Source organism: Gopherus evgoodei, chromosome 6 (genome assembly GCF_007399415.2).
Source record: "Gopherus evgoodei ecotype Sinaloan lineage chromosome 6, rGopEvg1_v1.p, whole genome shotgun sequence".
Lineage (NCBI taxonomy): Eukaryota > Metazoa > Chordata > Testudines > Testudinidae > Gopherus > Gopherus evgoodei.
The window spans coordinates 44,879,117-45,140,763 of NC_044327.1; the positions used below are offsets into that span (position 1 = coordinate 44,879,117).

Here is a 261,647-nt window from a genome sequence, read left to right on the forward strand (position 1 = left end):
AGATTAAAACATCCTACTCCTGGAGGAGCACTACAAAAACAGCAACATCTATAATTAATAATAGCCTAGAGGCTATCAACATGTAATTTGTGATCAACTTCTAATAAAAGCAGACTACTGAAAGGTATGAGCAGACAGCAACAAAGCCTCTTAGTCCATATTGACCAAGGGTTGATGATCCTTATTGATAAATGAACCTGAATATACTGTACTGACAGTAGGCTACTTGGCTGGTCCAATAAGCACATATATCCTCAACAGAGTGGAGAAATTAATTATTCTTACTGTTTATCATAGAAACCCAGTAATTCTTCCATAGTTCATGTCAATTGACATTATATGACACATAGATCCTAAGTGAATCAAGCTGATCAATGCAGGGGCTAATCTAATCTACACTCTCAAATTTTCAGAAAATGTGCTCACCACAGTGAGTGGATCTGGAAGAAAAAGGGGTTATTGCCCCTTTAAGGGCCCACCCTACAAAGGGACTGAGGGGTAGGGTGGGCCCTTAAAGGGGCAATAACCACTTGTAAGCTCTAAAACAGTGAAGGAGTGGTAGATACGTTGGAGGGTAGGGATAGAATACAGAGGGACCTAGACAAATTAGAGGATTGGGCCAAAAGAAATCTGATGAGGTTCAACAAAGACAAGTGCAGAGTCCTGCACTTAGGACGGAAGAATCCCATGCACTGCTACAGAGTAGGGAATCAAGTGGCTAGGCAGCAGTTCTGCAGAAAAGGACCTAGAGGTTACAGTAGACGAGAAGCGGGATATGAGTTAACAGTGTGCCTTTGTTGCCAAGAAGGCTAACAACATTTTGGTCTGTATAAGTAGGAGCATTGCCAGCAGATCGAGGGAAGTGATCATTCCCCTCTATTCGGCATTGGTAAATGGACAGACCTGGATAGTTATAGACCTGTGAGTCTGACATCAATCCAGGAAAAATAATGGAAGATCTGATACAGAACTCGATAATTTATTAATACCAATCAACTTGAGTTTATGAAAAACAGATCCTGTCAAACTAATGTGATATCTTTTTTTGATGAGATTCCAAGTTTGTTTGATAAAAGGAATTGTGTTGATGTAATATGTTTAAACTTCTGTAAGGCATTTGACTTGGTACGGTATGATACTTTGATTAAAAAAATAGAAAGCTATAAAATTAACATGGCACTACATTAAATGGATTAAAAGCTGGCTAACTGATAGGCCTCAAACTGTAATTGTAAACAGGGGATCCTCATCGAACAGAGATATTTCTAATGGGATCCTACAGGGATCAGTTCTTGGCCCTAACACTTTTTTTTAATTACCTGGAAGAAACCATAAAATAATTAAGGCTAGAGTTTGCAGATGACACAAATTGGGGGGGGTGGTAAATCATGAAATGGACAAGTCACCTATAAAAGCGATCTGGTAAACTAGGTGCAAACAAACACTATGCATTTCAATATGGCTAAATGTAAATATATACATCTAGAAATGAAGAATTTAGGCCATACTCATAGGATGGGGGACTCTATTATGGAAAGCAGTGCCGCTGAAAAAGATTTGGGGGTTGTAGTGGATAATCAGCTGACCACGAGCTCCCAATATGATGCTGTCGCCAAAAGGGTTAATGTGCTCTTTGGATGCATTAACAGGTGAATCTCGAGAAGGAGTAAAGAGATTATTTTTACCTCTGTTCTTGGCACTGGTGTATTACTGCTGGAATACTGTGGCCACTTCTGGTATCCCCAATTCAAGATGGTTATTGATAAATTGAAAAGGATTCAGAGAAAAGCCACCACAAAGATTAAATTATTAGAACACATGCATTATACAGAGGCCCCCCGGGTTACGCAAATCCAATTTACACAAATCCACACTTACAGAAAAAGGGGGTGGGGGTTGCATAATTATCTGGTAGCCGTTTCCGACTTACGCAAAATTCGAGTTTCGCAAGGTGTTCCAGAACAGAACACTTGAGTAAATCGGGGAGTGTCTGTAGTGACAGACTCAAGGAGCTCAATCTATTTAGCTTAACAAAGAGAAGGTTAAGGGGTTACTTGATTACAGTTTATAAATATCTACATGGGGAACAAACATTTAATAATGGACTCTTCAATCTAGCAGAGAAAAGTGGTAACACGATCAAATGGCTGGCCACTGAAGCTAGATAAGTTCTGGAAATAAGGCTTACATTTTAAATAGTGAGAGTAATTAAACATTGGAACAATTTACCAAGGGTTGTGAAGGATTTTCCATCATTGACAATTTTTAGATAGAGATCCGATATTTTTCTAAAATATCTGCTCTAGGAATTATTTTGAGGAAGTTCTATGGTCTGTGTTATACAGGAGGTCAGATAAGATGATCATAATGGTCCCTTTTCTAGCTTTAGAATCTACGAACCTAAGAAAGAGCAGGAAGCAGCTGAATGAGGTCAAGGAAGAGGGTAGCACTGTCCTTCTTGCTGACCAGAAGTGTGGAGGAGGGTATCATCCAGTCCCAGAGTTAAGTGGATAAGTAAGTCTTCCACATTTTTAATTGCCGGCTAAATTATTCTTCTCAGGTGAAACTCCCATGCCTAGTACAGGGCCTTGGAAAGCCCTGTATGGGTAATCTCAAAAGAAAGAATAAGCAGGGAGGGATCTAGATATGGTCATGAATATATCAAAACTGTCAAAAATATCCACAGAGTCTGCTGCAGCCCCCTGAACACTCTGGAGCCAAGCTTCGTGGTGGCTCTCCATATAGAAGTGCGGAGGGTAAAGCACTGTAGGGGGGGTCAGTAATTGGTACAGGTCAATGAGTCCATTAATTCTGCAGACCTAATGGCCATGAGGATGTGAGGATGTAGCAAACTATGTCCGCTACTAGACCCCAGGATATGGTAATGGACACAGGCTGGCTGGACGAACACTCCAAGTCCAGCCTCTGGGCTGGAAGAAGGGAGGATACCATCTTTCTCAGCCTCCATATTTGTCCTCTCTATGCAAGGCCTGTTTACTTGGGTTTTGAGAAGAGTCATGGTGGGTACCAGAATTTCAACCCTAGTGACTATTATCCATCTAACACATCGCTTTTCTCACAAGGCCAAGGAGATGATGACAGAGACAAAGGAAATGTTGGGGGTGGACCTTAAATCCCCATTTCTCCCTCTACTGAAAAATTACCCTTTTCATTTTTAAAAAAAATTAAAAATATAAAAAATTAGAAATAGATTTGATCCCTTAAAATGCAGTTACATGTGCTATTTCAGAAGAAAGTTCAGATCCTGAAGTCTAGCTAAATTCCCCCTCCCTCTCCACTATCAAAAGTTACATGCTACACTTGCATCAAACCACTAATACATAGTTTCATGATATTTAAAATATTAATTTACTTTGGCATATTGTAGATATATCTTCTCTGTAGAATCTGAAACACAGTCAGTCTGAGAGATCAGGTCACATTTAGTGGTTATTGATTCACATACCTGCAGGCTGAATATTTTGATATATATAGATCATCTTCTTGCCTATATCAGCTGAGCCTGGTTATTGTGTTCTAGATCAGGCAAACAAAACATTGATGGAATAGTATATTTCTTTATTTCCACTTGCCCATCATCAGAAGCTAATAATATGTTATTTAATACTATGGACTGACAAATGTAGTGAGTAGGTTTGGCACTACAGCACTCAGTAAATGGAAGACAAACATGTAACTGAAATCATACCACTACTGTTTTATTAAACATATAGATACATTAATTTAAATACATAAGGTACAACATATGTGGAGAGAATAAACATTTGATAAGCTGCAGAGCCGTATCAAAGAACATGGAACCATGGTGATAGCCATGTGATAAAAAGTCTACAAACCTATTACACATATCCAAGGAAGGTTCTAAAAAAAATCATTCAGTTAACTTGTCTGGTTTAGAAATTTTTAGTGGCTCTTAAAAAGAATTATATGCAGATTCCTCCCAATAAATTATTATTAGGAGACTATCTGAATTCAATCATACCACTATCTGAATTCAATCATATGTGGAATCATCCCTTTCATTATCAGACATTTACATCACAAATTATTAATCAGATCACCTCCAATATCACAGCATTCCTTTGGGTAATTTGGCAAATGAAGGCAGAGAGCTTGAGTCAGATGTTCACATCTCCCATGTGTGTTGCACAAGAACTCTGATAACATTAGCCTTATTTCAAGAGGAGACTATTCAATTTCTCCTCATTAAGTTATTGTAAAGCAAATTAATACATGTACATGGAATTATACTACAAGTGCTTATTGAATCTTTAGTCCTTCAATGTTAGTACAAAATATTGCTGCTTGCCCTTGTTAATGAACTGAGAAAAATATAGAGAGCCAACTGTATAAATAGAGTTATTTTAAAGCATTAATGTTCATGTAGAAGTCAATTTAGGAAATATACACATACATATAAAAATGCAGATTTTAATAAAGCATTTGATATACTCTCTCATGACATATTATACACAAAGTTCATTCAAATTTGTTTGGGTTTAGAGGAAAGTCACATGGAATGAAAACTGACTGAAGGAACAAAAGATAAACAGCAAATTACTGAATGGAGGGAGGCATGAAGTGGGATACAGGAGGGATACAGTATTTTGTCCTGTCATAGGCAAAATAATTCTCTAATGATCCAAAATAGGGAGTAAACTGATGTTAGTAAAATTCAGAAGGGATATGACATTGGGAGATGTCAACATCAGTTAGGACAGAGGAATAACAACAAGTTCTCAAGAAAGGTTAATAAAGTGGGCCAAAAATAACCCAAACCACCAAATACAAACAGATTCAATTTAGAAAGATACAAATTAATATAGCAGGGATAAATTGATATGAAGCACATATTGAATGGGAGGGAACAATATCAAAGGATGCAATGTCAAGTAATGTAGGAGTTAGAATGTTTTGTTTGCTCTTACGTCTACAATGTGACATGGCATCACAAAAAGACCAAGGGGATGTTAAGCTGCCTACAAAGATGCGGCGTATAAGGAAACAGAGAACTACTAGTCTTTCTCAGTATTACTCTGGCAAGACCACACTGGAATATTATATTTACTTTGTGGTATCACAGTATATGAAAGATATGGAATTCAAAGACTGAGTGGTAGGAAATTCAGAAAAGATTAACCAGAATTAATAGGAGCCAATATGCAATGATTTATAAGTTAGGCTGGATTTTAATGGTCAGTATCTGACAAACAATCCTTTATAACAGGGGTAGGCAACCTAAGGCACATGTGCCGAAGGCAGCACGCAAGCTGATTTTCAGTGGCACTCACACTGCGCAGGTCCTGGCCACTGGTCTGGGGGCTCTGTATTTTAATTTAATTTTAAATGATGCTTCTTAAACATTTTGAAAACCTTATTTACTTTACATACAACAATAGTTTAGTTATATATTATAGACTTATAGAAAGAGATCTTCTAAAAATGTTAGTGTATTACTGGCACGCAAAACCTTAAATTAGAGTGAATAAATGAAGACTCAGCACACCACTTCTGAAAGGTTGCCGACCCCTGCTTTATAAGGTGCTAGACATGTAGCATGTAGCTGTGCCCGTAGATAAGTTAGTTGTCTTCATGTAGGCAAGGCCTTATGAAATACATCCTAGAATACTTAAGGAACTGGCTGAGGAGATCTCTGAGAAATTAGCAATTATCTTTGAAATCTTTGGAGGACTGGAGAGATCCCACAGGACTGGAAAAGGGCAAAAATTAGTACCTATCTATAAAAGGGGAATAAGGACAACCCGGGGAATTGCAGACCAGTCAGCTTAACTTTACTACTCAGAAAGATAATGAAGCAAATCATCAATTTGTAAGTACCTAGAAGATAAGATAAGTAACAGTCAACATAGATTTGTCAAGAACAAATCATGTCAAACCAACCTAATATCCTCCTTTGACAGGATAACAAGCCTTGTGGATAATGGGGAATCAGTAAAGTGACATATCTCAACTTTAGTAAGGATTTTGATACTGTCTTACATGACCTTCTCATAAGCAAAATAGGGAAATATAGCCGAGATGAACCTACTGTAAGATGCAGCAAAGAATCCTGTGGCACCTTATAGACTAACAGACGTTTTGGAGCATGAGGTGAATACATCTGAAGAAGTGGGTATTCACCCACGAAAGTTCATGCTCCAAAACGTCTGTTAGTCTATAAGGTGCCACAGGATTCTTTGCTGCTTTTACAGATCCAGACTAACACGGCTACCCCTCTGATACTTGATACTGTAAGATGGTTGCACAACTGGTCAGAAAACTGCACTCAGAGAGAAGTTCTCAGTGGTTCACAGTCAAGCTGGAAGGACATATTGAGTGGAATCTGTACTGAGTCTGGTTCTATTCAATGATTTGGATCATGGCATAGAGAGTATACTTATCAAGTTTAGATTGGAGGGGTTGCTAATTCTTTGGACTACAGGATTAGAAATCAATATGAGCTTGACAAACTGGAAAAATGGTCTGAAATCTAAAGGCTAAAATTCAATAAGAATAAATGCAAAGTACTACACGTTGGAAGGAATAATGAAATTGCACACATGCAAAATGGGAAATGACTGCCTAGGACACAGTACTGCAGAAAAGGTTCTCGATGATACAATGAATCACAAACTAAATATGAGTCAACAATGTAATAGTGTTGCCAAAAAATGAACATTTTGGGTTGTATTAGCAGGAGTGTTGTAAGCAAATATAAGAAGGAATTCTTCCCCTCCACTCAGCATTGAAAAGGCTTCAACTAGAGCAGGGGTTGGCAAACTATGGCCTGTGGGCTGGATCTGGCCCATCAGGGCTTTGGATCTGGCCTGTGGGATTGCCACCCCCATGGTGCCGCGGGGCTAAGGCAGACTCCACGCCTGCCTTGGCCCTATGCCGCTCCCAGAAGCAGCTGGCACCACATCCCTGGGGGAGGAGGGAGCAGAGGGCTCTGTGTGCTGCCCTTGCCTGTGGGTACCTCACAGCCTGAGCCCACCACCGTTGCTTCCAGGTTTAAGAAAGATTAATTAAAAATGGAACAGGTACAGAGAAGGGCTACTAGGATGATCCAAGGAATGGAAATCCTATCTTATGAGAGGAGACTCAAGGAGCTTGGCTTGTTTAGCCTAACCAAAAGAAGGCTGAGGAGCAATATGATTGCTCTCTATCAATACATCAGAGGGATAAATATCAGGGAGGGAGAGGAGTTATTTAAGTTAAGCACCAATGTGGACACAAGAACAAATGTATAGAAACTGCCCATGAACAAGTTTAGACTTGAAATTAGGAGATAGTTTCTAACCATCAGAGGAATGAAGTTCTGGAATAGCCTTCCAAGGGGAGCAGTGCGGGCAAAAAATCTAACTGGCTTCAAGACTGAGCTTGATAAATTTACGGAGGGGATGATATGATGAGACTGCCTACAATGGCACATAACTGATCTGCAACTGCTGGCAGCAAATATCTCTAATGACTGGTGATGGGACAGTAGATGGGAAGGGCTCTGAGTTACTACAGAAAATTCTTTCCCAGGTATCTGGCTGGTGGATCTTGCCCACATGCTCAAGGCTAACTAATTGCCATATTTGGGGTCAGGAAGGAATTTTCCCCTGGGGCAGATTCGCAGAGACTCTGAGGTTTTTTGCCTTCCTCTGCAGAATGGGGTATAGGTCACTTGCACGTTTAAACTAGTGTGAATGGTGGCTTCTCTGTAACTTGAAGTCTTTAAATCATGTTTTGAGGACTTCAGTTACTCATCCCGAGAGTATAGGTCTATTATAGAAGTGGGTAGGTGAGGTTCTGTGGCCTGCAATATGCAGGAGGTCAGACTAGATGATCATGCATTCCATGCATGCCAGTGCTTCACCAACCTCCTAGTCAAAAAGTTTTTCCTAATATCCAACCTAAACCTCCCCCACTGCAACTTGAGACTATTACTCCTTGTTCTGTCATCTGCTACCACTGAGAACAGTCTAGATCCATCCTCTTTGGAACCCCCTTTCAGGTAGTTGAAAGCAGCTATCAAATCCCCCCTCATTCTTCTCTTCTCTAGACTAAATTATCCCAGTTCCATCAGCCTCTCCTTATAAGTCATATGCTCCAACCCCCTAATCATTTTTGTTGCCCTCTGCTGGGCTCTTTCCAAATTTTCCAACCCTTCTTGTAGTGTGGGGCCCAAAATTTGACACACTACTCCAGATGAGGCCTCACCAATGCCTAATAGAGGGAAATAATCACATCCCTCGATCTGCTGGCAATGCTTCTACTTATACAGCCCAAAATGCCACTAGCCTTCTTGGCAACAAGGGCACACTCTTGACTCATATCCCGCTTCCCATACACTGTAACCCCTAGGTCCTTTGCCGCAGAACTGCTACCTAGCCACTTGGTCCCCAGTCTGTAGAAGTGCATGGGATTCTTCCGTCCTAAGTGCAGGACTCTGCACTTGTCCTTGTTGAACCTCATCAGACTTCTTTTGGCCCAATCTTCTAATTTGTCTAGGTCCCTCTGTATCCTATTCCTACCCTCCAGCATATCTACCACCCCTCCCAGTTTAGTGTCATCTGCAAACTTGCTGAGGGTGCAATCCACGCCATCTTCCAGATCATTAATGAAGATATTGAACAAAACCAGCCCCAGGACCAACCCTTGGGGCAGGCCCTTGACACCAGCTACCAGCTAGATATGGAGCCATTGATCACTACCCATTGAGCCCGATGATCTAGTTAGCTTTCTATCCATATTATAGTCCATTCATCCAGCCCATACTTCTTTAACTTGCTGGCAAGAATACTGTGGGAGATCATATCAAAAGCTTTGCTAAAATCAAGGAATAACACATCCACTGCTTTCCCCTGATCCTCAGAGACAGTTACCTCATTATAGAAGGCAATTAAGTTAGTTAGGCATGACTTGCCCTTGGTGAATCCATGCTGACTGTTCCTGATCACTTTCCTCTCCTCTAAGTGCTTCAAAATTGATTCCTTGAGAACCTGCTCCATGATTTTTCCAGGGACTGAGGGGAGGCTGGCTGGCCTGTAGTTCCCTGGATCCTCCTTCTTCCTTGTTTTAAAGATGGGTACTACATTAACCTTTTCCCAGTCATCCTGGACCTTCCCAGATTGCCATGAGTTTTCAAAGATAATGGCCAATGGCTCTGCATTCACATCTGCCAACTCCTTTAGCACCCTCGGATGCCCTACATCCGGCCCCACGGACTTGTGCTTGTCCAGATTTTCTAAATAGTCCCAAACCACTTCTTTCTCCACAGAGGGCTGGTCACCTCCTCCCCATACTGTGCTGCCCAGTATAGTAGTCTGGGAGCTGACCTTGTTCATGAAGACGCAGGCAAAAAGTTCTGATGGAATTGAGTAACTGGTGAATGATTTCTTCAGATAATTAAACTGGAGGTTTTATAAATCTTATTTTATTTCCCATAAAAGATAATAAATACAAAAATAAATGAATAAACTTTCAAAAGAAACTATGCTTTCCATAACCTGGACTCCAAAAGATGGACCCGAGCTTTTCAGGTGCTCTGCAAGAACAAAGAGGTTTGTCCATGTAGTCATAAGCAATGTTTGTATATTTTGCATAATGAAAATGCATACTTTAGCAAATATGAAAAATTTCTTTGCCTATTGAAACTTGTTTTTTTTCCCTCCTGCTTTGTTTCACTATTCAACTCAAGATTATCCAAAAGTTTCATAAAACCACTTCTGAAAGTAGATTCTCCTTCAGATGTCGCCTGTTCTTCAAGATGGCTATTCTCTTGTTCTATGGCATCAGCTTTTATGTTGCTAACAGAGCTTAGTTCAGTAGCTCCACAATCACTGTGAGTCTCTTCAGTCTCCTCTTGCACAACCACCTTACCCTCAAGATGTTTGGCTATGTTTTCCTCTTTAGAGAATCCACTGAATTCTCAGGAAGAAAATGGCTGGTGTCTCTCTTTTGGGATGAAGACATCTGGCCTTATTTAACTGATACAAATAAAAATAATATTTATCCAAAACACTAATATCATGGTCTGACTATAACAGTGGTTTATCATCTCAGCATATCTTTTGGCAATTATCACTTCTTTCTCTACAAGCTTTTCCCCCACGGTCCATTTTCAATTGCTGTAAGTCTTCCTCACGGAGGCAATACTATGTCCCAGCACAGCAGAACTCAAATATTTTATATTTTTCCTTTAAATGAAAATATGCTGTGTGAAGATCTTTTGTGCTCCTTGATCGCAGCACCAGACCTATTTGAGCTCTTTGTCTTCACAATTCTTTCCGGACATTCCTCATCTGAGCTATCAACTCAGGGATCCCAAAAATAAGTACTAGAATCTTCACACGGAACCTCTGTGGTTTTACTTGAAAAATTGCCAGTCTCACACAAACTGAGGTTGTGGCAGGACACTATGTATCTCTGACCACACATCTTTCTCACCTATATTTTGAAATTTTGATTTTTCTTTGCTGTTCCAGGTTTCATCCGCAAGTGCAAGTTGGCCCAAAATACCTGAGGAGATCTCAGGGTCCCACCTTTGTCTTTTGTTCCTAATTATTATCTTCTCTTATCGTTATTAGCCTGAATGTTATAGAAACATTTGTTTACAGGGGTAATCTCCTAAATAATCAAGAGAAATGCACCTCTTTTTATGCTTTTAGCTAACTTCAGAGATTCAAGGAAGGCTGCAAATATTAGCATGTGCATCGAGATCAAAAACCTCTGTCGATTGTGACAAAGAACTATGAGAGCTTCTGGTTTCTTTCTTCCTGCTACTTAGTGCTATTTCACTTTCATTGCCTTGAGACAAAATAAGTCCTTGGGATAACAGTGAAAATTTCAGCATATGAGCTGCTTGCTGAGATTTACTAAGGAACAATTGTGCCCAACTCATAACATGCTGGAATTTTTGTGTCTCAGGAAGAGTCAGATCCTCAAGTAATCTGCGATCTAATTCTGAAATACAGGTTTGTCTCATATATTCTCTGTGTGTTTTTGGATTTGTGATAATTGTTTCTTGTTCTTTTCCTTGATGGTTTACTCCAGATGATCTCTGAATTAAAAATTTCCTTCCATTTGTTGCATCGTTAGTGCTGACAGTCACTTAACGTGGAAGTCTGGTTTTCTTCTTCTTTAGTGCTTACTAAAGAATGTAAAACTGCTCCTCTGGAAGCTGATGAGCTTGGTTTATTATCAGTACCACAAGAAAGAATCTTTGTCTTTCCACTCCTTCGATAGTAAGCTAAGCGCCTGGCCCAAGGGAGTTTGAGGTTGCAGGTGCAAGGTATGTCTGCTTCATTAATGATTTCAGCATGGAGCCGTTCAGCTGCTTTTTCAGATAAATGCTCCATCTGCAAAAAATACATGTACACAAAAATGAAATTTTTCAGCAAGAGTAGAACTGCCAATATAATTCTTACAGATGAACTGAGACCTTCCATGAATGTATTCAGTGCAGCATTACAGGACTGAAGCAACTAACTATGGGCAAAAAAGGTAAAAAATGCATATTAGTTTGGATTAACTAATTAAAACAAGATGCAATTTTACGTTTCCATTCTGAGACTAAAGCCTTGGTTCTGTATCCAATGATGTCAATGGCAACGTTCCATTAACTTATATGGGTGCAGCCTCAGAGTATAGGAGCTCTATCCCCAACTGAGCAAAGTACTTAGGCATGCGTCTAACTTTAAGCATGTGAGTAGATCCATTAATTTCAATGGAATGGCTCATGAGCTTAAAATTAGGCACAATCTTAAGTATCTTGCTGAATCAGTTCAGACTTTTTGAAGCTGCATGAGATTATTGGCTTTAAGGCCAGATAGCTGCTTTAAGCACATAATTATCTTTTAAAGCAACACCATCAAAATACTCATGCTGCTACAAAGACGCTGGCTAGAGTTTAGCTGAAGAAATACGTGATGAAAAATGGTTCACAAGAATTGCCATACTGGGTCAGACCAATGGTCCATCTAGCACCCAGCATCCTGTGGCCAATGACAGGTGCTTCAGAGGGTATGAATAGAACAGGTAATAATCAAGTGATCCACCCCCTGTTGCCCATTCCCATCTTCTGGCAAACTGAGACTAGGGACACTTCAGAGCATGGTTTTGCATCCGCGCCCATCCTGGCTAGTAGCTATTGATGGACCTATCCTCCATGAACTTGTCTAGTTCTTTTTTGAACCCTGTTATTTTTTCACACAGCATCCTCTGGCAAAGAGTTCCACAGGTTCACTGTACACTGTGTGAAAAAAATTTCCTTTTGTTTGTTTTAAACCTGCTGCCTATGAATGCCATTTGGTGACCCCTAGTACTTGTTATGAGAAGTAAATAACATTTTTAATCTACATTCTCCACATCAGTCATAGTTTTATAGACCTCTATCATATCCTCCCTTAGTCATCTCTTTTCCAATCTGAAAAGTCCCAGCCTTATTAATCTCTCCTCATACGGAAGATATTCCATACCCTTAATCATTTTTGTTTCCTTTTCTTAACCTTTTCCAGTTCCAATATATCTTTTTGGAGATGGGGTGACCACATCTGCAAGCAGCATTCAAGATGCGGGAGTACCATGGATTTTTATAGAGGCACTACGATATTTAATGCAGACCAGAGTAATAATTAAAAATAATACTTTTCACTTCTACAGTACCTTTGCATAAAGAACCTCAAAAGACTTCACAAACATTGCCAGTAGGATGGGTAATATTATTCCAGTTGCCACAGAAGGAGAAATTGAAGAACAGAGTGATTAAGTGACTATCCCAAAGGCACACACATATCTGGCACAGATAGGAATACAGCTCAGATCTCATCCACTTTTGCTAGAAAATAATACAAAAGCAACATAAAAAAATCGTAATTATTTACAAATAGTTTCAAATGATTAAAGAACAAATAATATTTACTAGATACACAGAAGTCAATGTCAACTGAAAAAAATACTATCTAAAGTCAGAAGAGACTTCTCCAACACTTTAGCTTTCCAACACCTTTTGGCACATCCCTGTATACTCAATAACATGGCCCTTCCAGTAATTAGTCTCTGACCTTTAAATCTTCATGTACCCAGGCAAGTTTCTACAAGAGTAGATCTCAAATACTGCTGCTTTAGAGCTCTCTTTAACATGAAGGTCAAACAAACTTCTCTGGCTCAGGTCAATCTCTCACTTCACTTCTAATAGTTTATCCTATCTCCAGCCCACTTCCCATCCAGAAGGAATGACCCAAGAGAGTTACCATTAACACTCAAATATTTTTAGGGCTTTAGAGATAAGTTATCCTGGGGAGACCTCAGAGTCTCTTCTTTGTCTCTTTTCCCTAATTATTGTCAATAAACAATGCTGTATCTTCACTGTAGTGGCCAGACCAGGCTGCTCAAAATGGAATATTGCATACCAGGACAGTTAGTCTGCTTAGTCTCTATTCTCACCTCCCTGACTGCTCAAAGAGGAAGTTACCTTGGTATACTCCTCCCACCTCAGCTTCTGTCTGAGTCCTTCTCCCCAGTTAATAGTATTTTCTTTTACAATTGTTCAAAGCTTTCTGTGGCAGCAGCAGCAGAGCAAAATGGAACTGATTTTTGTCAATTACACAGCTTCCCAGAGGGTTCTGAATAGTAGCTAAATAAACTGACAAGACTGGTTAGTGTTTGCTGTGATGCAGTTTTCACCTTGAGCAGCTGTGTATTGGAAACATAAACTGTCTAGCTGAAGATTACTTCTGGGGGAATTCTGCACCACTGCACAATGCAGAATTTGTGCAGAATTAATGTTCTGTGCTGAATGTCCTTTTTCCTCTCACAGAACTGATACCACAGGGCTGCTGGCTGTCACAAGGGGTAGCTGGACCCAGCAGAGCCCAGCTCACAAACAAAAGACATTGTCAGGGGGAGAGGAAGGGGCAAATTCTCCTCACCTCCTGAAGGGAGGAGGTGGCATGCATGAAACTCCATACTCAGCATCAGGCTGTTTCTCCCTCTGCATTCATGGGCTCTAAGAGGGGAAGTGAGCAGTTTGATGGGTGGCTGGATGCCTCCTTGAATGGGTGCATGGAGAAATGGATGATTGAGGGAGCAGGTGGGTGGCTGAGTGGGAAAATGAGTGGCTGAGCTACTGGATGTGTATGTGGATGAATGGACAGATGTATGGATGAGCAGGCAGACAGATGGCTGGCGATCATATGGCTGGGTGAGTGAACAGTTGGATGGATGGTTGGAAGGCTGGGTGACTGAACAGCTGTATAGCTGGGAAGGTGGATGGAAGGCAGAACAGGTGGCTGGGTGAGTGCATGGTTGGATGGGCAATTGGCAGGGGCGGCTCCAGACATTTCGCCGCCCCAAGCACAGCCTCTTGCTGTGGGGTCACTCTGCTGCTCGCGCAGATCTGATGGACCTCCCGCAGGCGTCCACCGAAGCCACGGGATGAGCGGACCCTCCACAGGCATGCCGCTGAAGGCACCCTGCCTGCCGCCCTCCTGGAAACCAGCAGAGCACCCCCCGCAGCATGCCGCCCCAAGCACACGCTTGGCATGCTGGGGCCTGGAGCCGCCCCTGGCAATTGGAAGGCTGGGTGAGTGACTGCATGACGGGGCAGGTGATTGGGAGGCTGGACAGCTGCATGGTTGGGAGGTTTGAAGTCTGGGAAGCTCTGTAGCAGGGCACATGGCTGGCTGGCTGGAAGGCTGGCTGGTTGTACAGGTGCATGATCAGGTGGCTAGGTGGCTGGCTGCCTAGCTGCATAGTTGAACCAGCTGTTGCAGGGTGGGAGAGGCGAATGGGTGGTTGCTTGGGCAGTTGAATGGTTGACTGGTAGCTGTGTGGCGGGAGAAGTGGCTGGCGGAACGGTTGAGTGGCTAAACGCGCAGGAGGAATGGGCCGTTGCCTGACTATGTGGTTGGAGGGGCGGCTGCATGGTGGGAGAGGTGAGTGAGCAGCTGGCCAAGTGTCCGTGTGCGGCGGGGTGACACATTCAGCCCTGCCCGCAGCCCAGGACTCCCCACCCACCTTGCCCGCAGTGCTCAGTCCCTGCGCCGGCCCACGCCAGGGTTCTTGATGCCGCAGCCAGAAGGGTCAGTGCTGCGCAGGCCGGTGCCAGCGGCGGGGGATGGCCGGGAACAGGCTGACCCCTGCTTTGGGGTGTGTACGTTGCTACGGGGCGGGAGGGAGGAGCCGGGCAGGCCGGGGCGGGGACAGGGCAGGCACCGGTCTGTGCCTCTGCTCCTTCCCCGGCCCAGGCGGCAGTTTTCACGGAGACGGCGGGATGCGAGTGCCTGGAGCCGCGCTGGGCAGCCACCTGCCTGCCGGAGAGCCCCCGCCTCAGCCCGGCTCACCTTGGCCCACAAGCGGCGGGTGTTAGCAGCCGCCCCCCCACCCGCTCCCGGCCGGGGCCCTGCTGGGATGTGGGCAGGGGAGACTCGCCCAGCCCGACTATGTTCCCAAGTCTTTCGTTTCTTTAGAGACAGACTTTCAAAATGTCTCAATCCAAAAAAAAAAAATTATATCCAACCCTGGCAGATTTGAAATATCTTGGTCGATGGTAAGGAGTAGACCAGCCTCTGAAAGCTTACTGCGAAGTGTCACTAGAGGGCAGTCTTTCACTTGCTTCACGAACAAATTTTGTGGGTCATTTCTTTCATAGACTTAGTGCAAGAAATGAGCACAAAATTCTTCAGACTGACCAAGAGAAAAGATCAGAGTTCAAATGGTAACTATTTAGTAAAAAGTATTTACTATTTTGGCTTCTGCTTATATACCAGTTGAGCTAATTATCTTAGCAGCTAGAATTGTGACTGCAGTCCAAGTGAGAACTGGAAAGTGTCCTTCAATTCAAATTCCGTGTCAGATTCAGCTCTTCTTTCCTTACACACTTAACTTACACACTGCCATGGCACTTGCCTCCAGCTGTTTTTCCTCAAACTGTTAGGTTGGTTTCCCTGAATAGTTTTTTTTCTTTTTTAGTTCAATTGAGTTATTCAATCTCAATAATTACTTTTAGGCATTTAGGGCAAAATTTGTGAGCAGGATAAAAACAAGAAATTCACAGACATACTCAAAAAGTATGTGCTTTAGTTATTTGAATTAATATAACCCAGTCATCATTGTGACAAAACAGAAATACAAACATAAAAAAAGGTCGTTATTTACAATGAAAGCTGATAAAGAGGAGGATGCTTTCAATTATTTTTAACCATTTGCAATGGCTTCCCTGGCCTAGTCTAGACAGGAAAAATGGTGCCTTTCAAAATCAAGTTACTAAATGGGATATGAAACACCATTTTGCATTTAATGTAGACACAGTTTAACTACCTTAGAATCATGTTAGCTTGTCCTGGTGTACTGTAGACTATCCCGTCAGATAGCCGGTCATGATAATTTTATTTGGAATAAACTATCTTAATGTATTTTAAAATGAACTTAAGCAACATCACAAAATAGATAAGTGGGACAGTCCTCAGAGCCTCAGTCATCATTCTTGGCTGGTTGTTAAATCTCCCACTTCACTCTATTGTATAAACCACAATCCTTATTCACCTATACCACATTCACAAATTGTCTGACTTGCTAATGGGTGCAGATCAGGGCAATTCCCCTCAGCTTGACTGCTGTGGACAGCTCTGATGTCTTTCTGCCAAATCTGTGCTGGCCTGCCAATTGCTGCTGAGGGCTGCTCTGTCCACTGATATTAGCTGTATCCCATCTGGTACTATCTGACTAGCTGCAGTTGCAACTCCTGTCTGGTGTACTGCTGCCATTCTACTAGACCCATTTTTCTCAGCCAGGGGTACACAGTGGTCTTCCAGGGTGTACTCATCTAGATAATTCCATAGTTTTAAAACAGGCTACATAAACACTAGCAAAGTCAGTACAAACTAAAATGTCATTCTATGACTCGTTTATACTGCTTTATATACTATACTCTGAAATGTAAGTACCATATTTATATTCCAATTTTATAATTATATAGTCAAAAGGAGAAAGGAAGCAAATTTTCAGTAATAGTGTGCTCTGATACTTTTATATTCTTATGTCTGATTTTGAAAGCAAACAGTTTAAGTGAGGTGAAACTTGGGGGCACACAAGACAAATCAGAGTCCTGAACAGGGTACAGTAGTCTAGAAAAGTTGAGAGCTACTGCACTAGGCTAGCTCTGATCCATTGTCACCATTCCACTAGTTTGGCTTCAGCTCATCACAGTTGGCTCCAAATGGATGCTGGAGTTCAAGAGTCTGGATTGGAACCTCTCCCCAGAACAAAATGAGACCTCAGAGTCCTCTCTCTCACTTTATCTTTCCACATACATTCATTCACACAAAGCATGTTTAACACAGTTCTTAACAAGACAACAAAGAAATACAAAATAAAACAACCTGATGCACTGTTTAAAAAAAAAAAAAGGCACCACTTAAGCAGATGTGAATTACCCTGCATCACTAAGAACCCCTTCAGTTTTACCTTTTTATCCCTTTGGTGATCCGAAGAGCTATACAAATTAACCTGGCAGCTGCTAGGAATACACCCTGAATTTTCTCTTTTCATTTTGAGGGAGCCAAAAAGGCCATGCACTCCCAGCCTGGCTCCCATTTGTAATGTGATTTATTTGAATGTGAAAGGTGCTATGTAAATGCTGACTAATAATTTTTATTAAAATTTCAAATTTGCAAACTTTTTATAGCCATTTTATCTCATTAATCATAACTAGCTCTCATGTTTCAAGAAATGTCTTTTGAAGTTCCTGATGATTGTTTTTTGTTGATCATTCTACTCAGATGGTGAGGCCAGAGGGGATCTGATGACTCTGCATTGATACATTTCTATGCAGAGCAACACAACCTCAAAAAATTCACTGTAAAACAATCCAGTCATTATCGACAAGCAGGTAAGAAGCCACATCAGCAGACAAATCTCTGAAGCAGATGTTCCTAGCTTTTCTGCCAACCCTGGTGGGTGCTGGATGGGCAAGGTAAGTTAAACCTTCTGTTATCTAACCATATGTACAAACTTCAAAAATGAGCCAATTATAATCTAGAAGATCATGTTTGCTATTCACAGGAATGGTGAGTATAAATGTAAGTAGATTTATAGAAAACAACATTTTTATATCCTACCAATGATACCAGGGGTGGCTCCAGGCCCCAGCACGCCAAGCGCTTGCTTGGGACGGCATGCCGCGGGGCCGCTCTGTCGGTTGCCAGGAGGGTGGCAGGCGGCTCTGGTGGACCTCCCACAGGTCCACCAAAGCGGCGGGACCAGAGGACCCTCCACAGGCACACCTGCGGGAGGTCCACCGGAACTGCCTGCTGCCCTCCTGGCGACCGGCAGAGCACCCCCCGCGGAATGCTGTCGTGCTTGGGGCGGCGAAATGTCTAGAGCTGCCCCTGAATGATACATAGGAAATAACTGAACATGTTTTTACTAACCTGGTGACTTACTGGTTCAGTTACAGTTCAGAGAAAAGGGTTCAGAGAAAAGGGTTTATAGATGCAGTTAATTTTAATGCAAGCAGTGTGCTTTCAAAATTGGCTGTTTCAATATAAGAGCTGCTTTTCAGAATGTGACAAAAGAGGTAAAAAGACATTTTACTGTGTATGAATTATCAAGCACTTAACCTGCCTCTGCCAGGGAGCTGCAATACCACGGCTGCACAAAAATATGTATCCAGGCTCTTTAAAAGGACCGTTTCAAAAGATGAAGATAATTATGAGCTCATAATTATGATGATTTGGAATAGTTTAAGAACACTTTATTAGATAACAAAAGGCATAATTTGACAGTCATGAAAGAAAGCTACCTCCATTAAAAACCATCCTGGTGAAGAAGGGAAGAGAAACCAGTAACAAAAATAATTATAAACTTTTATTATAGACAGAGCTGTCAGTGCCACCCATAGTTAAAGTTTCCATTATAAGACTGTTTTCAGTTACTTAGAATGTTGCCTATCTTTAGCAGTTTGGGCTGGAATTTCCATGCTGGGTGACTGGCTCAGGCTGTATTTTCTGGGAAGTTTAAGATAAAATGGTTCTGCTATTTCTGAAAAAGGGATTTGGGAAAATTACATGTCCTGTATTTAAAAAATTCTTAATATTGTTTCACTGAAAGCTGTAGCACATCTTTGCTTTGGAACAATGAATTCAAATCTGCCAGGGGGATCAACCTAGTGTCAGGCATGTGCCTTTTAGTGTCACTGTGAAAATTCACTCAAATTTGGCCAAGTTATGAGCCATGAAAAATCAAATTGCACATGCTCAGTTGAGGTTTGTGGATGGCTATCCAAAGCTTTCATCTGCACTGAGAATGCTCAAATCTGTGAAGTTCCTATGTACCTGTAACCCTTTTGCCCCTCTGAGTTGGCAGCAACAAGGGCCGGGTTCAGTATCCAGGGGTTCCATTTCAGTAACACAATGCATAACCGGCTCGAGCCCCCACCCAGTGACCTGGGACACTCACATACCACACACCCCTGGGCGCCTCTAGGAGGCAATACTTCCCCTCTCGCAAGCACGGAGTCTGAGTGTAGCAAAATCTTTTTAATAAAGGAAGGAATCAATGCGGCATCCCATTGGAGAAACACCACAAACAGGGTTATAACACAAACCATAAACAAAAACCCACCTCTAAGTAGGTTTGGCACTGTCCTTTTTCCCCTTAGGGTTTTAAGTCCAATCACCTCAAAGTCCAACAACCCAAAAGTCTCTGGTCAATGCCACCCCAGAGTTCGAGAGTTTATCTGTAGAGGTCCCTCCCCCCAGCCTGGGTAGAAAGGGGCACCTTACGTGGTCCGGGGCCAACTGCCCTGCCTCTCCGTGGGTTCTGCTTCCGCCTTCTCCACGAACTGCTCCGCTTTATCAGCTGCTCCACTCTGCTCCTCCAGCCGTCCTCAGAAACTGCTCCGCTCCACCAGCTGCTCTGCTCCATGAGCTGCTCTAGTTCTCCCTGCAAACTGCTCGGCTCCGCTCGCTCTGTGGGCCGCTCCACCCGTCCCACAGCTACTCCGCTCTGCCAGCTGCTCCGCTGCCACCAGCTGTCCCGTGATCCCCTCCAGCCGTCCCCACAACTGCTCCACTCTGCCAGCTGCTCTGTTCCACTGTATAGCTTCATGCTCCCCTACAAGTTAGCACAGTACTCAGTGCTCTCAGCTCAGTAATTTCAGCTCTTTAGTGATTTCAACTCTTAGTGATCTCAGCTCTTAGTAGGGGAGCCCCAGTGCTAGTGCACCATTAGCCCAAAGTGAGTTCAGCTCAGTAACCTGTATTTAGATTCTTGAGGGAATAAAAAAAATCAACTCTGACATTCCACAGTGGAGAGAGGAGGGGATGGAACTGGTGCTTCTGGCTCCACAAGGAGACTGCACCACCAGGCACAGATGCCCATCCCCAGCCTCTCTCAGTTCACTGGGTTTTGGAACCCATGTCCCTTATCTAGCAAGTACCACCCAACTGAGGTTGAGTCATTTGTCACAAAGCAGTCCTACAGCTCGGCAGTCTGGGATAGGGTAGGTGTGATTATGCAAATACACTCTCTGAAATTCTTTCCACCAGATGTCAGGGTAGAGCTTATCCTGACTCTGCTTACATCCCAGCTGGACTAAGTTTGTATCCTACCCACAGTCATTGAATCTTCTCCATCCCAGGACTGCAGGTGCTGAGCAGGATTTACCCTGTTCTTGCTGTTCCAGATTGCTATGGGCCTGGGCACCAGAACTGAGAGCAGGAAGGCTGTGTCTCCTGTGCTCTCAGTGAACCCCCCTGCTGGCAGCTAGAAGGCCTGGAGGAGGAATCCTCATGACTTGAATGCAGAGAGGGTGAGGAGCTGGGGCAGGGGGAGGAGATTGCAGGGGCCAGAGGACAGCAGAGAGCGAAGGGTATAGGATTAGAGGGGATTGGTAGGTATATGAACTCACAGAGAAGGGATTAGAGCTAGGGGATGGGGAGGTTGGATAGGTGCAGAGGAGGAAGGAAGAGGGGGCCAGGGTGTGGGGAGATTGAACAGACAGGATAAGAGGGGAGAGAACTGGGGTGGGAGTGGAGGTCGGATCAGAGCAGAAGGGGAGAGAGACAGGATCTGGGGAGTGGTTGAGGGTGTTGCATAGGAGCAAAGAGGAAAGGGGACAGAAGACATGGTGGAGAAATGGATAGAAGCAGAGTGGAAGGAAGTTAGGAGATGCGTGTAGAGGAGTGGATAGGAGCAGAGGGAGATGAGCACATGAGGCAGAAATATCTATAACCACTAGAGAATACTCCCCTCCAGAGCTTGAAATCAAACCTAGGAGTTCTGAGTCTTCAGATTCCTCTAACATCAGCAAACAATCATGAAAGCCATTAAGAAAATGTCTCTCTCATTCTTTTCTGGTGTTTTGGGCCACACAGTGGATAACAACCTACTACTGCCACCAATTACTTAATTAGCTCAAGTGGCAGAGGTCAGTGCTACTATAGTGCTTAGGAGCCCTAGTCATGGACTAACCTCTCCCTCTCTCCCCATGCACTAGGTGCTGTACAAACACAGAACATATTCATTATTTCATACACAAGTTATTGGACTTAATATTCATTTATATAGTAGAGAATAATTTTTTCCACTGTAGAAACTATATGGACTGTCTTGTGCAAGAAATCAGATACGATTATCATAATGGACCCATCTGGCCTTAAAATCTATGAATTTCCAGTAGATCACTGAGTAACTTACTAGCCAGCCTTAAAGAAGAAAAGTTAGTTACAACTTTTGATTAAAAACTCTTGTCACAAGTATTGCTTGCGAATGATAACTGTTGAACTCTGCTACAATATTGAATACGAGTAGATTTTATGCTTTTTTCAGAACTAAGGAAAAACAGCTTTGTTTTTTCTTTTGTGTGATTGTCTAGGACGATGCAAAGACCATGATTACTTCAGTACCTAAAATTTGAATAACTTTGGCGTGACAAAATTTGAATTTGTTCAATTTTTTGGTGTGCATACAATTTTTAGGATTTAATAATTACAAAAGGATTGTTGAAAGGACCTTTGCCAGGCCCAAAATAAACTGACTAGTAAAAGCTGTTCTGAAATCAGTTGTGGTCTCCAGCAAGGATTGATAATTAATTCGGGGGTTCTCAAACTGTGATGTGTAAAACACTTGGTGGTGGTGAGCTGCAGAGAATCATTTGCTTTCTGGGGCTCACTTTTTTCCCCTATTTCCAATTGATTAAATGCATTAAGAGAGCCAAAAATGAATCAGCCTCTTCCCATTTATCATGTTTTCTGCATAGGCTATTGTAGTTGCCATTGTATTAAAAACAACTGGAAAAATACTAAAGTGATGAAAAAAGTCCCTTTTTCAACACACATTTCATATGCTAATTCTTTTTGTTAATTAAAGATTCTAAATTGGGCACACAACAATGTAATTGAGAAGCTTTTCAAATTCTTCTATTGATAGCTACCTCCAGTCATGTATAATTATATACTCCCTTAAGAAACACAATCAATGATGTTAATTATTTTCCAAAATAAGAAATGCACCTCATCTTACCTCAAACGTTTCTCTGATTAAACCAGTTAGAACAAAAAAACCCAACATAAAAGACTGAACATCAAGAACACAGTCTCCATCCAATGGGACACAATGCTGAACTTTTCATAGGTCACTGTTTACTTCCTTTCTGCATTGTGTTATCTGCTATCTCTGTACAGAAAATGAAAGCTAAAGTGAGAGAGATCAGAATGCCACAAATATGCATCATGTCTTATTCATGTTTTATTTTACTTAGCCCATAAATTATGGACAGTGTTTTCATTCCTTCTCCCTTACCTCTTCCCCTGAGTGAAAGCAGAGATCTCTTGTTCCCCTTTATTATGATGCAATAATATTGCCATGTCATTGATTATGACACACTGACTGTATGTTATGAAAAAAGACTTATTGTTAAAAATTATACCATAGTTTTACATTCTGGTCATTCTACGTTTCTACGCATCATTTGACAGGACAGAGAGCAGCTTAATTCTCCATGAGGGAGCCGTGCAGCATTTAGGACAGATTGTAGCCCCTTACAGTGGTGTATAATGGAATAATCCCACTGACTTCATCTGGCCAAGGTGATTGCCATTAAGCTATCTTGAAAAAAATCAAACACTAAGGAGACTGCTTCAAATACTAAGATGGGGTTCTATAAGGATCTGCAGGAGAGGAGTAGATCACGCTGAGGAATGGCTGGACCAGTCACTGGCATTTGTAGAGCTAAGGAATGAAAAATTGTTAAACACAAGAATGTAGGCCATTGTCTCTGCTCTCAAGAGGACCATTAACAGCTGCAGTGGCTGAGGTATACACCAGGAGATCACTCAGACCTTTCTTGAGAGCTGACATGAGAAAATCCAAAGTGCACTGGTGCAAACAGGACAGGCAGTGACCAAAGGTGAAAGTAGGCCGGTACAGTACAGTCCAGCTGGTACCCGACCAGCTTCCCCAGGCAGGAGCAGCTCCAGCTTTTTTGCCGCTCAAGCGCGGCAGGCAGGCTGCCTTTGACGGCGCGCCTGCAGGAGGTCCCCGGTCCTGCAGATTTGGCAGCTTGCCTGCGGGAGGTCCGCCAGTCCCACGGCTTCGGTATACCTGCCGCTGAATTGCCACCGAATCTGCAGGACTGGCGGACCTCCCACAGGCAAGCCACCGAAGGCTGCTTGACTGCCACCTTCACAGGGACCAGCAGCGTGCCCCCCCCCCCGCGGCTTGCCGCCCCAGGCACGCGCTTGGAGCGCTGGTGCCTGGAGCCGCCGCTGTCCCCAGGCCCATGATTTAAGGGCCTGAGACTCCTGGAAGCTGCCAGAGCCCCGGGACCTTTAAATTGACACTCGAGTTCTGCTGCCAGAGCCCCTGGGAGGTGGCAGCAGCTCAGGCAGTGATTTAAAGGGCCCTTTAAATCACTGCCGGAGCCCCTGGCTGCTGCCGCTACCCCAGGGCCTTCGGCAGCAGGGCTCAGGCACTGATTTAAAGGGCCTGGGTCTCCGGTCGCTGTGGGGAGCCCATGGCCCTTTAAATTGCCGTTGGAGCACCATTGCCGGAGCTCCGACAGTGATTTAAAGGGCCCAGGGCTCCGCTGTGCTAGCGGGGGCCGGGAGCCCCTGGCCCTTTAAATCACCACTGGAGCCCCGCTGCTGCTACCCCAGGGATGTGGCAGCGGGGCTTGGACGGCGATTTAGAGGGCCCAGGGCGGTAGTGGCGGTCGGAGCACAGGGCTCTTTAAATCGCTGCCAGAGCCGTGGGTGTGGTAGCGGTGGCTGGGAGCCCCAGGCCCTTTAAATCACTCCCAGAGCTACCAGCTGCAGAGGCTGCTGGGAGCCCCAGGACTAGGGAGCCATTTAAATGGCCTGGGGCTCCAGCTGCCGCTACCACAGTGGAGCCCCAGGCCCTTTAAATCTCTGCCAGAGCTGAGTCCAGGGTAGCAGCAGCAGCCGGGAGCCCCTGGGGCTCTGCTGCGGTAGCTGGAGCTCCGGGCTCTTTAAATCGCCCCCTAGCCCCAGGGCTCCCAGCAGTCTCTGCAGCTGGTAGCTCTGGGGGTGATTTAAAGGGCCTGGGGCTCCCAGCCACTGCTACCGCAGCTGGAGCCCTGGGCCCTTTAAATCTTGATTTAAAAGGTCTGGGGATTTAAAAGCCATGCCTCTTCTGGTTGAGGCCCAGCCCTCTACTCAGGACTCTGGAGTACCTGTAAATCCTTGAAATTACTTTCATCCCTGGTAGTAGGGTGCCCAGATGAGAAGACATGAAATACTGGGATGCGGAGGGGTGTCTGTGTGTGCTGATGGAGCAACAACAAACAACAACAACAACAAAAAACCCCAAAACCCAAGAGCCGGCGGCAGAGGAAAAAACAAAAACAAAAAGGAAAAAAAAAACCAAAAAACCCCGCCAAGAGATGCCGGAGCACAGGAAAAATTGGTGGGGGCTGAGAACCTACCGGCAGCTCCATGCCGCACCACACCAGCTCACCTTCGCTCTGCCTCCACCTCCCCTGAGCTGGCTGCAGCATCCTGCTTCTCCCCTCTCCCTCCAGTGCTTGCGCCACCATACAGCTGATTAGTGCAAGCCTGGGAGGGAGGGGTGAGGAGGAATGCAGTGTGCTTGGGGAAGAGGTGGGGCCAGGGCAGGGATTTTGGGGATGGATCCAATGGGGCAGTGAGGGGGTGGGGCTGAGGGGTGGGGCCGGGGTGGGGATTTGGGGAGGGAGGGGCAGGGCAGGGCCAGGCCAGGGTGGAGTTTGGGCGGAGGGGGCATGAGCAAAGGGGGCAAAATACTGGGACAATTCACATCCCGACCGAACAAGTAAATATCGGAACATCTGGTCACCCTACCTGGCAGTGACGTTTCTGGAGTCACACAAAGCTGATGAGCTCCTCCAAATCCTACATCAGTTTCCCGTACTTTTGCAAGCAGAGACTTGCTTTACCAATTCTACCATGTGTCTTTAAATTATCCCCTTCATGCTTTGATGAGTAGTAAACAATTTTGAAATTTAAAGTATACTGTATCCTCACTGGCATCTGAGTTAGCTCCTGTTACCGGGAATGGGGCAATTCACAACTCAGAATTATTGTTTCAGACACTCTGCAAACTCATTTTTAACTGAAACTAATAAATACAGTAACTCCTCACTTAAAGTTGTCACAGTTGCTTTGTCCACTGCTTGCAGGAAGAGCAGCCCGTTGCAGCTGGTGGGGGCTTGAAATTAGGGTGGACTGGCAGCCCCCACCATCAGCTCCCTGCTCCCCTAAGTTCCCTGTGCAGCAGCTGCCCAGCAGGGTATCAACTGCCAGCAGTTCAGCTGTCCCTCCTCCCACTGCCATGTGCTGCTCCTGCCCTCTGCCTTGGAGCTGCTCCCCAAGACTCCTGCTAGCTGTACAAGGGGGGGAGGGGAGGAACACGGGGACTGTCAGGGTGTCTCCCTTCCCCCTGCACCCCACTTACCCCATTTCCATAGCGCAGGGGGACACATGACAGGGCTCAGGACAGAGAGAGCTTGCTGGCAGCAGCTGTGGTCTCAGCAAGCTGATCTAACTAATCAACCAAGTAGTGTACTTATGAGTAGGGTCAGCATACTTAAAGGGGAAATGCGCCTCTCTCTCTCTCATACATGGTGTGTGTCTCTGTCTGCGATGCTGTCTCCCCTCCCTCCATTCCTGCTGCCTTGCAGGGTGTGAGTTAACCCTCGAGGGCTCAGCTAATTGTTAGTTCCTCATTTAACAGTAAGGCATTCCCTGGGAAATATCCCAGCCTCTGACTCCTCCACCTCAGCCAAGCTTCACAATCATCATCACAGTATATTAAATTGTTTGTTTAAAACTTATACAGACAGAAAGAGAGAGAGAGAGAGAGAGAGAGAGAGTGTACACTCTCTCTCTCTCTCTCTCTCTCTCTAGTCTTTTGTCTGGTGAAAATTTTTTCCCTGGAACCTAACCCCCTCATTTACATTAATTCTTATGGGGAAATTGGATTTGCTTAACATCGTTTCGCTTAAAGTCGCATTTTTCAGGAACATAACTACAACGTTAAGTGACGAATTACTGTAGCATTCCGAGTAAAACCAGTAATTTTGGAGAGGATACACTGTATTCTTCATATGTTACAAAAAAGTCGAGTCCCTGCTGTTAAGTGCATAAGTCAACACTACATTAGCTGCAGAGTTACAACTAGCATCTCCATGACTGGATATGTATTGGCTTTTGATACAGAATACAAATATACATATGAGGTTTAGTGTACGGATGCTGGGTGTTGTATGTGGCCTGTGATCTAGAGGAGCTCAAACTAGATGATGTGGTGTTCCCTTCTGGCCTGAAACTGTGACTTTATAACACTCTTTGAATGTTCAGAAATACACCAAGAAGTCCAAACTAAATATTAAAATTGTTTTACATCAAAAATACTTATTTTAAAGACACATACTGTATCCAACAGTTACTAAAACATATATAGAAAACATCAACTTATAACAATCCCACAGACTGTACCATTTCATTGGACAGCACAGTCCCGAGAAAGTACATTGTGAACACTATATTTTGTTTGTACAGGATTAATATGAATTTAGGTTGATATCCAACACTAAGAAACATTCCTTTATCATAAGAAGTGCCATCATTGCAGAGTGCTTTTTTTTTCAGTATATTTTTTTATTAGGGATTCCTGCCATCATATCAATATACAAAACAATCAAGATATTGACAGAGAAATGTGAAATGCACTGTACAAAGATAAGGCTTGAGTTACAGGTACATTCCCCACCCAGGTCTTTTGTATTTCTATGAAATAAACCCATTTTTAATTCTTCCCAGAGTAGCATTCATAAATAAATGACAAACCACAAAATAGATTCCAAGTACATAACATTTTACCATATATCCAAGCACAGACAAATACACAATACTGTACCTACAAATTCTTCATAATCCAACTCTGTCATCGTCAGCATTAAATACAAGATTGTTTCTACGTGTGTGGATATGTATATGCCATACTATGTGTGTGTTTGTATAATATGCACACAGTGTGTGTAATACACAAAGTTCCAGCCCTTTAAAGTCCCAAGTCTTACGTTGTAAAATGGTATGTTACAGGAACTCTTTTGTTTCTCAGTGGAATTCTGTTTATAGATCAGAAAAGCTTCTGCATGGTGAGAGGAACTTTAAAGGCCAGGGCTGTATACACATACAGTAAAATACACACACACACACACACGCTTGCATTTAATCCTATATATCTCCTTGTTGCACTATCAATTCTCTGAGGTAATCTTTTCCTCATGCATTAACCATTTTCTGATAGAGTTAAATCAAACAAAACAAATGCTCCTGTTTCTGGAGCTCTATGACTTTACATAGACAAAACTACACGTTAGAACACAGTACCTAACTTTTTATAATTAAAGGATTTAATAAATAGGATCCAGCATGGAACCCTGCCCCTGTATTCTAGCAGGCTGACAGCTTTCATAAACATCACCACCTAGAATCCATCAGATGACATCTTTGTTTAGGAAACCATTTGTATGAATAATATCCTGTTAATGGCAAATGTCTACTTTAGTTCACTGTCAAAAGTTATATTAGGCTGGATAATTCTTGTTTAAGGGGAACAGATTGTTTAGCTGGACATTACGCAAGATGAAATACACACAAGACGACTAATCAATAGTGATTGCCATTGGGACCAAGCTAGCGATGAAAGACAGAGTGAGAAGAGAGGGGACTAAATGGTTCTGCGTAGTCTTTGTTCTTTGGGAAATGAGGAAACAACCCAAATGGTTACAACGGAGAAGAACAATTCCTAAGAGCTACGATTGTTTTATCCTTCTAGAGGTGTCAAAAAAAAGAAAAAAGGAGAAAACAAATTCTCCTGCTGGAAATTTCAAACTGATCATTTGCAAAGGTTTAGAGGAAACAGAATTGCAATTCCCCTTGTCAAGCATAAATGATTCTGAAGTATATGAATTACAGTTACTGTTACAATATGTATGTACAATATGATAAAGACTCAAATATCTCTCTTATTTAAAAAAATATCTTTATAAAGTACACAGACATTATGGGGTGAAGTTGCAGCCAGTACACAGGCAAAACTTCCACTGGCTTTAATTCGAGTTTTATTTGTGTTATGGCTGAAGGATCATGCTAAATGCTTTTGATTTAAAAAAACAAAAACAAAAACAGTCCTCTATGATGATGCTCCAGTTTACAAATACAGTTTCCTTTTTTCTGTAGCATTTGGATTGGGGTAGGGATATCCCACTGATTTTTCTAAATGCTCACAAGGTTTTATGTATATTCTCTACACAATATTGGGAGCAAATCCTCAGCACATTAAAGTAATAATAAATCTCATTGACTGGAGTCCTATCAATAGGGAAATAGTAGGAGTACAATGCCACACATATATGGAAAACAATCAGCATGCACAGGAAATGATGACACATTAAATGATGAGTCTCTGGGATGTGTTTCACAGAATAGTGACAAAAGGAATAAAGAACTAAGATAGTTCTCTTAAAAATATTTTGTCCTTTTATTATGATTCTGTAGAATACCTGCATGTCAACTGTACAATCTAAAGCCTTGATTTTTAAAATATTGTATACTTTTTATTCTCTAGCCATTTTTAAAAAGTAGGTTACTTATCTACCAATATAGCTAGACATTTCTGATATTTACTATCTCTTCATCTTTCCATGTTATGTACAATAATCTACATTTAGTCCAAAGATCCATCACCTTCTGGCAAAACTTACTTGCACTGTCTTATAAAAACTTAGCACTGATTGAAGTATAAGATGACAGGACACAGATGAAGGTGGATTATCATTTTCTCAATGATATTCACCACCTTTAGCTTTAGAACTGTGCCATTAAAAACTTACTTGAGGATTTTGTGTCATTTCATCTGCCCTCACCAGTCCCCCCCGCACTTGAATAAACTTTCGGTATGTTCTACAAACTGTAGGCCATCTTTTATAGAGTTATAATGAACTCATTGTCCATCCAAAATATTTAAAAAACAAACCATTGGTAAAACATTAAAAAATCCCCTACATGCCCTTGTGCATTAATTTTACCAATCTGTACACTTAAACAACTTCAGAAGTCATCTTTTGCTAAAAATTTACCAAAATATTTTAAACACATAAAAATATAAAAAACAAAAAACAAAATCAAGAAACAAAAACCCAGCATAAACATTGCTTGTATAGGCATTGGTTAGAAAAGACTGTTACACCACTAAGGAGTATATTCAAAAACATTTCCTTCTCGGCTCTATCATCATTGAGATTCAGAATGTCATGGCTTGTAATGGCAAATAATGAACCCTAGTACTATCCAGTCTTGTCTGATGCAACAGATGATCAGGAAGTCAACACTGAAATAAAAATAAGACCTCTTTTTGGTTATTTAAAGGCCACCAGATAAGCCTATAACTAAAGCAACTGTTTATGAAAAGCAAATGTTAGATCTTGAACAGTCTTTAATGGATTGAAAATGAAGATAGCTACCTGCTGATGGCCCCATGGGCATTATGAGAAGCTAATGCTAACTGAAATTTTGAATATAGCCCTTAGTTGTATCATATTTCTTTAACATTTAAGAGTTTCCCAGCATGTCACAAATGAAGTTTATTTTGCAAGCCACCCACTGCCTAAGAGGACAGTAATATTCAATGTGAAATTGCTGAAACTCTGGCGTTTGACGGATTTCATGAAGAAAGGAGATATCAAGGTCCGACTCCAAGAGGACAAGGAGGAGTGGAAACACGAACAACAACAGTCCAAAGCCTACAAAAAGAAGCCTGGAGAAGCTCTTCACAAAGGCATTTACCTGCATGTTGCCCATTACAAAGTCATAACTGTACCTAAGTGCTCTACGGGCTTCTTTCAGCTCCTCTTCCTCAGCAACCAAAAACGCATTTTCATCCGCTTCCAGTTCCTCAAATGAATCTGTATCTTCTCTCTCATTCTCTGCTCTTGATGGGATGTCAAAGAGCATGTCAATCTCATCATCAACTGGGGTGGGCAGCAAGCTGGCACTTGGGTTGTACACCAGTTCTGAGATGGTTAAAGGTTCCTCTTTGATCTTCTCTTCCTCTTCAGTGGTGAGATCTACACTCTCCCCAGCATCCTTAGCAGGGGAATTAGATATCAAAGGTACAGAGATTTCATCTTCCTTAGGCAGCTGGATACCTAAAGAAGGGAGATAAAAGGACTCAATTTCTGATGTCAGACAAATTCATTCTTTCAGTAAGATTCTGTATAAGAGACTGTACAAATGAAATGTACTTTCAGAACACAGTGGTGGAAGGAGGATGCCACAATCACTAGCTTATAACCTTGATTACTGAAATTGGTAACCTTTTAGTACTGTATAGTTGTGGCTGGCATAGACTAATAGGACATTCCCATTAAAATTCCACCTATTCTGCAGCAGAGGAGGAGTGTCTTTTACAGGAACTCAATCCTCTGAAACTTGAGATCTGATTACCTTTTAATCTTAGCATACATAAATTAAGGCCATTATTTGTGGTTAACTGCAGCATATGGAAAGTGAAGGAGGTCATTTTCTACTAGAAGGCAGACTTCCAATAATCCAGCTCCTGTTTTTACTATATAAACAGGTGTTACTGGGATGCATTTAGGAAAACGTAGCTCCAACCTTCATTTGAAATGAGAGACAAGAAAGTGATAGGATATCACCTAGAGGTTGGGGAAATTTAATCACTGCCATTCAACCACAAGTGTCATGACATCAGAATAGGTTATTATAAATTCTTGTCAACAGGAAACCATGTGAAAGGAGGAGAAGACGGACTACACACTAGGAGATATGTATGGAAGTGAATGGATACCTTGGGTCCTGATAGGAATCTCTCTCTCCCATGTCTGTCTCCTTCCTTCCTTGTCCCTCGCTCACCTACACTCCCTCCTTGTTATCAGTCTCATCTCCCTCTCCTTGACGCTTCTCTTTTCCAGCCCCCCTCCCTCACACTAAATCTCTCTTATTGTCACCAATCTGTCTCTCTCTCTTCCTTTCTTTTGTTCTCAAGTTTTCCATCTCCCAATCCCCTGAAGTTTCTCCCTTCACTTTCTTCTTCTCCGCTCCTAACCCACTAGGTTTCCTCCAATATGCCACTATATTCTCTTTAGTTGGCACTGACAACAGCAAAGTGAAAATAATTTAAAAATCCCAATTTGAAAAGTGCTCTGGCTGAGTCATGATTGCTATATGAGTGCATCAAAAATCCCAGTGTTTTTAATCACTTCAGTCAACTGCTATTAGCAATGAGTAGCAGAATGGAGGAAGTGGGCAAGGGAAAGGAAGGGACTCAAACAAGGAGTGGGGATTTTGAAAGGAGACAATGGAGTTGTGATAGAACAATTTCAAATTTATTCCCATGTATAACTACTATTAGCAGCTGTAGATGTTCTCCATCTTTAAAACAGAACAGTCCCCAAATAAAGATACATGGGTATGTGTGGTAATAATAAAATAAGTAACACTTCCACGTTATGGCGCACATCATGTGGCAAACTTTTAGAGCTGGATGCACAAAAGAAATTAGGCATGGTGATGCTGAGCCTGAGTTAGGTGCCTAGGCTCTCTATGCAATGAATGGGAACAGATAAGAGGCCTTAGAATGTGATTGACAAAAAGCCAGTATGCTAGATGGGGAGCTGCTAATGCTAGCCAGTGGGAGATACCAACAAGAGGGTTGTGTGCTAAACCCTACCATTCTCACAGAAAGAGTCACCTAAATTCAAACTACAGGGAGGCGCCTCTCTCTGCTTGCTGTTGTCAGCTGTGAACCCTCTCCTGGAGTTAGGCCCCTCTGCCATGTTAGCATGAAGAAGTGGTAGTACCCATCTTTATAACTTTTAGCTCAGTGGTTAGAGCACTCACCTGGGATGTGGGAAATGCACGTTCAATTTGCCCCCCTCCATGAGCCTTTTGGACTGCTGCTGCACACTGTGCAAATGTTTTCAGAAACTATTCACAATGACTCCAAGAGAGGTAAGAGCTAATTTAGATCCCAGCATTTTGAATGTATAGCTGGGATCATTTTTTCCATTGTGCATTACTTTGCATTTATCACCATTAATTTCATCTGCCTTTTTGTTGCTCAGTCTCCCAGTTTTGTGAAATCCCTTGGTTAAGTCCAAAGCTGACTGAAAACAGTTACAATTCTGAATAATTTTGTATCATCTGCAAATTTAGCCACCTCATTGTTTACCCCTTTTTCTGGAGCATTTATGAATATGTTGAACAGCAATGGTCCCAGTATGTATCTCTGGAGGACGCTACTGTTTACTTCTCTCCACTGTGAAAACTGACCATTTATTCCTAGCCTTTGTGTTCTATCTTTTAAGCAGTTACTGATCCATGAGAGGACCTTCCTTCCTATCCCATCACTGCTTACTCTGCATAAAAACCTTTGATGTAGGATCTTGTGAAAGGCTTTCTGAAAGTCCAAGTATAGTGTATCAATTGGAGCTCCCTTGTCCACATGCTTGTTAACACCCTCAAAGAATTCTAATAGATTGGTGAGGCATGATTTCCTTTTACAAAAGCCATGCTGACTCTTCCCCAACATATTGTGTTTATCTATGTATCTGATAATTCTGTTCTTTACTATAGTTTAGCCAATTTGCCTGGCACTGAAATTAGGCTTACTGGGCTGTAATTGCCAGGATTGCATCTGGAGTTTTTAAAAATAAATACATTTAAAAAAAATCAGGGGTGTATTAGCTATCTGCTAATAGGTTACATACCACAGTTAGTAGTTCTCCAATTTCATATACAAATTCCTGCAGAACTCTTGGGTGAATACTATCTGGTCCTAGTGACTTGTTACTGTTTAATTATCAATTTGTTCTAAAACCTCTTCTACTGACACCTCAAACTAGGACAGTTCCTTAGCTTTGTCACCTAAAAAGAATGGCTCAGGTGTGGGAATCTCCTCTGCAGTGAAGACAGATGCAAAGGATTCATTTAGTTCCTCTGCAATGGCCTTGTCTTCCTTGAGTGCTCCTTTAACACACTGATAGTCACTGGCCTCACTGATGATTTGTCAGGATTCCTGCTTCTGATATACTTAACATTTTTTGCTGTTAGTTTTTGTGTCTTTTGCTAGTTGATATTCACATTCTTTTTTGGCCTGCTTAATTATACTTTTACACCTGGCTAACCAGAGTTTATGCTCCTTTCTATCTTCCTCACTAGGATTGGACGTACAATTTTTAAAGGATGTCTTTTGGCCTCTGAGCGCCCCTTTTACTCTGTTTAGCCATGGTTGCTTTTTTATTTTTTTAAATTTTGAGTTCACATTTAGTTTGAGCCTGCATTACGGAGTCTTAAATAGTTTCCAAGCAGTTTGCAGGCCTTTCACTCTTGTGAGTGTTCCTTTTAATTTCCGTTTAACTAGCTTCCTCATTTTTATGTAGTTCCTGTTTGAAGTTAAATGCTACTATTTTGAGTTTGTTTGGTTCTCCCTCTCCCACACAATGATGTTAAATTTAACTACATTATGTTGCTATTACCGAGCAGTTCAGGTATATTCTCCTGTTGGACAATATCCTGTGGTCCACTTAGGACTAAATCAAGAATTGCCTCTCCCTTTTTGGGTTCCAGGACTAGCTGCTCCAAGAAGCAGTCATTAATGGTGGCTATACATTTTATTTCTGCATCCCATCCTGAGGTGACATGTACCCAATCAATATGGGAGTAGCTGAAATCCCCCCATTACTGGGTTTTCTGTTTCTGTAGTCTCTCTAACCACCTTGGGCATTAAACAATCACCATCTCCATCCTAGTCATAAATACTTATATTGCCAATGGGGGGGGGGGGGGAAGAGAGAGAGAGAGAGAGAGATTGATTCCACCATGCAAGTTAGACAGCTGAACACCTGGTTTGTGACTTGCTCTGGGGCTTAGGTGGGAAATAGGTGTCCAGATGCCTAGAGTGAGGTGGCAGTGCACATCCCTTGAGTCAGGAACTTAGGTGCCTACAGGGTTCAGTGGGGGTTTTGTGCTTTGCAGTGGTCCTGAAACTAAAGTGGACTTAGACATCTAACTCCTTTTGTGCATCCAGGTTTTAGTGCTTTACAAATGATTGATAAAGCCTCACAACAACCCTGGGAGGTACACAGGTGCATCCATCTACAGAGGACAAAACCAACACAAAGAGATTAAGTGACTTGCCAAAGTAACCCCAGAACCTCATGTCAGAGCTGTAATTAGAACCCTGATCAACTGACTCGCAGTTCTTTGCTTAAAGCAAAAGTTTAAATACCAATAGACACAAAGGCCCTAAACCACCACTGCAGTTTTAATAAGATACACAGGTGTAAAATGAGAGTAATACCATGGAGGTTCACAGCCAGATGCTACATGACAAGTGAGGTATAAATAATAAGGTGCATGGCCATTAATTACTGGATAAAGAATATTTCTGATATCCTGAATGTCAAAGCCAAATTTTCAAACTTTCTTGCTTAAAGTAAGGCACCTAACTCCATATTTAAGTACCTAATTAAGTGGCCCGATTTTCAGAAGTGCTGGACTTCCATTTAATCCAATGGGTGCAAAGGTTAAATCAGGACACTTATTTAGGTGCCTAAAATAGATTTAGGTGCCTAATTTTAGGCATCCAAGTTTGAACATCTTTGCCCTATGCCTTCTTCTACTTGTTTAGGCACAAGGTCACTAACACCTTCTTAATATAATTCCTACCACACAGGGGACAAATGCAACTGCTCCAAAGCAAGGTCACCCTCATTTGTGCTTCTGAGCCATCTCCCCCACCCCATGGTGAATTCCAGTGTGCATAATATGCAGAGAGAACACATACAAGGAATATCATATTAATATGATTAACATTGTTCTCATCTCAGACATCTAGCAAACTTCTTTTGGCTTGCTGGTAACATACAGAAAGAAGGCAGTGGAGTAAATTCCTTTAGCTAATGATTTTTTGAGAGGTAGTGTGAAGAGTTACGACATGAAAATGGAATGGCAGGTCCCAGTTACATAGCACTATTATTTAGTTTGAGCTAATTATTTAGGAGCAAGACTATGAAGGGGACCACTCATGAAAAAGCCAAACCAATTAGGGTTATAAATGTATGTTATCCACAGTCATTCACTAATATGGTACTTAAGACATACATTATCCTCAACTTCAGCGAAGGAAAAATAGTGCATTCACATGTTGGCAGTGGGCAGCAGATTTTTCAGAATGTCAAACAGGAATTCTGAATGAAACAGGTACAGCATAATCCAATGCTGCATGTCATGAGTAAATGTACTATGTTGAGATCTCACCATAAATATAAGCTTCAGCAGTTATCACCTCTAAATGTGTGATTATGGCTAGAAAAGTGATCTTGTAAACATGTCAGTGTTCCACATTTACTCTCTGTATCAAGTGCCCTTGGTTTGCAAGTCAAAAGGGGGCTATATTTTCCACTACCTTGCATATCATGCTGTCCTTTATAGTAGTGTAAAAGCCTATCAAATCAGAACGGTAGTGTTATACACCTGCTTGAGACAGATGTAAATTACTGCAGGTGGTGTCTGGCAATGAAAACTACAGGCCAGTGTTTCTAACTGCCAATGCTGCAAGGTCAATCTGAAAAATAAAGAACTAAAACAATTTCTTCTCTTCTTTCCTTCATACTCAGCACTTACTAAAACATTTGTAAAATCAAGGATTCTGGAAACTTGCATTGTCCACTTATTGCAAGTTAAATTTCCAGTCCTATTAAAGTATACTAGTATATATTCTGGGGCTCATTAGTTTGACAGAATCATGTCATGACATGGCATCATATCATAAATGCCATGCCATTATGGCAGAACATGATTAAAAATGTTGATTTTATAAAATTATATGCAAACATACTGTCAAGATACAGCAATGCAAACTTTATGACATTATGCCACAACAAATTTTCCGGCAGAATTTACATCATCTTATAAGTTGGCCCCTTTGTTAGTGTTTGAATACATTTCAAGAGCATTTGAACTAAAGGTTAACTAAAATGATGAGCCCCTGTTAAAAGAAAATCCCTAAGACTTTTGAGAACCTGGTGAAAGAGAGATGAAAAAACCCCAAAGTAATCTTGGAGACAATTATTTAATTTAGTCTCTGTCACACCTGGCAATCTTTTGCACTTATTTGTGTATGAACCCTATTTTGTCTTCAACGCTAATTCAGTCAGGGAGGATACATTAAAGTTTTCTGAGAGGTTTTACAGTTCACTGCTTTCTCAATACTAGTTAAGGTGGGTTTTTTTACATCTCTTTTACATTTAAAATTATTTACTTCTGTGGAGTTAGTCCTGATGTACATCAATATCAAGCCCATTATTTTTCAACTGCACCCCATTAATATATTGAAGAAAACCTTCAGTTATTCCAAAATAAAGAAATCCAAAACGCATTGGGTTCAATTACATGAAAAAAATGACATGGATTAGCAGTTCAACCTGGTTAGTTATAATTAGTGAAATGTCAGAGATAAGCTAAGAATAGTCATCATTGTACATCAGCTATCATTCAAAAGGTCCCTAACTACTCTTTTCAGGACTGTTTTGTTGTTTCAAAACTTATAGGTTTATACCTTTTTTCTTTCCTGAAAGGCTGCAGGAGTAAAGTTCCACTTGCTAGCAAAAATGAGTAATTCACACTTAAATATACAGCATGTTAAATAATTTATCCAGTGGATCTCATTCATCTTTTGATCTTATCCTTTTTCAGCTCTCAGTAGTTCCTCCTTCTCTCTACCCCATTAAAAGTAGTATTCTGTTAATAATAATATATTCTGCTTCCCTCAAAATGATCTATTTTTAGTATGACAAACTACAAAGAAAATCTGGATACCAGACTTCTGTGAAAAGAGTCCTAAAAGCAGCTGAGTATATTAGAATGAAACTTACCAGCACTTCTAGCTGTGATCCTTGACCCATGCCTCAGCAAGCGAATACACACATCTTTGCTACAGTGGTTAACCATACGCAAATGAATACTTTTCCTGGTTTGGATTTTTACCAGACATTTCACCATACTGACTATTATATTTTCTATCACAGCCTTGTCAAACTACCACCCATACTGGCTCTGACCTTTCACTAAGTTTCCACTGTGTTTTAAAGGACTAAAGCCAGTTGCTCCGAATGAATCAAATGACAGGCTTCTAACATGGCCAATAAAAATATCCCATTAGGGAACAGAAGGGGAGGTTATTTTTAAACATTTCCAACTGTCTCATAATGTACAATGCAATATCTTCAATAGCATCTTTCTCACTTGGCAGTTGCTAATAAAGCAGCTGAATTACACACACAAATATAAAAATGTAATACACTAAAACATAGCAAGATGAAACAACAGGCCATAAAAAAGACACACAAAGTATCTGGGCAAAATGACAATATGATCCTTATGAAAAAAAAAATCAATTCAGCCGACAGAGTTGCACGACCAATGTTATCTGTGGGTGCATTTGTAATTATTAAAGGATAGATCTCTAGCCCCTGCATGGGACTTAAGCTGCTCTCACAGGAAGCTGAGTATTCCTTCTGCACGGGGAGGAGGTTATAAAGGTATTCTACATTTCAAGGTTTGGGACTTAGATTCCTCAGCTAAGGTCAAAGTCTGTCCTGGCCTGTGCCCTGGAATAAGTGGGAGAAGAACAGAAAAGTGCAATTGGAAAAGTGCATCTCCCTCTCTCAATGGTGGACAAAACCAGAGGATGTTCACATCCATCAGAAAAGTGTTTCTGCAGAAAGCACATTGCATTCACTGGTTAGCAAAGGATATGCTGGGTCACTAAACAGACTTAATCCATATGTGTTTACAGTGCATAACTATTTCCAACTGGAAAATGGAACAAAACAGCATGTATAGTGCCATCCTGATAGTTGTACTGGCAGTCCTTGCTGGTGCCAATGAAGCCACACGAGGAAGGAACAGAGCATCTCAGCCCTGTAACACTCATCCTGGATGTTCAAACACTTGTGGTGCTGCCAAACCCTCTATATCAGAGGCTCTTGCTCTTTCTGAACCATAGAGGAGAATGAATTGTCCCCACACATTGTCCTGTGGATGTTTCATGCACCCCCACTTGTTTGTCTTATGCAAGACATCTGTTTTAACTCAGCCAGATATTACTGCATCTGCATTTTAGCAAAGCATTGTTATATATAAACATACACTTGGGCTCCAAATAAGTAAGACTGTCCTCAGTGCTAGGATTCCTTTTACTGCTCCCCAAAGTAACTATGTGGAACAAAGACTGCCACTGCTACTTTCAATGCACCCACATTCCTTTTCATAAGCAAATTCTTTGCAGGGAGGAGAGAGGACCAAGTGGCCCCTTCTCTGTTTTGCCCCATTTTGCTACCTCTTCAGAAGTGACATTCCTATGTGATTCTATCAAATTCCATCATCATCCCCCTTGTAGTAATTATTAGGATATAAAATGAAAATCTTGGCTACCAAGAAGTGCAGCAGCTGTACTATTTATAGATTTACAAAATCAAGTAGAACCTGTTAAATAAATCACAACTGTGTTCTTAATTCCAGAGAAGCCTGACTCAGTGAGCAAACATCCCTTGGCCAGGACTGTGAATTATATTCAAGGGCAATCAACAGGGCCGGCTCCAGGCCACAGCACGCCAAGCGCGTGCTTGGGGCGGCATGCCGCAGGGGGGCGCTCTGCCGGTTGCCGGGAGGGTGGCAGGGGGCTCCGGTAGACCTGCCGCAGGCGTGCCTGCAGAGGGTCTGCTGGTCCCGTGGCTCCGGTGGAGCATCCGCAGGCACGCCTGCAGCAGGTCCACCGGAGCCACGGGACCACCGGACCCCCCGCAGGGAAGCCTGTGGGAGGTCCACCAGAGCAGCAGGACCGGCGAGCGGCAGAGCGCCCCCCATGGCGTGCCGCCATGCTTGGGGCGGCTAAATTGCTAGAGCCGGCCCTGGCAATCAATATACTTATGCAAAAAAATAATCCATATTGGGTTACTCTGAATCAGCCAGTTGACTGTGTTGAATTTGTGCTGAAACATTTCATCTGAAATCATATAGCTGAGTCAGTGACACTTTTGCTTTAAACTTGACACTCAGCAAGTAGGGAAGAGATTCGACCTCTAAGAAGAGAGAAGAGACAATAAGTTTCCTGATGTTGGCAATGAATGCTGTGTAATGTTCAAAAGACATTCAGCAAGGGATTTTCCAGACAGCGAATGATGTCTCTCCTGCAGTCTGGCCTTTTTGTGCTCCTCTAGTTGCACAAAGGGCCCAGAAAGCCACTAATTCCAGAATCAGGGAACCACCACCAATTATTCTGACACTCTCTAACCCTTTCCCTTCCCCCAATGTGCACTGAGCAAACAATGGATGTCCTGTAGCTGAGATTCTAGCCCACGGTTGGAAACTGCTAGAAAAGCCCTCTTGTTGGCTGCATTTAGATCTGATTTAAGCTGTCTTCAAAGCAGAGGGGGTTATAACTTCTCTTTAAGTAGACTGGTTTGGTTTTAAAAAACAGAGGAAAATCTATGACTTCCAAGACCAATATTCCCTAATATGCAAACTGTGGTTAGGATACCTAAGCTTATTACAAATGAGCCTAACACATCATTGAAAAGAAAGTGAAAGGAGTATGCAATCAACCCTCCAGATACTACTCTGGGGCACTTAAAAAAGCAAAAAACCTCTAACACTAATAATTCTAACAAGTACCATGGTGCTGGGTTGCATGGGTTTGTACAGGGATCCCCTGAATCAGATATCAGCATAATAGTTCACCAGACTGTGGCATGTGAGGTCTCTACTGAGAGCCAGTAGCCCACAGGTCATCATCACAAAATGTACATATGGATAATATTTAAGAAGTTACATATTGTTGACCAGTCATCCTACATCCATCTATACTGAAAATTATGTTTTTAAGGTCGGGGAGGTCACCAGTGGTGACGTCTCAGAAATGTTTCATTCAGGCAGGAGGTAATTATCTCCATCTGGCCATTTGTGTATTGTATGCCTCAAAATGCATGCCTAGTAGCATACTGAGCCAGGTGCAAATTAGAGATTCAGAAATCTACAAGAACAGACAACAAGCAGGGGCTGTCCTCTTTATGAATAAAGGCAAACGGTTTGGTCTAGTATATTTAGAGTGGAAAGAGACATCTTTAATCCTTCAACCATGAGGCAAACTGACAGCATGCTTATCTCATGAAAGGAGGGTCCTAGTCCAGCCTGTCTGTAATGTGCTTCAAGGACGTTAGGTGAGCAATACATTACAAGACATGAGAATATCCTGTTAATTAAGTCTAGGCTCTAAAATGCATGTCATGATTTTATTTTATATGTCTGCATTTGTTTCCAGGACTTCTACTTGCTATTACTTTAATTCTGTGCTTTGTTAAATAAATGTGTGCTTTGTTAAATAAATTTATACTGGATTTCACTATAGACATGTGTAAGTGCTGTGTGTTAAGCAGAGCAGCGGTCTGAGGTGAAACTGGTAAGCAGAGATGTACTGTTTGTTTAGAAGCAGAGGATCTGTGAATACTGTGAGTGCCCAGTGGACCAATGCCTGGACACTCCAGGAGATGCTCAGAGAGTTCAGGGGTTGGGATATGCCAATTGCTACCTGTAGAGCGACAGCACGACCTGCAAGGCTAGGGAGGAGAGCCTGTGTTGCCAGTGCAGCTGGGGAGCTGACCCAAAGCAGGCACAAAGTTTCCTCATATGAAGGGCAGATGGTAGCGAGGTGCCTCACAACCCTGGGTATCCCGGGAAATGTAACAACATGATGTTCAAACAAATGTGGAGAATATCTTAAAGGTAAGAATTCACAATTGTGTTCTGAGGGAATCCTGGCACAGCTGCTAATTGCCTCTGAAGGACATTAATCTGTATATTTCTGTAGATTTTTCAGAGGAAATGTGGGAAAACATTTGTTATTTTTGCATTGATAAAACAATTTATGCTTGCAGAACTGGATGTTTCTGTCATGGGTAGTTAAACCTACAGTTTTGTTTGATTTGAAGTTAGAGGACTGTAAATTTGAATAGCTCACAAAAAACAAATTATGCATTCTATTACACGTAGATCCACTAGGGGACTTAAGAAAGAAATGTTCAAGATTCAGTACCAAGATAAGAAAAAGCAGACACTATGGCCTGGTCTACACTGGGAGGATGTGTGTGCGATCGATCTAAGATATGCAACTTCAGCTACGAGAATAGCGTAGCTGAAGTAAACGCATCTTAAATCAAATTAAAATTACTTACTTTGCGTCCTCGCGGCACTAGATCGACGGCCGTGGCACCCCCGTCAACTTTGCTTCCGCCTCTCGCACTGCTGGAGTTCAGCAGTCAACGGGAGAGCAATCGGGGATCGATTTATCACGTTTACACTATACGCAATAAATCAATCGCTATCTGCTGATGCAGCGGGTAGTGCAGATGTACCCTTCAAGTCACACATTATGGACTTTGCTCCACTAATGAGATAAAGATCTCACCATTCAAAAATAATTGACTAATTAGCAAAAAATAAAAGTATAGATAAATTGAGTAAAAGATGATTATTACATTTACAGGGGTTTACAAGAAAATTAGAAAAGCTGCCTCCAATCTGTCGCAATCTCAAAATGGAATGGTTATTTAATTTTAGAAAGCCATGGAGCCTTGTGATGCCCTGCTGCCTGCTAGACCCTGTTTTGTACAGCAGGTATAATCAGCACTCAGAAGTACTATTTGCTAATTTTAAGATCAAAGGCAGTTTGTTTCCACAATGCAAAATATTTAACATTTTTCTCACCATCTGATATACAGTAATCTGTGCTGTATTTTATATTCAACTGGAATGATTTTAAGAATGCAAATGCATAATTGCACATATGTTCAATAGATGAAGTGCAGTTCTAACCTGAAGTAATGATTTAGAAATAATTTTTTTTTAAATAAATGTGATATAGCTCTGCTCTGTGCACTGAAAAAAGAAAAGTGAACTAGGTTAGAAATAGTACAGAATCCTTGCTGCACAAAAGGATCTTTCTGAACTTTAAAGATTACATTAAACCCTTATACTAAAGCCCACAGACTGTTATTTTATTAATCTGTTTTAAAATATCGAAATTGTTATGCAAAAGTGGCCAAATATTTAAAGTTGTGTGCCTAAGTTGTATGCATAAGATTTCCATGTGCACCTGCTGCATGCATGAAGTTCGTATTTTGACATACAAACTTGGATTGGCAAATGTAAAATGGGTAACAACTGTAAGTACCTGAGAGTGTGTGTAGCTACGTATATGGGAGTGCAAGTGCAGGTTTCAAGTGTAACAGCAACAAAGAGAATTACAGGTCAAGTATTCCATCTGCACAGGTTTCTCACTCAAAGACTGAGCTGCTTGAGGGATTTGTCAAAGTAAAGTAAAGCAATAACACTGCAAAAGACAATGCACAAATCTAGGTCAAGGCCCAACGTTACTAAGTATAAATTTATATCCAATTGTATACCCTGTATATAGCTATCTTTTAATTAGACAGGTAAAGGTACATACAGAGGGCAGGATAAGATATCTCCAAACACAAAAAGAGGCACATACACAGAGCCTCTCAGTCCCAGAGGATATATCCTCAGAAAAAATATATCCCGAATGTGGCCAACTCAAATAGAACAAAGGTAAAGAAGTACAGAACTCTATGTGGAGGAAGAGCTTGGGGAAGCTGACTTTGGGAATTAGTTCTGCAGTGCCAAGAATCAGAAGGCCTCTTTCCTGGAGCCAAACCTCATCACTAAGACATAGTAAAAGTGTGCAGTGAGATTCATGCACAAATTTTCAGTTAAAAAAGACTTTAAAGCTAACAATTAACTGACGCTAACAATTAAAGCCACTCTGCTTCAGACTGTTTGACATATGATCCATAGACCTCCATAGGTCAGAGCAGTAATTAATGCAATGTCTTAAAATAGTCCCTTAGTCATTCAGAGGTGGATTTTATAAACCGTGCCCACTGAATAAGTGTTGATTAAAACAAAAAGTTGGGTGGACTTCCTAAAGTCTTAGTCTACTCCAAATAAAGTATGAAGGATCTTTGGATGTCGAGCTTGTGGAAAAGGACCTCAAGGGGATGGGCATGAGAGTAAGAAAATGTTCAAAAGTGGCAGACTGAAGTAGAGATCCATCACCAACTTTAGAAAGAATTTAGGGTGAGACTAGAGCATCATCCTTTTCTTTGTAAAACTTGGCATAAGGTAGAAAGTCACTAAAAAGACTCAAAATTGCTCACTCAGCGAGCTAAAGTCACTGCTACCAGCAGAATAACCTTCCATGTAAGAAATGTGAGCTCACATGTATCAAGTGGCTTAAATGGCACTTCTCAGTTTGTCAGAACCACATTCATATCCCATGACTCAGGGGGCTTTTTAATGCGGAGGTTCAAATGTGTCAAGCCCTGCTTTAACCTGGTGACTAAGGGATGCAGAGACACTGGTCTACTTTTGCTAGTTCCTGACAGGCAAAATAACAGCTAAATAAACGCAAAGAATTAGGCTTTATTACAGACACAGGAACACAGAGAGCAACCTAGCAGGTTTTGTGGGGGTACTGCGCTGGGGTTCACTTGGGTCCAGCAGGGCTAGACAGCAGGACATGGTTCAACAGTCTCATAACGCTGGGACAGCCCTGCCAGGCAATCTGAGGGGCTGGTGGCCGAGTCAGAGTCCACTGTCCCCTGGTGCTTCCTGGGTTCCTCCAGTGTCTGAGAGCATAGAGGCAAGTAGGGGAACCTGGGCCCTCCCTTTCCACCAGTCCCAACCCAGACCCCAATGGGAAAAAGGTTAAGGAAGTCTCAGTCCCTACTTGCTGGTACAAAAGACCAGCCTCCGCTGGGCCACTGCCTACCTCCTCTGTTCTCTTTTCAGTTTGTGGCATGGTCTCAGCACTTGTTTTCCCTCCCCATTTCAGTAATTCAGACAGTCAGTTAGGCCTTCCAGCTCAGGGTCCAGTTGCTCTCCCTTCTCAGGAAGAACAGGGGTAGAAAGAGGACCCAGGCCAGTGGCCTCCCAGTTGGGTCTTACTCTCAGTCCAGATCGTTCCCTGGTAGATCCCTCTGTTCCAGAAGCTAAAGCCTGGCTGCCTTCCTGCAGCAGTCTCAGAGTTCCCTTTTAAGCAGGTCCTCTCCTTTTAAGCATGCTCTGCTGCTGCTGAGGGACGGGGCCTTCTTGGTCTAATAGTGCTCCACAATTCCCTTAGCCTCAGTTTGGGTCTGTAAACCCCATCACAGGCACCTAAAGAGATCCACATGTGCCCATTTGCCCCGCAGTGAAAACCTTTCCTAGGGGCACAATACAGGAACTCAACTCAGGCTTCTGCTTCAAAGATGAATTATTTGAAGTACTCCAAATCAGCTTATTGTATGGGCAGGAGTTAAACATATCTGACACACACACCTCTAATGCTCATCTCCATAGAGAGGTCACGCTCATCTGCAAGGGACATCTTGTACCTACATTAATGCTTTTTAAAATTACCTCCTTCTGGGTCATAGCCAGGGAGAACAACATTCTAGAAATGAAACAAATAGCAAAGCAAGACTCTGGATCCATGTTGAGATCCATACAAAATCTAAAAGTGCTTTAGGCAGCATCAATATGGATCAGGGGATTGATCAATCTGGAAAACCTGGAACATGACAAGTACTAATTACTTTTCTTCAGAAAAAAACTCCAAAGCTGGCACTTTTTTGTGTGCAAAGTTCCTAACACACTGGAGTCTTGAGAATGCTGATTATTAAGGCTTTGTCTATGGTACCACTTTTGTTGGTAAAACTTCTGTCAGTCAGGGGTGTGAAAAAACCACACATCCCTGAGGACATAAGTTTCACTGGCAGAAGTGCTGGTGTGGACAGTGCTATGTCAGCAGGAGAGGCTTTCCTGCCAACAGCCAATGTCGCTTGTTGGGGGTGGTTTAATTATGCTGGCAGAAGAGCATTACACAGGAGACATTACCGCAGCACAGCTGTAGCAGTACAACTGTGCCACTGTGAGGTCCTTAGGGTAGTCATAGCCTAAGAAATGCACAAAAGTGCTACATAACTTGGGACAAAAGGCTTGCAGTGTTAAGGTTACGATGCTAAAGTATTAAAAAAGGTGCTCTGAGGATATCAATGAAGCATACCAGATCAGCCCAGAGGCAGTAGGAGGTCATGGGTTCTGAAAAGAATTCTACTTCTATGACCACCAAGCCAATAGTGCAGAAGAACAGACAGACCAGCAAAAACTGAAAGTTTATTGAAGCAAAGATACCTGAGATGCTGTCAGTGGAAGTGCCAGACTCCTGCAGAGAGCTCTTTCCCTGACCACAGTTGAGCAAGAACCTGTTAGAACGTTCTAGGAAATGAGACAGCAGAAGTTGGAAGTGTGACTGGGAGGATGTGAAAGGTTTAATTGTCTCGTGTTTATTCCCATGGCTTCAGAGAATAAAAACTCAGTTAAGGGATTTCTGCCCTGTCTTGCAATGGGAGCGGGAGACTCAATAGTGAGAATCCTGAGAGGACAGTATCTTTAAACAAAAGTATTTTCCGTTAACTGTAAATAGAAAGACATTAACCTTCATTTCTATCATATCACCAGGGAAACGGTCCTGATAATTACCACCATCTCCCAGCACATTTCTTAAACAAATCTACTTGTTTCTCTAGGGTTTTGTATTCCTCTCTCTCTGAAAAGTCTGACAAGATGATTCAGGTTGCTCAGCAATATAACGAACAACAGGCACCTATTACTAGCCTGAAAAATCCAGGAGTACGGTCATTTTAAAAAGTTTCAGGGGGCTGGGGAGGAACATAATTAAGTTATAATGTTGAAATGTGATTGTGGCCTGCCCAGGATGCAATGGGTGGGAGAGGTGCTGACAACGTGCCTCTCAAGGCAGACTAGGCCAGATTTTAAACCTGTCCTCCCTAAACTGTGAATGTGACCTAGTAGTTTTGTTAAAATATTTTAATGCTATGAAGACAAAGATGTAGAGCTTCAGAAAAGAGTGTTTCCCACTCTCCCTCTTTCCAGAACCATTGCTTTTAATTATCGCTGTTAACCACTTGGACTGTGTCTGTCTACATGAATCAGCGCTCTGTCCAGTGGCTCTCACTCACTTCTTGTTGCAATGCACTAATTGAGAATGATCTTCTGAATGCTCAAGACACATGGGAGTGCAAGATCTAGGACACCTGGCACAGAAAGGGGCAAGGAGGTCCTTGCCAACATAAAAACTTAAAGTATTAGAGATATATTTCCATCTAAATTCTAAATAAACTCATAGGCAGAGTTCTGTCATGTTCCTTGAAGTCATTCTAGTCAGTGCGACTAAGTATGGAGAATATTATCTTTATACTTGTAGCTCTTCCAGCACTGGTCTGGTAAACTATCCACAAGAAAAAAAAACGGTTACCTGCCTTTCATAACTGTTGTTCTTCGAGATGTGTTGCTCATGTCCATTCGATTCTAGGTGTGCACTGCTGGAGATTTTTGCCTTAACGGTATCTGTAGGGTCAGCTGTGGTGCCCTCTTAAGTGCTGCACCCATGCGTCAGTATATTATGCGCCACTGACCCTACGCCCTGTAAGTTCCTTCTTGCCAGCAACTCCAACAGAGGGGCAAGAGGGCAGGTAATAGAATGGACATGAACAACACATCTCAAAGAACAATAGTTACGAAAGGTAGGTAACTGTTTTTTCTTCGAGTGCTTGCTCATATGGTTCCTATTCTAGGTGACTCACAAGCAGTATCCCTGGAGCTGGGCTCAGAGTTCACGGTCTTGCAGCTTGCAACACTGCTCTACCGAAGCCAGCACTGTCTGGGCTTCCTGGGTAATGAGACGTAAACGTGTGGATGGACAATCAGGTAGTGGCCCTACAGATATCCTGAATCGGCACCTGGGGCAGGTAGGCTGCCGACAAAGCCTGAGCCCTAGTCAAATGGGCAGTCACGGTTGCTGGTGGAGGCACTTGTCATGAGTTCCCCCTGGGGTACCAACTGGAACTGGGGTACAGCTGAGCCCCTGACCCACCAGCCTGGGCTCCCTCTCACACTGTACTGCTGTGGAAAGCTTCAAAGCCTTCCAGTCTGCACTTTCACCAGCATTCACATACGTAGGGACACACCAAGCTACAGTTACACGCAGGCCCTCGTCAAATCTGGTCAGTATACGGGTTTAATACCTGGCCTGCCTCTCCCTAACCAAGCAGAGATTTTCCCCAAGCACTCCCGTCAAAGTTTACTAGTTTAGATTAAAACATAAAATAAGTTTATCAACTACAAAAGAATAGGTTTTAAGTGATTATAAGTGAGAGCAAACAGATCAAAGCAGATTACCTAGCAAATAAACAAACCCACAAACTGAGTTTAACACACTAGATAGGTAGGATATGTATTAGAAAATTGTCACCCTGAGTGATAAAATCTGCCCAGGTTGGCAGATTAAGGCACAAGCTGCCTTGCTTTGCAGCTTGGCAGGATTTCATACACAGCCTACAAATCCCTCTAGCCTGGTACCACTGCTTCCCACAGTTCAGTCCTTATTCCTCAGGTGTTTCCAGGTGTGGTGTTGTAGGGAAAGTGAGGTAACATCATGTTATCATTTCCCCCTTTTATATCCTCTTCCCACTTGCTGGAAATCTCTTTTGCTGTGACCTGTGTCAAACAGTTCCCATTGTGTATTGCTATCTCTGAGAGGTTTCTACTGTATACTGTTCCTGGGGTAATCCTTGTGCTTGTGTGCATTTCCTCAATAAGCCATTAACATTGTTTGGCTTTTTTACTGTTGTACCTGAAAGGTTGCTTGTGCGTGTTTACAACCTCACAACATGTTTCAGTAACACATACATACCCAAATTTCATAACTTCACATATGATAACACATACAATCCAGCAAGCTATTAAATGTCTAGCAGATCAAGACTTTTAGAATGATATACCTCGTGAGGTACTTTGTCCAAAACATATTCTAATTACATGACAGTGGTGAATATTGCCAGGATGTTACAGCAACTTCACCAGATCATAGCAGTAATGGATGCAGGCCATGATCCAGGATGAAATCCTCTAAGCAGACACTGGGTGACCTTTCATCCTGTCCGCCACCACAACGAACTGCTGCGCTGACTTGTGAAATGGCTTAGTCCTGTCGATGTAGAAGGCAAGTGCCCTCCTGGTGTCTAGATTGTGCAATTTGAACTCACCTTCCTATTTATGAGGCATTGGAAAGAAGACTGTCAAGACCGTTAAGTATATGTCCACAGCTGGATCTTGTTCTTATAGAACACTGTATAACACAGGGCCTGCTGTTCTTTAAAACTGTTCGGAGGGCTGGCACGAGAGGGCCCTGCCACTGCCTCATCTGGGGATGATGACAGGGTCACCAGGATAGGCCTCAGGACGTCATCTCCTGCGGAGTAAGAGGTTATCAGGGTGGGCATTCACTCCTCTACCCCAGCCTCTGAGTGTGCCTTGAGCACCGAGCTCAGTGCCAGTAGTTGCTGCCCTGAGATGGCAGCTGAGGAATGGACTGACTGAAGCATTGGCATCACAGGCATGCCCCATGTGCTTGAATAGGGCCATTGCACCGGCCACTGGCCTTGCTGCCGTGACATTGAAGAGGTCAACACAGCCTCAGGTGCCTAATCACGCAGATGGTATTGCAGTGAACGGCTGAATTCTTTTTCCGTACTGGAGGAATCACCTTTCAGTGACCACAGAGGGGCCGTTGAAGCTCGTGTCTGATGGCTAACCATCGCCACTGGAGACCAGTGCCTCAAGTAGGAGGATTGGTGTCAGGGAATAGGTACCATAACAGAGATCACTCTCGCTGTCTGGGAGACAGGGATCTGTGCCGAGGAAACAGCCGGTGGGAGGATGATTGGTGCTGGTGATATAGTGACCAATGCCTTCCTCTAGGTGACCTGTGTCAAGAGGGTGAAGACCATGAGCACAGTGCCAGCTATCTAGGACATCTCGCAGAAGACAGAGACATGGGGCATGGAGACGGAGAGTGCTGTCTTATCTCTGAAGATTGGCATCCTTCACTCGCCCTCTGAGGGGTCTTTATGGATGGCTTTCCTTCACCAGGAGCCTTTGCTGTGTCCTGTGACACACGCAGTGCTGGTGGCACTGGCAGAGGCCTCTGCTCTCTGGGCGCCAGGTGAGCCTGGGAAGGCATCAGCCCTGCCACCAGTCAGGGTCCCCTACCACTCCTGGAGTTGATGGCGGATTCCCTCAGGGGACTTGGGGACCCCATGGGAGGGGCATCCCCATGTGGCACCGGTGTGGGGCATCAGCCTGAACTGGGTCCTTTGCCCTTCTTGCTCAGTGCCAGTGAGTCGCTCTTCTTCGACTTCTTCTTAGGCACCAGCGACGGGGAGCAATGCCGAGTGGAGCCCAGTGCCAGGGGTGCGCTGTGCACCAAAGCTGAGATGCTAGGGGCAGTCTCCAGCTGGGAAGGCTCGGACGCTGGGCAGACAGCAGCCACCATGAGGTCATCCCTCAAATGGATGTCTCATTCTTTCCAAGTTCTGGGACAAAAGGTCTGCCTTAGACAAGGTAACGTGTATTTGATTCTCTTTCTGAGTTCTGCGACAGAAGTTCTTACAGATGCCACACTTGTTCTTCACATGATTCCCCAAGCACTTGAGGCTGCTATGTGGGTCACTAACAAGCATGGGACTGTTACAGTCAGAGCAGGGCTTAAAACCTGGACAGCGGGGTATGCCCCATCTCCAGCAAAGTCCCCGCTGGGATTTTCTCTCTAACTACACTACTTAACAACTACCGTACTTACTAATTAACTACTGTAAACAAACTATTTAAAAGGCCTTAAGGCTCGAAGACTGAAGTAGAAGAACTGCTAACCCTTGCAAGGAAAGGGAAACGTGCTCTGACTAACCATCACGGCAGTAAGGATGAATTGAGAGGGCGTAGAGCTGGCAGTGCCTAATATACCAATGCATGAGCGCAGCACTCAAGAGAATGCCACAGCCAACCCTACGGATACCGCTAAGGCAAAAATCTATGATGGACGCGCATGTGGCCATGCACACCTAGAATGGAATCGACATGAGCAAGCACTCGAAGAAGAATATAATTTTGAAACTTTGGGGCTTAAGATAGAGCAACCAGTTCTGCATCTGGGTGTTCAAACTGGCAACAAGTCATCTCAACCTGATATTTGGTTGATTACTTGCAAATTTAAGTGCCCACATGACGAACCAGGCACCAAACTTTGAAAATTTGGATTTGTCTGGCTGTCCTAAACAGAAACTCTTTTTTATTATTCACTTTGAAAACTCCTCTTACTGACAGAACAGTAATTTTTGATGCCATCACCAAAGTCTATTGGCTTTGCCTGCACTGCAATGGACTGCCATGACCTCTTGTCCAGTCAGAACACCCTTCCTTCTGTACTATTCATGCTTTTGCCTCGGGGAAAATTAGCAATACCACACACCATTACTGAACAACTTGTGTATTTATGGAAGAGAATTTCATTTTACAGGCAAGTCTACACAATGTGCTTAGATTTTTAGGAATGACATTAGATATGTTAGAATGATTGAGATTTATTTTTAGTCCCTACATTCTGTTTGTTTTCCCTTCTGAAACAATTCTCCTAAGCACAAACAGACAAGTTTGAAGTTGTTCAAAATTCCATACAGAAGGTTTCCTATGCTGGAGTTCACTTTGATATCTTTGTTACCTAGCAACTTTCAAATAATTGGCATGAAATCTACCTCATTGTAACATAATTTAGTTTAACACTTCTCATAGGACTTGGCCAACTTGTGAATTAATCTCTCAGGCATTTTTAGAAAGCAAAGTGATATTTTCAAGGCGCTCATTAAAATGGTAACATAAGAAACCACCAAGCCACTGCATACTGGGCAATTCATTCAGCTACCACATATAAGGTTAATTGAAATTCAGGGACAAAGCAAGAGATGCTAGGCTAACAGGTGAAATATTGGCAGTGCTAACACTGGTCTGGGAGTCAAGAAACCTGGCTTCTACTGCTGTCTCTGCTACCAGTTAATCATGTGAATGCAGACAAGTAATTTAACTGCTCTGCGACTCTGTGTAAAGCAACTATTAATGTTTACCCTGTTCGTAAGACTGACACAAGCAACTCTGTAGTCACACCCTTCACACTATTGTAATAATCTTTGTACAAAATATGCCTTGTGAGGTATCATTTGAAAACTAGTAACTCATTGATAATTAATATTCTTGTATGATGTAAGCACACCGTGGGTATTAAGAGTTATGAATATCTGCTAGAATTATGACTAAAGTGTGTTTAAAGCAGGCATGCAGGAAGAGTTGGTAAATAGGTCTGCCTTACACAAAGGAATGTGTATTTGATTCTCTGACCACCCCAGTCTTCAGACAAAGACAATAAAAGTCCATTTTTACATATTAAGTAAACTTAGCTATTAAGCTAAAAAGTGGAGGAAGAAAGAGCATGGAGCTTCCTTCTCCACCAGAGAACATAAGAACGGTCATACTCGATCAGACCAAAAGTCCATCTAGCCCAGTATCTTGTCTTTCAACAGTGGCCAATGCCAGGTACTCTAGGGGGAATGAACAGAAGGTAATCAAGTGATCCATCCCCTGTCACCCATTCCGTGCTTCTGGCAAACAGAGGCTAGGGATACCATCTCTGCCCATCTTGGCTAATAGCCACTGTCGGACCTATCCTTCATGAATTTATCTAGTTCTTTTTGAACCCTGTTATAGTCTTGGCCTTCACAACATCCTCTGGCAAAGAGTTCCACAGGTTAACAGTGCATTGTGTGAACAAATACTTCCTTTTGTTTGTTTTAAACATACTGCCTATTAATTTCATTTACTGACCTCTTGTTCCTATGTTATGAGAAGGAGTAAATAACACTTCCTAATTTACTTTCTTCACACCAGTCATGATTTTATAGACCAGCAGTTCTCAAACTGTGGGCCAGGACCCCAAAGTGGGTCACAGCCCATTTTAATGGGGTCACCAGGGCCAGCATTAGACTTGCTGGGACCCAGGGCTGAAGCCTAAACTCCACCCCCACCTGGGGTGGTGGGGCTCAGGCTGCAGCCCCCTCTCCCTCCACCCGAGGCAGTGGGACTCAGTCTCCACCTCCTCCTGGGGTCATGTAGTAACTTTGTTGTCAGAAGGGGGTCATGGTGCAATGAAGTTGAGAACTCCTGTTACAGACCTCTATCATATTCCCCCTTAGTCATCTCTTTTCCAAGTTGAAAAATCCCAATCTCGCCTCATGAGGTTGCCTTCCTCACAGCTTAAATGAACTTTATTTGAGGGGTAACTCTCAGAAGAATCCATTTAAAAGGTTTACAGGTTTATAAAGATGGGAGGGCTGAACCTCAAGTGAATTGAATGACCTGAATATATACAATATTAAATCAAATGATTATATACAATATTACTGTATTATAAAAAAGTGTATTGAGTGAGGTCTTTTCTGAAAGCTGATAGCACACTTAATTAATATCATTGTGAAATGCTTTTAACACTATAAGGATATATAGTGGACGTTAGGAAAAAGTTTCTAACTGTCAGGGTAGTTAAACACTGGAATAGATTGCCTAGGGAAGTTGTGGAATCTCCATCTCTGGAGATATTTAAGAGTAGGTTAGATAAATGTCTATTAGGGATGGTCTAGACAATATTTGGTCCTGCCATGAGGGCAGGGGACTGGACTCGATGACCTCTCGAGGTCCCTTCCAGTCCTAGAGTCTATGAATCTATATGGATACTTAATTATATTATTTATTAAAGTATGTGGCCAAACAGGGAGAAAGAGGTTCCCTGCCAGACAGGAGAGAAGGCAGCTATTTACCTGTCTCCTATGTAAATTCAGCCTGGTGGAATCAAAACAAGAGAAGCCCCATTTACACAGAAATCAGCAAAGGACTGGGAAGTTCATAAGAAGGGAAGAAAAGCATGAGGCCATCCTGACTCTTGAAAAGAAGTCATTGAATTTTGGAAGATCTAAGAAAAAAGATGGAAGCCATCTTTTGCCTCCATCACCAGACAGGAACAAGGAAGTGAAGTTCGCATAAGCCGTGAAAGATGGATCCCATCTGGGGAGGTGGGGAGCAAGTCTAAAGTGTCTGGAAACTGAATATAGTTGAGAAACCTGCTTAGGCAAAGATCTTTCACCTAGGAAGACAAGGTAAGACCTTGCCTTGTACTTATGTGGAAGGTCCTCACTGAGGGAAAGTAAGCCATGGCTGGGAGGAAGGAAGATTGATGAGAGAAACCATCTTGAACAGTCCATAATTTGCTAGATTAAGGTTTAGACTTTTAGATGCATGTTTTCACTTCTATGTGCTTGCAAACCTTTCTAACTTTATTCCTTTTACTTGGCATCACTTAACCTATGTCCTATTATTAATACATTTGTTTTATTTTAACTATAAACTAATTCAGTGTGGGTATAAAAGGCAGAGAGTGTATTTACCCCAGTTAATATGATGTGATGTACTTGTGTGTCTTTAGAGGAACAAACTAACCTTATTATTTCTCCGAGTCGTCCAGCCCTCTCGTGGACATCACAGAGCATATGGTTTGGGGAAAACTGAGGGCTGGGAGTGCGGTGGGATCACCTTGCTGGATGTAACCACGGCTGGTTGTGTAAGGATACTGAGGTTACAGCCACTGAACCAGAGCTGTCTAGCACACAGACACTTCAGAGTGTGACCTGTATGCTTGCAGGCTAGTTGTGAACATCCCAGGCTGGGAGCCACACCAGCAAAGCATTGAGAGGCATCCAAGTTGCAGGGGAAGTGGTGACACACCCCCTCACTGGACTGGATCGCACCCCAAGCCCCATAACAAAGACATTAAGATCTATGGAGGAAAATACTATACAAGTGCTAAGTATTATTACTAGCAGTCAAAGTAATTTAATTATGCTTATGGTACCTCCTAGGAGACAATCCACAGACAAACATTCGCATTAGTTCTTACAACTTTAAATCTAAAGTAACTATATCAATATCTAATTGAAAGTCAAGGTGGCTACTGAACTGTACATGTTATTCATTTGAAGTCTATCAACATTATCCAGTGAGCACTACCCTTGACAGTTTTCAAAACTGGATTTCACTATTGCACACTTTTCATCTTAGCCAATAGTAAATTCAGCTGCTCCAGCCATATATACTTCTGCAGCTAGGAAACACTACAGAAAGGACATTAGCTGATTTTGAAAAAAAAAAAAAAGCTGTTTTTTTTTGTTTTTTTTTTTTACAAGTAACAAGGTGTAATTATTCTGTAATTGTGGTAACTGTCTTCTAGTAACACAGTATTTGGTGGTTATCTGATAACCAGATAACGAAGTCACCATAAATACAAACCTTTCAAAGCTGTAGCTAACAAGTCATTTATTGTAAATTAACACTAATTACATAGTTATCTACAGTAATGAGTGAATGACCAGATGTTTAGCTAAGTACCCAAACATTCAAATGCTTAGCCAAACATCATCCAACCACTTTGGATGAAATCCTGACCTCACTGAAGTAAAAGGCAAAATTCCCTTTGACATCAATAGAGCCAGGATTTCACTTTTTGGGTCTGTAAAAGGAAGGTAGAACTCTTATGAAAACAGACACGCTTGTGAGATTTCTAGTACTTCCTACTGCAGCAAGGTGAAATCACAAATTATTTGATCTCCAGCCCAATGAAATGAAATTCTCTGGTGAAATAGCATTGGCTTTCCATATTTCTATTGAATCTACAGGGGGAATTTTTAGGTAGAAAAAATGTAATTATTTATGTTGAAATTAAGCCAAGATATTGAGATTCATACCTCTACTTTTAAAAACCATGCTATGGGATCTTTAATGAACACATCATCTGAGAGTTAGGTGCAGAATGTGGGCAAAAAGCAGTGAATAAGCAAACAGGTAGACATCCTCTTTATATAAAGAATATACTCAAACATTCAAAGAGTCCTCAGAACAATGCTGACAGGAGCTAATGGAGTTGCATTAGGAGAGAATTTGGGCTGGTATTCTTCTTCACTATGTCCTTAAATTCTAAGTAGTTTTACTGTGCAATCTCAAACAGCTGCCGCATTCCATCAAAGAGTTCACTGCATGTCATTATTTAGTGGAATGATCCCCATACTTCTTACCTATTTTGCAGGTATGTTGTGAGGCTTTCTGTGTTTGTTTTTTCAGGGCCTTTCACCTGAGGATCTCAAAACGGTTATCCCCATTAATTCCTCACCAAGACAAGTCATTCTACTGAATGGAGCTTTCACACCAGACAGTGCTCAGAATTAGTACTAATTTTTCAATACAATGCACAGAGGAGTTAATGGTGTAATTCCTAGTGGTAACTGTACAGCTATTTTCACACTTACTAAGTTGATATTGCACCTTTTAATTAATCTTTCCATGTGTACAGGAATGTTTTAACAACAGTTTATAACAGTTATGATTTCGAGTATGAAGCAGTCAGATAATTGACTCACCTTCATCTAAAGGAACCTCTTCTTCCTCACTTGGCGAAGGGAGGAGGGGCTGCAGTGGTTCCATATTAATTATGAGTTGTTTATTCAAGGAATGAGAGCTACGACTCTGAGGAATGCTGGTTCTAAAAGCAAAGATAAACGGCATCAGTTTGTTCCCAATAAATCATTACAAATAAATACAACTGCCTTTGCCCTTGTCTCAAAATAATTTTGCATAAGTTATAATGGGCCTTCCCCTCCCCTCAAGGGGAACATGCAACTTACAGTGAATATCCTTTGACTCCTCCCCTATCTATTAGGTCACACCTTTGGCTGAATGGTGACTCTCCATCTGAAGTGCTGCCGAGGGGCCAGTAGTGGCTTTGCGGTAAGGGGGCTTCCTGTTTCATTTAGCCTCACATCTTCTCATTTTTTACTGCATTTCAACTTTACTGCTCCACTCCATGCTGCACAGCAGCGTGGAGAGTATGGCCCGTTAAAGAGAGAATGCTAATCATTTTGCTGAAGAACCATGCTCCACTGTCTTTGGGACTGGGTCAAGAATAAACCATGAGTGGTTCTGTCACTCTTATCACTGCATGAAGAACAGCTTTCACTTTAGACACTGCCTCTAAAACACGCCTTCAGGTCCTCAATCTGTTTTTATTAGTTTATTATTATTAGCTCTTTGGTATAATGGGTCACCACGAGTAATCCAAGTTCTCCTACACGTCTGGTGGATGTAATCGCAGCTAAAAATGCAGCTCTCATGGATAGATGTAGGAGGGAGCATGTTGGTAGCAGCTCAAACGGTTGCTGCATCAAGCATGTGAGAAGTGCAGGGTTGAGTGGGTGATTGAATGTCCAGGTATAGGTTCTGGAGGCTCTTGAGGAACCACTTTGTGATGGGATTGGCAAAGATAGTAGTGTGTCTGGTCTTATGGTGAAAGACCATAACTGCTTCTAGATGTATCTTTATGGAGCTAAAGGAGAGCCCAGACAGTCTAGTATTAGTGAAAGAGGTGCGGAAGCAGGAGCGGTTTGTCTGACGGAGCATCAGTGAGTGAACCTAGTCCATTTATGGAGATAGGTGGCACATGTGGCTTGCATTCTGCAATGTAACAGTACTATTTGTACCTGTTTAGAGCAATCTAGTTCCTCATTAGAGAACCATTGAGGAGCCATGCTTCGAGGTGTATCATCATTATGTTGGGGTGATGTAGTTGACCCCTGGATTGTGATAATAGGTTTGGAAGGGCAGGGGGAAGCAGAATTGGCAGGGAAATAGACATACCCATTACAAACAGGTGCCACACCTGTCTGGGCCACTTAGAAGCTATTAGTATGACCCTGGTCCTCTCGCTCATATTTCTTGTAATACTCTGTGAAGACGTGGTGTCCAGGGGAATGTGTATAATAAATTGTCCTTCCATTTGATCATGAATGTGTCTCCCATCGAGTCCTTTCCAAGGCCTGCTCTGTAACAGAATACTGGGCATTTCTTGTTGGTCGCAGTTGCATAAAGATCCAGTTGCGAGTAGCCCAATATTTTGAATATGTTGTGTAGGATGGTATCATTTATCTCCCATTCGTGATTTAGGGGGAAAAAAGATCTGCGGAGCTTGTCCGCAGTGGTATTTAGTGAATTGGGTAGGTAGGAGGCTGAAATTTGGATTTGTATTGGAGGCACCAATTCCAAAGTTTCACAGCCTCGGTGCAGAACAAATGGGATCAAGCTCCCCCTTGTCTGTTTATATAAAACATGCAGGCAATGTTGTCGGTCATGATCCTGATGTTTTGGTTTCTGGGAGAAACTGGAGGCTGGCATTGCAGACCACTCAGAGCTCTACGTGTAGTGAAGTTTCTGTAGGGGACTGTAGTCCCTGAGTGGTATGATGCACCATGTGTACCACCCTACCTGTGAGGGAAGTATCTGTGGTAATTATAACAGAGGGGGACTTCTGTACGAACAGGACTCCGGAGCGGAGGTTGTGTGGAAGAGTCCACCATGTGAGTGAGTCCTTGACTTTGACAGGTATGGATAGAAAACTGTTTAAACTGTGCATATTTGGTCTGTAGACAGTGGTCATCCAACCCTGTAGGCACCACATGTAGAAGTGTGCATTCTTGACCACAAAAGTGCAAGAGACCATATGGCCAAGAAATTGCAGACAGTGACCTGCGGGCTGTTCTGCATTTTGGCAACCAGATTCTTTATAGTGTTGAATTTGTCAAATGGGAAAGATGCGAGTCCAGTTATGGAATCGATGTGAGCACCTATGAACTCCAGTCGTTGAGTAGAAGTTAATGTGGATTTGTTTTTGTTTATTTGTAGGCCAAGACCTTGGCAGCAGTCGATGGTCATCTATATGGCCTGGATGGCCTCCTCGAGAGTCTGCGCTTTGAGCAGGCAATCATCCAGGTAAGGAAAAATTATCATTCCTTTATTCCTTAGGTGCGCTGTTGCCACCGCAGGAATCTTGGAGAAGATGCAAGGTGCTGTTGAGAGGCCAAAAGGGCAGAACCTTGTACTGGTAATGATTTGAGCTCATAACAAATCTGAGAAAACGCCCGTAGGCGGGGTGTATAGTTACATAAAAATAAGAATCTTGCAGGTCAACGGCTGAAAACCACTCTCCCTGCTCCAGTGCTGGAATTATAGTTGTGAGGGTAAGCATTTTGAATTTTTGCTTTCTGATGAACTTGTTGAGTCGTCTGAGTTTGAGAATGCATTGCCATCTCCCACTTTCCTTTTCTGTCAAAAAATAGTGGGAGTAAAACCCTTTTCCCCTGTGCTGATCAGGCATCATCTCCACTGCTCCTATTTGTAGAAGATGTCACACCTCTTGGTTGAGAAAGTGATCGTGAGAGGGGTCCCTGAAGAGGGATGGGGTGGGTGGTATGGACAGGAAGGGGATGGAATAGCCCAATTGGAGGACCTCTATGGCCTACCTGTCTGTAGTGATGGCTCCCCAGTTGTAGTAGAATAGGAGCAAACGGTGACCAAAAGGTTGGATGGGAAGCATAAGCGCTGGAGTGGCTGGAAGGTCTTCTATACCCTCAACCAAGGCTTCAAATCTGCTTATTAGGTGGAGGGGGCTAGGACAGTGTCGATGGCGTGGAGAAGCGGGATTGATGCCTAGGTCCCTGGCCTTGTTGCTGCTGGTGGTCATATGGCCTCTGGTGTTGCATGTAGGCTGCGTATCTTGGAGGAGGTTGAAGGTTGTAAGATGTCGGTCAGCTCATGCTGAGTCTCCGACACCTCCAGAGTGGTCTTAAGCTCATTAGCCACTCTTCTGTGGTCCTGAAAATGAGTAAAATCATCTCCTGTCGTTGGAGGTGGAAGTATAATAGCCTCGTCCGGTGAGGAGGATGAATTATTATTCGGAGAGGTGTCAGGTGTCCCCTCTTCTGCATGCACCACAGCAGGTTGCTCCTGTTCATCCATTGCAGAAGTGTGCATGGGTTCAGAAGCACATCAGGTGTCACCTCTTCGTGGGCTGTGTTGGTTACTGTGGTGCTTGCTGTAGAACCCCCACAGGCTCCAGTAATGCCATTGTCCAGGGAAGGACCTGGGTGGTCCCATCCATAGGTGTCCATACCAGGATGGTAAGTCTCTGGAATATGAGGACCTTGAGCTCCTTGGTCCCATGCTAGCAGGAGTCTGAGGGGAGGAATGGTGTGGTGAAAAAACTCCCTCAACTTCATCACGCTCATTACTAGAAAAGCAAGAGGGAATAGGGGATAGCTGTTGGCGCCATGCCAACAGTTCCAATGAGAGATAGGTACCAAGTAATGGGTGTTGGCGAGACTAGCAAATTGCTCAAATGAATAAACTGTGGTGCCAAGGTAGAAGAAGTCGGAATATACTGCGCTGGGTGCAGCAGCAATGCCATAGGATTGGCCAGTGCGGACTGGTGCAGCACCGTACACATATGCATAGGTGGTTGAGGTACAGCAACTGTACCTGTGTGTGGCACAGGCAGCCTCAGCTGAGATGGTACCGAGTCCTTTGCAGTGGTGTATTAGAAGAGGCAGGCAACTTTAAGCCCATAGCTTAGGCACTGGAGCGGTGTGTACCGGCAGCAGCCAGGGTATAGACAGTGCTGGAAGTGCCCAGAGCATCTTATGTGCTGAGCTGTGGAGCAGCATCTTATGTGCTGAGCTGTGGAGCAGTCAGCCCCGAAGACACAGACCTGTTCTGAGACAGTTTGGACGCCGGCTGGTCAATGGGAAGTGATGAAGCTCACCCTTTTGTTGTTGTTTTTTAATCCTTTGTTGACTTAGGCAGGCTTTGTCTTGAGTAGGACTCCTGACCTGGGTCTCAGGCAGGTCTCGGGGACTTTTCCATTAGAATTAACTGAGCCTTAGGTCTTTGTCCTTTCGTGTCCTGGCCTTCAGCTTACTGCAGTGGGCACATTTGGGGGGGATGTGGGACTCCCTCAAACAATAAACACATTGAGAATGGCCATCAGAGATAGAGATGGCCTCTGTGCATGTGGTGCATCTCTTAAAACCTGGCAAGCCAGGCATAAACAAACTGTCTATCTGACAGAAAAAAAACTGGGAAGTGGGGAGGGAGGAGTTAAGAGAATAAGGGGAGAGAGGAAATAAAACTTATCTGACTAAAATAGTAGATAAACTGTACAAATAACTAACTGTCTAAACGCAAAAATCCTTGAGCAAGACTGCTGAGCTCCGTCTCAGGCCGGGGACGATAGAGAAAGAACTGAGGAGCCTCGGCCACACACACACACACACAATATTGAGGCACCATCAGCCTGTGAGGTAGGGACCACGTGTGCACGGCCCGTGCAGGTACTGCTGTAAAAATCTCCAGGCAAAGGCACAGGGATGTACCAACACCTGGAGTGGAACACCCACAAGGACAGCTCTCAAAGAAGAATGGAGTGGTGCTTTCAAGAGGATATTTTGGGTTGTTGTGATAATTGGGCCCATATATTTACTGCAGTTGTGAGTTAACTATAAGAAGTGAGTGACAGTTCATAAGATGTCACAGTAACTTATAACAACAAATGTTGATGGGAAAAATACAGAAGGGAGACAGACGGAACTAGTCCATGCAAAAAGGTCTACTGATATAAATCAAGGACTGTGTTCAGATCATGCTTGGTAAACAAGAGAAGTGTGGAACCAGAAATCAGTGAACCAAAATTATTGTGTCAAAAACAGGTATTATTGGTGGACAAAATAATGAGGAGTTAGGCTAGTCCACCAATCACTTTGTTGGTCCTTAAACAGGACTTTCAGGAAAAAAACTGGCTGGAGGAGGCTTCACCATCCTAGCTGCTATCCCCACTGTCTCCTGTGACCCTGGACCTTCTTTGTCCTAATCCTGAGAGATGTCCTGACCCGACTGAGCCAGAGAGAGAGGAATCCAGATGACATCACCACTTCAAATGTTTCCAGCTGAATCCCAACCACCACCTGTCATGAAACAGGATCAGACATAGGCACCGGCTTCCTATGAGTTCAGGGGGGTGCTCTACCACCTGCTCCGCCCCAGGTCCTGCCCCTTCCCTCATGCCCCCACCCATCCCATCTGTTCCCACCCCAAGCCATGCCTCCATCCCACCCCTTCTCTCAAGTCCCTCACCTCGCCTCTTCCAGCCCTGCCTCTTCCCACCCAGTTCCACCCCCTCCCGAGCATGCCCCATCCCCATTTCTCCCCCTTCCTCCCAGCGCCTCCTGCATGCTGTGAAACAGCTGATTGTGGTGGGCAGGAGGCACTCGGATGGAGGGGGAGGAATTGATTGGCAGGGCTGCCAGTAGGCAGGAAGTGTCGGAGGGGAGAAGGGGGAAGCTGGCTGCCAGTGGGTGCTAAGCACCTGCTAATTTTTTCCCTGGAGCACCCATGGAGTCGGTGCCTATGTGATCAGACCTTAGCAACAGCAGCAGCTCCAGGCTGCCTCAACTAACTTCCCTTTTCCCCAAAAAGGACAGTCATTACCATTTCATCTACCATATTATCTAAGAGACTTCAAACAAGGGGGCTTTTCCTTCTAAAAACTCACTCCAGCGAAAGGGAAAGGGGAAAGGGATGTTGTTAAAATGAAGGCCTCACTTAATACTTTACATTTCAAATGTTCAACTGTTCTTTCTTCTTTTCTTCATCTTTAATAAAAGGTTAAAATAATTTTTATTAATGGTGTGTTTGCCATGGTGCTCATCAGGCTGAGGTCTCTGTATACCAAACCCCGAACCTTGCTTAACCCGGTTTAATACTGAACAGTGAGTGGGTTATGCTAACACCTTTGGGCTTTATACTCTATTTAAATTAATACAACAGGTTGTAGGCAGGAACCCCAGTAGTATGTTGTAAAGGCTTTTGTTAAAACAGCCAAACTCTTGAATGAGGGCAAGTTTTCGATTCCATATAGTGTGTGGATCTTGTTTCAGTATAGGCTGAGAAGGGCACTTGCCCACATTCTACTAATGCAATATTCTTCTCACAAAATTACACACTACTTAAAATAGTAATCAAAAGAAAAGGCAGCCAAGTTCATGCAGCAATTTTGTGCCATGCAGAGTAAACCCTCAGCATAAGCAACAGAAGGTATGTATTTTGTCACCGTTCACTTACATTATTTTTGCAATGTTGTAAAACAGAAAAGCCAAACGCAAAAGAAATCTTAAAAAAAAAATCAAACTCATATTTATCCCTCAGAACGGACTGGTAGAAAATGGACAATAAAGAATAAAGCAAGACAACTTACACAATTATGTGGATCGCCTATGTTAGTGTGCATTTGCACACTTTAACGGTGCATTCAATCTCAATGGAAGACCTACCCACTTATTTTTGTACTCTTATTAAGACACTTAATTTTTAGACCCTTCGTTTGGTGCATTATTTAAATGTCACCTGGTTAATGTTATTCAAGTTAGGGTGTACAACACAACTGCATCTTTATGAATGCTACCTTTTAGACATCATAAAGAGCCTAACTTAGGGCAACCCTCCACACTTCACCAAGGGATAGGTGGTATTTCAGGACACAATGAAAAAAATGAAACCAAAAATCAGACAAACTCCACACACAAAAGTAACGGAAAATTAACTTTACAACAGAAGAGTGGCTGTGGCCTCAAATATTCAAAACACTAAGCAATCACTCTGGTCACTGACACAATAATATGTGTTTTTCAAGCTTTCTAAAGTCTTGTTCCTTTTCCTCCTGGTATTTCTTTCCTCTCTTCTGCTTAGTCTCTAATCATGGAGTGTGTGCAAGTTTTCCATTTCCATTTGTTTTGATCAGGGTCTGATCAACTCCTGTTGGCTGTACAATGAATGACATGTCTCAGGAAAACACCTGTCTATTTTCAAAAGTCCAACAGTATAGCTTTAGAAAAAAGCAAACCAGAGAACTTGCCCCCAGATAAGTTAAGAACTATTCTCCTTTCTCTTTAAACTGGGTTTTAAGTCAGTGGATAAGTTGCTACATAAATCCCTCCTCCTAAAAAATTAAAAAGGGGACAATGACTGGGGCTGAAATACAGGTGATTTTTTTTCTGCCAGGATCATACTTCCTACCTGATATAGAGGCCAATAAACTATTTTACTGATTGATTAAAAAGAATTTCAGGTCAATACTGACCAACTCCCTTGTCTAGGAGAGAAAAGTGACACAGAGACAATTGTGTTATAGCATCTTTCACTAGGATTGATTGTCTCAAATGGCTGCTCAGAATGATGGTCCATTAGTCCCATAGTAACCAAAGTAACTTTTTCTGTGTAAAGCAGACTCATCTTCTTTGGTCCTTAAAGTTAAAATATCAAAACATACCTGTGCACTTCAGGAGGTTCTCTCTGGATTTTGGAACTTGCTTCAACAACCTCTTTGGCGACCTTTCCACTGTAACAAAACATGAATTAGGATATCCAAGGAACTTTTGATGGATTTTTAAAATTTATTTCAATATTAATATGTAGTTGTAACATGAGCTATTAAAATGGTAACAAAGAAAAGCAACACATTTTTAGAAGACAGGATACCAGAGTACATTGTTTTCTAATTTATCAGAAATCAATTTGGTGCTCCTACTGAAAATACTGGAGATCATTTAGCTGCAGAACAGAAGAGTTGTGTCAGCATGAGTTTCACCCCGCTGTCTCACCAACATACGTTTACCCTGATTCTAGAGGCATCTGGTGAGATTAGTTCAATCTCCATGCTATCCAAATGTTGTCTTGTCTTGAGACTGCAACAAAGGATGACAACTAGTGTCAAATATTGTGCTTTTTTTTCTTATGTGAAACACTGTTCGCTAAGATCTAAATGAAACCACCAACTCATTTAATAAAAGACACTGAAGAGCAATCAGGCTTTGAATCCCTACTGACCTGCATTTTGTACCCTAGAGGTAAAGGCTCTATTTCCCATTAATAATTTTCCAAGCTCTTTCTTCCACCCTAAGAATGGTTAATCTTAACAAAAAAAACCACCACAAGGACAAGAAAGTGCATACCTATATCGAAATCTACTGCCTTTAAAAAATATTTTGCTGCTGGACATCGTCTTGATCTGACTTGATTTCGCATACCTTCCAGAAAAAGAAGAGTACATGGTTGTCACATTTTCAGAAAGTGTAAAAAACAGCTTAATGTACAGAAATGAGCAAGACAAATGACAAACTGTGTTGTTCTCCTACTATAGCATAATGTTCAATAAATGGCAGTTTAATAACTTTTGTATTGGTATGTGTAATAATTTCAGTATAAAATTACATGTGAAACATAACAGGTATTTCACAATTTAGATTGGATGGAAAGACTGCATGTCAATGAGTGATTATCTGGATAACAGAGCAAGAAAGTGAAACGTGCTCGTATAGGGCCACAGAAGTTTATATATACGATGTGACCCATGCACCATAGAAATCTAGCAGCCCCTGCAAGGGTTCTTACAATATCCTATATGTGGGAAGATTAGGACAGAGATGTAGTTACCTCCACACTGCCTAGCCATGGCAGGAGGAGGACAGGAGATAATGGATGTGGTTTAATTAGGCACATCCATTATCTCTTTTTTAGGTGAATAAAAAAGAGATAATGGATGTGCCTAATTAAACCACATCCATCTTTATTCACCTAAAAAACTGGAAGAACCTGGCAATAAATGGTACAGTGTAGATCATCATAATTTGCTTAGTCATTTCCATATAATCGCCAACTGATCCCAGCCAGCCCATTGCTGGGATCCTGCCACTCTCCCCATGTTTGAAGTGAATGGGAGCTATAAAAGGAGGAGGGAAATCATCTCCCTGCTGTGAGACATAGTAGCCCCCCACACACACCTCAGCTCCCTTAAGGGATGCTTTCCTTCAAATCCTTTTCCAGTCCATTTTATCTGATAACTGTATCCCTTCCATTATGGGAAGCTGCCATGATTTTATGTACTTGATTTGACATTATGGCCTAACCCCCCTCCCCACCCGCACACACACTGGTCCCAAAATGTCCCAGACCTGCTGTGAGGATAAGGTGACCAGATGTCCTGATTTTACAGGGACAGTCCCAATTTTTGGTTTTTTCTTATATAGGCTCCTATTACCCCCACCCCCATCCCAATTTTTCATACTTGCTGTCTGGTCACCCTATGTGAGGAAGACAAGTACCCCGCACAACCTCAGCCATCTGGTGGTGAGGGAAAAACTCTTTCCCAGCCCCCAAAGAAAAGGGCAACTAGCAGAGTGAGTCATGAGGAAACCCAGCCCCTTTACAAATTCATGGGTGCGAATGCCAGCCCGATCCAGGTAAGAAAAGGCTTTTTTTGGGACTGCCTGGGATATAAATACCCCGCCCTCACTCTTTCAGTCAGCAGGAAGGGCAGTCTTCTCCCAAGACCTGTCCCAACTGCTTCCTGTTCCTCTCCCCTTTCCTGATCCACGCTGGTAAAACCTTCCCCCCTCCCCTTCTACTACCCATTGTAAGGGGGAGGGCCCCTTAAAGTGGCAAGAACCCTTTTTCCTCCAGCAAGCCACACAAGGACTCCCCACACGGATGCTGCAGTGAGCACACTGGTATCACTGAAACAAATAGGAAACAAAAGAACAGGAGTTCCTCACTCAGAAACCAGCTATATTTTCTGTGTCTTTACACAGTCAATGTACGTGTAGTCTCTACCCAATCCAGTCACTTTGAATCAGTAGGTTTTGAGTGTACATGGTTTGCAATGCTATGCAACCTATCTTCATTTCAATTTAAGTCTGCAGACTGTTGAGTTATAGTAACCACTATTTCTTAATCTGCCAGTGTACTCCATCCATGGAGTGCTGCTTCCAATCCTCACTCTACTAAATTAGTAACATACCTCCATTCCAACATACAGACGCTGAAATGAAACAGGCGAGTATACTTTCAAGAAACAACCTCACAGAGCTATATGGAAGCCACATGGAGTGTGTGGCAAGGAAAAGAGTAGATAGGGCAATGATGCCTGAGACCCACATTATGAATATTACTACTAGGGCAGCAAAATATCAGAGATATTTTATAGCAGTCCACACTGGACATTCATACTTTGATAGCTGCTACTGTCCAAAAAGCAAATGGATTTGACTCTTCTCCTTTGAGTGTAGCTGGGAGAGTGAGTATTGTACCATTCTCTGTTTTATATTACTAAAAATTATTGCAATCAGATCTAAATGTTTAAAAATCAAACATGCGTGCACAGATTGTTTTCCCATCCAGTTTTCCAAGGTGAAGAATGTTCTTAAGTAGATCCTCTATAATAATTCCACTTCAGTTCTCAAATGGAATATAAATAAATTAATGGCTATATTGTAATAGGCCTATATTTTATGCCTTTCATTCAACACACTGTTGCATCCATGTTAAACTTAAAGAACCTGCTTCAACATAAAACAGGCAATTAACACCCTTGTTAAAACACAAATTCTGTCTACCCAGTCACAAGTCATTCCCCCTCCCATCAGCGTTGGCTACTTTGCAAGCACCAAAGAAGCAGTATTTTTACAAAATAAAGTATGCCAGATGCTGTAAAGAAACTCAAAGTAGCAGGAATAAAAGAAACATGCCCAAAGGGAAATGTTAGCACACAAGACGAAAGATCTAATTAAGTTAACTGGGGAAAGGAAAAAATGAATGAGTACCTTTGATGATTTATCTGCACTGTATCTTTTGATGTGTAGGAGAGGGGATAGTTTCTGGACTTCTTCCTTCTCTTGCAACTGATTTACAGCCATTTACTTTTTTAACTAGATGAGCAGCAACTTTCCCAAATGCATCCCACAGCACTTCCATCTTTTTAAAGTGTATTAACCCATGCTGTGGAATTCCTAGTCACCAGTTACCAGCCCTTGTGGCTTCACTGGAAAACAATGTTTATTCAAAAATGCCCGGATGAGTAATACTTATGGCTTAGTACACTCCTAGCATAGATCTCAAAGCATTTAATAGAGGTGGGTAGCATTATTCTCTCCATGTTACTCACAGGAGAAACTGAGATACAAAACAGTTAAGTGCCTTGCTCATGTTTGCAGAGGTGGTCAACAGCTGAACAAGAGTAATACCCATGTTCCCTGACTGCCAATCTCTCATCCTACTCACTTAGCTACACACTGCTGCTACAATCTTAGCTAATACAGGGTATTTGGAAGAAAATTCTTGATCCGCCACCCTAAAAAGCACCAAATGCCTCCAACTATGATCCTCATTTGTAATGAAGTACTACTTTCTAGTATACCAATTTGCATATTTATCCAAATATACTTTTTTGGCATCGACATTTAATGATGCAGCAATACGGTTTCTGTCTTCCATCCTGTTAATGACGCACACACAATTTCACATGGAACCATCTTCTACCCTAGTGCACATGCTTTTCTTTTACTATGATGAACTGATGTAGATTTACTTACTTATAAAAAGCCTGGTTCTCCACCCCACACTTCCAAAGATGCTTGCAGGCTGCTGGTGTAGAGGTATGAAATGACAACATAGCCTTTTTCTAAGTGTCGTAAAAAGAAATAAGAAAAAAAACATACAAATTGAATTATTTAAAGACTGTGAAATAGTCTTCCAGGGAACTGATAGAAACTCCATCCACTAGAAACATTTAGGATCAAAATTTTCCTAAGTGACACCAATCCACACTTCACTGCAATCCATTTGCACTTGATTTCCCCGCCCCCATCTGTGAAAACGGATTTTTCACATAGCAAAGCTACTTTTGTGGGGGAGAAGGAGCGGATTGAGTGGTTTGTTAACAGAGAAAAGGACTCAAGGTCATACCCATTATAGCTGTAAGCAGCTAAAGCTGAGTTTTATGCAAATGAAGCACCACAATAATTTTCATATTTAATGGTTATGCATTGCCTCAATTCCCCTGTCAAATCCTTGAATTCTTTGCTTCTCCTGCATATAAAGACAATAAATTCTCTCCCTCAAAGCCACCACTTCTTCCTCGAGTTCCCTCATCCTCTCTGAGCTGGCTCCTCCTTGACTTTCCATTAAGGTCTTCTCCTCTCGCTCTTGTTCTCCACATAGTCCCCCTTGTTCTCCTTCCCTCTTTGGCTACCCCTTCTCCCTGCTGACTGGCTCTCCTTCTCACTACCATGTCCATGCCTATCTTTGGCTCTCTTCATCCACTACTTCAAACTCCCCACCCCCACCCCATAGCGCTCTCATTTAAATTTCCCTATTTCCCTGGACTGACTCCCCCCATATCCCTTGCCGTGGCTCATTCTATATCCCCCCTGCTAGTTTCTTTTTCTCCATGTCTAGCTTTCTTTCTTCCATCCTCCCTCCTTCCCCAATCTAGACTATGGTTCTCAACATGGCCACAGCCTTGGAGACAACAATGCCCAACATCACTCTGACCCCCATTACTCTACCATCCTGAAGGTCACGGGCAGGTTAAGAGGAATGCTTTAGGCAGAGCCTCTGTGGTCAGAACACTGGAGAATGAACGAATACTAGAAGACACTAACTATACAGACACTAGATAGTGAGCTTCTCCCACAAGTCTGCAGTTCTCCCAGGCAGCTGCTTGGAAGTCCAGCAGGATGCATCTCAAATCAGAAGGCTCCCAAACAAATCAAGAGACTTTAAAATTCAGGTCTGGGTTAAGGCCTCCTGAGTGCTTCTTGTGTCTGGGGTGACTCTATAGTACCCTGCTTCACTTTGCCTTTCTGGACTCAACTCCCAAAAGGTTTCACAAGTCAAATAGCAGCAGCCTTTCTTGAGTTCTAGTTTATTAACGTAAATCAAAATAATGCAAAACTGTCCTTAAAGTCCCAACATAATTCAAGTAACCACAGCAAGGCTCCTCTTAACTCGAGTCTTCCATTAATCTCTGTCTGCCTTGTCCAACTCTCTGGCTCTGAGGGTATATATATATACAAACAGCAGTTAAACACCCATGGCTGGCCCCAGTCAGCTGACTCAGGCTCACAGGGCATGGGCTGTGAGGCTGTAAAATTGCTGTGTAGACATCTGCGTTCAGCTTGGAGCCTGAACTCTGGGACCCAATGAGTGGGTAGGATCCCAGAGCCTGGGCTCCAGCCCAAAACTGAACATCTATACAGCTATCTTTAGGCCCACAGCCTGAGCCCCAGTGAGCTTGAGTCAGCTGACTCTGAGCCAGCCAGGGCCAGGGGGTCTTTTATTCTAGTGTAGACATCAGCAGGCAAACCCCCACTGCTGCTCCCCTGGTTTCTCAGAGTCCCTGCAGGAGCCTTCTGCTCACTGCAGCTCTTTTGCAGTAACTACCACAGCATCCTCTCCCTGTTTCCTGTTCTCCCCTCTTTCTAAAATCCAGTTACCTTTTGTCAGGCCCCATAGTGAGGCTGTTAATGAGGCTCAAGTGGCCTGCCAGTTCCCTCTTAAAAATCCCAGTCCACCCTGTAACAACCCACTTGAAAATTTAACCATATAGGTCAGGGGCTTGACACTCCTGTGCATTACTCACATTTTATGCTGGTGCAATTCCCACATTTAGATAATTTGACCCTTAAAACTAGATTGCATAAATACTAGGGAACAAATTGTAAGGAAAAATCCTTGCACCGCATGGTTGGATTAGATAAACCTAATGGATGTTGTCAGATCTAATCCCTTTGTCAAAGTAGATGTCTTTTTATTGTTTTGGAAAAAAAAGGTAAGTTTATTTTTATTTTACATGTAATCTACAATATATGAAATACAATTAGTCAAACCACCCATTAAAAAGACCCGTTTTAAAATTAAAATACATTAGTAGCTTTTTAAAATTAAATCTAAATCATCCATACTAATTTAGTATAAAAATAATATCCAACCTCTCTCTGAGCTCCAAGCACATAAAATGTCTTCCCTTCAAATTTCAATTTACAGACATCAGCCCTAAGAAGAAAAAATCTTTTAAGTAAAGGAAAAAATTGCAGTGAATAAAAGTGATGTGCATTTTCATGCAAATTTAACTGATTTACAAATATAGAGCAGGCTGCCATGGAACACAATGCTATTATCTCCTCAACAGTGCACTCTTGGTAAATAGTGTAAAATCCGTAGTGCTAGAGCAAACAATATACAGTACTAATTTTTTTTCAGAGTAGAGAATATAGACTTGGGATGTTATACTTTCCACATTGTTGTGAGCCTTTAAAGAGTTCATTTGGACCAGGGAGGAAAGAGAAGAAAGCTGCTGAGACGTGAAGTGGAGATAAAAATTCTAAAGTATAAATATCAATTTCTCATCTTTAAAATCTTGGAACCCATTTGGTACTTAAAATGATGAATGGGTAACATCTTTAGGAGCCAGATGCTGCATAGAAAGGTCTGGAAGTTTCCACAAAGAATGCTGCAAATGCATCTCATTTCTCACCAGCAATATTCCATCTATTTGCATATCTGCTTATTTATGCATTGATGTCACTCATCATTGTATCCAAGCACTTACAAATAGCGCATAATACACCAAATTGCATGGATTTTTATGATGCTTAGTATCTCTAATATTAGGTACAATGAGATAAAACGTATTTTACTGTGTGTCCTAATCAAGATTTAAACCACTAAAAGAGGACATACCAGTAGTGCAATAACCTCCTTCCCCTCCTAGTTTATGCATTTTCATTTAATTGAATGATAAATTATGAAATGAGTAAACCTATTAAAATTACTGTAGTTTCTCAAACATTTCTAAGACTTTAGCAAGCAAATGGTTGACACTGAAGAGATTCTAGATGCAAAGAAAAATGTGCTACAAAGAAAAAACTTTCTGACAGGTATTGCATTTTAATCATAAAAGTACCATATCAATGAAAGGACTGATGCTTACTCAGATATTTTAACTGAGGCCCTGTGATAAGGGTAATATTTTGCTTCTTTTTTCTTTTTTGACTGATCCATTTATTTGAAATGAGCATGTTTTGCCAGTATACAATGAAAGGTTTTAACACAAGGGAAGATGCCTGAAGGTTGCAGGTCACCAGAGTACCATGTGCTCCAGCCACACCCCCAAGAATGCTTTCATTTGCCTGCAGTTTAGGGAGAAATAGATAGAGGTGGCTACTCTCATTTTAGGCAAGTGGGGGATTCCAGACTGGCCAAATTTATGGGGTTTTTAGATGTTTCTGTACATCTGCAGGGGAAAAAAAAACAGTCTACAAAGAAATCCCCATCTGTATGGCTTATCTTCCCTATTCCCCCACCTCTTGGGGAATGGCAATCAATGACAGCTCCGTTCCACCCCCTTCTAAGATGATACTCTGGGAACATTACATGTAAAGAGCCATCTAGGAGGCAGTTGCTCCTGTCATTTGTTCAGCAATTGCTCTGACTACTTGAACTGCCCACTCAGACCTTTGGAGTTAAAGTGGGGAGGATGGCTGAGATATCAATGAAAACTCTCTCAGTGTTCCCCCCAATACTTCCAGTATGTGTGTGGGGGGGTGTTTTGCAATTAAATTGGCATGAAGTACTAGTTTTTGGAGTGGCATTTGGTTTGGTTTTATCCTGCGATGAAGTTGGTTATTTTGAGTGAGGTTGCTTTTATTAGCAATTAAACTGATTTGGAGGAAGGGGTTATTTTGCAATGTAGATGATTGGGGAGCTGGAATTAAATGCTAGTAATAGGATGAGACAGATGAATAAAACACTTTGCCAGGATACAAATGGCGAAGAATATGAAATGCTGAAGACTTTTGCATCTCTTCTTTCCTCTGTCCTTCTCTCTCTCAGTCTTGGTATGTATCTACAAATTTGTAATTATTTAAAATTGTGCAAATTTATGAACACTTGAAAGTTCTAGAGTTTTCTCCAAGAATGTTGGAAGGTATGGGATTAGGCTATGACAAGAGAATCCCCATCTGACCCTCTGGGGCAGCATTAATTCCCTTGCACCAATGGAGTGATATAAAGGGAAATTAGCCTGGGCCAAAGACTTGGCTGTATGCCACACCAAATACAACTATAACTGCCAATAATTCTAATCAAAGCAGTGGCCTATTCTAGAATTTGACCATTGACCTTCTGCATAATCCTTGCTTATAAGAGCTAATTAAGATGAAAATAAGTGGCGGACACCATCATTTCTAAGCTATTCCATCAGCTACCAAAAAGCTGGAGATTTTATGAAAAAGACTGGAAATGCTGGCAAGAAACCTTCAATCTGTCCTCACTAATGTTGTCATAGCTTCAGATTTGCCCTATAACAGTGAAATCCTTGAGATAAGAAGTTGTCTTAAGAAAGAAAAAGCATAGGGGCCAAATTTACTTATATTTAGAAATCTGCCAAGGAATGATAATTTATAAACATATAAAATCCCACCTCCTCTCCCACCTGGAGTACTTTTAAAAAAAATCCTATTTTTTCTTTTCATATTTGAATGAGAAATTGACAGCACATTCAAGAGCCAAGCATAACGTGATAGGAATTGTGAAAGCTTTCCTTTGCACCCCTGCCATTATACCACATTAGTGACCTCCAATATGACAGCTATTCAATTTTTGAGCATCTCTATCAATTAGTTTGACTTGTCCAAGTTTGTCATGTAGACTAACTTCCAGTAAGAAGCAGGATGAGACCAATTTCTTTTTCATAAGTGATCTAAAAATCCTTGAAAAATAAAATGTGGAAGGGCAAAGAAGTGAATCTTCAATATTCCCTGTAGCTTCCTTAAAGGAATTAGGAGGAAAAACACAATTAAAATAATCTTATATAATAATCTGATTACAGTTGATACGCTTACCATTTTAACAAATGAATTCTTTTATTTCCCTGGAAAACTACAAAGCCCGTTGCTGTGAATCCTAAAAAAGTAGTGGTCCCGGTTGAATCCTTAAAATAAGAGAAAAAACACAAATTAAAGTAATTTGTTTGATTTCTCTCCCCCCGCCCATAGGTATGTATATTGTTGATGGTATAAATTCTTAGTCCATTGCAATCACAGATACAGTATCTGCATTTTTCTTAGGACTAAGCTTATTTGTCAACTAAATTTTTCTCAACATCTAAGTTCAATCCTCAGCAATAAAAAGTCTTGTTTCTTATTTACTATTTGACTGGATAAAACTGTCTTATGCTTTGTTTTTCTTCACATGTAGATTTTGGCAAAATGGTAGCACTGAAAGGCTTATTCTTTTCTACAAGCACATACACAAATAGTCCCATTTGATATCAAAATGCTCACCAACATGAGCAAGGGATTCAGTTTTGCCCAAATGTAGTATTCTCATCTTATCTGCTTCAGCCTTGAAATTCATAGGAACAAGCTCTCTCATATGATTTCCAATACTTCACAATATCATCTCTGCTGGAAATATTGCCACAGGACAGCCTTTCTTGCTGTATTTAGATATTTCCAATTTTGGTGGAAACCAGAAGTGCAAAGATAAGTGGTGTTTTCTTTTAAATCAGAACACCAAACTTTTTTGAATTCCACAAAGAAAAGGTCGGATTCAAATTGTTCTGAGCAAAAGTTTAGGTCAGTTCATGTTTTATACTAATCAGCTTTCCTATGCCTATTTCCAAATACTCATTTGCCTGGCTTAATCTGCTTCACTATTCTATAAGCTTTATTTCAAATCATTATGCAGTCAAAGAATATCAGGGTTTTTTTAAGCTTCCTGTGAAAAGTAAAAGCAAAAACACAGAGGGACACAGTTTCAAATGTAAGTACCCTACTGTGATTACTATTAAGAAGTCTATAATAACCATACAATGACATCTGAAATAATGCAGTATGATTCTCATCCAAAGCTCACTGAAGTAATGGGAAGTCTTTTCATTGACTTCAGTGGGCTTTGGATCAGGCCCCTTATCTAATTTAAAAAAGAAATATCTGCAATAATGCAGATATAGCTTTGGATAAGGGTTGACTATTTAATGGTGAGCGTGGTAAACGTGGTAAAGTGTGCGTGGGATCTATAGGTCACTTAGTTTGCCCCATAAAACCATGTTGGAATGCAGTATTATTAAAATATAACAATTCAAAGCAACAATTAGAGCATCATAAAAACTGGCAACCTTAACAGCAAAATTACAAAGGCAAATCACCATCACTCAAAAATGCAGATGTATGGTGGCTTCATTTGTACACGAGATGAGACAACTAGTGGTTATAACCAAAGACACCTTTGTAAAAGAAACACAGAATAGTAAAGTAGTGGACAATATGTAAGTACATGTCCAATTCACCCTTTTGTATATGCAATTTCCTGTTTGTGTTATGGTTTGTATATTTTGCAGCTGCAACTGAAACACTTGTGTTCAAAATGTTAGCCTAGAAGTTCCAGCAATTGGTTGTGGCTTCTGGATAACAGTAACACATTGTTACTGAAATTCTTAGAAAATGTGAAGTATTTCCCATTTAGAATATTTGTTTAACTCTAAAATACTGTCTCTCAGAAATTACATGCACTATATAAGATTGAAACTTAGTAAACTCCTTCATAAGATTACATTAAGGGAGAGTTTTGAATGGCAAAGAAAAGATCAGTTATTAAAACTTTTCAGACAGTACACTTAGCAAAATATACTCTACCTAGTATGTTTACTTAGGCTATCATTTTCTGTTGACTAGAAACAGTTATGAGCAATAACTGTTGTAAGAAGACAGCACAGCACAGCACTACAAGCTGTTCACACGGTTGGGATGGAATTACAATACTTGTGACCTGCCAGGACCCCCAAAAAAGATCTCCTCATACTGACACAGCATGCTAGAGTGTCATACTCTGGAATACTGCCTATGCAAGGCAGTACTTCTGGAACTGACACACAGGTGTTTGTCAATCAACATTTTACAAAGCTGCAACATCTCTCTAACTTTCTGGGGAGGCTCTTTTAGAAATGTTTTAGTACACATGGCTGGACCAAAATGGGACTAATTCACTATTAATCTGTAAGAAGATAATTTATTTTAAAAACCCTGAACTATTACCTTGCAAGGATGAGGATCAACGCCATAGGTTTCCAAAGAATGTGCTTTCAGTAGTAAATTAAATTCAGCAACAGCTGGGCTCTGTCCACTGAAATTACACAAGGCAAATGTATCAGTTTAACAAAAACACAAGATAAAAGGTATACTTCAGTTCGGTTCAGTAGGCCACAGTCATCAAAACCAGACAAAGAAAGAAAAGACCTACTAACACATACACAATTTCAACCATATAACATTTACAAAGAGGGAACTAGGAGATCTTTCATGTGATTTCTGCTGGTGCTCTGCCCTAATGCCTAATCTTTTCAGATTACGTTTTGATGCTTTTTGCATACTGCCAGGACTTCAGTGATCTGTCCAGTTAATCAGGGTTATCAAGTATCCATCAAATGTCTGTTACCTTCTCATGTACGCACAAGTTGAGTCTTACAATGAAATAAACCTCAGCATCTGTTTTTTCCACTCACAACCTCCCAAACTAACTTAAAAGGATTGTCCAGATTAAGATACATTCCTTCCAGCTCAGGGTATTGAAAAGGCAATCATATTACACAGACTACTGAGACACAGGCCTAATTATAGCAGAGCCTGCTACTACCACCATGGTTTAAAATTTGTCAGCATTTCCATTATATGCCCTTATTTTTAGGGGGTGGTCTCAAATAAACCATAAATATTCACTAAAGCCTAAAACATGGAATGCAAAGTCTCAACTTTGAAGAAAGTGTTACTGGTTTTAACTCCTTCATTGCCAGCTTCCATTATAAACTATTGCGAGATTATTTTTTTAAGATACTGTGGAATGCCAATATTTTCAAATAGATGCATTGGTGATATGAGAGACAAAGCTCTTTGTGGTATCCTAATATCTAGTTTGTTTTGACCACAGCCACCCATTGAAGCAAGGACTTCATTGAGCTGCCCATAATGATGTCCAGGTCCCTTTCCTGAGGTGATACAGTTTAGTACCCTGTAAGGCATCAGAGTAGTTCAAATGTTTTCCTCCAATGTGCATAATTTTGCATTTACAAAACATTGAACTACATCTGCCACTGTGCTGCCTGCAGTGTTATCCTAGCTTTCTTAGGTCCTCTCTGGCATTCCTCAGTCTCCCTGGGGGTGACTAAAAAACACCTTTGTTATCTACAAATTTGGCAACGTAACAACTCGCCCCTCTTTTCAAATCATTAGTAAATATATTAATCAACATCAGACCTAGTACACAATCTTGCAGCACTCCGCTGTTATTCTCTTGCCATAATGAAAATTCACATTCATTTCTCTGCTTTAATTTTAGTCTCTGCCAGTGTTTTATTCAGGAAATTTTAAGTAAGTTATGTTGATGGTTCTCTTCTAAAACACCATAGGTGAGAGATCCAGGAACAGAGCACAAGACTCCTGAGTCCCAGTCCAGTGCTCTCTAGCCCCTGAAGCACACTGCCCCACTTACTGACTCACTATTTACTCTGGCATGTCTGGACCTTATAATCTACATCAGAACAATGTAAAACATTAACTCAACAGAGACTAAGAGAAGAGAAGAGCTAGTCAAAAACTTTTCATTGATTTTTTTTCCTGATTAAAAATAGATTTTGGAAAGAAAAAATTTTTCACAAATAATTTTGGTTTTCTTCAAAACTGATTATCATTATTATTAAACTGAAAAATATTTTCATTTTCTTTCAAATCAAAATTTTCTTTTCAGTTCAGGATGAGGGGCTTTCAGGAGGTTAGAGATTAGGAAGAACAAGGCATTTCTTCCCTTTCTCCCAACTTTTTCCAGTATGAAAAAAGGGTAAAAAGTATGAAAACAAAGCAATCTGAAATGAACATTTGTTTAGACATATTGAAAAATTCCATGAAACATATTAAACTAAAAATGTTCATTTTGTTCAGAAATTTTTGCAAAAGAGGAGACGCACTTACCTGTTTTTGACCAACCCTACTGAAGTGTAAAGCAAGTAGAAATAATGAGCCGAACCATATTGTAAATGAATATTATAAATTGTACAAGATTTTGCCTCATGTACTTGTAGATTACAAATTCAATCAGCTACTAAACACACCCCAATTTTCTTTGGAGCCTGATATTAAGACCACTGCTGAGATGACCTGTTCTGCATAAAATGAACCAGGGGAATTCTCTATTGACAAAATACACAGAGATATCAGTAATGCTATGGGAAATAAGATGGCAGGAATCTGTGGAATTCCTGCGGAGCCATTAAAAAGCACCAAACCAGCTATTATTTGCAGCTGCAGGCACTGACAATATCATCCGGAGAACAGAGTCAGTACCATCCAACTGGCAAAAAGGCACTATTTTACTGCTTTAGAAATGCGAAGGCCACAAACAAGACTGTTGTGACTACTGCAGCATTACTCTTCTATCCATCCCGAGGAAAGTTTTTGCTTCTGTCTTATTGGCCTGACCCTCGGATATCTTCAGAAAAAGAAGACCATAAGTTGGTTTCACTCCCAGCCATTCCACAATAGAGCAAATCTTCACAGTGTGCCAGCTTATTGAGAAGGCATGAAAATTCAAGCATCCCATTCACACTGCATTTGTTATTTCAAAGCCGCTTTTCATTATTAACATGGAATTGCTTTGACTGATCTTGAAACTCACAGGCTTCCTTGACAAACTGTGTAGAATGTTCCATCTCGTATATGATGACTCCTCAAGCTGAATTATTGTAAATGGGAAAATAACTGCCTTCTTCTGAATTACATCAGGAGTTCGACAAGGATGCATTGCATCCCCAGAACTCTTCAACGCAGTCAAAGACTATGTACTTGACCAGACGCTAAGTAAATGTATTTTAGGCATACCCTTTGATAAGAACCTTACCAACATCGATTTTTCCAATGGCATAGTGCTAGTTATTGAACTAGTGGATTAGCAGGCTGTGGCATTTAAAGCCCTGGAAAGCTCGGTGAAGAGCTCAGACTGAAAATTAATTGGAGGAAAACCGAAAAAAAAAAAAAAAAAAAAAAGTCTTCCAGTTGGTGATTTTGAACATGCTATGGGCTCTAGCATCTTATTGGGCAACCATCTAGTCAAGATTGTCAGTGATTTCATCTACCTCGTCTCTATTGTCAATAATTTGGTGAGCAACAAGAAAGCACTTGAAGCCTACACTGCAAAATTGTCATAAGTAAAAGGGTACCTCATCCAGAACATCTTTCACAAACAAAAACTTTGATAAGCAGAGAGATGAAGCTAAGGATATATAATGCTTTGGTGGTCAATGTGTGACATGTGGCTGAACACTATCAAGACCATAAAGAGGTTGGACACCACTCAGATGAAGTATCTACAAATGATAAATTCATACTGTTTGATGTTTTTGAAGTTGAATGAAGAGAGCTGCTTCCTAACTAGACAGATCATGCTTTCTCAAATGGATGCACAACACTATATAAGGTGGTATGGTCATCTATTCTGCCTGAGCTTCCCTGCGAGAAGTATCTTTGACTTTGATCCAATGAAAGCAGGATGGAAAAGACCCCCCAAAAGTCCTAAAACAAGATGGATGGATGGCATCAGACACATATTCCTCACAGCTATCCTACTGCATAACATGGCAAAAATGGCTCAGGATATATCATCATGGAGGCACACAACATGTTTGATGACATCTACGTTGTCCAAGCAAGAACATGAGAATGAACTAAACCTAACCTTAATAATCTAATTGGCCCTTTTCATGGTAAGGAGATAATTTCTTTTTTCTAAATAAATGTACCTATGTCAAATCTTAACATCAGAGCAAGCTGAAAATTGATCACCGTCTTAACATTAAATGCTACTTTTGATCAGTGTCAGGAGCCTTTAAAAGTTCTGCTTAAGATGGCCTCACACAATGTCCTTTCATCTAGGGGAAATCATCCAATTAATGCCCTTAACCTGCAAACTAGGGAACATAACCAAGTATCTCTGTGGTTTATATTTCACTTCAATCAGGAAAGCTGGGTAAGCTTTCCTGATTGAAATTCTTGTATTTCCAGTAGGCCTCATATGTGCACACATATAATTTATTCAGCATTAAAGAGAATCCTAAATATATTACATTTTCAATCAGTTTCCAGGTCAGAAAGCCCAGAACTGTGCATTCAGGAAAAAGGACTGGTATTTTTGTGTGCAGAAAAGCCTGGCAGCCTACAATACAAAATGAAAAAATGCATTTCTGATTTGAATTCAGAGCTCTACAACTGGGATAAGCTATGCATTAATGATGCATCCTATGTGCACTCTGCAACTATCCCATGAGAATCTATCCATTTTAAAGCTCCAGCTAAAACTTCGAAGAGATACTCCAACTGAAGAACTGAACAGCTCATAACGTGTTCTGCTATTTTCTTTTAAACTAATGAGAAGTGCACATTAGAGGATGTAGAAACTCCCACTATTTACTTCCATATGCACCTCTGGATCTGATGCTCTTTGAAGGCCAGGGAGTTATGAAGCTCAATGGGAAAGGCTTTCCAGGGACGTGGATTAAGGGTTATGTCACTGACACAACTTGCTTCCCCACACCACCACACTAATTCACATCTAAAATCCCTTTTTCCTTCATTCCCTATCATTTGGGGCCTGATGAGAAGCAAAGTACATCCTTTGCTGCAGTCAGAGAGCTGAGGGTGCACCTCACAGGAATATTGGTCTCGTTTCTTTAAATAGTTTATGATATGTTTGTTTTAAGAGAACCATGCACTAGTGAATCAAAAAAGAGTGTTGGTCAGATTTATTTCGTGCCACTGGCCTACTGAATGATGTTGGGCAAGTCACTTCCACTCTCTGTACTTCAGTTTCCCCATCTGTGAAACGGGGATAATGACACTTATTTCTAAAATGCTTTGAGATCTACCAGTGCAAAGCATTATTTAAAAGTTATTATTCATGGTTTTGTAATCACTTTTGTATCACTTGGAGCCACCTGCTGCTGAACACTTATATACTATGTTCGTTCCAGGAGTCATTGCTCAACATTAAACTGTGGACAGGTTAAAGCAATTCAAAGACTTACAAAGCATTCATGTAATGATCTATTCAGAAGTGCTAAGCATCCTCAGTATCCACTGAAGCCAATGTAAGCTGCAAACCCTCCACTCCTCTAAATTTATACAGGTTTAAATAACATAGAACGAAGTCCCTTTTGAGATTCCCTTTCACTCACGGTTGTTGATGCTGATCATCCTCTGCTATAATCTCAACAAGATAGATCACAGGGATTTTCTATGAAGGCCCTCCATCTCCGAAATGTTCTCCATCTCATTATACGCTAGATCATGAGTGGCATCTTTTAGCAGAACTCAAGACATTCAAGTTTTCTTTTAAGTTTGTGGATTTGCCTGTGTTCTATAAAGGATTCTCTGGGTGATTTATTTCTTACATGTCAGGGGCAGCTACCAGATTTGTGGGCTTTTTTAAATCTTTTTTATCCATGCTAGTTGAAAATTCTACAAAGCCATGTGTCCAATATGCTGAAATCCTTACACAGTTTTTAGTTTGCCCTTATTCAGACAAACTTCCTATGTGCTCAAGAACAGTTTTGATTGCAGGCTATATTAAAACCTGAGTAAAGACTTCAGGATTTGGCATTAGGTTTTTAGTTTCTGATGGAGACACTATGGAGAATTAAGCACCTAAAACTCTAAATAATGCCTCATTCTCATAAATACAGATCTATTAAGATTAGCCCAGAAGTAAAAAAGGCACTGTTAGTAAACTCAGTTAGTATACAGTTTTTGACTGCATTGCTTTGCAGTAGTTACGATGAAATTACCATGAAGATAACTTTATAGAGAAGTGCAGAATGAAAAATCTTCTAAACTACTTTCCAACCCTGTTCCGTAGTTTGTCATTGAGTCTTTTACATTAAAAATAGGAAGGCAAAACTTTGCAAACTATCTAAGCAATGGCACTGCTCCTCTTGGGATTCCCCTGGCAACCGGTATCACAACAGAGCAAAAGCTTTAAATTCATCTCGAAGAATGTCAGTTACTGCACAGAGTGAGTAACCTCCTCTTCTTCTTTGAGAGGCGTCCCTGGGCTGCTCCTCTCCAGGTGTCTGAAAAACAGTATTCCGTAGGATGGTCTGGACTTCAGATGAGGCAAAAGGCTGTTGACAAGACAGCTCTACCTAATCTGGTGTCAGACGCTGCAATGTGGATGAGAGTGTAGTGATTAGTGAAGGTAAAGCTCAATGCCCAGGTAGCTGCCTTGTGTATGTCAAACAGTGGGACATTGCAGAGACGAGAAAGTGGACACAGCTCTGGTAGAGTGTGTTCTAATTGATGTAGGAGGTTGTATTTGCCTGAGTTGGTAACAAAAGCATATGCAGTCACCAATCCATCTGGAAAGTCTCTGTGTAGCGATAGCATTTCCTTGTGAGCGCTGAGTAGTAGAGACAAACTGTCTGGGGGTTTTCCTTTTACCTGGATAGAACAAAACCATGTAGGATAATGTTCTGTGAACATTAAGAGTGTAAATTATTGATTCAAAGGCGTTAGCATGAGGTTGGGGGGGGGAAATGCTGGGAGGTGTCTCGGTTTACTGAGGTAAAAGGAAGAGTGTATGTGGAGTGTGACGTTATCACGGAAGAAAGTGATATACGGAGGGTCTGCCATAAGCACTCCCACTCTCCTACTCATCTGGAAGACGTGATTGCTATGAGGAAGGCAGTCTTCATGGACAGGTGGAGAAAGGAGCAGGTAGCCATTGGTTCAAAGGGTATATTCATCAGGGCTTTGAGGACTAGGTGTAAATCCCAAGGTGTAGCAGGTGGTTCCACATCCAGATATAATGTCTGGATACACTTCAGGAACCTTTTGGTGATTGGATGGGCAATCTTATGGTGGAAGGCGGTGATTGCTGCGAGGTGGACCTTGAGTGAGCTCGTAGAGAGACCAGATGTTTTAAAGTGTAACAGGTAAACCAGTATCAGTGGGAGTGAAGCAGAAACTGGAGAGGTCTGCTTGTCAGCGTACCAAGATGTGAACTGTTTCCATTTACGCATGTAGGTAGTGTGCATGTTGTATGTTTTGCTGTGTAGCAAGACAGTGCGTACTTGGTCCGAACATGTTAACTCTGCATTAGAGAACCATTGATCAGCCAGGTCCTCAGGTGGACACATTGGGGTGAAATAGTTGTCCCCTGCGTTGTGATAGGAGGTTGCTGAGAGGGGAAAGGGGAATGGGTGGCTTGGCCGACATGTGCAGGAGGAAGGGGTATCACGGTTGTCTGGGCCACGCTGGGGCTATGAGAATGATGTTGGCTCTGTCTGTTCATATCTTATGAATTACTCTGTACAACAGAGGCATTGATGGGAATGCATATATGGGAGCTTCGGTCCAACAGAGCATAAAGGCGTTTCCCCATGTGTTTCCCCATGCCTGGAGCAGAATGTCGGGCATTTTTTGTTTGTTGCTGTGGCAAACAGATCCAGTTGGAGATAACCCAGGTCTGGAAAATGTTGGAAAGAATGAAGTCGTTGAGTTCCCACTCGTGCTGTATGGGGAATGATGAGCTGAGCTATGCGGAGATATAGATATTGTGCTGAAGGCACCAGTTCCAAAGTTCTACCACCTCTGTGCAAAGGGAGTGTGACCAGGTTCCCCTCTATCAGTTGACATAAAACATGCACGCAATGTTGTCGGTCATGATTTGAATTTGATGGTTTTGGATGATGGGAAGGAAATGGAGGCAGGCATTGCATACGACCCAGAGCTCTAGCAAATTTATGTTAAGCTTGGTTTCTGAAGTGGCCCATAGACCCTGAGTGGTGAGGTGGCCGATGTGTGCTCCCCATCTTGTGAGGGATACATCTGTGGTGATGGTAATTGAAGGGGGATGTTGTCGGAAGGGAATCCTGGTGCAGAGGTTGATGGGAGAGCATAGGCACCAACTTTCCGCAGTCCCGGTGGGTGCCTGTGCCTCCCACCCCCTTTCCTGTCCCAACTCCACCCTTTCCCTGCCCCATTCCAACTCCGTCCCCAAAGTCCCCGCCCCAACTCTGCCCCTTCCCTGCCCCTATTGGACCCCTTCCCCAAATCCTTGCCCCGGCCCTGCCTCTTCCCTGAGCACGCTGCGTTCCCCTTCCTCCCCGCTCCCTCCGAGCTGCGTGAAACAGCTGTTTCATGGCACAAGCGCTGAGAGCTAGAGGGAAAAAAAGTGGGCACATGGCGTGCTCAAGGGAGGAGGCAGAGGTGAGCTTGACCGGGGGTTGGGGCAGGTAGCTGCCGGTGGGTTCCGAGTCAGTGCCTATGTGGGAAAGGTCTACAGAGTAGTGAGTCCTTGACTTTCTGGGGCATAGTTAGTAACCTGTGTAGCCTGTGCTTGTTTGGTTTGTACACTGTGGCTAGCCAACCCCGAAGGCATCGCATGTACAGGCGAGCATTTGCTACCACCAATGTGCAAGCGGCCATATGTCCTAATAGCTGTAGGGAGTCTTGGACAGTAGTCTGTGGGCTGGCACCTATCTGGGTAATAAGGATGCCCCCATTGTGTGGAATCTGTACTGGGGGAGAGATGCAAGACAGGTGATGGAATCGAGGTGGGCTCCAATGATGTTGATTTGTTGGGTAGGTTGTAAGGTAGATTTGGTTTTGTTTATTTGAAGGCCCAAAGGTGCGAAAGCAGTGAAGGGTTGCAAGAGTTGTGTGGTTTTCTTCTAACTGAGTGGGAGACTTGAGGAGATAGTCGTCCAGGTAAGGAAATATGAGGATTCCTTCCCTCGCCCCCGAGATGTACTATTACAACTGCAAGTATCTTGAAGAAGACACGTGGTGCGGTGGAGAGGCCAAATGGGAGGACTCCGTATTGGTAATGTTACACTCTCACAGCAAATCTGAGGAAACATTGATGGGCAAGGTGGATAGAGACATGGAAATGTGTGTCTTGGAGGTCGAGGGTTGAAAACCAATCTCCTTGTTCCAGCATCGGAATCATCATTGGGAGAGTAACCATCTGAAATTTCTGTTTCTTGACAAACTTGTTCAAATGTCGAAGACAGAGGATAGGGCGCCAACTGCTGTTTTTCTTTTCCATCAAGAAGTAGTGGGAGTAAAACCCTTTTCCTCTGTGTTGAGGGGGTACCTCCTCTATTGCTCCGAGATGTACGAGACACCTTGTACCTCCTGACAGAGGAATTGTTTCATGAAAGGGGTCCCTGAAGAGGGATGGGTAGGAGGGTGCGTGGGAGGTAAGGAGAGGAAGGGGATGGCATAACCCAATCTGATAAGTTCCAGGACCCATCTGTCCATAGTGATGGTTTTCCAGTTGGCCAGGAACGGATGCAAATGGTGTCCAAAAAAATGGTTGGTTGGAATTGGTGCTGGAGAGGGTGCGAGGTTTCCTATACCCTTGACCAAGGCTTCAAATTTGTTTATTTGAGTTAGGAGGGTGGGTTGCCGTTGTTTGCAGAGGGCAACATCGTTGGTTCCTGGGCCTATGTCATTGTTTAGGTTGTTGCGTATCATATAGTGTATCATATGGTAACACGGCCATTGGTATGGCTGATATCTATATTGTCTCTTTTTTGAGACAGGTGTTTGGATGCCTAAGGATCGGAGTGTGGCACGAGAGTCCTTCATGGAGTGAAGGACCTCATTGGGTTGTAGAGGCAAAGAGCTTGTCTCTATCGAAAGGGAGATCCCTGACTGTATTCTGTACCTCCTTCGGAAAGGAGGAAGAAGCAAGCCATGAGGACCACCACATGACAATGGCTGTGGATCTGGCTGCTGCGTCCACAGCATCCAGGGCAGCTTGAAGAGCTGTGCTAGAGATCAATTGGCCCTCAGACACCACTGCTTTAAATTGTCTTTGTTCATCCTCCAACATATCATCGCTAAATTGCATTACCTTAGCATAATTTTTGTGGTCATATTTTGCTAAGAGCGCCACGTAGTTCACTACTCTAAATTGCAAAGTGGAAGAATACACTTTGCAGCTGAAGAAGTCCAGTCTCTTGTTATCTTTGTCTGAAGGAGTGGAGCAGAAGTGTTGGTATTTGTTTTTCTGTTTGGCCGCATCCACCACTAGCAAATTATATGAGGGGTGTGTAAACAGAAACTCAGAATCCTTAGATGGGACAAAATATTTGCGGTCCAATCTCTCGCTAGTGGATGTTATTGTGGCTGGGGTCTCCCAAATAGCTTTAGCAGGTTCCATAATGGCCCCATTAATTGGTAGGGCTATTTTGGAGGAGGTCATAGCTTGCAGGATGTTGGTGAGCTCGTGGTGTGTTTCAGGTACGTCCTTCAGGGTAATCTTGAGCTCTTCTGCTACTCTCAGAAAACTCTTGAAAGTGACTGAGCTTATCAGTAGCAGGAGGTGGTGGGGGCACCATGGCATCTTGTGGTGTTATTGCTATAGAAGAGGTGTGCGGGACAGTGTCCTCTGTAGGGGTGGCTGCCACTTCAGATCTTATCTGTGTTTCAGTGTAAGCAGGCAGTGGGGAGGGCCTGACAGATTTCCTCCGGGCAGCCCGTGGAAGACCTGAGTGTGGTGTGGTGTAGGCCCATGGACCCCAGTGTGGCCATTGCTCCGGGGGCATAGGTGGTCCCATCCAGGGATTGCCCTACTAGTGTGGATAGCCTTGAGGATATGGAGCTCATGCTGTAATGCATCTCCCAGTTGTAGGTAACTGAATCTGGGGAGAGTACTGAGAGGAAAACATCTGGTCATCATATTCCTCTCCTCCGCCTCATCCTTATCCTCCCACACTTCATTAGTGGGGCTTGAAGTGGTAGGGGAGTACTGAAGGCAGGGTGCTAAAGGTCTCTGTGATAGACTGGTGTCAAGAGGAGCAGGAGCATGGGACATGCTTAATTCCTCTGGCTGTAAAAACTGCAGTGGAGCTGACTGACCAGGAATCAGTGCCAGTCTAGCTGGTGGAGCCAGAGTCTGCTGGGGCACAAGCTGGCTCTGTGGAGTAGGAGTCCCCGAGGTAGGCACTGCAAGGGAGGCTGGAGACATCAGGAGGCTCGGTGCTGAGAGTGGCGGCTGCAAAAGCGGCACTGCAAGATCAAAGGATGGTGCCCACCTGCCGCTTGTACTGTTGGCACTGTAGCAGCTCTCAGCACTGTGCTGACAGAAGTGGCCAAAGGAGAGCTGAAAGAGACGGGAAACTGGAAGGCCTGAGCCTCAGTACGGTCAGTGCCTGAGGTGCCTGACACATGGAAGGTGACAGGAGAACTGGTTTTAACTGGACTGCAGAGAGGCATCTGGATTCATTCAGTGGTGGTGAACAGCAGAACCCAATCCCAAAAGTCAAGATCAGCTAGAGGATGATAAACATGGGGAAGACAACAAATGCATTCTATATGCATAGTTCCAACTGCCTTTTCTAAAAGAGAACTTTGCTGGGAAAGCAGCAATCTCTGGGCAGCTCTAACAAATGGCACAGCATAAGATGACCATATTTTTCCACTTTAGCAAGTTATTCCTACTACTGAACAACATGTGCTCCTGACTCACAAGAGATTCCTAGTAAAATCATGCAAACCAATCTAAATTTTGTTCCTTGTTATTCACAATACAAGTTTCATTTAAAAAAAAAAAAATTTCTCCAGAAGTTCCACTGCTGCTCTAAGTCACAATTTCTAAGACATCACATCAGCTGGTTTCATATGGAGATTGCTCCTTAACTCAATGCCTCCAAAAATTCTCTCCAGGCTTGCTGTGTAAATGTTAGTTTTGGTCTGACTCACTCTCTCCGCCCTCCATTACTCACACACAATTACAGATTGATGTCTTTGAAATGTTTTTTCCTATGAAAAATGGCTTGTTTTCCCTCCATGGAAGTTTCCATTTTCTCTGAATATTTTTGGGGGAGTTCACATCAAAAATCCAAACCCAAAATTTACCTTTCATTTTTTTGGCAAGCAAAACTGGCAAAATTTCAGCCTTTCAGAAAATTTTTTTTTCAAATAAAACCTATATTTTTCACCAAAATAGGTGACATTTTTCATACTGCAGAAAAAAATATGACAATGTATTTATTCATTTTTGTCAACATATTTTATGGAGGAAAAAACACATTTTCTGACCAACTCTAATTACAGGGCTTACAAAGCTTGAAACGATGCAGATACTTTGTGCTGGACCGGGTCCTTATTCTACTTAGTCTCTATACCCACCTCTGATGTTAACCTGCATTCGCTCCTTAGCTGTAGAGAAGGCGTTCAAAGAAGGCAGACTAAAGAAGAAATGTTACTGGACAAATGACCACCTTCTTTAAAATTGGACAAGACAAAGCCCTTTGTCTGAGGTTCACCTGCTGAAGGGATCTGCTCACAATCTCTTGACAGGAAAGTCTCTCACTCCAAATAGGCAAATGAGTCTATGTACTGAGACTAACACAGCTACCACAACACTGCAAACAATCATCTGCCTATGTCAATCAGAATTGAAATGGAAGCCCGTTAATCCAGACTGGTGCTTATGGTTTATTTTTTTCAAACCTTCCGTAGATTTACAATAGTCATTTAAATACATGCTGAAGATATTGAGGGTTTTACTGACCTCTGAAAAGTGCAAAGTGAATTGTGGTTGATGTTTGTTCCCCTAAATGCAGTTTATATTAGAATGGGCATGTTAAGTAAAATGATCATAAGAATGTAAATTCATTCTCTATCAGACATTTCTGATAACTGTCTGGTATTACTATGGCAACATAGGCTGGGCAGTAGCTATACAGCTTGGATACCTCTAATACCAGCAATAGAAAGAATTTTCAGTGTTAAAGGGAAAGATCTTTACATTGATCTAGTTCTTTTCATCCTCAATGATACAAACATGCTTTACAAAGTGATACACAAACTAAATACAAAGATCACTTCATTCACCACTGAAATGCAGCCATCTCTAAATATGAGCCACTTGTTTTGTTAAATCTGAAAGCTGTTGAATTACAAAACAAACCACTATCAAAACAGCTGTTTTTATAAGACATGCCAACATTAGCATAGAAATGTCTGGGACTATTGGAGTTAGGGGTATCTGCCCTGCAAAATCAGGATGAATGTAAATAATAATATTTAGTAGTAAGGTAACAGACAGCTGAAATTGCAGGAATAAGTCAGACAGGCAGAATGAAATTTTGGTAATTAATACATTTAATTAGATAAATGAAAACAATCAAAAGCTATATGAATATATTTAAACTGACTGTATTTAAATGTTTCCCATGTTAAGATTGTCCTTCTAATACCTCAAAGTCGTCATTCTTCTCAAAAGAAAGATACTCCACAATCACTGGATTTCTTATATTTGTCTTCAACCAGACAATTTTTTTTAATTGTAATAAATCTTAAAAGGTACAACTGTGCATATATCAGTCTAAACAAAGGTGCAATATATTCAAAAGTTTATCATAATAGTTATTGCCTCGTTCCCCTAAACAATAACCAGAAAGTAAAACCAAAACTAAAAGGTCAACCAATTATTTGCTTTTTCTATAAAATGAAATGGCCTATTCAATCTACATTCTCAAAATCTAAAAGGTAAGGTGTAGAAGCTAATACAGTAGCTGAGAACTGAATTAGATTCACAGCCTTTTCAAGAATTTGCTTCTGATGTCTTTAAAGGAGATTCCTTCTTCTCTACCAAATTCAGCTCTACCTTTGGCTGGGAGATTATGTTATCAAAGAGAGAACTGGAGAAAAGCAAATGCTCTTCAACGAGCATTGAACTAGGTCTCTAGAGAGGTATACATTTCCTTAAGATTTTCAGTTCCCATCAGAACAGTCTCTCAAAGACCATTAAGGTACAATTGGAGCACTGGAAAAAAAGAATGCTTCCCAGTAGTCTCACTATCTCATTGCAAGTTCTCTTGCCTCTAAAACATACAATGGCAAAATTATGTTACTTATTTCTTCTCTATAAGTCATCAGGCAGTTATTGATCAGTGTTAAAAGAAAAAGCCTCAAAACATTTGTGCAAAAATTTACATTCAGCACAGACAGTTATTTAAAAGTCTTTTTTCCCCCAGGGAGATATTTTAGTCTAATTTGAAAAAGAATGTCTTTGCTTGAGACTGCAATTTACTAATGGTAAGGGATCCTTTCCAGCCTGTCCACTTGCTGCATCAAAAATGTTTGCTGTTGTGTTAAGATGAATTATCCTCCTGCAAAACCCTCCTTAAAACTCTCCTCTGCCAAAATGCCTGGAAAAAACGTAACAGTTAGATTGGTGGCGTGCTGATACTTCTGCTATCATGCTGACCAACAGGGCCGGCGCTTCCATTTAGGTGACCTAGGCGGTTGCCTAGGGCACTAGGATTTGGGGGGGGGCAGCATTTTGCCACCCTCGGCGGCAATTCGGCAGTGGGGGGGTCCTTCTGCGCTCTGGGTCTTTGGCAGCAATTCTGTGGCGGGTCCTTCACTCACTCCAGGACCCGCTGCCAAAGTGCCCCGAAGACCGGGAGCCGTGGAAGGACCCCCCCGCTGCAGAATTGCCGCCAATGACCAGGAGCGCGGAAGGACCCTCGCCTAGGGCGCCAAAAACCCTGGCGCCGCTCCTGCTGACCAACATTGTCTCATTGTTTCCCTGTACTTCCCCGTCGGTTGTCTCTTGTCTTGCACTTAGACTGTAAGCTTTTGGAGGCAGGAGCGGTCATTTTGTTCTGTGTTTATATAGCACCTAGCACTATAGTCCATGAGTAGATGCTATGGTAATATAAATACATAACAACAACAAACAAGAATAAGATATTTACTTTCCATGTGAGAAATATAAAAACAGATTATTAATCAACATCTGGTGTAACAGAGAGCCTTCATTTTCATTTATAGGCATTCATGCTAGTGTACTTTCCAGTCAAACTAGCAAAAAATGCCAAACCCCTTCAGTCTTGAAAAGGAAATTTGAGTATCACAACTCGAGCAGTCTCAGTTCTTCTCATGTGTCTCATCTCAGGGAATCCTGGCTGTCAGCTAGTGGTCAACAGCTACTGGACTATCAAAATGGTAAATCCTCTATTAGAAAGTCATAAGATACACCATATGGTTTACAAGGAATGTGTGACTTTGAACAGAGAGCAATCATTTTGATTCCAGTAAAAACATTTGTGATGCTCAGCATTTTTGTTCTGTCCTTTAAAGTGAATGCAGATAATGGAGATACTGTAAGTGAATCAGCAATAGGGAAAACATTTGGAAATGGCATATATTCTTTCCTCTGTAAAACAAGCTGCATAAAGTCAAACAGTAAGAGCTGCATCTCTAGTTGGACCAAACAACTACTATGGCCTTAGTAGCCCAAGGAAGCAGAGTCAGTTAATGTAATAGAAAACATACAGTCTGGTTAAGGGACTACAGAAGGAACTACAGTAATAGAGAAAAAAGGGAATTAACTGTTGAGTTGTTTGTCTTATAGAGGGGATGTTGAGTCAGACAGGACCAACCTTGCATAGCTTCAGGGTATTGGATACATGGCACTGAAAAGGGCATACTCAGAGGGTGAGAACAGTTAACCATTGGCAGATTGGTATGTATGAAAATTAATTTTAAAAGCTTAAAAAGAGAGGGTCAGAACAAAGATTCATTACAATGGTTCAGAGAAACAAAGACCTTTTACATAAAGTCCATAAAATTGAAGGATATCAGAATTTCACCCAGCTATTTCATACAGGGAAAAGCAAAAGTCTTCTCTTAGCAAAATAAAAGAAGAGTGACATTCATTGAAACCAAATACTAACCTGCCTACCCTAGACACACACCGCTCCTGGAAGGGGCCAATGGACCCTTGTGGGAGCACGTGGCTCTGCATGCTGCTCCTCTCTGAAAGCACCACTCCCACAGGTCGCCCAGCCAATGGGGGCTGCAGGGGCAGTGCTTGCAGGCAGGAGCATTGCACAGAGGGAGACCCCTGTCCCTGTCCCTGCCCCCACTCCTGGAGCCACGCTGGCTGTTTCTGTGAGACATGTGGGGCCAGGGAGCCTGTCTTAGGAGCAGCACCACTGCGCTGCCAGAGATCACAATTGATTAGGATATCCTCTACTATCGACTAGTCGGTGACCCCTGCAGTAAGTGATCACCTGTGAAAAATCTGCTGCAAGTGACTTGTCTAACATTACACAGAAACTCTGTGACTGAGGTGGAGATAAAATCCAATTCCCCAAGGCAGCATTCAACTGCCTTAATCATGATCATCCCCAGAGGAGGTCCATCCTGTGCAGTGAATGAGGTAAGGAACTTGTGGAAAAAATGTGATCATGTAATTACAGATTGTATCATAATACATATACACAAAGCAACCTTACTTCTGGCATTTCCTATCTTGAGTGTTTGACTTTGCAACCTTAATAGTGTTTTTAATGTGGGTTTTGTGTGTGTAATTTTGTAGGCTTTTTTAAAAAGCAAAATGAAAAAAAAACACAAATTCCATCATGCGGCATCGTGTTGACATCCACAGGGATCATCAGCAGGACTGGAACCTTTACGTCCATAACACAGATCTCTGACACTCGAGCTAAAAGATAGCAATAGTAGGCTGTAATCTCCGATGTGGAACAGAGCTTTCAGAACCTTTGCTAGTGGGTTTCACAGATATTTGCTGACAGCAGAGGAATGCTGAGACTCAGAAATCTTGGGATCCATTGGGGAGGGGAGTGTGCTCTAGTGAGCAGAAACTTCTCTGCCTGTTTCCCCAAAGCGTGACTTCTTCTACCTTGTCCTCTTCAACTTGACCCAGTCCTTGTTCTCTCTCTTCCTTCTCCCAGTCCCTGTCTCCTCACATAACCTGTCCCAGTCTCCACTCCTAAGGGTCAATCCTCATCAGATCTGTCTCTTCTCCCTTTTCCATGCCTCACTGGTTCCCAGTCCCAGTCTCCCACACCAGACTCCCCATCCCAGTCTCCATCCCACACTGTGGCTCCTCATCAGTGACAGTCTTACTCAGGCCCCTGCAGCCTGAGGCTGGAACAAGATCAATGCGGACAGAATATCTGGGGAATTTAGTTATTAAAAATCTAAGAAGTATGTAGTGAGCATGTGCAAATGGTGACTTTTCGAAGGCTTACAATTAGCCAAATTTAGGCAGATTTTCACATTGTCAGCAAAAAGCAATAAAAAGGCCAACCTGCTGCCAAATGTCAAGTTCCTGCTCCAAACTATCGGGGTGATAGAGCTTTTCAATTAAAAGTAGGGCTGTTGATAATCGCATGAGTTAACTGCGACTAAACAAAAAAATGAATCGCGATTAATCGCATTGGTAAACAGTAAAATACCAATTAAAATTTATTAAATATTTGTGGATGTTTTTCTACATTTTCAAATATATTATTTTAATTACGACACAGAACACAAAGTAAACAGTGCTCACTTTATATTTTTATTACAAATATTTGCATGATAAATGATAAAAATAGTATTTTTCAATTCAGCTCATACAAGTACTGTAGTGCAATCTCTATCATGAAAGTGCAACTTACAAATGCAGGGTTTTGTGTTACATAACTGCACTCTAAAACAATGCAAAACTTTTGAGCCTACAAGTCTACTCAGTCCTACTTCTTGTTCAGCCAATTGCTAAGACAAACAAGTTTGTTTCCATTTTTGAGAGATAATGCAGCTCACTTCTTATTTACAATGTCACCTGACAGTGAGAACAGGCGGTTGCATGGCACTTTTGTAGCCAGCACTGCAAGGTATTTACATGTCAGCTGTGTTCCCTGTAAGCTGTGTGCTTGGGTGGCTGCCCAGGAGAGATTCAAGCACAGCGTGCACATCACGTGCCCCTTCCCCCGCTGCTTTGAAGCCATGTTACTCTGTCTTGAAGCTGCAGAGTGGAGTGAGGGGAGAGTGCTGATGTCAGGGTGTCCCTCTCCCCTCACCCCTTTACCCTGTCTCCCCAGAGCAGGGGAGGACACAACAGGGCCCAGGACAGAGCAAGAGAGCTTTCAGTGAGTGCCTTAAAGAGGCAACGCACAGCATCTCAGAAACTTCCCCAGCAGCCAGAACTCACAGTGTCTCTGTGTCACACACAGTCCTTTTCACACTCACTTCCCAACACATACTTGTATCATTGTTATTGGTACTTTCTTGGTACTTCCTAAAATGCACATATATTCTCTGTAATTTTATTCTTTCAAAGTGTGTTATTTTCATGTTTTGATTGGTCTATGCATTTCATAATTTATATTTCTCTTACACTTAAATTTATTTCTTTGAGTAGTGAATTCTAAAGTGCCTGACCTGTCCTGACTGGAGTAATTATCCCTACAGTAACTTTTTAAATACATATATATATATATATATATATATAATATCTAGGTTTTTTGTTTCTACTGGTGGCTCACATCCACACTTACCTCGGTGCACATAAAATTTATTCCACACATGAATGGAAAATATTGGAGGGAAGATTGCACGCCGGATATGCTAAACATTCATATGCCCCTTCATGCTTCAGCCACCATTCTAGAGAACATGCTTCTATGCTGCTGGTGCTCATTAAAAAAATAATGCATTAATTAAATTTGTGATTGAACTTCTCAGGGGGAGAATTATAGGTCTCCTGCTCTGTCTTACCCACATTCTGCCATACTTCATGCCATCCTATATGTCATCCGAGACTGATATACGTAATGACCCAGCACATGTTGTTCATTTTAAGAACACTTTCACTGCAGTTTTCAGAAACACAAAGAAGTTATCAATGTGAGATTTCTAAAGATAGCTACAGCACTTGACACAAGGTTTAAAAATCAGAAATGCCTTCGAAAATCTGAGAGGGATAAGGTGTGGAGCATGCTTTCAGAAGTCTTAAAGGAGCAACACTCCGATGCGGAAACTAAAGAACCCGAACCACCAAAAAATAAAATAAAACTTCTGCTGGTGGCATCTGACTCAGATGATGAAAATGAACATGCGTTGGTACACACTGCTTTGGATGGTTATCGAGCAGAACATGTCACATGGTAGTCAAAGCATGAAGGGACATATGAATCTTTACCACATCTGGCACGTAACTATTTTGCAACACCAGCTACAAGAGTGCCATACAAATGCCTGTTCTCACTTTTAGATGACATTGTAAACAAGAAGAGGGCAACATTATCTCCTGTAAACGTAAACAACCTTGTTTGTCTGAGCAACTGGCTGGACAAGTAGGATTGAGTGGACTTCTAGGCTCTAAAATTTTACCTTGTTTTATTTTTGAATGCAGTTATTTTCTGTAAATAATTCTACATTTATAAGATCAAACTTTCCTGATAAAGAGATTATACTACAGTACTTGTATTAGGCTAATTGAAAAAAAAATTGTTTTTTCAGTGCAAATATTTGTAATAAAAAATATAAAGTGAGTTGTATACACTTTGTATTCTGTTGTAACTGAAATCAATATATTTGAAAATATAGAAAATATCCAAAATATTTAAATAAATGGTATTCTTATTAACAGCACAATTAATCATGATTAATTTTTTTTAATTGCTTGATAGCCCTAATTAAAAGGTTATCAGAATTTTTTTTAACATGGGCAGAACCAATGTCTTTTTCCCTACTAGCCTTATTCCCTCAAGTGGCTGGGCCAGTTTGGCTGAAGTTCTCCAAAATAAATGCAGTCTTAGGCCACGTCCAGACTAGGGTATTAAAATCAATTTTAGATACGCAACTTCAGCTACGTGAATAACGTAGCTGAAGTCGAATTTCTAAAATCGAGGTACTCACCCATCCAGACGGCGCGGCATCGATGTCTGCGGCTCTCCATGTCGATTCCGGAACTCCGTTCGTGTTGATGGAGTTCCGGAATCGATGTAAGCGCGCTCGGGGATCGATACATCGCGTCCAGACTAGACGCGATATATCGATCCCCGAGCAATCGATTTTAACCCGCCAATGCCGCGGGTTAGTCTGGACGTGGGCTTAGGCAGACACTCAGCATGGAAAATTTGACCCCAAATGGTTAAAGTCTGGCACAGATACAGCAACTGAAAACAGAAATTTTAACAGGAATTGTCAAGCAACAGTGCTACAAGGCCTGCCTATGAAATATAGATATATATTAACTAAAAGCTTGTCTACACTAGCAATCTACAGCGCTGAAACTTTCTCACTCAGGAGTGTGAAAAAACACCCCCTTGAGTGCAGCAAGTTTCAGCGCTGTAAAGTGCCAGTGTAGACAGTGCCCCAGCACTGGCAGCTGCACTCCCAGTGCTGGGAGCTACACCCCAAATGGAGGTGGTTTTGTTAGAGCACTGGGAGAGCTCTATCCCAGTGCTGCGCCACGAACATACAAGGCACGTTAAAGTGCAGCGCTTTAGCATTGCCAGTGTAGACTAGCCCAAAGTCAGGAATGCCTTATGTTTCAGCAAGGAAATACATCTGTTTCTCTCTTATAACATCTGGCATATTGTACTGTCTTAAATGCCAGAGCTGCTTGTTGAAGGCAATATTGGAATTATAAACTACGTTGCTATTTGTACATAAAAATAATGAAAGCAGTAAAAAAAATTAAATGACACTTGGATATGAGTCATAAAAAATTTGTGATCTGTGACTGTTATTCACATACCATATCTGAGCTGAGAGAAATGGCTTGATCTTGCAAACCTCATGAGTAGCCTTGCTTCATGCATAAGCAATGCCTGCTTGATTGAGTAAGGATTTGCAGAATCAAGTCCTTAGGATGTAAACTTGGAGACAATTTTAGTACAGCATTTAATAATAAAAAAAAATAAAAACCTTTCCATGGTTATTTTTATTCCATTTCAACTGCATATATAACAGGACTTTACAAAAGGTACATTGAATTACTCAATTGTGTTTAACAAAAAACAATCATGGGTTGAAAACAGAGCACTGCAATTCTGTTTCATTAAAATATTGTTAGATTTACAAACATGATACTATTTCTTCTTTCAGGCCCTGATTCAAGAGGATATCCTTATTCAAGACAGCATTTAAATATGTACTCAAAGTTAAGCATTTCCTTATATGCTATACTGAACAGGACATGGACTTAAGCACATTTAAGTGCTTTCCTGAATCGGAAATGTCTATATGCATTTATTGGTACTGCTCCTCCCAGCTATTTTCCCTCCCTCTGCAGTGCAGCCAGCCCTATAAGTTGTCCTTTTGCTTTATTGGTTTATCAGTCATAAGTTGCTCCTAAGGGCAGAGACCTCATCTTCCAATTGTCAATTTGTATATTTCTACTACTGGAAAGGGTGCGTATCTCTACAATGCTATATAAATAATAAATAGCTGGAGCTGAGGTCTGTTAAAGTTTGATTGCAGTGATTCCAAACCCTAACGGTATAACAATTTTAATTACAAAAAGCTATGTTAAAGCTAGGTTTTAGTTGCACAAAAATAGGCAATTTCTTAGCTGAGTTTCTTTCTGCAACCTTAAATCTGCCCCTTTTGTGAATAAGCGATTAAAAGCCCCTACTGTAATATATCATGTAAAACTTGCAAAATTTTACTCATGCACTAGAATAAGGATTTTTTTTGTAATTGTTTCTGGTATAAAAATATTATTCATGTTTTCACTCATCAGTCATCCTTGTAAAGGGCACTGTAAAGGCAAAAACAAGCTCTGGAGAGGGAGAGGCCAGAAATCCAAAAGGCTTTGAAACAAAAAGCAAGGGGGTGGGAGGTTTATCTTTTTAAAACTAAGTGCAACTGTTAGCCTGACATTAATGGTAGGAGCTCCAGTTTTAAGAGGGACAGAAAGATGTTTTTTCTATGCAAAATTTTCATCCTCTTCAGATTCTTTTTCAAGCAGCAGCAAATTATACTCTGGAGCATGGATGTCCCCCAGGCCCAACAAACCTGGTTGGTAAAAGTCCAGGAGGATCAGAAGTCACATTTATCAGTATCTCTGCCTCCCATCACTCTGCCAGTCAAGGCAAAATTTAGAGTTAGGGTTCAATCCTCCAAAGAGCTGAGCACCCTCAATTCCCATATACTTCAGCAGGAGTTGAGGATACTTAAAACCTTGCATGGGTCTCAGAATCCTACAGGATCAAACCTTAAGATGGAGTCCCGAATCCTTTAAGTCATAAGTCTCCTAAGGGTCATCCCTGTTTGCTTCTCCTCGGCCATGTAAGCTGCATGCTCAGAAATATGACAGGGCTCCACATTCAAGTCAGACAGCTGGAGATCAAACAGCTTTGATTTATTTAAAGAACCATTCACCAAGTCCCGCTAATGCCTAACGCATCTTAAATCTAGCAACACCTACTTTGCTTCTAGTATTCAGTTACAAAAATTGCTCCTTCTCATAGGTATGCCAGGTTTCTAAAGAGCCTTTATTTGTGATGACATAAAAACCAGAATATCTGTTATGAGGACAGGCCTTCATTTAGCCTCTGGTAAGGTTTGATTCGATTGTTACAGTACCCCTCCCCTATTTACTGAGGTGGACAACTATTAATTAAAATTCACATAACAATTAATCACAGCTCTATAAAGCTGTCGTGTCTCTGCCTGTCACAACCTCTGTATCAGATTTAATTTGTGCAGTCAGGTTCAAAGAATGGTCACATGAAAGGTCACAATTTGATAAAAACCTAACAATATTTTCACTACCACATAAAGAGAGAGAGAAGCAGCACATTGTACATCTGTTCTAATTAATTAGAACAAGCCTTCTCACTGAGTCACCAAGTCATTTGTAGCTGTCAATGTGCATTATCAGCTACTTCCCAGGCATTTCCTTCACTGTTTTCATGTTGCCATCAGGAGACAAATACTTCCATCATGCACTGGGACAGAAGAAAAGATGTGCCCAGTTAATGGGCCATGAAAATAATGATATGGGGTTCAGGGAGGAAGCAGATTATTCCAAGCTACAGGGGCCTGGATGATGGAACAATATTCTGCAAAAGTGAGAAATCCTGATTTGTATTAACTCATTTAGACTTGCATTAAAAATAAAGAGGCTGATTCACTTTCACCAGTGGAAATCAAGAATGCTCCTTTGAAGTCAGCAGTACAACACAGGTTAAAATCAGTGAGAACAGAATCAGACCCAAAGGCTTGCCCTTTACATCAACAAATATATCACCCAAATGCCTTGGTTACAAAACCTTGGTAACCTATCATCAGATTTTTTGTAAGCACTGGCTGATTGATGAACTCCTGATTCATTGGTTATCTGCCTATTATTCTTATCAGAGGAAAAAAAAATCAGGAATCTGGATTTTATAGCATCTATCAAGTGAAAGACATGCTAATAAAATACATCAACAAGATATAAAAACTGGTAAGATTAATGCTTTTTCTGATTATTTGTCAAAGTATACAAGTTTTCATTCTGCCATTACTGAGAATGTGATGACATCACAAAAACAGAATGTCGCACTTTCCCAATAACAATCAACTTTCAACATATTCTCAATGTCCACTACACACAACAAAAGTAAGGACTTGTTTTCTTGGCCTTTACCTCCACTTGTGCACACACACACACTCCTGTGCATTTATTTTTCCAGCACTGGAACTTGAATAGATTAGGTTAGATCAGACAAACATGTCAGTGATGTGTTTCAAGAATTTGTGTGCACACATGATGGAATCTATCATTTCTGTGTGCAGGCATTGGTGTTGAGAAAATGCATGCACACATTGTGTGTGCACACACACAAGATTGCACATGTATAAATGGAGGCCAAGCTGAGGTCCCAGTGGAAGTCAGGGCCTAAAACAAAATGTAAAACAATTTTGGTAAACAAGTTTATAGAAGAATGTTTGAGTACAGGATGCATTGAATAAATACATCCTCCTTCCCTCATCATTTTTCTGCAAGTTGTTTAAGGGAATAGTCCATTCTTGCACAAGAGTTTTGACCAAATTCTTTTCTCTAACACGCAGACCATCACTGAAATCAATGAAAGTCCTGTGACTTTGGGAATCTATTTGTAAGAGAGGTTTTAAAGAGACATTGTTTGGAAGAGAGGTTTTAAAATCAAAACAATATTTATTGAAAAAAAAGAATGTTTTTGCCTTCTCTTTGGAAATTGTTTTAGTTTAAAAGTTAAACATGGCTCTAGAATGCTTCACTCATGAGGTATCTTTATGTCACTTAAGGTATGGTCCTGACAAAAAAGAGATACAAAACAAATATATAGGCTTTGGGAAGGGAAAAAAAGGCAGGGGAAACAGGATAATGCTGGCACTGTTACTTGCACTGAGGTGTAACCGTATTTTATTAGATGTCCTGAACATGCCAGCTATTGCTGAGAGTGTCACCGAGTTGTGTTCAAGGTGTAAAAAAAACCAAAAACCACCTAAAACACTAAAACTGTTTATCACACAGGCAATATTTAAAGCTTTATCTGAAAACTTTCAGTTTCAAAGTTGTTTGGGTTTCTGTTGCTTCCATTCCCCACACCTTTATGGTAAAAGTGATACTGATGCATAGAAAGAGACCATCTAGCTACCCAGCTAAATACAGTAATTATTTAATTAAGAAATACAATCCAAAAGCAAGTAGAGCTAGTTGAAGTCTTAATTCCTGAATTCTTAAACAACAACAATCATTCTTACTCCTCTGTGTAAACAAACAGTTACAGTGAAAGTTACAGAAATAGCATGCAAATCACATTCTGTTCAGGTCACTACATTACCTTTCACTGCAGTTTGTAGAAACAAAGTTTTTTAACGTTACAAAATTTCACCCAACTGTTACTGTCATGTCCTGTCACCTCGGCTTGAAGAAATTCCTATTAGTTCTTGACAACTTCAAGTGTATACAATGCATTGTGGATTATAAACATTGTGTAATGTAATCAATCTATTTTTCTTTACTTTTTTCCATGTCATATTCATCTTCCACTTCAACCACTGCTCCTTTCCTCTAACCAGGAAGACAAGAGCACAGTTGCCTTTCTTACTACTATCCATGTTATTCTTATATGCAATGTTGTTGTAGCTGTGTTGGTCCCAGGATATGAGAGACGAGGTGTGTGAGGTAATATCTTTCGTTATACCAACTTCTGTTGGTGAGAGAGACCTGCTTTTGAGCTTACACAGAGCTCTTCTTCAGCTCAAAAAATGTTTCTCTCTCTCACCAACAGAAGTTGGTCCAATAAGATATATTACCCCATCCACCTTATGTCTGGTTATTCTTAGGCAATCCTGAAGGGGGTATACTTGCACAAAGCAGTGATTGTTCTCCATAGAAACAGGATGCTTCATCTCAAGATCATGTTTAGCTTCTACTAGACTAAGTAGTATTTTAATTTTTGTCTACTCTGGTCCCATATTTAAAGATCAGAAAAGAAGGGGAAAGGGTCCTGAATCTATTCCCCCCTCAGCTTTCCAAAAAAGTTATTTGAATACATTTATGCCAAAATCACCATCCTGGCTATTGCTCTGCGTTTGTATGTGCGTGCATATCCATAAATACAAAAACACACACATACAAAATCATAGCATTACAGCAAGGGAACAGTTTCAGCTAAAGATGCAAACAAGATGATACTATGTGCAATTTAATACACAATGCAAGTGATCGAGTATCATAAATCTCACTGCAATAACCTCTCACTGCATGGCTACCAAGTTTTCATTTAAAAATGAGATTACATGAAAGACAAATCTGTAAATCAACAGTAGCAGACCTCATAGTGTAAGCCATGCCCATTTATCAGAGCCATACGTTTCATGCTAACCACATACCATGGTAACAGCTGGCAGCACACATGCAGCAGTCAGTTGTGATTTATAGTGGGTTTTGCATTCCTGTTCATATTTCTAAGCTGACACAGCATTGTCAAATAATGCACCTTTGACAGCACGTATGTATAGAATGCTTGTGGGAGAGAACCATAACTTTATGTATATTTAGGGCCCTTCATTTTCGGTTTTTACTGAAAACCTCTGAAAAATTCCCATGTTTTGAAGAACCCAGTATTTGGATTTTTCTAATTTCTACCGAGTTTTTGTACCTGCTTGAACTTCATGGACCTGGTGCCATGGCCACTCTTACATTCCCGGCTGACCTCCTCAGCATGCCTGTGCCGGGGAGAGTAAATGCTAGTCGGTGGCTGCTGCCGCAGTTGTCCAGTGGAGGAGCAAGACAGGCAGAGAGATTGCTGAGACCGCCAAACACTGCAGTGACAGGCTGCAGGGAGAGGAAGGGTGTACCCTGCAAGTATTGGCCCCCTCCTGGCCCCAGGCTTACCCCTGTCCAGAATCCCTTTCCCCCCCCACCCACTGCCACTGCATCAGGCACTCCTTCGCTCCCACGAGTTCCAGGAGCATCCTCCCCAACACACGTGCTGCCAGCACGGAGCACTGGACATGCCCCTCCTCCCCATCCCCTTGATAGCCACTGCGAACAGCTGGGTCCAGAGATTTGTCACTGCCTGGAGAGTAACCCCAGGGCACAGAACTCCCTCCTGCTCCCAGGATGGGAACAGTGGAGGGGATGGAGCTGAGGAGCACTGAGACACTCTGGAAAAACTGCTGCAAGCCTGTGCCCTCAGGCTTTTGGAATTCACACTGAAGACCCTTATATCAAATGTAACTGCACAAGTCATCAACAGTGAATTGGTTTAGTTTCAAATGCAGTTTTATTTTTGTAGTGTTTAGATACACACAAACTTTTATTGCTCTCTGTTTGTTGTTTTTGTTCTGTCCTCCCATCCCCAATATTAAACCTGATATTCACTTAGAACACTGCTAAGTTAATTTTCCGCACTTATTTTCACCCATTTTTTAATTTTTGAAATAACTATCAATACATTCCTGAGAATTTAAAAAGAAATAGTAACCAGAAACCACAAGGCTTATGCATACTGTGTAGAAACAGACACAATTTACAACTGCCTCTTTCACAAGCAGCACTCTAAATTACCTGAATTCATTTTGATGTATTTCAGCAATTTTCCTTTCCAGCTTCTGTGATTGTTTGGGAAAAATCTTGAAATTGCTAATGTAATTGTCTGGATGTTCATCAGGATCATAATCACCAAGCTCAGCTGGACAGGTTAAAAAACAAAACAAAGCAGCAGAATGAGTTAAATTAAAGAGTAAGTTGATGGAAAACAGAGACATTGAATGCATGTGTCCTCCTGTAGCTCAACCTCCATGAGCCATTCAGAAAGTTGCCAAATTTAGTAAGAGTTCAATAAACTGTATTTCCAAAGGAAAGCAAATTTGTTGCATTCATAATTAAACTAAGGCTACAAAATATCTGGAGAGATTCATTCTAGTGGTTGAGAAATGTGCATTACTACTAGGGGATTACAAACTCCTCCCCATCCAATAAATTAATTTCAAATTACAGTTTGCACTTTGATTATAAAAGGTAATTGAAAATAATTATTTGGTGATAACATGCTCTGAAAAATATATAGTTAAAACAAACATCTTCCCTTCATCACTCTGTTGACGAGCAATTTAATAAAATAAACCAAAACACTCTGAACTAGATTTTCCTCTCACCTATTCCAGTGTAACCACACTGAAGTAAATGAGTTTAATCCTGCCCTAGTATATAAGCACAAAAGCTGTGCTCACTAACATTAGTGAATTTGCACCAGTTTATGGCAATGGTGAATTTGGCCAATTGACTTCAATGGGAGCTGTTGGGTGGTCAGCTCTTTAGAAAATCAGGCCACTTATTTAAGTGCCCAAATATGGATTCAGAAGCCTAGTAGTAGACACATATTTTTAGCCTTATTGGCCTTTGCTATCAAGCTCTGGGCCTCATTCTGGCTTTGGATATACTGTACATTAGGGACAATACTCCCTAATGCAGCAAAAGCTGCACGTACTAATCTGGAAGCAGAATATAGAGCCTCTTTTTCCAAACCTTTATATACTCCTGCTGATCATACTGATAGGGTTGCCAACCCTCTCGGTTGGCCAGGAGTCTCTCCTCTATCTCCCAGAGGCTATTGAAGCCAAAACGAGAGATTTTAGGCAGCTAAAAGTACGGCAGCACAGCAGGGCTAATGCAGTCTCCCTACCTTCCCTGGCTCCGGCGACATGTCCAAAAGTGGCTCCTAGGGGGAGGTGGAGACAGGGGTCTCCGTGCGCAGCCCATGCCCCAAGCGCCAGCTCCACAGTTCCCACTGGCTGGGAACAGGGAACCGTGGCCAATGGGAGCTCTGGGAGTGGTGCGTGCAAGCAGGGGCAGCACAAAGAGCCGTCTGGAAGACTAGGAGTTGCTGCCAAACATGTCACCACTTCCAGAGCCACCAGAGATAAGTGCTGCCCTGATGGAGCCTGCACCTGGAACCTCCTTCCACACCCCAACCCCCTGCCCCCTCCGACACCTCCACCCTTTGCCGCACCCCAACCCCCTTCCCCGGCCTTGAGCCCCCTCCCACACCCAAATTCCCTCCCAGAGCCTGCTCCCCAAACCCTGTCCTGCATCCCAACCCTCTGCCCCAGTCTTGAGCCCCCTCCCACACCCAAACTCCCTCCCAGAGCCTGCACCCCGAACCCCCTGCCCCAGGCTCAGCCTGGAGCCCGCTCCCACACTCCGAACGCACACTCCGAACGCCTCGGCCCCACCGCCCCGCCCAGAGCCTGCACCCCATCCCTGTCCCAGCCCAGTGAATGTGAGTGACGGTGGAGGACAACGAGTGATGGGAGGCTGGAGCAGGGGCCGGGCTTTGGAGAAGAGGCATGGCAGGGGCGTGGCCTTGGGGACGGGGCGGAGCAAGGGTGTTTGGGTTTGTGCAATTACACAGTTGGCAACCCTATATGCTAATCACTTAGGGTTTTTTATAATGTCCTTCACAATAATTTCTAAGGCAAGTAGTAAACAAAATTAGTAAATAACTCAATTTTATTTACTAAGAATAACATAAAAGGATAAAGAGAAAGAAGTGTCACTTCTAGAAATATTACCAAGATTTTAAGAAGATTATTTCAAAAGAGAAATCAACTGAGCTCTTTTTCCTCATACACTATTTCACCACTCATTCATGTGGGCAAAAAATTGGCATTTACATCACAGTACTACCTCTCTTTTTATATAGGCCTATCCCCTTCTAGGTGTTTGGCCACTTTCGGGCATATGCTAGGGCAAATGTAATTATCAGAGTCCCACAATCTGATGGTAGAATTTGGTGAGGTACTTCCAACCCATCACTGCTGCCAAATTACTACAGTACAATGTATGCCTACATATCGGGTATCTGTGCACACAAGTGTCCAGATAGACATCTAACTAGCAGTCTGTGTGCGCAATCATATAACTGCCTGCATCAATATAAGAATCCAGTTACATATCCAAGTTTTGCATGTGCACCTTCAGTTTTTCCTCAAAATTTGGCCCTAAAAAGCCAGGTCAGTACAGAACAGCCAGGGAGAACCTATTCTAGCATTTTTAAGTTGGTGTCAGGAATTTCCAGCATCGCCAATATTTCTGGAATGTCTGTCATACTCTGTTTCGCTCATGCCCATTCCTCAGTTAACACAGACACAGGCTACATCTTATAGTGCTCATTAGCTTTTCTAAAACTGACTTAGTACAGCCTTTGATTGGCCACCAAGGAGTAAAGGAAATCAGGATGGTACTCCGATCACCTAGAGACGGAGACCCCATGACTATGGTAATCTACTTGTCTCCCTCTTCCCTGGGGTCCCACTATCATTCAGATATCTTTTGTTTCAAGGTGGGAAAATGAAATCTGAACCACTGCCCTTGAATCAATTAACTTTTATTTTTTGTTTCATTCATATGGAATTGAATGTTTATATTGAGAAATATAAAGGAACAGAATCTTGATTTCTTTTCTAGGTAGAGCTGAGCACCATACACAAAGTACTGTATATTCTCATATAAAAACCTAACTGGATTAGTTTGGTTTTTTTTGAATGTCCTAATTTGTTGCTGGTTTCTTACACTTCTGAACCCCCTTCATTTTTGAAGCACATGTCAACGTTTAGAGAGAGAGAGTGTGACATAAGGACAAATGGCTCACTATTTTTTATACCTGATTCTGAAATATGCTTCTAAACCCTTCGCTGTTTATACTGAATACCACTCTCAAGGTGCTGAAATAATTCACAATGTGCTGTGGGTTGTACTTACCTTGGACAATACAGGCACCCAGGTAGGCAGCATCAGAAAATGAGCACAGCAAACGACCATGAAAAATGTCCCTTTTTATTTGTAGATACAAAAGATATCTGCAATATATTTAAAAAAAAAAAGCACTTTAGAGTAAGAGTGAGGTGGCCCTGTTGTGAGCTTTTTATGTTGTATTTACTTTATCAACAAGACTATCACTGTGGACAACTATTCTGGGTCGTTCACTTGCTGCATGAAAGGCAGTGAAGAGGAATGGGAAGGTAGGTATGATCTGTAATAAAACTAGACTACTGACAAGAAGAGAGCTGCTGACTTCCCTCTAGAAAAATATAATTGGGAAAACAAGAGTGACAATACTTGACTGTGAGAATGATGAAGAGCACAATATAAGGTGAATCCTATTGTAAATTTAATGTCAAAAATCTATGTTAGCTCAGAGAAAGAGTGTTTGTAGGTATGTCATCCCTTTTCAGAATGTTTATCTGAGCAAACAAACTTCTGAAAACCAGGAAATGAAGTGTAAAAGTTGCTACAATATGCCCCGTTTATTAAAAAACACCTTTATTCTGGCAACCCCACAGTTACTGAAGTATACATGATCTTCACCTCCTTTTACAAGCCATTCACTTTCACCCACAGGATTCTAACTAACACTATTTAAAGGACAAAGTGGGGAGAAGGAGATTGCCCGTGCCACGTTCACCAGAACATCTGGTAGGTCACTGCCTCTTAAGTCACTAGTTAGACTCTGCAAAGTGGGCAGACCATGATGCCAATGCAGGCCACCTCTCTACCCAAATCAGACTGTAATCTGCAATCCCTATGTCCTCATTTACTCCTTGCTCTCCCACAAACTACTGCAACCTCATGATCCACGAATCACCCAGTATCCACAGACTGGCAACCCTGGCAGCACACACATTTATCTCCCATCAGCGGTCAAGCACTGTGCTGTCAATTCTAAATCTCCACACTGTGCATCTTGGGAAAATACCACATTACTTCCCAATCGTGGGGCAGATTAGCCACTTGGGTCCACTCCCAAGACTAGTAAAATACAGATTTTCTCAAACCACCAATTCAAGATTTTTCTACACACATCCTCATGCCCCACGCCTTCCACAGCCAGAACATATCTCCCTGTCCTCGACCCCACCTCATCCTCACCACCTGATACAATATTGGTCTCCAGCTCCTCTCCACCCAATAACAAAAATTTTCGTTAGACCACCTGACGATTCTGCTGTGTTCACAGTAAACCTCCCTATAAAATATATTATAACAGACACCACTTGTAGCAAGCAACATGAATTATTAGATTGTCATTGCACAAGATTACAAAAGTTTATCTAGAAACATCAGTGACAGGGTAATCACAAGGGGAAAGGCGCTGGCACATTCCCTCAAACTACCCAGGTAACCAAAAAGCAGCTGCCTACAAAATTTTTTTATTGGTGCAAGCACAATTACAATCCTTCCACACTACACCTCTAAGCAAGTGAACATGTTCTTGAATACTGATCTCATTTCTGATCCCCCAGGGATTTAGTGAATTCCAAAGCACTACCTCGGGTAACGCTTGACAGACTGAGACCATTTTGACTCAAATCATATCAATAGTTTGATCTCTAGCGCTGCACAAAAATCCCCACCTAGAAACTTTTTGAAAAATGACTTTTTTTCAGGGCTCCACAACCCCTGCCTCAAATAACTCAACGTCTGGCTTACTAACCTTATCCTCCAACCTCCTGAGGCACACCAAATTTCAAAAGGAATCTGAATAAGCATCTATATTTTAGAGGACTTGGAAAAGTTGACAGTGACAGCTTATACTGTCCTTCTAGGATGTCACCTGATGTACTGGAATTTCACTGAGCCTGCCTGCTCTACTAGCCTGGGCTCCCTCTCCCTGTTTTGTTGAATTATGCTCTCAGGCCTCTGGCAGCACACACATGCAGGTAGGAACGCAGCAGCTGTAGAATCACAAAGCATCTGCAAACAGTTCTCTCTGGGAAGACTCAGCTAGAAAATCACCCAGCACTCAAGTGCTTCCATCTGGAAAGTACATCCAAAATAATATTGCCTTGCGCTATAGATAAATCTATACAATGTAAGCTCATAAATTTGCCTCCTCCGTCAATGTGGAGGAAGATACAACTTCTCCTTTCCGCCTCCCTCGGTTAGTAATTGCACAAACTGAGTTTTTAATAATAAACAAAAAAAAGTTTAATAACTATATAAGGCAGATTTTAAGTGATTATAAGGGATAGCAAACAGAACAAAGCAGATTACACCAAGCAAATAAAACAAAACATGCACACTAAGCGTAAGATCTTAAAGAGACTGGCTTCAAGAAGTAATTTCTCACACTCAATGTTGTTTTGGGCAGGAGGCAGAGTTTTTGTAGCTTAGAGTTCCAGTTATTTCTCTTTACAGACTAGACTCCTCTGTCTCAGTCTGGACTCAGCTCTTACCTTTCTCTTTGTTCAATTCCTTTGTCTCTTCAGATACGTTCAGCAGTCTTCCTTCCTGGGCAGGAAGGCAATGGAGAAGAGTCCTGTTTGCCTTACTCCCCAGCCTTAAATAAGATTTACAAAAAGTGGGAATCTTTTATTTCCCAGACTTGACTTCCCCCTCCTCTTAGTGGTAAATTACTAGAAGTCCAAGATGGTGTTTAGTACCAGGTGACAGAACCACCTGAGCCAGTAGCGTCACAGCTGCATCTCAGGATGCCTCTCAGGAAGGAGAGAGATCAGTATCTTTAAAGTCTTATTGTTTCTTCATAATGGCCCATCAAAGCCGATGGCCTGTTGTCTAGTGGGTGTCTCCCAAATACACCCCCAGTTGTAATTGTTACATAATCAATATTCCTAACTTTAGATACAGAAATGATACATGCATACAAAGTGGATAATCGTATTCAGTAAATCATAACCTTTCCAATTATACCTTACAATATCTGTCCTACATAAAATATATCTTAGGCCACATTCATATCATAAGCATATTTCTATGAAGAATACGGGGTGTAATGTCACACTGACCTTTAAACAGAAGTTGTGATGCAACCTTAATAGCAACACTATGGTATACACTGGTTAGAATACTCACTTGTTATCTGAAATGCCATCATAAATTGTTAGTTTGTGTGGACCAACCCATTCATTTAAACACTGGCTGCACTATGGAATCTCTCTCTCATAATACTGCATATAGTAGAAACAACATCCGTGATGAACACACTGGCTCCTGCTGAAATTCTCTCCTTTAGCTCTACAGAATCTGAGACAAACTTCCAAGCAAAGCTGAGAGGCCTTGGGGCAGAAGTGGGCACTGGGGCACAGGACACCTGGTTGTGAGAGTTTCCCAACCCCTCTTCAGAGCTGGACACATTAGAACAAAACTGAGAAAAACGACAGTCACCTTCTGTTGGCTACACCACAGACCAGCACTGAACACCAGAAGCAAGAAGAGAGGCATTTCTTTAGGGACATTTATCTAAGGGGCAGCCACCCAGGAACTCAAGTTCAGTACCACCAGCAGCAACAGATCATCTTGGAGCTCAGCTGCCAGTGCTGAGCTCCTTGCAGCTCCATTTGAGCACAGCTGCAGGAAGCTAATCAGCCAGGAGGGATTTTTGGAAGGTCTATGTACTACTGGAATCCTTCAAGACTTGCACTGGCTATGCTTGGTCCACTCCCACCTTCACCTGCATGGGCAACTTATGGAAATGGACCTCCTGGGCTCCTAAGGCACCATTGTCAACAGACATCCTGGCAGGGGTCTCTGTTTACATGTCTAGGTTATCTGGCTATGTATTTACCCCATATAACCTGTGCCAAGCAATCTTGCCTGTAAATCTGTAATGAACTCTAGAATGGAGCATGACTCAAAAGTGTTAAGTCTTCCACCAGTATGCCTCCTCCTTTCTCCAGAACACAGACTATTGCTAAATATTAAATCAACAGAACATTATATCCCTCTTCAAGCAAATAAAAAGGTCACTTTACAGGAAGTCCCTTTGGTGTCTTACAGTGTTGGATGTTTTCGTAGGAATCTTGTCCCTGAGAGGCTTCATTTACTCTTGCACTGCTCTCTACTATTTATTTTTATCTGTCTCACTGATGTAATCTTTGTCTAGTCACAGCTCACTAATCCATTTTAAACTTGATGCTACTGGAGCACAGGTGATGAGGAAAAAAAAAATGTGTTCCACCTTAGTGAATTGAAGGCCTTGGTGAAACGAAAAATCCTTAATCTGCAATGACAACATGCTAAAACAGGTTGTGGCAGAACTGCATCAGGGCAAACCAGCAGTATCGAAGCTTGTATCTTTTAATCATCCTCTCCAGTAAGTAAATCAGTTTGCACAGCCCTGGGAATAACCACAACTCTGGGAACAAACTTGGGAAAGGGTGTTCACCATCTAGTGAGTAACAAAACAAATCCTATGAAAAGGCAGCTCATGGGTTCATCACAGCACTTGATAGCCAATTCTGAGGCAAACAGATCTGCTCGTACACTGCAGGTTGATGGTTTCTGAGTCTGAAGGTGGAGTAAAGTGTGAGATAATACTGGAACCAGCAAATGGTGAGCAGAACTCTGGAGAAGTGGGATTAATCATGCACTAGGCATACTTCTGTTTGAGAACAAAAGGTGTACACGCTTTCAGAATACAGCACAGGAACAGAGATATTTAAAACCACCACCTTCTCTTGTAGTATCAACTGCAGTTGACACACTGACAGCAGTTGATCCCATTAAATTACATTATTGCACACGATGGTCAATAATGTGCTATACGCAGAAATCATCCAAAACTGTAAATTCCTTAGCCAACCACTTACACCTAATAGTGTCCTGTGGCATTTCTCAGGCAAATAAAGAAATTGATGAAGTTAATATACACTGGATTATTTAGTGTTGACTTAGAATTGTATTAACGGAACCAAATGTTATTAAAATAGCAATGTTTTTTGCTAATCACATCCCTTTTAATGCAAATGGGAAGAGGGAAAAGGCTTGCACTGTAGAAAGAAACACACAGTATTTTCTGCCTTTACTGCTCCTTATGGGGCACAAAACACTGACTGTCTAGGCTCTTCCATGTTGTGTAATATTAATATGCAAATTAGATACAATTAACTTAGGTTTAAATAGAGACTGAAAATGGTTAGGTCATTACACTAATTGAATCTATTTCCCTATGTTAAGTTCTCCTTACACCTTCCCTGGGTCATCTCAATTATCACTTCAAAGGTTTTTTTTTCCCTCCCTCTCCTGCTGACAATAGCTCATCTCAGTTGATTGGACTCTTTCAGTTGGTATTCATACTTCCACCTTTCCATGTTCTCTGTATGTATAAATATCTCCTGTCTGTGTGTTCCATTCTATGCATCCAAAGAAGTGAGCTGTAGCCCACGAAAGCTTATGCTGAATAAATTTGTTAGTCTAAGGTGCCACAAGTACTCCTGTTCTTTTTGGATATACAGACTAACATGGCTGCTATTCTGAAACCTGTCTCTACTAACAGATTTCCCCTAATCTCAGTCAGTCCAAACATCTCTCTCTAAGTACAGTGTGTTACAGTTCCCACGAATAGATAGCTTTTAGATTCCTATTAAAAATCTGTGCTTTTGATATCTTGGAAGCCAGATTGTAATTGCCCCTCCTCTATGCTTTCTATCCGAATGATGAGTAAGTACATTATTTTGTCTGATATAGAGTTGGTAAAAAAAAAACAGTGGGCTCCTAGGCCAGCTCTTTCAAAACTCCTGGATGCAAGTTATCCAAACCTCCTGAATGAAAAAAAATGCACAACTTTAGTATCTGCTGTTCTGCATCTTCCTGAAGAACCAGTGGAATGGAAAGTGTTATCATAGGATACAACCACATCATCTGGTTGCTTTTAACTACCTCCTAGCACAATAGGGGCCTTTGGGAACTAACTCATTATAAATGTTAGATGATAATACCTCCACCATAGAAACATTTCAGCTAAGAGCAAAACTCACCTATGTGATCACAGAGGGGCTCTTTAATGCATATACTGCAGTTATTTGGCACAGTGATGCCCAAGTGCAGAATATGTGGTTGCAGATCAGAGAAGATTTTCTCCTATTTTATGTCCACTAAGCAAATAAAATAATTTTCTAGTAAACCTTATGCTGTTTTGCACCTAATGGATTTTTGTAATTTAGTCTGTAAAATAAATTCATCTGCTTCTTAAGACTACAGATCACATCTCTGTAAAATTTTAAGTAATCTTGTCACAAATATCATACCTGATCCTACAAGTGGCTTCCCATGGGTACACCCCACATGAAGTTCACCACAGGGCGGGTTCTACATTCACAAAATTGCAGGGAAAAATGCAGCTGACCACGTCAACTTTATTTTATATAGGTTCTTTGTCCATGCTGTCAAACTCCCAGGGGCAATTTGGTTTTATTGTCCAGAGTGCATGGAATAGTGCATGGTAGTATAAATTTCTAAATAAGCCATGAAGTGGGAAGTGGAGCATGAAAAGCAGTGAAAATGCTACAGTCCTCTGAAGGTGTCCTGAGGCCCACGGGTTCTCCCATATATCAAGATGTGCGATTATTTGGAGGATCATACCCCCTACTCACTCTGCAAGCAGCAAAACATCCCTTATCCCCCCCACTGGAACACAGTTTCTGGCCTTTACCCAAACCTTTCCTGCTAAAGAGATGATTTGGTTCAGTTTTTCTTTGCATATATGAAACACCAGGGAAAAAATGTCTGACTATCCAGAAACTATTTATGTTGGCCAAGATTTTTCAAAACTGAGTGCCTAAAGTTAGGCTCTTAAATCCAGATTTATGTACGAAATCAACTGGCCTTATTTTTCAAAAGTACTAAAGACGAATCACCAAACACGGACCTGCCGAGTACTATGCACGTTTGAAAATCAGACCACTAAACATTAGCCTTTATATGATATTTACAAAATAAAATGCTAATCTGACAATAATGTTTTTATTTCATCTACTTTGCACAGAAATATTTTATACTGTATTTTTTTATGACAACCAAATGATTCAAGATCTGTTTCTAAAACATGATTTAGAAAATAACATGAAGGTTTGCTGAAATAATCCACTATTTAGAAAATAACATGAAGGTTTGCTGAAATAATCCACTTTTAACATGGTTTGTTTTATTTCCCCTGTAGTGATGATATTGGTTTCAGCAGCAGATAATCATGGATTATGGCTGATTCAATATTATCTTTTAGACCTTAAAGGGACTTTGGGTGTTCTAATTTTAACAGCACAATCATAGACAAGACACACTTCTAGTCTTGTAATATGACTGTGCAGGGATTAAGAGTTAGGAGTGCATGAGGCCCTTGGGTTTGAATTAATGGCACAAAAATGAGTAATGTTTTCTGTTTTTTTTTAACCAAAGCAAAAACAGCGACACGAACTGCCATTTAAAAAAAAAAGTTTGTGCCAAAGTAGATCTGAAAAATCTATGGGTCTATTTGTCTTGCTACTGTCACAGACCCATTCTTCCCATACACAATCCTACATACTTCCATGCAGCAAGCTGATGCACAGCCCATCTCTAGGACAAATAGGGGGTTTGGAGACCCTCTCTAATGCTTCTCTACAGGCTGCTCTGAGCCCCTTGCTTTTTCTCTCTCCACACAATACAGCAGTTTAAACATCCCTTAATTTCAAACTAAATAAATAAAATAAACCACCACTAGTACAGCTGATTAAAGTGGATATGGCAAACTAGATTAGATGTTTATGTAATATGCTGGCTAAGTGCATTGTTTCCGTTTCTAGTGTCTGGTCTATCAAGAGATTAAAAGCTTACTTATACTAATAAACAGTTGCACCTTTAGCTCCAGTGGTAAATATACTTTGGAAAAAAGATATTGAATTCTATCCCTGCTGATGACTGTGGGGATGGGGCTGTTACATCTCTCTGCCCGCACATGCACACTGCTAACCTCATCAGGTCTGTGATACTTATGTGACACAGGTTCGTGGAGAATTAATCAGCTGAAATGTGCCAAAATAAGGCAAGATGGTTTAAAAAAGAAACTTGGAAGAACACTGAAAATGTGTGCGCCTTCAAGCTCACTATCACAGTCCTGCAGTCTCTGCCCAGAAATCTGGCTGCAAGAAGGTGGTCTGAGTCAATGAAAAGAGAAACTAAACTGTGTTTGTACAGGGATGAACAACAAGATGAAAAACACGGGGTGGTCTTTTCCCCCGGGTTGTTGATTACTTGATTAGAGTATGTTAAAAATTAGTAGTTACTGTTGTGGTCTGGGATGTTCAGTAAGGTCAGACAGATGCTGCTTTTTACAAGCAGCGTTCATTAGTCTGTTAGAGACAGGCTGCTGCCCACATCCGACCCGCAGATATCTTGTATCTCCTGTATCAGGCTGTGTCATACAGAGAGCCACATACACTACGGATATAGTATCGGAGGCCAAGATCACACAGATTACAGACATGCCTAGTGAAATTATAATGCCTGCTCTACACATACCCACCCCTATCCTCACAGTTCCTCCCCATGGCTGCTTCATCAGGAGAGGGGAGGGGGCTCACAGGTCCCTTTCCTTCTATTGCTTTCTGATCAGCTGAAAGAACTAAGAACTGAATTCATTTGTAAGGGTAGAGTGCTAGTTGGTGCGTTATGGGTAAGGCTGCAAGTCTGTCACAGAGGTCAGATTCCTTGATTTTCTGTGACCTCTGTGGCTTCAGCACACCAGCTGCTGCTGGGGCAGTCTCGATTCACCTCCCCCCACCCCCCAGCAGCATTGTTTGGGTGTGGGAGGGGGAAGGGACACGGGACAGAGTGAGGCAGGCTCTGGAAGCAGCAACATCCCCCTTGCCCAGCTGCTAGGCAGAGGGGTGACCAGGCAGCTCTGCAGGCTGCCTCGGCCCAGAGCTCTGGCTTCGCAGCTCCCATTGGCTGGGAACTGTGGGCAGTAGTAAGGTAGTGTTGCATTTCCTGATTTTCAGACATTAAAGTTTGTATTTCCTTACCTCTACCTTTCCTAGTTTTTGGAGTTCTGAATGTAGCTGAACTAAATGTTCTGGAAGGGCATAAGGCATCACTGGGCAACCTCTCCTTGAAATTAAGATATTTTTGTGCAGTTAACTACAACATATTTATCCCTCAGCCTATATAGGCACCAGGTTCTCTCAGGCCACTATTTAAAACTTGATTTCTCTGCTATCTAGTCTAATCCTAAAAGTACAAAAAATAACCTAATAATAAGGATTAAAGGAAAAAACCAATATTTTGTCTGTTTTAGTTTGGTTTTGGCTGCAGCTGTTAGCCCTGAGGTCACTTCCTACACTGATTTGCTCTAACATAAGCATTATTTGGCTAAAGGCAAAAAAAGTATCTATCACAAGTCAACAGCTGCCGTGGAATTTCCACATGAAAAGTTTCCAACTGGATCCTTCTGCTTCTTATTGGCAGCTAGGTTTTGAAACAGAGCAAAAGGTCTGTTAGGCTGCTGAATCCTGAAACTACCTGGTCCCCCGTACCAAAAAAAACCAACTAGCTAGTGGAGTCTTCTGGAATTGCCATTAAGGACCGGAGCTGACCTTAAATAATCTAGCATCCAGACCAGTCAACTTCTTAAAGGGAAAATCTGTAATATGTAGGGTCTGGCCACCCAGCTACCCCTTCCCACCGCTGTGTTCATTTATTGGTCCCTTAGCACGGTAGTTCTCAGCAAGGAGTAGTGTTCCCCTCGGGGTTTTCCAGGGGGTATGTCAACTCATCTAGATATTTGCCTAGTTTTACAACAGGTCACATAAAAAGAACTAGCAAAGTCAGTAGAAATTAAAATTTCATACGATGACCTGCTTATACTGCTCTATATACTACTATACATTGAAATGTAAGTAGAATATTTATATTTCAGTGGATTATTTTATAATTATATGGTAAAAATGAGAAAGTAAGGAACTCTTCAGTAATAGCAAGCTGACACTACTTTTATATTTTTATGTCTAATTTTGTAAGCACGTAATTTTTAAGTGAGGTGAAACTTGGGGAAGGCAAGACAAATCAGAATCCTGAAAGGGGTACAATATGGAAAGGTTGAGAGCCACTGCATTAGCAGTTTGAAACACTTTACACAATTAAAGCCACCTGCAGCTTAGTAGTTAAATTTACATACAGATTTATCATCATTTCAACATGTGTACCCACCATTTAAGCAGACATCTAACAAGAGACCTATTAGCTTCACTGTTGGTGGCACCCACCAGAACTTTTAACTCCTATTTAAATTCTACACCCGTTATCACTTCTCTCCTTTTTTTAAATAAGCGAAAAAAAGCCAACACTCTGATAGGACTTTGTTAAACATTGGCACTCAAAAGCAAGGGAAATGAGACCACCTCCTGTGAAAGATCTTCCCCTCTTCCCATCTATCCATCCATATCTCTTTGATGATTGTAGAGTATTCTATTAAAAATTAATTTCAATAAAGCTTTGTAAAGACTACAATGTAAAGTAGTTCATATTGTATATTTAGAGAGGGTCAGCATATGTCAGATTTAACCTTGTGTATCAAACAATGCAAGAGATGCGATACAGTAAATGCCATTGTACACACAGTGGAGGGAGTACAAAATTAAGTACAAAGAGAAATACTCAGAGAACTGTAGCTAGGACTTATAATTTGTGCACTACAGCCATGGTGGATTAGCCACTGGGCCAATGGGGCCTGTGCCCAGGGGCCCCAGCCAATGGGGGCACCCCGACACCCTGACTCGTCCAACACTCCTGCCAGGGAGCGGGGTCAGGGTGTGGGGGCTTGCTGCGCTCCTGTCGGGAAGCAGGGCAAGCCCCCAAGCCATGACTCCTACACCCCAGCAGGAGTGCCAGGCGAGTGGGGCAGGGCAAGACTATGCTAGGTGGCAGGAGTGCCGGGGGACTGAGGCGGAAGAGGTGGGGAAGGGCCCCGCTTGCTCTGGCCCAAGGCTCCACAAACCTCTAATCCGTCTCTGCACTACAGGACCTCACCCTTTTTTTTTTTTCTCGTCATATAGCTGTAGTCTGTGTCTGTGTCTATGAGTAAGCTTGCTTTTGGGTCTAGCAATTAGAACAGGAGATTAGGAGAAGAGAGACCAGATTTTATCCCTGAGTCTTCTACTGACTTCATGCGTGGCCTTGGGCAAGCTACTTCACCTTGCTGTGTCTTCGTTTCCATATTTAAGCAAGATACATTTATCTTGCTTGAATATGAGAGAGAATAACCTTTGGTAAAGTGCTCTGATCTTTGCAGACTCCAGGTGCTATCAAGAGTGCAGCATACTATCATTATGATTCAGCTGACTCCAGGACTTTTCAAGAGAGGCACACTCCTATGGAGCACAACTGGGGCAGAGGTCATCGTGCCAGAATGTCCTTAATTTTTTTCGAGTAAAATATCTGAAAACATCCATGGCAAGACATGTAACTCACCAGCAAGGAAAGGTACGGTGCACGTGCGGGGATGTCCTACTGAAAGAGGGAGCAAGGGTCAAGAGGAAACAACAACTGTTTACATACTGCTAAACACTGACACCTTTTATATCTTTTTAATCCACGGTCATTTTGAGAGAAGAAAATGAAGTCACTTAATTTAGTTTAGATAGAGGGGGTTTTAGCTCCCATTTATAATCCCACACACTGCCTCTCCTGTTTTAGCTGCTGCTGCAGCAAACTCTCAGAGCCTATATAGTTATACAATTACATTTTCCTATTTTTAGAAATGTTTCCTGTTCCCTATTTCCATGTGAAAGACCCATATAAGCAGCAAGAAAAACTGGCAAAATGACAATATGGAGAAATGAGCAAAACTGACTATACACAAAATGCTGTCAAATGCAAAAATTAAAATGAAAAGGAGATTATTTTTCCTTTAGTATTGCTTCTTGGCTTTTTAGCTAAAATCAAGAGTATTTTGCCTTTAGCATCTTTCAGTTTATAGTTATATTAACTGATACTTATAAGAACCGTAGGTAAAAAAAACTGGGACAGCAATTTGATTTTAAAATGACAACTTTTTTTAAATTAATCTAAAATCCCTCCCAAAAAGCCTACAGCGGTGGAATTTTGATTCCCTCTCTAGGCCCTGAACAGTGCATAGTTCCTAAAAGAAAGCAATATAAAGATAAGAGAAGGCTTTGATCAATTCAAAAGTTTTATAAATAGCAAAATCAATCAAGTAGCATTACTTACATACCATAGCTGCTTCATACCTATAATAAACGTTAAAAGAATGCATTCTGTGTAATATGCATATGGATACTTTGCCCTTATACAAAAACTTTCCATTATATGGCCTCAAAATATTTTATGAAGATTAATTAAAGAAGCCTTGCAGCAAATTTGTTGCATGCCCCAGGGTTACACCAAATTTACACAGAGACACACAGATTTGTCTAAGGAAAGATACTAATAATTACCCCAAGTATCCTAACTCTCAGTTCCCTGTCCAGTAAACCACTTAGTTCTAATATTTTACCAAAGGAAAGTAAATGTAATATGAACACCATTCTATGTCTGTTGAATAAATACATACATATCCAGAAAAACATAGCATTTAGCAGAATTCAATCTGTTACTACATCTTTCAGTACAATATTCAGTAGTAACTGGACCATTCCAATGCATCAAGTTATTCACTTGTATAAGAATCTGCAGGATTGGGAACAATGTTACTGAAGTGCTTTGAGAATTTCCACAATATGACTTATTTCATTGCACTCCCAGTTGTGAGGCAAACATGCAGTCCTGAAAAACAAAACTGGTGCAGGGCCACTACCAACTCAATTTTTTCCAATATATTTTTTGAAAATATCCATGGCAACAGAACATACATGTTAAACAAGTGAGGGCTACTTAAAAAATAAAATTAAAAATTAAAAAAAAAAAAAAAAAGAGAGAGAGAGAGATAGCAACCCTTATCCTCCATCCATCCAACATGACTGTTCTGCTGCCATGGGCATCTTCAAAAGAATTTATTGTAAAAAATTCAGACTAGTGACAGCCCTCGACCTCCACTCCTGCTGTGATCTGCAGGAATGCATGCATGCTTCACAACCGAAAGTATAATCAGCTGAGTAATAATAATAAAAAGTATGCAGCAATTCTATGGAGACGTTCCTGAGGAACGTCTCCAAGTTCTTTACAAACATTCTACTCAGTCCTGCAAACATGTGCACACGTGAGTAAATTCAGTGGGACTATTCACATTTATATTTACTAAATTAAGCTTTGCTACCACAGTGGTATTATCCTCCTTATTTTAAGTTGAGGAATCTGAGGCACAGAACAAATTTACCTAAAGCCATACTGTTAGTCAGCAGCAGAGCCAAGAATAAATCCTAATTCCAAGTCCTCTATTCGAACCACTGACTGCCTCAATCTATGGTGCATTCCGTTGGAACCCACGCTCTGCCACCACTCGTTTATGTTCATCACTTAAGCTCCCAAAGAGTGCTTGGAAAAGTGAAAGATAAATGTATGTTAAATAAATGCTAGCAAAAGCTCAAATGTTTAGCACAGCATGTGTGATGTTACATTTTGCCGTGAACCAAGGGAGACCGATCCTGCAACTAAATGCATGATTTCTTGACTTGGTAAAGATTTACATTAAATGCACAGACAGAAAAAATACCTGGTGAGCTCTTCTTTAATCTTCAAGGGTTCATGTGGGTAGAATTTCACTCTAAAGCACATGGTATATGGTGGATGAGCTGAAACATTATAAAAAAAATAAAAAGGCATGAGAACAGCAGCAAAGATCACCACCTCAATCACACTCCAGGAGAAGCTTTCAACGTTCTTACAAGATAGCCTATGAGATGATTAGCTCTGCAATAATAGGCAGCGCACCAAACAAAAACAAAAAAATAAAAAAATTCAATGAAACATATGACAGGAAAGCCCAAAGCATATGCAGGATCCAGCCAAACTACACAAATCAATTATTACATGGTTTTGAACCTCACGGTATTTATTGCTCAACTCATGCAGTGGAATAAAATGTAATTGTTTTTCATGTCAACAAATATAGTAATTCGGAAGCTTTAATCTCCTATCTTATTGCAGTGAAGTGCAAGTATGTCATGTATAACTATTTTTCCTGCTAATGGTAATGTCTAGATTACAAAAACAGAACAAGCCATTCATTGAATTACATTTGTACATTTTAAGAGTGTCTGCAAACAACTTACTTGTATCTGAACTGTTTTGTAATTAGAGTGCATCATCACTATCAGATAATCAGATCTCAAACTGAATTACTGTATCAGCAATATGGTTTGATTAAGTTTGATGTTTTAATCTCTCCAAAGATGATATATGCAGTGCTTAATTATTCCAGTAAAATTATAGTAACACAATCTATATCTTTTTCACTAAGCTGATATTTCAGCTATCATTCTAGTATTTGCCTATTATACACACACACAAATATATATATAGTATATTAATGAACATAGCTTTATACTTTCTTATTTCAAGCCTTAACACAGCAGCAGGGAGATTCTGTAGTTCTATTCCAATAATGTAGTTTCCAGTGAACACTTAAATGTAACTGCAGCCCAGGGAAGCCTATTATCTAGTAAGTATCCTCTTCTGATAATCATGCTAGGGTGAGAAAACCACAAGAGCAGAGCACTACTAACATGAAAGTAAGAGACCATGACTTATTCAGTCAGAAGGAACCACCACTGATAGACAGACAGGCTGTCAGGCAAGTAAAAAATTAATCCTGCTGTTAAACAATAGAATATCATTTATTTAAATATTTCTGGATGTTTTTTACATTTCCAAATATATTGATTTCAATCACAACACACAATACAAAGTGTACAGTGCTCACTTTATTTTTGACTAAATACTTGCACTGTAAAAAAATAGTATTTTTCAATTCACCTAATACAAGTACTGTAGTGCAATCTCTTTATCATGGAAGTGCAACTTACAAATGTAGAATTACGTACAAAAGACTGCATTCAAAAATAAAACAATGTAAAACTTTAGAGCCTACAAGTCCAACCAGCCCTACCTCTTGTTCAGCCAATTGCTCTGACAACCACGTTTGTTTACATTTGCAGAAGATAATGCTGCCTGCTTCTTGTTTACAATGTCACCTAAAAGCGAGAACAGGAGTTTGCATGGCACTGCTGTTACTGCCAGCGATGCAAAATATTTAGATGCCAGATGTGCTAAAGATTCATATGTCCCTTCATGTTTCAACCACCATTACAGAGGACATGCATCCATGCTCATGACTGGTTCTGCCTGATAACAAACCAAAGCAGAGCAGACAGACATGTTCATTTTCATCATCTGAATCAGATGCCACCAGCAGAAGGCTGATTTTTTTTTTTGGTGGTTTGGGTTCTGTAGTTTCTGCATCAGAATGTTGGTCTTTTAAGGACTTCTGAAAGCATGCTCCCACATCTCATCCCTCTCAGATTTTGGAAGGCAATTCAGATTCTTAAATCTTGGATCGCGTGCTGAAGCTATTTTTAGAAATCTCATATTAGTACCTCCTTTGCATTCTGTCAAATCTGCTGTGAAAGTGTTCTTAAAACAAACGTGCTGGGTCATCATCCGAGACTGCTATAACAAGAAATATATGACGGAATGTGGGTAAAACTGAGCAGGAAATATACAATTCTCCCCCAAGGTGTTCAGTCACAAAATTTAATTAACGCGTCATTTTTTTAACGTGCGTCAGCATGGAAGCATGTTCTCTGAAACAATGGCTGAAGCATGAAGTGGTATATAAATCTTTAGCGCATCTGGCATGTAAATATCTTGTAATACCAACTACAACAGTGCCATGTGAATGCCTGTTCTCACTTTCAGGAGACACTGTAATTAAGAATTGGGAAGCATTATCTCCCGTAAATGTACACAAAACTTTTTTCTCTTAGCGATTGGCTGAACAAGAAGTAGGACTGACTGGACTTGTAGGATTTGAAGTTTTACATTGTTTTGTTTTTGAGTGCAGTTATATAACAAAAAAACCTACATTTTTAAGTTGCACTTTCATGATAAAGAGATTGTACTTCAGTACGTGTATGAGGTGAACTATCCTATGATCCTAATTACCGTATTGTTCAGATGAATGTGACCTTATCTATCTAATCTCAGGAAAGTATCTACAAGATATCCTATATTTCTTTGAATCGAAGGTTATTAGGTACAGTACTCTTCTTCCCCACCCCCCATTGATAAATGAGACAGACTCAAACAACGTTTTTCTTGGGGGGGGGACTCATACAAGCTTTCTTTCCCCTATTTTACTTTTAAAATAAATTATAAGCCTAGTAAACAATCTTTTCATTGTAAGTGGCTAGCTCGTAGAGTCCTCATTGTGTGCATATTACTGCACTGAAGTCAACAGCAAGAAAAAATAATCCTCTCTTACACATTCCCATACATTTTTTGACAGCAGTCAGGACCACAAGAACAGCAACAAACGTTACTGGGGAAACATGATTGTCAAGTTTGCCAGTCACCTTCCTAAAACAGAATTAAGTTCAACCAATCACTCACACATTAGAGGTAGAAACACTGACAAATAAAACAGAACTTCATTTTCAAAAGAAAATTTCTCCACAAACTCCTCCCCGCCCCAAGGAAAATATAAATTGGGTTTATAGTAGCTATAAGGCTTTTTTTTTTTAAGAGCAGTTCTTTACCTTTCAGATAAAGACCAGCTGCTGTAGAAAAAATGCCCTAAGGCTTTGTCATGATTTCCTCCTGTGAGGCTTTGCCATATTGTTTAAATATATTCATAATTATAATTATTTCAAAAGGATTTTAGCACAGAGAATTGCATTGGGTGCAATTTCCTCACAATGAGGTTATTAATTCACCAGTTTATATACTAACAGAACTCAGCCAGTAAAGGAACTAAATGGAATAAAACCCACTTGAATTACACCATACATTGAAACTGTCAGCCGCAGTAAATCAAAACAAATTCCACATGAAGGAACTTGACACATTACCTGGCATGTTTCCAGGCAATTCATTTTAATGTTTGTATTTATATCCAGCTGCAGACCATACTATGTGCTAAAGCAACACTTAATTGTAAGAAGTTCTTAGTTGAATCTAAGCATCAGCACACACACTGTTGTACGAGTATCTGTCTCATAAAATGTTTCTGAGCAAACCCACCTGAACAGCTCTGCTCTTCAAATACAAGGCAGAGAGAGTTGACTAGACAGTTTCAGGAGAATGATTTGCCGATGAAAAAACTATACACTCACTTCTTCAGTCACTTTGTTCACAGAGCGATCATCATCAAAAGCAACCCTATTCTGGAGAACAGCTATTTATATAAGAAAAATCCTCTTGAAACACAAACTAGTGAAAAGCAGGTGTAAAAAAGAATCCAGAAACTTCAGGTGGATGGGTGGCAAATAGGGAAGCATGCCAACTGGCAGGATTTCTTAAACAGGCTGCCTTTGCATGAGGACAGAGCAACAGGGCTCCATATATACTCCCAACAACACTGTTCCTTTCAACTGACAACATGGAAGAGAGGCAGGCATTGAAGTCCAAAAGCAGATGTTTAAGTTATTTCTGTATTCCTGAGAATGCAAGTATGCAGAAAATTTTCTGCATACCTCAGTGATGTTCCATGTTGCCTGGGCAGTGTTAACATCTTAAAAGCTAGCAGGCTTTAAAAAGGTCTAGTATTCAAATATTTTTTATTATTCATCAACTCTGCAGAAGAATCTCTGGAGAATCCTGAACATATGCCACTATTCTGCTTCCCCTCTTGGCAAGTAAATCAAATGTTTATGCAATCCACTTGCTGAACACATGTAGGTGAGCCTGAGAGGATGCTAGTCTGTATGAGGTGGGTTTTTTTGGTTTTCGTTTCGACGGAGGGGAAGGAGAGGGATACCAAATGCACCATAAATTCCACATCATAGGTTCTTCGTCAGTTACTGTACAACACACATAGGAAGACAGCACAGCCTATTGACAAACCTAATGATTCAAAGTATTTTAACAAGCCTTGGAAGGGATCATATGGGAAGGAATATAGGATTTTAAAAAAAAGCCTACTTTAACAAGGATTCATGCAAACTCTTTCTAACCATTTTGCTTTGCATGGAGTCATGTCCACTCATTTTTTCTCTCAGTGTCTGTTTCTAACAGTCTGCAGAAAAGTTAGAACCAAACTCAAGTAAAATCAAGTTTCAGACAGTTTTTAAAACTTGGAGCACTTAGGGTATGTCTACACTTCAGTTATACACCCATAGCTGGCCCATGCCAGCTGACTTGGGTTCATGGGGCTCAGGCTAAGGGGCTGTTTAATTGTGGTGTACATGTTTGGGTTCAGGCTGCAGCCCAAGCTCGTGGACCCCCAACCTTGCAGGCTCCTAGAGCCTAGAGTCTTAGAGTTGAGCCCAAATGTCTACCCTGCAATTTAACAGTCCCTTACAACCCAAGCCCAAATCAGATGGCACAGGCCAGCTGCAGGGTTTAATTGCAATGTAAATGTACCCTTAGACCAGTGGTTCCCAAACTGGGGTTCGTGAACCCCTGGGGGTTCATGAAATGTTACAGGGGTTTCTCAGGAAAAAATTCCCTAATGGCAGACAGAGAGGTCCCCAGGAACCCCTGGCACCATGGGGCCAGCAGCCCAGAGCCCCTGGACTTCCAAGAGTTAAGCAGATCAAAGCAAGCATATCTATCACACCGAGGAGATTTAAACTTCAAGACTCCTTATAAGAAATGGAAAGGGAGGTGGACTTTTTTGGTGTTTTTAAAATTAAATAGGCAGCTAGTATTGTTTTTAAAATTATTATGAAGAACAAGTTTAAGCTTTGCTGTAATGTGCGTTGTTTGCCTGGACTGCCCAAGACCTGAATGCTTGTGTAGAAAGAACTCTTTAAGTTAGCTTCTTAAATACTTTCATGCTGGTTTCACATCTGATACTCCTTGATGAAACATAGGAGCCTTGTCTTATAAGAGGCTTACTCAAAATGATACAAGCTATGAAAGTGAGATCTTGGAAGAGTGTTGCCATTTTCATAATGTAACAAAAATACTGTAATGATCAATAATAATTAATAGTGTGTAATAAGCATGTCATAAAAACAAATTTTATATTTCCAAGATCATTGCTTTTATAATTTATACTCAGGTAAAGGAGAAAATCCCTGGAAATATTCATTTTTAATAGGGGGTTTGCAAGACTTGGCATTTAGTGAAAGGGGTTCACAGGTTGTTAAAAGTTTGGGAACCACTGCCTTAGACAAACCTGGCCTTTGGTTTAAGTTTCACTGCAACAATGAAAGTCAGGTGAGCTTTGGTTGATTTAAGAGTTTGTTATGAAGTTCTGAACAGGCCTAATTTCTGCATCTCTTCATTCTGGACTACCTAACTTCATCTCTTCGCGGGAGCATTAGGTGTGCATGTTCTGAGAGAGCTGCTGCCTGACCCCTTTTGGCTGGCATAGCAAACAAATTACTGTACTCCCAGACAGCAATGTCATTAGGAGTGGAGGTGATGAGAGATTAACAAATTGCAATGGCCCCCTGCCAAGAATATCATTCCAGCTCATCCTAGGAGCCAGGCTGATGTGAACTCTGATTTTGTGCATGGTAGAGCAGTGTGTTACCAATCAAGCCACAGAACTGATCTTCATGGATTTTCTTCCTTCTACCATATAATTTCCTTCCATAACAATTATAAAGGCCAGTCGGTCACTAGACCCTATAGTACTGGATGTTTCTCCCCAGTGAGCCAAGTTTACAGAATGGCTACAGTACATAGCACACACACAATTTACTTTAAAAACAAACAAAAGGTTGGACAAATAGCACCCTTGAATACACTCAGCACTGCTGTTGAGGTCAGTAGGAGCCATTCTGCCATAACCAGAGGCAGAATTTACCTCAAGAAGCTTGGCGGGGTGGTGGAGGGAGAAGGAAACTTTATAGATCAACATTTTGGGAGGTGAGAGGAGGAGTGTTGCTTTCTCTTTGTGACTCTTAAAATAGCAAATTCACCCCAAGGACACATGTGTACAGAAGAGGGAAAAAAATGTCATTCTTAGTTCTACAAAGACACGTCTACCCTACTTACCAAAGGGGCACCTTCAAGAATTTTCCAATAATACATCAACGTAAGTTGATCCCACTGGCAAGAAATCTGAAGTGTGGAGCACAAACCTATGGATTGCTAGCTCTGCACAGATTTTTGACCAGTACAAAATGAAACTGGCAGTAGTTCAAGAAATTAGACACCCTTCAAAGCCTAATACAGCATGTTTCCTTTCACAGGCAGAACTAAGGGCAGTAAAAATGGCAAGGGGGTATACTTAGAACTTGTGCACCATATGTTCTGATGCACTCCACTTACTAAAGAAGGTGGAAAACTAAAAGTAATATGCTAGGAGAAAGACTGGGTGCTGTGGCAGCATTCATACTATGTTGTCCCAAGACAGGCTATTGTATTGCCACATGACAAAACAGCATGTTCAGAGATTCTTCCCCACTTCCAGGTATTCTTATTAGATATAAAGAACACTTTTACCATAGTTAAAGAGAAGGAAATTGCAGAGCATCATATAAGCATCAACACCACTTATCCGGTGTACTTTAAGACTTTCTTACAAGAATTATTATAACCTATTGAATGTATGGCTGCTGAAATATGATAGCTATGTAACATGACTAAATATAGGGATCATGTTTGAATTGTTTTATGTATTATTCAACACCAAGAAATCTAGTCTGATAAAATATGCATAAGAAAACTATTCCCATCCATTCCTGTCTGCTCGTCAATACTGTACTTTGTGAATACAACATCTAGAAAGCTTTGTAGTGCTGGAGGAAAATTAAATCCCCACATATGCCAGCTGAGAGCAAGTAAACAGTCTGCTTAGGGACACAGAGGAGTTTTTTCCAGCTCTTCTCTACTTTTGCTCTATCTAAATCTCACTGGTCAATTAAGTTTAGAACATTATAAATCGTTAGTAGTAAGAACATCCTATTTTTGCCCTATAAGGATACAGATGTCCCTCATGACAGTGTATCACTGTTTTCTGAATTCTCTGTATTATGCTTACTATTATTCCTAACTTTTTACATAAAGTCTCTATCTAATATACTTCATATAAAATACTCCCTGCCATCCCTTTCCTCCAGTCCCCCAACACAGAAGTTTTTAACTGAAGAGCGTACTATATGATCTGTTTACCAACCACTTCCCTGCTTTTGTTTTCACACTCCTCATCCTCTACTGACCTCAGGTTTTCTTTTGGCTCACCTGGAATCATGATTTCATTTATTTAGCGAATACCCTTAATTTATAAAACCGTTTTTTGAATCTGAACCTCTGATATCATTAGATATTGCTGATTTTTACAAGAACAAAAATGCTTTTTGTTGGATAAAATACACATTAACAGGATAGCTAAAATTCAATAATTAAAAAAATTAAATAAATTGGATTTTTTTGATAAAAATGCTTTTTGAGATGGTTTTAATTAAGATATCTTTGAGCTATAATGTATCTCATCATGGAATAGGGATTATAAATTCTAATTCTATAGTATGAGACTATATTCACGTAATGTTTAAGAAAAGCTTTGTAAATGAGTTCCAATAGTTCATGGATTAGGAAACCAATGTTATGGGATTCCAGGGGCTTTTGTATAGATTATTTAGGTTAATCTTTTTATCCACCCAATAGGACTCAGTGCTCAGTCTAGAAGATACCAGCATAAATGCTTAGTTTTGCAGTTCTCAAATTGTGGATTTGTCTCTCCAGAGATAAAAACATTTTTGCTGTTAACAAGCATGTTAAGTAAATAAATATATAGAGGTGAGAAACAGACCTCACCCTTATTTCCCTCTGCAAATGTGTACACACAGAGTCAATCCCTTACGTTTCTAAAAGTGCAAAGTTTCAAAAACTTCAATGAATAGAAGATTGTTGGGGGCAGAACAGATGTGGACAAGGAGAAGAAGTCTGGAGATAAATGTGAGAAGGAGAGACAGGCAGTAGAAACAAACGTGAAACTGTTTGAGCAGCATATTCCAGAAGCCTTGAGGTCTTTCTGAGTGTAGCCATCATTGATTTGAGGTCTACCATACCATTCTCTTGCTAGAAGGGAAAATCTATAATGGCAGCAGGCTGTAAAAGAGATCCAGCTTGGGAATAAGAACCATTCAAGAAATGTGTTTGCTGATGTTTTAAAGAAAGTCGCACCAGTGAACTGGTGGAAGTCACTTAAGCACTTGGATTCAGAGACTGTTGAAGTGATAATTTCACTTTTAACAGCAATAGCTTCTTCTGCCGGTGTGGAAAGAATATTTCCTTCCTTTGGACTAATTCATTCCCAATCGAGAAATCATTTGGGACCTGAAAAAACAGGAAAGCCTGTTTTTCTTTTCCAGACTATGAACAAACAGGAAAATGAAGGTGAAGACAACCGAGTTAGCGGCAGAAGCCAATATTCTCATGTTGACCTGGCTGACAGTCCATTTTTTTTTGTTTTTTTAAAACAAAACATTTCGTTTAACTAAAATAGTTAAATAATTTTAACAAAAACAAACCTGATTTTAAAAACTTGACTGTTTAACAAAATTCAAAAATTCATAAGCTTGTTTTGTTAAAATATTATGTTTGCTGTTGAAGAAAAAATCCAGAATACATAATGTCATTTTAGTTAAATAAAAATGTAAATGTCTGTCTGGTGATGTTCGCCTCCTAATACACCATGGCAAGAAAATCCTCCAAATATTTATGATTAACCTGTTGAATTGGAGATATTTATGAAGTGATTGGGAGGTGAACAATCTGCTTCAATTACCTTTGGTAAAGAAATGACCAAACAATCATTCATTTTCTGATATAGCTGTAAAATTAATCTGAAAAGTTTTCAAAATAAATCACTTTAAAAATGTATAGTGTGTACCTTTCTAAAAATGAAACCTACATCTGAGTTGTGAAAAATATGTATTAAGGTTATAACCACCAACTAGAATGCACTTTTATGTAGAAATCCATGATTAAATCGAGTCTTCCTGATTTAAATCAAATCCAACCTGCACATTAATTTGGGGTATTTTTTAAAAGTGTTCATTAGTTATCACTGGTATGACGACACACGTGTGCATGGCCTTTGACAAATAAAATTGCAGGTCCCTGCTGTGAGAAGAGGGCAATTTCGAGTGATCCATTACCTGCCGTCCAGCACCAATTTCCAGCAGCTGGAGGTTCTTGAAGGACGCTCTGTCTTCCAATCAATACATTTGCTTACAAATTACCTTCTTTTTTTGGGGGTGGGGGGATAGTAGTGTGACAAAGTTCCTCCTCTACCTTGGTGGGTCCTGCACTTATTGGCGGATTTGCCCGCCTCACAGGTTCACCCTGTGGGTCAGGAAACAGCCCAGAGACCTTCCCCTCTGGTAGCGGCCACAGTCGAGGTCAATTCCTCCTATGTCTGATCAGGAGTTGGGAGGTTTGGGGGGAAACCCAAGCCCACCCTCTACTCCAGATTCCAGCCCAGGGCCCTGTGGACTGCAGCTGTCTAGAGTGCCTCCTGGTACAGCTGCATGACAGCTACAATTCCCTGGGCTACTTCCCCATGGCCTCCTCCCAACACTTTCTTTGTCCTCACCACCGGACCTTCCTCCTGATGTCTGATAACGCTTGCACTTCTCAGTCCTCCGGCAGTATGCCTACTCACTCTCAGCTTCTTGCACACCTCTTGCTCCCAGTTCCTCACACGCACTTCCTCTCCTCTAGCTCCCTGGCTCCCTCTGGCCTGACTGGAGTGAGCCCTTTTATAGCATCAGAGGGGCCTTAACCAGAGTCAGGTGCTTAACAGCCTCACTTGACTCTTAGCAGATTAATTGGAGTCGGTGTTCTAATTAGCCTGGAGCAGCCCCTGCTCTGGTCACTCAGGGAACAGAAAACTGCTTATCCAGTGGCCAGTATATCCCCCTTCTACTACTCTGCTGTTCCCAACTGGCCTGGGTCTATCATAGTAGATCAAGGAAAACATTAAATTTCACCTCTTCAGTCTCACCACATTTTAAAATAATTAAATAGCCTCATATATAAGTAACCTGAACTCTACCACCCAATGAAATCAAACACTACACTGAAGCATCCAAGTTTAAAAACAAACAAACAAACAAAAAACTATGCCTTTAAGGGCATGTGGGCAAAATTCTCCCTCCTGTCATAAATAAAGCAGGTTGACAACACTCTTGGGTAAAACAAGCAGCAGATCCCAATGACTGAATTCCAGTCTCTACAGACTCCTGGAAGGAAATCATTGACAATCAAAGTAGTTTTGCTTACTGAACAAGACTTTGTCATCAGTCCATTTATTAAAAAAATAATCCAGGCCATAACATTTCCAAAGCAACTTGGCTGACTTAGCAGCTAAAGAGCAGGCAAGGTTTTGGAAAATAGAAACCTCAAACAAATGTGAAAAGATTTAGTTTAACTTTTTAGAAATCTTTGATTAATTCCTAGTGAATGGAAACCAAAACGTCTAGTTAAATATGAGTGAACACTGTTGCAAAAAAAGCAAACATCGTTCCGGGATGTATTATCACTAGGATGAAGAGATGGCAAGTATGAAAAATCGAGATGGGGTGGGTGCGGGGTAATCGGTGCCATATAAGAAAAAGCTCCAAATATCAGGACTGTCCCTATAAAATCAGGACATCTGGTCAACCTAATTATCACCAGGAGTGTTGTAAGCAAGACATGAGAAGTAATTTTTCTGCTCTACTCTGTGCTGATTAGGCCTCAACTGGAATATTGTGTCCACTTCTGGGGGTCACATTTCAGGAAAGATATGGACAAACTGGAGAAATTCCAGAGAAGAGTAACAAAATGATTATAAGTCTAAAAACATGATCTATGAGAGAAGACTGAAAAAATTGGGTTTGTTTAGATTGGAGAAGAGAAGATTGAGAGGGGACAAAACAGTTTTCAAGTACATAAAAGGTTGTTACAAGGAAGAGAGTGAAAAACTGTTCTCCTTAACCTCTGAGGGTAGGACAAGAAGCAATGGGCTTAAATCACAGCAAGGGAGGTTTAGGTTGGAAAACTTCCTATCAGGGTGGTTAAGCACTGGAATAAAATTGCCTAGGAAGGCTGTGAAATTGCTATCATCTTAAAAGATTTCTAAGAACAGGTTAGACAAACACCTGTCAGTGATGGTCTAGATAATACTCAGTCCATCCAGGAGTCCAGGGGACTGGACTACATGACCTCTTGAGGTCTCTTTCAGTCCTATGATTCTGTGTCACTCTCCTTTTCACTCCCACCTCACTCTTTTTCGTTCCTTTCCGGGGGAGAGGGGAGAAGACTGACGTGGGGACAGGACAGGGGAGGGGGAGAAATAAAAAAAAAACACAACACAACACAGACTTTTTAAAATAAGACTACCCTTAAATTAATTGATAGCCAGATGTCACGTGTTGTAATTTTCTGCTTGACTGTTGCTGGTGTTTAGCAGCCCACTGAAATTATCCAGCATTTGAGATTACTGGACTGAATTGATTGTATAAGGCTGTGTCTACACATAAAACACTAACGCAGTACAGATGCAGCAATGCAGCTGCACCTCTGTAGAATTTCAGTGTAGACACTTACTACAGCAATGGGAGGAAGTATTCCCGTCACTGTAGATAATCCACTTCCCCAAGAGGCAGTAGCTAGGTCGATGGAAGAATTCTTATGCTGACATAGTACTGTTTACACACAGGGTTAGTTCGATTTTAACTAAGTCGTTCAGGGGGAGGAGGTGGATTTTTCATACCCCCGAGGGACATTCAATGTCTATGTAACTTTTCAGTGTGGACCGGCCTTCACACTGCATTGCCACAAGGCAGAAGACTCCAATTTGATTGCCACTGTGTCCTGTTTCTATAGTCTGAAAAGGATTGGGTGCACTACAGAGCCAGAGCACTCAGTTCTTTGCATGAGAGAAGGATGCACTGAATCACTCCAAAGATGTTGTCAGGCATCTGGTTTTAGTCTTAACCCAGAAAGTCTGTAGTCATAATGAAGGGCCTTGATGGTAAGTGCTGCAGAGTATCAGAAGTATTGGTCATAGTGTGGAGTTCTCAGGGCTTCAAAAAGGACAAAGGACCCTCTTGCACCAGGAAACAAACACACACAACACAATTCATGGGCATTTCAAAGCAGGGTACCAAGACACAAAGTGGTCTGTTAGCACTTACATTTCATTTGCTTGGAGATAGACTTGTTGGGCTCAAGCCAGTGCTGAAAAGAAAGAGCAGAGGTCAGCAGTTAACGTGTTGTACAGTACAGGACATACTTAAAATTAAGAGGCTGTGAAAAATTGACACAATATTTTCATTTTCCAGTGAAAGCTAATTTATAGGGGGCACCTCAAAGGTAGAGAAAACAGCTTCATTGTGTTACAGCATAACCATAGTACAGAGAGAGAGTATGGCACAATTATATACACGAATGATGTTCTAATAATAGAGTAAGAATTGCTATTTATTTGGCATGATAAAACAAGCATTCCAAAGAGATCCATTTAAGGAGAGCAGCTCCACTGATCAGTCAGAGATTTAGACCTTATTTTTTTCTCCTCTGTTCCAAAGGAGATGTACATGTTTGTGAAATAAGGACAGAGAACATTCAGAATCTAAAACCTACATTTGCTAATCCCATTAGTGAACTGGATACTTAGTACAGTCTTTACAGCTGCTGCATATACTAAATCTTACCGTCTCAACCCATATCAGCGTACAAGTCCCTATCCTTTTCCAGCAAGAACTGGAAACTTGATCAAAAACAAAAATGGGAAAGGACAAAGAATACATTTTAAATTGAATGGTGTTGCTAATAGGATCATACAATGCACAGTGGTTGATTATGGACAGCCCGTGGGGTACAGGGTAATAATGGCTAACATTAGTAAATTTTTGTCTGCTTTGGAACAACAAACAATATGAGGTTGAGGAGGTGGGGGGAGATTTTCAGTCCTGCAAGATGGACTCATACCTATACAAATATCTCAGACTCAAATCTCAGCAGATGGACTAGGCGGGCACTTAAATAGCAATTGCAATAACATTGAGCTGAGCCACTGAGGCAGCCGTTTTGACTGATGTATGGATGGGTTGATACTCAATTGTCACTTTTGCCCATGGTCAGCCGCCTTTCCATTGAGATTTTTCCTGTACATGAAAAATCTCCACATTAAAATCAGATTTGTGCTGCAGCAGCAGTTGGTCAGCAAGTGTGCTGTTCAGCTTTACTAAGCATAATCAAAACTGTGGGACCTTGCACCAAAGGGTTCTTTTTAACTCATTCCCGGGGCGGCTCCAGGCACCAGCGGAGCAAGCATGTGCCTGGGGCGGCAAGCCGTGGAGGACGGCCTGCTGGTCACTGTGAGGGCGACAGTCAGGCTGCCTTCGGTGCCATTTCTGCGGGAGGTCCTTCGGTCCACGGCTTCAGTGGAAATTCGGCAGTGGGTAGGACCAAGGCAAGGACTGGCAGATCACCCGCAGAACTGCTGCTGAATCTGCGTGACTGGCGGACCTCCCGCAGAAATGCCACTGAAGGCTGCCTGACTGCTGTGCTTGGGGTGGCAAAAAACAGAGCCACTCCTGCTCATTCCATGCTAGCTCAAAAATCAACCTTTAAAAGTTCAGGAGTACTTGTGGCACCTTAGAGACTAACAAATTTATTTGAGCATAAGCTTTCGAATTTGTTAGTCTAAGGTGCCACAAGTACTCCTGTTCTTTTTGCTGATACAGACTAAAATGGCTGCTATTCTGAAACCTTTAAAAGTCCTACAGGGGCACTAAGCAATGTAAAAAAAAAAATACTAAGAGAAAGGCATTGGAAAAAGTCCCTACAATGTCTGTAGTATTGTCTGTCATAGCTATTGTAATGGTACCAACATGCAGAACAAGCTCGAGGTAATTTACAGCACTTGCTAATAGGGAGGTACAGTAATTTAATTTAAAAAACAAACCGGCGATTGCCTGAAAAAGCAGCTAAATTCAGCTGAAATTAGCGGTGGCGTGGGTTCTCATGTACAATTGCTAATGAAAGACAAGTGCCTCTAAAGCAGGGGTTCTCAAACTGGGGGTCAGGACCCCTCGGGGGCTTGTGAGGTTATTACATGGGGAGGTCGCGAGCTGTCAGCCTCCACCCCAAACTGCGCTTTGCCTCCAGCATTTATAATGATGTTAAATATATTAAAAAAGTGGTTTTTAAATTTATAAGGGAGGGTCACACTCAGTGGCTTACTATGTGAAAGGGGTCACCAGTAAAAAAGTTTGAGAGCCACTACTCTAAAAACCACATTTCTGAATGTGTGCAACTCACAATTTAGGGTTGTTAAGCATCACTGGCAATGGCAGTATTCTGGGTGGCAGGCACTGCTCCATAGATATGTTAGGCTGATTTGGAAGCTCAACCCTAGCTGCCTCGAAGAGAAACCCATTTCTCCTCCCTGACATATCCCACACCACATTTCATCCTACGGCAGAGGAAGCTGGAGAAAAAAATTAAGTCTGGAATAAATAAATAAATAAAAGAAAAGCAGTTTTTTTAACTATGGCATTCAAAAAGAGTGCTTGTCACTAACTTACTGGAAAATGTACTCACTTTTGATAACTCCCCCGCCCCCAACTCCATCTACAAAACAGCTTGGATTACACATGAAAAAATGTTGTTCACCTTGCACTGGAATAATGCATTTTAAAGAATTTCTTGGTGAGTAGTAGGTGATTACTGGGGAAACTAAAGATACATATTCTAAGGAGTTTGCAGTAGGATGTACATAACCCATGCCAAAGTAGTAGGGAAGAGATTAACAAGGAGCTCATTAGAGTAGGGATATAAGGAACTTGCACTCTCTCCCATCTCCACTCAGCCAGGGTCAGGAAGCTCCTGGGCCCAGATTCGGGTAGGAAGGAGACACTTGGAAAGTGACAAACCCTGCTGACTTGGTTTACAAGAGAATCTGAGAGTTAAGAAATGTTCCTTTTACCCTTGACTGAAGCAAGCTGTTTTTGTTTGCCATTTTCTTTTTTAAAAGCCAGGCTGAAGTAAGTGTCTCTGCTGTTTCCCATACACTACGCCAGGAGTGAAAAACCTGTACACATAGCTCTGTGTGCCTTAAACTGCTAGGATGCAGATTTATTTCATGTGTCACAAACACCAAAAGAAAAAAAAAGTGTTTTGCTCAGATTTGACTTACAGTTAAATATTGCAGCTTCTATCATTTACCAAGCAAAACTGAGGCTAATTCATCAGATTAGATTTTTTGCTTCAAGGTTAACGAGGAATCAAAACAGTGCTTAAAAAGATAAAATTTCTGCGGTGATCTTCCATCAGTGGGGATCAGGGGAATTTAAGGATAGCTTCTTTGAGTACGCAGGTGGAGGAAGCATTCAATTGGACGCGTGACATCTCAGCAGTTACATCAGCTTTTTCTGTAGGTGTATTGGTGGAGATTTTCAAAAGCACAGACAACCTAACTGTTGTTTGTGTCTTTGAAAGTCTTCACCATTGTATATTTTTTGAATGCTCTATGTAGAGTTTTTAAAAGGTTCTCTCAATATCTCTCTTCCACCTTTGCAGAAATAGTTATTAACCTAGACTACACCTCAGAGTATTCATGTTATATTTAGTCTCAGACTATGAAATAGCTTTCATATTTAGGACCAAATTAAGGCTTCCACATGTGAGGAAGGGGAAATGTATTTCTCAGCAAAGGGTGCCTGCAGACTAGAGCTGTTTGGGAATTCTCACAATGGTTTTTGCTGCAGAAAGTCTCCCAAAATCATCTTTGGGAAACTTTCACATTGTACTGAAATTTTTCAAAATTTCCCTTGGAAAACTGAAACAAAATGTTTTGTTTAAGATAAGGGTTTGGTTGTTTTTTTTAAGCCAAATTAAACTCTGTTCACCTGTGCTGCTGCACTCCCTCACGGAAGATAATTTTAGTGCATCATGTCCCTATTCTTCTCTATGGACTGGACTCTCTGGCTGGACTGCATCTCCTTTGATGCACTGCGGTCTCCCCTCTGGCTGAACCGCCATATTGCATCATGGGTAAAGTTAAGATTTTTTGTCACAGGTATGTTTATGAAAGTCAGAGACAGGTCATGGGCATTAAACAAAAATTCACAGAAGCCTATGACCTGTCCCTGACTTTTACTAAAAATAGTCGGGGGGGGAGAGAAAAGAGGGGAAAACTAACAATGGGAGCCCTGCCAGGGGCTGATCACCAGACACTGCTGCAGCCCCACCGCTCCTTCTGCAGCGTTGACTCAGACCGGCCGCTGCTCCAGCCCCAGCTGCTGCTTCTGCAGCAGGGGTTGACCACCAGCCCCAGCAGCTGCTGTTCTAGCCCTAGGCCCTACTCCAATCCCACCACTGCGCCTGGGTGGGCGCTGACAGCTGCTCTAGCCCCACCATCACAGCTCGCTAAAGATGAAGAAGTCATGGAGGTCTGTTGAAATCATGGAATCCTCTGTGACAGAATCGGATCCTTAATCATGAGTAACCCATTGCCATAATGCAATACAGGAGATGGAGTCCTACCAGGGAACCTGGCCCATAGAAAAGAATGGAAGCATGGGGCATCTAAATTATAACTCTCGTGTGGCAACTCAGCAGCTCAGGCAGACAATTTAATATTAACCCTAGCCAACATTAAATATTTTGATTCAGGAGTGTTAAAATATCTAGTTTCTAGCAAAAATGTTGAAATGAGATATTCTGACATAGAGCAATCAATTTTTTTCTAAACTTTCCTTTCCAGAAAAAAATTTCGATATTTTGACCATTTGTCCCAATTTGGGGCAAAAAGAAAAATGTCAAAATTTCATGCAGAATAGAAATTCCAATTTTTAAACCAGCATTACTGGAGACATTCGGAGGCCATTGATGGTCCTAGTGACACTTACAGAACAATGTGAATGATCTAATCTTATTCAGACCAACTCTTTCATTCATTCTAGTTGTCAGGCAAGTATAATAACTGAACAATTTAGTAACTATAGGATCTCTGAACCTTAAAGCAATTTAACCCCTATTTTCCTTCCCTGGGATGCACCCATAACTGCAGTGCTTCTCATTACGCGCTGTATTTTTAACTAAAAAGGTCTTTACTTTCTAATGGCCTGTCGACACTTAAAAAGCTGCAAAAGTGTAGCTGCGCCACTGGAGTGCTTCAGTGAAGATGCTACTCACACCAATGGGAGAGCTTGTCTTGTTTGCGTAGGTAATCCGCCTTCCTGAGAGACAGTAGCTATGTTGACAGGAGAAGCCTTCTCGTCGACATAACGCTGTTGCTGTCTACGCCGTGAGCTAGGTCAGTACAAGTGCGTCACTCAGGGATGTGAATTTTCACACCCTTGAGCGATGCAGTTATACCAACATAAATTGCTAGTGTAAAAAAAAGTATTCATGTGTAAATGTAAAAAGTGTGAAAAGTATTCATCTCTGATCAGCAGATAAGTGGCACTGAGTAGCTATTTACAACACCAGGTGTCCTCTTATTGATCCACAATGCTGATGTGTTATGTATGCTTCCACAGCAAAAAATTCACGGTTAAGAAGGACACCACAGGGCTAAAAGAACAATTTAAAAATACATATTATTTAACCCATAAAGCACCAGAACCACATAAATATAAATGAAATAATCAGTTTGTTAAATAAAGAATTAACTGACATATGGGGCCAGATTATGTGCAGAATTTATTTATACATCTGAGAGATTGAGGAGGTAGGACAGAGGGGTAAGGAGAGTGCAAGAAGCCTCCCAACCTTCCTCTCAGGGACCTTGTAAGGGTCAGGTATACTTGCAGTCCCTGTAGCTCTCACCACCACCTCACACTGCTCCAAGACCATGGCCCAGCAAAATTCTACAGCAGCCCACAGAGTGGGAAAACAGCGTAGAGTCCAATGTTGCAATCCCCTGCTACTCTCCTTGGGGACTCCTCATTGTCCCCAAAATAGGGATGCATCTTTAAAAAAAGCTAAATTAAGCCCATAAAAAGAGTTATTGGTGGACCAACAATGGGAACCTGGGCCCTGACCCAAAACCCAGTGAAGTTAATGGGAAGCCTCCCATTGACTGCAGGGCACTCTGGATCAGGCCTCTGTTTCGCCAGGATGCGGAAGGGGGAAATTTAACAAACAACATGAATGCTGGTCATATTCAGAAGACAAATGTTCTATCACATACTCAGGAGTGCATGTGGCTGAATGGGATTACAAGGAGAACACCAGATTTCTTAACTACATTCCAGCCAATGTGTATTTAGCGCTAATGACACCCATTCATGCAACAGTCATTTTACTATAATTTTGGACGCTATAGGGAAGCAGTTTCCTGGACTTTTCAAAATGGAAGCAGTTTGCGTCTGTTCATAGAAGGGGTAACAAGAATTATCTGAAGCAGGAACAGTGAAACAAAAACAAAAAACCCCAAAGCCTCTGTTATAAATTATAGCTTCATTGAGTTTTGGGATAGAAGCAGAGACTGGAGATTGTTATCAAGATGTCACAAAGAGAAATACAGTAAGACCCTGAGTTATATTTCCTGATCCCAGTCATATGACTTGAGTCAGGACTGCAAAAGTTTGGGTCTGTCACATAACAGGTCAGTATTCACTGTACAGTTGTATCATCTTGTTTTGTGCCTAAGAAACCAAGTTTGTCCACTTTAAACAGGACAACCAGATGCAAAGAGCACAAGGACACATAGAAGATATACTGAAATATTACTGAAAAACTACTGGAGATGGAACAAAATTAGAGTCTTTCATCCAAACTTAAAGCCAAAGCTAAACTTTAAGATAAATATCATCCAGCATCCCTTCTTTGAAAAAACAAAACAACCCCCGTTTAGCCATAATGCAGTTCCTTTCTTCAGGTCATTGTCAAGAACAGAGACAGAAAAGGCCAAAATAGTAACAGCTGCTATAGCTATTACAGGGCCTCCAGGCACAGACGGGGGGAATTTGTGGGTGCCCACTTTATGCTGGCAGAGCTGATGCAAAATCGTCAACACCAGCTTCAAGGGTCCCACAGGCAATATCCACAGTTTAAGGGGGCTACCCAGCAGGTCTGGAGCCTTGCTACTAGCTCTGAATCCCCAGCAAGAGCTCCTAATATAGGAAGCATGTCAGGGGCTTTCCACAGCAGGCCAGGAACAAGCTGTAGGCAGAGAGGAGTGTGCTGTTACAACCCAGCTATTCTGCACTGATATAACAGCCCATAGGGCCATCCTACAGGGACACACATTAGGGCAGCACCCAGCAGACCCAGAACAGGAGAGGCACAAGCCAACCCCTCTCGGTCCCTGCATTGGCTTCTTCACCAGACCAGGGATGAATCTGTTCCAGAAGGAGCTACAAGAACAAGACCACCAGTGCTAGTGGCCTTCAGCTGTGTTGAAAACCAGTAGTGTCGCGTGGCAGATATTCGTTGTACAAACCTGAAATATCACACAAGCTGCATGTACATACCGTAATGCCATATGGGAGAAACCCAGTGTCACTGTAGTTGAATCCTTTCCAAAACCACATGCTCCTATTTAATTCATGATGAGCACCACTTGGTGCAGCAAAAGCAGCTGCTTGTGTGGCCCGAGCCTAGTCCCCTGGTGCCTATTTCCCTAGGCCAGCACATATTCTGAATCACTTCCCCGAGGAAAGAAACATTGTGACACAATCTCTCTTCCCCTCTCCCACTCCATGTCATCCAGTTTGCATACAGCTGGCACTCCTACCCCTAGGATCACAGACTCCCGGTATTTTTCTTCAGGAGGAAAAACATTGAATGAGCCATAGCCATCAAGCAGAGCACATAGTTAACCCATGGAATAAGAACACATGATTCCTACTTCCCTCATCCTTCCTCCCCCATGCCCTCCTATGACTTGACAAACCCACTTGTGGCTGCCTTGTCTTAAATTAGACTAAGTTCTTTGGGCAAGGGACTGTCTCTTCCAATGACTATGATCAGCATCTAAAATAATGAGTCCTGACTTCACCGCTGGGTGCTACTAAAATTACAGGAGGTGCTGTTCGCATTACCATACATAAGATCATAACAGAAGAGGAGCAGCTGTGACCTTGGTTATATTAGTGCCCCTCAGTAGAAATGACAGTCTGGCAATGCGAGTAGCAGCACCTTCCATGAATGGACAGAGGTTCAGCGTTTCACTGACTGATCCACAATGGGCAAGGACTGAGATGCACTTTCTGCTGAGCATTTATTTCAGATTTACACTCATGAGCCCATCCAGCCTCATCGAGCCAACTCTATGAGCTTTGAGTGAGCTCAAAGGCAACACTCAGAGTCACAGAGTTTAAGGCCAGAATAGACCATTAGATCATCAAGTCTGATCACCTGTGTATCACAGACCACAGACACCACCCAACACCTGCACACTAAGCCCAACAACAGAAATGAGACCAAAATAAATGAGTCCCACAGAAGACTAGACTATTATGTGCCACAGGCAAAGAATAGGAGGGAGTGAGGTACACCAGTACTTGAGGCCACTGCAATGGCAGGGAAATGATTGAATGTGATATACCCATGTAATCCTGACTAGTGACCCTCATCCACATGCTGCAGAGGAAGGCAAACAAAAAACCCAAGGTCACTGCCAAACTGACTTGGGAGAAAATTCCTTCTCAATCCTACATATGGCGATCAGTTAGATCTGTGCAGATGAGCATTAAGCACCTGAGAATGTTCAGTGCCCCATCAGACCACTGGCCCTCCCCGCCCAGTGACTCATCTCCAGCCCTGGGCATCCCTGAAACTTCAGAGGAAGGAGATCTAAAAAATTCCCAGAATACATTGGGGGAGGAAAACAATGCCTTCCTGATCCCTGCAGGTGGCCAGCTGGAACCCTGAAGCATGAGCCTGAGCCCTGGTCTACACTATGAGGTTAGGTCGAATTTAGCCTCTGCCATGACTATTGCATAAGGACAGTAAAATACCCACAGTGCTTCTCTCCAGGCTATTTTGATACTGCCATTGCCCTCACTCTGCTGTTCATCATACTTTACCCCTTCTAGTTGGAAACCCTGATATTCCAAAATAATGTCTAGACAGGACTTCAGAATCCAAATATCAGTTCCTTTCCAAAATCTGATTTCAATATTATAGTAACATTCAGAGAACCAGACCCTCTACTGAAATAAATCAGCACAATTCTACTGAAGGCAATAGAGCTACAGTGATTTATACCAGTTAAGCCCCTAATCTGCATTCATCAGGATACAACAAATCTGCGATACTTTTAAGCAAATAGTGATGTATGTGTGCTACTGATGGAAAGTGGCTGATTTGTTTTAGTTTTGTTTGCATTCATATTAAATTGCTTAGGCAGCTGTTTGGTTGTAAAATCATTTCAAAGACATTAATCTTCACAAATTATTTCAGTTGGTGATACTATTTCAGAAATAAATATTGTGTTTCCATTTACACAATTGATTTTGACTATTTATTACAAAATTTTAGTTAGAGGAGTACTGGAGAGAGTCCCACCACATATATACACAAACTATCATCTAACTCTAATCTATAGGTCTAAGACACAATCTCTCCAGTGCTCCTCTTTGCGCTATACATCAATCCCTTGTAGGAGGCTGTGGCACAAAAACCACAATCTAGTCCTCATATATAGCTTTATAACATGCTACATGTAAGTGTAGTTAACAACTCTTCTACCACAGTCCACAGAGGTTGGCAATTATCTATTTTCTCTCCCTTCCTTCTATTTTGAATCATAACACCACCAGGGACCTAGGGCAGATTCTAGAGAGCAAGGGAAATAACCCACTTCCTTTCCTGAGAAACCAAGGGATGCACCCCACCCATGTACTTATTTCGCTACACTGATACCAACTTGGACTCTTAATACATTCCATGGGTGGCGTACCCGAGCCCACTTATCCACTGATGCTCTAAAAACTCCCATACCCCAATCTGGGTCTATGTTGGTTATGTATGTATGTATGTATGTATGTATGTATGTATGTATGTATGTATGTATGTATCTCTTCATCCTTGTAACCGATACCAGTAATCCCTCATAACTCAAGCCTGACTCCAGATGTACAGTACCTTCCCACTTAACTTGTGTATATTTAATTTTAAACATTAACTATAATAAAAATTTTAAATCTGTTCTCCTTGGCCAGCATGGCTCCGTAAGACAAGAGCTGCATCCTGTACTTGGTGAAGCTGCCAAAAGGTCTTAATGATGCAAGATGACGTTTTGGATATTCTGTGTTAAACACTGTGCAGCTTCATGAAACTACCTGTGGGTTTTCCTCCTGAAATGAGCATACCTGTCAATAATACAAATAATTCAGAGAACTTCTTAAAAAGACTCTCAACTCAAGCTGTATCAACTGACAGAATGAGTCTATTATCCTGAGCTCAGAAAAGGCTCAGACTCAGCGCAGTATTTGAGTAAGATCAGCTGATGGATGAAAACCAGCTAGCTCAGGGGTTCTCAAACTGAGGGTCAGGACCCATCAGGAGGTCACAAGGTTGTTATACCGGGGGTCGCAAGCTGTTAGCCTCCACCCCAAACCCTGTTTTGCCTCCTGCATTTATAATGGTTTTAAATATATAAAAAAGTGTTTTTAATTGATAAGGAGAGGGGCTTGCAGTGTGAAAGGGGTTACCAGCACAAAACTCAGAGCCACTGAGCCAGTTGAAGCTGAACCCCAGTAAGACAAAAGCTGGTGGGCAGAGAAAAGCATTTTCAAGAGTCTGCAGCCACAGTACAGCTTTAATTTCGTTTAAAGTACATACCCACAACTGTCAATTCAGACAGTAGTTCAGGAGCATTCTTTGATTCCTAGCTTGTGGATGTTGCTATTCGAGAACTTAGCACAAGTAATGCCTTCCATCATAGAATCATAGACTCTAGGACTGGAAGGGACCTCGAGAGGTCATCGAGTCCAGTCCCCTGCCCTCATGGCAGGACCAAATACTGTCTAGACCATCCCTGATAGACATTTATCTAACCTACTCTTAAATATCTCCAGCGATGGAGATTCCACAACTTCCCTAGGCAATCTATTCCAGTGTTTAACTACCCTGACAGTTAGGAACTTTTTCCTAATGTCCAACCTAAATCTCCCCAGCTGCTCAGAGACTCCACCCATCTTGGAGGACAATGACCTGGCCTCAGTTATTCACACGGTTGTCATTTTACATCAATGCAATATACCTGGGCATGAAGCCTTCAGCTCTTAGGAAATTCCAGTGCTACAGAATACTGCAGTCTGCAGCACATCTCTTCAGCAACACAAACTACCATGAGATCACATTAGTCCTCTGCCTCCTAAATTTTGAGGGGCCAGTCTGTGTCTGTGCAATGAACATCCCCACGAATCAAGGACCAATACAAACCTCATCACATTCCACTCTAAGAGCAAGGCACATGTCTTTGACCATGACTTCTCTAATATACATACATAGCCAGGACCAGCACCAGGCACCAGCTCAGCAAGCAGGTGCTTGGGGCGGCAGTCTGTCTCTTCGGCAGTGGGTCCCTCACTCCCTCTCAGAGTGAAGGACCAGCCGCCTGAATTGCCGCCGAAGACTGAAGTGGCGGTGGTAATGCTGCAGATCACGGCTTTTTTTTTCCCCCCCTCCTCCTCTCGCTGCTGCTTGGGGCAGCAAAAACTCTGGAGCCAGCTCTGTACATAGCAACAAGTATATTTAAATAAACAACAACAAGCTACCAAAACAAGATACTCCTCCACACATACTTCTCCCCCTATGGAGAGCATGAGAAAACACACACATGACAGATATTAGTCACTTTATTCTTAGGCACACTGAATCACATCCAGATTGAAGCAATTGTCACATTTACAGAGAAAGTAACTATGCAGCTGGGACTATGTGAAACTCTAGCAGCAGAATTCACAACTCCGGAGAAACAATTCTGCAGCAGCAAGAACTTTACTTTTTAGGTATCAGATTTTAATATTAAATGTTCAAAAAAATGTTCTGTGCATTATTTGCTGCCCACCTCAACACTATTTTCATATGAGATCTGCGCTTGTTTTGGCTTTGCTAGTAGAATAAAATGCAATGTTATAGTTTAACAAATGCTATGGTAAGGCTTTGCTACTGCAAGCATGCAAGTTAGGCCATGTCTACATCTAAAATTTTGCAGCGCTGGTTGTTACAGCTGTATTAGTACAGCTGTATAGGGCCAGCGCTGCAGAGTGGCCACACTTACAGCAACCAGCGCTGCAAGTGGTGTTAGATGTGGCCACACTGCAGCGCTGTTGGGCGGCTTCAAGGGGGGTTCCGGGAGGAGAGAGCAAACCGGGAAAGGAAACCAGCTTCCCCGCGGTTTGCTCTCTCGGTCCCGGAGCCAGCCAGCAAACCGCAGGGAAGGAGACCTGCTTGCTCGGGGTTCCGGGACCGAGAGAGCAAACCGGGAACGCCGCGGTTTGCTCTCTCGGTCCCGGAGCCACCCAGCAAACCGCAGGGAAGGAGACCTGCTTGCTCGGGGTTCCGGGACCGAGAGAGCAAACCGGGAACGCCGCGGTTTGCTCTCTCGGTCCCGGAGCCACCCAGCAAACCGCAGGGAAGGAGACCTGCTTGCTCGGGGTTCCGGGACCGAGAGAGCAAACCACGGCGAAGCTGGTTTCCTTTCCCGGTTTGCTCTCTCGGTCCCGGAACCCCGAGCAAGCAGGTCTCCTTCCCTGCGGTTTGCTGGCTGGCTCCGGGACCGAGAGAGCAAACCGCGGCGTTCCCGGTTTGCTCTCTCGGTCCCGGAACCCCGAGCAAGCAGGTCTCCTTCCCTGCGGTTTGCTGGCTGGCTCCGGGACCGAGAGAGCAAACCGGGAAAGGAAACCAGCTTGATTACCAGAGGCTTCCTCCTTCCACGGAGGTCAAGAAAAGCGCTGGTAACTGTCTACATTGGATTACCAGCGCTGGATCACCAGCGCTGGATCCTCTACACCCGAGACAAAACGGGAGTACGGCCAGCGCTGCAAACAGGGAGTTGCAGCGCTGGTGGTGCCCTGCAGATGTGTACACCTTCAAAGTTGCAGCGCTGTAACTCCCTCACCAGCGCTGCAACTTTCTGATGTAGACAAGCCCTTAGTCTAAAATTTCACCACTCTGTTGGCATATAGGACACTGAAGCATCTTGTCAAACATATGATGCTAAGTAATTTATATACTGCGATGGTTTATCATAAATCAAGTTCTAAAGAGCTCTTAGTCAAACCACCAGACTCCATAGCTTTAAAAAGAAGAAAATCCTATTTTAATAATGCAAGAACACAATCTTGATCTCACATAATGGACCTGATGCACTCTGTTTATAGACTTTGTTTGAATTCATTTATTTTTGTTTTATTATAAGAAACAAAACAAACAGTCAGCAGACATTATGAAAAATAGGGGCTTTCTTCCTTGCAGAGGCTGGCAGAATTGTGTGACAATTGGGAAGCCTCTTCTACAGATTACAATTGCTTGCAGGTGGCAGTCGCTGAGCAGTACTTGTGCTGCTGCCATTGCCACTACCCTCTGAACTGAGGACGAACTGTGATTTCATGCTTTCCACAACCTTTCTGTATCTCTACAGCTTCATACCTCACAATACAACTCATCTGCTGGGACCTCACTTTTTATTAGCACAAGTGACTAATCTCAGGAAGCTGAAATACACAGTTTTCCATACTTTCATTTGTATGTGTAAAGCTATGACTCTGACATCATCACTTCAAATTTACTGCTCCAGCTATTTTTTGTTGAGCTGCATATTTCTGAACTTCATCCACTATTTTCAAGGCCTGTTTACAATGTTTGGGCCCCAGCAAGTTATGTGATACAGTGCCGACCATTTCACATTGCTTGAATAACTAAAGTTGAAAGAATACAATAAAACAGAGCATGGAAGGGAGAACTGACACATGGGGGAGTTTCTAAACAAAAAGAGAGTGTTGCTCTCAGTGTGTCATCCATGGCACTTAAGTATAGCTCACAAGAGTGTCTCTTATAATTCCACACAGGGTCGGCTCTAGGCACCAGCATTCCAAGCATGTGCTTGGAGCAGCACTTTTCAAGGGGAGGCATTCCAGCCCTTTGAGGGTGGCACTCCAGCATTTTTTTTTTTTTGCACGCTTCAGCAGCAGTGCTCCAGCTTATTTATTTATTTATTGCTTGAGGAGGAAAAAAAAACTGGAGCCGGCCCTGATTCCACAGTATTAACATATTTACCCGAGAGGTTTAGGATCACACAAAAAAGCCAGAATTAGAGTCTAATTAGAAACAGATATCCCTCTGTTTATGCTGATGTTTAAAAATTAAAATATATTATTGTTTCTGCTCATTCTAATTTGGGGCAAATAGCTTCAGTTTTACTGCTTATGAAGGATTAACTATATTGATCTGAGCTATTGCTAATTGAGACTGTTCTAATAAGGTAGATGATATGCAAGTGGCCCAAACACAGCTTAGCAATGCAACTTCTACAGGATTCCATTCTATAGGACCGACCAGGGGGAGCTCATCATGCTGATTTTTGCCAAACTTATTTGATTTGTGGTGCTGACAAGTATTCGGTGAGAGCTACACTGAGATTATCAAACCCATTTTCACTTTTGACCCATACCCAATTTCAGCTTATTGTAGGTCTCTGGAGAGAAAAGGCTGGTGTGCTATGCCACTGTGCCACTCTATTCCCTAGCTAAACCTTAGCTCTGCAACAGAACCATATGGTGCCAAAGCTGTTCTCAATTCACTGTCCAAAGGCTTCAGTTTCTATTGCTGATTATCCCTTACCATACACAACCAACAATATTCATTCAAAAAAACCAAAACAAAACCAAACCATACAAACACAGAAAATAAGGCTGCACAGGCATACAAGAAAACTCCGATAGAGGACAAAGTGCAAGGCCACCTTCCCCCAGAGGAGAATGTGCTCATCGCTGTGCAAATGACTGCACACAACATTGGCACTAATTCACTTTGCACAGTAGAATACCTGGAAATAATGCAAAGATGCTAATGGTGAATGCTAATTGGAAAATTTCATCTGACAAGCTGTTTTCTATATTACAGCTCTCCAAGCTCATTCAAAAAGTGAACTGGGATAGCTGACAGCCTTCTGCTGTTAAACTCAATGTGCTTTCTGCCAGCAAGTTCAGAGAAGCAGTCCCTGCATAAAATGTACCACTATAGAATCAACTACACTGTGAGATCCTGGAGCTAGAACCCTTTAGCATAACCACCGCTCCTCACGAGTCATGACTCAATCTTTCCCTCATCACTAGGACAACGGCAAGGAGCACTGCGCAATTTAAAATACACCAATTATTCCCAAGACCACAGACCTATGTTTATTGCAGGGGTGGCCACCTGTGGCTCCAGAGCCACATGAAGCTCTTCAGAAGTTAATATGTGGCTCCTTGTATTGGCACCTACTTCGGAGCTGGAGCTACAGGTGTCAACTTTCCAATGCGCCAGGGAGTGCATAGTGCTCAACCCCTGGCTCTGTCACAGGCTTGCCCCCACTCCACCCCTTCTACCCCCTCCCCTGAGCCTGCCATGCCCTCACCCCTTCCCAGAGCCTCCTGCACGCCACGAAACAGCTGATCAGGAGGTGTGGGGAGGCGCTGATTGGTGGAGCTGTCAGTGGGCGGGAGGCGCTGGGAATGGAGCAGAGAGCTGATGGGGAGCTGCTGACATATTACTGTGGCTCTTCAGTAATGTATATTAGTAAATTCTGGCTCCTTCTCAGGCTCAGGTTGGCCACCCTTGGTTTATTGGTTCATTTGACTCATACGAAGTGAGAGAAATGAATGTAGAATGATTTATGGATTAGGGTCTGAGAGCACTTCAACAGTAATACTGTAGCTTTGCATTAGAGTTTGCCTGCTTGTTACCCATATCAATACAATCTTACTTAGAAATAAGTTTAGTGAGGGTTTCTCTACATACCCGCTGTTTCTCAGGGTCGACATATCGAATGCCAAAATAGTCTTTTTCCAGTAAGCTGTAATAGTTGCAGATATGATCTATGAGAAACTGACCTTTGGTCTCCTTCTGAAAAAGAAAAAAAAATTAGTAACCTTATATTGTATTACTCTAAATACACTCGGCACACATTCCAAACCCATTATTTATGAACTCTTAGAAGTCTAATACGGAGAGTTAAAGAAGGTGGGAATAAAAGCTTTTTACGGCAATCAGGTGAGGACAAAAAACAATGAATATCCACTTCCCTTGAAGAGATACAAAAACCAAAATGTATTCTAAAAATGCTATTGTATTCATTCCTGTGTCTTCACAAATTGCTACATCAGAACAAAGGGTGGCATTTCCTCGGGTATACTCCTGATTACTTCTAAAATTGGACATTTAGAAAATCGACACTGTAACCATGTTTCTGTAGGATGTTACTCTGTCCACTTGACCTTATGTCCACACCTTATCTATCGTTCTCTGCAGACATAAGCATTTTGCACAATGGCCATTTATTTAGCCACAGAATTTCAAACCATTCACATGTTTTTTTGCATTCATAAGACTTGTGTTGGACCTCATTTTTCACTGCTAAGATCTGTTTGCAAACTCTGAGTGCACCACTACAGATGCACTCAGTTGTTGTACCCATCCACTCATACGTGCATGCAATTTATGGATTTGAGTGCTCACACAGATGTGGATAAATCAGGTGTAGAGATACCCACGTACTTCGGGGCTGAAGATCAGATTCCTTACTATACACCAATACCCTAAAGACTTATCAGAGATTTCTCATTAAAAAAAACAAAAAAAAAAACACAAACCACCACAAACCCTAGCCACAGACAAACCACATGAGAATTTTCATCTCTAGTCATACAACTGTGGAAGAAAGGCTTCCAAAATATGGATATGTACGAAATATCCCTGAAATTAAAGGCAGAAGTAGTATTTATTGTATATCATACCTACCAATAGTTTAAAGCTACAAATACCAAAGGGATATTTCTGGATAAAAATATCAATATACTTTTAAACTCTACTGAGATACATAGGATTAGGATAGTATTGTGGGTTTTTTAAAGTGACATGGGGGCAGGGAATGTTAAATAATTTACTTGAAAAATAAATACAATTGGTAGATATTCTGTACTTCTCATTGCTTCTCACAGTGACCCTCAGTGAAAAGAACTCCCCACTTACTAAGGAAAACAATGAAAGTCAGAGAGCCAAGGAATAAGAGGAATGTCTAGCACAAAGTATCATTTGTCTTTCTTCGGACCTTTTTGTGGCTAAGGGATTCCTAGTGCTCTACCATCACACTACAGGTTGTAGGGGGGACTTAACTGCCACATCTGCACAGATAATTTAGTCCAGTATCCCCCTGATAATTGCCAATACCAGTAATTCCAGAGGAAACTCTGGGGAACCTCCATCTAGAAAGATCCAGAAGAACTACCCATGAGGTTAAAAGATTATTTACCCCAGCCAACTGCATGCATTGCATTTTAATTTAGCCAGTGTAAACTAATCCTTTCCTGAATCCTGTAGGCTTTGGCTTCAATGGTATTTTCTAGCAATAAGTTCCATTAGTTAATTAGGTGTTGCGTAAAAAACCCCCAGAATATAAACTACTTAAGGAAACCTTTAATCTTTTTTTCTGAAAGGAGTAAGATCATGTATAGAATCCTTAACACTGATTCACTCCAGCAGGTTTAAAAAAAACAACCAACAATTAAGCAGGTTTTGAGAATGTCACAATAAATTTAAACAAACTGAAAAACTTTCATCACACATGGGGCACATTCAATTGTTTGAAATTAAACCTACATCTTGCATAACAATACTGGTATCCAGCCAGGCATAAGAGGCCTTTTGTATAGAACACATTACATTGAATAAGTTATTCTTTTGTTTCCTTGTTATCAGCATGAGCCTAATGATGATCAAGCTATAAGGTGACATGGGATTCAGAGCAAGCAATATTTTTCAAGTGAAACTCTCATCACCATAGCTCCAAAATGCACAGGCCAAATGCGTTTACAAAATTAAGAAAGCACAGCATGCTTTTCCCCAAAGGAGTATGTTGAACTGCAGAAGTTTACGTTCAGAACACATTTCAATCCTTCTATGACAATTGGAGTTCCAATCTGCTTGTTGTTGCACTGTTTGTCATGAGTCACATATGAAAATTTCACTTGTATTGCAAATACTGAGATTTCAGACTACTTATTCCAAGTATTGTATTCTCAGTACTATGCACCCTGATACTATGGGTGCACAGAAATACTATCTTGTCGGTACCTAGGGTACGTCTTCACTACCCGCCGTATCAGTGGGTAGCAATCGATTGCTCGGGGATCAATATATCGCGTCTCATCTAGATGCGATATATCGATCCCCGAACGCGCTTATATCGATTCCGTAACTCCACCAACCCGAACAGCGTTGCAGAATCGACAGGGGGAGCCGCGGACATCGATCCCGCGCCGTGAGGACGGTGAGTAATTCGATCTTAGATACTTCAACTTCAGCTACGTTATTCACATAGCTGAAGTTGCGTATCTAAGATCGATTTTCCCCCGTAGTGTAGACCAGCCCCTAGACAGTGAGCTCTTTGGGGCAGGGACTGTCTTCTTCCTGTATGCCTGTACAGTCCTCACCACAATAGGGCCCTGATTCTTGATTGGTGCAACACAAAATTATAAACAAACAAGTACATAAATAAAATAGACTGGGATTAGATAGACACTAAAAGTACATTAAAAATAGCTCCCTTTCACTCCTCAGACACCAATGTCCTTAAGAGACTGTAATTAAACTGCACTACACTTGCTGTAGTTACCAACAAGATCCAATGTCTGGAAGTTGAAGCTAGACAAATTCAAACTGGAATTAAATGTGTAAATTTTTAACGTTCAGGGTGATATACCCACTAGAACAGAGGTTCTCAATCTGAGGGTTGTGACGCAGGGGGTCGTGAGGCGATTACGTGGGGGTCGTGAGCTGTCAGCCCCAGGCCTGGTGTGGGGCTCCAGCTGACAGCCCAATCCCCACCAGGCATGAGGTTGATGGCCTGAGCCCCTATTAACACACACACACGTTTTTAATTCATGGGGTGGTCTCGCACTCTGAGGCTTACTGTATGAAAAGAGTCGCCAGTACAAGTAGTATGAGAACCACTGGAACAGATGATCACAATGTTCCCTCTGGCCTTGGAACCTACAAATCTATGAGCTTACTTCCTTCTTCCTGCTGCCCTTAGCCTCAATGCAGCCTTCAGTAGTGTGTATCACCACCCACTCTTCCTGGACTATCACGTGTCTTTCTCTCCACTCTGCAAAAAGATGCTTCCTCTGCAGAATCCACAGGGATCACACTTCTTGAGCCTCTGTCCTTTTCCATTTTCCCTCTTTTGACCATCTATTTCTCACAGTCTCTGCCTTCAAACCCAGCTACCACTTACACACCGATAGTTCTCACTTGAATCTGGCTTTTGTTTATCATGTTTTCTTTGCATCTTTTGTTTCTCCACCAGGCAGGTATTTAAACCACTCAATTTTTCCTCCTAGTCCATTCCCTGAAAACTGACTAACATCCTATATTTCAATTTTTAAATGTATGGTTAAATTACAAGCTGTATGGGTAGTCACAAACTAATAATTAGCTCTTCTGTCATGCTTGCCATACATAGATCCCATAGCACTTTACAAACGAGGATGAGTATCATCAGCAGCATTTTACACAAGAGGTAGCTGAGGCACAGAGAGAGATGAAGCGACTTGCCTAAGGTCATTCACTGTAAGTAGGGTGACCAGATAGCAACTGTGAAAAAACAGGACAGGTGGTGGGGGTAATAAGTGCCTATATAAGAAAAAGTTCCAAGAAACAAGGCTGTCCCTTTGAAAATGGGACATATGGTCACCCTGACTAAGTCACTGCAGAGGCCAGGTTTCTTGACTCATCAATAGTCCAGTGCACCTGACTGCTTTCCACAGGCAAAAATTTTGTACATCACATTTTGCAAAGCGTTACACAGATAACTATGTAAGCAATAACTATTGCAGAGCTTTGCTATTTGTATAACTACCATTTTACAGGCAAGTTTTGGTACATGCACAGAGTTTTGGTATGGATACAGCTGCTCTTTCCTGAATCATCTTCATTGTTTAAAAACTTTACAGATTCTCTATAGGGTCCCAATCCAGAGTGGTGCTGAACAGCTTTTTTACATGGAGTTGTGACTACTCAGCCCCTTCCGGGATTGCTCTCTCCCTCCCTTCTGCATTACAATGATATATTGAATTTTCTCTCTTCCTCTCAGCCCATCTCTAGCTCATACTCTAGTTATTCAGACTTCTGTCTGTGTGGTGCTAATTCATCTCTAGATTTCTTTTTTGCTTTATGTGGGAGCATCTGACATTTCTGCCCTCCCCTCAGCACAAGCTTCTCCTGTTGTGGTTTCCCTTCCTCTCAGCCTCTAATTTCCTATGTATTTACTCTTCACTGTATGTCCCCTACTCTTCCAATCAAAACCCTGCTTCTTCATGCCCAGGGGATATTACTGCCTTCATTGATCTGCCCTTTGTTTTCCCTGTCATTAATAACTTGCCACACTTCCAAATAATGTTAACCCAGTTTCTCTTTTGTCTCTTTGTATATGCTCACTCCCTGACACTCTCTCCATCCCTCTCCCACTAAGAGTTACAAAATATCTGCTTCTATAACACTGGTCTACAATTTTTGAGAAGTCGTCTGCTTCAGAGATAAAATGTGCTATTTATTATGTATTTTGATGTGCTGAATTCAAATATGACAATTAAAACAACTGATTGGCTACTGTTTCTAAGATATTTAAGTTTTTACATTTTATGTCTATGTATATTGTGTAGATAGTAGAGTTGTAATAAAATTGTAAACCTGGGTCTTTTCATGTGTTTATGGTTGCTTTACATGATAATATTTCACCTGTCCTGTTTATAAATAAAATTGATTATGAAACAAAAGGCAAAAAACTATTATGTATATAGTTTAGTCCTATTCAGCGTCTACTCGGCGCTTCTTGGCTTGTCTCTTGTATTCATTAAATGGAGCATCTCGTCACTGTCCAGCAATAGTCTGCAAGCATTGATGGGCTCCATTTGCCCTGATAGCCTGCCAGGAGATTCCACTGCTGTAGTCTGGAGCCCAACAGCTCTGCCTTACTCTTGGGGAGTTCCAAATCCCTGACAAGGTCATTCAGTTCACCTTGTGTTATGAGGTGTGGTTCAGAGGAGGAGGATGGGAGAAAATGTGGGTCCTGTGACATTGATGGTTCAGGACCAGAAGTTTCATCCTCTTCCTCTTCCGACTCAAGTGAGAATGATTCTGGTGCATCAGGAACCGGCAGTCCTCCTCTGTGGGGTACTGGGAGTACAGCTGATGGAATGTTTGGATAATGTACAGTCCATTTTTTCTTCTTTGACGCACCTTTCCCAACTGGAGGCACCATGCAGAAGTAACAATTGCTGGTATGATCTGTTGGCTCTCTCCAAACCATTGGCACTGCAAAAGGCAAGGATTTCCTTTTCCTGTTCAACCACTGGCGAAGATTTGTTGCACAAGTGTTGCAGCATATGTGTGGGGCCCACCTCTTGGCCTGATCTCCAATTTTGCAGCCAAAATAAAGGTGATAGGCTTTCTTAACCATAGTGGTTAGAGTGCACTTTTGTGATGCAAAAGTCATTCCACCACAAACATAGCAAAAGTTATCTGCACTGTTCACACAAGTACGAGGCATCTCTGCTCACTTTGGTTAAACAGAAATATGTCCCTTTGCAAAATCAAACACTGACAAATAAGAGAGCACAACACTGTATGATTTCTAGAGCTGATCTAGAACAATTTGTTCAGCAGAGTGATGTAAGCTTCGTTATGATTGCATCATCCATGACTTCTAGGAATAACATGATGCAATTCATATCATGTATGATGCAATATCAGCTTCAGATTGCATCATTCATTGTTTTGCCTAAAAAGCAAGAACTGTCCAAACCCAGTCATAGATTTATTCATAGATCCAGTCAAAGATGTATTTTAGTCATTTCTGGTTTAAATTGAGATCCCTTTCCTTTATAATTCACTTATCCTCCGCCATTCCCAAGTCAAGGGTCGTATATACTGACCCAATAGCATATCTTGAAAACTAGAGCCAATCAACAATTTTAAGCATCATTTTTGTTCTCAGTGACCCAGAATTAGTAAAGTTGGACTACATTTATTTCAGCAGCATTTTGGCTGTAGAGCACTGTAATTCGCTCTGTATAGCCTAGACAGTATTTGGTCCTGCCATGATGGCAGGGGACTGGACTCGATGACCTGTCGAGGTCCCTTCCAGTCCTAGAGTCTATGAGTCTATGAGTCTATGAGCCTCAAAGCATTTACAGAATGATTTACTTGTTACTGGAATGGCTTACTGTGGCCCGTTAAACTCTGTTTATCACTATGGACACACTAATGAAGGCAGAGTGAATGGTTGGCTCAAAAGGAAGAGGTCTGTACCAAAAAAAACCCACAAAATGTGAAAAGGGAAGGGGTCTATAGGATGCCTCTCTGATTGACCAAGAGAGAAGGTGTACTCAGAGCTAGATCTGTGACAGCAAAATCTAAAATAAACATCTCTCTGCTGAAAATTTTAGAGGTCACTGCTACATATGCATTTTGTGTTTGTAAATATGCAACAGAAAGAAAAGCAAAGAGATTACAACAAGAACAGTGATGCCTTAATACACAGGCAATCAGCAAATATAAAACAAATTGCTTAAATTCAAGATGTATTTAGTTATAAAATAAGCATGCAATAAACTATCTAGATTTTAGGAATAAAGCCATTTTGGTGAATCACAAAAGGAAGCAACAAGACATGGATTTTACTAACAAAAATACAGAAAGGAATTCTATTTTGAAACCAAGTTTAAAAAAAAAAAAAGAGAGAGAGAGAGAGAGAGAGACCTAAAATGGCATTTTCATCTGACAAAGTTATACAGAGGCAGGAAGAACAGTCAATGCATACACTAACTTTTATAGATTTACTTTTTAAACTGTTCATTTTACTGAGTCTCTTGCATCACCCAAATCACCACACGCAGTATTTGAGCTCATTAGTGTTTGATAAAAGGCTGGAGCAATCATTCTGTTTTTCAAAACAACAAAGCTCTCTTTCTGAAATCAACTGCTGCACTAACCCTATTGCATGGAAAACTAGTGAATCAAAAAAATTGAATTGAATACAATGGAATTTTGTTTTATATAATAACTTTCACACTCCAGGTATCCTTAAACTCTTTACAAAGGAGAATGCAAAGATAACCATATAGGTAAATACACAAAATACACAAAAACATTTCTTATACACTCAACAATAGCTCACATATAACCTTAGGACTTGATCCTGCAAAGATTTAACATATGGTTAAATTTAAGCTCGTGAGCAGTCCTACTAAAGTTAATGGGTTTTAAATTCCACCTGGACTCTTACCAGATTTAAGAAAAAATTCTACATTAAACACGCACAGTTACATTCTCAAGAGTTGCAAAATTTTGCCCCTTCCGAGAAGGGCCGTTTTAAATATTAGTTTAAAAAAGTTTTCAAACTAGAAAAAAAGTTAGGAAAAAGTCTCTGTTATAAGTTAATGAGGAAAAAATCCATAACTAAATCAGGTGTTCTGAAACTTGGGTGCTGGTCCCCCTGGAGGGAGATACAGAATGTATTCTGGGGGAGGAGGGCTGAGAAGCTTTAGGGGAAAAAAAACCTTACTGCACACATTTTACCCAAAGCAATGACCTAGCAAAGCGGATTCCTCCAGACATATCAGGTTCTCAGACAGTGCTGTGCATGTGACTCTAGATGGTGCGGTGCATTTTGACGGATTTCTGTTAAACTTGTGTAGCATTATGCAAAGTTGTTGCCATCCATCCATTAATCTGTTTGCTACAACACGGCGTGCACATTTAATTGTTAACATCAATCACAATCGCAATTTTGCTTTTGCTCTTATTACAATGGATCGCTGGCTCGGTTTGAATCAATGCCTTACTGTTTATAATATTCAATGAGAGTTGCATGATGATATTTTTTAATTGTTATATATACACCTGTGTGGCTGGGGGGGGGGCAGGGCGGGAGCATAAACTACTACATAGACACAAAGAAGGGAGTGTGATCAAATAAGTTTGAGAACCAATGAACTAAATGAATAAATGTCTTCATATTCTCAAATGTTTTATCCTGTGTAGTTTTAAAGGAAATATGTGATGCTGTTTCTTCCAACCACTTCTCTTCAGACACTACTCTGCACTCTCATAGGCCTCCCGGTTGGGAAGTGTTTCCTGACATGTGGCCCATCCTTTGTAAATTTCATCTCACTATACAGAGTTATATTCAGGCAGATTACCCTAAAACATTCCTGTTTACAACCTAACCTACTTGCAGAAGATTTTCATATTCCATCTAGAGAAGGAATTTAGGCTGAGATCTGGTTTGCTATTTTAAAAGCAGCCTCTAGTCTGATTCTGCAAAGACCTATGGAGCTGGCCATAAATGACATAAGGCATTAGGGGATGAGTGGGTCCTTAATCTTTCATGACATATCATTTGTTTCAGTGTTACAAGGCAGTGGGTGGGTCTTAAGTCATCAAAATATGTGCTGTGTAACTTATGGACAGCTCCTGGGCATGAGTAGTTTTACCTGTCAGTGGTCCCTTTGATTTCTATTGGGGTACTTATACACAGTTACATGCATTGCTTAAATATTTGGGAGATTAGGCCCTACAGCTGCACACTTTTAGTCCCATTTTAAAACAGGTTTTAGCTGAATTTGCTTGTGTACAGAAAATACCATCTGAATGAAAACAAACAAGGTATATTCCATGTAATATTGTAATAGAGATCATTTACAATATTAATGTTACACCATTACTTTAAAATCTAGTCAAAGTTAACAAAGTGAGTTTGAAATAGAAGCACCTGCTTCTCTGAGTCCCCCTGTCAATTTTGGTGGTTTTGCAATGCTTTTCCCTCTCCTTTGAAATATGCGGAAGCAGCAGGGGGTACTGACGGAACTGATTATATGCAAGTGATCTCAAATGCACAAACTAAATAAAAAGATGAGAGGAAAAGGAAATTGCCTCTCTTTCAGTTTAAATTATAGTTAATGCTAAGTGTTCCTTGTAACAATGGTAGAAACTAGGAAATTATACTAGGTAACAGTTTTTCAGACAAAGAGCAATATTTCAGCATGAAGAATGTATATGTCATAAAGGATTTATATATGGAAAGAAATACCAGAAGAATCACATGATGCCAGTGAAGTCTGAGATCATAATGAATGATTTAGCAAAACAGAGAGTGGTGTAATGGTTAGTCAATCCGTACACTGCACAAACCATAAACAGCTGCTTTCATGATTATTGTAACATTGCTGAAAACCCTCTTGAGCTTTGACAAAAGCTTGGTCTTTTTTTAACTATATTTTTGGTACACTTGTTTCATTACGGTAAAAAATGGGTATGTTAAATACAGTTCACAAACTATTCTTATTTGCAAAGGAATATGGACAATTTTAGTGAGAAACTGCCAATTACACACACAGGGCCGCTCAGAGGGAGGGCAAGTGGGGCAATTTGCCCCAGGGCCCACAGGGGCCCGCACAAGAGTTTTTCGGGGCCCCTGGAGTGCGGTCCTTCACTTGCTCCGGGGGGGGCAGAAAACTCTCGCAGGGCCTGGGCCCCCGGAGCTTCTTCTGCTCCAGGTCTTCAGCGGCAATTCGGTGGCCAGGGGTCCTTCCGCTCCGGGACCCGTCGTCAAAGTGCCCCGAAGACCCGCGGCGGTGGGGGTCCTTCCACCCTGGACCTGCCACCGAAGTGCCGGATCTTCGGCGGCAATTTGGCAGCGGATCCCGGAGCGGAAGGAACCCCCGCCGCCAAATTACTGCCGAAGTGGGGGCCCCCTTCTGCTGAAGACCCCAGGCTGAATCCTCTGGGAGGCCCTGCACACATACAGAGCATGAGAATCGATTTGGATCTTAGAATAATTAATATCAAATTCATCCTGAAACTCAACAAAGCACTCATAATAGAGTCATGTTTCAAATTAAATGCAATCCTTCCCCAAAATGCCATACTAAGAAGCATGTCAATGCATGAAAATACTATATGTTACACTGTAACATTCTTGTAAGCACATGACAAGAAAGTTTTACTAAAGTACATTACTTGAAACTCCACACACACACACACACACACACACACACACACACACACACACACACACACACACACACACACACACGAGAGAGAGAGTCAAAGCCAGACTGGGTCAATACAGAAATTGAAACAGCTGCAGGGCCACGAGGGCAACACTGAAGCCAGATTTCTAAAACCTGCCAGCTAGAAATCTCAGAGAATGATGTTAAGATTTAGCCTGGTGACCATCAAATGTTTCTCAAGCAGATGATGCAAGACAGCTGGAGAAGAACAGAGTGGAAGTCACAAAAGCATACAAAATGGAAGAGCTGGAAAATTCTGGAATGTAAAAACAAAGTGTCCTTGAAGTACTGAATAAGAATGCCAAACAATTAAACCACTTAAACTTTTTTTAAGAAAGCAGTACCAAGTAATCCAAACTCAACATGTGACTTCCATCAAAGCTGATTTGGAGTATCTCAAGGGAAATGTCATCCATATTCTGAGGAACACTTTTATAATGACCTTAAATCAAATACCAAAACAGCACAAGCTGTGCACAAAGAGAGGCATTTGCACTTACAAGTTGAGTAGTCAGAGGCAGCATTGTCTGACTTATCTGTGTAAATCAATTAATGCAAAATAGATATATATATAGTTTCAAAGGCTGTGTTTTAACATTTGGCCCTGATACCACTCCAGATCTAAAAAACATGAAAGTAAAAATAAGATAAATGTTAAATCTTGTAAATGACAGGATTCCCAGTGTAAACAAGGTCAGCCTTTTTGTTGCAAACATCTGTTAAAATCCACTTTACCAGTAGGATCAGAGTTTTGTTTTCTATTCACTGCTGAAGCTTCAAGTATACATCAAATAGATAAGAGTAACAAAGAACAAAATGTAAAAGCAAAAACACTTCCCAAGCCCAGGGCCTGATTTTTAAAGTCCTCCAATCCCTCACAAAAGGTACTCAGCAACTCTCAGGATTGGGCCCTTTTTTCGTGGTGGTGGTGGTGGTTGTTTTCAGATTTGGCTATAAAACACAACACAAATATGACACAATACATACAAGCCATTGAATGCCATTATAGTGAGGTTTTACAGAACTGCAACATGGCAAATTTACAGCTACATAGCTGTACTTATTAGGCCATATCCTTCAAGGGTGGCACTTAGTCAATAAAAAGATCATGCTGACTATTGTGCATTTAAAATCTCATACCATAATAATGCAGCAGGATAGCTTTTTTCTTCTTGCCATTTTTGTTTGCCTAGTTTGTCTATTTACAAGCAAGAGAGAGAAAACTATAATTGTTTCCACAGAGCGAGAGAGTCCGATTCTCCTCTCACATAGAGAAGATTTACATGACACAGTTGCACCTAGTTTACATTTAAGTAAGAGGAGAATTAGGACTACTAAGTGCATTTATTTGAGTCCATAATTTTATATTAAAATAAAATGACTAGTCTACATAAATTTATTTGAATGTGATATGTGAGAATCAAATAAGTGATCCGAGCCTATTTATTTGAATGCTGTCACAAACATAAGGTATCAACATAAGCGGAGACAATACATGCACTTGCCCCGATCCTGCAAATGTTTTTACACAAGTGAGAAGCCTCAATAGCTGTAACTGTGCATGCAAAAAGGTGTTTGCAAGAGACATAACCTGCAGAATAATTCATCAACGGCCTTAGAGAGTTAACAATTCAAAATTGTTCAGGGGCCTAGGATTACAAGACATTTTTTTTTTAAAGAACATTTTGGGAATCCATGTCAAATTTACCAAACTTTGTTCCAAAATAATTTTTTTAATCACATCTCATTTTTAAAAATGAAACATTTCATATTTTTCCTCAATTGTGTTTTTTTTTAAGATAAACTAGAAAATAACATTTCATTTTGGGTTGAACAAGCATTTAGTTCAAACAAAAGTTTTTTAATCTTTTCGGTTCAGCCAGCAAACCGAAAAATCAGTTATTACACAACTCTGTTGCAGATACTCCCTCACCATCACCTCCTTCATTCCCCAGCTCTTCTGTCACCATGTCCAGTCATTCATTTCAAGTAGCAAGAGCCTTTTCTTTCTATATTGTTGTATAATGAATAACTTGTGCTTTCATGCTAGTAGGAACAGAAAGTCCATGCTGTTGATATTTATGGTATTCTGCAGCCAAATACCAAAAGACTTGCACTTTTACCCAGAAATGTAGCTTTAAAAGGACATCTGGGAACAATCATCTGTTCGTTTGTGTTTTGGAACAGTCAACATTATGTTTGTTTTCATTTACATTGGTGTAGCAATAAAGCTCACTGACTAGCACTGCCAGATAGGGCCACATGCTGTAAGAATTGGCAGATTTTAAAACATTGTAGAGACTTCTTTTGCTGCTTTTTTTTTTTGGGGGGGGGGGGGCAGCACAAGGAAATACAGAGAGAGCGCGAGCGTTTTCCAATAAGGAAAAGCTTTTTAAAAACTAAATTCTGAAAGTTCAAGTCCTGCGCTAGCAAGCAAGATCCAGCCAGTGACAGACAGGATGGCAATAACTGGCGGCAGCGAGGGGTACCAGACTGAGCTCATGTGTTGAAGCTGAATCTCAACCTCACCCCTGCCACCCACTCACTGTGAGGCTCTGGGCAAGTGTTTTAATGGGATTAGATAATGTTTAATGGGCAAATGTTTCAATGGGATTACTCACGGGAGTAACTGATCAGTGTGAATAAATTGACCCTCAACCTCTCTGCCTCCATTTCTCCCATGTGTAAAAAAAGAGGCAGTGCTAGCCTGTGAGATGTCCTACGCAGAAATACAACACAGACTAATACATATGTTAAATAAGGTGAATGGTATTTTGGAAATACTAAAATCAGGGGCCCCTTGAGCTGCTTCTGGCCCTAAGAAATTGCTTAGTCTGCTTATGCCTAGCCATACCACTGTGTATTATGGAGATAGTAATAATCACCCTACATCAGGGGAGTTTTGTGAAATTAGATGTTTAGATTAACAGTGCTTTGAAAGTACAAAGCACAGTATAAAAGCTGTGACCTATCAATGACATCCTCCTTTTCCTCTCACAACTAGCTCACTCCAATATGTTGGGAGTAACAAGTTATTATTCACTTCTAAGTTGCAAAATTTATGGAATACCATGAAGACCCAAATGTTATTTTCAAGTTTAAACAAACAAAATGAAAAACAATGTCAAAGAGGAGTTGGAGCTGAGTAAAGCCCAGCTTGGAACTGGAACATTTTATGCCAGGAACAAAACAATTATGCCAAAAAAAAATTCTTTACTCTAGAAAAGTTCACACAGTAAATGTCCATAAGTCTGAAACATCATTAACACCCTTCCCTCTAGGATAGCTCAAAAGCAAATACTGCAACAAGCACATTTACCAGCTGGTCAGTCAATTAGAAAAGCCCTCTCCCCTAGACTACCTTTCCATGAATCAGTTCTTGCACATGGTGTGCTTTACTCTATATTTTGAAACATCTAAGTACATTTTGTATAACCATTTCCAACATTAAAAAAACCTCCAACAACCTGCATGTTTTAAACTAGTGGTTAGTAATGCATTTTTTTAACAAATAAAGCTCACTCATTATGCAATGCTCTAAATTTCGATTTTGTAGAAACTAGGTGTTTTCCAAACCCCATTCATCTGTGCTTTCATAGCAATTCCATCACTGTACATAGGCACATCTAACAAACAAATTAACATGTCTATTTTTAAAGAAATGTTTGGTTTTTTAAAATTTATTTTAGTTTAAAAACATTCCTCTGCAATGTTGGAACACAACCACAGCATCACCACACATCTGCAAACCAGAAAGTGAAACTATATAGAATCTGAGTCAACTAACTGATTGGTCTTGATTCACAGGCCACATTGATTGAGTGAAGTGAGGGGAACAAACAAAGCAATTGCATGAATATAGAAAATAACCGTCAAAGGATGAGAAGTGACAATCTTATCCAAAACAGTATCAATTATTAGAAAAAATAGCTACTTGTGAAATACACACACACAAAAACTCATAGAAGATCTATTTACAGTAAAGCTCTTAAGGACATGCAATTAGATTACATGCTTAATTCACTTGCCGTCCTTTCATAACATTATACAAACCTCAGTGAAGGGCTTTCCTCATTGCTTTAGTGCAGGGGTGAAGAGTGGTGTAAGTTATAGGTGTAAATTCAATGAATGACCCAAAACTGAAAAGTTAATCATCAAAAGTAAAGCTTTATCTCTTTATTGATACATTATCTTAGACCAATTTAAAATAGTAGAGGTTTTCAGAGAAAGGAATGTGGGGATACACAAAAAAAAAGCAAAGTGGAGCTACAAGGACATGAGTCAGTTTCATTAGGAGTACGGCAGTCTCTAGTGGTGCCTTTGCATGCAAAAATACACCATATTTAGTACCAGTGTGGGCTTTGAACTATATAAAACAAGCACCTCTGGCTTAAGAAGGCAAGAATATATGGAACTGTAGGTATTGTAATTACACTGTACAAGAATATTCTATTTTGAGCATGCAGAGCTGATCTTTATTTATAGAATATGTAAGCCTATGGGTTTTTTAAGCCAAGGGCTCAGACTTCAAATTCCATGGTTCTCTCTCGATGCCACTTGGTGACTATGCTTTCTGTACATACACTGTGCAGCCATGGATTGTTCATTACACATCTGCATGAAAAATACATATTTCCAAACATTTAATAATTTTCCTCTCTCTGAGGGAAAAAACATCAAACTGCAAAAGCATCTGAATTGCCTTTGTCAATGCCTACATCTTACCCAGGGTTATGTGATCAAGTCTTATTTCTCCCACAGGCAATGGAAAGGATTAGCTTAAAAGGAGCAAATACACTGCAATCTCCAATGTGCCATAACTCAGGAGACAAATTCAAGAACTGTATAAAAGATATAAAGATACACCACAGAGTAGTTTTCTTACATAAGATTTATTAGCTGTTGGTCTTACTTCTGCAGAAGGATTGAACAACAACATGTCTCCCACACGGGCCGGGGTACTACAATGCTTTTTGCAAACCTGATTCATGGATTTGCAAATAGGATCCGAAAACATTTTTAGAATGACATTGCTATCTCCAGGGCCAGGTTTCTGAGCCCTTAATTATTACTCAAGCCCCAAGCGTTAATTAATAATTACTGAAATGGAATAAAATCCTTTCCCTCTATTTCCCTTGGACCATGCAGGAACAAATGACTAAAGCTTTGTCTACACTGGATTTTCATCAGTAAAACTTTTGTCGTTCAGGAGTGTGAGAAAAACAAACACTCCCCCAAATAATGAAAATTACCAGTGAAAAGCACCAGTGTGAACACCGCTTTGTTGGTGGGAGAGCTCTCCTGCCGACAAAGCTACCGACTCTCATTGGGGCTGCAGTGAGAGAGAGAGAGCGAGAGAGAGAGAGAGAGAGAGAGCAGGAGAGCTCTCTCCTATTCACAAAGAGCAGCTACACTGCACACCTTTTAGCAGCATGGCTGTAGTGGCACAGCTGTGTTGCTGAAAGGTGCATAGTATAGACATAGCCTAAGAAAAAGGAGACACAGTGAAAGACAAAAGGGAGGCCAGAAAAAAAAAATTAAAAAATTCCATACATGTTGAAGGAAGTAAAATTTCAGGGTTGCATATGTACACTTAGCTGTGTAAGCCCCTTCACTGTTAAATGGAACTTTATACCTAAATCCAAGTGTATTGAAAAATTTGTCTGTTAAAGCATATGCTGAAGTGAGCTCAGAAATAGATAGCTTTTTTAAAAGTTCAATTTCATCCGTGCCATCTATTACTTCAGATGTTACATGAGAAGCGTAAGTTGGAGTTAACTATTTTTCTTTCCTTTCAGATTCTGAGTTCGCAAACAGCTGATAACACTGTCCAAATAACCAAATTCAGTAAGGTATTTTCATCCTCTAGCAGCTAAGGATAATTATAGGGCAATATTGGTCAAACAAAAGATTATGGAAGAGAAACTGAAGGATACAATTATACAATAAAAATAAAGTGAACAATATGCCATGTTGTCAACCCACACTATCTTTGCAAAGCCATCATCAATCCATAATTATACAGGAAGATGGGGGTTGTATATTATTAAATAGTGGGTAAAGAGACTTCCCCAGATAATTTGCTTTCTGTTGATCAGCTATTGTCCTGACATCTGTCCAGACAGTAAATTAGCCTGACCTGGGAGTAGGTTACAAATATTACATACTGAGGCTCTCAAAGCCCCCATCAACACACAGAGCAGGCAAATGAACTGCACACTGAATGCTCAGCTGGAGGGTTCATTATCATTACTATCAAGTCAACACTTGACCATTTAAGTTTCAGTGGCCCTGAAGTGCTAGCCTTACAGAATGCCCTCCAGCTCTAATTGCTTGATTCTGCTTCTTACTTCCATTAGTGCAGTAGCCATGATGTTTGCTATCTGAAGGCACAATTGATTTTCTTAAAAGGAGCAGAGTGCTTCCATCAGCAAATCTTCATGCCATTTTCTTCAATTTTTAACTTCATTCAGCAAAGGTATCCAAAATAAATAATCCCTCCCTGCTCCCCCATTGCATATTCTGAGTTGAATCTAACTTGCAGAAGACTGACAGTGCATAGAACCACAATAGACCAACACACCAGAATTGACATAGCAGATGAAGATGACATTAATTGGGCATGACACTGATGAAAGGGCAAGGATATAGACTTCAGATCTGCCCACAAACTGAAATGCCAAATTGTACATTTGTATTTCAGCATAATTGATCAGGGTAGCCAATTTTACATGCAAGATAGAGAGTACTAATATGGCAGAATGCCCTAATTATGAAGTTAAATGATCAGAAATTATTAAGAAAATGATACTTCAGTTGAAACTTAAAAGTTAGATGCTATCACTCTAATGCAAACTAACAAACTATATAACTAGAAGTAATAGTGATTATGGTAGGGCATAGTTAAGGTTGCACTAGGATTTTAATTTTAACACGGATGAAAATAAGTAGTCTGTGTTTTGATCTAAGAGATCAATTCCAAATACATATTGCAATATATGAACTTTCTATAACAGTTGGTGGGGAAAAAAGTTAGTTATGACTTTTTTAAAATGCTGTGTAACTAGTTATTCTAATGTCCGGTGTTTTCTTCTGATCCCTTTTTAAAACTTGCTACAGTAGTCTGAAGTATGAAATTAAATGCATGAGATTGTTTGATATTAGTATAATGAAAAAATGCTTATTTAATATTGCAACATGTTTTGAATAGTTAAGTTAAAAATGAATGTTATTATGATAGAAGGTTACTGCACAGGGTTGATATTTTTCTACATTAAACTATTTTTTAAAATGAACATTGGAACAGCTATTTATTTTGAACTAAAATGCTTTATACAGGGTTTCCACTGAAGTAAAAAATGAGTATATTCAAAAGCAGAATTTGGTCTATTGTTCATAAGGCCTGCCGGGAAGAGAGAGCTGTCAGATTTTATATATAGAACATTACCCACTGTGACAAAGTTCCTCCTCTACCTTGGTGGGTCCTGTGCTTCTTGGTGGCTTTGCTCGCTTCAGAGATCTTCCCCTCTGGTGGAACCCACAGTCTGGGTCAACGTCTCCTGTGTCTGATCAGGAGTTGGGAGGTTTGCGGGGAACCCGGGACCACCGTCTACTCTGGGTTCCAGCCCAGGGCCCTGTGGATTGCAGCTGTCTATAGTGCCTCCTGTAACAGCTGCATGACAGCTACAACTCCCTGGGCTACTTCCCTATGGCCTCCTCCAAACACCTTCTTTATCTTCATCACAAGACCTTTCTCCTGATGTCTGTTAACGCTTGTACTCCTCAGTCCTCCAGCAGCACAGCCTCTCACTGTCAGCTCCTTACACCTCTTGCTCCCAGCTTCTCACACACACATCACAAACTGAAGTGAGTTCCTTTTTAAACCCAGGTGCCCTGATTAGTCTGCCTTAATTGATTCTAGCAGCTTCTTGATAGGCTGCAGGTGTTCTAATCAGCCTGTTTGCCTTAATTGTTTCCAGAAAGTTCCTGATTGTTCTGGAACCTTCCCTGTTACCTTACCCAGGGAAAGGGGACTTACTTAACCTGGGACTAATATATCTGCCTTCAATCACTCTCCTGTAGCCATCTGGCCTGACCCCGTCACATCATATATGTCCAAAATCAAATGTAAATATCTGTATACATCACACATACAGAAGTGATTCATATAATAAATTTATCATGAACTGTTGAACACCTTGCCTATACTCTTCCCTATGTTGAGATGAGAACCACACAAGCACCTCGATAGAAAAAAAAATCCACCTCCTCTAAGACTTATTCTAACATTCCAACTCCAAGTGCAACTTCAAAGAGCCAGCATTTTAGTTTTCCATTTGACCTACCAGAAATGTTCTCTCTCTTCCCACCTTGCATGGAATTTTCTTCACAAATTAACCTCTCCCAAAGCCCAGGATGAATAAGATTCAATCTGGGACAAACTAAAATATTTCTGCATATAAAAATGCCATTATTTTCAGCCTGTTATTTTTGAGTTTCCAGTGGGAGAGCCCAACACCCTCCTAAGGCAGTCCCTGAATCAGTCTCTTGGTTAATAGAGTAACCAAGGCGTGCAGCAGTGTCTTTTGTACCAAGACTGGACAGAGTGATGACACAAGGCTGTTCACACAGTAGATCCTTTCTTTAAAGGGGAAAGCAGTCTTGCAAAGCTTACCAAGCTTACCGAGGTCCACGATTTCACAGAGTTTTTGGAAAGAAGAGGATCTTATGGGAAGCTAGTATTTATATTCTCTTATTTTGAAATAAAAATTAATATCTAAGCCTAATTCTGATATTTTCATATTGTATGCCTCATCCCCCTGCTTTTCCCAAAAACAGTGTTCATAAACTGTACACTTTTTTTAAATCTGAAAGTTCCAAAAACAGTGGAAGAACAGATATGCAGCACTCAACATACCATGTGCTATTCTGTACCCTTTGCTCTTAGGAATAGGATTCTTGCAAGTGCTTGAGAAAAGAATGGATGAACAGCCAGTCTTGTGTCTGAATACAGCATTAATTAATTAGCTGCAGCACAGGAAAAACCAATCAGCTAATAAAATATTCAATAATCCACCTCCTCATCCCATCCATTTCACAAATAATTCCAAAAGCATGAACTCAGATGTCCTTTTTGTTTTCCTTACATCTCCACTGAAATCAAAAGCAATTATGTCTAAGAAATTTACTGTATGTAGCTGAGTAGACAACCATCAGCAGTAAATAGTACACTATCATTTTCAAATGACACGCAGCGAGATTCATCACTGAGTGTTGTGTGGGTTTGATTCAAAAGCAGAGACTCAACCTTCTAATCAGTGTGTTGGTAATAGCAAGTTTGAAACAATCTCTGAGTGCTATAAACTGGAGACAGGTTCTGCTATGGCAAAGAGGTCAACAGCCCCAAGTAACTTGGCTAAGAGTGTACCAAATACACTGGCTAAGTGTAATAAAGACCCAGATAAACTCTTAGAGATGGACAATAGGGAGGCCTTCCCTATCATGTATTAGTCGGAATAACTGAAATCTGTAAACTATTACACAGAATGGAAGATGGTAAAGAAGCCCAGCTAGTTCCACTACCTCCTGGTGAATTAGCAAGATTAACAAACAGTTTTTCTTTCAAATACTCATTCTCAGCACTGCTGACAAGTAGAGACCACATTTTATTTTAGCTACAGCCAGAACATGACGTGATGACAATCCTTTTTGTGTTAACATTACATTGTCTTCAAAAGACATCAAATAGTATTTCCAACAATCAATTACATTTAATCCAGATTAAATAAATTCAAAGATGTATTTATTTCAAAATACTGCAGTAAAAACACAAAATAAAGACTTTAGACAAATTTCTGGCAGGAAAACTACAAGAAAATTCTGCAATCTGTTTTCAAATAAGTTATTTAGTTAGAAAGCAAAGACAGTAAAAGTAATAAACTTTACAACTCTCATAAGAGATAAATTGTTGCTCCCCTCAAATTCATTTTTCCTCCTTGACATGTCAGATCCACCTCAATGTGAGACATCTTTTCCCCATGCACCAGACTTCTTATTCCCATTAAATCAGTCCAAGAGAATTAAACCAATTTGCCTTTGATCCTTCTATCTTTTGACTGTTTCCATAATTATCTTTTTTCCTGAGTCAGGGTACATATTAATTCTTCATCAAAATGCATTCTCCTTGATTGAGTACATGAGACACCAGGAGGTGAGGTAATATCATTGTATTGGACAAACTTATGTGGGTGAAAGAGAGAAGCTTTTGAGCTACACAGCTACAAAGTTTGTCACTTTCACCAACAAAAGTTGGTCTAATAAAATGATACTTCCATACCCACCTTATCTCTCTGATATCCTGGGACCAACAGGGCTACAACAACACTGCAAACAACAACTGAAGTCATTGAATACTTATTGTCTCAACAGAACAGAGTTTAATCTCATACAATGATTAAAGAGCCAGTGGGGAATTGGAAACACTAAAGAAATTTCTTACATCTAATTACTGAATATTGGAACAGGAAGCTTTGGAACAAAGGGCTCCTGCCATATGCAAAAGCTATATAAGGCAGGGGGTGACATCATCTGTGGTTCTTCACTCCCCACACAAGATGACTCCTGGAAACACCTAGGGAACAAAGACTGAACTGGGGGAAGTGACGGACCCAGGCTAAAGGGATTTCTACCCTGTGTATGAAACATCTGGGGATTCCAAGGTGAAAAGTAAGTGCAGTTTGCCCCTTAAGAATCTGCAGTCTGCTTGTATCATCTCTGTGAGCATCTGCCAATTCATATCCAATCTATCTACCATATTAAGTTTAATTTATGTTTTTTGTTTATTTGCTAGGTAATCTGCTTTGATCTGTTTGCCATCGCTTATAATAACTTAAAATCTATCTTTTGTAGTTAATAAACTTGTTTTTGTTTTAATCTAAACCAGTGAGCTCTGAGTGGAGTGCTTGGGGAAGATCTCTGCTTGGTTACCACAAGTGTGCATGGTTCTCTTCACATTGAGAGAGAGGTGGACTGGTTATTAAACCCATATACTGACCAGATTTGACGAGGGCAGGACGGTACTGCTCTGGGGTCCCAGACTGGGAAGCTGGTAGTTAGAGAGCACACATGTAACTGCAGCTGGGTGTGTCCCTATCTGTATGAATGCTGGTGAAAGTGCAGGCTGGAAAGCTTTGCAGCTTGTCACCGCAGAACAGTGTGACAGGGAGCCCAGGCTGGTGAGTCGGGGGCTCAATGATACCCCGGTTCCAGGTGTCACCCCAGGAGACAAACGTATCAAGGGGGGGGAAACTATATAGCAACTTTAACACTAAGGTTGAAGCAGCCATATTTACTTTTCCAACGACAAGAAATGTTTAATTAAAATGGGTATCAAAACTACAATCGGGGAAAAGGTGATCCTCAGAAGGCCACTTTAGGACTGGTAAACCATCAAGTGCATATTGGGCACATAACATCATAAATCACTTATCAGGTCTCAAGATATACATCAACCGGAGTTGCATCTATTTACACCAGGATTGAATTTCACCCATCCATTATCGCTAATGGAACAAACTCCAAAGTTGCGCTGATGCAACGCTTTCAGACAGACGGGACTTTTAAGCATTTTCATTGCTAATGGAGAGTTGCTTTGAATGTACAAAGGACTAGTCTGCAGATAATCCAGCATCACAAGAAATATCACTGAACTATGAGAAAGAAAAGTCACTTACTCACTCTGGGCAATCAAAGTCTCTTACACAGCGTGCAGCATTTGAAAACCCTAGAACACATTTAAAATAGATTCACCATCAAAAAGTACTGGACTCTTGTCATTTACAAATGAATACTGTCTTACAAACTCTTGAAGTCCTATCAATACCAAATGACAATGATATGGCTCACACTCAGGTGACTCCATTTTGGACTGGTTTCAACCACTAGCTTGCAATAAATAAAAGCACATGCACAGCAATTGCATATGCATCTATTGTGGGTGCCACACCAGCTGACATGGCCACAGTCTGTACTACAATGTTGAAATGTAAGGAAATGTCAGTATCTCTGGGACAGCAGCAGGTCATTCAGAACATGGATCAGCAGCTGTATGCTGCTGTTCAGCACTGAGTCCCTGGTGTGGCCTTTCTCCATCATGGTCTTGGAAATTTTTTCAAAGTTTTTTTCATTTCGTCTTTTGGAATGGAGTTCTGTTAGCATGGAATCCTCTCCCCATATAGCGATCAGACCCAGTACCTCCCGTGCGGTCCATGCTGGAGCTTTTTTTTGATTCTCAGGAGACTGCATTGTTACCTGTGCTGATGAGCTCTGCGTGGTCACCTGTGCTGGTGAGCTCTCCACGCTGGACAAACAGGAAACGAAATTCAAAAGTTCGCGGGGCTTTTCCTGTCTACCTGGCCAGTGCATCCGAGTTCAGATTGCTTTCCAGTGCGGTCACAGTGGTGCACTGTGGGATATCGCCCGGAGGCCAATACCATTGATTTGCGGCCACACTAACCCTAATCCAACATGGCAATACCGATTTCAGTGCTACTCCTCTCGTCAAGGAGGAGTACAGAAACCAGTTTAAAGAGCCCTTTATACTGATATAAAGGGCCTCGTTGTGTGGACGGGTGCAGGGTTAAATTGGTTTAACGCTACTAAAATCGGTTTAAATGCATAGTGTAGACCAGCCAGAGTTATACTACTGTGCTTATACTAAAATCTTCCATATAGATGTTGCTTATACTGCAGAAGAGTGCTTTTGCTGGTATAGCATATTCAGGCTCACAAGTGAATTAAGCTATACTGACAAAAGCATTTTTATGCTGGAATACAACTGCATCTACACTAGTTTCTTTTGGTATAGGAATGTTTAAAAAAAAAATCACACTCCTAACCAAGCTTACTATACCAACAAAAATTGCTTGTATAGACCTGGCTGTGGTATGGTAGAGAAGGGAAGCTTCAGTAATTACATGTGAAAATAGATACTCGCATCAGTACAGATATCTATTTGTTCATACTCTGTACAAGTACAGGTGCACAACTGCACATGAATTTTGGGGTTTGGTAGATCTTTATTTTTGATAATTTGGCCTCTAAGTCCACTAGCAAATATATAAAAAATATGTATAAGGCTGATCAATATACCTATTTTTAAAAGTTCCACTTACAACTGATAAAATACATTTGCATGCCTGGCTTAGTAGGATGCGTTTTTGGTATTACTACTTTATGCATTTTTGCTTGGTTTTATGTATCTATTCACTATACATGTGAGGGCACGTTATGGAAAGAAATAATTAATAAATTCATAGATTTAAAGACCAGAAGGAACCATTAGATCATCTAGTCTGACCTTGTTTATAAGAAAAGCCATAAAATTTCAGCCAGTTACTTCTGTACTGAGCCCAATAAACTTGTGTTTGACTAAAGTATCCCCCAGAAAGGCATTCATTCTTGATCCGAAGGCTTCAAGAGCTGGATAATCTACCCTCCCTTGATAATTTGTTTTACTGCATGAAGTTAGAGGTTTTTTTAAAAAAGCCTGAAAAATCTACTTTACTAACTGGTGGCACAGTATTCAGTGAACATCAAAGTAAGATACAAACTTCTGAGATTTTTTTTCCTCAAAAGATTGATCCATCCATTACATACTCCTGCAATCAAATGGGTTTAATGAAGGACAATAATCTATTTGACAACATTCAAAAGTTGTTGTTTTTTTTTGTACATGCTGTCACACTTAATAATACCCACTTGGGGAGCTATTTTAGTTCATGAAAAACAGAAGCCTTAAGTATAAGTATTCATATAAAAATTCTGAAAAATAGCCTCATCTTTTACAGAGTTCCCAATATAGCTATGAACAGCCCAGTACTACACTTCATGAAATAATCATTTTTCCCCCAAGCCAAACAATATCTACATACATACTAAATTTCACATTTCCCATGTTGGTCATCAACATCATAATTTAAAGAGTTGATATAATTTTTTGTTTTTCACAGAAAATCTTGAAATTGTGAATAATTCTGAAGATTAAATATTCCTCTCCAAAAGTCTAAATTAAACACGTTAGAAAATATCCAAAGAAAAAAACATATAATAACTAGTCATTTTAATTGCTAATTTTATATTAAAAATAATTAATATTCCACAGGGAGTTTGTGGTAACATTTAATAAATAATGTGCAATTTCTAGCAATTTCTCTCAAAATGGCTGCATCCCTTGCACACAAGGCAAAACTCTCTCCTGTGTAAATAGACACAGCTCCATTGACTTGCAAGGAGTTTTGCTCATTTTCTCCATTAGAGAGTTTGGCCCCTTATATGTAAGGGGTTTTGCCCACTGGATCCTCAGCCACAGAGAAGTCGCTATGCTAGCATTCCTCCCCAAGATTCCCTTCATGTTGGTTTACAGGAATTGGCCCAGGGCCCAGCTCTACTGCCCCACAGAGCCATGCATTCTCCCCCAACCTGCACCCACTCTGCAGCCATTCACCCAGACTAGGGGAAATGCAGTTCTGCTGGGTCAGATCAGCTGAATCTCACTCCAGGCATGTTATGAATAACTGATATAGAGGTTTCGGGAAAATATGTTGTGCGTACTTATTCTTGTTATTTCTGAGAAGAAAACATCTTATGATGGGTTAGCAGAGAGATGGCTACTCTAGCAATTCCTGTAATAAAGTAGCAAGTGTCTTCTCTTGACTCACCCTGCCAGTATATCTTGGAACTCTGACTGGGGATACAGTTTCCTGCTGACTTATTGTGGTAATACACCTTATTAACTCCACCTTACACATAATGAAATGAGTGTGGCTTTTCAAGCAGATAAGTCTTAGGAACAGTGCACAGAAGACTTAAGCTGAAGTTTATATCTGATGAGTTGCCAACAAAGCTAAACTCCAAGACAGGGGTAAAATTTTGGACTAAATACAGAGAGTAGATTCTGTTTAGGGCAGGATGAAAATTCCACCCACTTATACTCTTAACTATAACATAGTCTTTTCAGACTTTTGCTTTACTCTAATTGGAATATACCCTCAATTCATTTCAACTACGATCACGTGCTACCTAGTGACTAGGGCTCTGTCTTCAACAAATTGGGAAAGTCACAAAATATGAAGTTAGTGCATTTAATTACAATTTTACAAAAAAAAGTCAGATTTCACCCACATGTAAAACCCTGACATTTTAAGGGATTTTTGCTCAGAAATGGTCCTTATTTTAAAATGAAAACTTGAATGCTTTCAACGTTTAAAATTATTAATTTTGAATTACAAAATATCTGGTTCAAGAACAATTTTTGCATGATGATGTATGTTAAATCTGAAATTCACATTTTGATATAAAAAACCTCATTTTGCATATTTTTACAGTAAAAGCAAATTTGGGGGCCAGAGTTCAAAGATGGTCAAAATAATTATCAACATTTTTGTTAAATGACAAACATTTTTTGCACATGCCTATTAATTGCCTAGCAATTAGATTCTTAAAGGACACCATAAACAATAAGGAGCACAAGATTTTAACTCATTTTGAATTTCATATTGTAATTTTATTTTAACCTTCTGAGACTGAGAGAAAATGCACCTGCTCTCCAAAACAAGGGCTGCAACAAGGGTTGCAATTTCTCAGCTTCTTAACTGAGCAACCAGTCAATATCCACCCCACCTCTCCACAACAGGGGACATTTACTGCATTACAGAACACTGCCTTCTCTCAAGGAAGGAACAGACAGGCAGAGTAAATAAACACTGTTGCCAACTCTTAGGATTCTATTGCAAAATGTTATGATATTGGCTGTTCTTCTGAAAGCCCCAGCTCCTAGGGTCATGCAATTAGGTGAGAATCTTCAGATTTCATTTTAAAAAGTAAGTTGCAAAGAAAATATGAAACCTAAATTCTCAAAAATTAGAAGGGAAATACAAGGAATTATTAAAATTTTCATATTTTAATACAATTTCATAATTTGGGGGAGCTGACTTTTTTTTATTCTTGTGATTGGTACACTTGTGGTGTGCAGAACAGTATGCACACTAGTACCACATGCAGCAGGTATACTAGTAAAACCAAAACATAGCCGGTAGACCTGCTAGCCTTGACATTGTCTAACTTTTCAGAGCTGAAAGATAGTTAATCCACATCAAGGACAAACTGTAAGATTCTGCTTTCCAAAAACTATGGTTTTCGGTCTTCTATAGTGGAAAAGAAACAACCCTAAACACTTGCAGATTTCAAGTTTTCAAATGGAAATATATAAAAATGTTGTCATATTTTAATTAGAAACAATCATTTGAATTAGCTCAACGGCGTGAAACAACTGAGCTATAAACACTCAAAAATTGGCATAATAATGGAAATATTGCCAGTGCTTTAACTAGAGTGGCACTGAGAAAGTGTAATAAAATAACTGGTGTTAAGACACTATACCAAGTGCATATATATTTTTACATTTATAACATCTGTTTCTTGGTTCACCTGATAAACTCTACATACAGCCAAGAGTTCAGTATGAAATTTTCTAGCTATAATGAGCATATTTTTATAGCTTCCTGCTTTAATCTCTTGTGAACTTTTTTTTTTGGTATGTACAAACTCTGTTTCTCAATTCCCTGATATTTCACAGCCTGCTATGATAAACCAAGGGACAAGAGACTATAGAGTCTCCAATCCTTTTCTACTATATTTTTCTTGCACTGGAAACAGAGACACGTTCACAATGTGAAAAGAGTGCAACTGTCTAAATTCTGGTTTCACAAAGACAATATACTGACTATCCAATCCATAATCTTCAATCCATTCCATCCTTTGGTGCACTAACATTTGCGCCAGTGTTTCAGTTAAGAGAGAAGTCTTAACTCCAGGGTTAAGCCCAATAACTGAATCAGCCTCCACGATAAGACACAGCAAGTAAATTCCTATGGCTTCTTAACAGCATCACAATAGTCTGATCATGGGCCTCTAGACCATTAGTAACTAAAGTATTTATACAATCTAATTTCTGCACTGCACTGGTGGAGTCCCAGGAAACTGGTCCACCATAATAATATCACAGACTGTTTTGTATATGGAATATGACTAGCAGATTTATTTAAAGTCACATATTTTTCTCTGCAAAGCAGTGTTTCTTTTACAGATCTTTAAAAATCATTCTGTAATAAGGTGCTCAAGTGCACGAATACGAAATGCTGAAGAGTGTTTTCTCAGCAACTAGGACTACCGAGACCATGTAAGACTTGTCCTCTGCTCTCTCCATTGATTTGCCATAGAATATCAGGTCAAGTTCAAGGATTCAGTCCTTATTCTCAAAGAGTTCAATGACCTGGGCTCAGGATATCTTAGAGTACATCTACACTGAAGAAAAAACCCTGCAGCAATGAGACTCAGAGCCTGGGTCAATTGACTCTTGCTCTGAGGCCTCCTCTCTCACCAGGTCTGAGAGGCTGGGCACTAGCCTGAGCAGAAACATTTACGCTGCTGCTTTTATTCCCATAGCACAAGCCTGAGTCAGTTGACTAGGGCTCTGGTTGCCGCTGGAGTTATTTTTGCAGAGTGGACATACCCAAAAAGATCATCTGAAACTCTGCAATAAGGACAACGGTTGGTAACTCTGCTCCTCAGGCACCACAAACCTGTCCACCACAAGGGTAAAGCTAATCTGAGCAAGGTACAGCACTTTCTCACACAGGAATGAAGGATCATCATAAACCTCACACTTTCTGCTCCAAGTGCAAGGTACACTTCATCAACCTCACTTTCTCTGACAAACACATCGCAGCATGCAAATATGAAAAGAACCTACCAAAACAAAGTGTCGGAGAAAAACCAGAGTTCTCACTCTCAGGTTGGGTGCAGCAAGTCAGATACTTTATTGTCTCTAGCAATTGCACGGAGGGAGAAAGCTAAACAGGTCTCTCTACAGGTAAACAATTACAGCAAGCATTTTTACCTTTGTTACATACAATAATGGGCGACAGCTGCACTTTATTTATACATAGGTCATCCTAATATCTTATTTTTCTCACCTCTATTTAGACTATAGTCTACATTCCATACTTATCTAACACAAGGTCACAACTTCTCTCACAGTTCTTTCCTACTCGCCTCACACAATCCTCCCTTCTACAAATCTCGCATTATTAGGGTTACAGCTAGCCTGACTTGCTCACAGAGGTGACTGTTTGCATTGAAATCCCCTTAACATCCCCATCCATTCTTTCTCTACTTCCACAAAAATATTACACTGCACACACAATTTTCCCCCTACTGAGAAGATGAGAGTAAAAACAAACCATACATGTCCTATATTAGTCACAGTGCTTAATGGACTACTAAAATGTATTTGAATATTATGGTGATGAGGAGCATACAAGATCCTGAATAAAATAATGTTCCTACATGACTGATATTAGCAATCTTTAAAAGGAAGGGGTAAGTGAATGCAGTCTGCCATTGTCTGCAGTCCACAACCATACACACATGACCACAAGATATTCTCAGACTACATATAATTTTTGTAAAGTTTCAAGAAAATGTATTAAACCATTTCATGGAATGTGTTTTTTAATGTGAAATATTTTAATAAAATATTTCAAAGGGTAACTTTTTAGGTCCTGCATACTTATAAAGTGGTGTGTTTTAAATAGTATATTATTTATTTTTATACACCAACTATGCCTCCTTGTGCAAGTTGCTGGGACACTATTCAACAGAATAAAAAACTAAAAATAAACATCCATTTAATTAATTAATGCAATCCAATTTAGAAGAAAAAAAAGAACCACCTGTGCACAGGCTTCTCTTAAATATATTTACAAAAATTAAATACTTAATCCTCCCCAAGCAATCATCTTTCACTGTTTTATGGAGTTTGACTACATTCAGAATTTTGCAGCCTGAGTTATTAGCATTCTGAATAAGTATGGAGTGGTTCCCCATTTGGATACAAATGTGTGCCATTCCCAGAAGGAGTAACCTGACTTTCAGAGTTTCCAGTGCAGAGTCACATGCCAAAAACTTGCCAGGTGAGCAGCTATTTGTGTATCACAGAATGATTTCTGTGGTACATTTTATCTGCAGAGCTTTCATACAGTAGTTAAACCTGCACAACGCACTTCAGTCTTCAAGTTTTCAACACTGGAAGAGTTCAGTACTGTGGCTAGTTCTCACAACATCCTGCGGTATATGACACATGCCAGCTCTCCCCTGAGCTCACCTCTGCTTTCTCCTTTGTGTTCATCACACTCTTACGCTCCTTATCTACTTTCTATTCTCTCAAATTAAATTTTATTCAATATTTTCAGTATGCTGATATCATGAAATTCAGATTTGTAAACCATACACACCTTTGAGGATTTAAAAAGTATACAAAGTACATTACCATAAGCATTACAGCATGTATTTTGGTGCAGTCCCAGTATATGTATCAGGGTTCAAGGATATCAACCAAAAGCTTGTAGTGAGGGAAGGCTGCAGGAAGTGTCTTCCCCACCAAAGGACCGTGGCAGAATGTTAGGCCTCGCATTCCCTTAGTGCAGGATAGGGATGGCTAGCAAAGCCAGCAGCCTCAAGAGGCCACAGCAACTGTCCAGAGGGATCTGTCTGCAGGAGCAAGGGGGAGCACATGCCACACCTTTCACCAGCAGGTGAATAAAGAGTGCTACTCAGCACCCTTCCCCACTTCAAGCTTTCCAAGATGCCTCGGTCCTCCACAGATGGAATACTTCCAGCCATCTCCACTTGTCTGTTACTGCTCTTCGGAGGTGAGCAAGGGCCCAATATGCCCTTTGTTAGGCGGCCAGTTTCTTGTTATTGGAGCTCCTGCTGCTCTTCTAATGGCAGTTTTCTCCCTCAGTGACCAGCAGAAGTTGGCGCTTCCAGAAGTTCCAACTTAGTGCGACAAGGAAAAGAAATATTTTAAGATGACCAGAAAGCCTACAGGTAATGTACAGATGTTTCATTACTACCTGAGGGGGAGGTGTAGTGCCCCAGTCTAAATGTGTTGTGTCCCCCTCTAGTAGCTGGTCCACAAGAAGGATAAGAGCCTACTGCTGCCACTAGCCAAGGGAGTAATTCCTTTAGCTCAAGTAACAGAAGTTTATGTTTCTTGTACTGAAGGTGCTGGTGGACAACACACGGTGGAGGTCACAAAGAAACACCAAAAGGGAAGAGCTATTGACCGAAGAAATATGCCTTCTTTCCATTACTGAGACAACAGCACTCAACATTTACAGCATCTCCCTGGGGAAGCTGGAAATAGGCTTGTAATCCCCATTATGAGTCAGAACATTCATGAGAAATTACATCAGAGTGTTGCTAAACTTAAGATAAGAACTGGGACCAGCAGAACAAGAGGAATAACATCTTCAGAGCAAAGCAAGTTCTTAACGCAAATTAATTATGCACAGAGATAAACAGTTGTGACCTTGGCTTCTAATTCTCCTGTATCTAAACCATTTTATTAGTATCAGTATAATAATTTCATGAATTATGTTTAACTTCAAAATTAATAATGTTTTCTAGAGACAGGAAAAAGCATTCCCCTGCTCCCCCCATCTATTTTTGTGCTTATTACTTCAAAAGAAAGATGTCCAATAAGTTGTATAAGTCAAACATTTTACTACTAGCAGGGTTTGAAATTTTCTTTGAAATCTGTCATGAAGCTGAACAACATAACTAATCTTTATTTTGCACAGTCCTCATGCTTTTGAGTCTGCATGCTTTCTGCAAACTGCCCATTCTTCCCCGTGTATGTTTATGCTCCTCTATAAACATACGCGATCAAAGTATTTTGGATGAACGTACAAATTATAGAGCAACTCAGGCATTGTAAAAAAAAACAACTAACAATTGATTAATAAACTTAATACATCTGTAAGGTTTTGTTAGGCAACTATTGTCTGGGGGCTAGAAATATGCCATTTAGATTAATAATAAAACCAGAGAATCCAGCCTTTAGGGCCATATTTTCACCTCCTATACAGAGTGAGAGTAAACTGGTTTTATATGGAAGATTTATGCAGTGGATGAGAGGAGGTGGAATCTCTTCCTTGGAGCCACTAAAGATGCAGCCACACACACACCTTGGCTACCACTTCAGCTACCATCCACGATACCAACACTATATAAGCAAACTGGCCAATGGATACATGCAGTTCTCTGTTCCACTTGCCACTGTCTCTTCCCCAGATCTCCCCTCCTCACACCCCTCCATAGAAAGCTCACATGGAGCAACATTCCCCAGCACAAAGGAGACACAGAATCTCCTGCACAGACTCTATGGCCTGCATCCTTACACTCCATTTCCACAGCGGTTTCACTGGGGGAAAAGGGGGTATGCTTTGAAAGAAAAGATCTTTTCCTCAGTGTGAAAAGAGGTGCCTTGAAAATTTTATCAGCATAATTCTATGGTCACTTTATAAAACTCTAATTTGCTGTTCAAATGTCACCTAGCAGAACTGTTTTTATACTAGTAATAAATGGAATGCTATGGTATTGTTGAATGAAGGGTAGTAAGCAACTAAGACACCTAATAGCCTAACATTAAACAAGTTCTTCTCACAGGTTCACCAAATCACCAAAAAGCAAGTTTTGCTTTCACTGAGATTTCTAGGTTGAAGATTTTTTTAAGTGTAACGTGATGTATAGCATGGCCATTTCCCATGTCTTCATGCTTTATTATTGTAAAGACATGGAGGAATGAATTGACAATCCTGATCCTTGCAAAAGCAGAAGATGAGTAGTGTGATAAACTCTGGGTCTATTATTCCCTTGATATGCACTTGCAGGTCCCACTGATGCTAATAGGAGAACCACATAGGCATCAAAGAGGAGACATCAGTGAAAGTTTGGAACAAAGGCTAAAGGCAGAATATGGCCCAAAAACTATCAAAATGAATCATGGCTGATTTGTCTGAATTTTTAAAATCAAATCTGTCCAAGGAATATTACTTTGGATTAACATAAGATAATAATGTTAAGCAGAGAATCAAAAATAATATGAAACGTATTCTTGAGAGTATTAAAAAAAGAAGGCATCTATAAACTTCCTGAAAACTGTGCATACGTTTTCCCATTATGGTCATCTTATTTAATTCAGTATTCCCCTTTATCCTCTCAAAAGGTGAGTTTGGGAGTAATTTTCTTTAAACAGTGAGTATTTTTAATTTTATTAAGCTTTCACTCCTCCTCAGCCACCCACATCCAGCAGGAAGTGGAATTAAGTCCAGTATTTGGTTCACTGTGGATCAAGTGACCAGGTATAGAAAATACCTTGGGCCTCAATCTTCCAAAATAATCTGTAGGAGCAAACGCTTATGCCAGCATGGAATTCCACTGGCTGCAGAGGGATCCACGTGGCATAATGATCTGCTCCTGTAGATCCCTTGTAGGATCATATTTGGTGTGCACTTCAGCTTCATCTACAACCTTTGTAGCTTAAGCTCATCTCTATGTACAGTTTGGAAATTCAGAGTAGATTTAAAATACTTTTTAAGTGCCCAGTCCAACTTCAATTGGATTTGATGAGAGACTTTCAAGCCCCAAAAACAAGTACTAGTATTCACAACTGGTAAAAGTTAAGTGATTACATTTATCGTCCTAGTTTGCTTTATTGTTTCCTTTAACTTAACTTGTGTACCAAAACAGTTAAACTTAAAAAAAGAATGAGACCCAATATTCTCTCTGTCCAGTCTGGACTGTTTAAACTATACTTACTTGAATTTAATCCCTTATTAGTAATTAAGAATGGTTAATTTTCTGAATATCCACTATGCTTAAAGAGAAATTCAGACTGGCCACAAAGAGGTGCCTCAGGCAGTGGAACTGGGATAGTTCTGCTGCCCAAGGTGGGAGATGCTAGGAACAAGGAGGCAGGAGAAGATGGGCATTCCCTGTCCAGTGTGGTGCTCTGCTCTGAAAGGGGCTCCTCCCACACAGAAGTGCACAGCAAAGGGAGAGGTCAGAGCATAAGAGGACTAAGGGAATCTGCTGCTGCACAGATCCTCCAGTCTTACGTCCTATGGGGAACTATAGAGCCTATTGCAGGCATTTAACTAAATACAGCAACTCTGACGCTGTTCTGTAGCTCCATAGCCTGAACTTGACCTAAACTTTGGATCAAGTGCTGAAGCTATTTTTAGAAATCTCGCATTGGTACCTTCTTCGCATTTTGTTAAATCTGCTGTGAAAGTGTTCTTAAAACGAACACGTGCTGGGTCATCATCTGAGACTGCTAAAACAAGAAATATATGGCAAAATGTGGGTGAAACTGAGCAGAAAACACACAATTCTCCCCCAAGGAGTTCAGTCACAAATTTAATTAATGCATTATTTTTTTAAAACAAGCATCATCAGCATGGAAGCATTTCCTCTGGAATGGTGGCAGAAGCAGGAAGGGGCATAAAAATCTTTAGCGCACGTGGCATGTAAATACCTACAAAAGTTCCCTGCAAATGCCTGTTCTCACTTTCAGGCGACACTGTAAACAAGAAGCAGGCAGCACTATCTCCCATAAACTTAAAAAAAACTTGTTTGTCTTAGCAGTTGGCTGAACAAGAAGTAGGAGGTGGAATCTCCATCATTAGAGGTAAAAAAAACATTATATCCTGCAAACTGTAACCAAACTTGTTTGAGCGATTGGCTGAAGTAGGACTGAGTGGACTTGTAGGCTCTAAAGTTTTACATTGTTTTATTTTTGAATGTAGAATTATGTAAAAAAAACAAGAACATTTGTAAGTTCAACTTTCATGATAAAGGGACTGTATTAGTGAATTGAAAAATACTATTTATTCTGTATTTTACAGTGCAAATATTTGTAATAAAAATAAATATAAAGTGAGCACTATACATCTTGTATTCTGTGTTGTAATTGAAATCAATATATTTGAAAATGTAGTAAACATCCAAAAATATTTAAATAAATGGTATTCTATTATTAACAGCATGATTAATCGTGATTAATATTTTTAATCGCTTGACAGCCCTAATTCAAACTTAACAGAAATAGCAATGATATTTACAACTCAGGTGCTCCTGATCCAAAAGCCAAGGCCCTTACCATATGAGCTAACAGAGAACCTCCGTTAGCTATAAGCACTACCGGGTCAGTGACAGGCAATTAACCATTTTGATTGTATCCAATCGAGGTAAAAGGGTGCATGCTAGCCAGTCCATTACAAAGTATGAGGTTCATAAAACTATCATCTTCTTCCTTTAAGGCTCCAGACAAGGACCAACAAGTGCTGCCAGTCCAATTTTACAAATGACTTCTTAAGTCTATTTTCAGTCTTTTCAGAGAATAAAATGCAATATTTGGGGATTTTAGTAAGCTAGGAAAAATGCACAGCAGCCACTCAGACTCTTGAAGGGAAATATTATCAAGTTCATGAATAGCTAGGGTTGTCAAGTAATGAGTTCATTTAAGATCTAAACATTAATGTTTTCCTTGCAGTTTACTTTCTCATTATTTAACCAAATACAGGGGTAGTTTGTTTGTTTGTTTGTTTGTTTTTAATGTTTGACAAAGGCTAAGGGCTAAAAAAAACACACAACTTTCCTCACTAAAAATGCAATATTTTGTGCATATTTTCAATATCACATGTAAATTAGACCAACAACAAGGGATAATAGGCTGCATATTTTGTTTGTGTTTCTTAGCCTACTCATTAAAGAGCTGTCTCTTGGGTACAGATATAATTCTTCTCCACTCAATTAGTCTCTACATCAGACTTTTCAGCCTCATAACAGGGATGTATCAATGGGAATATTGTGGTACTGAATATGAAGGAAATGCTGGCATGGCTCACTACGCTCTGGGCCAATGCTCAAAAAGTTGCAGTTATCATGGGAATGGAACAAAAGCTAGAAGCAACACAAAGGAAAGGAAAGGGGAAAACCTTCTGTGACTACTCCCTTAAGGGAACAAGATGAACGGGGGGGAAATCAAATGACGTGCCATGCTGATTTGCTAAAGATAATGAGATATAAAAGGTTCTGTACTAGAAAATGTTTTTCCCCACCCCTTTTTATTTCTCAAGATTCAATTCCTTAAACTTCTATCTCCGACAATGAGAATTAATACCATTTTCTGCAATAAAAAGTAAAATTAACAATTGATTTCCTAGCTACAAAGTACTGTATGCAAGGTCCCTGAAGTTCTGCTCTACAGCTGGAGGGTGTACAGGTGAATGAAAGCAGGTAATGTTGGCTGAGTGAACAATCATTGCTGCCAATGGCTGGAACAGCCACATGTCTCCAAAGTAAAGGCAAAGGAGAATGAATTTAGCTTACCTATATATGGCTTCTTTCTGGGAGCGATAGCTCAGTGGTTTGAGCATTGCCTTGCTAAAGCCAGGGTTGTGAGCTCAAACCTTCAGGGGGCCATTTGGGGATGGGTCCTGCTTTGGGGGTTGGACTAGATGATCTCCTGAGGTCCCTAATAATCCATGGTTCAATTGATAGTTATGAATGTGCAGTGATTTATATTCACAAACATTAAAAATAAATATTCTATAAGAATCTGAGTCTGAAAAGAAAGGGGCTGCTTCACCAGCAATGAATTTGGTTCCATATCCCTTTTCTGTAGGAAAGACAATGGAGTGAGTATGTATTCAGTTTCAGTTGATCACAATGAGAACTTGATCCATATATAAGGCTCCAACCTACAGCCCTTATTCAGGCAAAACTCACGCTGAAAGATTTGCTTGAATAAGAACTGCAGGATCTGTCCCTAAGTGAAGCACTTGCAATTAAGGGTTTTAATCCCTTTAAAAAACCCTTCTATTATGCTCTAAAGTTCGACATCGCAGTTCTAAACCCAGGAATAGCAGAGATGTTGCTTCCATTTAGACCTTCATTTGGGCAGATGCTTGTAAGTTTGTTTTTGAATGTAAACTGACAAGTTTTATTAAGTCACTGTGTGATGGGGTGTTCATCCCACACACAGTGGGAAAGAATTAATATTGGCCTGGTGAGCCAGGCCTGATTGGAGAAGGTCCAGCTAAGAGAGAACAGGACTTTTTTCCCTGAAGAGTTGGTGAGGGAGGCCAGAGGAGAGGAGGTAGATATTTCCTACTCTCTGGGAAGCAGCCTGGAAGAAGGCTGAGAAACAGAGCCATAGCCAGCCAGGGATGTTGAAGCAGCAACTTTGCCATACACTTATTTGAAATATAGCTGTTGTAAACTACGGTACTAATAACATTAGCTAATGTGTGAACGGCAACAACTAAAAAGTTGGTAAATGGTAATGACTATATTCCAACTCAATATGGATGCCATTGGAACATGCAGAGATATGGAACATGCAAGACCTGATGCAATTATAAAGGAAGTGTCTCAGAGATTGCAGATAGGGGAAAATTGGTATATTAACCATTGTATATAGACATGTTTAGGATCTCAAAGGAAGAACTGTAATGGGGCTAAAGAAGCCTCAGATCCAAAACAAAGACAACAGGAGACGTTTGTAAAGGGCCTGACACTGAAGTGCAGAGCATCACCTTGGAAGTGCTCAGTACCCTCAACTCGCCAGATGTGGGAGCTGATGCACAACCTGCTAAGTGCTTCTCAGGACCAGACCCAAGGTGTGGTGCTTACACCTGTTGCCACAGTGGGATATATGTTTGCTGACAAGGGCTGAAGAACTCCAGAAGCAGCACATTTAGTCCTGCAATGCACAGAATTCCTTGTGTCACTGTGCAGTGACAGTTCTAGTTATCTTGCTAATGAGTTGCAGAGGGAAGTGACTCAAGAAAAAAGGAATTCCCAAGTCTTCAAAGATCCTAGCTTTGGAATAAAGGAAAAAGGAAGTTAAACAACACAAATATAACATTATAGTTGAGACAAACTGGAAGTTTTCAGAAATCAATGATATGCCTCAGTGCTGCATGGGTCTGAAGCTAACATGCACTATCACCATGCTTCCTACACACAATGCTGGTGAGAGCCAAAGGAAGAAGAAGAGGTTTAAGGTCCCTGCTTTTAGTGTGTGTTTGCCTCCTGACTTCAAGACCCAGAGTTTCAAAACTGGTAGCCCATGGTCACACACAAAAATGCATGTGTAATTGAATGCCGAAATTTTATAAATACAGTCACCATGTTTGCACACACAAATTGTTACTTAGGTGCCTAACTAGATGTCTGCATGCTCCATCACCCAATTAGCCACATACACCATCATGGCAAAATGTTTGCAGAAATCCTGCCTGTTTGTATAGCTAGTAATACAAGACCCCAAACCCAGCACTTCATAGACTCATAGACTTTATGGTCAAAAGGGATGATTATGATCATCTAGTCTGATCTCCTGCACATTGCAGGCCACAGAACTCACCCTCCCACCCTGTAATAGACCCCTAACCTCTGACTGAATTACTGGGGTCCCGGGGGGGTCAGTCAGGAAGGGGGGGTTGGATGCGGCGGCACGGGGCAGTCAGGGGTGGGGCGTCCGGGGGCAATCAGGGGATCGGGGGGTGGATGGGGCAGGAGTCCCGGCAGGGATGTCAGGGAGTGAGAAGCAGGGGGGGGTCGGATAGGGTCTGGGGGGGCCAGGCCACGCCTGGCTGTTTGGGGAGGCACAGCCTCCCCTAACCAGCCCTCCACACAATTTCAGAAACCCAATGTGGTCCCCAGGCCAAAAAAAAAAGTTTGCCTGCCCCTGAGTTAGACCCTAATCACGTGGGCAAGACCCACTATGCAGATACCTGGGAAAGAATTATCTGTAGTAACTTAGAGCCTTTTCTATTTAGGGTCCCGTCTCCGGCCATTGGGGATTTTACTATTAGCAGTCGCTGATGGGCCAAATGCCATTGTAAGCAGTCCCATCATACCACCCCCTTCATAAATTAATGGATTTATCCTGGTGGCATCCTTGATGTAAATTAGCATTCTTACACCCATTTTACAAATGGGAAACTGAGATGCAGAACATTAAATGATTGGTCCAAGGTCACATAGGAAGTCTGTGGCAGTCATGTGAAGAAAATCCAGATCTCCATTGCCTTTAATCTAGATCTCAGGACCTTCAGTTTTAAGAACCGGAGCTAAAATGTAATTTTTTTTGTACTTTTCCTGTGCTGAATTTAGATTTACTTCATTAGTCAGCTTTCCCCCTTCACTCAGAATCATTCCTTCCTGCCCTCCATCACTACCATCACAGATGAGGACCAAGAGAACTACATAGACTTCAGGCAACTTGCAAGGAAACTAGTACATGCATGCACAGACTTTTCTCAATTGGCACTATGATGTTATATTTACAGTATGTACATGGCACCACTTTTCCTCAATCTCCTACCATTTTTGGAACCCCTTGTAATGGCTGCATATGGCTAGTACAGGACTCAGTCCCTGCCCTGGCATAACATTTTCCCCAGTTGATGAGTTTTCTGGATTCACAGCTGGCTTGTCTGGCAGCTACATAATAGCCGAAGGGCTGGTGCAGGGTCAGCTGCACTTCATTCATCTGTGTGTAATTCTTCTCATGAGCCTGCATGAACACAATCTACTCCCTGTTGAAAATATGGTAGCGATTAAGACCTATGGAAATGCAACATGAGCGTAATGACCTTGTACAGTGACAAGAATGTGTCCCCACGCCCTTTTACAAGTTCTGCCAAACATCTGTGGGAGCCACACATTCTACTGAACATCCCACTTGCATACCGTATGTGTGTGAATCACAAGTTAACCCTGGAGACTCTGCTGAACAGTGAAGTCATTCAATGCAAAAAAAAAAACAAAAACAAAAACAAAAAATCAATTCCTTTCCAAAGCATCTGTAAATGTCATTTTCTGTTTAGCTTTTAATTTGTCTTTGTACACGTTACTTCATTGCTATATTTTAATGTTATACTTAATGCACCAAGCGCTACAGCACAAACAGAGAATTTACTTTATAAATAAAATTACTTATTCAAAATAATTAGAAATTAATTTTTTCCCTAAAATTTTCATTAAAATATCTGAAAGCACGGGGAATGTGACAGTATATTAATGCTCTAGAGGGAAAATTATACTTAAACCCATATCTCCCATTGATTTTCAATGGGAGTTTGGGCACCAACTGCCATTCATGCCTGTGAAAATCTCCCCACTTGCCTTCCGTCTATGCCATGAAGACCTGGGTTTAAATTCACGTGGTCGCAAGTGAAAACATAATTGGTGATCTCAAACTATGGTCTATTGGACACATATCCACATCATAAAGGGGCCGATTCTATCACGGTTTTTCATGTTGAGTAGCACCTTACTCGGTACATAGTCCTGGTATTAGTCTACATAAGTAAGGGTGGCACAACGGGCCCAAATTTGGTCACTTTAGTAGTATCTACATAGGAGCATGGCCTAGAAGTAAATGAGTGGTAAACCATGCCCAAAAAAGTACAGCTAATCTCTCCCTTTACTCACATGATTTTAAAGATTTTTAAGGAATATGAATTAGGAATTCCTGAAAGACAGAGCAACAGCATTTTCCCACAAACTCACACTTCTAAAAGGACATCACCAAGACAAGAACTCCGTGAGGGCACCTATTGGGATTAAGATGCACAGAGCTGTGTTGGGAAGTGTATGCAAAACTAATTCACATTATGCCTGGCTGAAGCCAGATCAGTTTTAACAGAGAATAGATTCCTTCAAAAATGAAAAAACACAGATACTCCCTGCTTCTTGAGTAATGTTTATGTTTTCAGGTAGAAATACCAGCAAGCAGCCTTTCAGAACACTGAAAACAAAAATTACCTGTAATTATTGCTAGAGCTTCACCATTAGGCTGCCAACAAGAGGATGTCACCACCACCTAACAACTTTTCGCAAAAGCTTTTATAAACAGCAGGTGTTGCAAGACTCCATTTTACTGGTTAGTGTCACTCTAACAGAACCCATCAGAATAGTCCCACAGGAAAATCCACACTAAAAATGTAGTTCTCTGTGTTACAAAACATATGGCTAAACACCAAATAAGCTGCTTTTTCAGATAAAAAAGTTCAACATCCATATTCTATTCTCTATTAGGACCTGGGGCAAACTTCACTGAAGTCAACTGAAAGACTCCCATAGACTATAATGGCCTTTGGACAAGGTCCTCACATATATGTAGTAGCATTTAAATAAATAGCCTGACCACACAGGTGCAACTGAGTGCAAAATTCAGCTGATGCTTATCTTTAAAAGCTTTTTGTGTTTGGGACCTGAGAGACTCAGAGGAATAAACATGGGATACAACATTTTTTTTCCTACAAGATCACTAGGCTTAAATCCAGTCCAAGCTAAGAGTAAACCAGGCCCAATGCCATGGTGATAGCTGTTAATGGCCTATGGTTGTTTCAGTCCAATTCCCAGTGAACAGGTGGAAAACCACCAAAACCAGCAACACAATTGGCATCGTTGTGGCAGCTTCAGCAAAGAAGCCAAGCTCTCAACAAAAGTGGAAACAGAATTACCCTCTTCATTAAGAGGACTTTTATATACATCAACCAAGCGAGATAAAGATGTGTGTATGGTGGAGGTAAAAGATACAGTATGTCCTACAGAATCAGCTCAGTCTCCCTCATTCCACAGCCCTGTAACGTAGCGTCTCAGGATATCTGTGCTGAAAAGATGTTTCACTTCTGTTTATTCCCAAGACTGAGTTATACCTCCCACACATTGGCTGATCAGCAGCTTTATGCAGACTTCTGTAGGAGGCTTAATGTGACAGTAGTACAGTCTAAAAATGTCTGGTAAATTATTACTCCTAAGCACACAAAAGTAGAGGCTTGACTGGAGGAAGCATTTTCCTGTGTTTTCATGGAGAATGAGGGAGAAAAAACACAATATAGTGTTTGTACTCATTAAGGAGTAACAGAGAAGAAGAGGGAACAAAATACTGTAAAGTAACTGTGCAATTGTTGAAAAAATGAACAAGGTACAAAGCTTAATAGAAACTCTAGAATTGTTTACTGAAAATATTTCTAATCAATATGTCCTTCAAGGTTCTCAACTCCACCAATAATCAGAGCTTTTTTTCTAATCATGTGTTTGAGCAAATTTGGGGCAAAATTTACATTTGTCCAGATGCCTAGCTGGTAAAAATCAGCATAGCACCACTGAAGTCAATTGGGGGATTTGGAAGTCATTGTTGGTAAAAATCTTCATTAGATTAATACATTTTGCTCTGAATAAGGGACATGATTAAGGCCTCCTGCCTTGTAAATCATGTATTAAAAATAATATGTATCATGCCTTTCAATCTCAAATATTGCACATTGTTTGTAAGCTACACATATAGAGTACCACTAAGGAGCAGGCACACAGCATGCCACACAACAGGGATGGGAAGGCAGGAGGGAAAATTTTCCACTAGGACTCCAGAGTAAACTCTTGTTCTTACTAAAAGTGCATAGGAATCCTTAATAGCTACACAAACCAGAGAGGATCTCAAGTTTGAGATCTTTTTGGTGATCTTATACAAACTGCTCAAGACTCTATTTTTCTACCTCAGAAAGATAAAGGACCGAGAGCAGCCCATTTCAATTAAAGCCATTAAATGTACATGTTCAGCACATTACAAATAAAAGATTAAAAACAGAACCTGACTGCTTCAAGCTGAGTAGCATTAATGCAGAAAGCAAGCTTGACAGAATAAAAGCCTTTGTTGACTTGGACCCCAGCAGAGAAATACAAAACGCAAGAATTTGGGACAACAGCCCTGACAAGCAACAGTTCGTACACATTCTGCCTTTAAAAAAATGTAATTGACCAGAAAACGTATGAGTTTGTTAATAAAGTGGAAAAATGCATTACTGAGGAACATCACACACACAAGCAGGATATTTCGCTTTTTCTCCTTTGTGCATACAAATACTGGAAGACAATCACTGCCCTAGGGAGCTTGCAGTCTAGATCAGGCCTGCATAACATACGGCCCGAGGGCCACATGCGGTCCGCGGAGGCTCACTGTGCGGCCCGTGGCGGGGAATCAAAGGGCTCTGGGCTGCCTGAGCCGCGGGGGCCCAGAACCCTTTAAATCCCAGCTATGGGATTCAAAAGGCTCTGAGCTGCCTGCAGCCACAGGGAGCCCAGAGCTCTTTAAATCTCAGCTGCAGCCGGGATTCAAAAGGCTCTGGGCTGCCCGCAAAGATTTCCAGCCGCGGCTGAGATTTAAAGGGCTCAGGGCTCCCCGGCGGCTCCAGCAGATGGGCTGGGGCTGGGATATAAAGGACTTGGGCTCCCCTCAGTGGCAGGAGCTCTGGACCCTTTAAATCCCTGCCCCAGCCCCGCAAAGCTCTGGGTTCCCACAGCTGCCGGAGCCCCGGGCCCTTTAATTTGCCCCTGACAGCTCCCAGCCACCTCTTCAGCTGGGAGCCCCTGGTTGATTTAAAATCAAGTATCACCTCCCCACCTCCAACCTTCCTTTTTGGCCCACAGCTGTTTTGATGGGGCGGAGCTAGGGAAGGAGGGTTGTTTCTGCAGGGCTGGGTGGTGCTGGGGCGGAGCATTTCCACAGGCCAGGAGGTCCGGGGAGCGCATTTCTGTGGGGCTGGGGGGTTTCGGCCCTCAGCTGTTTTCTTTGGAGTAATGTGGCCTTCGCCGCTTTATGAGTTGTGCAGGCCTGATCTAGATGGATAAAGAGAGAGAGAGAAAGAGAAAGACCTGCACAGCATCACATAGTAGACCAGTGGCAGAGGTGGGTATCTTGGTGTCCAGACTCCCAATTCAGTGCCCTGTTCACTAAGCCACACTACCCTGTTTTGTGCTGGTTGCTATATAAACCTGTATTAAGACAGTCACTCTCCTGAAGAGCTTACAGTTTTCTTCATAATGTCCTAGTGAATGTTCTGTGGCATGTTTAGTTTAAGAGGCACACAAGGTATTGGTACAGAGAGATTTTGCCCAACTGCTGCCTATACTGTTAAAATCATTACAGAGAATACGGGAGAGGTACCTGCTTGTGTGTCTGTAGATTAGATTAGCATGATTCTCTTAGAATACATAGCACTTGCATGTTCACCTTCAAAAGAGCTGAAATGAGTTCGGTGTCCAATGGGGCTTGACAGCTATTTCTAGATTCCTTTGAAAGTTTCTAGCCTTAGGTGGCAACAAAGTCATCTGTTCTCCATATTTATGGACTGGGTAATAGGGGAGGAAATGAGACGCATGGCAATGTACCCAAGAAGTCCGTGGCAGAGCCAGAATTATACCTCAGACTTCCTATTTCCCAGCCCTGCGTTCTGATTGCTACACCTTGCCTCTTTGAACATTTCAGTGCCAGCCATGGAGAGGATGGAAATACATTTAAATCAGAGCTAGCGCTAAAAAGGTTACTTGGAACAAAATCTTATCTTAAGATTAGTGCAAGAAAAGGTTGAGATAATTTGATCACAGTCTATGAATACCTAAATGGGAAAGTGATTTCTGACAGACACCCCTTTAATCTAGCAGAAGACAGCTGAATCAGATCCAATGGTTGCAAGCTACAGCAAGATAGATTCAGACTGGAAACAAAGGTGCACATTAATAATAGTGAAAGTGATCAATCATTGGAACAACTTACCTACGGATATCGGGATTCTTCCATCAATTGAAGTTCTTAAATCAAGAGCCAGTATTTTCCAAAAGTATGATCTAGCTGACCCAGATGTTAAGGGTTTGGTACAGATATTGGTGAGTAAGGTTTTTTGGCCGTGTTATACAGATCAGGCCAGATGATCAGAATGGTCACTTCCGCCTTTAAAATGTAGGAATCCATTAACTGGGGATCAGTTGCAGTTTTTCTCCAAGGCAGGCAGTCCACGCTTCAAATTACACCAAGGAATATTTGCTAATGGAAAGAAAGACATTTCCTCCCTAGTATTCAGGTTCAATGTAATTGATATGTGGCCTTTGATGGATGGATCAGTAATAACTTGATACTGGACCACTCCCTTTTTAACAGCATGCTTTTTTCAATGCATCCTGGATGAAACAAGAGTTGGTAAAAGCCCATTGGTCCCTTTATGGGGTCAATTACATTTAAATACTTTAAGAAAATGTTGTGGATGCAGATTTTATTGTTCCATCTTTTTGGAGAGAGGATTACATACTCTGAGAAAGACTGATAGGTTGTCTACTTTCAGCATAGCTTCTGTAAAAATCAATGTACCCTATTCTTTTTGTAACTTCATACAGAAGTATTCCTTAATAAATCAGAAGATCTATCCCTACATCTACTCTACTATAGAACTCATGGGACTACATTTCTTCTTCTCCAGTAATAGAATAACACATCTTTGATCACAAAATTGTGCCAAATCAGGACAATTGCCATTCCTGCACTCTCTCTAGCAGGTCCTATTCTTAGATTCATACCTAAAACAGAAATGGACTTGATCTCAGGAGAGATACTGATAGAACAGTAGCAGAAAAGCTGATTGGAGCCACACTCAGCCAATAAATTGCCAATGTATAATTAAGCATGTCATATTAACACTATACATAGTAGCAATGAGTTTAAGGTTCAAAGGATTAAAACACTGTCCCTCAACAAGACAATCAGCTGAAAAAGAAAAAAAATCCACACAGGGGAGAAGTTACGTGCCTCCAGTCATAAGGAAGAATATTTGTCACCTACTACAAATATCAAGAGTTTCAATGGTGTGTACAATTAGGTTAAAGACAATTTAATGTCAAATAGCTCAATCTATTCAATAAACTTTGAAGTTCAATTTTATGTCAATTTGTCCTCTTATCCTACTTGCTCTCTCTCCACACAGAACATTAACAGAAGCAATTTATTTTAATCGAGTATTTTTAATAAACTATAGTCTATCTGCTCAGCTCAAGATGGAATATTGTTTATTGGGACCACTGCTGTCCTCAATACACCCCCGAAATGAAGATGAATGCAGCTGCAAATCTTGTTACACAGCCCAGCCCGAGAAGCTCTTTTAGCCATCGCAAAGTTTGCACACCCTTAAAATACAATAAGCTGGATATGACAATTCATGATAAATGGATCAACACTATTATACTTTTCAAATAAGTAAATAAAACCAATGACACTCAGAACACCAGCTGATTGAGAAAAACAATGTAACAAGTCTTTAAAGACACAAAGGAGGATACACAAATGAGAGACTATTTTTAATACATTAAATTGATTACATTAAATTTAAAAAGGTTTCCATCCTTCACAGACTGCAGCTGCAGCTTCACTGCCAGGAAATCCTCTGCAATAAGCCCAACAGTGTTAACCAATCTGAAGACAACCACCACTAATGCTATAAGAAGCCATTGACCTCAATTTAATGTTCGATTTACAGCAGATGTTTGACCAGAAGACAGTAGTAGAATCCACATTAGCAGCCTTCTTTACCAGGTTTTCCGAACAACTCTGTTAAACAAAGAATTAAATCCTGTTACTGCATTCTTTGAGGAAAGAAATGTGTTTTACAAGATAATACCTGATGCTCAATTGTTTGTGTGTGCCTGCCTGCATTGACCTGTACAGTAACGCCTCACTTAATGTCGTCCTGGCTAACATTGTTTCGTTGTTACTTGTTATGTCGCTGATCTATTAGAGAATATACTCATTTAAAGTTGCGCAATGTTTCCTTATGAGGTTGTTTCGCCATGGGGGCTTGAAGCCCCTCTAACAGCTCCCCCCACCCCACCAGCACCTCCTGCTTACCAGCGGCCATGCAGATCAGCAACCCCACCTCCTAGCGCTTCCCACCTGCAGCAATCAGCTGTTTTGCAGCATTCAGGCAGCTCTGGTGTGGCGGGCGGGGACTAGGGAGGAGCAAGGATGCAGCATGCAGCCTCCTCCCTGCATCTCCCACCCACAGCAATCAGCTGTTTCATGGCATTCAGAAGGCTGGGGGGTGGAGGAGAGGTGGAGAGAAGCGAGGATGTGGCATACTCGGGGTGGTGTGGGGGCGGGAAGAGGCAGGGCAGGGGTGGGGACTTAAGGGAAGGGGTAGAGTGGGGAGTGGGCCTGAGGCAGAGCCAGGGGTTGAGCAGCCCCCGGCACTTTGGAAACAATAGCCAGAGGAGCAGCCAGACGATCCACCCTCTTTCACCCCTCTGACTCCACCACGTCAACCAAGCTTCACAATCATCATTGCTGAGTACAGTATTACACTGTTTAAAATTGTTTAAAACATGTTCTGTATATAATGTCTTGTCTGGTGGAAAAAAATTCCCCCGGAACCTAACCCTCCTATTTACATTAATTCTTAAGCAAATCCAAATTTCCCCATAACATCGTTTCACTTGAAGTTGCATTTTTCAAGAACATAACTACAACATTAAGCGAGGAGTTACTGTATGTCTCTATTGCTCCATTATACCAGGGTGATACTGTGTTTGAATATATCCCTGGGCAGGAAGAAACCCATTGAAAACAAGCTGTCCAACTTCACTGGGTTCATCTGTGGAAATATCTTTGAAGAAATATACCATAAGTGTCAAAACTAGAATTCCAGATCAACCAATAAGATTAAAAATACATCAAAACAGAAGCTCAAAATGTAATTAGATCAAAGAGGCATCTTCTTGTTTTCATTTATATTCACAGAGGGTGTTCCAAATGAGTATAATGTACAGAGCCCTGTATAAGTATGAAGGTAATGAATATTTATTTCTTGCAACCATGAAAATGAAGCCTGTATGTATATAAGCCCTAAGGCATAAACAAAACCTCTGAGAAGCTCAGTTGCTTCCGAGTTCCTCTGATGTGCACATTTAACAGACTCACAGAGAAGCAGGAATATATATGACTATAGCACACATTCTGCAACACTAAAAATACAGAAACTTCCAGAGGACTGGATGAGGTCTAGCCATGAAAAAGCAATGATAACATTACTGTCCATGAAAAACTGAAGTGCAGTAACTCATTTAAGTTGGAAAGAAGTCAACCTTTATCATCAACTATTTCTCAAAGAAATTTACCACAAAATTGCGAATTATCATATTGCTTCTTGCTCTTGCACTGTTGCTGATAAAAGCCACACATAGTGAACTGTACCCACAGTTAGTATAAGTGTAATATGATAAACATCATATCAAGTGCTAGGCAGAGAGCATCTGTCACAGCTACTGTACTGCTTAGTCAGTTACAATGTTTTATTCTTAAAATAAAGTGTGTAATAGGAAAGAGTAGCAAGTTAGAACATAGGGAAATTATGGAAATCCATGGAGTCCTCCCTGTTTGCAGCCCCTTACTTGGGCAAAACAGTGTGTTATGAAGTCACTATTTTCATTTTTACATTACAACTATGAGGGCAATTGTGTTTACTGTTTTTCTACTTTCTCCTCTCCATGTTCCCACTGTTCATACAAATGCCTGACAGCTGAATATTTTATGGGTTTTCTTAGCAACAGAGGTTATATTGTGGCACAAAGAAGCCAAGGGTAAAGTCTCATTGATTCCAGTCATTATTACCATGGCATCAAGGAAGTTATCTTGATAACTCAGGATAAAAGCCATCATGAGCGCTTCACATTATTCAGCAAGGGTAGCCAAGATCCTTGGATTATACATACAGAACTTGAAACATCCAGCCCAAAGAGCTGAAAACACAGGAGTTACAGGCCAGACACAACTAACTGTGGTTCCACTTGCATTTGTGTGGCATTCATTTTTCTAGCATTTAAAGACGATGGAGACTTTCTTGCTCGGCCTGCTGGAGCCACTAAGCAAGCCAAAAGGATAAGCCTCTGCTGAGCCTGGTTTTGTGTTTTAAATTAAATAATTAACACTATAGTCAGCGGCAGCTAGGGAGAACTCTGCTGTCATGCTGCTTAAATCCCTCAGAATTTTAGCTTACCATTTAGCCTGCTGGACTGCTTTCAAAAACCGCTATATTAACCTGCAAGGAAGCATGGAGAAATGGAAGCAATTTTCTAGAAGTGACTTAGGGCTTGTCCACACTTCATATGCTTTGCTAGCATAGCTATACCAGTAAAGCCTTCTAATGGAGAAGCAGATTATACCAACAAAAGAATTCTTTTGGAGGCAAAAAACACGTCCTCAAACGACAAATGCTATACTAGCAAAAGGACTCTTTTCCTAGTAGAACCACATTTATACTAAGGTTTTTGCTGGCATAGCTATGTCAGCCAGGTGGTGTGACATTTTCATGCTCCTAATCATCCTGGCTATGCTGGCCAAAATTCTGTAATGTGGACTAAGCCACTACTAAAAACTGGATTTGGGGAAATAGGTCATTGTGCATGATACCATAGTCACAGAACTAAAGACCAGAAAAGCTACAGATCGCTAGATCACACAAGAGAACATGGCTAAAATCTGTAAGAGCAGTGATAATACCAAAGAACAAACTGATACTTCTATTTAGTTAAGTAAGTTACAGCTCTGTTTCCCTAGAACACTGATGAACCACTGTTTGCATTCACTACGGAGAACCCTGCAAGCAAATCAGAAGCCACTGCTTCATTGTAACCTATTAGTTACTTCCAAATCAATCCCTATGAGGAGCCTGGTCCTCAGAGGAGCTTGGAAAACTGCTGTAGTGGAGATTGGTTCGACACATCAAGAATTAGACTAGGTCTGTACTGGCCAGTTCACTCTCATAGCACTTCTCTGGGGACCCCACTGATTACTGCAGAATTTGAGTTTTAATTTAAAAAGTTTCTAGCCTTATCCTTGCAAAGATTCCTTTCAGACTGTGATCAGATATTGAGACTTCCTGAGCCAGCAGATAGAAACTCTGAGAGGCTGATGGCCACACTCATCTCAACCATCTTACCTCTGAAGATTAAAAAGCAATCTAGCAAACAAGTTTTCCAAATGGGAGACTTGATCTACATCTGCATGTGTCATTGTAACAATTGTGCTAACAGATCTAGCAAAAATACAAGTGAAGGGCATAGATGTCTAACAAGACATTTGAGTGTGCAAGTCCCTAAATGATGTATAGCAGCAATTACACCCGCAAATGTAGACCCACTTTAGCACAAGGGCATGAGCCATCACATTTTGAAAATGTGACCCTAAATAAATATTAACTATTTTGTATCTGATCATAAAGTAGAACCATCTAGCTATTATGTCATAGGTATTGTTTAAAGAGACCCCCTAATATGACCCTTTCCACCCAGATTATACCTCTGAACTTGCATGATAAGTGAAGTCAGAAAAGGGTTCCATACTAGAACAACATCATCTGGAATACGGAGATAATATTTATGTTTTCCAGTTCCCAGAGAAGGTCAGAATAGTCTTAGAACATAAAAATGTTAACTTAGTCCCTTGAAAAAGCGTTTCCTGCTGGGCTAGGTATAGACAAAAGAAGATTTGTTTTCAGTTAAACAGGCTCCAATGAGGATGATTTCTGTGCATTGCAATGAATGAAACTCAGTTCCCAGACACTTAATCGTGTCACAGTAAATTTAGGTCTGACTTTGCGGAGTTCTCTGTACATAATTCCTCATGCAAAAATGTGCATATTTTGCATTTCAATTGGTCATTTCAAATATGCAGTTATAGCAACTGCTCTCAGAAATTGAGACAGTGCTCTTTTACAGAAGCAAAGTCTTAAAAGGCAGGCCTCTTTGTTCCATCTCTGACTCTCAGAGCATACACGCTGAATGTTCTTTAAAAGGATCATATGCTTACGTAGTCCCCAGGAACATTTCTTATTTATACGGCAAGTATTCAGCCAAACTAAGGCCACACAAGAAGGCTGAACATCTCTTGCCTTATTCCCCTTTCAGTTCCCAGCTTATCATTAGACTATGCAAGAAAGGGTGTTCGTGATGACCAGGCCATATTCTATGCATTTGCTCAGAAGGAGGATGCCATTGGAGTTTGCCATTCCAGAGATCTGACTCCCACCCGACTCTAGGATTAATCTCAGAGGAGAATGATCTTGTTCTCCTTGGGAATGTTGGTCAAGACTCTATCAAGATCCGTATAGAACTGTTCCTTGATATCCTCAATAGGATCAAGCAATGGGGCATACGCACTGACGACAGCAGCAGACTGGTTGTTGCTGAGCTCAAGACAGAGTCATAAGACATTCATTTATTCCTACAGGAAATTCTATAAACCGACTGACAAATTTATTCCTAATTGCAAAACTTACACCATGAATGCACCATCCTCTGCAGATTTTCCTTTCCAGAAAAAGGTGTATCCCCTACCTTCTCTTGGCTGACCTTCGTCTGGGTGCCTTGTATCACTCAGGGCAGCGACAGCCATGTTATAGCTCGCAAGTTCCCTGGCGGCTAGCAGTTCTTCTTTCCAGTTGTACATTATCTTTGTTATCCATCAGGGTGCGAACAGTCCACGTAGTAAAAGTCACTAGTTTTTTAAAACTTCAGTCGCAGGCAGAGTGATCCCACTGGATGCGGTAATCCAGCCAGAAGTGTATGAGACAGCCTAGGTTTAGGGCACCTTTTCTACCCCCTCCCCATGCAGGGTGAGCAGAGGGGATCCTAAAGAGAACTGCTCAGTCACAATAGTAGCGGTAGCTGCTCTATCGAGGGCTGTTAGAGTGCAAACGAATGTTGTATGCCAACTGGAAGTTTGTAATCACAGCTTTCAAACAACACTCAGCATTAATCTCTGACTCTAGGAGTTCATGATACCAACTAAAATTATGTTGGAATAGCACTGGGGAAAATGCAAGACATTAATCAAATTAACTGATTTTAAAGCAGAGGTGTCATCTAATTTATTGCATTATTTTTCTTAGTGCTTTTGTTACTGAATATTAACCATGTAAATCTTCTCAGCAGTTTTCAGGTATGTAAAGAAATGATATAATTGCAGCTGAGACAAATATTATCTCCCAGCAAAGTCTGAAAAGCCATTTGAGTCCCATGCTGCTGTTTCCAACAGCATAAGCATGTCCTATTCCCCCAATCAAAAGGAATAACTGTACAAGGGAGTTAAATGGAGAAAATATTGAAATTGGGGTGGGGTGTGGAGAGAAAAAAAGAAATTGAATATGCTCCACTGACATTTTCTGGCAAGTTGTAGTTCCTCTTGATTGTAGGAACAGGAAATGTTATGATGTTGGCAGCAGTGTGGGACTCAAACAAACAGTCTCTCAGACTTACTTGAGAAACAGGTTTGTTTACATTTACACAAAATAATGCTGCCCGCTTCTTGTTTACGGTGTCCCCTGAAAGTGAGAACAGAGGTTCGCTTGGCACTTTTGTAGCTGCCATTGCAAGGTATTTACGTGCCAGATATGCTCTTTGCAATGCCAAATACAAATTTAAAAATGCTGTCCATCTATCAAAGAAGATTCAAGTACAAGCATATTAATGTAATATGAATATTTTTTTTGTTTTATATATCTATACATTTCTAATGCATCCATTATTGTGGTATATAGGTACCATTTATAGATTAACATTAGCCTTTGACTCCTCATAACATGGCTCTGTGTGTCCCTCATCTAGTCATTTTCATTCATATATATGTTTATATATGGACAATGTACATATACACAATTATTTCCATGGTCAATATTTGTTTTTCTTGCTTCTCTCCCAGAATACCATGTTATTTATTCATCATGCAGTCAGACGGCTCAAGTGCCTCCTTACTGTTTGTGACTACAGTAAACATTTATTTTAAAAGTGTCCCAACCTCTTAAGTAAACTGATTGAGAAGAGTGTAATAACTATTTCAACTGTTATCTCCCCCATGGATATAAACAGTCACCACCCAATGATCTGAAGTTCAACCACAATAACATGCATACTCTCTAGCAGACATTATTAACCACGTATACTCAGTTAAGGAAAAGTGAAAAATGCTTCAAGAGGAATAAAGGTTCAGTGAGATTAGTATCTTCTTTAGAAAATAATTATACAGCAGATGGTGTCATTTGCTAACATGTGACTTGGATGCAATTCAGCTAGTCTCATTTCTGGTTCTGCATATACTATATTTTATTATAGTCTGATTAATACATTTTGAAATTCCTGACCAGCGATGGACTATATATGTACAGTAAAATCATGTCAGACAGGTGCGAGAAAACAGAGTATTCAGTTCCTTTGCATCAAAACTCAGCAACCATATCCCTGTTTTTCTTCTAAATGTTATGTCGGAGTTGGCAAGGAATAAATAACAGCACCATATTGCTCTTGTAGGATCTAACTCTAAGAGGTGCTGGCACCTGTAACTCTCACCAATTCCAATGGGTCAGTGTGTGCTCAGCAGCCCTCAGGATCTAGTCCATATAGATGGGCCATCCAAAGAATTCAAAAAGCTTTAGAAGCACAACAACAAAATATTTCCAGGCTAACTGGCCAGACTTGCTGTTCATTTGACTCCCACATTACCAGTCAACAGAAACTGAATTGCTGAAATAAGAAAAATCCATATTAAGGAGAAAGCAGTCCTTACATTAAGAGCAAATGGCATTGCCAGCTTTGGTTGGATGAACTCTTGGAGGTTTCATCACATGACATTTTCTTTAATTAAAGTTTAATCTTTCATTCCTAGAGACTCTTAGACAATCCTGGAGGGTTGACAACCCTGATAGCAAATGATCATCAAAACATTCCTGTATCCATCCCTACCATAGCAGTCATAATCCCCAATCAACCCAATGCTAGGAGGCTTAAGGACACATCAAGGGAAAGTTCTGTCAACAGAAAGCTGGTTGAAAAGGGATGTGGGAGAACACACTAGAAGACCAGCAGATTTCCCTTGCAAGGTGTCTAAATTATGTCAAAATAAATGCAGAAGCTGTCACTCATGGGGTCCTCTCTCAAGGAAATCAATTAATAGCATAAAATACATATATCAGAGGGGTAGCCGTGTTAGTCTGGATCTGTAAAAGTAGCAAAGAATCCTGTGGCACCTTATAGACTAACAGACGTTTTGAAGCATGAGCTTCGTCAGACGCATCTGATGAAGTGGGTATTCACCCACGAAAGCTCATGCTCCAAAACGTCTGTTAGTCTATAAGGTGCCACAGGATTCTTTGATAAAATACATACTTCACAATGCATATGATATCCAATAAGGAAAAAACCCTAATATTGTGACTGAAGCTAATAAAAAAAACAAGGAAATTCACTATCAAAGCTAAGTTCCGATATTTGTGCACACTACGTGACTATTTTTAAAGAGTTGTGACCGTTGTGCATAAGTATTGGGAATCAATTCCCTAAGAAGTTCTTTACGAATATAACTTCTATCACAGCCATAACATTCTATTAGTATTTAGAGTGTCCAGATTTCCTTTAGTTTAGTTAAATTAGATCAAATAATTATGTTGTGTTTTTTTTGTTCCAGTTAGATTGGGGCTTGGGTTTGGGGTTTTTTGGGAAAGCAAAACTTGGCTTTATATTTCCAAGGTTACAAGACAAGTCAATGGTAAAGCTGAAAAAGAACCCAGGCATTTTCGGCTGCCAATCTTCTGATATAAGCCCTACATAATTTGCCAAACTCGGAAGTATTACAAGCCTAGGAGATTTAAAACACATTTCTACATGAAAATGGAAAAAGGACCCCACTGTCACAGCCACAGGTCTAGTTGTACCTCTGTCCCCTTTCTAGTCTCTGAATGCACCCCTCAGGTGTGAGGCCTCATGCCTTTACCTATCCTGGGGTGGAATTCCACAATTCTCCCTCTTTCATACCAGGCCCTGGGCTACAGTATCTGGTACAGCAATCATGCTTACCCAGCAGGTCTGACTGAGTTTGGACACCTGCAGTTCTTTCCTTCAGGAGTCTGTGACGAGTGGTATTCAGTGACCATTCAGTCTTCTTAAGCCAAAAGTATTATTTATTTTAACAATAGGAACAAAGCATTAAGAGAGAAAAGGACCTTAAAAACAACACAGTCTACACAAGCTTATCTTACTTAGAGCTTACCATCCTCTGGTGGTAACCTATACCAGCCTAACCTTTTCAGACACCCTCTGTAAGTGCCTGCATCTCAGCTTGGTTGCCTCAAATAACCTCCTTGAAAACTCGCCCCTCTCTTGAGCTAGAGTCCCTTATTAAACTGGTTAGGCCTTTTAATACGTACATAGGTCTTGTCCTGTAATGGCACTGTTTCTCAACAACCCCTTAGTTTTTGCTCAGAAGTGGCTTATCTTGAGCCATTCTGTTTTCCTTCTGACTTGTTTTTCTTTACAGTCCTCTGTTAAGTTAAACCAATGCATTTGTACAGTAAACATCCCGATTCTTAAGTCAGCATACAGTATTCATAAATTACAGAGCAGCTCCAGTTCAAAAAGAATATATTGAACTGTTTTGATTAAAGAGTCTGGGAATGATTCTACTCCTAATAAAATCTCATATTTGAGCACCATGTGTTCCATATTCACTGTCAAAAAGCAGATGCTGCATCTGATCATTGGAAAAGGGACCTTTACTTACTCTCCAAAAACTGAGTATGGATACCATGTAGGTGATATCAAATGACAAAGAATTTCAGAAGATAAAAGCTATCAGAAGACTATTATGTGAGTACAATTTAGCTGATTTTACAGCTAGTAGCTTCATTAAAGGAGAACTGACACAGCAGACTAAAGGTTTGTCTACACTTACTGAGGACTGACGAGCGGTGATCGATGCATTGGCAGTCAATATAGCAGGTCTAGTGAAGACCTGCTAAATCGACCGCAGATCGCTCTCTCGTCGACTTCTGTACTCCACCAGATTGATAAGAGTAGGGGGAGTCAACGGGAGACCATCTCCCGTGGACATCGCATAGTGTGGACCCCACAATAAGTAGATCTAAGCTACATCAATTTGAGTTACGCTATTTAAGTCAACAATATTCTGTAACTCAAATTACATAGCTTAGATCAAATTTCCCCTGTAATGTAAACAAGGCCTAAATAAGCACCAAAAAAAAAAAAAAAAAACCTTGAAAGAGACATATTTGCATTTGCAAAAAGTCAGAATTGTCTGGCAAGGTTCAGATCAAGTTCTGAAACTGAGCCAGGTCTCTTGTTGAATTCTGAAACTGAGACAGACACTGCAACACCTCATGCAATTACATTTAAAAGCAGGTACTATGGAGGGAAGTGTGCTAAAAGGCAATGTAAGGCATGTGGAACTTTGAATATGTAAGAATTGTCACCACAGAAGCCATTTCACACAATGTGTGGGAACAGACAAAAGTGTAGGATATTGAAGGATTTAGTGACAGTGAAAATGAGAGACTTTGCTGGGGATAGTGACATGGCTGAATGTAAGCAATTCCTGGTATGCAGTCTAGATACTATTAACTAAATATGTTTACATTTCAGCTAGATCCAGCAGCACAGGCCAATTTAAATCTAGCAGAAAATGTTAATATTAACCAGAGGAAACAAACAGAGCTGCACTGGGGTCAGATTGTCTGATCCAGCCCCTGTATTCCAATAGAGGACTAATTTTTTCTTTAACAGCTCCACACTTTTGGTCAATTTGGACGATATGTATCTTCCTTGAAAATACATCAATTTACTGCAAGGATCCAGGTACCACTGTGAAAAACAATGTAAGCATGCAAGAAACGCACGCACACACACACACAAACCCCACATATGTGAGACTCTGACTTGTATTGGGTATACTTGAATACATATGGAATATACGCTCATAGAAAACTGCACAGATCTGAAACCTGAGAAATTTCTATGAACATATTTTCATTACCAAATGCCACAGGAAAATATATTAGCATGCTTAAGGAATTATACCTGCTAGTGGAAAATCTGTCCAGGAATAAACCACCACCATCTGAGTTAAGTCAGACTCAGGCAAAGATAAACTACCAGTTTGTCCACATGTTCACATGAAGTAACATTATTTACTTACTCCCAATAATAATTTTATTTATAAAATCTTGAGTGTTCCTCCCTAAAGTGGTGCAGGGGGAGGGAACATTGTGAAATTTAAAATATAGTTCAAAACAATCGTTACTCATGATAGTCAGAAACAGCACAGCTCTAAAATATCAAAATAAATATTGTGATCATTAACTCAAAAAAAAAAATCTTAAAGAGGCCTAGCATATATACCATAGCTGAAGTAATGACACATGCTTTTAAATGAACAAACACCACAAGTATGTAGGGCCAAAATTAGAAACAAAGCAAGATCAAACTAGCCAGAGACATAAAGGGTAATAAGAAAACATTCTACAAATACATTAGAAGCAAGAGGAAGACCAAGGACAGGATAGGCCCATTATTCAATGGGCGGGGGGAAACCATAACAGAAAATGTGGAAATGGCAGAGATGCTTTATGACTTCATTTTGATTTTCACCAAGAAGGTTGGTGGTGATTGGAAGTCTAACATAGTGAACCATGCCAGTGAAAATGAGGTAGGATCAGAGGCTAAAATAGAGATAGAACAAGTTAAAAGTTACTAAGGGCTTGTCAACACTTACCAGAGGATTGACGAGCAGCAGTCGAGGCATTGGCAGTCGATTTAGTGGGTCTACTGAAGACCCGCTAAATTGACCGCAGATTGCTCTCTGGTTGACTCCTGTACTCCACCAGATCAAGAAGTCAGGGGAGGTGATGGGAGAGCCTCTCCCATCGACATCACGTAGTGTGGACCCCACGGTAAGTAGATCTAAGCTACAGCTGATTGGCGCAGCAAGCTTGGAAGGGAGGGAGAAGCAGAGCGGCGGCAGAGCTCTCAGAGAGGAGGTAGAGTGGAGGTGAGCTGGGGTGGGGACCAGTTCCTCTCCCTACCCCGATGTAATGTGTTATATCAGGGTAGAGGTATATTTGCATTTCTGGGAGGATCTCACTGACTTTGAGGGGCTTTGGATCAGGCCCTGAGAAAAGCAGCGATTTTTCCATGATATCTGTAAATTAGATAAAGTATCCTTGGGCTTTTCAAACATTTAACATCTTGATACATCCTCTCCTGCTGCTGAAATATTTTGCATTGCAGATTAGTTTTAGGAAATCCCAAATGCCATCAACTAATACGTTAGAGAGACAAAGTAGGTACGGAGAGAGACAACACAAGTTGGTCCAATAAAAGATATTACCTCACTCAACTTGTCTCTAAAATCCTGGGACTGACACAGCTACATTACCACTGCATATTACTAATAGGTTGACACTGCACACATGTGAATCTAAATGAAACTCATTCATGTCAGCTTTTTCCTATTATTTACTGGAAGCCCCAAGGCTGATCCAACTTATGTGCTGCTTCCTATTATGTTTAGGAAGCAGAGATGAGCTTTAGAGCAGTGCACTTTGGCCATACCCAACATGCCTCCAAACCTACCCCAGTGGGAGCAGAACCAGTAGGGAGCTATTACACCAGTTCTGCACCAATCAGGGACTATTCTTTAGGGATTGTTTTCACTAACTTTAAAACCTTAGCATATCTGAGAATCAAGCTCACTATATTTATTTTATATTATGCATTCTGACCAGACTACATCCTCTCATACAACCTAAATATACTGAAATAATTTTTAAAAAATGTGTTTATTTACATTTTTCAAGTCTGGTACTCAAGGATAGCACTAAAAAGAATATTTATATACACTTTATATTCATTTCTGATATCATCAGTCACTGCATATCACAGAATAATTCATGAATAATAGAATAAGCATACAACCAATTCTTTTTTACATTTTTGGTCTCCAGGAATTCAGAATCCTTTCAGTTAGTAACATTCGCCTCCTTCCCACAGTCCTTAATCACACTAAACAATCCTTTAAAAACCAACTGTGAAAAATAATTCATTAAAAAGTATTTAAGCTCTTCAACTCATTAAGTTTCTAACAGCAGACACTTTCCAAATTATACCAAAAGTATTAGTTTCTCTTGTAGAGCCCAGACTGTCACTGGTTCCCTCACTCCAGGAGCTTGTTGTTACCTGGTCTAATTTTGGAAATTAGAAGTTTTATTTTACAAACAAGTTTTCCACATACATTATGATTTTTCTTATTCCCCCCCCCCCCCACACACACACACACATTCCCTCCTCTTTTCCCTCTTCAGGATACACCTATAGACTCTGTTCAACTGTAACATTCATCAGCGTTGACATTCTGCTGCAATGTTCAAATCAACCACTAAGCCAAGAAGCTAAGTAGCAGTCTTCATTTTCCCCCCACAAGCAAATATGCACAGTTTTCTTGCCCTAGGCATCTATAAATGTGAATATTGTCCAATCCAAACATTAAGAATCATGTTGTGACCTTTACATGCAAGATATTTGAGCTCTCCCTCTTCCTACAGTTTCATCAGAACTTTAACAAAGGCATCAGTAGTGTTCCTATAGTTGAGTTATTTAAAGAGTATAGTTAAAGTTATATTTTTCAGTTCAAGCAGTCTTCAAAATTCCTTTAAGTATGAAACACCGTTGATCATATTAAGTTACACTACTCACTCACAGGTTACTGTCTATTTTCTGGAAAATTACAAGTCCATTTAGTAGCTCAAAAGAACTAAAACAGGTCCTTTATTAAATGTTATAGCTAGGATCCAACTCGATCAGATTCCTCTAACCTACAAATGGCTTTGTTTAAACATTTCTAACTTCAGGCAGATTTAGTAACACAGACAAAGAGGCTAGTTTAAAAAACAAGTTTGCATTTCCCATTAAAAAAAACTAAAGAAGATAAACATTTTGCCACATACCAAAGAGTTTGCCTACATTTCAAGTGGAGGTATGACTGCAGCATGGGCTGGTATAACAGTGCTAGTTTTAATCTAGCTAGAACAGCTGAAAATAGCAAGGAAGAAGGTGGCAGCAGACTGTGGTGTGGGCTGTACAAACAAACAAGAGAACTATGTACCTAGTCACAATGTTAGCCCTCACTGAAGCCTGTGTCACCATGGCTTCACTGTCGGTTTTAGCTATGCTAGCTAGATTAAAGCTTGCACCGTTATGCCTGCCTGTGCTGTAAATAACAACTCCGACTGCATAGACAACCTGAAGTGTACACATCCAAACTTCAGAATTTGAAGTTTTAGATGCCAGCACTTTTGTGAGAAACAAAACGCAATGACTGATTAGGCAATCTGCCCAAGTTCAGAACAGAAAGGTATGCAAGGTCCCCCACCTTCCTGGGGGATTCCAGTAGCACACAGCACACCCAACCCCACTCTTGGCAGGATTTTTAAAGCTCCTTTCTCATCAGCCAACATTTTTAACTACATCAGACCTGATATTCCTTTAAACATATGCTGCACCCTGTGCATTAAGGATATGATTTAAAAAACCAATAGCTTTTATGCTGCAATTCCCCCAAAGTAAACAAAAAAAAGTGTTAAAAAGTACCAACACATTAATAAATCTATGGAAATAAGTTAATCCGTATGTTCAGTTCTCTATGTAGTTTCAATTTACATTTTGCCCAAAGCTGGTTACGTTAATTTGATATGCCTAAATGGTGGAACAACTGAGATATTTAACATAGAAATGGAATTGTGTACATCAGACTGCACAGCCTAGAAAAAAATAATTTTGTCTTCAAAACTCAGAAATACAGTCTATCATTTAAAATCGCAAATCAGGTAAAACAAAAAAAACATAGTATGACAAAGGAAAGCAGAAAAACTCTTAGCACTGCAGAACATTTAATAGTAAATTCCTGCTTGAGCAGATCTAGACAACATAGGAGGAGTCCAGAGTGAAGAGAAACATTAGCACACCTAAAGCCATTGAAGGGCAATGGCTTTGAGTGACCAGAGAAAACTGGTGAGAATTTGACCAAATTATGAGCTTTAGAAAGTCACATACTAAATATCTGCAGTAGATTTTTTGTGCAAAACAAAAACAAAGTGCACAGCTCAGGAGGGATTCAATGCACATATGAAGGCATTAAGTTTGTAAGAACTCTCAGGAACAGATCATGGCCTATCCTGTGCTGAGAAGTAAGGGTACTTTCTTGCCTGTGCCAGCAACCCACATGCAGGGAGGCAGCACAGTGGGGAGAGAAACAACACCTGCAGACCTGCTACTCTCTTCTCCTGCCCAGCTGGGTGGATCCTTGACAGCACACCACCTTTGTGGTGGGCAGCACAGTTGCCGTGGCGCACCAGAGACATACACTATGCCGGTATATGGCTGGCACATGTGCACTCCTATCCATCTCAGAAGCAGACTGCAACTCAAGAGTCACAATCTGTTTCATGGGCTGCTCCTAGCTGGCGCAACTACACATTATCCCACACACAGGAATAGTAGCAAACCCACAACTGAGCCCTCTGTAAGGTGAATGAGAATGACCACACAGATGCATTTGAGGAGGAACACATCTCCTAAAAATCGACAAGAGTCCTTGTGGCAGCACCTTAGAGACTAAAGTTTATTTGGGCATAAGCTTTCATGGGCGAGAACCCACTTCATCAGATGCATGGAGTGAAAAAAAAATGGGAAGATATAAATATACAGTACATGAAAAGATGGGAGTTGGCCTCGTTAGCACTGACCCCACACTTGAAAAGATGGGAGTTGCCTTACTAAGTGGGGAGTCAGTGCTAACAAGGACTACTCTCATCTTTTCATGTGCTGTATATTTATCCCTGCCTACTTTTTTTCACTCCATGCATCTGATGAAGTGGGTTATAGACCACAAAAGCTTATGTCCAAATAAATGTGTTAGTCTCAAAGGTGCCACAAGGACTCCTCGTTTTTTTTGCTGATACAGACTAACACGGCTACCCTTCTGAAACATCTCCTAAGGTTCTCAGAAAAGAAACTCTCCAAAGTGGTGAGTGGTGGGGGACCTCCAAAGGTGAATGGGACAGAGCACTGCAGTATCAGACCAAATAGTTCCACCTGATGGACTTTACAGATGCTATTGCCAAATTCTTCCAGGCCAGCAGAGCTTCAAAGTGCTGGACAGTGCAGCACCATCCGTTAATGCCTGCCCTGTCACCATGCATCTTTAACCCCCTCCCTGCCACATATAGCAAACCCTGTAGAAAACACTGGAAATAGACCTGTAAGTATCAGTTAAGCACAGAACAATAGTCATGGAACATAAGAGGGCAGAGTTAGTGTTCTGTTTGCATGAACTATTTATTCCCTGGAAAGTTTATGACCTCAAAATCGCATCAGCCAGCTCCACTCTTTTGTATGTGATTCTGTGACTGGGTTTTCTATACCCTACACTTCTTTCAAATCTGGTGGTCACCGTATACAAAAGTCCAGCACTGGATCACTATTGGAATGTTTTGGTCTCATGTTTAATTTGGTTTAGCTAAAACGGGACACAATTCTTAGCCACTCTTCACCATATATAAAGAGACATATATAAAGAGACTCTTTACCATATATAAAAGGGGAGGGATAGCTCAGTGGTTTGAACATTAGCCTGCTTAAACCCAGAGTTGTGAGTTCAATCCTTGAGGGGGTCACTTAGGGATCTAGGGCAAGAATCAGTACTTAGTTCCGCTACTGAAGGCAGGGAGCTGGACTCAATGACCTGTCAAGGTCCCTTCCAGTTCTAAGAGACTGGTATATCTCCAATTATTATTATTTTTATTTATTTAAATAAACTGGCCACAATAAATGACATTATGTTACAAACAGAAAATCATTGGCTAAAACTGCAGATCCCAACCTGTTTAGTCAATGCTCAGAATGCAATGTAAATAGAATGCCTGATGTTTGCCACACCATTTTTAATACTCTCTTTGGAACAGCCGCAGTTACAAACTGCATACTGCTCAACAAAATAATGCATCTATTTGTGTGACTTGCCTCTTTGTGGGAAAGGCATTTCAGAATCTGGCTTGCCAGATTCCACCTTAGTTGTGGAATGCCCCAATGAACAAACCGGATTGTAACGGAGAAATGTGTTACACGTTAATGTTGAAATCCCCCTCCCCCACAAATTTATAAAAAATTTCTACCCATTTGTGCTCTTCTTACATAAAGAATATAACTATCGTTAATAAAATGTGCTGAATTATTTTTGGATTGTTAAATGAAGATTGTTATCAATATTACAGAAGATCTTTCATCAGTTAAAGAGAATCTACATATATGGAAGAGCAAATCATGTTCATGGACTCGCTTTTTCTCCTGAGTGTCACAAATCCCCAAAATGCCCTTAGTGCTGGCATTTGTTTTTGATCTCAGATTAGCTGAAAGATGTGTAAAATCAGGCACAGCAAATTCCATTGAGTAGGCTTCTGAGACAGACCCTAGTGTGTTATTTATTCCAGCGAGTGTATGAAATATCTTGCAGTGGTGTGTCACAGACTAGTGATACTTGTTTTAAACAGGAGTGTACTATTCACTGGTTCATAAAGCAGAAACCTTTCACTTCGGGCAAGCCACATCTTTTTTCTGAGGTGGTTTTTTTTTTGCACAGAAATCCTCAGATATCAACACAGGAAACTGAATGCACACAATCTTTTAATTTAAGTAGCTTTTTGAGCAAGTGTTTAGCCGTTTGACTTTGGGAGTATGTGGGAAAAGGGAGGAGGTGGGGCTATCCTGGTCAAAACCAAGGACGAGTATTTCATAAGGGCTTTTGGAATTTTCATTACAAAGCAACATAAGATCTGCATAAAAACATGAAAAGAGAGTTCATAAGATTCTACTTTTCCCTGAATTCATACCTCTCTCCATCATACAACCTGAGGGGATTAAGCATTCTGAGAACCTTCTCCTTGCAAATATTTTGTATTCTGCCTAAGTAATAAATCCTCAAGAAGCAGAACAAGCACAAGGAATTAGGAAATGCAATTCCTTCGGTACCACACATGGAAAGAGGCCAAAAACATGATTTAAGGCAAAAACCAGCTGTGCAGGTTTGTGATGATCAAGGTTCTTCTTACCGTCTGTCGGCACTGTCAAGTCATCAGATTAGTAGTTTAAATTATTATTGCCATACCTAATGATTACACTATGAAAACAGACTATGAAAAAGAAAAACTTCTGACCCAGTGAACAGAAGCAAGATATTTTATTTACCTCTACCAAGAGAGAGTTGATTGCATTGCCATTATTAGGATTGGGGGGTGGGGAGGGGGAATTAACTCCACAACAGACATCAGTTATTTCTACGGTTATGGGGAAGGGAAAAGTCTTCCAATAATATTATTCCACATCTCCAATGCTTTCCAGAGTTATCAGCTGAAAAGATGTCATAAGCAACAAAACCCTCCAATTCTCAACATATTGGTTAATTTGGGGGGGGGGAGGGGAGGAAGAGGAAATCCAATTTCCTGACTATTCTTTTGGCTATTCATTTGAAAAAGAAAATTCTAATCAGAGAGCAGACACATAAAAGCAACACACTCCAGAGCACAGGCACTGGAGCTGCAAATCCAAGATTAAGTTTGTATTTATTTTTGCATACCACAATTGATCAACTGAACACTGCTTAGAAATGTTAATGTATGGGAGTCCATAAAAGGAGGTCAGAGGCCCTGGGCGCCTTAACCAAAAGATGCAAAGAATCCTGTGGCACCTTATAGACTAACAGACGTTTTGGAGCATGAGCTTTCGTGGGTGAATACCCACTTCTTCAGATGCATCTGAAAGCTCATGCTCCAAAACGTCTGTTAGTCTATAAGGTGCCACAGGATTCTTTGCTGCTTTTACAGATCCAGACTAACACGGCTCCCCCTCTGATACTTAACCAAAAGATGAAATACATAACCAAATTTCCTACAAACAAGGTAACATGTCCAAACAAATCCCAGCAGATAAGCAAAGAATAGAAAGTATAACATGCAATAGAACATAAGTCTAAAAAAACTTTTAAAAGTGTTTGGAACAGGTTTAACAGTAAATTTCCTTGAACACAAAATCATTTTTAAAATGTAATTATAAAATGAAAAAACATCTGGGTCTCTTAAAAACATTCTAAAGGTTTTGCAGGTCAGAGAAACTCTTTTAGTATCTTTGATCCCTTCCCCAGCGTTTAACATATCATTCCATTTTAATATAATGATGCAAATGTTAAACAATGAACAAAAACTTGCACTAGAAAGACTGTTCAAGGGCACTAATTAGGGTGACCAGAGATCCTGTTTTTAAAGGGAGAGTCCCATATTTAAGCCCTTCTACAGGTATCCTGACTTCTTCTTAAAAACAGGCAAATTGTCCCATATTTTCCTGTCTCTTTCCCCCTTCCCTCCCCTAACTCCCAGTACTGGCTCCACAGCCAGCTAGCCACCCACCGATGAGTGTGTGGGAGGGGGGTCCAGTGGCTGACGATGGGGGTGGGTGGCTAGCTGGCTGTGGAGCCAGTACTTATTGGGGGTGAGGGGAGGGAAGGGGGAAAGAGACAGGAAAATATGGGACAGTTTGCCTGTTTTTAAGAAGTCAGGATACCTGTAGAAGGGCTTAAATATGGGACTCTCCCTTTAAAAACAGGATCTCAGGTCACCCTAATTAGTGCCCTTGAACAGTCTTTCTAGTGCAAGTTTTTGTTCATTGTAGGGTGAAGCTGCAGCACGCAGGGCCAGGCTGATCCCCCTGCCAGTCCATCAGCACAGCCCCCAATCCCGTTTCCAGCCGGTACTGGCTGCGCACTGTGAGCTGCAGTGGCTGTGTGTGCCGGCAGGCGCCAGGTGGTAGCTGATTACATGCTGCCTCTGCTGCCCACCCATCGGCCCTCTACCTGCTCTACCTCTCACTGTCCTCTCCCTGCTTTGCCCCTTTCCCCCAACTTTGCTGCTCCTCCATATCCTCCCTCCTACCCCCGGCAGGATGCGTCCCACTCCCAGAACAGCACGGAGAACCAGTCCCTGCTCAGAGCACTCAGCTCACCAGCAGCCTGGCGTGCAGGCTCTTTCATTCCCTCATTGCCTCTGGCTAGGCCGGTGCCCTGGGAAAGCCCAAGACCCTCCCAGTCTGGGGCACTGGCCGGGAGGAGCCAAGCCCTGCATGTGCCAAAGCCCCGCAGAGCACTGGCACGGGAAAGCCGCTCTGGACTGGGCAAGGTGGGAGCAATTTCCAGCCTATTCATGCCTAGACCCTGCAGGCTCCACAGCAGCCCCCCAGGCAGGGGCATAGCACACTCTTCACCACTCAGCCCGGGTCCTTTCCCCAGGGAGTGCAGGGCTGCATCGTCCCCTAGGCATTCTCCACTGCTGAGCCACCTCTCAGGCCGACTCAATGGCTACTGAAGACCCTGCAGTCAGGTTCCCTGGGCCCTGGTGCACAATGCAGCCTTAGGGCTTAATCTCTTCCTGCCCACGCTGTAGCCAGGGGACAGGAGACAGCTGGGTTATGTTGGTGACCAGCAGCAGCCTGGAGGCATTCACTGCATTTTGACGCTATGTGGGCAGGAAGGGACAAGCTGCTTCCAGCCATGGGGGAGAGGGGGCAGGAGAGCGAGGAGCTCCACAAAGACAAGGGCCAGGTCATCGCTTCCCTCTTCCCCCATCCCCCTGCGACTGGAAGTAGCTCCCATCCCTTCCCTCCCACACAATGCCGAAAGGCTGCTGCTGGCGACATTCTGGTATGAACCCTAGCAGAAATCTGGGGAGAGGGGGCATGTGAGAAGAAATATGAGAGAGAGAACAAACAAACTGCTATTAATGACTGGAGTAATGAAATGAAAGATTATTCTAAAATATCCAAGAACATGAACTGCTTTTTAAAATCATGATTAACACAAAATAAGGAAAAAAGAGGTAAGGAGAAGTAGGAAATAATGAAAGTCTTATACATTTACCTATTACTAGAAAACAGGAAAGAGAATATTTGGAAAAACTGAATATATACATATTAGCACATCCAGATAATATGCCATCAAGGGAAACAAATTTAAATTAACAGAACCACAGATAACTTGCAGAACTCAGGAAGCCACCAGAAGACTGGAAAGAAACAAAATGTGGTACAAAACAAGTGACATACATCATATCTGACTTCAATACCTCATAAAATGATGGAACAGAAGCAGCATTTTAAGAGTGGGTTTCTCTATGGGAAAAGCGATATGCATATTCAATCTGAGTAGCTCATAAGGAAAACTGTTATAACCTACTGCATAGATGGCATTTGATTCCAGTTAAGAGCCATCACGTTTTTGCTACTAGGGAGGGCCTTTGTTGGAGGATGTGCGGGGAAAGGGGGGGAACATATTTGCACAAGGTGGTTGTGTCCAGGAATTAGATTGTTTTGGGAGGAAATTATTAAAGAGAGCTTTAGGTTTTTTGAATATTAATTAGATCCTGAGTAAGTGATGTATTATGTAGCATGTTAAAAAGTTTTATTGTAACTTTGCCTTGATAACATTTAAAACAAACAAACAAACAAACCTATAAACATCTAGAGAATAGCAGAAACATAAGTCATAATTAGCATCGGTTTATAAAAAACAAACTTGATCTCTCTTTATATAAATACAAAACTAGTGGACCAAGGGAATACAATACTTGCAATATTTGTAGACTTTTGTAAAAGCACTTAGCACAGTGTCTCACCAACTTCAGAATTGGCTTGTGCACACTGTATTGTCACAAGGACCGACAAGGGCTGAACGTCAGAAAACAAAGGGTAACAAGAAACAGCAGCATATTCAATCAGATGATGGTCTCAGTGGGATGTTGCAAGGATCTGCATTAGGCCTGGTGTTAACATAGTCATCTAATATATGGAAACGAACAATGCTAACGGAGACTGAAAAGCAACAGTAGAAAGCAAAGCAAACGTATCTGCAATGCAGAATCTTCATGCCATGGCCCAGGGAGGTAGGAGTCCCTCTATAAGCAGCACTCACAAGATTCTACCTGAAATACTGAGCTCATTTTTTGAAAATAAAATAAAGAAGATCACCAAATTGGAAGGAATTCAGGTTATGGTAATAGATGTTACTAAGTAGCTGATGGAACCGGGAAATATTAGAAGAAATACTTTGACTGAAATAGTAGCTAAAGAGAAGTACAAGATAAACCAGCTACAGACATTTGAAGGCATGAACATGGCCTGTAACCTTGGAGCCTTGGTTGACACTTCTCTCTCTCTCTCCCAATCTTACACAGGCTGCCTCCAAATCTTGCCTCTTCCTCCTCCACAGCATTTATTTTTCTCTGCTCAGCCAGCCAGAATACTCTCCCAAATCCTTACCTTTGTCTCAGTTACTGTAACCCCTTCTTCTCTTGCCTTTTGATACCCACATTGCTTCTCTTCAGCCCATGCAAAATGAAGCTGGCTAAGATCATCCTTCGTCTGCTGCTCTGTGCATGGCTCTATGCACACACTCCCTCCCTCTCCCATCTTGAAATCCACTGATGCAGTGGAATGGGGAGAATCAAGTTTAACCTTCCTGTCCTTATCTTCAGGACCCTTCACAACTATGTCCCTCTCTACTCATCTACTATTGTGCTTCTCCCACAATCATCTTCATGCTTTTTTACATTGCCCTTACACACAGAAAACCCAGCCCAAAATAACCCCTGAGGCTATTCAGGACCCTTCAGAGTCCTCCCTCGCAAGCCTGCTGTCCGTATCTCCCTTTAAACACAAGGTGTAAACCAGTTATTTCTACCAACGCGTGAAGCTCTGAGATATGCTGAATTATTAAAAAAGCTTCCTAAATGAAATAAACATGTTCAAAAGACCATTTTTACAACAACACCTACAGGAAATGCCAGCAAATGATGGCTAGGCTGAGCAGCAGTCTGGGATAGCAGATATTATTTATTTTTAAATTAGATTATGTGAAGGCACCGAATTATGCACACAGGTAACCTATATAGCCATACAAACTTATTTCCATCTCCTGCTCTAGTCTCCTATATTCCCTTGTTATATCATTTCAAAATTAGATCATAAACTCTTCCAGACAGGGATCATGTCTACCTGTGCATTTGTACAGTGAGAACTATTACACAAAGGCACAAACTCCCAAGAAAAACACTAAGTTTAATCAGAGATGATTTTAGATCTGGACCAGTTAAGGCCCTGAAAAATACACTGCAGGAACAAATCTGCATCTTAAGTGTAATGAGCTTAAGGGCTATAAAGGATGTGTTAGAAATCAGAGACTGAGGAAAAATCTTAAGATCTATGTTTCTCTGGTTATCCAGGGTACGTCTACACTACAGGATTATTCCGATTTTACATAAACCGGTTTTGTAAAACAGATTGTATAAAGTCGAGTGCACACGGCCACACAAAGTACAATAATTTGGTGCTGTGTGTCCATGTACCGAGGCTAGCATTGATTTCTGGAGCGTTGCACTGTGGGTAGCTATCCGGTAGCTATCCTATAGTTCCCGCAGTCGCCCCCGCCCACTGGAATTCTGGGTTGAGATCCCAATGCATGACGGTGCAAAATCAGTGTCGCAGGTGATTCTGAGTAAATGTCATCACTCATTCCTTCCTCCGTGAAAGCAACGGCAGACAATCATTTTGCGCCCCTTTTCCCTGGATTGCCCTGGCAGATGCCATAGCATGGCAACCATCGAGTCCGTTTTGCCTTTTGCCACTGTCACCATATGTGTACTGGACGCCGCTGACAGACGCAGTACTGCAGTGCTACACAGCAGCATTCATTTGCCTTTGCAAGGTAGCAGAGACGGCTACCAGTCGTTCTGTACCGTCTGCTGTGCCACTGTAAATTGGCGATGAGGTGACAGTTACCAGTCGTTCTGTACCGTCTGCTGCTGTCATGGGTGCTCCTGGCTGACCTTCACTGAGGTTGGCCAGGGGCGCAAAGACAAAAATGGGAATGACCCCCCAGGTCATTCCCTCCTTTATGTTGTATCTAAAAATAGAGTCAGTACTGCCCAGAATATGGGGCAAATGTACTAGAGAACCAGTGTATCAGAGAACCAGAGAGCACAGCGGCTCCGTGTCAGATCCCGCAGAAATGATGAGCTGCATGCCATTCTAGGGGGTGCCCCTGCAACAACCCCACCCATTGCTTCCCTCCTCCCCCAACCCTTCTGGGCTACCGTTGCAGGGTCCCCCCATTTGTGTGATGAAGAAATAAAGAATGCAGAAATAAGAAACACTGACTTTTTAGTGAGATAAAATGAGGAGGAGGCAGCCTCCAGCTGCTATGATAGTCCAGGCAGGACATTAAACGGTGGAGGGGAGAGGAGGACAGCATCCCACTGCTATGATAGTCCTCCTCTCATCGGGGAGAAGTACAGAAACCGGTTTAAAGAGCCCTTTATATCAATAGAAAGGGCCTCGTTGTGTGGACGGGTGCAGCATTAAATCGGTTTAACGCTGTTAAAATCGGTATAAACGCAGAGTGTAGACCAGGCCTCAGCCAAACATAGAACTAGAATGTCTTGAGACTGTGTAGATTACTGTTCACATTTCACTTAGCTGTGCCACTATAATTTTTAATGCTCAGTTGGCATGATTTCTTTCTTTAAACTGATTACATCCTTCCTTTAAACCTACCCGGTTCCTACGCCTGTTTCTGAGGTACGAACTGTGAGACAACATAGGAAAATGAATTAAACGATCCTAGCAACGTGAGTGGATTCTCCAGTCAAAACAAAACAGGATTTCTCTAGTGACTGACTCAAGTTGGTTGTTTCCATTAGCTTTATGTTAATGGACGAGTCTGCATAATGACTCACGTCAAGCACTATCTGTAATTGTCTCTCTTATTTCTATTCATTTTCCAGGATGAAGTTAAAGAAAATTCCCACAGATTGAGTGAGCAAGAGAAACTGACATCCGTATGTTTGATGGCGTACCACATACTGGCTCACTACATTTTCCAGCCTAAGTCCCAGAGGTGTCTCATGTTCAGAATGGTACTATATAATTTAAGCTCTCATCCACAGCTCTGATTCACTCTCTCATTCTAGGTTCTAAGAACAAGAGAAGGATAAGATTCTCTGATGCATCTGTCAGTATAAAATTATATACAAGTATTACAGTGAGCGTGAGAAATGTGCCATATTTGTAATACATGATCTCAGTGCAGCTAAACATGGCAGGAAGCAGAAGTGCTGATCATTTCTCTATGAACAAAAGCAACATTTGAAGCTGCCATTTACTTCATTAATGGACAATAGTCAATTAAATTAATTTACACAGAAAAGCCTAAGGAGACAACTAAAACCTGGGTCTCCTCACATTTCCATGCACGGGCTGCACCACTTAGAATTATTTTCTAAATGTGTATTTGGCTCTGCGAAAGAGAATGATGATAGGATTCCTGATGAGAGATGTGTATAATCTAAGGTTATGTCTTCACTGACAGAAATATATTTTTACAGTGAGATGTCTAATGCACATTCGCTAGCTCTCTCTAAAAACATAGTAGAGACAAGGTACTTTAGTTTTACTGTGAGGCAAACTAGGCATGGTCAAATCACAGGTGGGTAGGGTACAGTACCGACCTCGTGGGAAGCACTGCAAGTGCCTTGTTTGTGATTTGGATTTTACAGCAAAATAAGGTAACGTGAAGGATAGTCAACACTTGTTTTGTTAAAACAGAACACATGGTGTCAAAGAAAAACTCTACAGTCCTGTTCCTGGAAACTGATCCCATTGAAGTCAGCATGGCTCCCCAAAAACACAGGTGTCTATCCACATGGAACAGGCTGCACAGTCTAAGTATAAATTAAGGCCTGGATTCTATAAATATCTTGTGCATATAAGGACTCCTAATGAAATCAGTAATTCCACTAGTTCAAACCAGCAGCAGCGGTTTACAATATTACCCACACTCTTCAAGTTTCCATTGACAAGGATAACAGTAATGTTATGCCCATAAAGCTTTCATCATTTTATACTTCCTTCATTTTGGATTGCCTCACATATATGACATGAGTCTTTCTTACAAGGCTATTAGGATTGCATCTTTGTACATATACACACACTCTACAAACCCAATCTAAATCATATGTACTAGTTTTCCTAAAGAGTGACTATCAATTTGAAACGACTTTCAATTATTTAAAAAACAAAACCACACACCCGCACACTAGATTGGAGGTACTACATCTCACCTGTAGGTTCTGCTGCTCATTTCTGTTTTATCATTTTCCTGTGTTGTTGGGGGGGTAGTTGGTTGGTTGCTTTTTGTTGTTTTTTTACCCCACACACATTGTTGTATGAAAGACCTACACAAACAAATGTGCAGACAGATTTTTTAGAGGAAATAGTGAAACTAGGTACAAAATGTTGTCACATGCACAAAGTGAATGAGCTGGGAGGGAAATGGGGGGAAAAAATCTATTCTTCCTCTAGTCTCTCATTGTAACACCTACGGTTACTACAGCAGGCCAATAATTTCCAGATAAGAGCTGCTTTTTACCTTTGAAATGCATGGACTTCTCAAACTAGATGATTGATTTCTTTAATTTAAACTAAAAGCAAACAAGGAACAAATATAAAGTCTCCGCAACAAAAAGAAAGATACATGGAGTCATTTTAGCATTCTGCATCTTCAGTGAAACTCAAAACAGTAGCCACTTCACAGCTGTTACTGCTGCCAGAGAATAGGCCTCTGTACTTAAAGGTGCGCTACAAAAAAACAAAGTGAAAACATTCCCTTCCGCCAGTTACATCGCTGCATACACAACACTAAGTGACATTGAGGGTTCCAGATTTATTCTTGCTATGTGATTTCCACATCAAATATACTTTGTTTATAATAAAAAGCATAGAATTGCTTATTACCAATACTGCAAATTACTGAGCACCCCCGTAATTCAACAGCACTAGTAATAAAGACTGAAGTCAGAACTTAAATAATTCTGTGAATGATGTTCAAGCCTCAATGCCTCAAGCCCCACTCCTGCATACTATAGGAAATTTCAAAGATAATAATTAACATAATACTTGGTGCTTATGTAGCACTTTCAATTCTAAGCTCTCAAAGACATTTACAGAAGTGACGAGTATTATTTTTGCCCCTTTTTACAAAGTGAAAAACTAAGATGAAGTGAGATCAAACAATTTGCCCCAGCCACATAGCAAGTCAGTGGCACAGTTGACAACAGGAGTCAAAACACAGATTCCTCGTGCTGTGTGTTAAACATTAGACCGTGTATCTTCTAATTTTACATTCTGATTGGTTAATAGGCTCCAATATAATACATACATATATACATACATACATATAGTATTTTTATTATGTTAACAGCAGTATTGATTAAGGAATTAATCCTTTTACATGTTAAGAAGATTATTTTGAATAAACTGCACAGTGCTAGAATTAATTTATTTTACTATCCTGTCTGCAACAATTTAAGTCTCCTTTAGAGCAATGCTAACAGATTTTCAGCACTGAAATATATGCATAGACAAGCAAAGGGGGAAATGAAAGGTTTGGGGGTTTTCTTGAGCAAATGATCATTACCTCTTCTACAGGAATCATTCATTTTTGTTTTATGGTCATATTGTCCTGTTTCCAAGATAAGTAGAGAGTATAAAAAGATCCATTAAGTGTTCTGTTTTATCTCAAGTTTCCAGGGTTACTTTCAATGACATAACTAGTTTTCCTTTAACTCTAAAGTAAATGTTACCAGAATATGGATTTTCTTATAACAAGAAAGTAATACTTTGTACTTCGTGTCTTTCATCCCCCAGTTTTTCTTAAGTAAGCTGCACAACACCCTGTGAGGTCAGTAACGATTATACATATTTTCAAGGATCATTTCACCCACTACTGAAATGCAGCCAACTCGGGGGTTGGAATGCAACAGCTGTTTAACAGTACACATAAACTGTTATCAGATGATGTTTATACAAAATAAAAATAAAGTTAAAAAAGGAAACTAAGGGAACAGCAAGACTTGCACGGGCAAAGAAAATGGAACAAGACTGGATATAATAAACAAAGGTTAGGATGTAGGAGAGATAAGTCATGTAAAGGCTTGAAGGAAAGGACAACAATATTAAACTTGACTTAATAGGCATGGGATTAGAACAGGAGCAGAATGTGGCCTGATAGGTGGGCAATGATTTTAGCAGCTCAATTCTGGATGAACTGTAGAGAAGCAATGGAAAATGAGGAAGCTAGAGAGAAATAGGTTGTAGTATTTAAGACATCAGCTAACCAAAGCATAGACATGCAGTGTTAGCTGAAGGGATTAGTAGGAAGTGATGTATTTTCATGATGCGATAGAGGAAGGAACAGCAGGGTTCATTTGGCGACAGCTTGGATGTGACAGGAAAGAGATAGAAAGAAGTCCGAGATGACCTCGAGGTTATGAACCTCAGTAAGAAGGATGGCAATAATTGTCTGCACCAGAAGAGAAATGAGTAAAGGGCTTAGAAGGTAATAGGACGAGACAAAAACTTATCTACAGTATGTTTAATTTGATAAACCAGGACACCCAAGAGATAGCAATGCCACAAAAATGCAAGTATATTTCTACACCAACAGGAATCATCCTATAAAAGAATATATCAGACACCAATGTTGCTCATTATCTGGCCTGACTGATTGAGCCGTCAGCTATGTACAGACTGTCACGTGACAATCCAAATCTGTAGGGAGAAAACTCAGAGATCTTATTCCCTCTTCTCAGGAAGGATTCAAATCCCATTTTTTGTGAAAGATAATTTCACGGAGGCCAAGGAAGTTATGGAAACAGCATTTCAGAGAAATAAAGACGTTTGGATTCAGGTGAATGCAACAAAAAATCCTAAATAGGATGTTTCCACACCGCTGATTTGTTTTGGCTCTAACCTTGAGTGCATTACTCCTGTTAAATGATCTCCCAGTTACATCAAGTGGTTGATCATATCTAGGCAGAACTGAGCATCTCAGAATGCCAGAAGTCCCTATCTTGTGAGGTACAAAGTACCTTCAGTTCTCTTGCAAGACATGGGAATCCATGAAGTCATTAGGAGCAGGAGCTGCTCTACACCTCACAGGAGGCACTCAGCACATAACAGGATCAAATCCATTATTTGAGGAAATTTCAGTTGTGCTAGACTGTGTCTTATTTATTTATTTATTTTCTCCACTGGCTTTGAGGATTTTTTTTATTATTATTTGTATTACAGTAGTACCCATAAAGTGCTAGGCTTTGTCCAAAACACATAGGATGACACAGTCTGCACCTCAAAAAGCTTATGTTCTTGGAAGACAAACAACTAATGGAGGGTGGGTAGAAATCAAAATATTAGTACATACTATCATATATATAATTATTTTAAATTAGTATCAGCTACTCCCAACTTCCCCTCTAACTAGTAGTTATTAACTGGTGTGATGGGGCAAGGCTGGATGGCTACAGTAAAGTACTGAAGAACAGGTATGTTAGCCCCAGGCTAAACAAACCCCTAGTAGCATGGTAACCAAATGGCAGTTGCTCCAGGTTAATCAAGGCACCTGGCGCCAATTAAGATTTTTCTAGAAGGCAGTGGAGATAGCTACATTGATTAGAACACCTGCAGCCAATCAAGGCAGGCTAATCAGGGCACCTGGGTTTAAAAAGGAGCTCACTCCAGTCAGGCGGGGAGGAGCCAGAGGAGAGAAGTGCGTGTGAGGAGCTGGGAGCAAGAGGCGCAAGGAGCTGAGACTGAGAGGGTGTGCTACTGGAGGATTGAGGAATTATCAGACAATCAAGCATTATCAGACACCAGGAGAAAGGTCTTGCGGTGAGGATAAAGAAGGTGTTTGGAGGAGGCCATGGGGAAGTAGCCCAGGGAGGTGTAACTGTCATGCAGCTGTTACAAGAGGCACTACAGACAGCTGCAATCCACAGGGCCCTGGGCTGGAACACGGAGTAGAGGGCGGGCCCAGGTTCCTCCAAAACCTCTCAACTCCTGATCAGACACAGGAGGAGTTGACCCCGACTGTAGGTTCCACCAGAGGGGAAAATCACTGAGGTAAGCAAATCCACCAATAAGCGCAGGACCCACCAAGGTAAAGGAGGAACTTTGTCACACTGGCTAATTTTGTGTAGTGAGAAGTGCATTTTTATCTCTTTCCTTTCTCACATAGTTCATAATAAGTCAAAACTTTTAGTACATAAGTTTATTTCAATGTGACAGGCAATTTGGGGAAAAAAAAAAAAGACCCAAAAGGTTATTATGCAAGTCTAATGGCATAAATAGAGGTCAATTCCTATTCAGGCAGGTACATTTACTTCTAAATTTCACACTAGAGAGAGAGACTGGTACTGAATAATAAGACAGCTTTGTGATATTAATAAATATATCTTCATGGGTTTTGAAGAGATTCAAGAATTTTTATAAATAGGAACTGCTAATATGTGTTTTGGTTTATACACCTAGCTAATAACAGTCACTGGTTTGGGGTGTTTTTTTTTATAATGAGATTATTCAGTTCTTAAAAAGGGTACACCATACATCTACAAGTGTTTCATGTACAAGAATACATCATTGTAAGCCTGTGCACTTGTATGAAAGGACAACAGAAATCTGGTTTAATACATACAGGGACAGTCTCAAAATTGATCAATGGGGCTTTTGACATGCAACTCCTGTCAAGTGAACTACTAATACACTGCTACCTCAATATAACGCCACCCGAAATAATATGAGTTTGGATATAACGCGGTAAAGCGGTGCTCCGGGGGGGCGAGCCTGCACACTCTGGTGGATCAAAGCAAGTTCAATATAACACGTTTTCACCTATAAAGTGGTAAGATTTTTTGGCTCCCAAGGACAGTGTTATATCGGGGTAGAGGTGTAATTGCACGGCTACCAACTCAGACATGTAGTTGAGAATACAGGCCATAGTATCACATCTTTAAATGTATCAATAAAATGTGACATGAAACTCATTCTAATTTGCATTCCCTACCTACATCTTCTATCTCCATTTCCTAATAGCTGAATTGTTACAGCACCATAAAGCAGCTCAAGGTATTTGCTGGTTATGGCTCTGACATCACTTACAGGATAAATATAAATTCACTAAATCTCCTGCCTGCTGTCTACATAATCCTTAACCTTTCCCTTTCCACAGCTAAGGTTCATTTCATCATCTTCATCCCTGGCTCCTTAGCTCTCTCATTTCCCTTGTTCCCCCCTGTCATAAACAGATAGCTAAGGGTTAACGTCTCTTTCATCTGGAAAGAAGTATTTGAACCACCTGACCAGAGGACCAATCAGGAAACAGGATTTTTTTCAACTCTGGGTGGAGGGAATTTTGTGTCTGAGTCTTTGTCTGTCTGCCTGCTTTTCTCTCAGCTTTGAGAAGTGATTTCTGTTTTCTAATCTTCTGTTTCCAAGTTGTGAGTACCAAACATAGTTTTGTTGTTTTTGTATTTACATGTCTATAGTGGCTGGAGTGCTTTGATTTGTATTCTTTTTGAATAAGGCTGTTTATTTAATATTCTTTTAAGCAATTGACCCTGTATTTGTCACCTTAATACAGAGAGACTATTTGTATGTATTTTTCTTTCTTTTTTATATAAAGCTTTCTTTTAAGACCTGTTGGAGTTTTTTTTTAGTGGGGAACTTTAGGGAAATTGAGCCTGTACTCACCAGGGAATTGGTGGGAGGAAGAAATCAGGGGGAGATCTGTGTGTGTTGGATTTGCTAGCCTGATTTTGCATTCCCTCTGGGTGAAGAGGAAAGTGCTTTTGTTTCCAGGACTGGAATTACAGAGGGTGGACTCCCTCTGTTTAGATTCACAGAGCTTGTGTCTGTGTATCTCTCCAGGAGCACCTGGAGGGGGGAAGGGAAAAAGGATTATTTCCCTTTGTTGTGAGACTCAAGGGATTTGGGTCTTGGGGTCCCCAGGGAAGGTTTTTCAGGGGGACCAGAGTGCCCCAAAACACTCTAATTTTTTGGGTGGTGGCAGCCGTACCAGGTCCAAGCTGGTAACTAAGCTTGGAGGTTTTCATGCTAACCCCCATATTTTGGACACTAAGGTCCAAATCTGGGACTAAGTTATGACACCCCCTCCTTCCCATTTATTTCCCAAGTTGTCAATATCTCACATGTCTTCACAGTTGAGTTCATCTCCCAACGGACATTGGTCCTTTATCACAAAAGCTTGCTTCAGCATACTCTGTTGTTCTACACATTTCACTGAGCAATGAGAAGTTTAAAGAGAGTCCTTTGGTTCAAGTTTATTTTATAAATTGGTATCTTTCGGTAAGATGCAAAGAGAGAATATATTAAATTTATTCAAGAAGGAGGGTCCACAATTATTAATGGAAAGATACAGGACACTGCGAATGTCACATTAAAGACCAAATACCAACACGTGAACCATGTGTGCTCAAGAGAAAAGGTAAAAGAAAAAAATTGTTCATAAATAAATTATCAGTTTCACAATCTAAAATAGGTCAGAAATATTTTCTGCAAAGGGCTGTACAAAGTTTACATATAAAGGTCAATGTAAAATTGATGGAGCATTCACAACAGATTGTAATGACCACTCTCAGATTTGGTCTTCCCTTTTCTTTTTTTTTCCAGAGGTGTAAGACCTATCCGCAGATCATAACCAAAGCAGAAGAAAGTTTGTTGGTTTTCCTTTTTGAATTCAAAACAATTTTTTCCATCACCTTTTCCCCCCCTAATGTGACAGCTGGATTCACCAAGAAATGAGGTTCTAATGATAACCAAATCATCATTTATGTACCAAAAGGTAATGTAATGAAACTATAAGCAAATATATACATTTCTATTCAGGAAAGATCAACTCAATGGCAGCATCTTTTGTTGAGACAGGTCCTGTTATTGGAGTTTTACAGCTCAGCTGACTGGAGTATTAGGAAATTAAGTAACTTGCCCCAGGTCATTCAGTATTTTTACAAATTCAGCCTCCAGGCATTGAACTCGGAGATCCATGCCTCACTGAATCTTTCACCCTTCCCTTCACAAATATTATGGAGGGTACAGCACGTTGATATAACCGCAGGGATGCTGCTTTCCCCCAAGTCTAGCTTCCCATACAGAGATCGCCAGCGCCCCTTTAAACGGCCAAAAGCACACTCCACAGTGTGGAGTCCCTGCCTGCAGCTTCCTGAACAGGCCAGAGTTCTGAAAGACGCATGCATCATGCACCTTTCCAGGCCAGCCTGTGTTAATGTCAATGAAACGCCCACGGTGATCCACAAGCACCTGGAGAACCACAGAGAAATACTCCTTCCGATTAACGTACTCAGATGCTAGGTAGGGTGGTGCCAGAATAGGAATATGCGTCCCATCTATCACCCCTCCACAGTTAGGGAAACTCATTTGTGCAAAGCCATCCACAATGTCCTGCACGTTCCCCAGAGTCACGGTTCTTCTTAGCAGGATGCAATTAATGGTCCTGCAAACTTGCATCAACACGATTCCAACGGTCGACTTTCCCACTCCAAACTGGTTCCCGACCGATCGGTAGCTGTCTGGAGTTGCCAGCTTCCAGATTGCAATAGCCACCTGCTTCTCCACCGTCAGGGCAGCTCTCAATCTCGTGTCCTTGCACCACAGGGTGGGGGCAAGCTCAGCACACAGTCCCATGAAAGTGGCTTTTCTCATCCGAAAGTTCTGCAACCACTGCTCTTCATCCCAGACTTTCATGACGACGTGATCCCACCACTCAGTGCTTGTTTCCCGAGCCCAAAAGCGGCGTTCCACGGTGCTGAGCATTTTCGTGAATGCCAGAAGCAATTTAGTGTCATACGTATCAGGCGACTCGCTATCATCGTCTGACTCCTCATCACTTTGGATCATAAGGAATAGCTCAATTGCCAAACGTGATGTGCTGGCGAGACTCCTCAGCATACTCCTCAGCAGTTCGGGCTCCATTTCCCACAGAAATAGCGCTGCACAGAAACCGTTGAGAGAGTCAAGATGGTGCCAAACGTGGATGGAAAAACAGGGATTGCTGGGATGTGAAGCGATGCATCACGGGGCATTGGGACAGGAAGCAGAACGACCCGCACCCTCTGCCCCCTTCCCACAGCCCACGGCGCCAAAATGGGACGAGGTGCTCTGTGGGATAGCTGCCCATAATGCACCACTCCCAACAGCGCTGCAAATGTGGGCACACTGCAGCGCTGGTAGCTGTCAGTGTGGCCACACTGCAACGCTTTCCCTACACAGCTGTACGAAGACAGCTTTAACTCCCAGAGCTGCACTCCTGCAAGCGTAGCCAAGGCCAGAGTCTCTTAGCAGAGTCAGAGCAGTTGGAGTTGAAAGGCCTGAAATGCCAGAAGCTGTTAACAGCTGTCAGATTGCAGTGTAATTTAAATTAGAAACATGTTACATTTACTAGTCTTTCTGGAGATGAGGGTTAAAATTCTGCCTTAGATCATTTATGAAAATTAATTTAATGGCTTCATAATGGTTCATGATAGACATTTGTTCACAGTAAAAAAATCCACTATACAATTGGTTAGTCCAACCTAACACCCTCTACTTAAGATCAGATAAGGAATTAGCAGGTGTATCAGGATTAAAGGTATATTGGAATAGTTAAGGCTACAATTCAACAAGGTACACATAAACCCATACTTAATTTTAAGCATGTGAGTTAGTCCCACTGAAGTCAATGACTTCTTCCTGTTATATGTTTGTACAGAACCTAGCACAGTGGGGCCTTTGGGCACTACTGCAATATAAACAACCCACAACAACAAATATTTAATAGACCCACTAATACTTAAAATACACAGTCTCTAAGAACATGTGAGTCATAAAGCATCCTATCATCTACTCATTAAGGTATTTAGGTTATGGCAACAAAGTTTAAACCAGGATACTTTGATATTTTAACGTAATATTGGCAAAACCAAGAAAAGAATCCTTGTTCGCTTTGCATGACTCTTCTCTGGGTTTCACAGTTCCTCAAAAAATTCTTACTGTTCTGAATCTGACTGCAGCAAAAGGTTCTAAATCCTATTTCTGACATTATCCTCTCCTAAACCTTTACTGAAATCCCTTTAGTAGTATGCTCAGGCAGGCAGGTCAACTGTCTTTTGCAAATGGAAACAGACAGTGACCGCAATACCTTTAGGTTATTTTCCATGCAGTCTACCTTTTAGCTATGCAACTGCAGCTTACTCTAGCCCTGCTGTAAGACTGTCAAATGTGCAGGTCCCAGGAAGGCTTAATCCATAAATAAAATAAATTTTAAAAAAAAAGAGGGAAACAAATGTCATTGCAAGAATTAGTTAAGCCTCAGTCCCCAACCATTTCCCGTGTCACTCATCACCTCATCTAATTTGCACTCATAAAGTCTCACTGCTTAAGAAGCAATATATTGAATTCTGACCTTTGAGCTACATATCTAGCCCCGAGCTACTTGATGACCTACATGACGACAGTTCTACAGCCCAGTTGGCTAGAATCTACAAATGAATGATTCATATTAGTCTCTCCCCAACCCACTCCATAATTTGATATTTCACAAAGAAAAATCATTTCTAGCAATAAGCACTATTAGCCTCTTGAGTGACCGAAGCGCCACTTGAAAGAACCTTAATGCTAAAACGCAAATGCTGGTCTTATTTTTCCTTTAATCCCATTAAATTTACACAAAGAAATTTGAGTCACATTTTTTTAACCCAGTTAACCCGAAGTGTCTTTTATGGTCTGGCTGAAGAATGCACAATTCTGGTTGCATTTTTTGTTGGGCCAAATTCTGCAATGAAGCTACTAACTGGTATACAAATGAGTATATTTGTTTAGCTTTATGCTGAAGTGCCTATCATGAGCTCTAAAATAACTCCACGCCTGTAACACAGCTATGGTCAAGGGTATATTTATTCAAACAGGATTTGGCAGTGTAAAAGTTGAGACAGCAAATGTTACAAACTACATATAGCTGCATTTCTCACACACACACACCCCAAAAAAAGACAGAATGTGGGCCCCTCTCTATTTCTTACTACACTCATACTACCAGTGCTCAGATTCCATATTTGAGCAATTAGACTCCACTGTCCTGATAATCATCAAAACGTTACTGTCCAATGTTTTCTAGCCGTCACAATTCTGGCATTACTGCTATTACCCCACAGCATGGGCTGTTCTCTCCCTTATGAATATGCAGCATTTTGATAACATACTAACATGCAAAAAAAATTGTCCAAACAATTTTTTTCTGTGATTCTGGGAAGATGTGCAGGAGTTTTGTGAAAGTGTGAGGATGTCTACTAGGCTGCATGGAAATTTTAAAGTGTGTGCATGGGTGCTCATGTTTGTGTGTACCACTGAAGAATTGTCCGAGTTGGATTTTCATTTTCACATGGCCTATTTTTGGCAAACTACACTCCATTCTCCAGCTACAAACACATCTTTTTGCCCTCTGCAAGCAAGTGGCGTTGCACCTGTTCTGCATCTCCACTAAATGCCCTATCTGGACAAGTCAGCTCTATTCATCTTGCATGCAAAGATGAACTTAAGAGTGTCATGTAGGTCCCTGAAGAATTTTGTTCATTCAATTAAGTCCACACAGATGATGCAGAAGTTGAAGAGACACCTCCACTGGTGAAGCTTGGATTTTGTTCACTTGTTCAATAATGGAGTTAAGCTAAGAAAGGCCTAACAAAGGTAATGTGTTTTAAGCAAAGCCTTGTATGTTCCACAGTGAAGTCCCCAGATTTTTGACAGACTAGAAATTGTGAGGCTGATTCATTTAAAATTTTAACTAGAGATATTTTACATTTTAATATAAAATACAATCAGTACAGTAGCTATAGTCTAATCATTCAAATTTTATATATTGTCTCTTCATATTCAGTTTTTGATCCACTAAAGATTTTTGCATTGACAAAGTATAACTGCACTGTATGTGTTATTGGGGGAAAAGTGGAGGCCTTGCCAGCTAAGCAGGAGACGGTTTGGGCTTTTGGCAGATGGGAGAGAATGGAGAGCAGCTTGAGATTGTGAAATATGTACAATGGCTGGAGTTTTCTGCTAAAGTGCTCAGCAGTGAAATAAATAACGTTGACATTTGCGCAGTCATCCTTAGGTTTCAGAGTCCACGACCCATATAGAAAAATGAAGACATTCACATCTGTTAGATCTATTGTTTTAGGCTGTTTGCAGACTCAGGAAGACATAATTTATAATGAGTTAAGTTTTCAGGGTTGTCTTCATAACTATGACAGTTTAAAACACTTTAAAATGTTGCTGTTTTTCTACCTATATCATTTTAATACCACAAATGCAACACAGTTACAGAATAATCAAACTGTTTCCATTACCATAATAAGCTAATCACTTGGCACTCACTCTGCAGAGTCCCTAAAGAACTGCACCTTGTTTAACCTTCCAGGGCATCAGAGGCCAGATTCTCAGCTGGTGTAACAGTAGCTCCAGTAAGTATATGGAACTAGTCGGATTTAGAGCAGCTGAGAATCTCAACCTAAGTTCTTTGTTATATAAAGATACTCTTTTTTCCACTGATGTCAGAGGTGTGCAGTGTTAAGCTTACACAAGTGCCATTCTGAAGGACATCCAGGTTCATGCACTCATTAAAGCTATGATCTCATAACTACACTGTTCAATTATTAAAGAATTTAAGACTGCATGGATGTGATGTCAGTAATTCCCCGCTACTTCTAGACATTTTACAAGAACAAGAATCAAATTCTACACTGATTTACACTCTGAAGAATCCCATTATGTGACAGTTAACGTAGCTGCCCAGGAAGTAAACCAGAACAGCATTTGGCTCAAGCAAAAAAAGTTGCAAAATTAATGGATCCTGATTTTCAGAGGTGCTGTGAATTCACAAATCGCAATGACTACAATTCAAGTTGTGGGTGCTCAGTATCTCTGGAAATTAGGTCTGTGGTGACCTACAGCCTAGCAAAGGAAAAGAAGCATTCTCTTCTGACATGAAGGGCCAAATTAATCCCTAGTGTAACTTCAGCAAAGTCAGTACGATTATACAAGGAAGAATTTGGCCTCAAATGCTTACAGAATTCTCTGCATTCCTCACATGAGAGGAACATATCCGAGTCTGGATTTTATTAGGAATATTCCCATTTCACCCAAACCGTGTCTGTCAAAAATATTATCACAGGCAGACAACAAACTCTACTTCTTTAGAAATTTCACATGCTTTTTTACATTGTATGGTTCCCTCAGATGGGTCCATCTTTTTTCAGGCTGGTTAGAGTAAGGAAAGGCGAGCACAATAAAATCACCCTGATTTTACCTGTTCAACTGTGATAAATTAGATTAAAAATCCTCATGTGAGGAACTATTTTCTACCTTAAATCATGGGAAAATATCGGGCTCAGCTCATTCCTTCAGATACGGTTCACTTTGAATGCTATGAACTTTCTCAATGCTCAGTATTGCCTGAGCGCAAACACTTTTGGATCCTGCTTTCAAAATAATGTTTTGCTGACATTGGTAATGAGGTCCATCCATCACATATCATCATAACGAGGAACAGATGAAACACTTCATTAGAGCATGCTGTTGTACTGGAGTTTCTTTTATCCTAGGAAACTTTAGGTACTAGGAATGTTTTCCTCGCCCCTTATCTTTATACTAATAACATTTTTTGTCCAATAGATCCAACAACACTTGTAATTCATGAAGCTTCGCATATAATTCTCAATAGGAATCAAGATTAGTCCATGAGAATATTGAACAGAACCAGATTCCTGGCACTCCAAAATAAATGGGGAAGGGTTAATAAATTCTCACATGGTTATTGGTCACTTTGCCAGGACAGAGTAGAATAAGAAAAAGAAAAAAAACAGTGTGTCAGTCCATAGCATATTTTAGGTGCAAATTAGCATATCTGCCCTTCCATTAAACACACCCTGAATACATTTCATTCACTGTACATAGCAGGAGCAGCAGCGAAGCTGCCAAAGGGCACTGTATCTGCTCATTCACATAGAAGGTGCTCTCCGGTCCAAGACAGGAAAAATAAAGGACAGGTGGAAAGAGCACCCCACAGGAACTGCCTATCACTTTGCCATTAACAAATGATGTAGAGCCTAACGATAAGCAGGCCCTTTGGAAGTGAAAGGGGGGCTGACTGTGACCCAATTACCTGCACAGATCAAAGCACCAGAGAGCACTTGTTTCCTGTGCAACAGGGCAGCAGCTCAGCTGTTCCCAACAGCAGGGTGAGGTCTGCTGCTGCAAAAGCCTGCAACATACAACAGCACACACACCCCAACTCAATGAATTTTGTTACCGCCAAATAAATAAATATCTTTCAGTGTGAGGAAGGAGATGGAACACAATAAAAACTCCAGGATCCACCACTACTAGAAAACAGAAATGCAATTTACAATCAATAGCTAATTGCTCTCAGGCAGATTTGGCATTGCAGTACCAATTGTAAATCTTGTTATACTTTCTTTGTTTCTTTTTTCCATTGCAATGTTTTACAAGGAAAAAAATATTTTTCAGTATGTCATGGAGACACAAACATTACACACACACTTAGACACAATGGACCAGATTTGTCCCTAGCACCACTCCAGCTACCTCAATGGAGTTATAACATTACTACTACTACAGCCAGCATTTCCAAGGTGCTGAAACTAGGGGTGCTGCTGCACTCGCCTAGTTTGAAGGGGTTTTCATCATAAACAGGGTTTTCAGTTTGGCACAATGGCTCTCAGCACCTCCCACTATACAAGTTTTGCCAGCACCAGTTATTCCAGTGAAGTTCGTTAATTTGCAGTACAGTATTGTCCTTTCACAGCAATTTGCTTACAATTTTTCTTCTGGAAGTTTTCCCCAATCACTCTCTCTCCCGTAACCACACTGTTTATTAGGCCTTTGTTTTCCCTGCCCGCTTCTCTAGAGGCGCTCATTCCCCATATACACAACTTCTCCATACTCTCGTAGTGAACGCACCAGGCAGTGTGCGTGAGAGAGAAAGGAATACAACTGGATGGAACGACACGCACGGTGTAAATGTCAATGCAGGATTATGTGCCGAAGAGCCCATGGGTTAGAAGGGAAGAGGGGGCAGGCGGCATGTTACCGGGGAGGAAGGCAGACCTGTAAGTGCCCCCTGGCGTGGCTGATCCTGCAGAGGGACCTGAGAGGCCAGAGGTTGGAGTATTGTGTTTTACAGCCCTGGGGCTGCCTGTGGTTTAGAACAGGGAAATCCTTCCCACTCACCATCTTCGGGCAAACCCAGGCTCCCCACCCCATACTCCCCCGCCAGGCACCTGGATATGGCAGGAGATCTCGGAGTCGTCCAGCAGCCGGATGGTGCATTTCATCTCCTGGCTCAGGGACCTGATGCTCGAGCTCCGGAACCGGATCATTTTCATGGTCCTCCTGCCGCCTCGCCTCATGCACTCGCAGGGGGCGAACATGCACCACAGCCCCCGGGAAGCGAGCCCAGCTGCCCGGGCACCTGGAGCCTCCCACCCCGGGCTGCGCAGTGCAGCTAGAGCTGAGCTTGACGGCCGCTCAGCCCCGAGGCGGCGGCTCCTGCGGCGGAGCGGACACCATGCTGCCGCCGCCGCCGCCCGAGCCCAGGCTCTTCTCCGCAGCCAGCCCCACACGGGGCCGCGCGCCTAAACCACAAGCCCCGGCGGCGTGTGAAGAGACTGGGGTCTACGCCAGAGGCTGGGACCGCTGCTGCTGCTGCGTCAGGCTCTGCTCGCCTGTCTCCAGCCCAAGCTCAGCATCCCTCCACCCCTCCCTGCCTGCCTCGCAGCCCGCCGTTGCCCCTCCCTGCGCCTCCTCCTCCCTTCTCTCTCTCTCTTTCAGGCTCACCTCTTCTCTCTCGCGCCCAGCCGCCTCCTCGTCTGTCTCCCTCCTTCCCCCCTCACATGTTCTTCCTTCCTCCTCCCCCTCCTCCGAACATTTTCTCTTCTCCTCCCTCTATTGCTCTCTAGTTCTCTTCCCTGCCTGCCTTGCTTCTCCCTCCCATTGTCTCACCCCCGTTCCCCTGCATTCAGTTTCTGCTGGGGCACAGGTGGGATTAAGCTAAAGGCCTGCTCTCAAAGCAGTCCCAGGAGAAGGGGGTCCTTGCTGCAGATTTGGAAAAGTCAGCATTTGCCACCTTTGCAAGGAAAATTATGAAAGGGCCCGATTGGGGTGACGGTTGTGAGTGTGAGTGAGGGTGCAAATGCTCTGTTCATTTTAGCATAGCCTGTGGCAAGTTCCTTGACCTAAGGAGTTTATTAGAGTAGATTTAAATAAAGATGATACAAAGAGTTTTGAAGCGTCAGTTATTGGTCATTGGGGGTAACATACAGAGTATAGGGGGAAGCTGGTATTTGGAAATTGGTTAGCACATAATATATACAGTCTGTAAGGTCCCCAATGCAGGGTGTACGGTGGGTGGGATCAAGAAGCAGTAAGGAAGAAGTGAGGGTGCATCGCTCATACAGTGGGTTACACGCAGTCATGGATATAAGTAAGCGGGCCGGGTAATGGGGACAGGATGACCCTCACATGGTGGAATCCAGTTTGGTGGGTTTAGGGCTCAGGGGATATGGTTCAGTAGGGGGGGTTTATAGGCCTCCTCCCCCCCTGTGGGTGCACGAAGCCACGCCGGCTCATTCCTGGTATTGGCGGTGGCCGGTGATATGCTCTGTGTAAATGTCACTAGACCACCAGATAGTGTCCGAGACCATCAAACATCTCATGAGCTGTGCATAGCGACAGCCCACCCCACAGGCCCTAAGTAGTACAAAGCCACTCAAACCACCCCTGCACCTGAGTAACTCAATTTTGTGTTTCCACAGGTTGGGCCCTGCTTAGAACAAAAACAGCCCGTGGTGGTGGAGATGGATGGAGTAAGAAGATGGAAAGGTACAGAATGCTATAATTACAACCTGTTATCACTATATCCTATTTAAGAACGTGTGTCTTAGAGCCACATGATTCCAGAGAGAACTAGTCCATTATACATGATATGTTCTGATCCCATTAGCTGGTCCCTACTGTGACAGACCCAGGCCAGTGTGGTACAGGAGTCTGGTAGAGGGCAAATATACTGGTCCTATTGGCATCCAGCGGGGGTGGGCGGGCAAAGCCCGCCCACTTCTAAAGGGCCTCCCCCAGCCTAAGGGGAGGACCCACAGGTCTGGGACACCAAATAATTACGGGGGACAACTAATGAAAAAAACAGGATCGGGAGTGAGGTCATAGGGCTAAACGAAGGGAACCCGATGGGGACACCGAGCAGAGAACCCCGGACAACGCCCACTGCTCCTCGAAGGCGTCAAGGGAGCCAGTGGACGCCGCCCAGAGGAACTCAGCCCGGATGCGTGAGCAGACGGAGGAACGGAAATAGGCCCTACAGTCGCAGGAAATCCCGTCGGCCAACCTCCTCTCCCTGGTGTTGTAGATGGCCAGTTTGGCCAGGGCCAAGAGGAGGTTGAGAAGGAGATCCCGCGACTTCGTGGGGCCACGGATGGGGAGCGTGTAGATAAAAAGGTGAGGGGAAAAGTGCAACCAAAAACGCAGGAAAATATTCAGGAGGAGCCGGAACAGGGGCTGCAACCTGGCGCACTCCAAATAAACGTGCGCCAAGGTCTCCTTCTCCCCACAGAAAGGGCAGGTGCTAGGGACAGATGTGAACCGCGCCAAGTACACGCCCGTGCTCACGGCTCCGTGAAGGAGCCGCCAACTGATATCCCCGGCGGGCCTCGGGACCAGGGCAGAGTACAAGCTGGCCCACCGGGGCTCCTCACGCTCGAGAGGCGGCAGGAGGTCCCGCCATTTGGTATCGGGGCGGGATGCGAGGGTGAGGTAGTGAAGGGTATGGAGCACGAGCGAGTACAGATGTTTCCGTGGCGCGGTCTGGAACAAAACCGGCTGCAGATCATGCAGCCGGCTGGCAGTGAAAGGGTGAGGGGGCCGATTGGGTCCACGGGGCAGGGGCCCGATAAAAATGTCCACGGGGCCTGGGGTGGAGGGTGGGCGGGGCGTGCCCTCTCGCAGGACCCGGTCGAGGTAAGCCCGAGCAGCGGGCAGTAAAGCGGCCTTCACCTCCTGAAGTACGCGCTGGGGAGTACGAGGTCTGGAGAGCCCCATGCGCTGAGCGAGCGTCAGGGGATCCAGCCAGTCTCCCCGGTCGTAGTCCAGGAGGTCTCCGACCCTGGTGACTCCCGCCGAGACCAACCTCTGGCACACCGTGGGGGACTCCGCCACCTGCACACGAAGCTGGGGATTGTGTAGCAGGGGCTCCGCGAGGAGGTCAACCCCCACGGTGGCCGCCACGGACCTGGTCGTTGAAAAGAGCTTCCAGGTCCGGAGGAGGTCTTGGTAGAAGACCGGCAGCCCGGAGAGGTCTCGCGGAAGACCTCTCGGATGGAGGTAAAAGAGCTGCCGGTCGTATCGGAGCCCTCGAAAGCGGCGGAGGAAGGCGTGCGCCAATACGCTCCACGCCGGACTACCCGCACCAAACAGGAGCCTCTGCAGGGCCTGGAGGCGGAAGACATGGACCTGAGCGCGTAAGCACTTCAGGCCCTGCCCCCCCTCCTCCAGGGGCAGGTGGAGGACCCCTGCAGAGACCCAGTGCGTCCCAGGCCAAAAGAACTCCAGAATCACAGTCCGGAGGTTGGCTAGGAAACCCGGGGCCGGGACCAGGGTGTTGAGTCGGTACCATAGCATGGACAGGACCAGTTGATTAAGCACCAGTGCCCTCCCCCGAAGGGAGAGGCACCGGAGTAGTCCTGTCCATTTCCGGAGCCGCTCCGTCACCCTGCCCTGCAAATCCTGCCAGTTCTCCGGCGGAGACGGATGCGTGGCAGAAAGGTAAACGCCGAGATAGAGCAGCGGACCCGCGCTCCACCTGATGGCCTGAAGCGCAGGTGGGAGAGAGCTCGCCTGCCACCCGTCCCCGACCACCAGGCCAGAGCTCTTGACCCAGTTGACCCGGGCGGAGGAGGCCGCCGAGTACACAGCCTGGCAAGCCTCCACCCGCGCCAAGTCGCCCGGGTCCTGGACCACGAGGAGCACATCGTCGGCGTATGCCGACAGGACCAGCCGCAGCCCCAGCTCCCGAAGCACCAACCCCGTCAACCTCTTGCGGAGGAGACAGAGGAAGGGCTCGATCGCCAGAGTGTACAGCTGGCCCGAGAGGGGGCACCCCTGCCGCACTCCCCGCCCGAAGCTGACCGGCTCAGTCAGGGTCCAGTTGAGCCTGACCAGACACTCCGCAGAAGCGTACAGCACCTGGAGAAAACCCACAAACAGGGGTCCGAAGCCGAACGCTCGCAGAGTGCCCAGGAGATACCCGTGATCCATCCGGTCGAACGCCTTCTCCTGATCCAGGGACAAGAGGGCGAACGACAGACCATCCCTACACCCCAATTCCAGAAGGTCCCGGACCAGATACAAGTTATCAAAGATGGTGCGGCCCGGGACGGTGTAGGTCTGGTCTGGATGGACCACGTCCGCCAGCACGGACCCTAGCCGCATTGAGATGGCCTTCGCAACAATTTTGTAGTCCGTGCTGAGGAGCGAGACGGGACGCCAATTCCATAAGTCGCGGAGGTCCCCCCTCTTCGGCAATAAGGCCAGCACGGCTCGCCTGCACGAGAGAGGGAGGACCCCGCTCTGCAAAGCCTCGGCCCAGACGGTGACCAAGTCTGGGCCGAGGACGTCCCAGAACACGCGGTAGAACTCCACGGTCAGCCCGTCCAAGCCCGGAGATTTATTGGTGGGCATGTGACGGAGGGCCTCCGAGAACTCGGCCAGAGTGAGAGGCAGCTCTAGCCGGTCCCGGTCGCCCGTGCTGACCGTCGGGAGCCCGTCCCAGAGCACTCTGCAAGCGTTAGGATCGGTCAGATCCGGGGAGAAAAGAGTGGCGTAGAAGGCCCTGGCCCTCTGGCACATCTCCGCCGGATCCGTGAGGGGGGTGCCGTCCTCCGCCAGGAGGCAGGTGACGTGCTTCTTGGCCCCCCTCCTTTTCTCCAGGGCGTAGAAGAAGCGGGAGCCGCGATCCATCTCCCGAAGGAGGTGGATGCGGGATCGAACAAAAGCACCCCGGGCCCGATGGTCTTCGAGGGCTCGGAGCTCCTCCCGCTTCTCCCGGCACGCTCCGCAGAGGGATGGATCCTCGGGGTTGACGGCCAGACGCCTCTCCAGCTCCAAGACCTCCCGCTCCAACTGCCCTATCGCCGCATCCCTCCGTCGGCTGGCACCCCGAGTGTAGTCACGGCAGAAGAGCCGGGCGCGCACCTTCCCCAGATCCCACCACCGCCGCACTGAGGAAAAGGCGCGCCTCTGCCCTCGCCAGGCCAGCCAGAACTCCCGGAAGGACGCCACAAAGCCCGCATCCTCCAGCAAACTATTATTAAAGTGCCAATAGGCTGGCCCCGGCCTCTCCGCGCAGAGAGAGGCCGTCACGGTGGCAAGGTGGTGATCCGAAAAGGGGGCCGGCCGAACGCTGGAGGAGTGGGCCCGTGAAAGGTGGAAACGTGACAGGTAAATACGGTCCAGCCGGGAGTGGCACGACCGATGGGCCTCCACCCGGACGAAGGTGAACGTCGAGACGTCGTCTGGGTGGTGGTCGCGCCAGACGTCCACCAGGAAGTGGCGGTCGACAATCTCCCGGAGGACGTCCGCAGCTGCCGGGCACTGCTCGGTCCCCGAGCGGTCCCGTTCCTCGAGGGTGGTGTTAAAATCCCCTCCCAGGACCAGGCACTCACGAGGATCCAGGGAGCCAAGGAAGGCGGACGCCTGCTGATAAAAATGTAGCCTCTCCGGGGCCGATGTCGGGGCGTAAACGTTGACGAGATTAACCACAAGCCCCTCCACACGGATCCGGAGGTGCAGCAGGCGACCCGGCACAGCCTCGGCGACCCCTAGCACCTCGGGCCGTAGGTCGGGGGAGAACAGGGTCGCCACTCCAGCCGCGCAGACAGAGAAGTGGCTAAAGTAGGCCCCGTCCCCCCACTCCAGCCGCCAGCTAGCTTCAGCGGCAGGATCCGTATGGGTCTCCTGCAGGAAAACCACAGAGTACCCCCCCTCCCGGAGGAAGGAGAGCACCTGGCTCCTGCGGATACCCATCCTACAGCCTCGGGTGTTTAAGGTGGCAAGGATGATCGGCGCCATGAGGAGGGCTGGGGGTGATCCTCGCTGGCAGACACGCCCACGGCCTCCGGCAGGCCGCGCAGCAATCCGTGACCAACCCCGAAGGTGAGTAAGGAGTCACGGAAGACACGGACCCGCCGGTAGGCAGCGGCGGTCTGCTTCCCGGTCCTCCTACCCTCCCCCATGAGGGCCCTCGCGGCCCGGAGGACCTGATGGAAATCCCCCCACCGCTGGAGCGCAAGATGGACTTTGTTCCGGGAGCCACGGACGTCCTCGAGGAACTCCCGCAGCTCCTCTCTCAGCGCATGGGGGGGTGGGGTCACTGATCGATGACTGGCCCCCAGTGGGGCCCCTGTCACAGCCCCGTGGCCCACTGAGGCGGGTAGGCAGGGGGCAGATCCCCAACGTGGCAGCAGATGGACCGACGCCACACGACCCGCCCCGCTCCCAGAATCAAGAAGGGGCGGTGGAAGGGGAACAGCAGCCCCTGGGGGGTCGGGACAGGAAAGAACTAGTGAACCCGCTCCCTGGGAGGGATTGCCAGGGGCGGCACTGACATCACAGGAAGTGGGGGGGATAAGGACAGGGCCAACAGGAGTAGGGCGTGGATCAGGGAGAGAATCCGGGAAGGAGGTAGAGGCAGGATCCGGAGCCTCCACAGGTGAGACGCCAGAAGGTGGCTCCTCCTGGCCAGGGTCAAGGATCTGGGAAGCTGGCAGGGGACCCCTAACGATGCCGGGCTCAGCCACTGTGGCACGTGCGGCAGCCTCGGCACCCAGAGAGAGATGGTGGTCAATGGGGTCCCCGCTGGGGAAGGAGGGCGAGTCCTCCACACCAAAGAGGGACACCCCCTGGGAAGCAGGTCTCGGCAGCGGGGCACTGGCCGTCGCCCCGAGGGGCTCGGCAGCTGCCAACAGAGTGCCACCCACAGCCGAGTCGAGGGAAGAGTCCAGGGGACCCTCAGAGGTGGGAGCAGAAACAGCGGGTAGGGGAAGGGAACCCAGGGACAGGGGGGATGTAGTGAGGTCACCCAGATCGAGGCCCGCCGGCAGAGGGTCGTCCTCCCCCTGCGTGACCGGGGTCAAACCCAGGGCCTCGATTTCTGCGTAGATGGGAGGGAGATCACAGTCCACCACCCCAGGGCCCTCCCTGCCAGCACCCGAGGCGATACCCACCGCGGCGCTCGCAGAGGCGCCAAGTGAGAAGGGGGCGAGAGAGGCTCCCTCGGGGGCTTCCACGGGAAGGGACCCTGGAGGAGGGGCGGTGTTACCGTCCGGTGCTGCCACAGCATCCCCAGCCAGCTCCACACAACGGGAGTCATCAGGGGACAAGGCGGAAGACTCGACATCGGCGCCCCCCTTCCTGCTCTTCCGGGGGGCCTCCGAATCCGAAGCATGGAAAGAAACTCGAGCCTTCCGCTTGCCCCGCTTCCCCTCCACTAAGGACCAGCCCTCCATGGCATCATCCGGGGGCTGGCTAACAGGGGTCGGCTCGGGGGGCAAGGGCAATGGCTCGGGGACTCGAGGAGGCAGTGGTGGGACAGCAGAAACCGGGGAGGATTCCCCCTGGGACGAGCCCTCTCCCACGGCCGGCGATAGCCCCGCCACACCCTCCTCCACAGAGGTGGACCGAGAAGAAGGAGGAGGGGCAGCTTCGGGTGCTAGGCAGCCAGGGGCACCGGCGATGATAGGGCCGGCGCCTTGCCGGGGCTCGGGGGTCCCGGACGCTCCTCCGTGCTGGGCCAAGGGACAGTCCCTCCGGACGTGCCCCATCGCCCGGCAGAGGTAGCACCGGGCCTCCCCCGTCGAGTAATGCACCCGGTAGTGGGCTCCCTGGTAAGGGACCAGAAAGGACCCCTCGAGCGCCTCTCCGCCACGCGCCGCCGGCGGCAGTTGAAGCTGCACTTGCCGGCGGAACGAGAGAACATGACGGAGGGCGGGGGTCCTTGCAGCCCAAGGGGAGAGGGCTGATGACAGAGATGGGGCGTCCCAGGGCAGAAAGGGCGGGCAGCAGGGCGGCATTGGGCAGGAAGGGAGGGACGGAGGTCAAGATCAAGCGGACCCCCAGGTCTTCTAACGGCTCCAGGGGGACGAACACGCCCCCCACCGCCAGGCCCGTCTCTACCGCCTCCTGGGCGGCAGCCTCCGATGCCAGGAAGAAGACCACCTTCCCGTACATTTTGGAGGCCGCCACGATGGCTGTGGGCCCCACTACCCTGGCCAACGCCCGCACGTAGGTCTCCACGTGGGGCGAGGCGGGCACCAGGAGGCAACGGACGCCGTGCTTCCTGGTCAAAGTGGGAAAGGGGCCCCGGCCGCTGTAGATGGTGGCAGAAGCAGCGGGCGGAGGAGCAGCGGCAGGCGGGGGGGCCGCCGCCACCTGGGCGTAAGCCCTGGGGGCCGGGGGAGGGACACCGGCAGAGCTGGTGGAGGGAACAGCGGGGAGGGACGCCGCAGCCGGTAGTGGGGCTGTGGCAACGGGGGCAGTCTCCGCCATGGAGGGCCTGGCCTTTCTAGCGGGGCCCTTACCCTTCTTCCCACCCCGACCCTTCCCACCGGCTGGGGGGACTCCCCCCGAATCAGAAGGGGCGAGAGACGTGGCAGCAACGGAGGTCTCCCCAGTACTCGCCGCCGCCGGTGCCCCAGCAGGGGCGGTGGTAGGTGGATCGGCAGCGGCGGTCGAGGTAGAGGCTTGGGCAGTGGACACGGGGGCAGGTGGAGGAGGGGTAGTGGGAGCATCGCGAGGGGTCTCCCCCGCCGCGTCCCCCGCCATAACGAGAGCGGGGAGGGGGACAAACAGCGAGGGGAGGGGAAGGAGAGGAGGCGGCCACCCCTCCCCGCTAGGCTACAGGCAGGGGAGGAAGGCGCCAGAAGGGGAAGGCTAAAGGGGCGTAGGGAGCAAGCAAGGACTACGGGTGGGAGTGGTGCAGGGCACCAACGCAGAGGGGGGTTCCGGCTCCTCCAGTTGCACTAGGGGAGCGGGGGGGCAACGGCAGAGGGGGGGGTGCAGTCAACAAGGGGAAACCAAATGGGGAAGGGCACAAGCGCCTGAGGGGGGGTGTGGGCGCATTGGGGGGAACCGATCAGGGCTGGGGGAGCACAGGGTGAGGGGAAAGGGCGAGCTGAGATTGGGGTAGAGGGAACACGGGGACAGCTACAGGGCCGGGGCAGAACTATCAGGCAGCAGAGGGAAATAGGTGGGGTGGACAAACGTGGCAGAGGGGAGGGGGTCAGTCAAGTATGAGGGGGGAGGTGGTGCACCCACAGGCACTTGTGCCAAAAAGTCAATGGTTGGCTGCTGCTGCTGCAGGCCCAAATGGTGGAAGTGGGTGTGGTGAGCCAGGCGAGCAGCTCAGACCCAGAGGCAGGAGTCCAAAGCAGAAGGAAAACAGCCTGCGGGGGTGGTGGAGGGGGCAACGATGGTGGTGGGGGCAAAGGGGGACACGGATGGACTGGGGACAGGCTCCACGCCACACCCCCGGTGCCCCAGCGGACACAGTCCAAACCCCCACCACAAGAGCACAATTTGAAAAAGACTCAGTCCAGAAAAGCCCCCTCCACAGTGGTCTTCATACTGTCTCCAGCAGCGGGTGGTCCTCTTCTCCTTCCTCTCCTCCTCCGGGCACCAACAGCTCCCCAGCAACAGCCACAGTAGGCCCAGCAGCTCCAGGTGGTGGTGGCCTGGCGTCCAGGCAGGAGGGACCCCGCTCAGAGGGTGGTGGTCTCAGCAACAAGAGCTGGGGTCCCTTACTCCCCTCTTCTCTGGGAAGCAGGCCAGCAGCCCCCCCCCCAAGGGGCTGTAGGTGGAATAACAGCAGTAACTGAGGTGGGGGGGAACCACCAGCCAGCCAGCAAACAGACAGCAGAGAGAGGGGTAGGTGGTGGTGTCTAGCCCAGCCAGGGAAGCAGCAGGAGCAGGAACAGCAGCAGAAACAGCAGCAGCGAGGGCCCAATGCCCAGCAGGAACAGCAGCAGCAGCAGCCCTCTCCCTCCTTCCTCTACAGCAGAGCAGTAGAAGGAAGAGTCAGTACTGGCCCCACGAGAAGCAGGCTTCTGTTCTCTGAGGGACCAGAGCAGGGGCTGCACTAGAGTAATCAGGAACCTCCTAGAACCAATTAATACAGACAGGCTGATTAGATCACCTGCAGCCAATCAAGGCAGGCTAATCAGGGCACCTGGGTTTAAAAAGGAGCTCACTCCAGTCAGGTGAAGAGGAGCCAGAGGAGAGGAAGTGTGTGAGAGAAGCTGGGAGCAAGAGGCACAAGGAGCTGAGAGTGAGAGGCTGTGCTGCTGGAGGACTAAGGAGTACAAGCATTATCAGACACCAGAAGGAAGGTCCTGTGGTGAGGATAAAGAAGGTGTTTGGAGGAGGCCATGGGGAAGTAGCCCAGGGAGTTGTAACAACTTTCATGCAGCTGTTACAAGAGGCACTATAGACAGCTGCAATCCACAGAGCCCTGGGCTGGAACCCAGAGTAGAGGGCGGGCCCAGGTTCCCCCCAAACTTCCCAACTCCTGATCAGACACAGGAGGAGTTGATCCTGACTGTGGGGAAGATCATTGAGGTGCACAAATCTGCCAATAAGTGCAGGACCTACCAAGGTAGAGGAGGAACTTTGTCACACTACTTATTCATGATTCTAAAGGAGAGAAAATTAAAACATCAGATCACCAGGAAGCCATTATCTTGGATGCTGCACCATCAATAGGGTGCAGCAACTCAATGTGCCACAGAGCTACAAATAGGGTTGCCAGGTGTTTGGTTTTCTACTAGAATGCCTGTTTGAAAAGGGACCGTGGTGGCTCTGGTTGGCACTGCCAACCAGGCTGTTAAAAGTGTGGTCAGGGGCACAGCAGGGGCCCAAGGTTAAGGCAGGCTCCCTGCTTGCCCTAGCTCTGCACAGCTCCTGGAAGTGGCCACCAGGTCCTTGCGGCCCCTAGGCACATGGTGGCCATGGAGGCTCTGCATGCTACCCTTGCCCCTAGTGCCAACTCCATAACTCGCATTGGCTGGGAACCACAACTAACAGGAGCTGTGGGAACAGCGCTCACAGGCGCGAGGGCAATGTGTGGAGCCTCTGTGGCTGCCCACGTGCCATGGGGCTGCACTGCAGGGACCTGGTGGCCACTTCTGGGAGTTGCAGTAAGCGCCAAAGGGACCCTGCACCTCAAATCCCCTGCCCCACCTGAGCCCCTCCTGCACCCCAACCCCCTCATCCCTAGCCCCACCCCAGAGCCCACACCCCCCATCTGGAGCCCTCACACCCCTGCCCCCCAACCCCCTGCCCCAGCCTGGAGCCCCCTCCTCCATTCCAAACCCCTCATACCCAACCCCACCCCAGAACTTGAGTCCTCACCCTCCCATGCACCCCAGCCTCTTGCCCCAGCCCAGTGTAGGAGCAGGATTTTATAATTGTACTGTGAGAATTAATGTATGATTTGATTTCATCCTGCCAGCCACCCTTTTTGAATAGCAGAAAGGAATGACAGACCAGAACAATCCTTATAACTGATTATGGTCACCCTTTTGTTTTAGGATAAGTTATAGTGTCTACTATGGTGTCCTATATGTATTACAAATTAGGCACTCTAGTTAAATATACATTTCTTTGTTTTAAGGTTTAGAAAGTAAGAGACAGGATCTTGTATTGTGTCTATGTTAAGGAGATTACAGGAATGTTGAGGGCCTGAAGCCCCACAGTGAATGGATTTAGTTATAAGATTTAGTAAGGCTTGGTTTACAATGTATTGAGCTGAATATACAATACTGCTGTCCGTATACCTTTGAAGGTTTAAGAGATTGTTTGTGTAAATGAGGAATACATGCATCAGGAAAAGATAAGGTGTGAAAGCCATCACAAATGTCCATATGGTCAAGAAAAAAGTGAGAGACTTGGAAAAAAACAGGAGACAATCAGAAAACTTCCATTGTATCCAATGCTAAACATGTTGGCAGCATTGACGACCTCAGAGGTGAGGCAGGCACCCCCAAAGGCGAGACAACAAATAGGAGATAATGGGAAGCCCGACAATAACCAACAAATCATAACACCACTTAAGGACTAATGATTACAGGATGACATTGCAAAATGCATGGACTCAAATGGGAATTTATGTATCTTTAGTCCTGTGAGATTTTTCAGTTACTACAGTGATAAGTACTGTGAAAGTGCTCACAAATATATATTTTATACATAGTATTTGAAATATCAGTGGAGCTCTCAGTTCAGAGAGAGGAAGAACTCCTTCCCATTTCAGGATACGTAAAAACACTTTACAGGTAAACATAGACCATCCCTGACAGCTGTTTATCTAATCTATTCTTAAAAACCTCCAATGATAGGGATTTCAAAGCCTCTCTTGGGAGCCTATTCCAGAGCTTACCTACCTTTTAGGGTTAGAAATATTTTCTTATCTAACCTAAATCTCCCTTCCTACAGACTACGCCTATAACTTTTTGTCCTATCTTCAGTGGACATTAGGGACAATTGATCAGTTCTCCTTATAACAGCCCTTAACATATCTGAAGACTTATTAGTTCCCCCTCTCAGCCTTGTTTTCCCAAGCCCATGGGCAGCAGGTATCCTAGTCTAGGGGAGGCTGTGCCTCCCCAAACAGCCAGGCGTAGCCTTGCCCAGGCTTTGCCTCTAGGATTCTTCCCGCTCGACACAGCTCCCGAGCTGGGGGCACTAAGCAGGGGCCGGAGTTGGCAGCTGCAGCAGGGGGTGTTCTGGCAGGGGAACATAAAAGGCGCAGAGCCTCAGGCAGATGGGGGCCTAGGGTACTAGCCTCTCCCAGTTAGCAGTTAATGCACTGACAATGCTCAAGACTAAAGGTGGTTAAAAAACTGCCTCTCTTCATAGGTCATGTTTTCTAAACCTCTTATCATTTTTGGCAATCCCCTTTGGACTCTCTCCAATTTGTCCATATCTTTCCAAAAATGTAGTGCCTGGAATTTATAGAATATTAGGGTTGGAAGGGACCTCAAAAGGTCATCTAGTCCAAGCCCCTGCTCAAAGCATGACCTCAACTAAATCATCCCAGCTAGGGCTTTGTCAAGCCTGATTTCAAAAACCTCAAAGGAAGGAGATTCCATCACTTCCCAAGTTAACCCGACACAGTACTCCAACAGAGGCCTCACCAGGGCCATGTAGAGTGGAACAATTACCTTCTGTCTTGCATAGAATTCTGTTGTACACCCCAGAATGTTAGCCTGTTTCATAACTGCATCACACTGTTGACTCATATTCAATCTGAGTTCCACTATAACCACTAGATCTCTTTTAACAGTACTATCACCTAGTCAGGAATTCCCCATTTTGTAGCTGTACATTTGACTTTTCCTTCCTAACTGAAGTACTTTATACTTTATTGAATTTCATCTTTTCATTTCAGACCAATTCTCCAGTTTGTCAAGGATATTTTGAATTCTAATCCTGTCTTCGAAGGTGCTTGTAACCCCTCCCAGCTTTGTCGTCCACAAACTTTAGAAGCAGACTCACCATTCGGTTATCCAAGTCATTAATGAAAATATTGACTAGAACCTGACCCAGAACTGACTCCCTGTAGGCCCCGCTAGATATGCCCTGCCAATTTGACAGTGAAATATTGATAACTACTCTTGAGTATGGTCTTTCAACCAATTGTACTTAATAGTAATTTAATCTGATCACATTTCCCTAGCTGGTTTATGAGAACGTTTTGTGGAGCTGTTAAAAGCCTTGTTAAGGCCTCTTTACCAGTGGTTCTTTACTAGGGTACGCGTACCCTCGGGCGCATGCAGAGATCTTCTAAGGGTACATCAACTCAGCTAGATATTTGCCTAGTCTTACAACAGGGTGTGTAAAAAGCAGTAGGGAAGTCAGTATAAACTAAAATTTCAAATCAACAATGATTTGTTTATACTGTTGATACTGTTTATACTGAAAAGTAAGTACAATATAAATATTCAGTTGATTTATTTAATAATTATATGGTAAAAATGAGTCAGCAATTTTTCAATAATAGTGTGTTGTGATGCTTTTGTATTTTTGTAAGCAAGTAGTTTAAGTGAATAGAAAGTTGGGGTACACAAGGCCAATCAGACTCCTAAAAGGGGTACAATAGCCTGGAAAGGTTGACAACCACTATTCTCTATACCATACCTGTTCTTAGTGCTCACGCTGCATGCCACAGCTTTCGTAGCGAGGCTTGCCAATTTTCTAATCAAACAAAACTGAACACCCCTGCCTTGCCGCTCTTCTGAGGCCCTGCCCCTGCTCACTCTCCCCCACCCTTATTCACTTTCACTGGGCTGGGGCAGGAGGTTATGGTGCAGGAGAGCAGTGTGGAGTCTGAGGAGGGGCCAGGGATGAGGGGTTTGAGGTGCAAGGGAGTGTGTGGTATGGGCTGTGGGTCTGGGTGAGGCCAGAAATTAAGGGCTGAGGATGCAGCAGAGGGCTCTGGTATTATGCTATGCAAAGCACATGGGATCTCTTCGGGGGTGGGGAGGGGGGGAGAAGGCAAATACACCACATTTATTGAAAATACAACAGTTAGTATATGCTTTTCAGTCACATACACGCACACTCTCTCTCTCCTGCCAGTTGATGTTTATAGTTACCAGTCTGTTGTAGATCAAGTCAATCTAATGGCCAGTTAGATTGAGCATGAGTGAGGAGCTGGGCTCTTGTCGGTCGCAATCCGATGCTCCAAGGCTTTGCAGGACTGAACCCAGAGTTCCAAATGGGAATTCAAGTGGTAAAACTCCTATTGACTTCAATGAGTGCAGAGTTAGGCCAACACTGAGTGTTTTGAAAATATGCTTTTATTCATATCCTGGAGCAGCTGTATGAAAGTTTGAGTTTTTGGAGTTTGATTTTTAATCTTTTATTGTTTATTTAAAAGTTATAGATTCAATGCATTTAAGGAGAATGCCATGAAGAATAAACAGAAGCCTATAAAGTATCATAACAATAATGCAACACACAACACAAAAGTGAAACACAATTTCAGTGTTTGTATTCAAGTGCAGATTTACTGAGTCAAACACATGCTTGGTGTAATTCCACTGAAGCCAGTGGAGTTACATTAGGGATATTTTTGACCCACTGTTATCCTTACAGAGAGAGCTAGAGTCCTGAAATTAAATCCTATCACTGGGAGTTTTGCCTAAAATGTATGCCCAACATTTGTCCTCAAACTTTGCGTCCACGCATACCTGGGATGTGAGCATGGAGGTACATGTTACACTGCATCTGCTCTGTAGATTCTTTTTTTTGGACTAGCAGAATATTTGCCTTGTCACACAAGTGGTAGGTGGAGTAAAGTTGACAGCCTGGTGGTGCATGCTTACAACAAGAGCTCAAAATATGATAAATGTAGTGCGTCAAAAATATCCCTGGTGTAACTCCTCTTGTTAAAATTGTAATGTAAATAGATTTCTTTAATAAGACCCATATTCAGGAGCCTGAGAGAGGAGAAAAAGATCTTCCCCTTGAGCAGCCTTTGTCATTTGAGTCCCACTTATGTCAAGTCAATGCCCACAAACCAAACAATTCTACCACCTAGCATTTGTAAGCACAATATAATCAAACACAGAAGCTGGGCTTTTAAACACTCTTGCAGCCAACAATTTGTAGCTGACAGCTATGTTTGTAGCAGGAGATATTAAAGAATATATGAGGGGCATTTAGACTTGCAAACTTTGACAGTGTCTGATCTGTATCCAGAGTATTTTATAAGTTACTATCAACTTATATATTTACAATGTATTAATTTAAAAAAATTGTATACCCCAATTGTATATTCTGATATGCTTTTTAAAAAATCATTTTAAAATTGTAAGGGTTTTTCCTGCACTCATGTTGCTATTTATCAGTCTTTTATACAGCTAAAGGCCAGAAGGCACCATCATCTAGTATGACCTCCTGTTTTCACAGGCCATTAAACATCACCCAAATACTCTATGCTGAGCCCACTGACTTTAGTTGGACCAAAGCATTTCAGTCCTCAAAAAAGCTAAACTGAACTCTTGTTGAACTTTAGGCATGTGCGTAACCCAAATGGAGTCAAAGTTAAGCACATGCAGAATCAGGGTCTGACTATGCAGGAAAAATAGGATGTGACCAAACACAAAATGCTGTCAAAGGCCTCAAGCAAGCAGACTTTAAAAATAATTGTTGCTAACTCTTCAATAGTAATAATCTTAGATGTTACTTTTGGGTCCAACATTTTAAAATATAAATCTCCCCTTCTCATTGCTGGTCTCTACTACAGAGATAGATACATTTCAAAGTCCTGCCCCGTTGTCTTCTGTCTCTACGCAGACTGTTTGAAGACCTTCAGTTGTTCACCACCACTGTGTAGTTTATTTACATTGCTATTCCTACCATACATTTCATTTATAGCACCAGTTTTTCCTCAGCCCTCTATTGATGAGAGAAAAGAGATCTCCACCAAGAGATCAGCTTGGTTCTGGCTCCACAAGCCTGCCTCCCCCTAGCACTTCTTTCCTGTGCCTTGCTCTACCCTCTGCATTAATGGGCTAATTGGGTCTTTAGTCCTTACCAGCCCATTCTAATTGGGCAGAGTCAGGTGTGGGGAAAGAAGGGGGAATGAATTGGCGTTTAATTGATCAGAGTGCTGGCTTAGCTACTGGTTCCCAGTGCTCTGTCAGAGCCTTCATAATTAGTGGTGCTATATCAATGTAAACTATTATTATACTAAGTAATGCTGAAATACATCATTGCATAAGTTCTAGGGCATGGCTGTTAGGAAGAAAACAAAGAGAAGATTAAACAACAATTTTGTTGCAGAACCTGTATTACAGATGGAGGCAAGAGGCTTTTAAAATTTAAAAAAAAACACACACATCTTTGAGGCTGGTCTCACATATATTGTGATTACACCTGTATAACCAGTGGTGAGCTGGATCACACCGGTTCACGTGAACCAGCTGCTAAATTTTGAAGCAGTTTTAGAACTGTTGTTAACTCGCTTGCCTGTGAGGGGGCGCTGTGGCTTTGATGGGCTCCGGCCAGGAAGTAGTGTAATGCCTCCTCCAGCCGCCAGGGGTGCTGCACTGTGGGAGCCATCTGGGCTGCTGCCTGGCCCTGGGCATGGGCCCTATTGCTGCTCCCCTGGCCCTGCGGCTCCCTCTGCTGCCTGGGCTGCGTCCTGCTGCTGCCTGGGCTGCTCCAAGCCACTCTCCCCGTGAGTACCCACCACCCTGCCCGCACCCCCTGCCTCCAGCTAGTCCTGCCCCACGCTGCTGTCTGCAGCCAGCCCCACATCCACCGGTGCCCTGCAATTCCCAGGGCAGTAACCCTGCACATCTGCTTCAATGAGGGGGGCAGGGAGCTTCTGGGACCCACACATGTGCACACCCTAGGCTGACCAGACAGCAAGTGTGAAAAATCGGGACAGGGTTGGGGGGAGGGGGTAATAGGAGCCTATATAAGAAAGAGACCCAGAAATCAGGACTGTCCCTATAAAATTGGGACATCTGGTCACCCTAGCACACCCCCAGGGAGTGGTGGGGACCCACACATGTGAAAGAGCTATTTTTTAGTTCAGACCAATCTTTTTTAAAAAGAACTTTAGGTAAGGTTAACATACATCCATATTTTCCCAGACATGTCAGGCTTTTTGGTTCTAAAAATCACCATTGGATCTTTCTCTTATATAGGCTCCCAGGAAAATAGAGACTTTATTGTTAAGTATGACTCCCAATGACTCAATGCATTACCACATCTTATGGAAAAAGATACAAAAAATACATACCATGGCATAACCCTTAAATCAGAACTTTTTATAGGGAACCGGCTGCTAAGATTTTGGCAGCACATCACTGATTATAACCCCATTGGCCTCATACTCAGCTGCACCCAGTATCTGCTGAATGCAGCTTGAAGCATCACATTAGTTTGTAGTTCCTTGAGCTTAGGACCTGATTTAGCCCCTGCTATATTTTTAGAGCAGCCCAGGCATTGCTCTAAATTATACAACTAGCCAAAGGGCAGCCACAAGTTGCCAGAGTGCAACATACTAGGCCTGTCTCCCTGTCCCCCCACTGCCCTTATACTGCTAGCTGCAGAGGACACAGGCCATTCCAGGGGAATCCTTATGTAGCGTGAGCTAGATGATCACCAGCCCCTTTGCTTGACAGAAACAGCACAAAAAGATCAGAGCTAGTCGGAGACCACTGAGACTTCAGAGTCACTTCTAATTGGCTGATTCAGCAGAGATCAAAATCATGCCCTTTGTCACTATTCAGATATTGTTCTCATGTTTCAATTTATTCTGTTAAAGATTGTACTATCTTTTTATCCCAGCATGGTGAGAAGCAGGAAATTATGTTACATGACCATTAGCTCTGATAAAGATTTTTATTTTGTACAACTCCTAGTGGAAATTACTTTTGAGGATTCTTATACAAATGCATTTACTTTGCTCAGGCCACATGGAGGAACTTTTCTAAGCTGATACGAATTTTGATTTAATCACTTTTGGACAGATTCTGTTATTAGTAACAGATTTAAATCTGGACTTACACTGGTGCAATACAACAGAATCTGTCCCATAAAGCTTAGATGTTTTCAGTGTCCAGGAAAGCTAATATTCCAGATTTCTTCACTCTCTCAATACCTGAACAACTAGTTTCCTGTACTGTTGCTCAGAAATTAAAAATAAGTGGGTTTTACATTTAGAATTTAGTTTATTTAATCTTACACACACATTAGTCAAGTTATAGATCACTCTGGGGTATGCTCAGATTTGTGCTTGTCACCTTTAGCGGGATTCAGTAACATACAACTTCTATTTTCAGTTCTTAAACTTCAAGATTAGACTCAGATTATGCTTTGCATCATCAGCAAGAAACAGTGTATATTGTCATTCCTGGTTTTGTGAATAGTGGGCTGGAAAAAAGTGTAAGACTACAGGTGACTCAAAGCTCATGTTTCAGTTTTTGTTGGGATTTCCCCATACAGTATGCCCTAGAGGAATATACTACACTTAAAAAAACAAAACTAGGTAAGGTAAAAACAAATATCAAATCTGAATCTCACATCTAATCAAGCAGTTTTAATTTGCTCTATTGGCACAGGGCTGTCCTAAACCTAGCAGATCCAGCAGGGGGAGAGATTCCCTCTCCATAGGGAAATCCTCCAGTGAGGCAGAGCTACTATAAAGGCTCCTACATTGCCCTGCTGCTCCCACCCCCATCCTGGTGCTGGGATGGCCAAGGGAAAGAACCATAGGCAAGGTATCCTTATGATCAGCAGTCCCTGAAACAGCCCAGGAAGACTATTAACAGCCACCACAGCTTAGAGCAACCTTGGGGCTGCTCCAATATCTGCTGATTACTATACCAGCCCAGAACCAGTTGCAGGGCTAGAAGGGGTGTAAGGTAGCCTTTGTAGTTCCCATCCTTGGTTCACCAAATACTCTATGGGTGCATCAGAGAATCAGGCCCTCTGGATTCACTGAGAGCTTTATCGTTGTAAGGACTGTAGGACTAATGGGAGTTTTGCCTACGGAACAGCTGCATGATAAGATCTTGGGAAAATAAGCTTGGCTACTGAGTAGAGATCCTTGTTGAGAACTAACTTTTTCCCCGATAAAATGGTTACTTACATGGCTAACTGTTCTTTGACATGTATTGTACATGTCCCCTCCACTAAGTATGTGCACTCCTGGTGCACAGTTCTCAGATTTTTCTTCCTTCAGCAGCACCCATAGGGGCAGTATGAGCACTCTGGTGCCTCATGCAGGTATAAAGGGCCATGCTACCCCTAACCCCCCCTCAGTTTCTTCCTGTTAGAATCTTTTTGGTAGAGAGGGAAAGGAAGGCAGGTCATGGACTAGACGTGCAACAGATCTTAAAGAACAATTACCAAAAGGTAGGTAATCAGTTTTTCTTTTGAGTGATTGCACAGGTCCATTCCATGGTAGGTGTCCATTCTATGGTAGGGGACTCGCAAGTGGCTTGAATGGAAATCAGCTCGTAGTCTACTTGAACATGGATTGTAGGATCACCCATCCAAATCTGGCATTGTCTCTAGATTGATGAGAGATGGCATAGTGAGATGCAAATGTATGGTTGCTACCTTACAAATATGCAAAATGGATATATCCAGAAAGGCTGCAGAAATTTCCTGTGACATAGTCCACTTCACTTGGAGGTGGAATATGAGCCAATCAGTGAAAACAGCCAGACATCCAGGAAGAGATCCTCTGAGTGGATATTAGGTTGTCCTTTACTCTGTCTGAAAACTACCACACAGAGCTGAGATGAAGACTTGAAAGGCCTAGTCTGATCCAGGGAAAAAGCCAAAGCTCTACGAACATCTAGAGTTTGGATGTTTTCTTCCAAATGATGCTTTGGAAAGAAAGTTTGTAAATAAAACTGCTTGATTAATGTGAAATTCAGCCACTTTAGACAAGAATTGTGTGAGGTTAAAGAAAAACCTGGTCCCCTTTTAAAAAAAATTATAGGGAGGCTCCAGTACTAAAGCTCACAGCTCCCCTAATCACCTTGGCCAGGAGAGAACCACCATGAAAGGTACTTTCATAGACAAGTGTAACAGAACAAGGCACTAGTGGCTCCAAGGGGCAACCCATCAACTTTGCTAGAACTAAGTTTAAGTTTAAACTCTACTGTGGAAGCAAGCTATGAGCCTATGGGTATAATTTGAGCAAACCCTTTAGAAATCTGATGGGCATGGCATTGGAAAAAATTGATTGGTTATCCACAGGAGGGTGGAAAGCAGCCAAATAGACTCTGATGGAACTAAGAGCTAACACTTGTTTCAGAAAGAAAAGATAGTCCAAGATACAACAAATTGGAGCTTGAGCTAAGGAGACCTCTTTATAATGGATCAAATGGAGAATATCTTCCATTTAGCAAGGTAATTAGATGTACTCGAAGGCTTCCTACTATTTAGCAGCACTTCATGGCAACAACCTGGGAAAATGTTTGCTTTAAGGGAGTGCAGGAAGCATCCATGCTCTCAGGTGGAGGTCCTGAAGGCTGGGATGAAGGAGGTGGCCATGGTCCTTGAACATCACTGCAATCTCTCTCAGGAATAGCAGCAGAGGTCTCACTAAATAGGGGTTAGTGGAGCTGAAAACCAGTGTGGATAGGGCCACGCTGGGACTATAAAAATAAGGTGAGTGGAATCTTGCTTAACTTTGTGCAGGAGCAGAACTGGAGGGAAGGCATACAGCAAGCCTTTTGGCCAGGCTAGGAGGAAAGCATCTGTCCATGAACCGAGGCTGTGACCTGCTTGGGAACAAAAAGGATGACATTTTTTGTTTGATGTTGTTGCAAACAGGTCTAATGGACCTAGACACATCTGTCTGAAGAGATTATTCATGGTGACCTGGAAACAACCTGCTCAGGTGGTCTGCCAGGGTGTTTTGAACTCTCAGAAAGTAAGCAGTTTTCAGGTTGATGGAATTGGTGATGTAGAAATTCCAAAGGAGGATTGCCTCCTGTCATAAGTTTTTTAAATCCCCTCACCCCCTGCACACACTTGTTTGCTTACCTACAACATACTGCTGTGTTATCAGCATACCAAAAAATTCCACCCTTTGATATGTGGAAAGAACACCATCAAGCCAAATGGATGGCCCAAAGCTCCTTGATATTGATATGGAGATGGAGATTTAGGTCCCCTTCAGACTCAGGGTCTTTGGTCTTCTCAGGATCTAAGTGAGCTCTCCAACCTAGACCTGATGCTTCTGTGACTAGAGCGAGTAACTGCTGTGCAGGGGCAAAGGGGACACCCTCACAAACATTTGCAGGTTCTTCCCACCAGTCCAAGGAGGAGAGCACCTGAGCAGGTCCTTGAACCACCATGTCCTTATGATGACAGGCTGGTGAGTACACTAAGGCTAACCATACCTATATTTACACAGTGCAGCATGCCAGGCTACATCTGACAAGTGCACACCACTATGTGTCCTAGAAGTTTGAGGCAATTCCAAACCACAGGGACACAGTATGCCTTTAGACCTAGAGCAGGGGTCAGCAGCCAACAGCACACGTGCCAAAGACGCCATGCAGCTGCCTGCCGGGGTCCCTGCCACCAGCCCTGCTCAGCCTGCTGCCAGTTGGGGGTTTTGGCTGCGGGCCCCTTGCCAGCCAAGGTCCTGGCCGCAGGCCCTGCTTAGCCCGCTGCCAGCTTAGGTGAATGGAACCCCAGGCTGGCAGTGGGCTCAGCCGTGCAGCAGCGTAAGATCAGCATTTTTATTTAAATTTTAAATGAAGCTTCTTAAACATTTTGAAAACCTTGTTTACTTTCTATATAATATAAGTAAACTATTGTATATACTTATAGAGAGAGAGACCTTCTAAAAAAATAATGTATTACTGGCACGCAAAACCTTAAAGTGAATAAATGAAGACTTGGCACTCCACTTCCGAAAGGTTGCCGACCCCGATCTAGAGCAAAGACCCACTTGTTTGAATCCTCAGCTCCAGCAGGAAAGCCATGATCTTTGTAGAGTCCAGAACTGGCCCCCAATTCTTCTCTTTGGGCAGGCATCAGGACAAATTTTTCAGTATTAAGAGCCCCTGTGTGTTGAAAATGGACTGAATAGTGACTATGCTGGAGAGTACCCGAGACCTGGACTGGCCTCTCACCAGACGGTCATGCAGGTAAGGGAACAGACTCCTGACCTTTGCAGGAATGCCACTACTACAGCCATGCATTTCATGAATATGCAAGGGGCTGCTGACAGGCCAAAAGACAGTACTGTAAATTGGTAGAAGGACTTGTTGACCATGAATCTGAGAATTTTTCTGTGGCTCTGGTGAACAGCCACATGAATAAAAGCATCCTTTAAGTTGAGAGCAGCATATCAGTCCCCAGAATCTGAGGAAAGGATAGACACTATAGTAACCATTTAATATTCTGTTTTCTTTAAGCACTTGTTTAAGATCTAAGAGGCCTGAGACCCCTCCCCCCTTTGCCTTCAGGATCAGGAAGGCAAAGAAATAAAATCCTTTCCGTCCAAATGACATGAGAACTTCCTGTATGACCCCCACGAGGAGGAGCGACTTGACCCCCTGAAGTAGCATGCTCTTGTGAGAGTGGTTCCTGAAGAGGGACAGGGAAAGAATAAATTGAAGGGGTAATCCCAGTTCCACCATGCTTAAGACCCACTGATCCATATTGATGTGTGTCCAAGCACTTAGAAAATGGGACAGGTAGTTGGCAAAAGATGGTACTCTGGTAAGTAGTAGACTGCTCTTGACCAGCTGGTCAAAATGATAGTTTAGGGGACCCAGTTTTCCTAAAAACTGGTAGCAGTACAAGAGATAGGTGGAAGATGATGATGCTTGTAACTCCTGCCCCTCTTTTGGGGCAGGTACTGGGAACATGGCAAAAAAGGCTGAAGTCATTGGGACTGGTGTGAGCAGAACAGCTTTCTTGTTGCTGCTGGTGTATAAATCTCTAGAGATTTAAGGATTCAAGGGTGATCCTTAAGACTATGAACCTGCTCATCTGGTTTAGTGGAAAAGAGTGAGTGGCCTTCAAACAGGAGGTTTTGAATGGTTTTTTGTGCATCCAGAGGAAGACCAGATGACTGCTGCAGCCAAGATGACCACCACATAGTGATGGCAGAAGTCTACTGCATCCAGCCTTGCTTGCAGTGCTGTTTTGGCAGTTAGTTTGCCCTCCTCCACCATAGAAGCAAACTTTTGCTTTGCCTCATCAGGAAGCTTGTCTTTGAACTTCAGGATATCATCACATAGGCTGAAATCATATCAACCCACAGAGCCTGCTGGTTCACGATCCTAATCTGTAAACCTCCCATGAAATAAAGTTTCCTGTCAAACAAGTCTAGCTTTTTTGCTGCTTTTCTTTTGGGGTGGAGGCCTGGTTTCTAAGTCCCTGGTAGTTGCTGTGGCTAATGAAAAAGAGGGAGTCTGGAAGATTGGGGTTATAGAAGGGCTCAAATCCCTGTGAAGTGACAGAATATCTTCTCTCCATCCTTTTAGCAGTGGGAGACTGACACATCAGGGTACAATTCAGACTACTGAGGGGCTGTGTCACTCATGCCCTCCAACCCTCAGTGCCTTACAATACCTTGCTGAAGTAGCTCCCACCTGGGCTGCTCATAAACACCCTTCCATTATGCAAGCCACACCCTGAGTGTCTGTTTATAACAGCAGCCTGCCAGTTACACCCTGGCTCTCATCAGCCTTGGTTACACTGCAGAATGACCCCAATGCACACTCAGTCCCAGATTTTCCCCTGGAAATATATATCCTGTACTACCCAGCCCTCTTCTGGGCACTATGAATATATTAAGTGTTGTTCCTTAAAGAGACTATGCCATTTTATTACCTTAAAGGTAGTAACCCAGACACTTCACATAAGCACACTGGATTAGATAAAATGAGTTTATAACTACAAAAAGATTGACTACAAGATTTTAAATGGGTACAAACAACAGGGAATAAAAATCAGGGATAGTTACAAGAAAAATGAAAATAAAGTGTTTACTAGTGCTTAACAAGCTATATTAGATTTAAGCAAAATTTCTCACCACATGCCTCCAGCAACATTACTGACCAAACTCTTCAGGTCAAGAGTCCACATCCTTCACCCCCAAGTCCAATGGCTCTTTTTCTTTGTCTGCTTGTCTCCAGCATCACACCTAAGAAGAGAGAGGGGGTCCCTTGGGGTGTTCATCACCTTTTTATAGTTTCAGTCCCCTTCTAGAAAAAAATTCTAGCTGAGAAACAAGAGACAGAGTACATGTGGAAGCATATTCCTTGCTGGGTAACAGGTTCTAGTCCAGGAACCCTATAACAAGCAGTCATGGTCCTTGTGCAATCCTACCTCTTGCTGCTGTTTCCCTAGGCTTTTTCTTACACCACTATCTCCCACCCTCTCTGGGTTTGGGAGTCTCTAACTCTCTTCAGTCAGGGAATGACTGCAGCCTTTCCCGATAGCACCCTATCTGCAGCCAGCTATCTGGCTTTACACAGGTTCTACCTGCTCCTCCTGCACTGCTGAACCTGTTTCTAATTAGCTGCCTCCAGCCTAAAGTTCCCCTGCTTGCAGCCTAATTAGCTGATTGGTCCCACCTGGCCTCATCCAGCTCTTGCTGGGCTAGTGTGGGGAGTCCATCCCCTCACAAAGTCATAAAAACCTAAAACAAAATAATTATCCTTTTCCCTTAAGGCCTAAACATACTTACAACAGGGCTCCCCTGGGTTATATTCCACAATAAATATCTAAATTGTGGCTCTTTTCAGTCAAACACAGGTAGACAGGAAAGTCCTGATTCTCTTCTTATTTCCAGGCTTCTCTCTTGCAATACATTCCTTTTGGGTCTAAATGCCCCTACACATCAACTCAAAGCAGCACCAGACAAAGCAACAAGAACAACAGATGCAAAATCTGCAGACATATCTCACGGTTACAATGATCAGCACCCTCCACAACACACTGCAATAGCATTGGCCTGCTAAACCCAGGGTTGTGAGTTCAATCCTTGAGGGGGCCACTTAGGGATCTGGGTCCTGCTAGTGAAGGCAGGGGGCTGGACTTGATGACCTTTCAAGGTCCCTTCCAGTTCTAGGAGATAGGATATCTAATTAGAAAAGTAAAATCCATGAGTCCTACCCTGCCTATCACAACAGCTGGTGAACCTCATCCAGGTGCCAATAATAACTATGTGGGTAAAACCAGCCAATCGCTATGCTCTCAAATGAACTAACACAGGAAAATGATAAAAGACAAAAACACCATATTACCTGTGGGTGAACACTTCTCACAAAGTGGCCACCTCATATCTGACTTATCAGTCCTCATCCTCAGAGGAAACCTGCATAACACTTCCAAAAGATGAGCCTGGGAACTTAAATTCATAACTTTGTTAGACACTAAAAATCAAGGTCTTAATAAAGACACTTGATGTATGGTTTATTACAACAATCTGTAACCCACTAACCCCCCCTTTTTATCCTATGAGCCCTTCACCTGGAATGCTGCCTTAGAATATGTGCTTAGAATACTTATGCTAAACTATCTGTTCAACATTGTATTTAGCTGTGTGTGACATTCTATACCTTGGGGGAGCATGCTGTAACCCCCATATTCCTCATTTTCATATAATCGTGATCTTACGTATAAAACATGCCTTGCAAGGTATCAGGAGAAAGGTTATGATCTCTTGAAAGTCATTTCTCTATCCATATATGTATATCATTAATGCATATGAAGTTATGAGAATTGTGTAGTATGGCTGTCATTAAAACATGCTGTAAGTTGGGGGAATCAGCCAGATATTAGTTTCCCAGAGGCAAAGGCAAGGAAAGTAACCAATGCCCAGGCAGGGTGTCAAATAACCCATCAACAGCCATTGTCCAGCAAGGTAGCTACAATGCAATGACTCATCTGCATGAGGCCACACCAGGGGAATTGCTCAGCCTTGCTGGGAGAGACTCAGTAATGCTCACCTGACTCTGAAGAGGGGGGCAAAGCCAAGGGGGAGGAAAGGACCTGATAAAAGGAAGAGACATTTGCCATGCTCTTCCTCTCTCTTCCACCTACATCTACAGTCATCACCACCAAGTGACTGAAACACTGATCAAAGGGGAGATCCTGGCTGAAGAGCAACCAGCCAACCTGTGGTGAGAAACATCTAAGTTTGTAAGGGCATTGAAAGTGTTAAGATCAGCTTAGAATGTGTTTTGTTTTTATTTCATTTGTCCAAATCTGACTTCTTATGCTTTGACTTATAATCACTTAAAATCTATCTTTATAGTTAATAAATCTGTTTGTTTATTCTACCTGAAGCAGTGTGTTTGGTTTGAAGCATATCAGAGGCTCCCCTTGTGATAATGAGCCTGGTACATATCAATTTCTTTCTGAAATTGACAAATTCATATAAGCTTGCAGCGTCCAGTGGGCATAACTGGACACTGCAAGAGGGAGGCTCCTAGGGTTGTGTCTGGGACCGGAGATATTGGCTAGGGTCATTCGCTTGCAAGTAGCTGGGAGCAACTTACATGCCAGAGACAGTGCATGAACAGCTCAGGAGTGGGGATTCTCACAGCAGAGCAGGGTAAGGCTGGCTCCTAGAGACAAAGATTGGAGTGCCTAGCAGATCACTGGTCTGGATAAACCAAAGGGGAATGTCACACTGTGACACTCTGAGTACCTTTCCCAGACCTGAAGAAGAGGTCTGTGTAGCTTGAAAGCTTCTTTCTCTACCCAATAAGAGTTGATTAATAAAAGATATTACCTCACCCACCTTGTCTCTCAAGGAATCATCTGTCTATTATGAATGATGCTATCACCAGTAGTACTTTCCAGGAAAACTTTATTGTTGTTTTGTTGTTCGTTTCATGGTAGCAAAACTGGAGCTGGACTCGAAGCCCCCTCCCCCTTTCCTAAGCCTAATTATTTTACATAGACGGAGCCGGCTCCAGGCACCAGCCGAGCAAGCTCGTGCTTGAGGCAGCAGATTCTAAGGGGCAACATTCCCTCGAATTTTTTTTTTTTTTTGGTTCACAGATTTTTTTCTTTTTGGTTCACCGCTCTGGCTGCCCTGTGGGAGGTGGTGGTGTGGAGGAGGGGAGTGTCTTGCTGGGAGCGGGCTGCGCCCTCCGTCTGCCCCAGCTGGTGCCAGGTCTGTAGCAAGCCCGACAGGACAGCCCACGTTCTTCCCTCCCAGCCAACTGGAGCGGTATGGAGCCCTCCCGGCAGGCGGCACGGAGGAAGCCCAAGCCGTGGCCTCGCTTCTCTCTCCCCCTCTGCTCCCTCCCCCCTACTGCCCAGGGCATGTCTGCAGCGCCGGGAGTCCCTCTGCACTCGCGCTCCGGCCATCCTGCACGTTTTTTTTTGCTCTGCTGCTCCGGCCGCCCTGCAGGTTTGCTTTTTTTTTTTTTAGTTTGGGGCAGCAAAAAAGCCAGAGCCGGCCCTGTACATAGATATATCCTGTAAACAGCAGTTACACCTAAGAGTTAAGTCAGAGACACTGACGCCCCAAATCCTGCAAGTGGCTTCATGCAGGCAGACTCCTGTGTGCAGAACTCCACTGATGTAATTGTGGTTCTTTGTAGGTACAGAGGTCTGCTCACAAGAAGCTAGTTGCAGGATCAAGGGCTTAAGGCTTACCAGTGGACCAGTCCTATTCAACATACTCATAAATGATCTGGGAAAAGGGTAGACAGTGAGGTGGTAAAATGTGCAGATGATACAAAATTATTAAAGATAGTTAAGGCCCAGGCAGACTGCAAAGAGCCTCAAAAGGATCTCTCAAAACTGGGTGACTGGGCAACAAAATGGCAGATGAAATTTAATGTTGATAAATGCAAAGTAATGCACATTGGAAAGCATATTCCCAACTATACATATAAAATTATGGGGATCTAAATTAGCTGTTAGCTGAAAGAGATCTTGGAGTCACTGTAGATAGTTCTCTGAAAACATCCACTTAATGTACAGTGGCAGTCAAAAAAGCAAACAGAATGCTGGGAATAATTGAGAAAGGGATAGATAACAGGAAAGAAAATATCATGTTGCCTTTATATAAATGGTCGCCCTATCTCAAATAAGATATATTGGAACTGGAAAAGGTTCGGAAAAGGTTCAGAAAAGGGAAACAAAAATTATTAGGAGTATAGAACAGCTTCTGTATGAGGAGAGACTAATAAGACTGGGCCTTTTCAACTTGGAAAAGAGATGGCTGAGGGGAGATATGATTGAGGTCTATAAAATCATGACTGGTGTAGATAAAGTAGATACGGAAGTGTTGTTTATTACTTCTCATAACACAGGAACTAGGCATCACCAAATGAAATTAATAGGCAGCAGGTTTAAAACAAACAAGAGGAATGTTTCTTCACAACCTGTGGAACTCCTTGCCAAGGAATGTTGTAAAGGCCAAAACCTTAACAGGGTTCAAAAAAGAACTAAAGTTCAAGGAGGATAGGTCCATCAATGGCTATTAGCCAGGATGGGCAGCTTGCCAGACGCTAGGAATGGGTGTCAGGGGCTGGATCACTTCATGATTACCTGTTCT

General features: G+C 42.2%; 1 protein-coding gene across 2 annotated transcripts; it reads right to left on the bottom strand.

Moving 5' to 3' along the window:
- Positions 1 to 27,160: 27,160 nt before the first annotated feature.
- On the bottom strand, positions 27,161 to 233,215 carry FRMD3 (FERM domain containing 3). Of its 2 annotated transcripts, none has more exons than XM_030567430.1 (14): positions 232,783 to 233,215; positions 147,525 to 147,626; positions 131,750 to 131,792; positions 119,161 to 119,239; positions 105,483 to 105,580; positions 102,288 to 102,411; positions 75,470 to 75,557; positions 73,277 to 73,365; positions 70,364 to 70,427; positions 67,964 to 68,052; positions 64,550 to 64,624; positions 63,868 to 63,936; positions 56,081 to 56,202; positions 27,161 to 30,721 (listed from the first exon to the last, which is right to left on the bottom strand). In XM_030567430.1, the coding sequence occupies exons 1-14, from the start codon at positions 232,930 to 232,932 to the stop codon at positions 30,126 to 30,128; spliced, it is 1,788 nt and encodes a 595-aa protein (XP_030423290.1). In that variant the 5' UTR covers positions 232,933 to 233,215; the 3' UTR covers positions 27,161 to 30,125. The 2 variants fall into 2 exon arrangements, with proteins under 2 accessions (XP_030423290.1, XP_030423288.1); XM_030567428.1 differs by having other exon boundaries at positions 147,525 to 147,629.
- Positions 233,216 to 261,647: the final 28,432 nt, after the last annotated feature.

What these genes read in the sequence shown, in the direction of transcription:
- FRMD3 (XM_030567428.1), bottom strand. Translation starts at nt 232,932, where the DNA reads ATGTTCGCCCCCTGCGAGTGCATGAGGCGAGGCGGCAGGAGGACCATG. An exon ending in TATCTCCAAGCAAATGAAAT is followed by an intron (nt 119,240 to 131,749) that starts GTAAGTGCTAAC and finishes ATAATGTTTCAG; the next exon opens with CTCATCCACCATATACCATG. An exon ending in ATACATCAAAATGAATTCAG is followed by an intron (nt 75,558 to 102,287) that starts GTAATTTAGAGT and finishes GTGTAATTTCAG; the next exon opens with TGGACAGAGCCCAGCTGTTG.